The following is a 280,891-nucleotide window of genomic DNA, read 5'->3' on the forward strand; positions in this document are numbered from 1 at the left end:
TTATTTATTTATTTAGAAATATATAATTCCATATATGAAAATATATTAAAATAAATATTTACCTTGAATTGTGTTCATATATTGCTAATACATATTCCCATATAAATGTGACTATGAGCACTATATATATTGACATATATTCCCCAATATATGGAAAGCGGCAATTCCTTATGAATTATTCAGTATATTATAATATATTACCACAATGTATTATTCTATATAATTACCAATATACTGAAAATTCTTTAATATATTGACCATTCATATATAATAAAACATATTTTCTTTCCGTGAGGGACATCCAATAATTTGTGTATTTAACAGTCATCAGCATGTGTTAGGTTTATACATGCTTTTACACTCACTCCCATAAATACTCAATGACACTCACGCACACACTCTGAGAATGTCCCACTCTTCGCCTCACCTTAACAATGTATGATTTCTCTCTCTCTCTTTATCTCACAATTGACCCAGATTTCACTCTCTGGTGTTCCTGCACCCACACATAATCGCTTTTGTTTTGTGCTTTTGTATTATTTTCATACTCAAAGCCTTCAAGCTTTCTTCAGACAAAATAACTCAAGAGTGTGTGTGCTTTGAGAGAGCTCACGTTATATTCCAGACACAGTTATGCCACCTACTGCTTTTCTAATCAGCTGCCGGCACTGACCACGGGATCATGACTGATGCCCTCTCTGAAGTCCCATCTCCCTCCCGTCTCTGCTCCCTGCTGCTTCACAACCACCTGATTTCATATTCACTTTTTATCTAAAGTGTCGTTAATTGGATTAATTGTAGAATGAAACCCGTGTTATTAATAGAGGAGGAAAATACAGGGTTTGGGCGGGGATTAATATCTCACACTACAAAACACACACACACACACTAGCAGCACACAGACATGTATGGCCTGTCTCAGACGCGGTGCCTAGTAAAATAAAAATGTATGTGGCAGTGTTGATAAGAGCAAAGGATTCTTATCTGAGACCGAGATAAATGCTGAATCTTTTGTGCTGCCTTCAGAAATTGGTGATTTTTTTCAGTCTGTTATACTAAGAAGGTGATGCAGCTGAAAAATTAGATTAAAGAAAGAAAGGATGATGAGTCATGTGAATAGGAGGATGCATGGTGAATCATATGGATATATTTGTATGGAACAAACGAGGAGGTCTGTAACACTTGGATCATTCCCATACATGTAAAAATATAACTTGCATTCAGCATTTTTGCTCATGTGCATCTGGACATTATTTGGAGCCAATCACTCTAGAACCATAAAATACATTCTCGGAAAAAAAAAGTCACTGGAGTGGTACCTTTTCAAAAGGTACACATTTGTACCTTATTTACCACAAACGGGTACATTTAGGACCTAAATGCTACATATTGGCATATTGGTAGTACCTTTTTACAGGGCATGGTCCCAGTGAAAGCTTTCTTCTGAGAGTGTATCATAACTTATCTCCTCTTCTGGATTGTAAATATTTGGTATTATTGTGTGATGTCTCTAGTTGAAGGAATGTGCCCTGTGTCCTGTTATCTTCCATGTGGATAGGATCTGGAGAAGGTCAGCTGAGCATGAAGTCCCAAGCTGATATAGCGTCTGTTCAAATTTGTGTCTTCCATACTGATGAATGTGAAACTGATTGGAGATTTTATATTCATTTTTCTCTCTCTCTCTCTTCATTGTGAGCAGCTTGAATTCTCCATATTGGTCAAAAAATAAAAGCTATATCTAAAAAAGTGTCAGTGTTCATTTTCATACCACATGGCATTCCTACTGGATTGATCTACTTAGTGAAATAAAAGTAACCACATAAAAGTAGTACTAAAATGAATCCATAACTAGTGAAGAAACCAAGAAGCTGTGGTGTTAAAATAGCATAAAGATGAGTAAACAATGACAAATCTTCATTTTTGGGAGAACTAATCCTTTAATTTAGTGTTTTTTATTATTAAAGAACATGCAGTTCTTGAAACTTCTGTAATCACAAATTTAATCATGTTTAATTAATTTAATATAGCCTACCAATATGCTTCATTTATGTTAATGAAAAAAAAAAGTTTGAAATTGAGCAGCTTAGTCATAAATACAGGAGAAACATCTCTCAGTCACAAAGGCTGAGAACCACTGGTTTATTTTTATAGGATCGTTGTATACTGAATAAGATTTTTATATTTAAAAAATTGCGTTTACATTCTACGGCCAGAAACATACGGCAATGAGTTGCGCGCCGACGCATTTTGGAACGCAGCGTACTTGCGTGAAGTATATTCTTGTCTCAAACAGTGAATCACATGACACGGCAAAACCAACTGTGCAAATCAAAAACACACACAAAACGATTTAATTATAAAAAGCAACACACCATGAAATGCCAAGCCCTATCAAAACACACAAGGCATACACTTGTTGTCACAGACATGTTGTCACAGCGTTTCACAATATATCATCCCCGGCGGTGATTCTTAGCGTTCACGAGCCTGTGTTCTATTGGCTCTGATCTCTGTCCATCATCTCAGGCGCTGATTCATGTGGTTAAAACACTAGCCCCGCCTCTCCAGAGCTATGAGCTGATTGGCCAACCGGCGCGTTCGCGTCGCGCATGCAGCCAATGCGTGCGAGGCGGGTCTGGAGCTCTCGGAGGTTCCTCAGTCCGGAGTGGTAGCGCGAGCTCAGTACAACGAAGAGAACCCAGTGAGTCCACATCGCGCGACTCTAGCGAAGGGAGAGAAAGAAAGAAAGAAAGAAAGAGAGAGAGAGCGCGAGAGAGAGCCTGCACCTTAAAGTCAACCCTTATATCTGGAGAGGGTCGCCGCAGCCTGGAGGGGGAACGAGGGATTTGATCTGCACCGTTATTTTTTTCTTTTGTGTTTTCTTTATTTCTTTTCTGGGGGAAGGATTGTGAGCGTTTGCGTGCAAAGATGATGGTCGGGGAGATGGAGGTGAAGGAGAGACCGAGGCCGAGTCCCGACTATCTCATGCAGTTACTGAACGAGAAGAAGCTCATGACGAGTTTACCGAACCTGTGTGGCATCTTCACGCACCTGGAGAGACTCTTGGACGAAGGTACGTGTGTGTAAACCCGAACCGCGAGTGTGTATGTGGTGTTTCACAACTTCACAAACTATCTGTCTTCAGCGAAAGAGACTCTAAGCAACGGTTATGGTTTCTGTTTTAAAGTAGACTTGTGTTTTTGGGTCTAGTTCTAAACGTTTAAACCCTTTTGGACGGTATTTAACCGATTTTCAAAATTCCAAGTCTTTTTTCCCCCGTCAGGGTCGCTAGCGCTGTTAGCAGTCTGCTAAATCAACAACTTTTACCCGTCGACATATTTACTAACTTTCACTGCTTTACCGTCAATTATAAGACCTTTTAAGAGTTTACTTTTCTCCTAAATGTTTATTTTGTGTTCTAAATAACATTACTAGGCGTTTCAACGGTTCTTAACTTGTTTTTGGGTGTGAGTGAGGTTAGCCAAAGTTAGTAAGTTAGCTGCACGCAAGAAACTTCGCGTTTATTTTTCGATTGAAATCCCTTTATTATATGTTTATTTACTCGGGAATACAAAATATTAATATCTGTACTCAACACAAAGGGGTTAGTCAGAACAATTAGCTGTTTGTTTGCAGATTAAGATTTTTTCCCCTGAGGCATTCAGTTGAGTTTTGCATGAATGCGCCCTATGGAGAGAGAGCGAGACACTCACAAGTGCGCCTATACACGTCTGTGTCAATAGTACAACATTTTATTTCACATATCTTTAACGTATAAAGCTTAATTTTTACCATGCAACCTGTGAAGGAGAAAGAGTGTCCGTGGCTGTGATATGCAGCAGGTTTCTCTCAATGCAGCTTGTGTATCTGCACCGTCACTGATTTCTCTTCACACATGTTCTGCGTTTATTTACACGCGCTGTTTTGTCCGAAATGCATGTAGTTTATAGTCAGGCTCTGATCTCCTTCTGTTCCGATACGGAGAGGCTTGAATTCCTCCTCGTTCACAAATACACAGTATCCGTCTGTTTTAATTTCATGAAGTGCACGAAAGCTCGTGCTATTGACATGCAAACGCGCGACTCTGTCTTGTAACAAAGAGGGACGAGCAGCCGCAAAATCTGCCGCAATGTTATCCAATATCAGCTTTGTTTGCGCTCGTATTCTCTCAACGTGTTGCTAAATCACCCTGTGCGTCACCGGATAAACTAGTTTGGTTTGACTGATCACAGCTCCACATTCCGACACACAACCCCAGAAACCACACTTTAGATTGGGTTTTTTGGGTTTGGTTTTGACTTTGTCCAGACGCACAACTGAACTTCACGACTTGACTTGTTATTTTTTTATTATTATGTTCAATAAGGATTTTCATTTGTTTTTGTTTTGTTTTTTTTGTTTTTATTATAGGACGCCTTTTAAAGGGATAGTTGTTGCAAAACAATTTCTGCCATTTGTTCAAGAAAGAATATTTTTTTGAATAATGAAAATAAAACACATTTTTCAAATTATGCTCTTGTGTTTCACAAAAGCAAGTCTAGAATAGTTTTGGAATGGCATGAGGGTAAGAAAATGTTAGAATTTAAATTTGTGCTAGAAATGATTTTGATTGCTTCTATTGTCTTCATTTGTAAGTCGCTTTTAAGCATCTGCTAAATGACTTAATGTAAATTTAACTGTTTCTTTACTATCTGACAGTGTTAGTATGTAGACACTGATGAGCTACCAAACTATTGGAGTTTTTACATCTACAGTAGGACTTTTTCCTCTCTCTATGTACGTAAATGGCACGGATGTGTTTCTTTAAGAAGTCTTCTTCTTGGTCCTTTAGTGTCTCCATGAGAGAATTCTCATGAAGCTGTGTGCTCTGACACCAAACAGTGAGGTGTTAGTTCCTCCTGCAGTGATACAGCCTCATGTTTGTGTATCTGGATTCATTCTGCTCTGTTTACCTGAACTTTGCTCTTCTCTTGCTGTAATCTGTTCTCCTCAATCCACTCAAAAATGAGCTGAAACCGCAGAGGACAACTTCATCCTTCCTTTTTTTTTTTTCCCTCTGACACACATTTCTTTGAACACACACATGGATTGGACTAGGTGTAAAATCTCTGCTGCGCTCAGCTGAATTTGCATACTGATTTGGCAATGCAAATGAGCAGCTCAGGGTGATGTGGGCCAGTCGTGTATTTGTAACGGTAAATACTCAGACTTAATGTGTAGGGAGGGAAATTTGTACAGCTACACAGCGTCTGCTGCTGCTATCTCTCCTGACCTCTGCTTTACATCAGATTGATATGGGTTTTTAAATGCCTGATACTGATGTCTAGACAGCAGGGTGATATAAGGCCATTTTAAACATGTATATTTAATGATTTTAACATGTATATTATAATATTTATTAAAATTCAAAAACATGTTTGAGGATGGAAAATGTACAATATTAATCTGCAAATCTGGCGGAGAATGTTATTGATGTGAATAATCACAAAATGGAGAAATTGGCTGATTTGTTGGTCTCTCACTAGTTTTAGAAAGGACGTGCGCTCCATCTTTTGTGTATTGCACTGATCCAAGATCAAAGAGAGAATCCAGATCAGTTGAAAAAGGCATTAGCAGAGATTGAGCTGAGAAGGTTAGATAGATGATAGTATTTTAGGTATTTCATTAAGCATGACCGTTATTATTGTGGAGTGTTCAATGCGTAAATAAAGCGCAGACTTGAAATCGTTTCAATGCAGCTTCACACTTTTCTGCTGGATGAAAGAGAGACTGTGTTTGGAGGTGAAATGTGGGAACGCTCTCTCAGTTGTCGTCTTGTAAGAGTTCTCATGACAGCTGTGCACAAATGCTCATAACTCGAATGGATCGTGTGTGTTTGCAGCTGTTGTCATGGCAAAGGAAAACCAACACCCTTACGTCTCCCTCGTCACCCTTTCTGTTCCCCACACAAGACAACTGCTCTCCCTCCCTCTCCCTGTGCTGTTCGAGTGTGTGTGTGTCAGGCTGACGAGAGAAAGACAGGTTTGCTGCGTGCTTGTGATCTTCAGAGGTGACCCTGCGGGTGTTTTTAGAGCTGTCTTTGATAAGTCAGTGGCAGCTGAGTCCAGTGCCAGAGTTCAATGCAGGCGGTGTTCAGAAATGGACACAGCAATGGAAGGAACGAGTCAAGGTTAAAGATCTTGATTTCTCACGGTCATACAGGTTGTTAGGAAATTATTCTGTCTTGAAAATGGTTTGTTTTTTCAGCAGCCATTACTCCAAGGTTCAGTGTCACACGATCCTTCAGAAATCATTCAGATATGCTGATTTGGTGCTTAAGAAACATTTCTTAATGTTTTAAACAGTTGTGCTGCTTAATAGTTTTTGTGCTTTTTTTTCTGAATGAATATAAAGTTTAAAAGAACAGCATTTGTTTAAAATAAAAATCTTTTGTAACATTATAGATGTCTTTACTGGTACTTTAGTAAATTTAATGCATCCTTGAATAAATGAGTATTCATTTTTCAACAAAAAAATATCTTACTAACCTGATTGTTTTTTTTCATTAGTGTAGGTGAATTTATTATACAGTTTAAATATAAATCTTGATTTTGATTGGTCAGTGTATAAGCTGTACTAGTATCAATTCCCCACTTCATCGATGATCAAGACGGGATTTCTTCATTAAATTCAGTACATTTAGTATTTGAGGTCATTCCCGGTGCTAACAGGAAGTGATTCTTACAGGCTGGGACCCGTGGGACCCCTTACTGCATCTACTTTAATTAGCTAGCTAGATCCATTAGCTCAGGTTCTCGGCTCAAGCCTGGGTTCAGTGGAGTGAGTGTGCAGATAATTTTATTCTCTCTATCTTTGTTTCTCCTCTCTTTTTCTGTGTCCTGCTGGGCGGTGATAAATTGGATAGCAGGAAGAGGTTGACAGGGTTAGCGCAGGGAACAGAGGAGCCTCGCTCATTTTCTCTCCCCAACCCCCCAATGGTGGCGTGTGTTTTGTGGACTGGCCCCTGACTTGGCCCATTGTGTGGCCCCTGATAAAGTCATGTCTGTGTGCGTCAGGCTGTGCCCCTTTATCAGGGGGGTCTCTCACACGAGCGCTGGGGTTTCTTATCAGACTCTGCCCTGCCAGCACCGCTGTCTGCCTGACGCCTCACAGACACCAGCACACACTCTTCAACAACTTTTCCATCCGAGTACAGTGAAGAATTTATTTAGTTGGAACAGTTTTGGCTCTCGTTGAACCAGATTACAAGTTGTCTTTCGGCTAACGTAGCTGAGAGCGTGATAGACTGATGCAATGACTCAGACATGGTCACTAACTTCCTAACTACACTCACACTCATGTGCTTTCCGTAGGAGAACAGCAGGGCTTTCATGGGCCAGCTCGCACAGGAACAGGCTGATTCAGTGTTTTTGGAAGGGGAGGAGTCCTTTTCATAAGAAACCGAAAAGCAAAAAGTCATGCTTTATAGCATGTGTGTCTGTAGTTTTACTGTGGTTAAGAAAATCTGTCCAGGAGCGGTTGGTGTTTATCCTCTCTTTCTCTCTCTCTCTCTCGTTCCGGAGCGGGGGAAGGGCCTCACCCTTTCACATTCCACAACTGCCTGAAATATCTTCACACCCCTTCACACTCCTCTTTCATGCCATTTCTGCACTGTTTTTTTCCGTTTTACAACCAGCAGCTTGGAGACAATGTGTTTCCCTTTGCATTTTCCTTGAGTTCTCGCACTCTCTAATTGAGCAACAGAGGAATTGTTTGGCTAAATCAGACAGCAGTATTCCTCAGCGCTCATCTACACATTCATTAAGCAATTGAATCCGTCTAATGTTTGTTCTGTCTCTTTAAATGCTTTAATTAGGCGTAATTATGATCACGCTTATTTCTTACGGACTAGAAAATGGTCTTTGAATTGATCTACGTGGACCGTGGCCTCGGCCAAAAGTAGTTCTGTTTGATTTCCTCACCCTGCGATTTCAACTATTCACTCCAATTTGCTCTCAGCAGCAGATAGGCAACACTGCAGGCTTTATTTCACTGCAGAAATTGGAGTCTCCAAACCAATGTGTTGAATTTTTATTTTTTTTCTCCCTCCCTGTCTGTTTTGAGTGTTGCCTAATAGAGGGCCAATCAGAGTGAACCATGCACCAGACCTCATGGGAGAAAGCAGATGTCATTGTGATTATAAGTGGGTTATTTGTCTGTCTTTTCTACAGCAAATGTTGTCAGACTGATTCCATTCAAAATATCACAGTAGTTCCTGTTTTGTTATAATTCTTATTTGTTAATAAAATATTTCTCTCTCTTGCTCTTTCTCTCTCTCTCACACACACACACACACACACACACACACACACACACACACAGAGGAAGTATTCTTGGAGTTCACTCGGTCTACATTTTTATTTATTTATTTATGGTTATGTACACATTAGGGATGCACAATATATCTGTGCCATATCGTGAATGACCAATATTAGTGCATTTTTAAATTATCAGTATTAAATGTTTAATTGTGGATGCTCATTTCTGCTTACAAAACATTCCAGTTCTTCTAAATATTTTAATATCTAATTTGATAAAAATTTTTTCAGTTAATGAATGTGAAGTTCAGAAGAACAGCAAAAAGTCTTTTTACTGTTACTTTTCATAAATATACTATTCATTTCTTTGAAAAAAAAATAAAAAAATCTGGACTACACATTTGAATGGTAGTGTATGCATCATGTCGGCATCCATAAAAATCAAGTATATGTTTTACAAAGTGCATTGCGAATGTGTGTTGTCATACAGCATATTCATGTTTGTTTGGTCAGACAAACTGCTTGTCGTTTGGACACTGTAATTCCTCTGAACACACAGTAGCATTCCAGAACACGTTCTTCAGTTTCTGCATGTTCAAAAAACACGTCAACATTGTGAAACCAAGACCAATATTCTAGAACAACCATTGATTATTTCTAGAGCACTTAACAGCAGATAGGAACAGCTGTTTCATTCTGGGCAGATGACTGTGTGTGTGTGTGTGTGTAAGCTTTTGTAATTTTGTGTGTGTTCCAAAGGCTATACTGAAAGACTATTAACTGAAGCTTAGTCACCTGTTGTAATTTTAACATTCCACTACAGCCAACTGTGTGTAAGAGAGGGAGAGCAGGAGAGAGATTTGTTTCGCTCTGGATGTTATATCGGCCTCCATCAATCCCGCTGTCAAACACAACAGAGAAGCCATCGCCATCCCTTCGCTCTACACAAAGATTTGTCTTTGTCTGCTAGCTCCTTGTTATGCTGCTATTTGTGCTCAATTAGCTCTTAAATGTGTCAAAAACAAAAGCGCATCATGGGAGAGGAAGACCATGTCACGACTGTGCTTTGTGAGAAGGCTTAGTGCGCTAGTGGGGTCAACAGATTGATTGTGTGCACAGAGAGAGCGATGGCAGGGTCGAACAGAACCGGGTGGCAGAAAAGAGAGGGAAAGACACATAGAAAGACAAATAGTATGTGTTGTGAATGAGGTCAACCTGCATGGAGGGGTAGGGTGAGTGTCTGTGTGGTTTCACAGGGTGTCTGCACTTGGACAATGAAGCATTGTGTGTTCAACATTACCCTCTCACACACACATGACATCACTGCTCCGGCATACGGGATGTGACCTCGGTTACAGCTTCCTGTTTGAGACTTTTTGCACCACCGGTGTGACCAGCACAAAGCTGATTGTGTGAGGCTTTGCATTCTTTCACTCTTTAAACGTTCAGCAATCCTCACAACAGTAATCACACAGATAATTGAAAGTGACCATAAATGAATTTGGCTTTATGACTGAAGTAATTTAGATAAGACTGATATATACGCCTATGTGTAAGCGTTCTCTTTCAGTTAAAGGAAGCCATAAACACATTCTACACACGTATGCAGCTGCAGATGCATGCTGTGCCATCCTGTTGTATATAGATAACCTGTGTTTTTATTTTAACATGGTGGCCACAAACCACAGACCTTCAGATGACTGTGCTAATAAATAGATGTTATTCAGGTAGCTCAGCAATATTCTCTTTAAACTGTTGTTGTTGGGGGTTTTCAGACACAGGTCTGACGTTGTGATGGCATTGGTGGAAAATTTTATGTGAAGCTCATTGGAATGATTCAGTGGATTGTTGGGATGCATGATCTTTGATCTTGATTAACTTGATCATAAAGAGTTGCAGAGAATGTTTTGAACTAAAGTCAGTGTATTTCCACTGTTTCACAGGCAAATCCCTACCAGGTGTCTCTAGCATCCATTTCCTTTCTGTCTCCCTATCTTATCACTTTTCCTTTCTTTCTGTGCCAGAGGGCTGCAGATCCTCTCTTTAACTAAAGACTGTTGCTCACATTTAAAGTCTATAACAGGGTCTGTCTGTTTGCATTAGTCAAGAGTCTCACGCGCATGCTGCTTTTAGTATGTTACACTTTCTTTCCATTCTTTCCGCATCTTTCTGTTCCTGTCCTTAAGACCATCAGCTGAAAGCTTGCGGTGGACTGAACTCATCGTGACAGATGCTGAGTCACAACATTTTTGAATCTGTTTTTTTTTCCCTGTGCGTTTTTTCGTCGTGTGTATGAATGTGTGTGAAGAGCATCTTAATGGTGTCCATCTAATGCTGGAGTTTCAATCAGTTTACATTTCTTTCCCACTCTCTCACACACATGCACAGCATTTCTGTAAATATTTGTTTTTATCTTAGTTGCCGTAGGCACCCTCATTTTAATTACAGAACCTCCGGGTAGCGTTGCTCTCTGATTGGTCCTTGGATTTTGAAGCAGAGTTTCACTTTAGAATGCCATTGAACTGGTTTTGCACATCTGCTGATCTGCACTGCATGACTGGGAAAGTTCCTTGATAAATATCTACCTTATCGTTCTTGGTACAGGTTTTGTCTTGTGACATGGGCGGCACGGGATACCTAAATATTAGATTGAACCATCAAAGTGCCGGAGTGAGAAACATTCTATAATATACTCCTGTCTCGCTCTTTAATTTAAAGAAATTGGTTTAACCTGTCTTCAAGACTGGCAGACAGTCTCCTTCCTCTTGCACACAGTCATGCTCAGGCTTGTCTAGGAGCTTCTGTTGTTGTGCTGTTACCCAGAGTGCTTTGCTGTCATTACTACTCCTGTGAAGGATGGCACTTCGTGTTGTCTGCCGTCCTGTGTCCCCAGGCATCTCTTATGAGATCACTTGCGTAGTGAAACTAGCACCTTGAGATCTCACTCACTCTCTCTCTTCTCTCTTGTTCACTGGTGTAAATGGTCCTTGTCATTGGCTGCCCTCATTTCCTGCTAATTAAAAGCAGAGGAATGCAGCCCTGCCACTCCATCTCGCACTGCTAGAGGACAGGAAAAAAGAAGGGATGATGAAAAAGTAGAGTAGTTCGATGCAGACGCACAAGCTGGCGGTTTTTGCCATGGCTAGCTTTTAACCACCACCACATCAGAGCCCAAACCACAGAATCAGATCATTTCTGCTCTCCCTCACACCACTGGTGATTAGTGCTAATATTGGTGTTTTCAACACCTCAGTGAGTTATTTAAAGAAAACTTTGAATGAGTTCAGTTTTAAATGGAAAAGGGAACACAAAAGCTCATTTTGTTCTTGTTTGTTTTTGGTTTGTCATACTAAGCAAGTTTGTTACCATGTTTCAGGAGGATAAGGGAGGTGTCCTGTCCAGTAGGAAGGAGGTGTTTGGTTATCTACTCTTAGCACATTTACTGACTGGTTCCTTCCTTCCTGCTTGAGCATTCAGTTCTTCCTGTCATTGTTTAGCAAGTTTACTGCCTTTTCTGTGTGTGTGTGTGCATATGTTTGACGGGGGAGCAATGAACGCATTCCTGAGGAATTAATAGAAAATTTATGCCCAACTTAATCTTCATACTAGTCTTTAATGAAAGCCATGATATGTGTATATAACTTGTTACTGATCTGATGCAGTTCATGTCATACTGATCTCACAGGATCCTCTTTTCTGAACAGTCACATGCTCTCAGGAAGTCTTGAGCACTGTTAAATGATGGTCTGTTAAAACATCGATGGCTTTTCCTTTTTGCACCAGTTCAGCATCCTCAGTTTGCTTCCTGTTATTCCTCCAATCCACATCCTGCTGAAGCTCTTTTGTTAGAGTATGTGTGTGTGCTTGCACAGATGGAGTACAGTCAACAAGTCATATGGCAAATGAAGTGAATTATCTGTAAATTTGTAAATAGTATAATCAGTTTCTCTCATCTCTACTACAACCTGTTTAATTCCAGAAACATCTGTTCTGCCAGTGTGTGTAAGAGAGTGAGAGATAACAAAGTCCTTGAAACATCTTGGTCTGCCTGCTCGTCCGGGTTTACTTGCAGTTCTTGGAGTTTAGTTGTGATTTAGTAGGTTAGCTGTAGTTGTTGCCGATTTTAAGATCTGTATTATCTAACTGTGTAACTCTTTTTGTGCCTCTTATCCCATATTTTCTCATCTACGAGGAGAAAAAAGATTTTGCATTTGATTTGACCAATACATTTTTCCTGTTTAACTGATTGGTGTTGAAAGCAAGACTTTTATTTTGACCCTGGCGAAAAGCCACAGATTTTTCATTTTAAAATCTCAAATTTCAAGTAATTATTTTAGTAAAAGTAAAATCCATCCAGTAAAACTAATGCAATAGACAGACAGTGATGTCCGTTTGTTTATTTATTTGGTATCGTATCATGGTGTCTCTTCAGTCACATTTAGTTTAAACTACAAACTCACAACTCAAAAATATTTATTTTGCATCAGTGATTCAACAGCAGCTCCGTGGCTGAATAGTGATACTGAAAAAAACACTTGTGCATTCATGTGTATTTGGCTGGATCGGCCGGGCTGTGTCAGTTCTTTTGTTCCCCAGTGTCCCAAACTCACCTGCTTCTGAACAGACCAGCTGTGACCAGCCTCTTCTTGTGACCATAGACTTTGAAGCTGTTGGATTCCCTGTGCAGTGTATGGGTTGGGTGTAAGAGTAATCTACAGGCTGTGGTTAGACCCTGTGCCCTGCTGGGCAGCCATTAAACCACCGCAGTAACTGTGTTGTGCTCTCGTCCTGAATGATAACCCAAACCCACCCCTCCCCAACAGCTCTACTCTATAACCCTGCACCATATCATCAAGTGTGACAAGCCTCCCTGCTAAATTTAGCTCCTCATAATGGCTCTGCGGAAACCCGGACTGCAGCAGGACAATCTGGGAATGCGCAGCGAGATGAAGGAGAGATCGGAGCGTGTGTTAGGTCAGAGATCAGGTTCATTCCACTACTAATGTCCAGCTTTCTAATCTTTTAATCCTCAGTCTTTCTGATATCATATAACTCAGAAACACCTGTTGTTGTTGTTGTTGTTGGCAGGGACATGTATAAACTATGTGACCTGTTGGTTATCAGACATGTTGGTTCTCTCTAAAATTATCTTCGATCTCTAAAATGCCTTTCCCCTCTACCTCCTGCCCATCTGATGACGTGTTGAAATTTCTAATACAGCTGATGTGTTTCCTCATTGCTGCTGAGAACTGCAGACACACTTGGATCCATTTCTGTTTCCATTCAGTCCCTGGCTTAAAACGAAACGCTCCATTTTCCCATCAAAATGTCAATCTGGGACTTGTTTGTGAGTTGTTGCGTACTTTCAAATCTTTGTGTTTAATGGACTTTTAGTTAGTGATGTGGTGTGTGTGTGTGTAGGTGTGTGTAAACTTGACTAACCAGCCTCTCATGCATTCTAGAGTGTTCAGTGATTGTGTGCTCATTTGAGAGCCCCCACCTCTGCCTTCACTACCTCTTTTCCACTGAACTGATGCTGGTGCTCATCCAGGGAATCTTTCAGCATCGGCCAGCACTTCCACTGAATTGAGCTGAACAATTACAGTGTGACACTTTGCAGACATAACCCTGCAAATCGAGTACTGGGTGCAAGGGGCATTTGAGTGTTGGAATTCAGACTTAGATCTTGTTCAGTATTTAAAAAAAAAAAAAAAAAAAACACTAGCTGACTGATTATGATGATACATTGCATTAATTGTTCACTTAAACATCTAATATAAATACATAATGGAATAGCTCAATCAAAAATGAAAATGCTGTTGTAATTAATCACTTTCAAGATGTTCCAAATCTCTGACTAATTTTCTGTGGAACATAAGTATATACTGAGAAATGGCTCAGTATTATTTTTTTTTTGGAATGGAACAATGGAAGAAAAGCAACCAAAACATTCTTCAAAACATCAGTCAAAAAGGAAAAAAAAAAAAGAAAAATACAAAGTAATCAGTGTTGGGTGAACCTTTTTAGATGTTTTGCAATAATCATGTTTAAACTAAGTGGAAACTTGAACCAGAGTTGTTAAATTCCTTTTAGTAAATTCTTTTCTGTAGGTTGTAGGATTCAGTGGGAGTGTTGTAGTTCGGTCTCTGGTAACTGATTACATTTGAGTTGGTGCGTGGCGGCACCAACCGTGTAAGCTCTGAATGAGAGAGACAGAGATTTTTCTTCTTCTGTGTTTGACTTTTTCACCTCTCCCTTCCTCTTTCTCAGAAGCAGAGGTCTTTATTTTTTATTTTTTTTATTTTTTCTCCTGACAGGGTGCCGAGGCGCTGCCCAAAATAATGAATGTTTATTTATGAAATTCAGCTCTAATATTTACAGAAGACAGTCTCTGTGAAAATCTGGTTCTCTGAGCAGTTTTTACTTTGGGCCTCGTCAGTTAAAGTAGTGAAACTGCAATAAACAAACAAAAAAATCAATTCATTACCCTGAGACCAGTCAATGCCCACTGATAATATTTGAGAGTTTGTCTTACATTTACTACTTTTCTCACCCCTGTTAAAATTAGAATGTTATTGTACAGTTTTTCAAGTTACTTCCTGGTGGGATGGACACGCATGCATGCAGAACTCTATTTCTTATTCACAGTCTGAATTGTTTTGTATAGACTGTTCCATTGGGCGCACGCGCCTGGCCCTAAGTTGACTTCCGGTCTGTGTTTGTTTATCGGTCTGGCTAGTGCAGACTACAAACGCAGTTAAAGTGATGAGTAATGAAGTTGAGCTCAGGTTGTTGTGCTGTGGATTTTATTGCCCATACATTTATTTATGGAGACCTGCCACGATATCAAAACTGACCGATTTTCCAAAAGGCTTTGTTGAATAAACACATACTGCATGTTTAAAAATCAAAACGAGGCGCTGGTGTATTTCCGAAGGAAGACTGTCTTTAGAAAATTTTCGATGTCATTTTCATATTACCTTGCATGTTATATGCCTGATAAAGCAGCGTTTGTGAGTGGAGCTCTGCTTTGTGTACAGTGTTACTGGGGAAACCTCTCTTTCTCCCGCTTTAAAGCACCTCCTGCTGGCAGAGAATGAATTTACATTTTCAATAAGTCCGTCTGATTTACGCAGCAAACATTTTGTTTATCAAAAATAATTACTCAAGAGGGATTCAAGCTGTTGTTACTGATTAGATTTGGAAGTCTACCGGAAGTTATGTTAGGGCCACAAAAGCGCGCATGCGCAGTAACATTTGTTTGTGTTGTTGCCGTTGAAACAGTCTATAGCAGAGGTGGGCAAACTACGGCCCGTGGGCCACATCCGGCCCGCCGGGAGATTTCATCCGGCCCGTGAGATAGTTGGTCCAAAATAGTTCATTTGATGCAATGTCAGGGGGAAACGTGATTTCTGATTTTCCGCGCTGGTGGAAACAACACGAGACCGTGCAGTGGCTGTGAAGAGCTGCTCGACGGTGTTTAGAGTCCCGCAGCAGCAGAGAGCGCGCCGTCAGCGCAGCTGAAGAGTTCTGCGTTCAAATACATGCAATACGCTGAAGCTTGCTGCAAAGCCCCAGCAAAAGTAATTACCATGAATGTGTCAGGGGGAAATAGTAAGGAGATATTTGAATTATTTACTAATAAACTAGTGTTTTCTGTGTCAGTGTCGCAAAGATGAAGATCCTGACTCGCCATCTCCTTGTTAGACACGCCTTTAGAGAGAAGTGCATCTTCACTGATTATAATGAAAGAGTTTTTATCGATTTGATTTATTTCGTTAAGTGGCAATTTAAAGCTTTCTATAAATATATTTATCATGTCTGTGAGGCATGTATTCGCTGACTTTCGTTTCATTTTTGTGAAGCGCTCCTGTTCAAGACGAGACGGCGCATCGTTTTATTTATTTTATAAAAAGTTTTTTTAATATTGTGAGTGCACACAAATAAAAGTAGACCCTTTACAATTCCGAATGATGTATTACTCTCAAATTACGGTGCAAGTTGTTTTCATTGAAAAAAATGCAATTGATTGCACTGGCGCCTCCATGTCCTGCGCTTTAGCTTGCACTTTCCGCACAAACTACTGGATGCAGCGCACATTTATCTAGGTTTAACGTTTAAACATTGTTATATGCTTGAACTGTTTTAGTATATCTATAGATTGTATTTTAGGCAAGTCGTGATTTGAGAAGGCTAAATTGATCAAACATGGCTATCAGCCTGCTGGTCTGTCGCTGGCTGCTTGGTCGTTACTTTAAGAAAGAATAAACTTATCTAACGAACAAAAAAATGCTCCAAACGTTTTTCTAAATTAACTTAATAAAAAAAGAAACGAAATTTCGAAAATTCACCATTACATACAAAACTGAACTATTTTAATAGCTGAAAAAGTATAACGCGATCGCGATTTCGACCGAGGGGGATTCTACCGGAACATGATCTGTACGTAGAGGGACAACAACCCACTTTCCAGTAGGAGAAGAAATGCCAGTGTTGCCTCCTGCTCACGGGCAATGTAACTACCACGCCGCTAGTTTCAGTTTTGCTTTAAATATTTAGTCTGGGCATTTATAATAAATGTTTATAGTGAATGCCACTGTAATTTTTGTTTGTGTTTTACTTATTTTCATTCCGTTTTCTGTTATTAACACTGCTAAATTTACAGGATTTTTTTGGAGTGAAGGGAATATAAATACATGTTTCTAATGTTTGTAAACGTTTAGTTTATTTTACATTATTTATGAATGAAATGATAAAATGTGCCTTACACATCAATCGACTTGTACCCCAATGCAACTTATCTGTGTGTCATAAAGTGCTCATAAAAAAGGCAGAGATGGTACAAGAATAGAACTGCCATATACTGTATGTACATGTATACATACAGTACAGTAGTGAGTGTCAATTTAATTAAAAAAAAAAAAATCAAAGCTTCATTTGTCAAACATATAATGCGGCCCCTCACTTGGTGTGGAAAACTTGATGTGGCCCACGAGTCAAAGTTTGCCCACCCCTGGTCTATAGCATATTTCTGTAATGATGTTTTGACAGAATCAAGTGTTTACGGTTTAATTCTTTATTTATGACATGGAAAATTTGGACTGCTTCAAGGAAATTGAGAATCTCTTGCATGTTGTACCTGCATAAACAAGCTCCATCACCTGATTTTTGACAAGCTGTTGCATCTCTTTAAACTCGGCAGCATATTTCTCTGGAAGAGCCATATTAATGCTGCAGGAAAATATTCTCCCTGGCAAAACATGAAATGCAGTGCTGAGTTCACAGAATTCACGCATGAAGCAAACATTTCTGAAAGGATTTTTACTTGGTGGCCGTCAGCAGTGAAATATACTGAGTTCTGTTTTTGGAGGCAAAGGATTTTACATTTTCAAAAAAAGGTGTGGACATTTGATAAGAAATGTACACATTTTCCAAAGGCCCTATCTCCATTCTTTTCCCCCAAAAGAATCAACACTTTTCTCAGTTTGGAAGTTAAGTGCAGAATTGAATTGTCTGTTGAGATAAAGTCGTTTGCAGCTTGAATAAAGCGGAGAATGCATTAAACAGGAATCTTGTGGCTGCAGAGGCTAGCTGTGCTTTATGATAGCTGAAGTGCATTGCTTCAAAGTGGAAAAACTTGTACATCAGCAGACTTTCATCTCAAGCACCTTTCTCTTTTATTTTAATCTTAAAGAGCTTTGAGCACTCCCCATCCTTTTGTGTAACATCTACTAAAGTACCAGCGGAATCACCGTTTCTTTAAACTCTCGCTGTTCGCTCCGCTTCATCCTACCTCCCTTATCAATTAAGGTTTTTTTAAGAGAAATGGTAAATTCAGACCTTTGAAACCAAGGCATGTTCACTGTGCTGTGGTTTGTACACTTTTGTTCCGATATTTGAAAAGCAGATGTGCTTGACTGTAATAATACTGGTATATTTAAATATCACAGCCGTTATTCCCTTCTGACATAATGCAGGAATCCAAATGACAGATGAACATACGATTTTTTTTATTTTTATCAAGTCATTCAGGTCCAAAAAATTCTCCCCCCTAATTTCCCCCCTACTTTAATTTATGGGTGAATTATCCCTTTAACTGATAACAAGTTGTGACTTGCATCTTTTCACTCCTGCTTCATTACTAAAAATGTCTGTTTAATAGATCCTAAGTAACTAGTGCTCAAACAGATGGATGCCGATGTTTGCTGAAGTGCTAAAAGCAGCAGGTTTCACAGTAAGAGTTCTGTCTTTGCATCAGATCAGCCTATTCCTGTTTACCTTTTATTCTAATATGAGAGCCAGACCTCTCTATTCCTTGACTGCCGATGCCATGGATAACATTTATATATATTTATATAAACCTTTTTATATACTTGTAGCTCATCTTTACTGAGGTAGTAATGTTGCTTATATTAGCAAGCATAAGGACAGGATGGTTCTTTTGATGGATGGGTTGGCAGTGAAAGGACTGGAGAGAGAAAGAGAATAGTATGTTCAGACAGCCTCGGATTCAGGGTCTCGGGATGTTTAACCTTGTTTACCTGCTCACCGATTTTGTGGAGGATTGTTTTGGTTTTAAAGTGTGCACCGTCCGTCTTGCTTTCTAATATGGTGCAATGTTAGATCAGCAAAATTTCTCTTTCATTCTTAACAGTTCCTCCTCCTTTGCATTTTTATGACTATCACCCTGTTTCCCTCCATATACTACCGTTCAAAAGTTCAGAGTTGCTTTGGAGTTTTTGTTTTTTAAATTAAAAAAAAATTATCAACAGTGACAGTAAAGACTTATACATTGTTAAAAAAAACTGAGTTAAAACTTTTTTCGGTTTTTACATGGTTTTTAACTTATATTATGTAATATTATATAATGTATCTGTTTCCCCAAAATTAAGCAGAAATGTTTCTTGAGCTCCAAACCAGCATATTAGAATGATTTCAGCTAATATGCAGCTAAAAAAAAAAAAACAGGAATAAATTACATTAAAAAAAAAAAGTGTACAGATAAATTTTTTTTTTTTTTTTTTATAAATTGTCTATAAATCTTTTTCCCCACCCCTAATGTGTAGGGTAGCCCACAGGTTGTGTTTTCATAACTACACAGTGACCTGTAGTTTATTTATGGGTAGTGGAACAGGCAGCACATCATCAGCATACCTATCAAACTGAACCCAGAGCGGTCACAACTTGCACAACCATTTTTACCCCCCCTCTGTCACAAAAACCAACCCCAGACCAGCAGCCTGACCCCTGAGCGATTGTGGGGCTCAGTGTCTTGTGTAATGGACCAGGATTTGTTGTCACCACTTCTCCACATTCCTGCCTCACCCCTTTGTAGAGTTTAAACTGCGACCTTTGTGCTGGCAAACAAGGTACTTAACCATTAGGCTACCAGCGGCCTGGGCATTGAAATTAGGACTCACCTCGGAGTTTGTGCCTGCTAATGGCATGTGCTCGATATCGCTCGCTCGCTCTCTCTCTCGCTGTTACTTTATGGTAATGTGGCATTTCACTGTGGCTCTCTCGTTCAGCCAAAGGACAGAAACACTTTAGTTTCTATTTTTCATTGGCTCTTTTTTAAGTGCACACTAAAAGAGTGCTTTTAGGTGCGAGGGTTGAGAGTGTGTATGTGTGTGGAAAAAGACAGGCAAAAATAAAACAATCATGTATAATGCAGATTATCATTTACACTGAAGTTTATTTCTGATGTATATTCACATGGCGAGGGATGTATACTGTGTGAGCCTCGGAGAAGATTTAAATGAACGGCGTTCTTGTTCATGACCCATTTCTGGTTGAGTCGAGGATATTTAAATTTTTTAATTCCTGCTTTTACTTTAAACTACTCTCTTGCAGTCCAAGAATATTAAACATGCAGACATGCAGCCCTTTCACTCCAGAGAGCCAGAGAGAAATCCTTCCTGCTGTAGTGTGTTGAAAGGTGGAAGGAGAGACACTGGGTGAAAGCGATGGAAAAAGAGAAGGGTGAAGGAATATGAGTTTGTGCTCGGGTCAAGAAAGAAGATAGATTGAGTTCTGTAAATGTGGTTAATATACTTGCAGCTGTTGTGTCAGGCCATCTGGGACTCATTGCATGTATGAGAGAAAATATGTTGTGTTAAGGTTTCATCCTTACATGGCCCATGAGCTGCTGTTGTTTTGATCTGGGTGTTGCGTCACTCTTCAACCCCTCCCAGGATTTTGGGGCCCCATGAAACACACACACACACACACTCATGTTTGTTTTAGTGGTTTACGGGGACTCTCCATAGGCGTAATGGTTTTTATACTGTACAAACTGTATGTGCTATTGCCCTACACCAACCCTACACCTAAACCTACCCCTTACAGGAGACTGTCTGCATTTTTAGATTAAAAAAAAAAAAACACCATTTTAGTATGTTTTTTTTTAAGCCTTTTGTTTTATGGGGACATAAGCAGTGTCCTCATAAACCACCTTCAAATTGTAATACCTCTGTCATACCCATGTCATTATACAAATTTTGTCCCCGTAAACCACAAAAACCAGTACACACACACACACACACACAATCAGTATTGTAGGGCATTAGTTGCGCTTCATCAGAGAATGCTGCAAATCCATTGACTTCTATATGGATTGGTGTGTAGGGAAAAATCCAAAGGTTTGTAAGAGTGACATTCCATGTAACCCAAAAAAAAAATTACTCTTACGTATGCATCCAGCAGCCAATGAGAATTTCAGTGGGATTGGTCCAGTTGTCTTTTAGGGAATCCAATTTTGCTCTGTTCCCACTTGTTTTCAGGCTGACCTGGATCTTACACTTTCCTAGTTGTCAAACGCTCTGTCAGAGTTCTAGTGTGTAAGCACTAGTAATGCTGTGATCCCACTTTTATTTTTTTCTTGATACTCCTGTGAGACAGCTGACAACATGTCAGTGCTGAATTATGTCTAGCACAGAGTGCAACACATGCAGACTGTTTCTTTGCGTTTTCAGTCATTTTTCAATTTTAATGTACAAAAATTCAAGAAATTCTTTTTTTTTTTTTTTTTTTTTAATGCTGTTCTTTTGAGGTTTCTGTTTACTGTTTTAAAGTTTTCATGAATAAATTACATTTATAAAATATAATAAAATAGAAATTTTAAATAATTTACAGTGTTGCTGTATTTTAGATCAAATAAATGTATTCTTAGCTTCTTTTAAAAACATGATAATTTTTTACTGACCTCAGACTTTTGAACAGTAGTATTTGCACAGTGGAGAATGATTTTGAGAACAGCAGACTTGAATTCCAGCTCGTTTGTCAGTTAAGGCTATCATGTAACTCCAGAACATTTGGAACATAATGCACGATTAGTTGCACGGTTTTGGACAACCATGACTAAACTTAGTATTGGATTTTCATGCCTGGTGCTCATTCCATTTCAAAACGCCACCAACGTTCCATCACTTTTCCAGGTATCAGATCGGTGTGTCCCAAGGAATTACTCTTAATGTAGATAGTTCTTTTTGTCTAATGCACTCCTATGTTCCACAACAGGTGCGTGTTTGCTGCGCCATCTGGTTGTTTCAAACCCTAACTATTAGCTCATTTAGCTCACTAGGTTTTAAAGCACAGCCGCTATGTGTGAGGGAGGGAATGAGCGTGAGGGTAAACTGTGTGTGTGTGTGTAAGCGTGACAGGAATGGACATCCTGAGCTTAATCATGTTTTGGCAGCAGCAGTTTAACCTCATCTGGAGCTGCCAGCTATGAAAGAGTCTCTGTTTAAAAGATGTCACTGTGTTCATGTGAGTTCCTGTTACTGTGAAACTTAAAAATATTAGATTTTTCTCATGATGTTTGGCAACTGAATTTAGGGAGAAATGCACTGGAAATGCACTTTTCTCTCACTCAGCCTTTTCTGATCTGTTTGTCTTTTTTGTCTACCTGCAGAGATAACCAGAGTGAGGAAAGACATGTATAATGACACAGTGAACGGTCTGGTAGAGAAACACCCCCTGGAGTTACCAGAGCCAGTGGGACCTATCGTACATCTACAGGAGAAACTCTTCGTACCGGTCAAAGAGTATCCAGATGTAAGTCTCACACAAGCACTTTGAACATTTTTCTGTCTTGTGCTGCTGCTAGAATCAAGCACAGTGATTGACTGTTACTATAGTGACAGATGACTGACAGCTATAGTGTCTGATGAAATCTAGAGGTGAGAAGGTTTACTCCTGGTTCTCTAGCGGGGGAAACATGTCATTTGGGAGTAAATGAGGACTCTCTGTCATGAGCTAGTTCAGAAGTAGTAGTTTTTATCAGTCCCCTGCAGGGAACTAGGAATGGTGCCGGAATGCCACAGGCCATGTTCTAGTAGTAGAGTGGGATCTTTTTGGAGTGTGTTCTGCGTTAAAGAGAACTGTTTCCACCAGCGAACACATGATATAGCTTGACGTTTAGATGATCATGTTTGACTTTTCTCTCATATTCGCAGACAGAAACACACACACACTGGTGGCCCATATCACACAGGGAGCAATTTTGCTGCTTAATTCTTCTGCTAGGTGGACAAGGGAGAGGGGAAGAGAGAGAAAAAGGGGGTCAGCAGAGCATGAAATGCGTTTTCCCTCTGACGGCCCTGATAAAGGCCACCCCATCTGTCCCAGCGGACCACCACACACACACACACACACACACAAACCCCAGGTTACTCTCAGTTTGAAGCAGTTAATTATGATGGAGGCTGCTGCTCTGCTTATCTTTATTTTTTGCAGAATGTTTCTTTTTTAAATTGGCCTTTACTTTAAGCACTACCTGTAATGATTACTGCTTTACTTGAGAAAAATATTCACCTTTGTATGACCCGGAAAGCTGTACATTAAGTTAATTTTACTATGGATAAGGGGGTATTGTTAGGAATGATGCAAATTTGAGCGGGGGAGAACTTTAAAGTTTTGGTATTTTACTCTCACCAAGACCATTTTATCAAAAATACAGTAAAACAGAAAAATTGTGAAACATTATTATAGTTAGTTATTCTATTTTAATGTTGTCAAAATGTAGTTTATTCCTTTGATTCCTTTATAGATGTTTAAGAGTGTGTTCATGTGACTGTCTCAGAATAGCAGGAACAGCTACTGGAAAATATGGCTGACCGGTATAGAATGAACACCACAGCTCTGTCATGCCATGGAAAATATAGAGTGACTGTTTGTGTGTTTGAGCAAATGCAAGTAGGAGCACACACACACACACACCAGTGTACATAGAATCCCCAGCTGACCCCCTCAAATCTGTTTCTCTCTCACTGTGTTCCCTGCAAGTCTCGCCTCATTATTCTTCCCCCTGGTGGTTAGCATGAGTCACTGTTTCACAACACACACACACACACACACACACACACAGACGTTTCCACCCTTATGTTCTAAACATGCAGGGAAAGGAAGAATAATTGAGCAGGGAAACTCTAGCGTTCTCTTCAGTCACGGTCTCTCTGATTTGCTCTTTCGGGCAGGAGATTCAGCTCGGTCATCCAATCAGCATCTTGATTGAGAATAAAGTGTTCATGATTGGCGATTCAGAGGTGTTGATATTTAAATAATGATTTCTCAGTTGCCTTTCAGTCAGATGGAAGATATTTAATTGGTGTTTTATGACGTAAACTCGTTGTATATTAAACGCACTGCGGTTTGACACCTGATCTAGTTACAGTTCAGCTTTGCTTTACATTTTGAGCTCAATTCACAATTCAAGCATTTACACTGTAAAAGGTTATTTTAAAGTGAAGTCTAATGGTGGAGAGAGGTCTCGTTTGAAGTGCTGAGTGAGAAGGTAAAAGCAAGCAGGAAGAACTGCATGTAGGCTCATCCACCAAGGTCAGGCCCCTCGTTCCAGACTAAATGTCCGATTGCATGCTATTGCTTTGAGATTAAACGGAAAACAGTCACTGGTTTTAAAATAAACAGACCCAGTCCTGGGCTTTTCCATATGTGTGTGATTTTGTTTTCAGTATTTTCAAATTTTGTATTTTGTTTGTAACGTGCACAACCATATGCAGTGCAACATGATTTTTATGACTGTCCATATATTGAATAAATGCAAGGAAAAAATATGTATAACAGGAACACAATGTAGAAAATAGAAACATATATTCTATAAGTATTTTGAGCCTGAATCTAACACACACTCATGGGTAATTAGGTCTTCAGCACAGAACGTCCATTTCATAAAAATAGCTTGTCCTGCGAACGTAACCTGTTAGTTTACAAGCGTTTGTATCTGTGAGCACTTGTGCGGCCAATCAAAAGAATCTAACCTTAGATCAAACATCGGGGTCGACCCGCGACCTTCAAAACATCTTTGAATGCACTCAAGTAGCTGCCCTGTTTATGAACCTCTGTCTATATACAGTAACAGTCTTTCTCTCCAGAGCTTTTCAGATGGAATAGACTGACTGGGAAAAAAAAGATGGCTGACAGACCAGGTCTATCTGGAAGTGACAGTTTTCCTCCCCCTCTCTCTTGCTCTATCTTTGTCTTTCCTCTAGTGCTGCCAGTGAGTTTCAGCGAGACGTTTAGCTCCCTCTCTCCTTGGACAAAATCCTATTACATCACCTGTCGTCTACGTACTGCTTTCTGCTGTAATGTTGCGACGTGTGTGTTGCAGGCTGCACGCTGTTATGAAAATGTATGTCTGTGGTTTAGTGTCTGTGGCCACAGGGTTGTATAAATAATTCCAATTTATTTAGCTGGTTACATATTGTAATTTCGTTCACACGTTGCACAAACACCTGTATCAGTACACACAGACACATTTGCATCAGCACATATTGTTTGCACCGTTTCAGCTAAATTCTCTCTCTCACAACGGCATTATTCAGGCCATATGTGTGCAGTTGAAACATCTGATCTTTTCTGAGATTCAGGAAGTGGTCATCTTTGGATTCTGGCTCACTTAACACCAGCGACACAAATTTTCAGTTGCAATCAGCCCTCCGAAGCAACAAGCTATTAATAGAGTCATTGTTGAGCTGAGGACGGATGGGTATCCTGTCTAATGCTGGGATTGTTATTGAAGGTTTTTCATCGTGATTTTCTTCCCTGCCTGATGGAAGATGGGAGAGAAGGGTGGTGGGGCCCTTTGGGGGATGGAAAACGTGTTTTTTTTTTTTTTTTTTTTTTTTTGAGGCAATATTGAGCTTTGGTAGCTTGGATATCAGACTAAAGCCTCCAGTTTTAATTTGCAGGTTATTACTGGGGATTTTGAAGCCAAAGGACACCAATCGAGCCTCGCAAATGACACCGAGCCATTTCTGAAAAGCTCACTGATTGATCAGAGGAGGCCCGCACACAAGGACCCCCTCGTCACCGCTTTTCTGTAGATACGCGCCTCTTCATTTCCCTGACGTTCGTTCTTAATTGCTATTTGTACATGCAGATGTTTCAAATTTTCTGCGTGCTCTCAGAAGTGTAGCTTAAAAATTATAGCACCACTGCTCATTTGCAAAATTTTTAACGTCAGCTGTCCTGCAGAACGTTCTGGAATTGTTGGAAAAGCACCATGGTGTTGTCGCAATTTAGGCCTCGAAGGCTGTGTTTCAAACCTAATGGTAGAGATGTAATGGAACAAACTAAAACAAGCTACAGAAAGAATCATTAGTATTCAGCCTACCAACATGTTGGTTTCTCTAGTACCAAGATGGCAGCTTTGGCCATCATGGGTGTGTTCCGACATGCCTGTAATGCCCAAAAACATTTTTTATGTAGGCAGCTCACTAGGTTTTGAAACTAAGCCAGTGCGCGCGCGTGTGTGTGTGTGTGTGTCTGTCTGATGAATTTCAGAGACTGTAATTGGGGGCCTCCACAGACAGTCTTGGCAGGTGGACTAGAAGCCAACAACATCTTCAGGGATGCATATGAAATTGTGTGTGTGTGTCCAGTGCAGTGGGCTGACTCAGAGAGAGAGAGAGAGATTACATCCTCGCTGCCTCCTCTGCCCTGTTCAGCATGCTCGTGTTAATTCAGACACAAATTACATTTGGCTCTGAAAGAAAGAGGGCAGGACTGACAGTCAAAGCAAAGTGACGGAGGTTTCATCCACGGATTCTTCTCGAATCCATAAGTAAAGGCGCTTCCTATTAATAGTAACCATACCAATCACCTCTGTACAAATGTTGTTCCTTATCTGGATGTCATTTTATATATATATTAATTGCTTGTGTTTTTAGCATTCAATAAAAAAAATTAAGTACTTTTTCTACAATTACACTTTTGCTAACTTTTGTACTTGTTTGCTCTTGATATTGCGGTACTGTTAATATTGCTGACTCTCGAATGATAAATGGCTTATGCTTTTCCTCATTTGTAAGTCGCTTTGGATAAAAGCGTCTGTTAAATGATTAAATGGAAATGGAACTGTAGCTTTTAGTAACACTAGTCATCTGTTAAACCACCTGTTTACCGTACCACCACTGCGCTCATGTGGCTTTTGTTTGCTTATATTTTGTTATTGTGTGTCAGGACTAAATGCTGGGAGCTTACAAAGATTGATTTTGCTCCTGGTGTTTAGAGAGGATTAAACAAGAGAGAAAGAGAGGTAACTAGATGAAAAAAGATGATTTATATTAGGGATAACAGGCTGCCTCTAACACACACACACACACACACACACACACTCTCTCTTACTCTCTCTCTCTCTCATCCATCCATCTCTCATTCTCTTTAGAGAGAGTAATTACTTTGCTCTCAAAGGACTCGTGTCATAATGTTTCAGATTGGATTTTCTGCCCTCCAAATTATTACACACACACACAGAGAGAGAGAAGGAGAGTTAGGGATATAGAAGTCTAATTTGGATTGGCTATAAGGTTTGGACTGTTGGAATGCTGTTTTGCAACTTCAGTTTGGATGACTACATTTGGAATTGTCTTGTGTGATTTGCATGTGCATTTGTTTGTTGGCCTCATCAGAAATCTCTGAGAAAACCCTTGATCTGTCACACAAACAATCCCATGTGCTGGTATTGTGTGTTTTTTTTTTTTGTTTTTTTTAATAAGCTGCAAGTCAGTTGTTAGTTTTTTAAGCTTTAAAACTGCTAAAGGCTAGAATTTTCCAATGCTGACATCCAATCTGAGGCTATCAAACACATTTGATATTTTGAGCCGGTTTTAGAACACGCATTGTGTCGTGCATCTCCTAGCAATGAGGCACAGGTTTCTGCTCGAGTTTCTTGTTCAGAACATCTACAAGTGGTAGTGTGATCCTCAGTTGTTCAGTGTGTGACACCTAATTTTTCTCTATATCCATGTACATGTATAATGCTTACTGTTGATACTTCTGAGTATTGTAGTGTATTGCAACCTTAACCTATGAGTTTAACAATTTCTGAAAAAAACGACTGGCTCATAAGAGTCATTAGTTTTTTGTGGGCAGCCAGCAAGTACAGCTCAGTAAAAAGATATGTTGTCTATTTATTGTCTTTATATTATTATGTGGCACCCAAGCCTTTCTCTTATCACATTCAATTTAGACTGCAAGTTCACTACTTGGCTAAAATTTTATTTGACCTTGGCGCTGTATATTCAGTAGCAACACAGGTAAACCTTTCAGAGTGTTTTAAAAGACTCTTCCTTTAAATCAATAGAAGAATTGAGAGGGACATCCTTGAATTGTTAAGTCAGTCTATTGGCTTTGACCTTTTAATAAAAAAAAAAAAAAAAAAGACCAGTTCTAAACACAAACCAGATTCCATTCCCAACCTGACTCAGCTGCCCATGGAGATGAAACTGTTTCTCAGCTCTGCCACACCACACGCTTGCTTAACACAGGTTAATTAGTAATTAGCAAGGGCATCCGATAGGTTATCTCTGCTTCTCCCTCTCTCTAGCTCACTCTCCCACACTCAGTTTCTCTATCTCGGTTTCTCTCTAGATATGTGGCATATAGATTAATTGAATGATATGATGAAACTTTTGAGATTTTATTTTTTATGATGAAATAATACAGAAAACCAAGCAGACACTGCAGAGACAGCAGCAGAATGATCATAGATTGTAATGTTTTCCTCCTTCCCTCTGGAGGATTGAACTAAATGTGATGCAGAGTGCGATACAAAATGCAAATATGCGGGAGAGAGAGCAAGGTGGTGTACAGGGATGACTAAGGTAAGAAATGAAGTGCTGAATAGAGAGGATGTGTAAAGCTGCAGAGGAAGAGGGAGGTGAGGCAGAGGTGATGCTGTGTGCTGACACCTGTTTACAGAACCAACTGAAAAATAGAGGACAGAGCAGAATACAGAAGTGATGTGGTGAGAGAGAAGACTGTTTTCTGACGCTTTTTTTTTTTAATTTATTTTTTATTTTTTACAACTCTGGTGACAGATGTGCTTACACTGTGGCGAGCAGATTGTTATTTCAGTGTGTGTGTGTGTGTGTGTGTGTGTGTGAAGAGCGTGTCTTGTATCACTCCACTGGGAGGCCGCAGTTGGATGCATTACCTCCGATTTTCTTTTCCAACTCGCTGGATTAGCTGTTTTCAGCACTCTTCCTCCTCTCCACATGAGCCCTCTCCCTGTTTTCTTGGTGTTGTCCAGAACTGAATGGAACCTCAACTAGTACAGCGTTTAATGCAGTATTGTACTTTCCTCTCCTCTCTTTTTTCCATCTGCCCTCAACTGACAACAGAATGTAAACAAATAGGGCTGATTCTCAAGTTCTGCTAAATTAACTTACTCAGTTGCTTTGTTTGGTCCCTGTTGTTCATTTTTTTTATATTAATATTTTTGTAACATACCAAGTTAGAAGATCCCTGTGTAATTTACAGCATTCACTGAGAGACCGTTTCTTTCACAAGTTAGCTAAATGGGTGTTAGAACTGAAGTATACCCAAAATGACACAGAATTGAATTGAAATTTAAATCATCCAAGAGATCCAATAAAAAAGGGCCAGGTCTATGCCACAAAATAGTCGGAAATCTGACAGTGTTACCAAAGAGAAGTCTGTCACCAAATCTAGTCAAGACATTTTTGTTAAAAATTACAAAGTATTTGTTTAATGAAACAAGCATGGATCAATTGTTCACAATAGGATCAACAACATGCATTTTGAAAATAGTGTTTCTGTAGTGCCTCGGTTTGTGTGTGTGGAGAGTCAGCTTGAGGTATATGGAGTCAATGTTCAATATTTTTATAGTAGAAATGTTGGGCTTTTCTGAACTTTTAAGATCAATGTTTGAGTTGTCAGCATGGAACTATACAAGCTTATTTGGGGTGTTGTTTTTGACCTTTTGACCTTGTGAGTTGATTTGTTATCTGTCAACACCTACAGGTTGATTTGAATAAACGCTGACAGGTGCAGTCTGATTGGTGTGAATGCTGACTGCCTGCATTTTCATTGGTCATGGAGAAGCAAAGAGTGCCTGAATACACCCTGTCAAATGACCTTATTTAGAAACACACACCCCAGGCAGACACAGCCTATGGTTAAACCAAGCAAACTGATCACAATCGCACATTCTATTCTGTGATCTTCAGCACTTGAGCTTTTAAACTTTGACCTTCACACATCTTGAAATTACGGTTGGAGTTTCGACTGCCCTTCAATCCTTTTCCATCCCAGATGAGAAGTGACAGAATTTTTCGTAATCCCATTTTCCTCTCTTTCTGCTGGTCATCTTTTCTCAGAACAGATGTGTGTTCTTGGTGATGCCTTTACCAGTAAGTGTTAAACTTTCTGTAATAAAGGGTTGTGACCTTACGAGCGGGGTGGAGTGATTGTGATGGAGGAGAGCAAGGTAGAAGGAGAGAGAAGGGAGCGGGTGGGTAGGAGGTATAATGTTGCGTTAGCTTTGCTGCTCGTTTGTCTCTGTCAGGTCCCTCGGCTACGTCCCTGAACTGCTCAACTCTCCGCTTGCTCTCACATTTAGGCTGTTCTGTTATACATCCCTACAGCTTAACACTGACACCCTCGCACACACACTCCCGTGCACAGCATATAGATTTTTCAGTTATGTGGGCATGTTACCAAGGTTCACGGTGACGTAACGAAATAGCAGCTGAAGGACATTGATTCTCTCTTTACCCTCTGTTAGGACCCCTGTTCATCAAATCAAACAACTAATTTAAATTATTCTGAACTCTGAATGGTGTGTGTGTGTGTGTGTGTGTGTATTATATTTTTGGCTAAATTGTGTCTTTTAGAACCTTGGCAGAATTGTAGTAGTTTCCTCACTACAAAAAGTTTTGAAAACAGCAACAGTCTAACTAGAATGACACAACAAAAGTACATCGCTCCCATTATGCTCAACAAAGCTGTCTACACAAGAAGCATCTGAGTCTGTGATGTGACACGTGAACTCCCTGTGCATATTTTTCATGGGTTGCAGTGCTATTCTAGTCAATTTCTTTCCTGCATCTGTCTGAAAAAAAACAAAAAACATTTGTTTGAATTGAGAGATATGTGTGAATAGGATGCTGTGAGGACAATTTCATTTAACTTGTGTAAATGACTGCAGCGGTCAAGTTGTTTTTCTGTCTGTCTGGTGTGTCTGGATTTTATTAGATTTTCCTTGTTGGTGAAATGACTAAATGAGCTGATGTGTGTCTCTCACACACACAGACACACACACACACACACACACACACACACACACACACACACACAGAGCCCTGTTTTTAGTGGCAGACGTTTGTGTGGCGGCAGGGTGGAATTTTCCAGGCTTTTTGCGGTTGATCTCTGCCCCTCTCCGACTCTCTTGCAAACACGAGTGCCACCATATAGTCAAAACATTCTCTCATGTTGTCGTCTAAAAACGCTAGTATTTCTCTCTCCTTCTCCTGTATCATTCCCCTCATGCCTCCCTTTCTCCCTCTACAGGAAGTAAAATGGTGGCATCTCCTCCAGGCTGTAATTACTGTCTGGTTCCAGTATTCAAAGTGAGCAATTTCCCCCACCGCATCAGGCCGCTGCTCTCTGCCATGTCCAATCAACATCAACACACACATACGCACAGAGGAGAATCCGCTCTCATCTGCATGGAGGGCGAGATCGTGCAGGTGTGCTCCTGTGGAAGAGAGGGAGTGATGGAAGTTCTGATGCTAACTGATCATCCTGACACGTCGTGTTGTTGCATATGTATTTTCGCTGCTGTTTTAGCACCGTCTGATTTGTTTACAGTGTGCGTGACGGTGACGACAGGGACAGTCAGCGCACATGTTCACCTAAGGCATTGTCACTTCTGGCTGTCTTATGATGATGGTGACGCATGATGTGGCGTGCAGTGCTGCTGCTTCAGTACACCGTTTTACATGTGTCTCCTGCTCGGCGTCTCACGAGAGCATTTGGAATGTGTGTGTAGAACTCCAGCGGTTCTGATCCACCTACACAGTCAGAGCTGTCGGATTACGCTGCGTCATCTGTGTTGAAACAATAAGCCGTTAGAGAGAAACAGCATTGTTTTCCTGTTTATCCAGGCAGGTCCTTGGGTTTGACTAATCGTGAGTCAGTCTTTTGAGTTCCTTTCTGATGATCTTATTGCCCACTGTAAAGTCTTAAGAGTGACGACTGCCATTAATTTTGGCTATTGAATCCTGTACGGAGTGTTGGTTCTTGACGCAGTAGCATAAAGATTTTAACAAGAAACATGGCAAAAGTTAAAGCTGTTAGCTGTTAGATAACCTAGCTAATAGTAGCGACCGGAAAAGAATTGTCCAAAGATTTGTTTGTTTTTCTAAACCCGTTTAATCCCATGGTCTACTTTGAGAAGGAAAAATGTAGTTACAGTGAGGAAAATAAGTATTTGAACACCCTGCTATTTTGCAAGTTCTCCCACTTAGAAATCATGGAGGGGTCTGAAATTGTCATCGTAGGTGCATGTCCACTGTGAGAGACATAATCTAAAAAAAAAATCCAGAAATCACAATGTATGATTTTTAACTATTTATTTGTATGATACAGCTGCAAATAAGTATTTGAACACCTGAGAAAATCAATGTTAATATTTGGTACAGTAGCCTTTGTTTGCAATTACAGAGGTCAAAGCGTTTCCTGTAGTTTTCACCAGGTTTGCACACACTGCAGGAGGGATTTTGGCCCACTCCTCCACACAGATCTTCTCTAGATCAGTCAGGTTTCTGGCCTGTCGCTGAGAAACACGGAGTTTGAGCTCCCTCAAAGATTCTCTATTGGGTTTAGGTCTGGAGACTGGCTAGGCCACGCCAGAACCTTGATATGCTTCTTACAGAGCCACTCCTTGGTTATCCTGGCTGTGTGCTTGGTCATTGTCATGTTGGAAGACCCAGCCTCGACCCATCTTCAATGCTCTAACTGAGGGAAGGAGGTTGTTCCCCAAAATCTCGCAATACATGGCCCCGGTCATCCTCTCCTTAATACAGTGCAGTCGCCCTGTCCCATGTGCAGAAAAACACCCCAAAGCATGATGCTACCACCCCATGCTTCACAGTAGGGATGGTGTTCTTGGGATGGTACTCATCATTCTTCTTCCTCCAAACACGTTTAGTGGAATTATGACCAAAAGTTCTATTTTGGTCTCATCTGACCTCATGACTTTCTCCCATGACTCCTCTGGATCATCCAAATGGTCATTGGCAAACTTAAGTCGGGCCTGGACATGTGCTGGTTTAAGCAGGGGAACCTTCCGTGCCATGCATGATTTCAAACCATGACGTCTTAGTGTATTACCAACAGTAACCTTGGAAGCGGTGGTCCCAGCTCTTTTCAGGTCATTGACCAGCTCCTCCCGTGTAGTTCTGGGCTGATTTCTCACCTTTCTTAGGATCATTGAGACCCCACGGTGAGATCTTGCATGGAGCCCCAGTCCGAGGGAGATTGACAGTCATGTTTAGCTTCTTCCATTTTCTAATGATTGCTCCAACAGTGGACCTTTTTCACCAAGCTGCTTGGCAATTTCCCGTAGCCCTTTCCAGCCTTGTGGAGGTGTACAATTTTGTCTCTAGTGTCTTTGGACAGCTCTTTGGTCTTAGCCATGTTAGTAGTTGGATTCTTACTGATTGTATGGGGTGGACAGGTGTCTTTATGCAGCTAACGACCTCAAACAGGTGCATCTAATTTAGGATAATAAATGGAGTGGAGGTGGACATTTTAAAGGCAGACTAACAGGTCTTTGAGGGTCAGAATTCTAGCTGATAGACAGGTGTTCAAATACTTATTTGCAGCTGTATCATACAAATAAATAGTTAAAAAAATCATACATTGTGATTTCTGGATTTTTTTTTTTAGATTATGTCTCTCACAGTGGACATGCACCTACGATGACAATTTCAGACCCCTCCATGATTTCTAAGTGGGAGAACTTGCAAAATAGCAGGGTGTTCAAATACTTATTTTCCTCACTGTATATATGTTAGTTGGTAAAGTTGTCAATCAATATATTGTCAACAGGTATATATTCCTAATATAATGCAGATGCACTATTGTAAGTTTGGGATTGATTAGAATTTTATATATTTTATTGATTTTGAAAAATATTTTTTATACTGCAAGGATGCATTCAGTTGATCAAAATTGATAGTAAAAATATTTGTAATGTTAAAAAAATATACTTTTTTATTCAAAGAATCCGGATAAAATTATTAGAAGCATATTATAATTTGTAATTTCATAGTGTTACTGTTTTTACTGTATTTTTGATTAAATAAACGGTCTAGGTGAGCAGAAGTCTTTCACAAACATTACAAAAAAAACGTACTGACTTTTGAACGGTAGTGTATATCTACCACATTTTGTGTATACAGAGGGTCTGTTGTTAATTTATTCATAAACCGTTTTAACAATGTAAACAAAATCTGCAGTTTTTTAATAGGACTCATGTCATCAAAGTATTTCTAAATTTAAATTTTTTTTTAATCCAAATGCATCCAATACATAAAATTTAAATGTGTAAAAGTCATTTCAGTTCTAAACATACATTGCGTATTTATATTTATTAGGGATGGGACGATACACCTACCTCCCGATTCGATACTATCACAATACTTGGGTGCCTATACGTTATGTATTTAATATTTTATATAAATATAACAACTGTATTTGGTTACCATGATTTGAACAACTCGCGATAAATATGTAATGAAATGAATGAGGCATTTATATAGCGCTTTATTGTGTATTGCAATACACCCAAAGCGCTTTACAATCATATGGGGGGGTCTCTCCTCAACCACCACCAGTGTGCAGCATCCACTTGGATTATGTGACGGCAGCCACAGGACAACGGCGCCAGTGCGCTCACCACACACCCGCTACATGTGGAGAGGAGAGAGAGAGCCAATCAAGTGGATGGGGATTATTAGGAGGCCATGATTGATAAGGGCCAGTGGAGGGAATCTTGCCAGGACACCAGGGTTACACCCCTACTCTTTACGATGAGTGTCATGGGATTTTTTTTAATGACCACAGAGAGTCAGGACCTCGGTTTAACGTCTCATTCGAAAGACGGATTAATTATATAAATGTACCTCTGAAGGTTCTGACTGTCTACAGAAATGATTCGATGGCATTTTGTTTTCATCGTTGCTCAATGTAATACCTAAAGGAACTGTTCTTAATCGCAATACTGCTTTGTCCACAGAGTTTATGGGAAGCAGCTGTAATTCAGCTTTTCTATAAGCGACATCTAGTGTCAGAGTGGATTTACAGATTCATATATTTATATTCTGCCTGTGCGCAGTTTCTGTCTGGCTAAAAACAGACCGCATTTGCATGCCCTGCTGTAAATATTGAGGAAAAACAAGCTCATGTGGATTCTACACATTTAAACAATTCAGATAAGTTATCTAGAATTATTTATGGAGCAGATAAAATACATATAATCATTTAATAATCAATTATCATTTTGACTTAACCCTTTTCTTTATTTAAAGGCTGAGATGAGGTTCATCTTTATATGAAACTTTTTCAAAGCTTTATTTGTCAATTTGTTATTTAAAATCCGAACATCATTGGTAGTTTTAGTGATTATGCAAACAGTCATTTTATTTGTTTGTTGATTTTGAAATATAAAACTTGGTGAATTGATTTATTTGTCTGTACTTTTTGAACATTTCCTGCGCATTGTAATAATATCGTGATAATCCTGATTACCGTGATAAGGAATTTTCATATTTGATTTGTAAGAATTTCGGCTTCAAGTATTGTGATTCGATATTACAATTTATGACGTCATTTAATGTAGCAGCACTGTGCACGCAGAACGATCGTTGTATGACAAAGCACCGCGAGAGCTACAGTGAGCAGACGGCTCCCACTGATCTATATATAATGATGGCTCCGCATGCTTCGAATCGCTCTCGCGGTACTTTGATGTCATACAATTATCGTTTTTCTCCTACCCCTAATATTTATGTATATTTATTTGGCAGTCAGTACCTGAACTTTTTGTGAGTGATAGAATGTGGTTTTAACACTCATAAATAACCAAACTCTGTGCATGCAGAACTGGATTAAGCATCTGGAAGAGGAGCGACGACTGTATTAAGCTCCAGTGTGTATGTGGCCTCTATTCATACAGGACAGGATTAAGCACGTACAAGAAGACTGACTCTCTGTCTTTACCCTGAGTCAGAAGTGAACCTGATAGAGAGTGGGGAAAAAAGTGGATTTTATTTTATTATTTTTATTTGGAGCAGTGCTGTCGGAGAGGCGCTGTAAAGCTGGGAGGATTACGGAGGTAAATAAAGCGTGCTCTCAGACAAAGCCCCAGAGCACAGAATCAGGGACAAGGGCCACGATAAGACCCCCTCCCCTTCTTTAATTCCCCCCCCCGTTGTTTCATTTCTTATTTACATTACATACAGCCGGCTTTTCCCCTTTCCGTGCCTCGGAGCATGATAACAGAAAGAGAGAATTATGAAGGACATAAAAAATGAAGAGCAGGAAGGAGGAAAAGCAAGAAAGAGGCTTTACAGCGCTGCTTAGCATTCTGTTTGGCAAGCATGAGCTTGACAATGTTTTTGAGTTCTCGTTTTTCTATCTGACTTCTTGATTCGTTGTAGCCGTAGCTTATAAACGGCTGCCAGAGGAGGAAGTGATTAGCCGCCTGGTCAGCTGAGGTATTTACGTCAGTCGTTGATTTATTTTTTTGAATTTAAGTTGAAAAAGTGCCTTGACACTTGCTTGTCAGAAGCTACACTGGAGCTAATTGAATTATTAGTGTGGGAGAGAGAGGTTTTTGTGTCTGTTGCTTGAAATAAACAATTGCACACCATGCTCACAATATCAGGCAGAGAATTCTGAGGATTTTATAGTGCAGCTATTTGAATTATTGTCTTTTTGTTTTTGTTTTTTTTCCTTCCAAACGTCATTCCACTACATACAGATTCTCTCCAGTGAACTTTCTGTGGGAGAATTGTCACGTTCTTCTCTTTTCACAAATGATATACAGAATAACGGTTTCAGTCACAATTTACTTTCATTGTATGGAAGTTGCAATTAAACTAATTGACTCCTTTTATGTTTCTATTAAAGTCATAGCCTATAGTTTTGGAACATGGGAAGGTGATTTCAAGTGTTTATTTAAATTTAAGTGTGACCCACTTCTTAGTGACTTTATCAGTATTGTGTATACACAGCACCCTGTTTTCAATAAAAGATGCTCTGAGTTTCTGAAGGCTTTCTAATCTCCCCCTCTTTGTTTTGTTTTTCCAGTATAATTTTGTTGGGAGAATTCTTGGCCCTCGTGGACTCACAGCAAAGCAGCTGGAGGCAGAGACTGGCTGCAAGATCATGGTTAGAGGGAGGAGCTCCATGAGAGACCGAAAGAAGGTGAGACATGCGACAAAACGTTAGTTTTTGATAGAAGATATAGACGTACATTTACTGATATTAACAAAAATAACATCTGTAAAAAATAACTAACACCTAATTTATACAGGGTAAATTTAAATTGAGTATTGTGCCCTAATTTATACATGAGCCATGTTTCAAACTGGTTCTCACAGCAAGACCATCACTGGTCAAATTCGCTGCATGTTGTCCTGATCTGCACTGTCCATATGGGCATATGATTTGTCCATGCTGTGTGGTTAAGTTTGTGATTTGATTTTGATTTGTGTGTAAAAATGGTAGCACATAATAAAAAAAAAAAAAAAAGTGGGGCACCAGCACAACTTGTGACAAAATTGTTGCACCAGCAGGACATGTCGAACCAGCTTGGACAAATGTGACCACTTAGTCACAATTTGGAGCTTTCTCAACCCCTCTTCCTCCTTCACAGACAGTGTTCTGCTGACGTTTGCCATTTGGATCCAGTTTGTCCCTAATGAGCCAATTCACTCATTTGTTCTCTCCAATGACTTTCTTTTCCTATCTCCTGGTTAGCTCGCACGGCTCCGGCTGAGGCCCAGTTCTATTTCAGGACTGGCTGTGGTGGTGTGGGTGTCAAAGAGAACAAAAGCACATGGTAGACGTTAGGGCTGGGTAAAAAATATAGATATCTCGATATTAATCAATTCTCATTTTTACAGAACGATATCGATTCTTAAATTCCAAGAATCAATTAGTCTAGCCTGTTTTCAGTTAATGGACGGAACGTTAAAAGGCACTTCCCATCCAATATATCGTAGTAAGCATTGTGCTTTGGTACTTTTAAAATGAAACGGTCTCATATTTCAAATTCTGTGCATTGTATTGCAGTATTCAAACAATAAATGCCATTTTGGCGCTGTTTAATGTGGAATGACAGATCTCTGTAGCGCCTCAGTTCAACAGACGCAGCAACGCAAGGCACACGTGAACCGATCATCTCCTCCACATTAATACCAGTTTCAGCACAAAATAAACAAACTAAACATCCGAAGATAAGTTAAAAGAGAGAGTACAACTTTGCAATCCGTATCCTGTCTCATGTAATCACTCAATCAGTGTTTCATCCGCGTAAAGACATCAATATAACGGCTTGTAAGCAATGTCATGTAACGTTACATTTGCCTCAGAAAAACATATTTGGTGACCATAAACTCATTAGTCAGCTAGAAAAATAAACTGTTGAGAGGAGCATTTTGCTAAATATATGCACCATATAATTAATGATGGCTATCGTTTACATTTTATCAATACCGATACCGTTTACTTATCGATGCTATTTGGTGCAAAAAGATATGATGTGAAAAGTTGTTGAAAATTTCAAGTTATTTTATTACTGCTGAACTTTAGCAACTATATTAAAGTTCTTCAGTCAAGAGCAGTGAGTTATTTTTCTCTTTCTGTTTTATTTTATTAACATTAAAGGAATAGTTCACACTATTTCATAAATGAAAATTGTCATCATTTACTCACTCGTTGTTTAAAACCTGAATGAGTTGCTTTCTTCTGTTGAACATAAGTTATTTTGAAGAATGTGGGAAACCATAACCAAACCAGCATTTGCGACCATTTTTTGAGAATGTGCGAGTAAAAATTTGACGTGGTTGCACGTGTGCGAGTGCGTGGTCTGCGCAGCTCCAAAGCGTCTGCTTCATACAGCGTGCGCTGCCGAGCCGCGGCACATTGTAGCAGGAGTCAGATTTCACTGATCACATGAAGAGGCGCTTTCAGTGCGAGTTTCAGGTGTAGAGCCTGGTTTATACTCGCTGCATTAGCACGAGTGTGAAGGTGCGCGCAGTGGACGGAGCGCAATAGAGGATTTGGTTTTCAAGCTAAAGTAAAAGGCCGCTTAAACCAGAGAAGGTGAACATGTTGGTATTCTTGTAGAAAAAAAAAAACCATGCGAGTCCTGTCAGTGACAGCCAGTTTAGTTTTACTTTACAATTTGTTTTAGTTTTGAAAAGCTTGTTATCTTCGCTGTTTACCTCAAGTTACCTATGGAGGCTTTCTTTAATTTTTTTTAATATTATTATTTATTGGATTCCTCAGTGTTTGCTAAACATTCTGTCATTTATTTGTCGGTATATAATACAGCATGTGATGTTTCCTATGCCATGCCTCGTCTTATTCGTTTTTGTTAATATGTTATGCAATCTAGTTTGTTAGCCTACTGTTTTATTATTGTTGTGCTTTTTAATTAAGAATAACAATGAATCCATATTTTGTTTTATTCTTAAAAAGTGAAAGGTGTATAGATGTAAGCAAAACAGACAATTATCTTTTCTTGTAAAACGTGATGCCAAGATCACGAATTTGAAAATGAAAGCGCATGAAAAAAGGAACACCTGTTCACAAAATTTAAGTCACAAATAATACTGATGAAAAAGAACGGGCTGAATATTGAACACTTTCGTTACCATATAACTATAAACTATGATAAAAGTTCATCAGCATGCGTTAATCAAATGCTGTAGCAAAAAAAATTATTGTGACCAAATTATGTGCTCATGCGACCAGTGGAAAGAATGAGACTAGAGCCCTGAAACAGTTGCTGGTCCCTAGTGACTTCCATATTTTTTTTCCTACTATCAAAGTCAGTGGGGACCAGTAACTGTTTGGTTATCCACATTCTTCAAAATATCTTCTTTGGTATTCAGCACAAGAATAAAAATTAATACAGGTTTGGTACAACATGACCGTGAGTAAATGATGAACTATCCCTTTAATGACAATCTAAATTATTTTTTACTTTCACTTTAGACATAACTAACTGTGTTTATATGTAAACTTTGAGTGTTTTTGACAGTGTTAGCGCAATCAGACGATAACAAAGTAATCAGGTGCTGTTTGACCGGTCTTTTAATGTACGAATGCTTCAGTGTAAGCAGTCTGAATAAGCGCACGTCAGAGCAGCACGCGAATGAAATGTTTAACCGGCAAGGCTTTAGCACGCGCAAATAATGTACTTTTGTGATTGCGAATAAGTGCAGTGTCTCGTGAGTGTAACTATACCGCTGAATCAACAATTGAGAATGTCTCGCGAGTTGCAGTTGGAGCTGGAGCTGGGAGACATAGTAAATACAGCGCATTGCTTGAGGTAGATGTTGTTTTGTTAGTAAATGTTTCATTATATTAGTGTTGCCTCCTTTGTTCACTATTACACTACTGCATATATTGCATCTGACACTGCTGTCGCTTAGTTTTGTAACGTAAGCCCACACTTTCGAACGTTTCACTCTTGCCGCGATGACTGATTGCATGCAAACACACCGCGCACGTGCACGGATATCATACACACGTCGAGCAAACGCCGGCCACATCAATCAGTGAAGGAAATGACAAGCAGCAGCTTCTAATTCGTCATTAACATTGAAGTATACGGAGATAAAACAACGCAAGTATCGATAACAGTATCGTTTGTCCTGAAGCTTATCTGTAGTCCGATATTTTCTTTCCTTGAAAATTTGGCCTGTACTGTACCTGATATATATCCAAAATAATCGATATTGAATTGAATTGGTAATCGAATCGAATCGCAAGCTTGTGAATGAGAATCGAGTCATGAAGTTTGTCAAAACCCAGCCCTAGTAGACATACTAGAAAGTAGGACCCAGTTCGTTCTTTACAGCCTCAGAAGAGACCCACTGTGTGATCAGCAGAGGAAGAGCTAAACCCTGAATGATGGGAAATTATGGCTTCAGGTGGGAGTTATGTAGCACAGAGACATAACAGTTACTGCCCTGTCAGCTCTAGCAGAGACTTTCTCGAGGGTTGGGCGAAATGACATTTGTATGTATAACTGCTCAGCACTACATGCTGAAAAATCTGAAGAAATGGCTGATTCTGTAGTAAGCAACTGTACTGATTTAATTCTAAAGTGTTGAACAATCCACAGAGACCTTTTTGCCAGGAATCAGCATTATTTGGCCAGTGTAGTCTGTCTTTTTCTCTTCGTATCTCTGTCAGCGTCCCAGTGGAGCTGTTTTATCAGGAAATCCCCATCACTGTGCATTAGCATTACCACACACACACACACCTGGGCCCCAGCTGTGCTCCCCTCTGGAGAAAACATATGTGTGAACTCAAAGGCTTGATGCAGAAATTGATTAATCCTAGAAAGAAGTTCTCTCTCGTCTCTCTTCTTATATATTGCATTTCTGTAGTGTTTATGTCTTCTATTGCCCTGCTGAATGTAAAACACACACTCTTGTCTGAATGACTAATCTAAAGCTTGCTAGAATACTCCCCAACACAGAGAATGAGCTTAACAGAGTTTCTCAGAATAGTATCCTGACTGATTCTGTCGTACTCCCTTTCCACTGAAATGTTGCTTATTCTTGGCTGGGGTACCTGCGAATCTCGCGTTTCCAACGATTTTCAGTGGAGCCAAAAGCTGACATAACTGACTGTTACTACATTAGGGAGCACATTATGTTCCACTGATGTTACTGTCTGCCATCCAACATTGAGCTTGGTCTTTTCTTACTCCTAGTTCATGCTCGTAGTTTTAAGAAAAACATTTTAAAGTGGGTATGAAATGAAAGTGTAAGTCTTTTTTTTTTTTTAAATAAAGGCATGTTATTGATCTTATTGTGAATGATTCATCCATGCATACGTTTTATTTTTAATTTGGTTTGACCTCTTTAATTGTTAATCAAAATATATTTGTATGCTGGACTCTAGTGCTACAACGGATCACAAAACTCACAGATCGGATCATACTACGGATTTTGAGTCACAGATCGGATCATTTTTCGAATCAGCAAAAAAAAAAAAAAGTTTGCTTTTCATTTATTACTAAAAGCTTACTTTTAAGTACTTCTATACCCCAGCAGAAACTACTAGCTTAATTACTAAAGTCAGTAATACAACAAGAACAATTGCACAAATTCCAAGCATAGATGTACACCCAACATAAAATTATAGGCTATATAAAGACAGTAACAGTAGTATTCAGGTGCAGAAACGTAGTAATTAAGTTTAAAACAACACAATAATGCTTACTGCATAAGTTAAATACAGATTGATCTTTATTAAAGCTGTGGTGTTATTTGAGGCTGCTGTCTCTTTAAGACTAAATGCACGGACCTAAATACTGACACACATTAGTTTTTTTCTTAGTCAGCTGTACACGTTAACTTAAGATATGGACATAACCTACTGTGTTTACCAGAATATTTGCTAAAAGGGGTATTTTCACTTAACTTTGTGTGTATGTATCCATCTGTTGAGGCGTTGTCTGCAACGCGGTTTCTAAATTGCGCCGCTCTCTCTCTCTGCGCGCGTCGGGTGAGCGCAGAAAACGGTGCGCGAGCAGAACTGGTATTTAAAAGTTTCTGTTCCTGTTCCTCTGTATTATTGCCGTTCCAAAACCAGTTTGAGTAGAGAAAATACCGGTTAAGTTTTTAACTTTTCTTTGCCAATAATAAAAAGATGATGATGATGATAGTAGTAATAATAATAATAATAATAATAATTATTATTATTATTATGTACAGCGTTTTCTTTACTCAAAAAGAAAAAGAAAAAAAAACCACGAGTTTTGATTTGCAGCATGGATAAAAATGTAAAAAAAAAAAACACGCTAAAAAAAAAATTTTTGAGGAAAAAACTGCCTAAATTAGTAGTCTGTACATCACATTTTATTAATTCATTCGGAAATAATGTAGGCTAAAATACCAGTAAATAAAGCAAAATATTTACAAACATTACTAACACAATTATATGAGGCGTCATATAGGGTTTAAATCAAACTTCACTCACGGAAACATACATGAGACACTTGCATACACATATGAAACAGTCACACGTATACTGCTAAGTGCTCAAACAAATATATATGAAATGCAGATACTTGTGAGACGCACACAAACTCTCCGTGCACATACACGGAAGTCAACAGACATGCAACTGATTGTCTCCATGCAATTAATTAATTAAACCATCGGTATCGGCCATTTTCATGCTATTTCCGATATGCCAATGTCTTTAAAATAATCAAATCGGCCGATACATCGGTGCATCCCTAGCGTATAGTTAGACCCATCTAAAGAGACTGAATAATTGTAATCAGAGTCAGGTCTGGGTTGAGGGGGTTGTTTATTTAGCGTCCATTAGCCAAGCCGTTTTTGCGCTCTCAATAATTTAGTTTGCTGCTGCCTCTGGGGACTGAGAGAGCGATGGAGTTGTAGGAGAAATAGAGGGAAAAAAAGGAGTGACTTTCATTCAGAGAAGTGGAGTGGGAGTCTTTCTCATCACAGAGTGTTTGGTTATAGGTCATTCGTGGGGATGCGATGAGTTTTTTGTTAGTGGTGTTTAATGTTTACTCTGAAAGGTAAAAGCATGGATCACCTGAAGTCTCAGGAGAAAATGCTTCATTAGCCCTAAATCAGACAGACGTTTTATTTAACTGCTCCCCAAAGGTGGTTTAACCCCATTTACCCTCTCAAGAGCTGCGTATACACCAGTTCGCACAGCCTCAAGAGACTCTACGTCCTCACGCTTGTGGTGTGTGTGTGTGTGTACTGAAGCAGAGCTCAGGCCGATGTAATGGGAGAGGACAGGACAGACAAACTCGGGATAATAACCTGTCCCACTGTGTAGCCTCATCCTCTGATCAAACACTGTTCAAATTGAGGGCTCTCAGAAACCACAGCACAGATCAAATGTAACAGACGGCCACCCTCACCGGAGCATCACAGAACCTCTCCAGAGCCACACAGTAGGCTCTCTGAAGCTTTTTTTTCCCCCCTATGTCCCTCCTCTCTTTTTATTTTCAAGTCTTTGTTCTTGGTTAAATTGAGTTCCCTTTCTTTCTTTTTTCTTTACACCTGTATCACAGCGCACATTTGTAATAGGAAACAAGTTCCTTAAAGTCACTATGTAACAGAAGCGACAGATCTTTTCTTCCATATTGTGACATTCATCCAAAGGAAAAGAAAAAAAAAACATAAGGCAGGGACCTGGTCCTATCTCTTGGTTGTTGATTGGGTAGAGGAAGGAATTGAGGACCAAATGATAGGAGAAATCTGGCATACGTCACCAGAGAAAAGTCTCAATGGAAAATCGAGTTATGTTTATGTTTCCAGACTACTTTGTGGCAAATTTGAGACATTGACATTCATGCATTAAATTTAAATGAACAATTTTGTCAACACTAGTGCAACTACAATGACAACTAACATTTCCAGCAGCTGTATCAGTAAACATTCTGATGTTTTTTGTTTTTTTGCCAATGTTGGTAGTTTGAGGTTTTTCTTCCTTTTTTTTTTTTTTTGTCAATTTTCCACTCCTGTTGAACAGGTGCCTGTAAACTACTCCACACGGGACAGCTGTTCAAGACTGTAGCTTGAGTTCAGTCTGCTCTGGTTGATATGAACAGTATTTATAGGGTGGTGGGATTATTTCCAGCCAGGACGTCTGCCAGTGGAATCGAAGCAGTGCCTTTGCATGGTGAAAACTTTGCATGGTTTATTTTGCTCTGTTGCTTTTGGTGCGCATACAGTTAAGATTGACAGTTCGGTCCATATACACGTGCCAAAGTTCCACAAACCCACTCACATTTGCTGACGAGCTGCTTTTGGATTCATTCTTGTACTTTTATGGGTCCGTCATCACATGTGTCTCCCATCACATGTGTGTCGCCTCGCCGGTGGTTTCGTATGTCGGTAAACAGAATCTTTGCCCTCTTCAGAGGCTTTCAGGGTTGTTCTTTCTGCCCGCCCCTCACCGCCCCTCACCCACCCTCAGAGGACATAGCATGACCTTGCTCCTTGATGGGCAGGGGCGGGTGGGTGTGTGTTTACAGTCCATGCCTTTGCTCTGCTCTGAGCTGAAGGTCTCGCTCCATACATGGATGGCACAGCATGTGCTCACCTTGAAAATAATGCAGTAGCTTTTGCTTTTAAGAGTACTTTGTACAGTTACAGACCATGAGTGGTCAGGATCATCATTTAGGATATCTATTTTTAACGGGTAAAGCTAATTGGCGCATTTGACAATCTAAATCTGGGTGTCTGGGTACTACACACATGTGGTAAATCGGCTAGCATCAGTAACTACCTGCTTGACACTCCAGCATAGTAGGAGGCAGAATTACACCTTAGTGTCGTGAAAATATTGAAACGGCCCGTGTATTGTTCGCTTTTGTATGTGTGATCATTGCTATAGTAACAGTATCCATGGCAGTGCTGTGGAAAGCAGTGTCATAGGCACTCGACTGGGTCTCATTCTGTATATTAGTAAGCATGTCAGGTGGACCCTTCTCCTCCCCGCTGAGATCCACCACTCTGTGCTCGTTTGTGAAGCAGGCATGCTAATTGAGGTGTCTGACTGAGCAATGATCTGAAAGCATCATGGGAAACATGGGGGGAGGGACAGATGCCGACATTATACTTGTAATCAATGTGAACAAGAGGCGGTTAGGGCCGGTCAAGTGGTCTTTAAACTACTTTACCTTGGAATCCTGTCTTTGTATTACTAATGGTTTCAGGCATAAAGGGTGTGAGATTGGTAAGTGGATAGGCTTAATAAATGCTTTTAGCATTAATTGCTCAATCTAGAACTTGAAGGATGGTTAGTGGAGATATATTTTTGCTATGTTACTGTATAAAGAAATGGACACAAGCTGCTTTTTTTTTTTTTTTTTTTTTTAAACATTTCATCAGGTTTGTAGTGTTGCTTCTACTCTGAGCTAGATGAACTGTCAGGCTCTTGAGAAGTTTTGAAAGCTTGTGTGGTGGGTAATTGTTGGATTTGAAAGACCCACCCTCGAGAGTGTGAAGTAGGGGTGCAACGGATCGTAGATGACCAGTCCCCACGGTTCGGCACGCATGTGATTTGCGGATTAACTGTTAAATTTAAACATAGAATGAAAGTTTATCATTTGCATGTGATTTGTCTTGCTAAAGTCGAATCGGGACTCGCGCACTGTTTTCTGAGCTCAGCCACTGCCGCACACACTGAAGCGTGCACACGCAGAGAGAGTGAGAGAGAGAGGTGCGTGCAGATACCGCATTTCAGACAACGCCTCAACGGATAGATACATACACACAAAGTTATGTTTAAATACCCGTTTTGGCAAGTATTCTGGTAAACACAGTCGGTTATGAGTGAATTAAGTTAACATATACAGCTGAGAAAGAAGCTCTGTGTTTAAAACTTACATGTTTTGTCCAAGATAATCTTCACAAAATAATATAACTTCCAACAACTTTTTCAAACTTATTTTTAATGTTCAGTGAAAAGGATTTACACTGTATATGAATTTTAATCCACGTTACATGAACCGTTTCATATAAACTGGAATAAATACAAAACTAGAGCCAAATTGAAATGAGACAGTAGTAATAAATAGTATAGTGAATAAATGAAATAATCTTAACTAAAGGACTTTTGAAAGCACGTATTTCTGTACATTTCGAAATAAGGTGCATTAAGTCAATAAGTCCTTGAGTAATATGAATATTTTAATTAAAAACATCCCCACGTACTATTCAATAAAATTCTAGTGCATGTAATCTATTAAATAACCGCAGAATGAGCGAGTTTTTGGATATAGTAAGATTAAACTTATTTTAGTGAACAAAGTTCTACAGTTCAGCTCTCATTTTGTTAGGGAGGGTACACAATGTTATTTTATCCTTGCTTTTAGCAAATCCTCAATCTGTATACTTTCTAACAGCTTCTTGTGGCCGTAAACATTTAATTTGAACGTGGCTTTAAGCACTATGCAGCATTAAAGTTTCACTTTCACCACGTAAAGCCGGTAAATGTGGTGTTTACATGTTGTAATCATAATATGAGTTTACCTTATGGTACGAACCCAGAGTCTCCGCACCAGTAAGCAATAAAACGAGCATCTTCCCTCCAAAGACATGTCACATTTCAGGGCAAAGCAAAAAACCATTGTCGAACAACAATATAAAATGCAGGAAACTATTCATTGGTTATTCTACAATTAATTGAATTACAAATTATACTACAACTGGAAAATACTGTAAATTGATAAACTGTTAGGTGTGATGACGTTTAATGTCTCCGACAGCACCTGTAGTCCCATTCAGCAACTTGTTAGCAACCGTCTTTAAGAAACATAACGGTTTTAAAAAAAATCACGAGTGGGGCGTAACTGGTGTGTTTTATGTCATAGAAAAAAACTATCTTCAGCCTGTGTGAACCACGGACCTTATTTAAGGGATTTAACCAAAATGCCATTTTACAAAAAAAAAACATTGACTCTGGGGCGATGGAACCGGAAGTGCTAAAATGTTAACTCCATTCTGGGTTTTTGCCTACAAAGTGACATCATAGTTCCACCACTCTTAGGTCCGTGCATTTGTCTTAAAGAGACAGCAGCCTATAATACCTGCTTCTGTCTGCTAATCAAAGAACACCACAGCTTTACCAAAGATTAATTTGTATTTAACTTGCTTTTTTTTGTTGTTGTTTTACACTTAATTTTTACATTTCTGCACCTGAATACTACTGTTACTGTCTTTTTATTTATAATTTTATGTTGTAGGCTGTTCATGCTTGTAATTTGTGTAATTGTTCTTGTTTTATTACTGACTTTAGTAGTTAAGCTAGTAGTTTCTGCTGGGGTATAGAAGTACTTAAAATAGGCTAAGCTTTTAGTAATTAATGAAAAGCAAACTTTTTTTTGCTGATCCGAAAAATGATCCGATCCGTGCCTCAAAATCCGTAGTATGATCCGAACCGTGAGTTTTGTGATCCGTTGCACCGCTAGTGTGAAGCTTCTTCTTTATTCAGTTTAGCACCTCTGATTCTCTGTTCAGATGGATCTGCTGTAGCATAGGGGCACAGCAGGCTAGTTCCTAGAAAACCAATTTCTCCCTCGGGCTGTTTTCCTGGTTCCTGGCTTTTTAAAAATGCCGGGTAGCCGGTGTTTCGCGTGCATTTGGCCAATCAGCGTACACTTACATCACTGATGGTTCCTATAGAACTGTATAAGACCCTACTCTGAAGTAGGAGCTAATTTAGTTCCTAGTTCCTAGAACTAAAACCTTTCCTAGTTCCTGCGGCGCAAACACACCAAAAGGCTTTCTTTTGAGGCTGCTGTTAACCCAAGCCAATCAAACGGTCATGCACACCAACTGCAGGCCATTTTAAATGATCGCTGGGAGAATTGTGCTCAAAGAGCTTCACTGCTTTTCCTGTTCTGATGAAAATTAAGATATTTTTGGCCTCCACTTGGATCAGTGTGTTAGACTTCATTGAACTTATACTGAACAAATAAAGTATGCAGTTGCAGGCTGGTATGTAGAGGTTTTTATTTTAATGTTTTTTTTTTTTGTTTTTTTTTTTTGACAATCCATTGTTTAGTGAGTGCTAAACAGCTTATGACCACACCTAAAATTAGTGGCAAAACTACTAGTTACCAGAATTAGTTTTTACAGTAATATTCCTGCATGTGGCAATTTATGGACTATTTGCAAATGTGGTGGTAAATATTCTACTCCCAGCGCATGGTAATGTGCTCTGGGGTAATAGCTGCTGTTTGAAGAACAGCCGTCTTTAACTCACTGTGAGGCTGCATCAGAGTGCCGGCTGTCAACTATGGCAAGAAAATGTCTCACTTTCTCACACTGACTCAAAGTTTGATGTCCTGTAAAAAATCCTGTCACCACTACTAACATATTCTCTCTCTCTCTCTCTCTCTCTCTCTCTCTCTTTTGTTGTCTCCATTTCTCAGGAGGAGCAGAACAGAGGGAAGCCAAACTGGGAGCACCTAAATGAAGACCTGCACGTGCTGATCACAGTGGAGGACACACAGACACGTGCCGAGATCAAGATGAGAAGAGCTGTCGAAGAGGTCAAGAAGCTACTGGTGCCTGCAGTAAGTTGCAAACACATTTATACTTACCGAACGTATCTGTGCTAGTGGAAAGTGATTTGCTACAAATATTTTGACCTCTGAGATCTTCTCTGCAGACCTGCCCGAGGCTTGTGCTTTGTAAGGCAACAGTGTTGTATTTAGCAAAATGCTTTATGCTGCTTCCTGTTCTAGGTGTGTGACGCCTTTGTGCATATGGGCCGGATTTTAATCCCACTCCTGACCCCTGGCTTCAGTCTTCTGCTAAAATTTGATATTTTTATCTCAGGCTCCCAACAGAGAACAAATGGCGCTCTGCAACCTGCTTCCCACATATTTCCGCCCTATTCCACCTTTCTATTCTCCGCTCCTCTGTTGGTTGCCGCAGGGGGTGGGGGTGCTTAAGTCAGGGTCTCTGGCTCCAGGCTGTTTTGCCTGCAGTGAACAGAATGGCTGGACAGCTGCAAGAGCCTGTTCCCTATCAGGCGACATGGTGGAAAGGCTTCGACCCGCTGAAACCTGGCCAGAAGCAGCCGTTCCGCCCAGCCATGTGCCTCTCGCTTCATTTCAGAGCGGGACACGGAGTCCTTGGTGTTCTCTGACTGCTCTCAGGCGCTTGCTTTCTCCTGTTTCTTTGTGCAGGTTTTTTTTTCCAGCTCTCTCTCTCTAGGCCAGAAACCCCACATTTCGCCTCTTGTTTGGTTTTTTTTTTCCCTTCTTTTTGCTCATATCTCTTTTGTTCCGTTTGAGCGGGAAGGCCTTAAACCCTCCACACACATACACGAGTACACACACACGCTCGTCAAAGAAAACAAACATACACGACCGGCTGAGTGTGTGTGACTCATTCTGTACAGTGTGTGTGGGTGGAAGATGAGTAAATGGCTACATGCTCTCTCCAAATTTTCACTCTGACCTTATGCACCCCTGAGATCAAAATCATCCTCACCGTGTATATCCTCCTTTGCCATAAACACACACAATCCACACAGGCTCTCAGGAGGCCTGTGTTTGCTCTACTCATGTTTCATTCAGTTACACAACGCTCTTGGTCTTTTATACAAAACTGAAATCTTGCCCAGAACGGATTGTTTTTGTAGTGTAAATGTAACATACTGTACATATTTGTATCTAATCTTTTAATTTACTTGAAGGGATAGTCTACCCAAAAGTGAAAACTGTCATCATTACACCATCATGACTTTCTTTGTAAAATAATAAGATTTTAGCTGTGTCTTGACAAGTTTGAATCGATTTGCTTTAATATAAGAGGATGATTTTTAAGTGGCACACTGCCTGCTGCAAGTTTGTGGTATTGTGACCGTGACTTGCAATAGAAACATCCATGTGATGAAGGCATAGGGGTGGGTGAATGATGACAGGATTTTCATCTTAGCTGATGTATCCATTTAAGTTTTGCTTTACAGATAAAGCCCCTCTTAAACATGCTGATATTGTGTGTGGCAGATCGACTCTAATGCCCTTTGTCATGCCATGCTAAACTGGATTAAATGACAAACCGTCCATCTCAGCCCGTGCAGTCTTAATGAAGGATATCTTTGGCTCATTTAGAGGCATGAAATTGTCTTATTAAATACATCATAAAACAGACGAGGTCACAGTCTGTTTCCCCTCGGCTCTCTTCATTTTGTCATTGTGGAAAGGATTTGATTGGTTAGGGCTGAGAAAAGGGGGGCAGTAGCGTCTCAGAGCTCTCCGAGAGAGGCTCTCTGTTTTATAAACATCTGCGATTATTGATTTTTACCTACCTTGAGAGGCAGCTAGCACATTACCGCATGAATCTGTAATCCTGGCTCGGGCCCTGAAGAGTTGCCACAGCCGAACGGTTCCCGCTCGCAGAGACCAAATTGAAATTTTCAGCCTTGCTCAAGGAATCAGTTCCACACACAGCATTTGAATGATCATCAGACTCGAAGAGAGTGCATGAACGGCGGGTATGTGCGCGCACACACAGCCTCAGAGGCCAGGGTTAGAAGGGGGTGATTGAGAGATTCGGCTCAAAGGCCCTGTGAACTTTTCAACTCCCATCGAGAGACAGAGGAAGGAAGAGACATCGAGAGAGAGATTTGAGTTGAAGGTGGGCTGGTAATGAAGGTAGTAGCGAGTGAGAGGATTAAGGCAGGAACGTAATGGAAGAAAAAAGATAAGAATCGAGCCACACTTTTACATGCGGATCGCTTCCCACAGTTCTTCTGCTCCAGTCTCACTCGTCTTCTTACTTACCCATGGCAGCCTTTCTGCTGTCTTGCGGATTTTTAAAATGTATTAATATCTTTAGTGTTTTTATTTATTTTATGTTATTCATTTAAGTGCTTTTTTAATAATTAATTGTCGTTTATTGGTTATTGGTCATAATTTTAATATTGGTGCATCCCTCATTTTATGACTAGTATGTTTGTGAATAGCATTATTGTGTATTTAAATAATTATGACTGTTACATGTCAAGTCACCTTTATTTATATAGCGCTTTTGATTCAATGATTCAAATGGACAATAGTAAACACTCAATTTTCAGTTAAAGGCCATTCATCATTGAATTCAGTAATGTCATCCAGCTCAGTTCAGTTTAAATAGTATCTGTGCAATCATATCATCAAAAGCACATCAAAAGTTACATCAAAAGCAGCTTTTGATAGAATGAAGATTATTTATTTTTTTTTTTTCATACTTGCGCATCTAAGTGTAAAACTGTCCTGGCAAGAGCACAGGATTATTTTGGTGGAAAAGGCATACCAGATACTGGTCAAACAGTTTCTCTCTCACACCCTTGCCCTCTGTGTACCACTTCACTGGAGGGACACCCTGTCTTTGTTCATAAGTACTGACACGCACATGATGTATAAAACACTCAGAGAGCAATGTGTATCTACAAATCCATATCTTTTTGAGTTTGACTTGTAGCATAAAATTCAGATTTAGAGCTTTACACCATAGCCCACCGTCAAATTCAGTTTTATCCAGTTTGGTGCATTTACAGCTCAGCAAATGATCAGTAACTTTAGAAGTCAAGCGGTTCACTCAGTGGGAGCAGAAGGCACAGGAGGGCTGATGAATCTTTCTGAGATGACAGTTAAAATTGATTATGTTTCGAGAAGTGTGAAACAAATCACTCTCTGTAAGCTGTGACGCTAGTACCCTACTGCTAAACAGACATAGAGGAAGGTGGAGACAAATGCAGGTGTGGGTTATGGACACTGATAAAGCACTAATTGTAGTTTGTGAGGTAAAATCTTCTCTAAGTTATGTCTTTTAAAATAACATTTTGTGTGTTTTGTAGTATCTTGCTCCATGAGCATTGAGTTTAAGATTGTCAAGTTTAAATTAGCTCCATTCTGTTGTGCTCTGTCCAGCTATTTCTGAACACAAAATCACGTCCTATGTGAACGCCCCTAACAAACACGTCTGTTCTAGCTATTCAACGTTTCCTTAAGATCATTTACAGTCTATTTTAATATAGAACGCACATCCCTGTTATGGTCATGTATTAAATGTGTTTTAAGTCTGTGTGTTATGAGGTGCTAAAAATAATTACTTATTGTTAGAACATGTAGAACATCCACCAGTGACTGAAAATGGTATTGGTTAAAAACTTATCAGCGATCTTATCTCTAAAATTCTGTTTGCTAATTTCCGTTTTAATATGTGCTGAATGTATGAGTAGATCAAGCCATATGTGTACTTTTTATGCACTTTATTATTGCCAACATTATTAGGCAGTGTCACCCATTCCATGTATGACAATTTTAATAATTTGTCTCTGAATTTGCAGACTGAATTTGCTTACTTTCCCAGTTTATCAACAATAAGGCCCAGTTTTTGAAGACAGAAAGCTGCAGGATTATAGCAACTGCGCTTACGAGGCTGCTCTAATCTCCAGCAGATTCCATGACAAGCTCTGATGCTGCAAACAGATGCGTTGTAGTCTGGGTACACGTATACATATCAGATCCCTGTTAATTTAATTTACTGGTTTATACACCAGCCCATTTGGAGATGATCAGAGAGAATAAAACAGTGTGATTCCTTCCTACGAAGCAATTAGCCTCTCAAATGTGTTAAAAACCTGACAAATTGGTTTTCTCATTAGGGGTGCTAAACCCAGGAGAGCTGACGCCCGTGATGGGTGTTGTGGATTTAGATGTTTAGAAGATGCAGTGTGTCAAAATTGCCAAGAGAGATTCTGTGATACAAGGTGACAATCCTCATTTCCCCTCGAGGTGTGTGTTTGAGAGAGAGAATGCATCTAACATACAGCAGTAAGTCATTTCTAATGATTGACAGTAGCTCTGTTGGTATGTGAGGTCAGTGCTAATCCTGCAGTCACAACATTTTCAGAGGCCCAGTGAAAGGCCTTCTGGGAAAATGCTAAATATTCACCCTAAATACCCCCTCGCAGCAAATGGTACGTTATATCCACAAAACCGTACTTTAGCATGTCTGCTCCCAGTTGGCATCAGCGCACTGGGGAATGATGGGAAATAGAAGCTCACACCTATGACATCTCATTAAGAATCTAGGCCACTATGTGTCCATTCCCTTTACCTCGGCTAATTAAAGTGGCGTGTCAAAATATTTTTCTGGGTTATTTTAGTGTCAGCGCACTGGGTCGGCCATCAACAGGAGTGAGCAAAGGTTTAAAATCGTAACAGTGGACAAAGACCTTATTTAAATTCAGTACGGTACTGCTAATAGTTTCTTTTGTGGATGCCCCTGGCTATAAGGAACATGTAGCATTTCAGTCTCTCTGTTTGGTTTTTGTCAGGGAGGCACTTCCTGCTAGATTGTGGCATATCTGTAGTAACAGTTTTGCCTCCAGAGCTCAGTGGCTTTGGAGCTTTACGTGGGTGCGTATAGTAGCTGTAGCCCAGCAGTCTGGCCCTTTCCTTTATTCATTCCTTTCTTATTGCTTTCCTTTTTCCAGCATTTCGTTTAAACTCCGCTTGCGCTTGTAGGCAGAAATCGACTAGAGAACCAACTTGCTGCTCCCCGTGTCCTCCATGATGCTTCCAATATCTTAAAAGGCCACAAAAGAAGGGGGAGGGAGGTAGAAGAGAAATGGGAAGCTTCGCTCACACAACGCTTCCAGCATCTCTCCGTGAATGGGCTCGTCCTTGCCTGTAACAAAGTGACTGGGTTAGCAGTGTTTGCACTGTAGCCTGAAGCCCTGTTCCCTTCTCTTGTCTCTCTTCCTTTCTCACACACACACACCCCAACTCTCTCACACGGTCTCTCTTGGCACATCTTTTATCCCGTGTACTCCAATAACCATCACATTCAGTGCCTCTGCTGAGCACAATGAGTCCCCGATCTGGAGAGGTTTCAAGCCTCTCTGAGTTGTCATGGGTGCTTTGCATTTGTAATCTTTTCCCAATTCAGGAACGCAGTTAATTTCACACCATACACCTGGTTATAGACCTCTCACTCACTCTTAGGCTCAGAGGAAAGGCGCGAGAGAGACAGATGGTGTATAATATACGACAGGCGTCGAGGTCTGTGGGGCGCAACGTCCTCATCAGCCAAATTCTCGCCGTCAGCTTGCGGGCCGTGTGTCTTGTGGAATGCTGCCGGAAACTAGGACTGTTCTGGGCGGCCAACTCATCGTGATCAATAAACACCTTTTCTTCAACACACATAATCACTCTCACCTCCTATCAGGCCCATGTGACAAACCAGAACAAAATGCCATCTGGCTGCTTGCTGTTGTTTCGGCTTGTGTGGTGAGAGTGCCACAATCCAATTGCTAATCATTCTGTTTAAAATAAATTAATTATCATTTTCTTGCTCTTTTTTTATTGAGCACCTCTTAATTTAAAGGATAGTTCTTCTTTAAAAAGTACATTTTGACCCCATTTACATGTTGTACCAAACCTGTATGATTTTATGTATTGTGGAACACGAGTATATTTTGTAAAATGTTGAAAGTCAGTGAAGTCCAAAGTTTTGGTTTATTGTATGGGCAAAATGGTTATAAAATTCTTCAAAATACCATCCTTTGTGTCCCACAGATAAAATAAATGCACATTGTGTTTGGAAAGACATGTAAATGAACTCCCTTAAAGCATGCAGCTGCATTTATCCTTGAGTGGCTGGAATTGAACTGTATTGTAGTTGACTACTTCAATGCGGCTTGAGTTTCATTGGGCTGAGATCATTGGAGATCTTGGAAGACAAAAGACAGGAAAAAAATTGCAGTGAATGCAACCACCTGTGACGACAGCCTCCTGAAATGCGTACAAGTTGCCCTGCAGGTCAGTGCAACCCGTCCGAGAGTGCTCTTGTGTCCCTGTTTTCAGAGTAAGTGTCGCATCCGATCAGACTCAAGCCCCAGCTGCAGGGTCTAGAGCGTAGGATCATGGGTAATGGGAACATCCTCAGCCGTGAGCTTGTAAAAGCCCCGTGAACTGCCTCAGTGATGTGGCTCGTAGATAGCTGGAGAGCCATCAGCGCTCATTGCTGCTCCTTGCTTAAGTGTTGGAACAAACGGAACAAAGGGTCACGGGACTTGATACTGTAGATGTACTTAAAGCATAATGTTGTATTCCGCATATGTTTCACTGTAAATTGGTACCATATAATTTATTGGCCCATATCAGGTATTGGTCGGTATTAAATATATATTGGCCTGTAGCAGTCCAGAGCTTTTGTCCTTGAAGCATTGGCAAACTTTTTTTTTTTTTTCCATTTTTAACATCTGATGGTGTCAGTATGGTAGCTGGTCCTGGCAGTTTTAGTACTAGAGGCCCAAGAGGTGGAGACTGTTATCCTTCCATGTCCTGCTTTTATAGTAAGCTCTCCCTCACTATCTTCTTCCCTAAAGCAGCTGTCCTCCTTTACTTTCCGTGGTCGTCTTGATTGGAGCCATGGTTTGCACCCCAGGCTTACTGACCACCAGAACCGCAACAGGAAAATGCTTCTCTTGGGGTCTGTATGCTAATCCGGCCTTTGCTGGCAGTAGCTTCAAACGCTCCGTTGGACTGGCAGTTCGTCAGACTCACTGAACAGAATGGAAAGAGCAGACCCAGAATAGACTGGGATTTACTGTGTGCCTATTTTCACCTGAGCACCTGCCATTTTAAAGGCACAAATTCAAGCGGCGATGTGCGAAGTGAACCACTTTACACAGTGCAATGGGATTTGTCTTTTCATTTTCAGCTTTAAAGTGTCACTACAAATGAGACAGTAGTTTCATAGTAAAGGAGACCGCCATTTATTTACTGTCTAAAAATCACATTTCACATCACATTACTTTAGATGCTCTCGTCTGCTGTTAAGCTGTTTCGTGGTTGAAAAATAGGCCCGCTAATGTTAATCGCCTTTCTGAAGTGGAAATGATAAACTGATGCTGTAGGGAGCGTTTTATTTAACGGTTTTGTTTTTTGACTGTTCTATTAGAACGTCTTTTTATGATACTGATACATAATTTACAAAGACGGGCATAATTTTGTGCTTTTGGGTTAATGCCACTTATCTCGGCTAGCAAACATGTGGTCTTGTTAAGTTGTTCTCTCTGGGATTTCAATTGCCCACTCTTCACAGACTGCTATGGCCCTGTAAAGTGCTCCAACAGTGACCCTGAGGGCCTCCCAGTTATCGGCTAACTACACATTTCAGAGTATGCTGAGCTGCATAGAAGTGTGCAACTGCGGCATTTAACTGGGGTAGAAGTGGTGCTACAGTTTTCAGTGTTCTCCCAGGTCTAGTTAAGCGGGTAATGTATTTTCAAAAGAAATGATCAGTCTATTTGCAACAAACCAAACAAGCTGAACGAAACAACTCACAATTGTTTTTTAAGCTAGCGTGACCTCAACTTTTAGCCTGCACTTACGCCAGCCCAAATTAGCTGTACTCTAGCAGTGCTACTGCAGGGGAAGAACAGGTGGCCTTGACCCAGGGTAGGTGCCCTCCTGTTGGGTAGAACTCAGTTCAGGCATGCCACCTCCCTTCAGACCTGCTCGCTCTCACTCTCTGCGGGTCTCGGTTTAATCTGCTCACTTCTGATGAGGCACAAGAGCCTGAAGTTCAGTCAAATGGTTGTCCTTGAAAGTGTGACAAGGATTTTGTAGAGCAGTTTGCTTTATGCCCCCCAAAAAATCAACAATAAGCCCAAGGGAATACGTACAGTGTGAAGGCAGATATGCTGATAATTTAAAGGTTTTTTTTGTACTACTCTTTGTGAGTGGTAATGCGCAACATTTTCTACAGCAATTTTCTTTTCTGACTGTAGCTGTGCCGTACTGCCAACAGAAAGCTTTTGGAAAAATGATATTTACTCAACTGTGCAGAAACTAACGGATAATTCTTTATAATAAGAGATGGAGCTGCTTAATTTCAACTCCCCTCCAATCCTACACCCCTTATTGTAAATCTGGAATGCTTCTGCTAGATAAAACAGTGGAAAGTAAATCTATAATGTTTTTCAATGAATTCTATGTATGTGTGTGTGTGTGTGTGTGTGTGTGTATATATGTATATATATGTATATATATGTATATATAAATTTATACATTTTTAGCAAGTCTCCAAGTGAATATTCATGTTTGCATACTGTACACTAATGTTTTGATGCCTAAATTCACTATTGATTTATTTTTTCTTTTATTTAGGCAGAGTATTTGATATGTTTTAGACAGACTTTTATTACTCTTAGTGCTAGGTTGCATCAGGAAGGGCATCTGACATAAATCCTGTGCTAAATGGCAGCGTGGATAATTCCACTGTGGCAACCCCTAACGGGAGCAGCCGGAGGAGAGAGAAAGAGTATAGAATTTTATTATCAGTCATTTATCGGTTATCAGCGATAATGTGATAATCAGCTCGGTGTCAGAATTAAAATCTAATATTAATAATGCATCCCTAATCAACCCAAACCTTTCACTAAACCTTTTTTCTTCAACTTCTTTCAGTCACATAGAGTGAATGATGAGATTTCAGAAACAACACACAGTCTCTATGTGTAACATCTTTTACTCTTATTGAGTTGGGTGCTGAAATAATAATTCAAGATGGCCCGAATAAAGACACTGAATGGGTATTGGTTATAATCATAACTTGTTCTGGAAAGAGGCACAAAGTCAACTAGCGTCTTTGAAAAGTTAAAGAGTCCATCCCCAAGCTCTCCTTCCTGTTACAAGCTATCAGGATAAATAACATAAACCTCTTAGTTTGCAGCCCACCTCTAGAGGTTAGTCCAGCCCCTGACTCTTCTGAAAACAGTTGGCTGTAATCTCTTCTGGTTCCCATAAAAGACCCCCTGCGGACATCAGTCCAACTGCATTTCCTTTGAACAGGCCACTAATCCTTTTACTTTGGGGAGAATAGCTGCAGACTGAAACGCCAGTGTTTGTGCACTAGCCTAGTTACGGGGATGTTTTTGTGCCCCCCTTTGGCTCTCTGCACTCCCACCCCTGTTACATGGTGTCTGGGCTAATTATCCGCTCATTCAGAGTCAGATGGGGACAGGGACCACTAGGATCAGCCCTGGCATCTAGAGAATGCTCTCGAAACCAATCTCGCAGAGAGAGCCAGGAATGGATTCCTTTCATCTTCTCGCACTGTTTTCGAGGGCGGAAAAGGATTGTGTTAGGACATACATTTGCGGTTGTAGGCGATACCTAAATTTGTTTGCATGTAGAGCATTTTATAACTTCTATCTTAGGCCACAGTTAGCTGAGACCATAGGCAAGAAATGTGCAAGTAGCCGGTCCTGTCTGAGAATTTTCTCCCATTTAATTTAGATTAGTTTATCCTGGCCTTTTTATCCAGGAGCTTTTTTAATTGCAATTTGGCCCAATACGTCTCCATTTACTCTTTATTTGTAATCTCCCATTGGCAGTACACAGTGCGTCCTGAAGTCAGCGAAACTGAACACATCATCAAGTTTGTGTGTGGACTATTTCACATGCAATATGTTTTCCAATTTTGTTCAAGCAAAACATCTTTTCACGCAGCATGCATTGGTATATCAGGCTCTGTGCCTTCTGCTTGCTAATATATTGGCCCTGACCCACAGAGCAGTTTAGCTATCGTAGTAGAGACCTTGACTGCACTGGCCAACACTTTTCATTTCATGCATTTGCTTTGCAGCTGCTAACCTTGACTGTGAAGTAACCTCTGTAGGCCGTTGGGGAAGCTCTGTTTTCAAATTAGCCTCAATATGGTCCATCAATCCCCACTGCATGTTCAAGGGCCAGTCATAAGAGTGCTGCTTTTATTGGGATTTTCAGATTTATTTATTCAGGCCTTTTTTCTTCAGCTGATTCATTCCTCCCGACACCAAACACAAGGTTAAGGGGGTTGTAAAGCGGGCGAGGTTGGGTCACAGTCCAGATCTTACAGCCCAGGCGGCACAGGGAGCACGCGGATCAGCTTTGACTCTCAAATCTCGGAATCTGATGCAAATCCGGCAGTATTTAAACCTCCAGATCAGCCTTCCCAAATCCTTTCAAGATATTCTCGGCTCGATTGGGTGGCATTAAAGGATCATAGGAGCAGAACAAAACATCGTCTGGCAGCGAGAGAGAAAGAGGAAGAGGGGAGGGGAAATTAGAAAGCGAGAGAGAGGAGTGCGAGTCAACTGAAGGTTTTACAATGTGTTGCACCAGTGGAAATCATGGATCACATTAATGTTCCCTCTGTTTTTTTTTCACCCCTCCCTCCTTGTCTTCTGTTGTGCTTTATTTTGTTTGTTCGCTCACTCTGATCTCTGTCCTCACATCCTGCTCTGGCGAAATCCAGCGTAATCCTGTATGGATGCCTTTGTCCAGTGCATGTAAGCATCTGTGCGACATTTTAAATACAGCTATCAGGCTCAGACCTGGCCTACATATTTTACAGTTGTCATTTTGCAGACCTTTTTATCCGGAGCGATGTACATGACACATTGTACATCTTACCCAAGGGGAAAACTGCTCCGAGATCAAACCTGCAACATTTTGCATTTTCAGCCCAGAGACATAACTGCTAGATGTATTGAAATGAGGAGTACTGTGAGAATACTTGCTATAGATGTGTTTTATACCCTCATTTTAAACGCCATCCATTACTATATGTGAATCCATGTTCATGACCTTTTTATGGTGTGTGAAATTTTCAAATAAGGTATTATTGACTTAGTTAAAATACTGTAATGCATCTTTTATTAAATATTTCTTGTCGCTGATGATACATTGAGGATATTGATGGCTCTGCTTGCAGGCTACTTTTCAGTGAAGGTTACCACTGAAGTCCATTGAATTACTATCACAAACCAGGGACATATCTGTGCTTCACACCAAAAAATACACCACCTGTTCTGTCAACTAACTGAATGAAAGAAATGATAGGGAATTTTACTCTGAAAATTTCTCAAGCTTAGGTTTAGTTCCACTCAAGCCAGCTGTCGGAGCGTTTACAGGGCTTTACCTCTACTCAGCTGACAGGAGAAGGGTGGTGTAACTGCTTGTCATGTGCCGTAATCTGTCTTCGCTGGCTAGGTGACTGCTGAAGTTCATACTAAAGCTGTAGCAATGCAGTCAGGGTTCTGAATCATGTAGATTGTGGGTGGTTTGGTGGCGAGGGTGGAGTTGAAGGATGTCTGTGCAGTAAAGGGAACTTAGGAAGAGCTGGAAGTGACAAAGTTAACCGTATTAAGTCCTGAAAATGTATAATGTCAAATAGAACTTTCTCTTCTTTTCCTGTCTCAACATTCTTAAAATTTGAACTTGGATGTAAACTCTCATTAAAAAAAAAAAAATTGTGTATGTAATATTTCTCTCCAATGTCTTGAGGTAAAAGCATGTAAGTTTCTCTGCTGGAAATAAGCACGTGCTGGTGAACACCAGCCATCCCACAGATCTGCACTGAAAAGGAAATGGATTTGGAAATGGCTGTAAACGTTTTATTATGGAGAGGAAATTCTGTACTTGTGTGCGTGTAACAAAATTGATGTGCTCACAAGCTCTGCTGTCACAGTCTAGCGTCCCCTGTCCTCCCCCACGGCCAATGAGAGCCGCTTCACTCCGCTGCCCTTACAAATAGACCCCATTGATTGAATCTGATTCCTGTGGATAGAGCAGGATTATTGAGCGGCCTTCCCTGATGTCTCACACCCAGAGTGTGTGTGGAAACGTTCTCTGTGTCAGCTTTTGTTGCTTAAATCAGAGGGACGTCTCCCCTGAGCCTCCCCCCGTCTGATGACACACAGCTCTCTGGAAACGCTGCACTTCCTTTATTTCCTTCCTCCCTCTCTCGCCCAGGAATAATCTCTGCATTTTTTACAAACATCCTGAGAATGCCTCTAGCCCAGGAGGAAGAAGCAAAGAAAGAGGGTGTTATAAAAAAGAAAGAGGAAAAAAAAAAATGGCCTGACCTCAAACAGAAATGTCCAGTTTATACGGTGACTCTGAGGAGCAGCGTCATCGGCCCTCAAAGGAAGTCTGTGCTCCACTAACCCCAGTGTCATTGCAGGCCTGTGGGGAATTACTCTTAGTGACCAGAGGCACTGCAGCCTCATTAAATACCCTGCAGAATAAGCCAGAAACAAAGTCTTCGTTTGTGGGGCGAGAGAAAATCGACTCCATCTGCTTTCATGGCCGGCACTGAGATGTTGTTATTTGGATTTAGAGCTGTGCCAACCACACAAAGTCCTGCTCAGCAGAAATGAGAGTGTGATAGTTTATGGTGTTTTGGGGCTTTTTCGAGTCGTTTATCCTCTGCCTCACCCCTCTTACTGGAATCAATCGGCCCGACTGCCCCAAACCTTGATTTCCTTCCTTGCACTGACCCTCTATTCAAATCTGCTCTAATACAAGGAGTTGATGCTTTTGTTTTTGCTACGAGTTATTATGGATAATGGTTTTGTTTTTTCCATTATAATGGCTTATATAACGATGGATGTGGTGATTACGTTCTCTTTGGCTTTTCCTTTCCTACTTTTTCTGTTTCTAATCAAATGTAGTAACGACAAATAGTGTTAACTCCATCTAAAAAGTAACTTTTCTAAAGCTCTGATATGAATCAGTTCACTGTCATATTGTACTCTGTGCATATGACATTCTTTTAATCTCTTTTCTTTTGTGTGTATATACATGTGTATGTATATGTATGTGTGTATGTATATGTATGTGTGTATATATATATGTATGTGTATATGTGTGTGTGTGTGTGTGTGTGTGTGTGTGTGTTTGTTTTTATGTACATGAAATCAGTTTTGATTTCATGGTGACCTTTAGGTGTTTTTTGTGCTTTTTGGAGCTCAACAGCCCCTGTTTAGATTAAATGGAAAAGAGTAGCCAAGATATCTCCTATTATCTTACGTTTTATGTGTCAAGTCAGTCATACGATTCTAAAATGATGAGGGTAAATGAATGACACGAATTTCTACCTTCACAGACTATTTTGTGAATCACTCTCACCTTTTTTTGGAGCTTAACATATCAAAGTGGCCAGTGAAATGCTTGAGCAGGAAACCCTTGAGCAGATCTTTGCTCTTGTCAAGTGGTCAACTCCTTGTCACTTTAGACAGTATTAGAGCGGCTATGCCAAAACTGAGATCGGCTGGACAGAATAAGAGTGAATAGACATCATTTGAAAGGCAGAGGAATGATGTGCTGCTCAGTCATTGGAAACTTTGTTCAGTTTTCACTGTGTATCGGGGGCTGGTGAGAATCTGAGTTGGTCTCAGAAAATGAAGGACAGTGCTGAAGACTGTTTTTCACCTGTCAGGCTCGGAAGAAGTTAAATGGACAAATGAAGAGTGTTTTCCTCTCTCCACACTGCATTCGATTAGCCTGAGCCTGTTTTCTTTTGTTCTGTCTTCACATGAGTGGTGTTATTGTAACATGCTCATAGATCAAATCTTCATTGGCTCTCCACAAGCTCCCGGATGTAAAGGGTTCAAACAAAAGCTTCGCTTTCTAGAAGAGAATGTTTTTGCATCTGTATTGAATTACTGAAGTGCTCAGGAATGGGTGAGTCATTTATGCGGAGGCATCCGTAGCTTCAGTGCAGTTGTTTTTTAGTTTTTTTTTTTTTTTAGTTTTTCTGATTGAGGAAATTACTCAGGGTTTCTCTTAGCTTTGAGTCATGTGTATGTGTAGAGTTGTACTAATCTAGAACTGTGTTATTTCTGCAGTCAAAGTCCCTTAAGGGCAACTCTCACAATACCACTCAAATATGGTGTCTGTCAAAGTAGTTTGTCCTTTGATGTGTGCTCTCCTAAGGAAACTCTGAAACACCATGAAAAGTTAAAGGTGTCCCAGCCCTCCAGTGTGTCTGTTGCTTGATGTGTAAATCTGAATTGAGCTGGTTTCTACTCCCTCTATCTTTCTCCCCTCTCCTCCTCTCTGTAGTTGGAAATACAAGTCTCTTTGCGCTTTTTATTTTTATTTTTTTTTAGTTTTAGTTGCTCTGCGTTAAGAGATCTCATGTTTGGTTTACTCTTTCTTAGTAATTGAAAGTGTGCATCTTTCTCTGTGTGTCTCTGGGTCTAGAAGCACTAGACTTCTAGTTCCTGCTAAGAGTAAATATTTGTTCATATGTTCTACTCCAGCACTTTGTGTGTGTTTATTCATTTAAATAATTTTCATTATATTTATAGACATTTTGGATATGGCCCATTTTATAGAATTACATTTAATGAGATTTATCTTTTTTTCTTCTAGTTTTACTTGATTTTTTTTATGAATCTTATACTTTTTTTTTACTTTGCTATTCACCGCTATTTTATTATTGAAATCAGATCGTCCCCCTTTTCTACACGAATACTGATTGGTGATTTGGTTGTGAGCGTAATGAGGTTCCCCTTGGTCTTTTTCTCTTTGTAGGCAGAAGGAGAAGATAATCTAAAGAAGATGCAGCTTATGGAGCTGGCCATTCTGAACGGAACATACAGAGACACCAACATCAAAACACGTAAGGAGACACATTCACACTTCGACAGCTAGACACTCAGGAACTTTATATAGACACACACTCCAGAATAAATAGACTTGAACATCAGCACACCCACAAGGCAGTCATAAAGCTAACTATTAGGGAATAATGTGAGTTCAGCTGTGATTGTGTTGCACAGTGACTAAAGAGATTTGTTTAAATGCTTACACACACAAAATCACACCCATATTTGTTAGGGCACAGAGCTTACACATACAATATCAAATCACAACCAGCCATAATCCATCTCTTGTATCCATCCTTAATCCACATGTAAATGCACACATGTACACATACAGTGACATATGTTGTTTTCTGTGCTGACTTATTCTGACTATAAATGAACAATTAAATAAACACTGCGCACGAGAGTTCATCAGACACTAGATTCTCGTTTTAATTCAAGAAAGAACCCTGTTCGCGGCACACTCCTCATGAAAACATCTAATCATCTGCCCACAGTCTAGTATTTCTGTCTCTCTTTATTCCTCCCTCTCTCTCTTTCTCCTTCTCCCTCTTTCTCTCCCCCACTTCCTTTCAAAGCTGTTCCAATTGCAATCACAGCTTGTGTAATCTTGGTGTGCCATACAGGATCATTTTGCTGCATGATTGTGTGTTTTAGGTTGTCTTTAGGTCATAAACTTGTATTATTGCTCAAAGATATTTGCATACGATTCCACCCATGTCATACATATTCATTACTGCAATGCATTTCCACATTGACATAAAGGGTTTTGGGTTTTCATACTGCTCTGTAAAGTAATATTTGCATGCCTGTATATATGATTGTATGGATATATGAATGTGTGCATGCATATTTGGGTATATATGACAGGGGCAGAAATACATCTGTTTGACTTCAGTGCAGAATGTTCACAAGCATTTTAATTTTCAGCCTTGTTGTGGGTATTTCCTCTCCACATCGGCACTAAATGTCCCAATGGCATGTAGAGGTTTTGATTCATGTGGGAAAGCTAATGGCAAGTTAGTGGAATCAATTCTAGAAAGTGCACTTCAGAGTTACAACTGTAAGAAATAACATCAGCATTTTTTAGCACACAAACTGAAGTGCTGTTTCCTCTACATGCCGCAGGACATTGGGTTTAGATGTGCTGCTTTAAATCAGTGACTCTGTGTTGTGTATTAGTGCCTCTGTTTTGATGATCAGTTTGCCCTGGTATGATCAATCATCAGTTCCTCCTTGTGTTTTAGTTTTGATTTAATTTTTGTAATGATTTTGGTTGTGGGGTTTTAGTTTGCTTTAGAATGTAATTTTTTTTGTGATTCATTGATCATTGCATGGACTAATTTTCCTTTATTTTTCCCCCCACCCTCTTTTTCCCTCTTTTCGTGTACTTCTGTTTTCCTTTCCCTGCCTGTGCTTTTCACACATCTGTTTTTGTGCCTTCTGTCCATTTCTGTTTTTCCCCTTTCTGCTCTGAAAATTTTATACACATTCACACACCCAACCTCTCCTATCGCTCTATCTCTCCCATTACTTCTCTCTCTCTGTCTCTTGTTCTCTCTCTTTTGCTCTTTCTGTCTTTCACTCTTCTGTTTACGGCAGCCACCCTTGCGTTCTCTCTTGCAGCAGCGGCAGCAGCTGCTCAAGGCCAGCGTCTGATCGCGGCCCCTGCGGGTCAGGTCCTCCCCCCGTCCGCCCTCAGGCCCCCCACTCCGGCAGGGACCCCCATCATGAACATCATTCGGCCCACTCAGATGGCCACTGTGCTACCCAACGGCACCCCTACCCTGGTGCCCCCGACGCCCGACGCGGGCATTATCTACACCACGCCCTACGACTACCCTTATGCCTTGGCGCCCACGTCTCTGCTGGAATATCCCATCGAGCACAGCGGAGTCCTAGGTAAGCGGGCGTGGGGGCTTGGCACTTCACCCTTCGGTGCCCCGCAAGAGGGTTATCCCGGGGTGTTTTACGGGGGCATATTGGATGGGTCCTCATTCGGCCCAATTCAGGACTCGCTGAAAGGTAAATATGTAATGACTAGCTCATGCTAGCGGGCTGAGTAACCCAGGAGATTAAAGACTTAGCTACATAGACAAAACATTTGCCACCGAGACGGGCTGGGAAAGGGACCACTTATCGGTGTCTTAAATGAGGTATATTCATCTTTCTAAAATTTTTTTTTTTTTTTTTTTTTTTTTGCTGCGTAAGAAATCTTTTCTCGGGACACACACTCGCTCTCGCAGACAGTAGCGACATGCTTGCTTGCACACACCAATTTTTTTCTTTTCTTTTTTTCGTCTCTCTCTCTCTCTCTCTCTCTCTCTCTCTCTCTCTCTCTTGCCGGAAGCTTTGTCAGGCAGGCTACTGGTGGATCCCCTCGGATTTCTCCTGGCTTTTGAAATCATTTCTCTCTTCCCTGCTGTAGCAGGCCTTGGTACCAGTGCTGAGCGGCAGAGAGAGAGAAAGAGCCCAGAGTCCCATTGGGGATGTTCATTAAATTCTTCCACTATTCTCACTGTATCCAATTGTCTTATTTTACCCTTGTGAACTTGAGCGCTCGACCCTATTCAGAGAGAATTACCCATACTCCCCTGCCTAGTGAGTGGCTTCTGCAAACACTTGCAAATAAGATAGATAATAATCACGACTTCACAACCTCTTTTACAGACTCAACGCTTTGCATCAAAGCAATGTAAACATTAGGAATCAGTCATTTTAAATGGAGATGGTGATTAATAGCATGATAGGGTCATGTGTGCCAGAAGCCGAATATTGCGCTTAAATGGCTTTGGTTAGTGCTTGTCTTTGATTTGATGGAGGGATTTCTGAGTTCAGTTCATTGGATGCTGTATAGTTGGCACGTTTGGGTCTTCTGCTGTTCTGACAGTGCCGCGTTTCCACTTTCAAACTTAAACACTCGCTAGCTTAGCAGCCTTTTATTTACTTACAGTATCGATCCAACATCAAACCACCCCCAGTCCAGACCATGTTCTCTCTCACTCTCTCCCTTTCGCTCGCTGGGCTTCTGTGCAATCAGAAGTGATTTGTTGGACATCTGCTGTTGCAGTATAGCATGTGGGCGTATACACACACAGTTAGAGGGAACTATTAGCACTTCCAGAATTTCTCTTGAGGAGAGTAAAAACATTCATGCTTAGCAACTATTCTGTGATGTCATTGTGATTTGGTACAGTCGTCACACCTTGGCAGGCCCACATGGAGCTCTGCAGAGTCATGCAGAATTGGAATGCCGTTCATTCTCAAGGTGTAAAACAGCCCCAACTTCTCAGGTGTTTGTTAAATAATTTGGTTCTGCTACCAGAAATAAATTTCTGTTGCAGTTATCTGATATTGCACATATTTGTGCTTAAATCGATTACACGGATTTTCCCCTTCCCAAAAAATGTGCCGCACCTACAAAGTTTTATCAAGACTTGCTTTCAATATTTTCAATATTTAAAATCACTTTTTTTTTTTTTAAATGTCAGTTAATATTTTGTATTAGTTTTTGTACTGTATTTTGTATAGTTTGAAACCTTTGGTTGATTGGGAGACTGAAATATGGCTTCTTTCACCAATCTGTCTCAAGTTCTGTGTATACCAAGAGCGAAACAAAATATCACACTGGCGATTCACATACTGTAATGTTACATCAATTTTGTTTATACAAAATTCTTACTTTAAAGCAAAAAGAGCAATCAACATGTAGGGCAAAAGAAAAGAAAAATTCATGCATTTTCACTTTTTTACAATTTAAAGAGAAATTTCGCTCTTGGTGTTGAATGGACCTTCGCAATGGAACCAATTACTAGTCTGCTATCAAGAGTTATTTCAATCGATTTGTTCTGTGCGTTACCTTTGAGATTGGCCAAGGAGGTATTGTAAATTAATTAATTTTATCATCAACATGCTTAGAATTTGCAGTCTATTCTAGTTTTTTACTTATTTCACTTATGAATTCTTGTGAGCAGAGAACGTTTGTAATTTCGCCGATTTGCTGAAATTTAGCTAGCACAAGCCAGGTGCTGTCATACAGTAATCACAGGGTGTCAAAACTTGATTACCATTTGCTATTAAATGACATGTAGTAATTATTTTTTTCCCTAAAACACACCTTTGTTTTTTTTTTTTTTTCGAACACGATTCCTTGCCAGCCCGTCTCAAACTATTTTAGAAGTCAAAGCAATTACTATGTAATTTTAAGTTGTAAGTTATACATTTATAATATTCAGTTTTTTTTGTATGCATTTATTACTCTTTTTATGAATTTCTACTCAATGTGTTGATATTGTGAATGTATTATATGTAGAAACACATGCATACATTTGAATATAGATGAGATTTCATGTAAAGCCTGTTTCACATCTAACCAGTTCAAATTGAGATTCATTTTGAATGGATCTCTAACATAAAAGGTCAAAATCATATGTGTTCTGTATTTCTATGGTTTCTAGAGTTCTGCTGCAGCAATATGTGGTCTAGCTGTGGTCCACAGGCTTTACATGTATGTTTTGTTTCCTGGGCTGAACCATGTCTAACCTTATGGACCTGTTGTAATCTAGGTGCAATGGCTACTAAAGTGCGGAGACATGATTCACGGGTCCATCCTTACCAAAGGATAGTGACCACAGACAGAGGTTAGTTAGATAAGATACTTCTACCCTTTTCTGAAATTCTTTGTTTCTTTACCTCTGAACGGGGGATCATACATGTTTATACATTGCGTATCTTTACTGTGGAAATGTGTTTACATGAAATGCCTCTGGAAACACTCAGGTTTGCGGAAGTTTATGACTGTAACTGAATTAAATGCCATTTGTTTCATAGCTTTATATATCAGTACATTTCTTAATCTACGTTTAGATCCAAAAAAGATTGTGTTTTTTTTTTGTTGTTGTTGTTGTTTTGCTTTAGATTTGTTTAAATCAATTTTGAAATACAAAGGGACTGGAATAAGCTTCCATTGCCAGCCATTGGCTAAGCGCTTAAGTTATTACCTCAACATATATGTGTATACACGTATACATATATATTTTAAATCTCAGGTTAAGCTCATCAGATTTAGTTTGTTCAACTCTTTAAATGTAAAAATGTACTTTACACCCAGTTATATTTTCGTTTTACTGAAGGTACTATTTTTATAGCAGATGTATTTTTGAATCCTGTGTATACGTTCACTGAAAAATAAAGAAAAAATCCAAAGCGATATTTCGCGACCTTTATCTGTTTATTTGCGTAACGTAGCACTAGCTCTCTGATTCCCCCTCACAACTAATTACACTGTTCGTAACACGCATTTCGACTCAAGACACTAAAATGTTACTAGTTTTTGTTTGTATGTGTTTTTCTCGTTTGTCTATGTGATACCTCTCTGCTTTTGTTTGTGGGAACATGGGGCATTGTAGCGCTTTTAATTACATGTGATAACGTTCTGATTGAACTGATCATGACGTTAGAGTCATGATCATAACCAGGTTTAGCCTGTGTTTGTCTCTTGGCCATGGAATTAGGGGGTTAAACAAAGATTGCATTCATTTTGCTGTTAAAATGATGTCATTCCGGTCTCTTCTTGCTAACTAATATCTTTTCTACTTTTTTTTTTTTTCCTTTTTGTTGTTTTCGTTTTTGTTCCTAACCACCTAGCCGCCACCGGCAACTAACAAATGACCTCTGAACTCTGAACTCTTCACCCAATGATGAGCCGCCCAAGCCTGCCTGCTGATCAGATTAACTGGTAATTGCCTTTTGCTAGCCTGGTGGACGCAGAGAGAGAGGCACCTGTCCGAGCAGTGATCCTAACATAAACCAACATAAAACACAACAACCCTCCATACCAACACACGTTGTGTAGCGATAACAACGATGATACTCTATTTTGTTATCTTTTTTTTTTTTTTTTTTTAATATTATTTCTTTCTTTTTCTTTTAAAATCTCAAATGACTGGGTGGATGTTAACAGTGATGTTGCGTTGCCCGAAAATCTGCACTGAAGTTTAAAAGCAATAAACAAGCGTCTTCTGCTAATTCAGCCCTTAAATGCATTTATACTCTCAAAACTCCAATTTAAAAAATAATAATAATAATAATAATTGAGAAAAAAGAAAAAATACAACTTGGTGACCCTAGTTTTATCAGATATAACGCTAAACAGGGCATCCAGATCATTTATATACGCTACCCCACCCATTTAAACTGTCACCATGAATAATCAGCAAAAGAAAAAGAAGGAAAGAAATCTGCACTCACACCAACTTGTGTATTTCCTGTCCTTCTCTGATGTAATCCTGTGTTTTTCAGTTGATGAGTTTTACTGTGCTGACACATTCTGGGTGTGCCTGTCCAGCTGACTTAGAGCATGGCTATGACAATGACAGACTGCAAAAAGCTTGTTTTGATTTCTTTGTTCTGTTACTTCTCCCTATTTTGTTTCTTATGTTTCCATGTATCTTATTAGCGTTTGGCAATACTTGCAGGTTTATACGTGCTGCTCATTGCAGTATATGTGCCAGCTCAGTAGGGGGCAGTAGGCAGAGTCAGGCAGGGCAAGAGTTGTTTGGGGTGAAGTGTTTTTGGAGTCTTCAAATCTAGGATATTCAGGGTTGGATAGCTGGGATATGAACCGGAATCAGTTTACTGAACTATGCCATCCCAAATACTCTCAACCCCTCCCCACATACAGTGCCTGAACTTTCTACAAATCTTTCTTTGAATGAGCTGTGAGATAGATGACAAAAAAAAAAAAAAAAAATATTGTGTGCGCATTTAGCCAAAGGGTTTCCATTTAATGAATTTCATATATGAGTATGTATCTAACCGCCAAGGGTTCTGTCATTTTAGTCTAGAGTTTGAAAAGGTTTGATGTCATGCCTGTATCTGTTATAATAGCAAATCAAAAGATGGATGAAATGGTGATGAATTGTCCCACAAGACGCTAATTTACTTGAGGATGTACAAAAGCAATGAACACTAAGGAAGATGAATGAGGTAGATAGAACGGGGGAGCGTTTAACCTCTCTGCTGTATGTACACGTTTTATTTTGGTTTCTGTTGATTTATCCAAAAAAAATTTAAATGTTATTCTTTTTGAATTTCTCCCCCGTCCCACCTTCCAAAATTAATTCAATTGAGCTGAAACTAAATGCAGGTGTTCTTGCCTTCATGAATTGAAATTCACGAGTGGGAAGCGACTGAGAGTGATTTTCGAATAGTTTCAAATAGCCCATCCACAATGTGTCCTGCACATCCCCAGCTACTGAGCCCACTCTCATTTCTATACACCCTCTCGAGTAAACATAGGATGTGAAAGCCATGTCTGCCTGTTCGAATTGCTTTATACATACATGATATATATATATATACAAAATGTATACAAATGTAGATATGTCATTGCATATTAAAATACAGAAAGATCAAAATTAGATACTTTTACAGGGTGCTGGAGAAGAAATATATTTTTTTGGCAATTTTAGCTTTTTATACTTAACTTGCAGTTACAAAATATGAAACATAATACAAAAAAATAAATATAAAAACATTTGTAGAATAGTACAGCGAAAGGTTGCGTGACTTTGGATACTATTGGCCAGGGGAAAAAACAGACCAATATAGTCAAACCTGTTGGAGGAATTGCATGACGTGAGAGGAGAAGAGTACAGTTAGAGATATAAGTGCCTTACTGATGGTCGTTTCTTTTCCGAGTGTTACATTCTGTTCAATAATATCCAGCACCAACAAGGATAGCGCAGAGCGAGGGAGGGCTTGTGAAAAGGAAGCACCCCAAGAGTTAAACCACGAGGCTGTTGCAGTGTTGTGCCACTGAATCTATTCTATGCAAAGGAATAGCAGTCATTTGACCAGCTAACTATGTGCCATGATTCGTCTTCCCAAAATTAAGTTGAAGTCTTTTGTTGTTTTTTCCTTTAATCCCCATTTGAACAAAGTGTTTATTTCTCTGTTTTATTGCATTGTTATTCTTATATTATGAGGACAAAATCGGCAATGCTGTCTGTGTATTTGGTTACTGTGATTTTTGTCAAGACCAACTGCCAATCATGATGTGGAAGTCTGCCAGGTGTTTTAGAAGGGAGATTTCTCAATGAATTGGACTTTTCCTGAAACCTCCTCTTGTTTCAAGATTTGCAAACTGGAAGCTTTCAATCATATTTGCCAAAACATACTTCATTTTATGCCAAGGAAGTGTTTTTGCTTTTTGTTTTTGTTTTAAAAGACCGGAGGAAAGAAGGGAAGAGGGGGAAAGTATTCAGCCTTTTTGGTGTTTCACAAAGGATAGATGTAGCTTTACAGTGCACTGATCTGAAAAGAGCAAATAATGCTTGGAGAGGGAAAATATAGCATTTACTCAAAGTATTACCGAGAGGAAGGTCACTGGGATATTCATTAGTGCCAAACCCGAACAGTCACAGAAGAGCCACGGTATCAAATCACAGTTTTCAATCGTTGAAACAACCGGAGGTGTTCATCACATTCAGTAAGATTACATTCAACTTTGTGTCCTGTAACCCTGGCAGTCTCTAATGTAGTCTTGTTCTTCACTTGTGTTACACAAAAGGTCAATGTCTTTTTTTTTTTTCCTCACTTCTCAGTGTTAAATACATGTTTTTAAACACATTGAAATAATGAAATGCAATATTAGAGTGGAGCAAAGACGACTACAGAGAGATGGACAGTATTAAAGGAATCCCCTCTGCCATGTTACTACATGCTGTTAATGTTTTGGAGTTGGGTTTAGTCTATCAGGTGTATGGAGAAAACTCGTGTTCTCTTCTGCCTGCCTACTACATGTGTAATAATGTAAATTACAGCCATTGTTACAGGTTTCTAATGTATTTTTCTAACTTCATTTTCTATGTACAAGTCATTATTTTCTGATCTCCTTTTGTGATGAAACCCACTACACCTTTTTTTTTTTTTTTTCTCTCTCCATGTCCTCTCTCCTCCTCTGCCCTCCTTCTCAGCCCACTCTTTACTCAAATCTGTCTCTCATTGGGAGCGTTGCCTTTTCCTACAGTTATTTTGTTTTCTTGCTGATCCTTTAGCTTGTTTAACTCATTAGCGACTTATTAGTTCCTCTTGTCATAGGTATTTTTACATGCTTGCATTTAGTTTTTATGGTGTATGCTGTTATTTTTTTTCTTATTAACCTCCTTGGCATTTATTTTAATAAACATTCTTAGTAAGAATTTTACTAACTTTGCTGATATTATTTTGTGTTGTGTTCTTTTTTTAACCAGTTTAATAAATTACTACCTTGGTCTGGTTCACGGACTAACACGATTAAATCTGGTGTGTGAACACCCTCACAGTTTCTCACACACACACACACACACACACACACACATTCAAACAGATGCATTTGTCAGAGGTCCATACACATTTACAGTTCACTCTCTCTCTCTCTCTCTCTCTCTCTCTCACACACACACGCACGCACACACACTTCCACGCAGTCTAACAGGTAAATGTGCACGAGGCAGTCCGTCCTTCACTCCGCTCCTGCACTTTCATCTTTGTCGCTGTAGAAATCTTCCCAAGCGTGTGCTGCCATGCCTTGTCTGCCTCACTGTTCACGCAGTTTAATGGTGCTACTGGTGTTTCCTTTTTGTTTTCTTTGGAAAAACCGCTGCTTTCTTTAAAACTGGATGTAATTCTGAGTTAGATCTCTGTAGAGTCAAAGCACAACTTTTTCTGTTACAAAACTCAATAACTGGAAATATTTAGTCCAATTTGGGATCTTTTTGTCCTTGAATAGGCTCTAAACAGTACTCTTTCTTTTTGTCCTGTTGAGCCTCAGGAATCGATGCATTTACTGCCGCCATTGAAGGTATTTTGTTTTAGCCTGACTCAGTGCAAATGAATGTCCATCCTGCCCAAAATTGTCTAGTGCCTCTGATCTCAGCTCTGCACCATCAGACTTCATATGTAACGGGTCATGTGGAGTTTTTGAAGGTCGTTTGACCTGCAGAGGTGGCGGTGAGATGAGGTGTCTGCAAGGGCTGCTGGCTGTTTGCTTTCAGAGCATTTACGTGAACGAAAGTACTAACAAACTAGTCTGCCCTTGTAGGAACTGCTTGGGTGTTGTTGCCTTGGAGACTAAAGTCAGTGTCCTCACTGTATGAGATATTTAGGATAAGTGAAATTTGTTTTTCTTTTTATTTATTCAATATTTTCTGTGGGGAAATGTTTTGTAAACTACCCAAGCACAATGTATTAATGTTTTTTTTTGGTCCTAATCCTAAATTTTTGACTAATTTGAAATGCATTGCAACTGCACAAATAAAGTGTTTTTTTTTTTTTTTTTTAGACCACCTTTATCCCACTGAGTGAAGCTTCAGAATGGAAAACATGCATTATATGTTGACTGACTGAAGTTGTATTCATCTTCATTTTGAAGAGCGATGAACAAAGCCTTAATATTATATTAATAAAGGGAAGGTTTCACAAGCAAAAATGTCCTCAGGGAATGTTTCCTCACAGGTCACAATCACCAGCATTCAAGTCATTAAATAATTATTTTGATAATTCATTGATTTGTTTGTGGTTTATAAAAGCATTTGGTCCAGTAGTTTCTGTGTGGAGAGCTGTAGCGTTTCTCAAATAAAAAGCTTAAGAGCAAGAGTGTTTTCTTTTGCTTTTAAAGAGACCTTGTTGCTGAAATGTCCCACAAAACAGGTTTGTGCAAAGACTAAGTTGAGATATATAGATATATAGATAGATATAGATATATATATATATATATATATAATTTTTTTTTTTTTTTCTATACAAATATGAATTTATTTGAAATGCCTTCATATACTTTTTGTGTATGGAGTTGGAAAAAGTTGTGTGAAGAGAACCTGTTATTCATGGCAAAAATAAATGATTTAAAAGGAGCTTTGTAATGTGTGCAATAAAGGGCAGTGCTTTCTGTATGCTGCTGTTTGATTGCTGTAAGAAGAGATTGTTTTTAGACCATTTTTCACTGAGGACATCAGCTCAAACTCTCTGCGGTTTGCATCCGTGGCCTTGTGTTCAGGTAAGTTACATTCAATTAAAGAAATGGCAGCGAGTCTAAATGTCACAGTTTTGACTTAGATGAAGAATCAAGTCTGTGTTTACCGGTGTAAAATGAAGCAGATTCTGTTAAGTCTGACCTGTAGGCCAGAAACTGATGAATAGTGTGTTCATTGAGACCATTGAGACTCTGAAATGCAATCTAAAGATGATCTATTATATATATATATATATATATATGTAGATATGCGGATAAAATGTCAGACGTTTTCGCACAGTTTGGTTTTATCAACTTCATGTAATACATCTCCCTAGAGAATGTAATAGCTGTAACAGAATTACCACCGATCTGTCGTACTGTAACGGTGCATAAATGCTTAAAAAAGGGAGTCTATGGATCAAGTTTAGAGTGGATTTTAAACTATCTTTCTTACTCAAAGTATAGTACATCTCTCAATCCACCGCCTCATGCCTAGACTTGGTTCCGGCACCCCTAGTGTCTCTTGCTCTCACCAAGAATTTTTGGAGTTTTGTATGAAGGCGGAAGTCAGTTTTGGCCAGCAGAAGTCGAGAGATCAAAAGAGTGTTTGTAACTGGAGCAGCTGGCAGCTTTATCAAAGCGAGGAAGAGAAGAGGGGTGTCGCAAGTAACAAATGATCCCAGTTCCTGCAGAATAAATCAGGAGCATTCATCAGGACACAGCTGTGTGTGGTGTGTGTGTGTATTTCTCTGTATGAAGGAGAGAGAGATGCTCTGTTCTATGTGTTTTTGGCATCTTGTGGAGGTTGATGAATAGTGTCTTGTGCTTCAGGTCTCAATGACCAGCTGGTGTATAAGAACTTTCTACCGTTCCAAATCTTGTCTATTGAGAGAAAGAACATACTATTGCTTGTGCTGTTATTTGCATTCTCATTAATGCAAAGTCTGTCAGAATCACTCATTGTCAAAATATCAAAAATATACCACATTATTAGGCAGATTCCAAATTGGAATAAACTTGGAATTTCAAACTGGTCTGCCTGTGTGAATGTTGCATCAGTCCTTTGACAGTGTTGTTAATGTTAATATTAATTCAAATTAAAAAATGACAATAATAAGTAAAAATGAATTAATTTAAATCTACAATAACATACAAATATTAAATGACAAATTTAAAAAAAAAAAAAACTTTTAAAAAATTTGAAATGTTGCCTTCAACTTATTTTATTATTTTATTTTGAATATATATGAATATATATTAGCGCTAAATAGATTTTTTTGAGGGGGACTAATAACTGACAAAAGCACATTAAAATGAGAATTAAAAGCTATATAAAAGCTCATTCAAAATATGAATAAATAATATAATAGTGTATAAATAATGCTAAAATAACACTGTTCTGATATTTCTGGTTTTCAATATTTCTCTGTAGGTCATGGGCCAAATTTAAAGGCACAGTTCACCCAGAAATGAAAATTTTGTCATTGTTGTTTCTGTATGACAAACCTGTATAACTTTTGTTTTTTGTGGAACACAAGAAAATGTAAATTCATTGTTAATATTTTCTTTCTTTTTTGGTTAATAAATTTGCTCCATGCCCTGATTCTACTTCATGCTGATTTAATAACCAATACTGGGGTAAAATAACTGTGAATTTACACATGGACTTTATTCATTTGATTCATTAGAGGACTTTATATTATCCATAAGCCTGTGTACAGACAGAACTGGTAATATTAGTCAAACAATATACTGAAATATAATAATATTTCACTGATGGATTAGAGTCAGCAGATTTGGAGTGTGATCATAGTCATTTAATTTTTGAAGGAGTGAATGATTGACATGAGAACTGGAACGTTTTAAAGTACAAAGCCAAATTTTCTCACACAGGAAGAAGTGAATTACAAATGTCCAGAAATAGATGTTATTTTTCCGTGTCCGAATGGTGTTAATTTCCAGAGGATTAGAAGCCTGTAATATGATTCGCTACAATTAACACTGGGACGTTGACTTCCTCTCTGTAGAGCAGACGGACAGTGCATTAACATCTGCGCCTCTCTCTTTCTCCATCTCGCCTGCTCTCCATCATTTCACTTCATGATAAATGAGCATTTTGTCCCTGACTGTGTGCTTCCTGACTATTCCTCTAATTAATCTGTTTGGTGGGTGTAAACATTAAACTCTATGCTCCTCTATCTTAGATTAATCTCTCTTGTCAAAGATTCTTCTGCACAGAGAGCGCGGGAGAGAGAAACATGTTCCCAGAGGGCAGACAAGGTCTTATGTATGTTCAAATGGACCGTTCATACAGGACACGCTCTGCTGGAAAAAAAAAAAAAAATAGCATCCTAAAAATGTGACACTGCCAGATGCCAGGCAGCTATTTTCTATGTAAGCATACTTGATATTGGAAAGACCAATATCTTCAAAACAGCTGTTTTTAAAGTACATTTGAATAATCAATAAAGACTGCAACTGATAACTTAAAGTGTTGCTTCTCTTGATCAAATCATGCTGCTGGTCTATTTAATGTCAAACTAGGGCTTTTACCTACTTGTATTCAGAATAAATTTAGTCTCCTCCTTACATTTGTGCCACAAAAATATCACACATTTGTTTTGTAAGAATATATCTTCCTGTTAACTATTAACATAAGTGTGTTAACACAGTGAAGCATATAGGCTTGGACATAAGCGAATTCGACATAAGCAAAAAATAATTCACGATTCAGTGCAGAAGTCGCGAATGACTCTCTGTGTTAGATTTGACATGCAGAAAACACAGGTACATGCTGATTTAAATAGAGATAACATTTTACAAAACCAAAAAAAGTTTGCCCGATCTTACCATTACATTTTTGTAGCAGTCTGGTATTGCATGTTGACTCACTCTTAAAAATAAAGGTTCTTTATTGGCATCAATAGTTCCATTAAAAATCTTTAACATTATATACGTGACCCTGGACCACAAAACCAGTCATAAGGGTCAATTTTTTTTTTTTTTTTTTTTTTAAATTGAGATTTATACATCATCTGAAAGCTGAATAAATAAGCTTTCCATTGATGCATGGTCTGAATAGGACAATGATTTAGTATGGATTAGGATAGGACGATATTTGGCGGAGATTTGAAAATCTGAGGGTGCAAAAAAAATCTAAATATTGAGAAAATAGCCTTTCAATTTGTCCAAATGAAGTTCTTATAATGCATATTACTAATCAAAAATTAAGTTTTTATATATTTATGGTAGGAAATTTACAAAATATCTTCATGGAACATGATCTTACTTAATATCCTAATGATTTTTGGCATAAAAGAAAAATCAATCATTTTGACCCATACAATGTATTGTTGGCTATTGCTACAAATATACCCCAGCGACTTAAGACTGGTTTTGTGGTCCAGGGTCACATATATATATATATATATATGATTGCCTAATCCTTTTTTTTTTTTTTTTACCTTTTGGATATTTGTTGAATTATATTTTTAATAAGACGCCACAGAGTGTGAAAACAGTTAATACTGTAACACTATGAAACGCCCTTTTTTTTGGAACCTTTCTTTTTAAGAGTGTGTAATGTTTTGAAAAAGCCTTGACAATCACAAGCTCATAGTTTTAAACCAAGATGACACTGACCTATGAACTGGAGAGTTAAACAGATCCACTATCACCACTGTGCCCTTGAGCAAAGACATTCATCCGCTCAATTACTCCAGAGGGACCGTCCCTGCATTTAGTGTGCTGTCGACTCAGATAAAACACTACTAATAGAATTTATAAGGCAGACTGGTTCACACCTGTGAGGCTGTTGTTTAGCCTGTTGATATTGCTTTGCGTTTGTCCTTCATACCTTGTCTCTCTCCCTCGTTCTTTTTCACACTACTCCACCTCCCTCGCTCTCTTTCTGTTTTCTGGTCTAGAGAAGCCTCTCTTTTCATCAAGGTCCAGACCAGCTCTTCGAAAATTTAATTCGATGTGACAGGCACATCTATTTCTCAGCCAGAATCACTGTAGCGCTTCGGTCCAGATTACATGCTACTCTCCACAGGTGAGCCGTGACCTACACAAAGCAAACAGCACGAAAGCCATTCAGTTAATCATCAAATTTATGCCTCACATCCTCCTCATGAAGAAAGCACTGAGACAGTGATTGGGAAATAATTACACAGATAAAGGATTTTTCCCCACTTGATTTGATTTCAGGAGGAATTTGTGACATCACAATTTAATTTGATTGTAGAGGACATTGTGAAATCCTAATGACAATCTATACTCCAGAAGGAACCGGAGCATCAGTGATAAATACAAAGATAGTATGTTAAAAGTGCATTTTAGTTCATATTCATGGTGTCTCAAAATAGCACAGTTGAGTACACTTAGATGATCTTAAATTTACCTTAAGAAGCACTAAATGATCATTTTTAGTATATTAAGTACAAAATTAGTGCGCGAAAATAGAGCACTTTAAGTACATTATGGAAGTGCACTTGTTTTTCACCTGGGAGAATAGATTTTAGATTAGACGCCATATTGAATTTCACATGAAAAGATTGTTTACATTTTGGATGTATTATATGTTGAATTGTGCAAAGCGTGATGTCTTATGACCATAGTACTTTCCGTAGAATAGTGTGACAGTGGCTTTATAAGAGCTAACAAATTTATAACAGCTGACAACAAATGCAGTGCATGCTTATAATACACAGAAGATTATAATCCACTGGAATGGACAACAATAGAATTATTGTTATATCGATCGTCCTTATGAACAGGCCTTAATTATGGGGAGATCGATCACGTCATGTCAGAACTATTGTGAAATTCTGTCATGATATGAACATTCCATAACACTGTTCTAATGTCATCCATTTGTTTGGGTTCAGAACTTGTTTTTCGGTTACTCCATTTGGCTGCATTGTTACATAACAACAGTGCAGCATCTATGAATACTACTGCCTTTGTTTTGTTTTCTACTTGACCTTTTGAAACGCACAGAGAAATCCCCGTCTACCTCCAACAAACTGAGTCAGAATTTACAGGAGAGACAATCTATCCGAGAATTTGACCCAGTCCGGCCCAAGGCACAGTGTGTGTGTGTGTACAGAGAGGGAGAGTAAGAGTCCTATCATGCCTGTGTGCTGAAGGTAAGGGTTATTCCAGTCAAGCACTGAAGTCACTGAGGGGCTTGTACATGTCGGTTCTTGTCAGATGCGGCAGCTTTTTCTATCTCTCTTTCTTCCTCTACTCTTCCTGCCGGCCCGCTTTTCTTTTCTTGCTGTCTTTGTCTCTTTCCATCTTTCCTCTCCCTTTGAGTCCTGCTCCAGTAGACCTGCAGGTTTTAATGGCTCTGTGAAACAGTATAAAAGCAGCGGGTGCATTGAGTCATTTTAGCCCGAGGACTCTGACTCTGTTTGTCTTTCTGTTGCAGCTGTCACTCTGCAGCCCTCCACATTCACAGCTTCACTTAAACGCCAAAATACAGAGATAAAATGGTCGTGGTCATTTTATTGTGCGTGGAATAGCCTTCGCCTGCATCCTCGTATCAATCAGTTAAATGAGGTGCTCAGACAGGAGCACAGCATGGCAGTAATAATGGAGTTGATTCTAGAGTTGATGGTCAGAAGACAAGCTGAGAGCTCGCTGTGTTATGGTCAGCTACATCATTAAACACATGCATGCACTCAGCTCCTAACACATCTAATTTGACAAAATTGCAAGGATAATAATGACTGATGTTTGCTAGACACATCATATCCTTCCAGAATTTGGTACTGTAGGCACAGTCAGTACTGAACTGGTGAACTTTTCCCCTCATGAATGCACACAGACAGTCCTTAAGTTGTTTTGTATTAGCCTGAACTTTGCGTACTTATCATAGTGCATATGTTAAACTTAGTCAGAGAAGTGCAATTTAATTTTTGACAGCAATGAAAACGAGGCTGAGGGTTAGTACAGTGTGTTCAATGAATTGTAGCCACTGTTTAACAACTGTTCAGCTGACGAAACAACTTTTCAAAAGACAGAGACTCTAGTTTTGAATGTTGTGAGTTGTGAACATTATCTAGGAGCTTTGTACAGACTGTAAATCTCTCTCATTTCATCCTGGGAAAATTCAATATGGCGTCTGCCCTGATTAAAGTGTACATGTAAATAACTAGAAATGCAGTAAATTTTGTAAAACTAGGCTAGTACCGTGTGTTTATGATTATGATAATACATTTAAAAAAATTATAATAAGTACTACTTCGCTATAACAAGCAGCACAACTGACTGTTTTTTGAACGTTACAGCTAAAATAATTGGAAGCAGCTGTCACCGAAGCCTTGCACATTCAAGCTGAAAATGGAAGTGCCCATTCTTACTTTAAAAGTAAGGTAGATACACTTGGGTGAACTCCAGTATGGTAGTGTCGTCTTAAATGGAACACTTAAACGTGTTTTTTACCGCACTGTAGTATTTGACATTTTCCATTTGAAGGGAATGACATTTAAAAGAAACCTGATGTGTTGCCACTGGCTTTAGCCTGCTTTAGCATTTCAAGAAAAATGTTCAGAAACAAAATAATATTCTAACCATTTATAAGCATTTAAAAATAGTGTTTTCACTGTGGAACAACTAAAGGCGATGTTGTTCTTGTTTTCTAAAACAATCTAAAATAGATAAATAAATGAATAAATCGTGAAGTCGTGAAAATAATTGTGAAAATCGCCCGTGACCATAGCGATCGCTATTAAAATAAGTAAAATTAAAAGATGGTGACGTCCATAAAGCTGTAAAGTCTTTTCACAACTGATACCAGCGAGTTAGCATTCTTTGGTTTAGTCGAGTCCAATCAAGGCGCAAACTCGTGAACGCACAAAAACTGGAGTAGCTCCGGTGGAAGACAGCGACTGGATCTAAAACCTCCGGGTGACACACAGCTCATACCTCCGTCTCTGTGAATTAACGAAACCACACATGAAAACATGCAACATTCACGAGGCACGGACAACAGGTTGTACAGTACGGTTCTGTTCACATAGCACAGATACAGAAAATGCCTTTGTACATCGAAGGGAGTGAGTTCAGTTACAAAATTAAATTTAAAAACATGACTTTTTAAGAAATACTTTAACAGACCTCACACAGATGCTTTAGAGACTTAGGAATACAGAAAGACAGCCTCTCTTTCTCTCTTTACATCAACAAAGCATTCATTTCCCAACTCAAAAGCGATCCACCAGAGCATGGCAGCAGAGAGAGATGAACTGCTGTCCTCATTCATTCTACTCTGTTGCTGCAATGGCCCGTGTCATGTTTGACTGGATCAGTTTGGGCCAAAGCAGACTGCAGTGATTTGAATTGAGCTGTGTGTGTCAGCCAGAAAGACCAGGGAACGCTTCCCTGCATAACAGAGGACAGATTGTGCATTTGAGGAGAGAAAATAACCATATTTCATGTAGAAGTGATCATAAGAGACATTAAATTGTTACGAGACATCTATCAAATGTGTCCTTGGACACATTTAGTGGTACAATTAGCAGTTGGTTGTATCACCCTATTGTTTTCTAATCCTAGAGAGACATTTTAATGTAGACTAGTCTTTTCTCTGCCACTCGTAAACCGCAATGCTATTTCAAGTCAGTTTCTGGTTGTGTTTGGCCTATTCATGCAAATGACTCGCATTAGTGCATCTAATCTTTGTGTGTCAGTGGAATGAAAAGCTTCTCTCTGTCTGTCCCGAACTAGAGGACACTTTTGATGAACATTGGGAGTCTTACTAAAAACCCATTAGAAATTCTCCTGCTGGTTTAAATCCAATAATTTGTGCTCATCTTCTGCAGATCAGCAGTGGGTTTTCCTGCAGCCGCCTGCTGTTTCAGAGGCAGATTCATTATCTGTTGTTTGGACAGGGATTATGCTGATCAGGGCAGCTTAAGGCCCCAGATATAAAGACTCTTAATAAAATTCGTCAGTCAAGCTGAAATGCCATGTTATTTCATGCCACGCGAGCACACGTTTCCATAAAAACTCATCGCACGCTGTTGAAATGCAACTCGAAAGCACAAACTGCATTTTCCTCTCTCTTTACTTTTTTTTTGTAATTTGCTTCAGTCCTCCATCTTCACACAGAGTCTGACTGCTTAATGCTGCGACATATGTTGCGTTAGTGAAACATACACTGCATTTTGTAATGCTGAGCCCTCTATGTCAAAGCAGCCGACAGGAGTGATAAAAAGTGAAAGACATAATTGCTCAAAAATTGTTATGTGTGAAGAAGTGAGAACAATTTGTCATTATGGAAACAAAGATGCTGTTAATGTTACCTAAAGGGGTTGTTGTTGTAGTCACTCAGAGAATGAACTGCTCAAACCTTTGCTGTTTTTAATGTCTTTAAATGCAAATGTACTGATGACTCCAATCGTTTCGTGAAATCACTGCTGGACTAAACATTTTACTCCAAACAAATGTGTCAGCCACATCTCTAATGGGCATTTACACGACACCATTTTCAACTAAAAACTGAAAACGTGCATTTTGGCTGTCAATTTACACATTTTTAGATCCATTTTAGGGTCCTTAAAACACAAACGTTTGAAATGGGTTTCAAAGAGCAAGTTTTTGCAAATGATAATGTTATCACCTCCATGTACATTACAAAAACACAGATTTGTGAAAATGGTGATGTCATTCGCATGTGTATTATGTGATCAATCTATAGGAACGCATGTAGATGAAGCTTTTCAAAAACGCCAAGGAAAAATATTTTCATTTTTAGTACAATCAATATCACGTAAACGTCCCCTAAAAGCACTGATTAATCTCTGAATTATCTGGACAATAGTACTCTGTTAGCAGCTGTTAGTTTTTAGGAGTAATGGCTAATGAAAATTCAGCTTTTCCATCACAGGAATAGAATACATTTTAAAATCTATTTAAAAAAGGAAAGTTATTTCAAACTGTAATCATTTTCTTACTGTATTTTTTGATTGAATGAATGTAGTCTGGGTGAGCATAAGGTACGTCTTGCTGAAAAATATCTTGCTGACCCCAAAAATTCGAAAGGTTGTGTATTTTAAAAGAAAATCTTGAAATAGAACATATTTTTGTATGAATATAATTTAAACTAGTTTGTTATGGTAACGCTTCTAAGTATACAGTAGTTTATTTGTTAACATGAGGCAATAGATATCATGCATTTTTTAATTGTTGTTTATTAATCTTAGTTGTTGACACTCAAATATATCATTGCTCGTTGTTAGTTCATAATACATTTGCTAAGGATATTTTTTTTTGGCCAATACCGATACCGATTTTAACAAACAACTACTGGCCGATTCCGATATTGGTCAGTTGCATAAAGCAGGGCTTAAAAACGAATAAATAAATAAACAATCGACTGGTTCTCTCCAGGCAGAATCGGTATTTGAACATATCTGTTCCTGCTAGGGGTGTGCAATAAAGATAAAAAAGATATCTTGATATTTTCTGGGATTTTTTTTCGATAGCCATAATTAGACAATATTTTGAGTGTGTTATTGTGCTGATATCTTAATTAAGGACTACTGTGGACAGCTGACTCCTAAAGTTTTTGATATTTTTCATATTCTGTGTGGTGGTCAGTTCACAGCAGTGATAGAAATTAATTTTAATTTAACAAGTTTAAATAGATTTTTACCTTTTATGAGCATTTTTACCTTTATAAAGCCTTTTTTCTAAAAGTGTGCATCACCTTTTGAGTCAAATTCTTACATTTATTCAGTCAATTAGTATAATAAGACATTTGGGCTGTTACCAACAAATGAAATCAGTATCAACAAAATTCATCTTTGCAATGCAGAGGAAACACAGAAGCTGCATCTGAAATGGAATAGATACATTTACCCACTGTTTAATGCAGCTCTGAGGGACATGGAATGCTATAACCTGCCGTTACAAATGAATAAATAATGTTTTGATACATAAAACGTTGAATACTGATATTTGAAATTATTAAAAAAATAAAAAGAATACTTTAAATGTGAAATTAAAACCACCAGTAGGTAGCATCAAGTCACTGTTAATGTGTGAGTCATTGCGACTGAACCGAATTAATCATTCAAACGGTTGATTTATTCAGGAAAGAAACTCCGTCATGTTGCTCAGAGACGCAAACAGTGCTGTGGCTGTGTTTGGAGTTATTTTTGTTGGTGAAATAGAGCAAAAATAGGCAATATGGTGTCTAAAACGTAAGTCTCTTAATGTTAACTTCTTTGAACTGTTATAAAATCACATAATCATGATGATTTTTGGACCAAAAAAAAAAACCCGCGCTCGATCTTCGTGTGATATGTTTAACTGTATGAAATTATATAAATATATAGGCTACATTTTCTGCCCCCATATCTTGAATTTTCTGATCGTTCTTCATGCATTTCAATACTGAATCATGCAGTGAAAGAACGCACTCGCTTGTGCACTAGTCTAACCTACTCAACTTCTTTACGTAATGTATGCGTACACTCTGTGTGTTTTTATTTTTATTTTTGCAATGTACTACTCGGTAATGTCAAATCGCACATCGTATTATTATTACTGATATAGCCTATGTGAAGGGTGATGTTACGTATTAATCTGTTAATGAAACAAAATATATTTAGTGTGTAGGCCTGTTTTATTGTGGTTTTGCGTTCACAGATGCATACTAACAGATAATGGTGAATTGCCATTGCGACATACCTATGATGGATTTACAGCTGAGCGCAGTCATTTCACATATATTTTGAACAGATTTTATTTTGTTTTGGCAAGTATTAATTATCCTGCCCAGACAAAACCGTTGGATTTTGCAACAGACATCTCATTGTCTCCATGCAGTTAATTAGTAAACCATCGGTATCGGCCCTTTTCATGCTATTTCCGATATGCCGATGGCTCTAAATTATTCAGAAATCGGTGGCCGATACAGCGGTGCATCCCTAATTAAAATAGCTTTTATCTTACTGTTTAACATGAAACTTGTATTGCTACATTTTTTTTTTTTTTGGCTTAATAGTTTGTACAAATGAATATTAACTGAGATAAATACTGTAAATCGACTGCACATAATGTTAACATAAATAACCTTGTTGTAAAGTTATACCCTTTTAGAGCTTTTTTAAATCTGTGAAAATTTCACAGTTTGAGGCTTTGATGACCTTTAAATCGTAGAATTGTTCATTGCTAAAAGTGTAATTACATTTTGGAAACATTCAAGCTAAGCCTTCTCTTTTTTAAAGTGTAGCTGATATGTTTTTTTTTTTTTTTAATTGTATAACTTTTTTAAATGATTGTGTGCATATTTCAGTCATCTTGGACTCGTCGTCTGTATATGTATTCCTGACTGTAACCAAGAACAAACACAGACAGACAGTATTTCTCCTCTTATGGCCTTTCTTCCCTGGCTTAAAATAAAATGTTAAGATTTTATTTGTTTCTAAGGGTTACGTATTTGGCACTTCATTACATTACTTTCTCACTTTGTTCATGCTGTGGCCACACACTTTACAGCATGCCACTCCAAATTATATCATATTTTACTACTGATGTGTTTAAATTCCATCTCAAGACATGCCATCTCTTTTCTTCCCTGTCCTGAGACTATGCAAGTACGGTAGTGATATTTTTGTTGTTCACATTTTGTGACTTATCCATAATATGTTGTGCTTTGCATGCCATGCCAGCTCTACTGCTTTGATTCGTATGTGGAACTTAAAGTACAGCACTTTGGTCAACATTTCTTACTTATAATTGTGCCTTAGAAGTGATTTTACTAGAACTGCATTGCTCCTGTATGTGAATGCTGGGATTTCTGTAAGATTTGTCATGGTAGTAGACAATCACAGTATGCTTAAACACCCACATGCACATTAATTTAATAACTGCTTGACCCTATAGGCAGTGATAATAACCTCCTCTACATTATTTCTGAGATCAGAGCTTGACAATGAGGAATTTTGCATCATTCCTCTGTCATTGCTGTCAATATTCTGGGGAGGTCTGGCATGAATTGCTCTCTCAAGGTCATGCCGAAGCATCTGAATCGGTCTGAAGGCGTTCTGTTATTGAATCACTCCTGTGTTTTGTTCGTTGTCCTGTTGCATCAGCCAGCTTCAGTTGAGCTTCACTTGGCATTCACTGAGCATTCTGTGCTGTGCTCTTGCAGTCATGTTTGCAGCACACCCACTTCTAGTGACAGCAACAGTGCTGAACTTTATTTATAAACAATTTGTCTTACAGTAGACCAAAGAACATCAAGACTTTCAGAGATACTTTCATTAACCTGTACCTTTTTCTTTCATCTATGGTTCACATCAGGTAGTGCTTCTTGTGAATAGCAAAATCATATCATTGCTTGGGTTATTTAAGCAGAATTTATTTGTCTATTTTTGGGACTTAATAGAAAAACAGACTGATAAAAAGTGACAGTAAAGACAATTATAATGTTTCAGAAGATGTCTATTTAAAATACGTACTGTTATTTTAACATTCTCTTAATCAAAGAGTCCTGTTTCTTGAGCACTAAATCAGCATATTAGAATGATTTCTGAAGGATCATATGACACTGAAGACTAGATAATGGCTGCTGAAAATTCAGCTTTGCCATCATAGTGAAAAATTACATTTTAAAGTTATTTTAAATTGTTATAATATTTCACTGTATTTTTGATCAAATAAAATGTAGCCTTGGTGAACATTTGAGACTTTTAAAAACATTTTTTTAAATTATTTTTCTATCCACTACCAGCACATGATCCAGAGTTCTACCATTCATTCTGCTGACCGCGGTTGACACTGTGCTTGTTAACGTGATACTGGAATTCAACACTGGTTTCCTGCCAGTACAGCACCAAAGGGAAATCTCATTTTTCACAATATATCCTTTTTTTTTTTACTTCACAGAGTTGGGGCACCCAGATCCAAGACATGCTCAGCGATGACTGCAGTCTCAAACACACATACGCTCACACACTTAGAAACCAACATCATCAACATGTAGCATATTTCCATCTGTGAGTGCTGGGGTTTTTTTCCACTTTGGCTTTTTTCCGTTTTCTTGTGTCTTGAGAGAATCTGTTTGCCTGTGAGGGTAGCTTTCACCCAGAACAACAGAACTCCAGCTAATTGCTGCCAGTGCCCTCAGGCTCCAGGAAAGAGAGAGAATGAAGAAAAAGTGTTTTCAGTGAGAAATATCAATGGAACAGGTGAACAGAGCAAGAGTGAGAGGGAGAGAAGTAAAAAGAAAAGAAGGAGATTGTTTCTGCAAAAATATTAATGAAAAGTGGGAATAGGAAAGCAGAGTGGGTGGAACATGATCAATACAGTGTCATGACACCAGTCTGGAGGAAAGAGTCAGTGACGCTCACTCTGAGGGGGAGGAAATGAGTTTTGGGCTCCGCTGAAAGAAAAACAACCAACGCTCCAGTGTTGCGTGTACTAAAATATACCCGCTCTTCTCTAAATTATGTCTGATTCATCTTAATATTTAAGCAGAGTTATGGACTGGCAAAGTGAAGATTGAAATATGCTTAATTAAATATTGATAGACAAACAGTCTCTGATGCAGTCATTGTTTTACTTGTAGATGAGGAAAAGCTGAAATAGAACTTATGCTTATTCAAAGGAATAGTTGACGGGAAAATTACTCTGTCATTATTGCTGCTCCAAACACTGAAGTCTGTTTACAGTTTATAGGGACCAAGGGCTGTGAAGCTCCAGAAAGAACAAAATACATAAGTCCAAATGACTTATGAAATCTCAGGTAGAATATGTGCATTTCCACAAAACTGGAATGTAAATTTCTGTATATTCCTCGGCCCTTGTTTCTTTGTTTGTTAAAGAGATCATCCGAAAGTGAAAATTCTTTCATCATTTACTCACCCTCATGTTGTTTCAGATCTGTATGACATTGTTGTTCTTTTTCTGTGGAACGCAAAAGAAGATGGGATGTTGGTAACCTACAAAATTGGAGCCAATTGACTTCCATTGTATTTACCAAAAAAACACCTTATTTTTAGTGCTGTCAAACGATTAATCATTTTATCAAAATAAAAGTCTTTGTTTACATAATATGCGCATGTATGTAGATTTTATGTATACCTGTATATAAATACACGCACATGCATGTATATATTTAAGAAAAATATGTTAAGTTTATACAGTATATTAAATATATTTTTATATAATATAAATTATATGTATATAAATATATACATGTACATATTTTTTAAATATATACTGTATGTGTATGTATTTATATATACATAATAAATATACATGGTACACGCACATATTATGTAAACAAACTTTTATTTTGGATGCGATTAATCGTGATTAATCGTTTGACAGCACTACTTATTTTATGTTACACTGAAGAAAGTAAGTCATGCTGTTTTGGGAACGACATGAGGGTAAGTAAATTATGACAGAATTATAAGTTTTGAGTGAATTAAATTTTTTTAAATATAAATTTTCATTTGATTTGATTATGAGTGTAGCACTTTCAGCTCTGTTTAACACATTTCAATCCATTTCTCAAATTTCTCCCCCAAATCAGCATTGGAAAATGCGAGGAAATTTCAGCAAATTTTTACCTGGTCCTATGTTCCCAGTCTTTTGAAGTCATACACTTGGTAAATGAAATTTATTATAAATCATTTGGCTGCTTCATATAGAAAAAACAATGCCATTTTGATATAATGATGTTGATGTAGCATTTTTAAAGTCACAATGACATTTTGATAAAATTATGCGATCAAAGCAAATAAAAAAAATGAATTGCTCACAATCAGAACAAAAATATTCATTTAAAAAATAGACTTGAAATTTTATTTAGGCCTACATGTCAATTTTAAGGTAAAGGTAATCAGTAAATAACCATTTCCTTCATTTTTTTTGCCACAATTTTCCTCATTTTCATGTTTTGAACTGGCCACAAAAACATTGTGATTAATTAAATGTATTTATAAAGAGTTTTAGGAAGTCTGCCCTCTCTCATTCCCACATCTGAGCCTCAAAAATCCACGAGGTGTGACCGTGAGTGTGTTTATGTGCGTGTCAGACTCAGCAGGAGGCCATGACAGGTTCCTGACAGCACTGGGACACCGCTACCATTTTGAATACATTTTTATTTCAAGCTTTGTTGGTATGAAAGACGAAAACACACAAACAAAATCAAACATGGTGAAGGTCTGGCCCTGGCACCTTGGCGGGAAGGGAGCTGTTTGTGTGTGTGTGTGTGTGTGTGTGTCAGACTACTGCTTACAGAGTTTGACACAAGGACCGCTGCTGACGCCACTCTCTGTCAGCCGAGTAGGTGCTGAGGCGTGCAATGGTGTTTCTGTGAGTGTGCACGTCTATTTATGTATTTCTTCTCCCACTTCCTGTCTGTCAGGGATGTGTGTCTCCTATTACCTGTCTGTCAGACATTACTGTGGAGTGTGGAAATGCCCACCTGACTCACTGTTCTGAAGTGGTCATCTCAAGGTGTGTGTGAGTGTTTACTCCTCTCACCCGTTCTGAGTCAGTTATGCCAACCTTACCAGGCAGACAAAATTATCCAGCACCCCAGGACCTCCTCTTCTAGGTCTGGTGACAGTTTGCGGCTGCAGTTAAGAATGAATCATGGCCTTGTCCTGTTTAAAAATGATTTATGTCAGTGTAGGATAGTGACTCTCAGAGCTGTTGATTTCACATGCAAGAGGGAAAACTTTGTCCTCAATCAATAGTCAATTAATAATCTGCTCATCACATTTTCCAACTTGCCAACATCCATCATCAAAACCTCAGACGACGAGTAAAGTTGATGACATGATGAAATGTCTTTGGCAAACACCTCTTCATTGTGCAGGAGAGCAGAGGGAGAGAGAGGACAGGAGATGAATGGAAAACTCCACTCTTTCCCACAGACGGCTGACCTTGCCGACTGTTTAACTCGTTTCTGTTTTGTGTTTGCTTACTGGATGAGGCTTAATGCTTCTTGCATAGTTGTTTACTCCTTCCTAAGTATTTATAGTTCTTCCATTGATGTGAGGTATGAAGTTTAGCTGCTAGTTATAATTACATGAAAATATAATGAAATAATGTTTAAACATTAGCATGTTTAATTTTTATACATTTGATATCAATTTGAATTTATTGACAGCATCTGAAATGTAAAAAATTATTTTTATTTATATTTATTTTTAAATGTATATTTGGATTGCTACATTTTACATGTATTTTTTTGACAAAATGTAATGAAATAGTAAATATTTAATTGAAATGGATAGAATTTTCATTCATTTTAGCGTAGGCTTGTGTAAAGTGACTGAATCCTTCAGAACAGAATGAAACCATTATAATGTCAAATTAGGTAAAAAAAATGGGATGAATTTTTGTGTATTTGATTAATGAAATTAAATTGCGTGAATGAAATTACAATAAAATCAAGTTTCTAATGTTGTTTTAAACTTAAAATGCATTTTTGCTGCTGTCAATATATTAATAATGTATGTTTCAGTGTCTGCTGCAAAATTATAAAAATGTATGTGCTAGACCTATTTTATATACAAATACCTACAACTATTAATGAGATCAGTACATATCATTAAATTACCAGTGTTGAAATTGTGTGACCAGTGTACCAAATCTCTTTTGGTTTTTGAAGGTAACCTTGGGTTGATTTTTAAAAACAAACAGGGCCTATATTTTGCCTCAGTGAAGTGTATTTAAGTACAATAAAGTCATTTACCTGAGGTATCTTACTTGTGACAGAAACCTGCCTGGGTTCAAATTTTACAGTAGTGCACCTTAATTTTTTTCCTTTTGTAATCAACTAAAATTGCAGCTTTAATTTGTTTCATTTGACCTCAAAGCAGTGGTGAACTCAGCCTTTGCTGTGGCAGCTTCATGTAAACATAATCATGTTTCTGAACATGACTGTTCAACAAAAAGACAAGCAGAGATAATTCTATTAACTCAACTGCACATGACCCACTTGGTGTGTTTCAAACTGTAAGAAAATCAATTTCAGATCAATGATTAAACAAAGAACAATCACATCATGTCAGTTCAGTAATTTAACCTTTTTGTCTAAGTCTACATTTATAGTAACATCTTAATCTGTGTAACTACACCTGTAGAAGCGGACCTACTCGTGACCCAAGAGATTGGAGTGTGCATGTTTAAGTGTGTGTGAGTACTTCATCCCTATTCTTCTTCATAATTAGCTCCTTTAATGTCACTGAATGGAAACTGAAGTGAAGGAAACACACAGTATTTTGAAGCAGAGTGGACATGATGTGCTCGGACAAGTAGAGGACCACAGAGAAATACTCTATTCAGCAGCTATACAATACAGCTTTCATTCAGTGCACACGCTTTGACAGACATTCTCCACAGTCCAAGAGTCTCTGAGCTTTCTTGTGAGGTTACTGCATGAAAAGCCTCTCTAGCCTCTCTAAAAAGACACTCTATTTGTGAAAAATAAAGGAATTTTGGAGCAACGCACAGACCCTCAGGCAAGTCAATATGACTAGAGCAAACAGCAACACTTTTGTCTTGTTTGAAAAGGTTCTGTCAGTACAATGAAGGAAAAGTAGCTCCTAGCTCTTTAGCCTTGGCGTACTCTAATGGAGTCGCATCAAGGATTTTACTAACTGGCCGTCGGCAGATTATTTTATCATTACTGTTGCTGACTGTAATCAGACAGCAATCACAACACAAGAAACATCACGTTTTCACAGTGTATCTTCAAAATCAAATGCTTTTTTATGCTGTCAGCTTTCTTTTGAAGTAACTGTGAAATAATCAGAAATGTTTAATTGCTGAAAATTTGTGCAAATTAACATAGTAATCAGTGAAATCACAAGGTCTTGTGACCCATTGGACCTTTCGTGTTTTAACAAAATGTTGCGCATTATGAAAGAATCTCCCGTAAACAGGCAGAAATAAGGCCGCATATTCTTGTTCTTCCTCATTTCTGACGAATACGGCAACAGAAAAAAAACATCTTCAGCTCTGCAGAATGAAACTGCTTACATCTGCTGATGTCTTCAATCCTTTCCCTCAAAAACGTCCACACTGACACAAAACATGAAAAGAAACGCTGTCCCATTCACAGCTGTCAAACCCACATCGGATTGTAATCTCGTTTCTATTGTCTGTCTAGCTGATGTTTCTGTCTTGTCCCCGTTCTCACCCGATGCCGCTATTGTTGCAAGTTCATTTAACTTCAGAGCCGTTTTACAGTGTCTGAGGTCCACCTCTTTGAAACTCTCAATCGCCGAGGCCTACAACTAGAAATGCACTTTAAATAGCACACTAACCATCTTCAGTCAACCCTTTCCTAATCTGCGAATTTAGTGGGAGAGGTGGGGAAAAACAAATACCTCGTCACATGCTGAAGTGATCTGAACAAATGCAGTAAATGGCAGCAATCACGGCAGCCTCATCAGAGCAGACTTTTTTTATTTTCCTCTCGCAATGAAAGCGGCACTCTGTAATTACCAGGACAGCAGATGCACAGATAGGAACCTATGCTGTAATTTTACCCAATTTAGACAGCAGCCTGCCAGAGACCTGCAATTTCTTTCTCCTTTAGCTTTATGTTAATGCATCAGAGCAGCGCACGCTTAAAGAGCAAACTGTTCTGCTTTACACACACACACACACACACACACACACCAACACTCTTCACATGTGATCGATGAAATAGTACTTTTTTCTTCAGCTGAATTGCTGGCTTCTCTTTGGAACAACATCACTTCTAAAAGAATGTAAGAACTTTCAAGGGTCAGTAGGGTTTATGGCAGAATGTGAGCTGGCAGCAGGGACAATCAGAAGTGAACAGCATTAATGGTGGCATGTGTCTTCTGAAAAATCAGGCTCCGTTGGGCGATCAGTCAGGGGTGTGTGCATGTGCGAGAGCACTGAAAGCTACTCTCATGGCTGGATTAAGGACCGAGGGCCAATGCTCAGGAGCCTAAAAAGCCTTAGACTGCCAATGGAAGCTGTACACTGGGGCCTTCAGTTGCTATTTATATTGTCAGCCTACCAAAAATGTGTTTCCTAATTTAGCTTTTAGCCAACTGCTACTGTTGCTTAGAGTAGGATAAGGGGTTTGGTGCTAGAGGCAGAGTGGGCCCTGGGGCTTCATCACTTGATTATCTGCCTCTGGCTGCTTTGTGTACGTGACTGAGGGTCAGAAATGGTATGAGAACTGTCTGGCCTTGACCCCATGTGACCCCAGACACTCTTGGGAATTTGAAACAATGGGTTACATAGAGAGAAACTGTGTGGTGTTGGGTGTCAAACGTAAGTTTGTAGTAGTTTCGTTTAGATATTAAATAGTTTGCTGTTGATTTCTTATTTAATGTGGCAATGTTGAAAAATTTGGGATCAGTAAGATATATATTTTTTCTCCTTTTTTATGTTTTTGAAAGTCCCAGTAATGCTTTGTTAACATTAATTAAATACATTTGTTAACATGAACTAATAAAATAATACTAAACATATTTTTAAAGCATTAATTAATCTTAGTAAATGTTCATTTCAACATGTATTAATTCAGTACATTATTGAAATCAGAAGCTGAACTTAATATTATTTGACTTCAGCTAACATGAACTAACAATGAACAATTGTATTTTATCAACTAAAGATTAATAAATACTGTAACAAATGTATTGCTCGTTGTTAATGTTAGTTAACTAGTGGGACCTTATTGTAAAGTGTTACTGAAGTGTCTTATGTGCATCATGCATTTATTTGATCAATTATACAGTAAAAGCAGTGATACTGTGAAATATTATTACATTTTCAAGTAAATGGTTTATAATTTAATAGGATATAATGGAATTTATTCCTGTAGTGGCAAAGCTAAACTTTCAGCAGCCATTATTCCAAGTCTTCAGTGTCATGTGATCCTTCAGAAATCATTCAAAATATGCTGATTTGGTGCTCAAGAATCTTTTCTTTTTATTATCAGTGTTGAGAATGGTTTGTTCCCGCTTAGTATTTTTTGTGGGAAACCATAATACATTTTTCTAAGGATTGTTTGCTAAGTGTGAAAAAAATAAATATAATTCGTTTTTTTGTTATTATTTATTTTTGGCATTTTTGCCTTTTTACTAGGATAGGGCAATATATGCGGCAGGAAGTGAAGTGAGCCAGGGATTGGGAAAGGTCCATGAGCCAGGACTCGAACTTGGGACGCCCATTGCACAACGGCACTATATGCCGGCTCGCTCCCCACAAGGCTGTTGGTGCTGACAAAAAAAAAAAAAAATAGATTGACAATTTGTGGTACTTAAAATGTTGGATGGATTTTGAACAAACATGAGTTACTGTATGTCCAAAAGTCCTTGTTGAAAACCACTGCTTTAGAGGACTGCACACTCTGTTATCTGTGGCCACGAGAACATTCTCCCTCATCTGTGCACATTGCCCACCTCTTCTTATTCTCACCTACCTGAACACAGAAAGGGTGCCAGCGGGTGTGCAGACACGTAGCTAAGAAAACATTTCATATTTCACAGTTTTAACGTAATTCTAACACGGTGGCCTGCTCATTAGGAGATCATAATTAATCTCCATTCACTTTTAATAAATTGGACAGGCAGCTCGCATTGATCCCTGGAGCCTCTAAGTCTCGACTTGGGGAAATTTAACACCCCCAATGGAGAGCGAAAGAGGGAGAAAGAGAATGTTCATGATTTGTTAGACAAGGTTGTGGAGAGAACCTGATCTAACCCCATTTAAAGACGCTCTCATTAATCAGAGCATAAATCCAGCGTGCTCAGGCTGCAGACAGTGTTAGCGGTGTCACATTTTAAAGGACAACATTCCCCTCTGAGCAGAATTAGAGTTATTTCAGGTTCAAGCATGAATCGAAGGCTTAGAGATTACAGCTCATTAAAGCAACCAAACTGGGCCTGTGAAGCATGACGTACTGAAGGGGTTTTGCTTGCTTTTGGAGAACATTTGTGATGGTGGATAAATCAGAGCATGGCTTGAGAGACTCATTTGATACCACGTTAAGAAGGCAAATTTTGTGCGTCGCATCGCATGTAGCGTAAATCCATGCATCTGCTAACAGATGCCTGGATCTTTGTCATAAAGACAGCTACATTTATCCAGAGGAGAAGTTAAGTTGAACACAGGCACGCAGAGAGGAATGTTTTCTCGAAATTTGGCAAATCTCGAAAATGCTTCCCACTTCGTCCCAGGGTTTCTGATGTATTTGGTGGGATTATAGATGCAGGATGTACGTGTGTTTGTGAGCAAGTGTGTGTCTGCGTGAAGCTCTGTCTGCCTGCATGGTTGGCTGTATTGAAGATAAGCTGCTTTTCTTGATAGCGTTCTATCCTGCTTTAATTACCGAACTCCTGAGGCTGCGGACGGCTGGTCTGCAGTCTGTAAAAACAGGAGTGGCTCTGCACTCTAATCTCAGGACTAAAGACACACTGAACTGCACTGGCCCACTGTACTGAACAGCCCAAACACTGCTATGAAGCTGACTTGATTCCTCAACCAGCTGACTCCTCGCTATGCCCTGCCATACAAATGTCACATGCTTTATCACCATAGTTTCTTCAAACAAGCTTTCGTTTTGTTCTTCTATCTAAGTGCAAGATCTGTATGTTTGTGTGGTTTTATTTAATTAGTATTTATTATATTACTATTATTTATTATTGTTGTCAGGTCAGTTTTAATGACAAAAATTACCCTGAAAGAAATGCTTTTTTCTTTTTCTTTTTGTATTAACGAAATGAAAATGTGTAACATTTGGTAGTAAACTAAAGAGTTTGTGAATACATTGTAGAAAAAATGAAGAAATTGTTGAATAAATTTGTTATTTTTATTTCTTTGCATATGAAAAGTATTCTTGTAGCATCATAGCATTATAGTGAACCACTGATGTCACATGGACTATTTTAACAATGTCGTTACTACCTTTCTGTGCCTTGAACGTGTCAGTTGCATTGCTGTCTATGCAGGGTCAGAAAGCTCTCGGATTTCATCAAAAATATCTTAATTTGGGGGGCGCAAGATGGCGGACAGGGAGTAACAGCGGTTTTCATCAGCTCCCGCACCAGTCAGCTAATTACTTCGATAATTTGAACGCAACCTCACGGCTTTGGTTATGTGATTTTAGTATTATGTCTTTGGAATCTTTCTGGCCACAATCTTTCTCAAAAATGCCTCATACTGCAAAAAAAAAAACCGAGAAGAAGGACTCTTCCCCGACCGTGTCGGATGATTCACCGGAACATTGTGAGGGCGAAGCTAGCGGTGATTTTGAGTTAAGCCCGGCAATGGCGAAGGCGTTTCAGTACATGACGGAGACGATTTCGAAAACAATAGACGCCAAACTCGACCCTTTAGCTGAGGTTGTACATATTCACTCTCAACAACTGGAGAATTGCAAGACTCGGCTGGATGAGGCCGAATGAAGAATCGCCTCGGTGGAGGAGTTAGCTGAGAGTATGCAGGCCCGTGTTCTAACCATTTAAAGTCAAGTTGCATCACTTACTGATCACGTTGACGATTTAGAGAACAGAGGTTGGCGCAAAAATATTCACATTCTCGGCTTACCTGAAGGGGCGGAGGGCTTTAGTACAGTGTCATTTCTCCAAAAATGGATCCCGGAGTTTCTTCATTTGCAGACTAAAGGAGGCTACATGAAGACTGAAAGAGCTCACCGCACTCTAGCTCCAAGACCAGGTGTCAAGGAGAGACCCAGACCGATGGTGGTGCACATGCATAACTTCGGAGATAAACAGAGGATTCTTGATGCTAGTAGAAATTTGGCCATGGATGGAAATCTGCGCAGAATTTATTACTGAGAAGGATCAGCATGTACGACCTGCTGCAATTGACAATTCCCCTCCGGACTGAATAGCGGTGCTATTCAAATTATGCCTTGCAGATGCCTTGAATAGTGCCGAAGTCAGGGATTGAATGTGTTTCTTTCCCCTTCCTTCTGATTTGCGTTCTGTTCTTATTTTAAATACTTATTGCTGAGAGGTGCGGACGATGTGGGTACGCTTGTTTGCTCCTTGGGTGAGTTGTTTTTGAAAGTGTTCTGTTGGACTTTCTGAACAGAAGCGATGTCTTTTTGGGACTTGAATTCCTTCTATAGGCCCTTTCGCACCGCAGGAACCTTTTCATAGTACCCGAACTAATTGTGGAACTACCCACTTTTTGGCGTGTTCGCACCGTGGGAACTAGGAACTGTTTTAGTTCCCGGAACTCCGTTTGGAGGAACTATTTAGCTCCTACTTCAGAGTACGGTCTAAAACAGTTCCATAGGAACTATCGTGACGTAAGTGTAGGCTGATTGGCTAAACGCGTATGAAAACGCCCTCACCCGCCATGATTTAAAACACCGTGTAAACACGTACTGTGTAAACATCGCATCAACTTACATTTCGCAAGAATGGAGAACAGCGATAGATGGACGGATGCAGAAGTGCAGGAACTTTTGAACATTTTGAACTCCTTTCCGATCTTTCAATCACTTGACGTATAAGTTACGTCGACATTCCATGTCCATTATTGTGAACCCCGCAAGACACAACAAAAACACAGCTCCGATCACAGCGTCCTCCATCCTCCTGTTGTTAACGTTGTTGTTCTTTGTTTTCGTTGTTGAACGCCGCGCACAAATGACGTCGCTGTCGACCGGCTTACGTCACTTCTTAGTACCCACTGTCGGTGCGAATGCAACCCTTTAAATGGTACTGGAAAATAGTTTGCGCAAAATTGTCCCAGTACTTTAGTACTGTACTTTTAGTTCTGGAACTAAAGCGGTGCGAAAGGGGCTTATGAGAAGGAAAAATGGCTCCTTTTCTTTTTCAAGTTTTATTTTTATTATGGTTGTTATTATTTTCATCGGTAACACTTTACAATAAGGTGTCATTTATTAGCATTAGTTAATGTATTAACTAACATGAACAAACAATGAACAATGCATTTATTACACTATTTATTAATCTTTGTCAATGTTAGTTGATGAAAATACAGTTGTTCATTGTTAGTTCATGTTAGTTCACAGTGCATTAACTAATGATAACAAACACTACTTGTGATTTTAATAATGCATTAGTAAATTCTGAAATTAACATTAAGTAAGATTAATAAATGCTGTAGAAGTATTGTTCATTCTTAGTTCATGTTTACTAATGTTGTTAACTAATGTTAACTAATGAACCTTATTGTAAAGTGTTACCTTTTTATCTTATGACCTTGTTACATTTGGTTCCCGAGCTCTATGTTCTACTGCCCAGAAATGCGTGCATTTTTTATTTTTGTATATTTGTTTTTCTTTACTTTGTGTGAAATGTTAGTGCAGAGGACTGTATGGGTGAAAAGTTTTAGTTTAGCTTTATTCTCCTTTCTATGTACTCATTACATTAAAATTGATTTTATAGATGGTTGATAGCAATTTAAGAATTGCTACATGGAATGTAAGGGGTTTGCATGGTAAACTTAAAATCCGGAAGGTTTTTGATTGGCTAAGTAAGGAACGTGTTGATTTGGCCCTGTTGCAAGAGACCCATTTGAATGACAAGGAGACTCTAGTCTTAGACATAAGTGGATTGGTCATATCTATTTTTCTTCCTTCACAACGAGTAGTAGGGGGGTAGCTATCCTTGTGAATAGAAATGTACATTTTAAGATTTTAAATTGTGTTAAGGATAAGCGAGGTTGTTATGTTATTGTTAAAGGGCTATTGTATGGAGCAGAGATAACACTTTTAAATATATATTTTCCGCCAAACTTTTCTCCTGAGCTTCTCACGAAGGCTTTTTCAGATGTGTTAGATATTGCAACTGGTACAGTGATTATAGGGGGGGATTTTAATTGTTTGTTGAATCCTTTATTGGATAGACTCCCTTCTAAGAATTGCCCTCCTTCTAAGCAATCTAAAATGTTTTCTGCTTTATGTGAAGAGTTAAGTTACACTGATGTCTGGCATACTCTTAATCCATTGTGAACAGAATTTACATTTTACTCCCCTCCTCATAAATCTTATTCTAGGAACGATTATTTTTTTGTTCCTAGTGCAATTCTGAAATATGTCTCCAGTTGTACTATAAGTAACACTGTTGTTTCCGATCATGCTATGGTAACACTGGACATGTTAGTAGGAGGACCTCCAATGTCTACTAAGTGCTGGAGATTCAACACACTATTGCTTAAAGATAACAAGTTTTTTTAGCTTCTTATAATGCTGAATTCAAGATTTTTTGGTCAATTAATTCAGAGTTGATCGATGATGCAGTGAACTAGATGCTTGGAACTAGAACTCAAAACGGCTACTGAAGATCCCGTTAATCTGGAGAAACTGAGTGCAATACGGGCCTCCCTGGACTCATTGTTATCACAGCAAGCTAACACTAAAATATTATTTTCAAAGCAAAAATTGTATGAACACAGAAATAAGTATTTATCTTATTTGATGAAGAATAAATTTAGTCCACAATTCATTAGCTCTATTAGGGATTCTAAGGGGGAACAATCATTCGATTCTGGGGTTATAAATTCTACATTTAAGCAGTTTTATTCTGATTTATATCACTCCGAATATTCTCCTCATCAATATACTGCTATGAAAACTGTTTTTGATAGCTTAACGCTCCCTAGTATATACGATGAACAAAGAACGGCCTTGAATGCCCCCATTTCAAAGGAGGAAGCCTTAGTGGCTTTACGTAGGTTGCAATCCGGTAAATCTCCAGGTCTGGATGTCCTAGGTAGCGAAGTGTATAAAGAGTTTGAACACTTGTTGATAGATCCCTTGTTGGCTATGTATGACCATTTTTTTATTATGAATAAGTTGCCTCAGTCACTTAGAGAGGCCAATATCTCTCTTGTTTTAAAAAAAGGGAAAGACCCAGAGGATTGTGGGTCCTACAGACCAATTTCTTTGTTGAACCTAGATTTAAAGCTGCTCTCCAAAATCCTCGCATTACGATTGTATATAATACTTCCATCTTTAATTGATGAAGACCAAACAGGCTTTATTAAGGGTAGAAGTTCTAGTAACAACATTAGACGGCTTCTTATTGTCCTTGAGCTATCCCATAATTGCAATATTTACACCCTTATCTTATCTTTAGATGTGGAGAAGGCCTTCGACCGTGTGGAGTGGCCTTATTTATTTTACAGTCTAGAAAGGTTTGCATCTTAGGTTTCCAACTTTATTCGTTGGGTTCGCTTACTTTATTCTGCACCTACTGCAGTAGGGATGTGCGATATAGCGAACGAGATTGTCATGCACATCTCGTCAGTAAAGCCGGTTCCGTGATTAGTCGTAAATCTCCATCACCTGCTTTCAGGTGGAGCGGCATTTAATACACAGAGCCGTAGATCTCTGACAAGCTACGCAATATCGCGTTCATAATCGCAGATGAATCGCCATCCATTATGAACGCAATAATGCGTAGCTTGTCAGTGAACAACGGCTCTGTGTATTAAATGCCGCTCCATCTGAAAGCACGTGATGGAGATTTACTGCTAATTACGGAACCGGTTTTACTGACGAGATGCCATGATCATCGCGTTCGATATATCGCACAGCCCTATACTGCAGCCGTTGTCACTAACGGTCATAGGTTGGACAACTTTCCTCTGTTTCGGGGCACTAGACAGGGCTGTCCCCTTTCCCCGTTGCTTTTTGCTTTGGCGATAGAGCCGCTGGCTCAGGTAGAGGAGAGACGACCGTGTCTGGGGTGTCGGTAGGTGCTAAAGAGCATAAAATCTCCCTTTATGCTGATGATATTCTGCTTTTTTTTTTCAAATTTTTAATCTTCAGTGCCAAGTTTAGTAGATATTATTAATTCATTTGGGAATTTCTCAGGGTATAAAATTAATTTCTCCAAATCTGTTGCTTTGCATCTAAAACACCCAAACACACATGTAATTAATAGGGACTTTAAGCAGCCTCCACTGCTGGTTCTACTGTAACCATCTACTAGAGGAGAACAGCTGCTTCGCCGTAGTCGAAAAAAATCGTTAAAATTAGCTTAAGTTTAAAACATAATCAACACAGATTAAATGAAAGACTAATGGTAGAATCTTATAGTGATGGAATTAAATGGTATATACCATAAAACGCAACATTTAACTACATAAGCTGTCACATTGTAAGGACTACGGCAAAGCAGCTGTTCTCCTCTAGTACACGGTTACAGTAGAATGCCACGAAGTAGAATGCCGTTGCCGTTCCAGCAGTGGAGGCTGCTTAAAGTCCCTAACATATCTTATACTAGGGGGCCGTTGAATGTTTGAATCTGATTGGCTGACGAACGTTCTGAGGTGTGCAATTATTTTCAGTGAAAAGCACAGCGAACGTAGTTCCAGGCAGCTCTTGACCGCATTACATGACCATATCACTTCGCCAAATGATTTCTGTTATTTCAAAGGTCTTACAGCAGCAAAATAACAAAAAATGACACTGGCCAAACAAATAAATATAGTAAACAATATGATAAAAACGACAGATCATGTCCATGTTTTTGCCACAAAATTACGCTTTATTATGTACGGAAAGCACAGTCTATCTCTCCCGCTCTCTCTCCCTCACAGACCGCACATACATAACAGTTAACGTACAGTTTGCACACACTAGCATACATCGCGCTAATGTTGTTAGCGCTACTCTGACGATTTTATCAGTAAACAACTTTTCATAGTACCCGAACTAATTGTGGAACTACCCACTTTTTGGCGTGTTCGCACCGTGGGAACTAGGAACTGTTTTAGTTCCCGGAACTCCGTTTGGAGGAACTATTTAGCTCCTACTTCAGAGTACGGTCTAAAACAGTTCCATAGGAACTATCGTGACGTAAGTGTAGGCTGATTGGACGTTAGATTTGCCAAATGTTAGAAAATATCAATTGGCCTGTCAGCTCAGATTCATAGCTGAATGGCTTAAAGAGGACCCTAAATCTACTTGGCTTGATTTAGAGGCTTCTCAGTCACCTTGCCCTCTACAAAATCTATTATTTGTTAGAAGTTTTAAGGTAATTAGGGCATTATGTAATAACAGAATTGTATGTAATACATGGAAGGTCTGGTCTATTATACGTAAGATAGAGGGTAGGGCTGACTTGTCTTCTTCTCTAACCCCCGTTTACAGTAATCCAGAGTTTTTGCCTAGTCTCTTGGACTCCGGTTTCAAAACTTGGAACACTTATGGGATATGCAGACTTTGTGATTTGTTTAATGAAGGTTCTGTAAGCAGATCACATGCTTTTATAATGCTCTTTGCTCATACGAAGTGGTGAACACCCAGGATTTTAGAAGATTATGGGAGGCGGAGTTTCAGTTGACCATCACAGAGGAGGAATGGGAACTGGTCTGGAGTCAAGCAAATAAGATCTCTATTTGCAACAGGGCCAAAGCTATTCAGCTCAGGATTGTGTATAGATTGCATATTATGCCGCTTCTTAGAAGCAAGTTTGACTCAAACAATTCACCATTATGTGTTAAATATAAGGTGGAAGTGGGATATTACACCCATTTATCATGGAACTGTCCAGTAATTAGAGCTTATTGGTCAAAAGTTATTTGTATGAGCCGTATGTTTGGACTTGAGCTACAGTTGGACCCCTCGTCTTTGATTTTTAGGTCTCCCTGTTGGACACTCGCTGAAAAAATTCAACAGTAGTCTATTTGACATTCTAGCCTTTGCTGCCAGAAAAAATATTTTGTTAACTTGGATCAGAGACAAACCCCCATCCTTGAAAGGATGGCACAAGATTATTAGAGAAAAGACTCCCTTAGAATTTTTAACTTGTGTTACTCACAGGTCTACTGAAGCTTTTTCTCAAGTTTGGACTCCATACCTGGATTTTATCGATGTTTCTTTAAGTAATATTATGAGTTTTGGTATGTCCTAATGCACTTTATTTATTTATTTATTATTATTATAATATTTATTTATTTATTCATTTTTGTTACTAGCATTGTAAAAAGATGGGCATTGTTTGTTAGTTGGTTTCGTTATGCTAATGTTATAAGTGGTTGAAATGTTGATAATATATATAAATATATAATAAAATAATATATATATATATATATATATATATATATATATAAATATCTTAATTTGTGTTCGAAGATGAACGAAATTCTTATGGGTTTGGAACGACATGAGGTTGAGTAATTAATGACAAAATTTGCATTTTTGGGTGAACTATCCCTTTAAAGAAAAATGTCAGGTAAAAATGCTCTGGATGTCATTCCAGTCCACATAAGAACAAAGTCCAATCTTTTTTTTTTTTATTTATTTATTTATTTTTTACCATATTTTGAGCATATTTGATTAATAATCACACAATTAATGGAAATTTTTGAGTTAACCTAAGTAAACAAGGGGCAGAACTTAGCAAAGTGCCAGTTCACACAAATTATTGGACCGATGCGAGTTGTCTCTGTCAGAATTGGTAGCAAAAGTGTCAGATGCTCTCTTCATTTAGCTTGTTTGCCTTGCAGGTTTTGTCCCATGAAATGACTCGACAAATGCAGTTCTCTGTCCGGTGAAGACATATTTTCTGTTGAAATAGGAAGTTTGGGTGCCACTTGTACAACTTGCACAATTTATAAAAAAAACAAAAAAAAAACAACAACTAGTAGACTTTTGCTGTGTCACATCTATTCACTATTATTTGTAACTTGCTAATTGGTGGAGGGATATTCTCTTTCTAGAGTGCATTTGATTGGACAAAAATCAGGTGAATCGTCAATGTTTTTACTCAGTGTTGAGTGGTTTTGCTCCAGTTAAGAGAGAGATTGTTGATTTTAAATGTGTATATCTGTTAGAAGTGAATTTAGTGCATACTTTTTAAGCAAACTTTGATGTACTTATTTCAGATGGAATGTGGAATAAAAACTTTCTGCTAGCAAAGATCTTTTGGGGATATTTTAAGGAAGACGAAGAAGAAGAGCACTTAGATCTTTCTCTCTCTCTCTCTCTCTCTCTCTCTCTCTCTCTGTGTCTACATTACTGTTGCCTCATGGTTGTCATATGACATGAGGGGTTGCGGTTTCTACCCTTGGGAGAATTTCTCTCAATTCAGTTTTTCTCTCAGCTAGTTTTTTATTCATTGTACCTCTGACTCCTTTATACATTTACACTTTCTCTCTCTTGCACACACTAAAACACTTTGTCTCACTTACTTTTCTGTCAAGACATTTTCATTTCTGCAGCCTTCCCTTTGACTATCAGCCTCCTCCATTCAGCCTCCTCCATCTAGTGGCCTGTAATGCCCCAGGCTCACAGAAGACTTTCATCTTTCACCCAACTAAAATCCTTCTTTTCAGTCATGTTCGTGTTCGTATTTCAGCGTATTTCAGTGTTTCTGAAACACACACAGTGCTCATGCATAAACAAACTCTTCCTTTGTGCACATATGGCTGTTTTGATTTCAGTTACAGTCATAACCCAAAGGACCATAAGGTCACAAGGTCATGTGTGTTTTGTGCCCACAGTGATTTGCCCCAATTACCCACTGCCAAACAGGATGCCACCCTCATGACCTCTGTCCGCTTTAGAGCTGCCAGTGGATTGGTTGTTGCCAGGCAACCATTAATAAAGTGGACCTCAGGTTGTGTCTGTGAAAGGTGCAAAATTAACTTTTAAGTGTGTCTAGAAATATTGGGTTATACAGCAGCTCATTGTTTGCCGCTTATTTCTGGCATGTTCTCTGAAATTCATATTTTACATTTGACAGCCACTTTTATCCAATGTGACTTAGAGTGCATTCAACTAATACAAGTTTTAATTTAATATAATTTCGTTCGATTTTAATGTTTTTTTGAGAAAATCTAAGTTTAGCTTTCAAGCTATTTTATTGCTAAATATGTACAAATTAATTTATTTAAACCCATGCAGAGCTCAACTAAAGTCTGGATCAGTCATTCTCAACTGGTGGGTTGCAATCTAAAAATATTTTACACCATAGGGTAGTAGACAGCAGGAAAAAATTATGCCTAATGCTGCAAGAAAATGCAACTGCAATCATGCATGGTCAGAATATTTTAGAATTTGAGTATTATTTATATACTTTTATTGTAATTATTAATATTTTGACTTAGCTTTCATATTTTTCACAGTTTTTACTTTTACTTTAATTTGAATTTTATTTTTTTAATTATTTTTTTTATGTGCTTTTGTCATTTTTTAATTAGTTTGTGTTATATTTTATTTTTATGTCAGTTTAGTTTTAGTAATTTTAGTACTAAAACTTATTTTACTTATCAACTTTACTTAATTATTTGCCAAGGCAACATTTCTAAGCTTTATTTCAATTAATGAAAACAATTTGAATAGCTTTAGTTGTAGTTTACAGTAACAACACTAGTTAGAATCACAAAAACAGGTTAGCCAACTGAAAATGCATGCAAGTTAACTTCTCACCGGTCAAGTTAGACCGGGACCAACATGACACTTTGTGTGGCATGCCCTCATCTTTTAAAACTATTAACGAAACCATGCAAAGTATATAAAAACTTGATCCAGACTACATTAAATACAGGTTCACTAGCAACAAGGATAAACATGGTTTGTGGTGACTGGCTGCAGCGTTGACTGGCCCTGAAGCAAAACCAGTTGAGTAACAGTGCTCTATTTCATGAGATTCTTTTCTGATTTATTTTTAATCATACATGATTTTTTCATTGCACATTAATAATCAAGAAAAAATAAACAGAACAGGTTGTACGCATGAAGCCGTGCTGCGGAGAACTTAACTTATACTTCCTCATCTCTGTTTTCATCAGCAGTAGTTGACCGTCTGGACTCCAGACATTGTGTGGACCGGATGGAGTGTTAAAATTAGGAGCGCCCTGGTAAACCATAACCCGGGTAACAGGGTGAATGTTTAGCACAGCACTAGAGCTGCGGTTGCAGCAGACATGGTGTCATGATGCTCAGCTCTGTGGTCGATTTGTTTCAGCCATCAGCATTAGGAGCCTGTCAGGCAGCAGGAAATTACTAACATTTGTGAGGAAGGTTTCCATGTGACCCTCACAGTGACATTCCTGGATATTGATTGATCTGTGGGAGGAGAGAGAGATTCTGTAGGACATGTCATATCATATGACAGTTATAAAATCTGATGTTTTGTGTGTGTGTGTTGGCAGTCATTGCTATCTCATATGTGAGACATGTGTGCCATGTCTGCTGTTAATTCAAAGGAGATTTGTGCATGTTTTTCTTATCTCACTAGAGCTTAAGTTCCATAGTGAGTGAGTCTGGTGCATGTATGACCAGCTGCACCTGTGAAGGCAAACATGTAGCGAGAAGATTAATTACCTTCCAGCTGTAAACATCTGCACACAGCAGCAGTCCTTCCTCATCAAACGTGTGCAAGGTACAGCAGGGTTACATTACCTCCTTCAGGATATATACACAGTGGATGCCAAAAATATTAGAACACTAGTATTTTCACCAGCTAAAAAATGGTTTTAAGTCAGTTATTTCTATCTTTTGCTGTAGTGTGTCAGTAGGAAATATCAGTTTACATTTCCAAACATTCATTTTGCCATTATACAATCTGCTACACCTATTCAAACAGAGCGTTCTGATGAGGGGGGTTAAAAACAGGACAGAATAGCCTATTACTTCTAAATTCTAAGTTTTTTTATGCAAAAATCTTGATAACATTGTAAGTGGTCCTCAGAGAACAGGCAGTTCATGACTCCTTAAAAAATTATTTGAATTAGGTAACTTTTGCAGTACACAGCCATGTCAGCATTTTCGAGGTTCTGTGCTAGTTTATTTTTATTTAATTTTTTTTCTTCTATTCATTGTTTTGCCGAAAAAATCCAAAGGGGGTCCTTTAGCCCTGTTGTACACACATACATGTATAGCTCATTCTGCTTAGTCTGGAATGGTGCAGAGCTGCTTTATTAACAGCGATGGGGGAGAGACATGGGAACGAGAGGCTGTCCAAGACTGATTTTATTTTTATTAATCTATATTTCCTCTGTCAGAGCTGTAACTGCAGGTCTGAGCTGTTGTCAGAGCATAGAGCAGCTGACACTTCTGGTATTGTGTTCCTCTCAATGGGGCGAAATCAGTCAATAGCGCTCACCGAATATTACACAGTAAAACCCCTATAGACTACCATTTATTATGGATTCTCTCGCTGATTTTCCCTTCAACCTGCTCAATTGTCTCCATTGTATGTAGGTCTCTGTGATATTGATTGTGATGTCATGAGTAGAGTCACTTAACAACATTATTGTCCACAATAATAACAGCGAACTGAAGTCTTCATTTCACCATTTTGAAGTAAAATCATGACACAATGTGACATGCTACCACAAAACTATCCTATGGTTTCAGAAAACTTGAAATGTAGTTTGTTTTAAAGATGTTTTTCATCCATTTTGGAGCTTGACAGCCCCCGTCACTATAATTCTGTTGTATCAAAAAAAAAGAGCAGCATGAACATTATTCAAAACTTCTCCTTTTATGTTTCCCAGAAGATTGAAAGTCATATGGGCTAAATTGCTGAATGCTATGATTGACCAGTCAGAGTTAAGTATTACAGACAGCTGTGTAATGAAACAACTGAATAATGATAACACATGATAAAACATATTACTGATATTTTTGTTGTTTGAGAAGGGACTGTGATTTTAGTTTTTTGTCTGGATGTGAATGTTTTCTGGGAAGAAAGTGAGAAGCTTTTGAACTTTGCCTGTCAGCTGGTGCTGATTTAAAATTTTTTTTTTTTGCTGACAGTTTTTCCTAGAGGTTCCCCAGTCTAAATAATAAGGACACAAATTCCACAAGAGTGCTGAACAGACTCTACCTGAACAAAATGTGGAAACGCTACAATATACAGTTTATGATCCGTGAACAGTGGGCTGGATATGGTAGCCGTAGCAATGCTGATTCCTCCAGACAACTTGATACGTAAACATATAAAAATATATAGAAAGCTAGTTTTTTTGGTTACAATTTATTTTTCTGAAACATAAACAGATTTAACAGACTCTATGTTCATGCTATAACTTTTTTGTTGCAGTTGCATGTTTTAAAGTCATCTCTCTTAAGTTCTTATAAAATCAATGTGTATGTCTCCAAAGCACGTTTTGGCCAGAGCTCTGGAGGGCCGTTCTGTGTATCAGGCTCTCGAGAGCGCCATGAACGCTACATTCTGTCTGGAAACACATGATGGGAAAACAAGATGTCTGAAATGAGTCCCTTTTTATTCAGAACTGCCCACAATCCCCCCTGCCTTAACCACCAAAAGTTTTAGGTGGTTTATTGTGCCATAAATTGAAGGTCATCTAGGACCGAGGAGTCACACCCACAGAACGGGACAGTTTGAAAATCCCCAGGCTCTGTTACTGTTGCTATAGACCTCAAATCTCACATGGAGAAAATGTTTTTTCTTTGACCACATCAGAAGAAGCGAGTTAAAGGGATAGTTCACCCAAATTGTCTTAATTTACTCACCCTTATGTTTTCCAGTCCCATCTCACTCTCTTTCATACACAAAAAGAAAAGATTTTGAAGGACTGTACTTGTTGCTCTTTTCTATGCAATTACAATGAATAGCTAGCGACTGGAAACATAAAAGGAACAGAAAAGCAACAAACTTGTCATAAAATTGGTCCTTACGCTATATTCGAGTCTTCTGAAGTCAATACGGTGTTACTGTTCAAAAGTTGTCAGTACGATTTTTTCAAATATTATTGAAAGAAGACTGTTATGCTCACCAAGGCATTTATTTGTTGAAGAATGCAACAGTAACACTGAGATATTGTTACAATTTAAAATAATGGATTTCAATTTTAATAAATTTTAAAAAGCAATTTATTCCTGTTATGGCAAAGCTACATTTTTCAGCAGCCATTACTCCAGTCTTCAGTGTCACATGATTGTTGAGAAATAAATGGCATATTCGAGTTCATGAGATACAGTAAGTGATGTCTGATTCATAGACAGATCATTCTTTTGAGTCAGAGCTTTTCAAAGAATTGAGACATTTTGTAAAAGTGATGTGAATGATTCGTACATGAATCAGACTGGTTTGTTTTTTCCAAGTTTGATCTGGTTAACGGCTCCATGGAGTAGAATATTATGGGTGAATAACAACTTAGCTTTGTGAAGACAGAGCACAACAACTACATTTATGATACTAGTTTGATTCTTTTGTCTTTTAGCATCTCCTTTTGTGTTCTATGTAGGAAAACAAAGTGATATGACATGAAGGTGAATTCTTGAGTAAATCTATCCTATTAAATAAAACTAAAATAGCTTCAAAACCATCTTTTCCACATGCTGGTTGATACCAAACATGTTGTGCGTTAGTTAGACATAAATCCTCTTTGCACAGACTATCACAATGGTGCTGGTCATGGGCAGATGACCCTGCTGTGTGTTACTGAAAGAGAACAGAACACACACTACACACCATGTGTCTCTCTCGGCACGCCGCCTCTCATCTCGCTCCCTTCTGCCCATTCCCACATTCCTTTCATCTCTCCCTCTCTCCTCTCACACCTAGACGTCTCCTTTGCTCGGCATTCCTCCGCTCTCCACTCGGAGATTACTCTCCTCTCGCATATGCGAGCACAGAGAGGGGCTCTGCCTCTCTTCAGCTCTCCCGTCCTCTAATCTCCTTTCCCTCCCTCACATTCATCCTGCGCTTTCCACTTCCCTCCTCTCCCATCCTCCTGGTGCGAGCGAGTTGGGCTGGCTGCAATGTGTCAGTGTTACCCAGCATGCCTTTGGCAGTGCTGACAGCACTCGCTCCGGCCAACAAACAGGAACAGGAAGGATTCCTGAGACGCGGCCAGACCGTCCACTCGGAGGGAGCGCATCCGTCACATCCTGTTCACTTACCCCATGCTTCTTCCCTTCTGTCTGCTTGGCTCTTTCTCTCTCTAATGTGCTTTTCACATGAAAGAGCCACACATTTGTTTTTTTTTTTACTTCAATCTGATGATTTCTTGATCAAAAAGAAAGTAAATTGTTATCTTGCGATTGGGTGTGTGCACAGCGATTGTGTGCCCCTGAAAGTATGAGAGTGAGGGGAGAAATTGAAAATCCATGTCCATGTCCGAGAAAACAATAACTTTATCAAGAGCTTACATGGTGTCTGGACATGTCTGACAGGCGCGCACAGCGCCGCTCACTAAGAGCCAATATCACAGCCCCTGAGATTAGCAGTCTCAACCGCAGGGAGAATATGTGTTGCGATCGATAGAAATGTCATCTTCTGCAATCCTTTATTTCTTTCTTTGGTATGATTCAATTGGCCATTTCTACTCCTCTTCAGCTCTTCTTTATCTTACCGCTTTGTCTGTAAGTGTAGCGAAATTAGACAAAGAACAGCATGAGGAACATGGGAGAAGAATCTCTGAGTTTGATTTGTTCGTAATGAATTTCATGGTTTTGAAGGCTTGTGTACTGACATTTACACACACGCTTTCCAACTCCAAGCCAAACCTTCATTCCATTTTCCAAATACTGATCTACTGCTTAGTACTGTGCAGTACACACTGCCTACTTTTTTTTTTAAATAGTAGTGAAACAGAATGCATTATGCAGCATTTCAAACTGCAGTATGGTACATTGTTGGCACATGACCTCATTATACAGTATATATGTGTGCGAGTCATATCTACTTTAATTTATGAAATTGGCCTAGACTCTTGGTTGCCTCATTAAATAATAGATAAAAAGACATGATAAAAATCATGGCTGATATTACTTCTGGTTCATTGGTCACATGGAAATGGTCATGGTGAGTGCATGCATTGTGGGATATGTTATGTTCTTTGGATTAAGTGTTTTCGGTTTCTTACTGGGGACTCTAATTTTGAAAATTACCTGACTAAGCAAGGGAGCAGCCATTTTTGGTTCAGTTTGCTCAACTCTCTCAGACTGTAAGCTCCATGTGACTGCTGCTTCAGTTTTCTTTAATGTTCATGCCTTCGAAAGCATTGTCAGTAAGTAATTTTTGTAAAATGTGTAAATTGAGGATATTTTCTTTATTTTCTATGCTATATTGGTAATAATTAAGTGTTTTATACACCAATTGCTTAACTGGTAACTCTGCTCTGTTAGCCTGTATATTGTGTATATATTTTACATTCCGTTTACTAAAAGTACTTTATTTGTGTATTGTTTTTGATAGTTTCACTCTCCTTTGAAGCATATTGGAGTAAACATCAGGAGTTTTTCGAAAACTACACCCTGACTCCAGTCTTTATTTGAAGGGAGTTTGGCTTGCTGCTAAATTGTGTTCATACATATGGAAACACACAAGGAGAGCAGTATAGTGAAATGACATAAACTCAGCTGGCTGAATATCTTAGCAGAAGCATACAGCAGCAAGTAGCGAGCATCATGGCTGAAAAGTATCCAAAAGAGATCACACCAGAGAAGATACAAAATAAAGGTAACAAAACATCTGACGCATCCTCTAAAAGTTCCATAAGGACTTCAAGGTCTTCAAGATCTTCAGTTGGTGTTGCTGCAGCACGTGCTAGAGCTAAAGCAGAGGCTGCACGAGCACGTGTCACTTTTGCAGAGAGAGAAATTGCAATTAAGGTGGACACAGCCAGGCTACAAGCTAACTTGGAAGCCCTGCATCTGGAAAAAGAGGCTGCAGCTGCAAGTGCAGAAGCAGAAATATTAGAAGCAGCAGCAGAGTGTGAGGATGAGGAGCCATATGAAAGGAAAAGTCACTCTTCATCAGCCCAAAGCACAGAAAAACGTGTTTGCGATTATGTCAGGGACCAAGCTACATATCTCAATGAGCAGGCCAACTTAGCCACAGATCCGCCTCATGATTGCAAATCTGAACCAGATCAAGTAACGGATCAGAACCAGTTTACCCCTCAAACTGAACCAAATATAGTGCATGTGAATGATAGCCAGTATGTCGTACTTGATGCATGTTCTTCATCTTCATCTCTAAGAGTGCCAAAACTGCAAAAGGTAAAACTCCCAAGGAACACGAAAGAGGAGTCAATAGAAAAACCAGTCAGCAATAAATGGCAGCAAAAGTGCAGTGGTGCATTAAGATATTTGCCACAACACTCAGAAACTTCAGACATGATGGACCTAGTGAAATTTCTTGCACGTCGTGAGCTGGTGAGTAGTGGTTTAACACGTTTTGATGATCGCCCTGAAAGTTACAGAGCCTGGAGGTCCTCTTTTATCAACACTATCAAAGACTTGGGTCTTACAGCCAGTGAGGAGCTAGACTTGTTGTCAAAGTGGCTTGGTAAAGAATCTTCAGAATACGTGAGACGTCTCAGAGCAGTTCATATAGGAAACCCAGACACAGCCTTGAAAATGGTCTGGAACAGACTTGATGAATGTTACAGCTCACCTGAAGTAATCGAAAGTGCACTGTTTAAGAAGTTAGACAGTTTTCCCAGGATTTCAGGTAAAGACAACCTCAAACTAAGAGAGCTCGGAGATCTTTTAATGGAGCTGCTCTCAGCCAAAGAAGACGGCTATCTACCAGGATTAGCTTACTTGGACACCGCTCGAGGCATCAGACCCATTGTTGAAAAACTGCCATATTCCTTACAAGAGAAGTGGATTTCTCAAGGCTCAAAGTTTAAGGAAGAATTTGGTGTCACTTACCCTCCTTTCTCGTTCTTTACTCAGTTCATTTGCAATCATGCTAAAACACGTAACGATCCAAGCTTTGCCTTTTCCAGTAGTTACCGCCCACAGTATGAAGGACTCACTGTGAAACATACTAACTTCAAGACACCAGTGTCGGTACACAAGACTGACATCTCTCATAGTACATCTCAAGATAAAATGCCTTCTAGAGACGATCCAGCTAAATTCTGTCCAATCCACAACAAACCCCACCCTTTAAGGAAATGTCGAGGCTTCAGATTGAAAACAATCGACGACCGAAAAGCATATCTAAAAGAACAAGGGATCTGCTTCAGGTGTTGCTCATCATCATCACACTTCGCTCGTGATTGCAAAGTCATTCTAAAGTGTGATGAATGCAACAGCGACAGTCACAACTCAGCTCTGCATCCTGGTCCACCCTCATGGACACCAAAAACCCAAAGTCATTCATTACAGCATGGCGGGGAGGGTGCAGGAGAAATTCCGACAACACAAGAAGTGAGCTCCCTTTGCACTGAAGTTTGTCACGGCCTTTCCACAAAATCTTGCTCCAAAATCTGTCTTGTCAATGTGTTTCCTGAAGGTCATCCTGAGAATGCGGTAAAGATGTATGCTATGCTCGACGATCAGAGCAACAGATCTCTGGCCAGATCAAGATTTTTTGACATATTCAACATCAATAGCATAGCATCTCTTTACAGCCTAAAGACATGTGCAGGGTTGATTGAGTGTTCAGGAAGAAAAGCAAATGGCTATCGGATTGAAGCAGCAAACGGTGGAATTAGTCTTGCTCTTCCAACACTTATTGAATGTGATGAAATACCCAACAACCGCGATGAAATTCCGACACCCGAAGCCGCTCTCCATCAACCTCACCTCAAGCATATTGCATCTGAAATCCCAGCTCTGGATCCTGAAGCCCACATCCTCCTGCTGCTTGGACGAGACATGCTCAGAGTTCACAAAGTGAGGAAACAAATTAATGGCCCAAACAACACACCTTTTGGTCAAAAACTGGACCTAGGATGGGTTTTGGTTGGGGAAGTATGCTTAGGAGACGTGCACAAGCCCAGTGTTTCCAGTTTCAAGACAAACATCTTAGAAAATGGAAGACCCTCACTGTTTATTCCTTGTACAAGTCACGTACACATTAAAGAAAAGATCACCAGCAACTTAACAGCTCTGCATACAGCTCATGACTTTGAAACCCACTGGAACACGAACAAAGATAATCTTGGCCAGACTCTATTTATAAGATCAGAGAATGACAATAAGTCTGCACTCTCCAACGAGGATGAAGTCTTTCTAAAGATTATGGAGAAAGAAGCTTTCCAGGATAATTCCAACAGTTGGGTGGCACCTCTCCCCTTTAGGTCTTCACGACCAGTTCTTTCAAACAACAGAGAACAAGCTTTAAGCCGCCTCTCTTCCTTGCGGCGTACACTAGAGAGGAAGCCAGATATGAAAGAACAGTTTGCAACCTTCATGCAAAAACTATTCGACAGTGACCATGCAGAACTTGCAGCTCCACTACCAAAGGGAAAAGAATGCTGGTACTTACCACTATTCGGAGTCTATCATCCCAAAAAACCTGATCAGATCAGGGTAGTATTTGACTCAGCGCGCAGCATGAAGGTATCTCTCTCAATAATGTACTCCTCACGGACCAGACCTTAATAACAGCCTCATTGGTGTCTTGATGCGCTTCAGGAAAGAGTGTGTAGCAGTGATGGCAGACATACAACAAATGTTTCACTGTTTTGTTGTGAGAGAAGATCATAGAGACTACCTACGCTTCCTATGGTATCGTGATAATGACCTTAACAAGGACATTGTTGAATACAGGATGAAAGTCCACGTGTTTGGCAACAGCCCTTCCCCGGCAGTAGCAATTTACTGCCTAAGACGAGCAGCAGAGAAGGGTGCTCCGCAACACGGTCCAGACACCAGACACTTTGTGGAACGTGGATTCTATGTGGATGATGCATTAATTTCCTTGCCAACTGAAGAGGAAGCGATAGACCTACTGAAGAGGACACAAGCATCCCTCTCTGAATCAAACCTGCGGCTGCACAAAATTGTATCCAACAGTCTTCATGTACTCAAAGCATTCCCAACTGAAGATCATGCAAAAGAAATCAAAGACCTCAATCTCAGTGGAACAACTATGCCTACACAACGCAGCCTTGGTCTGAATTGGGAAACTGCGACTGACACATTTACGTTTAAAGTATCAGTCAACGACAAACCATTCACACGCCGTGGTGTCCTGTCCATAATCAACAGTCTCTTCGATCCTCTTGGTTTTGTGGCTCCTGTCACTATACAGGGGAGGTTTTTACTCCGAGAGCTAACCATTGAAGGAATAGACTGGGATGAACCACTGTCACAAGAGAAACGCGGTGAGTGGGAAACATGGAGACATTCGTTGAAAGACTTGCAAAACCTTCACATTCCTCGTCCTTACACACCCAACTCTCATTCAGAAGCAAGTCACAAAGAAATCTGTGTTTTCTCTGATGCATCGACAAAAGCCATCGGAGCTGTAGCCTATCTCAGGGCAGTAGGTGGAGATGGACAGATCAGCATTGGCTTCATCTTAGGAAAAGCAAAATTGACGCCAAAAACCAGCCTACCATACCCGATTAGAACTTTGTGCAGCAGTCTTAGCAGTGGAGGTAGCAGAACTCATTGTTCAAGAGATTGACTTCAAACCGGATGCTATTACCTTCTACTGTGATAGCAAAATTGTACTCGGCTACATCTATAACGAAACTAAACGTTTCTCGTCTATGTCCATAACAGAGTACAGAGAATCAGACAATTTTCAGAACCAAAGCAGTGGCGATACATACCCACAGAGCACAACCCTGCTGACATTGCTTCCAGGTCCATCCATGCATCTCAACTCGTGAAATCTAACTGGTTTACAGGTCCGGCATTCCTGCATAAGCCACATGAAGATGACGTCATTATGACAGACAACTTTGCGCTTGTGGACCCATATTCAGATACAGAAATCAGGCCAATTGTGACAGCTTGTATCACAGGAATGAAGGATAAACAACTCACCTCGGACAGATTTCAGAGATTCTCCTCTTGGAAATCATTACAAAGAGCCATTGCATCGCTCATCCATGTAGCTTGCTCTTTTAGATCCTCCAATGAATCCAACACATGCAGCGGTTGGCACCTTTGTTCACAAGCACACACTGTAAGTGAGCTGTTAAAAGCTAAGAATGTGATAATCCGCTCTGTGCAAAAGGAGTCGTTCAGCAAGGACATAGAAACACTCTCTAAGGGAGGAAACATAAGCAGCAAAGTTCCACTCTCAAAACTGAATCCTTTCTTAGATGAAGATGGCCTACTCCGAGTCGGAGGCAGATTAAAACTTGCAGATGTAAGCTACCCTGAAAAAAACCCAGTCATCTTACCTGGCAAGCATCACGTTTCTGCGTTACTCATAAGGCACTACCATGAACGTGTGGAGCACCAAGGCCGCATATTCACAGAGGGGGCCATTCGTGCTGCTGGATTATGGCTTATTGGAGGCAAGAGATGCATAAGCAGTATTCTTCATGCATGTGTAACCTGCCGTAAACTTCGTGGTAAACTAGAAATGCAGAAAATGTCAGACTTGCCACCAGAACGACTTAGTGTGTCACCACCCTTTACTTACACTGGCTTAGATGTCTTTGGCCCTTGGACTGTGGTAGCTCGCCGCACAAGAGGAGGTCAAGCTCTCAGTAAACGCTGGGCAGTGCTTTTTACCTGCATGAGCACCCGTGCGGTTCACATTGAAGTCATTATGTCTATGGACTCTTCAAGTTGTATCAATGCACTTCGCAGGTTTTTCGCGATCCGTGGCCCTGCAAAACAACTGCAATCTGACTGTGGAACCAACTTCATTGGTGCTTCCAACGAGCTTGAATTCCACAAAGTAGTTCAAGAAACAAAGGTGCAAAGATACATCAATAACGAAGGATGCACATGGGCTTTCAACCCACCACACTCCTCCCATATGGGAGGTGCATGGGAGAGAATGATTGGTCTGGCTCGTAGAATTCTTGACTCAATGCTGATGCGGGAAGGACACTCTAACCTCTCTGATGAAGTGCTTAGTACACTTATGGCGGAAGTGACAGCAATTATCAACAGTAGACCTCTAGTACCTGTTTCTATGGATGCAGAATCACCCCTGGTACTTACCCCAGCGATGCTCTTAACACAAAAAGCAGGTTCTCCACCTCCGACAGGAAACTTCTCCGAAAAGGACATCTACAAACGCCAATGGCGGCAAGTACAGAGCCTAGCCAACCAATTCTGGTGTCGCTGGAAACAGGAATATCTGCAAACCCTGCAAGTTCGTCACAAATGGCAGGAGCCATACCCAAACATCCAGGAAGGTGACATAGTACTACTAAAGGACAATCAAGTAGCCCGAAATGAATGGCCCATGGCACTTGTCACAAGTGTTTTCCCTGGTCAAGATGGAAAGGTTCGGAAGGTTGAACTTAAGGTGACTAAAGAAGGGTCCAGCAAAACTTTCCTGAGGCCTATATCTGAAGTCATTCTCCTGCTTGGAAAATAAGAAAACAGTTTAAACAGTTGGTTATAGATGACATCTTTATAGATGTCAGGCGGGGAGTGTTATGTTCTTTGGATTAAGTGTTTTCGGTTTCTTACTGGGGACTCTAATTTTGAAAATTACCTGACTAAGCAAGGGAGCAGCCATTTTTGGTTCAGTTTGCTCAACTCTCTCAGACTGTAAGCTCCATGTGACTGCTGCTTCAGTTTTCTTTAATGTTCATGCCTTCGAAAGCATTGTCAGTAAGTAATTTTTGTAAAATGTGTAAATTGAGGATATTTTCTTTATTTTCTATGCTATATTGGTAATAATTAAGTGTTTTATACACCAATTGCTTAACTGGTAACTCTGCTCTGTTAGCCTGTATATTGTGTATATATTTTACATTCCGTTTACTAAAAGTACTTTATTTGTGTATTGTTTTTGATAGTTTCACTCTCCTTTGAAGCATATTGGAGTAAACATCAGGAGTTTTTCGAAAACTACACCCTGACTCCAGTCTTTATTTGAAGGGAGTTTGGCTTGCTGCTAAATTGTGTTCATACATATGGAAACACACAAGGAGAGCAGTATAGGATACATTATGTTGGTCAAATGTAATAGATCATCTGGGTGTCCCATGCACACAGAAAAGTAGCATATAATGGAGAATGTGTATATACTACCGAAACAGAAAGAGTAATAATGTTTTTTCATAAGAGTGGGCGTGACCATTTTTTACTGGAATGTGTGCGGCTTCCAGATATAATTTGCTGCAAGCTTTTTTTTTGCTGTACCCAATCTGTTATGCTGCTTGATATTGCAAAATGACATTTGTTATATTATATTAATTTATTATCATAATCATAAACACACTGGTTTGTAGGGCAAATAATATTACTCTTTACAGCGTTATTCTATTTATTCACCCACTGTATATCTGCTAATTGATCAGATGTCCCACACATTCACCGAAAATATCTTATTGCCACATTGAAAATAAGGTGAATATACAGAAATTATTTGAATATTTTTCACTATACACTAAATACTGGGCAGTATACATTGTAATAATGGCATACATTTTTTTTTTTTTTTTTTTTTTTCAATTTTATTTAAAAGTTTCTTAACGTTTGGCACTCCAACCATTAAAAAAAGTCAAAAAGACATCTGTAAATCATCTGTAATCAAAGACCATATGTAATTTAGTCACACTGGGAATGCTAGATCAAGTTGAGCACATTGCATTGTGGGAGAGAGTATTAAACTGCTCTGCTGTATACTGCACGATCGTTCTGATTGAGTCTCTCTGTGTTTAACCCCCTTTCCACGTTTGCCCCCTCTGTCTCTTTCTCATTTGTTTTTCTCTCTCAGGTGGTAGTTATCTGTCCAAGTGCTGTAATATTTCACCTCCAGACTGTTTAATGCTGCTATTAGGTCTAAAACCATGTTTTCACACAGTGATGCCATTGTTCTAGAGAGGTTATGTCTGGACTTTTTAACCATAACCATTTTTCTCTGTTTCATTCTAACCTTCTTTCATACATACTAAACAAGATTCAGTCTTAGGCATTCATTTATATAGGGTTACCCTACTAAAAATAAATAAATAAAACACATTTTAAACTGGTCTAAGGTGGTTCTTAGGTGGTTCTTAGGTGCTTTAGCTTGTTGGCAAACTGGACAAATTACCAAAACACCTCTAAATCCAGCAAACCAGATGAGCAAACTCCAATAAACTGGTTTAATTTGTTCAAGCTGTTGTTTTTCTCCACTGAAAGCAGAGATATCGCTCTATTCTTTCCCAGGCTGGAGTTCTACAGTTATGCATTAGCTAAAATTCTCTAAGAATAATTAATCTCAAATTCAGATATTCAAATTCAATCAGGTTTTGTCCTGTCTGGCGTCAGAGATGTATTTATTTTGAACAGGATTATGTGGTCAGGCTGGCATGAAGTAATGAAGTTAGCACTGTGTGGCCTCTTAGCTTTGTGGGGAATCATGCCACCTGCTGTCTGTCCAATCTGGCCCCTCTTTTGCTGAGACAATGCATGAAGTATTGATGAAGAGATTCAATTATAGGAGAAGATAATCCCAAAGAAATCTAAACATACAGAGAACATCATAACAATGCGAAGCTAATGCAAAGTCGAGCAAAAAATAAAAAAGACTATTAATGCGAATGTGAACTTTTCAATTCTGCAAAAAAGAAAAAATACTGTGCATTTAATCCCATTCATTTTATGGGCAAATCTCCTCTTCATTGAGAGTGGCTTTTTCATGCAGCAAGCTGTTTTTGAGCTCACAGTTCACCAAAATAAATGCCGGTTGAGGTTAAATCATTGGGAAAATTGCTCTCATAGCGGGAAGCGCTTTGCAAAATGTCATTTCCAGTCTATTTCAGAGGCGTATGCGTCACCGCACGTGCTCTCTCTCTCTCTCTCTCTCTCTCTCTCTCTCTTACCCTTTTCAGACTCCCTCTTTCACCTTTTCTTCAAATGCTTTATGAGTTTTGTTTCATTAGTGTGTGTTTTACATGTGTGTTGGTTCGTGGTTATTAGCTTGCATGCACATGTGTTGGCTTCCTGTCCTCTGACCTCTGGTTAGTCGTGCATTGTGTAATGTGCATCTGTCTCCTGTTGGCACACTGCTGCTGCTGGGTTGCCAGTGCACACACACACACACACACACACAGAAGATGGGCATGAACATTAAGTCACTTGTTCCTTTTGATTTGCCGAATGGCTTGCTGGGATCCATGACACGGATTGGCTCTTATTGGCATCCCACTGAAGAACATTTCCGCCAAGGGTCACAATGCTCTTCCATAGAGACTGAGCACACAGATCTGTGTCTATAGCTCTGTTCCAAAACCTAGTGAGTGTCCTCACTGCATGCTGTCTACATAGACAGCTGCCTAATGTTCATGCAAGTGCATAAGGGACAGGGCCCGGTTGCATAAAGCACCTTAAGTTTTTCCCTTACGTATGACACTTTTAAGGCGTGATTTCCCCTTATCTAAGGGAATGACTTGAGGGTGTTGCATACAATCCCTTAAACCATTCCCTTAGTTAAGGGAAACCGTTAAGTATTTCACAACAGCGACCCAGGTTTTGCCGTTAAAAAAATCTACTGTTGCCATGGACATGTTATTTGTTAATGCAGATAGCGGTGTAAGTTTTCACAAAAACATAACATTTTCAGGGACTAATGTGAGTAAATCTATATTTAAATGCAAAGGGACAAGATAGTCATTTTATTCGTATCCAAAACGAGGTGATGTGAACATTATGAAGCGCTAAACACTCCTATGCAGTGTATGTTTCATTCATACTCGAAACCGGAGGGCGCTGTCGAGCTGAAAGTCCATTCCGGACACATAGAAGTATCTTATGATGGAATACAGCAGCGATCGCTGGCTGCAGCTTAAGCTAAAAGCAGAAATGTAAACACAATAAACACAAGATTGCGAAAATATATTTTGTATGTGTGTTTTTCAAGTCATCTCCCAGGTAATATGTAGGAAAATACAGGAATAAAATATTACAGAATATATGTGTTCTCACATGACGCACTCACGTTTGAGCTATTAGTTGTATGTAATTTGATTAATGTGAATAAATGCCTAAATCTGTTATAAAGCGGCCGATTGTGTCTTGTAGAAGACTTTGGGATTGAATCTGCTCGTTGTGTAACACTTAAGGTGACATTTTCCATACCATACCTTACGAAAATGACAGTTAAGGGGCTTTATGCAACACTTAATGGGCTTTAAGGGACACTTAAGAGAAATTCTAAGGGTTTATGACGTTTCACCTAAAGAAACTCTTAAGTGCCATTTAAGGTATATTTTATGCAACGCCCTTAATTGTAAGGGAAACTTAAGGGCGATCTTAAGGGAAAATTACACTTAAGGTGCTTTATGCAACCGGGCCCAGATGATATACATGTAATAGGCAGCATCATTGCTCTGTACGTAAAGTTCAAAAATAGCATGTTGCTACAGCATGATACTGTAATAAAGCACAAAAAATAGACACAAATATTGGTTTAAATGATTAGTACACTATTTAATGTAATTTGATGTTACTATTTTAATATTTGCATTATTCATATTAATTTTTGAACATTATTTCTTAACTGTTTGTTCATATTTTATCTTGTAGTATTATATTTTTAGTACTGGAATATATAAATATAGCCATATTTTTTTAAATGTTAGAAATGTTTTATTACACTGTTATATCATTTGATTTATTTTAAGATTTTCAGTTTTTCCAGTTTATATACATACAAGTACAAAGAAATTAATATTGTTTGTAATATATTGTTATTTTGTGTGCAACTTTGTGTGTGTGTGTGTGTGTGTGTGTGTATAAGCATATGTGTATATGGTACATATACTGTACATGGTAATGTATATGTGAATACTAATATGTGAATTTAACTCCATAATTTTGTATCCTTTAGGAATGGCTTCACCACGAAGGATGATGCCTTCAGTTTAGCTTCTGAATCATTTCCTCTGCATTCCGACAATTAAATTGAATGCTTATGAGCATCACATGGTTTCTCATTCCCCTCACGCTGCTCTGAGATCCACCAGCCAGTCAACCTCAACAGAGGGTTCCTACGCATTTATAGAGGCAAACAAACTCTCCTGAGGAGAAAACTAGAGATGGTGGCATTTATTTCCTTGAGACAATCTGCAAATAAAACCCACTCTTTCATTTCAAAATGGGTGTAAGACCAGTTAAAACCAGCCATGTGTTGATTTGAGTTTCTACAGCCTTCGGGCCTGGCTGGGCTTCATATTTTAGACTTGTTTCACTTGTCACGACTTAGAGAGGCATTTTGAAATGCATCGCCCTCCATTATAAATGATGAAGCCGAATCTGAATAATGAATTGCGGTGCCTTTGCCATCTGCAATGAGAGAGAGAGAGTGAGAAAGAGCAGCAAAAGGAAATCTGAAGTCTGTGGTTGTTGAAGTTGATGAAAGAGGAAAAAACTGTGTGTGAAAAGCACAAAAGAGCTCAATTTGAAGAGCAGATGGGGATACATTTTCCTCCTCACACTGTTTTTCATAAGCACAATGGAAACGATATAAACGAGAACCAAAGTAAATCAAGTGAAACTGAGCTGCATAACGTGAAAGACACCTGCACACCTTTCTGAACCTTTAGAATTTCCTCTGAGTTCCTCAGTGGGAGTAATAACTCTCAGGTGGTGACAGTATTGTGCTGTATTGCTTGAGTGTCTGGATTGTAAGCTTGTATCTACATATGTAGATACATTGTAAGCCTGTTCTACATATGATTACATTACAGGTGTGACCAAAAAAAAGAAAGAATGTGAGCTTCTCTTTTACATTGTTTTACAGTAGGAGCACGGTATAAGGTAGCTTGTTCTCTATGTGTATATGGGGTAAACTTAATGCACAGCACTAAATTTTAGACCTATTAACATATTAATTGACATATCGCTCAAGATGATGATGATGAAATTATAATAAAACTTTATTTGTTTTACTACTTATCATTCCTCAATATTAAGCCTAAGTTTTAATGTGACTATTGATGAGGATTGATGATCTTTGAATAATATCGGAAATATATTTAAAGTGTACCTAAAGTATACTTGCAATAGTTCCACTTTAGCACAATCAAATATCTTTCAGTGAATCTTTATTTGGGCTTTAGCACTAATTCCTCACAATTAAAGTGCATTAAGCACAAATTCCATGTTCCAATTCATCCATGGTAAATTTTTCTTGTTTGTTGTGATGACAAACTATCAGGTTTATGCTATCATGCTACTCACAGCCGAGCAGTGTTGGGCTAGTTACTCAAAGAATGTAATATATTACTCGTTACTAGTTACTCCTTTCAAAAGTAATATTGTTACTTTACTTATTACTTTCTGGCAACAGTAATTAGTTACACTACTAGTTACATTACTTTTTCTTCACGCCCCACAGAAGTTGCAACTGTGTATCTTCCAGATAAAATTCTTCTAGAATGTTACTAACAACATATTTCTGCCTCATTTGACCAAAATCCACATTGGATCGCAGTCAGAAGTTATTACAAACACTCAATAGTGACTGATAGTGACATTCAAGTAGAAGTGTTGTATTCATCTCATTAATTGTCATGTGTAGTCAAGTAATTTTTACGTTACCCATATGCGATTAAATTTTGTTATGTATTTTATCAAATCACATGAATTTGTAAGAAACTGTTTAATTTTCCAAAAATATTTTTAATTATATTAATATAATGTACCACATGCTGATCAGAGGGATGCAATGCCAGAGTAAAGTAAAGCCACAACTTACACAACAGATCTTTTTTTCCTGACAAAATCAATATAATGCAATATTTCTATCTGCTGAATGTAAGCTTTTCCATATTCCAAGCTTGCCTGCTGCACCGGGGACATAACATGCATGTGCGAGTCATGAAAATTATGAAAATAAATCTAGGAATTATTTGATTGTTAGATTTTAAATCAGTGGGTTTGAGGCATCAAAAGTAACTAAGTAACTAAGCTGTTTTATGGAAAGTAACTGTAATATTATTACTGAAATCTTTTTAGTAATTAGTTACACTACTAGTTACTGCAAAAAGTAATATTATTACAGTAACTAAATTACTAGTAACTAGTTACCGCCCAACACTGCAGCCGAGCTACTTTTCTTTTTGTATGTTTATGATGTGACACACAAATGGCATACTGTATGTATGCAACATGCCATGAAATTTGTCCCAAGAGCTCTATAACATTAATCATTATTATATGTCGAACAAAGTATATTTGGATGAAGATATTATGGATTAAAATGTTACTTTTTTTTTTTCTTTTTTTTTTACACTCAATCATTAATAATATTTTTTAATCAAAAAAGTTGCATTGTTTAGCTTTAAATGAGAGGAATTTGATGAATCTCATTGGACTCAAAGAGCTGATGCTGGACTGTGTTTCCCAGCATGCACCACAGCATGAATAAATCATGCAAATTACAACCTCATTGTTTACTCTATTATGTGCACTGTTGTTGCAGTATTTGTTGTTCCCTTTGAGTCATGTGTCATGTGGTGTACATCTCTTCCTTTAATAATGAGATTTTGATAGTCACCATCATTGCGTTTTGTGTGGAATATTAAAGATCACATATGCTGGTGCTAAAAATCATATTATTATATGCATGTGTCAGAGTCTTAAGGTAAAACCTTACCTTACTAGTTATTATTTTTTGTTTTTTATTTATACACACGTGGTCAGAATTGTTGGTACCCATGGTAATTATGATCAAAGAAGGCTGTGAAAATAAATCTGCATTATTAATTATTTTGATCTTTCATTTTAAAAAAAAAATCACAAAACTCTAACCTTTCATTGGGGAATAAGAATTTAAAATGGGGGGAAAATATCATTATGAACTAAATGTTTTTCTCTAATACACATTGGACATAATTAACGATACCCTTTTATTCAATACTTTTTGAAACCTCCATTTGCCAAAATAACAGCTCTGAGTTTTCTCCTATAATGCCTGATGAGGTTAGAGAACACCTGGCAAGAGATCAGAGACCATTCCTTCATCCAGAATCACTCCAGACCCTTTAGATTCCCAGCTCCATGTTGGTGCTTCTCCTCTTCAGTTCACCCACTCATTTTCTACAGGGTTCAGGTCAGAGGACTGGAATGGCCAGCAGAAGCTTGGTGCTCAGTGACCCATTTTTGCATTGTTTTTAAGGTTTGTTTTTGGATTATTGTCCGGTTGGAAGATCCAAACATGCCCCATTATAAGATTTCTAACAGAGTCAGTCACTTTTTGATTTTTTTATCTGTTGGTATTTGATAGAATCAAAGATGCCATGTGTCTAAACAAGATGTCCAGGACCTCCAGCAGAAATATAGGCCCACAACATAAAAAATACAGCAGTATATTTCATTACACTTCATTACCCATTAAACATGGGGCACTTTTTATCCCTGTGTTCACAAAACCCATCTTAAGTGTTTTCTGCTAAAAAGCTATTTTTTTTAGTCACATCTGACCATAGAAGCCAGTCCCATTTGAAGTTCCAGTCGTGTCTGATAACTGAATATGCTGGGGATTGTTTTTGCATGAGAGCATTTTCTTTTCTTGATTTTTTTTCTTTCTTGAAACCCTCCCAAACAACATGTGGTGTAGATGTGGTGTAGGTTTGATATATTTTTAAAGTTTTCTGACCCCGAGACTCAACTATTTTCTGCAATTCTCCAGGTGTGGCCCTTGGAGAGTCTTTAGCCACTCAAACTCTCCTTCTCACCCTGCATTAGGGCGATATAGACACACGTCCTCTTCCAGGCAGATTTGTAACATTTTATGTTGTTTGGAAATTCTTAATTATTGCCCTGATGGTGGAAATGGGAATTTTCACTGCTCTAGCTCTTTTCTTAAAGCCACTTCACTAATTTGTGAAGCTCAATTATCTTTTGCTGCACATCAGAAATATATTCTTTGGTTTTTCTCATTGTGATGGATGATTAAGGGAATTTGGCCTTTGTTTTCCCTCCTATTTATATTTCTGTGAAACAGGAAGCCATGGCTGGATAATTTTATGTTCATAATCACCCTGGTGTGCTCAAAACTGTAAATATGAATGGGAATATACTTCACAGATATTTTACTCATAAGAATTTTTAGGGGTACCTGTTTGAGAACAACATTTATTTCATAATGAGATTTCCCCCCATTTTCAATTGTTTTAGTTCAATGAAAGGTTAGATTTTACATAAGGATCAAAAGGATTAATAATGCAGATTTATTTTCACAGCCTTTTTTTGGTCGTATTTACCAAGGGTACCTACAATTCTGACCACATGTGTATATGTATTATGTATTGGTTACTGTATTTTATCTATCGATCGATCAATATCCAGCTCTCCTCATCAACTGATGCTTTCACTATTCCTTAATCCCTCTCTGTTCTAGCTTGTACTATTGTAAACAATGTTTGAAACTTTGTACTACTACAAGCACTTCTCATATTTGTTTCCTTTCTATGATGAATCGCTCGTGTTCCTGATTTGTAAGTCACTTTGGATAAAAACGTATATATAGATGCCCTTTATCCGTGAATATAATTGTATTTAAGATAAATGTTTTAAACCCATAACTATTATTTAGATGTTTGTATATCATGTGCTCATTCTAGTGTTTCTAATTCAATAAGACAGTCACAATCTGTGTTGACACATCAATTATGCAGCTGAATATTGATTGAGCCACAGTCAAACCACTGCAGGTCCCCATACATATCCATATTTGGTCACACAGTTGAGTCTCTAATCAGAAAAAAAAAGAAGAAAAAAGCCCAGTAATTCTGCACCGATTTTAATCATTTGAATTATCGACCACGTGTTTGTACTTTGACACTACAGGTTTGCATTCAATATACACAGCTAGTTGTAGTTTTGAATTTGTTTTTACAAAACATCAGCCAGAGGTGTAATTTCATCCATATGCGAGTTCCACCCTTGGTTTTCTGGATGTCTCCCTCTCCTTGTGTATCTGTTATTGGGTTTGTACTCTTATTTTAGCCAAGGAAATCAGATCCATGTGGTTGGCTCAGTGAAGCATTTTAAGACTGAATTATGGCACTGCAGAGCCACACGTCTTTTAAAATCCTGGTACTATTGTTTCTACTGTCTAACTGAGGAATCTCACATCCATTTAACAGACACTCAGACCTTTTAACTGGGTCTGCGGTGAACTTGGGATTCATTGTTCACACAAACACTTGATCAGTGTTGAGGAAGAAACTTTGTTACTGTATCTTCCAAAACTTCTTATTTTAAAGTAGTTCAACTAAAACCCAAATTTTAAATTTGATGACTGCTACAGGTCTCAAAATAGTTGGGACGGGGGCATGTTTACCATGGTGTAACATCTCCTCTTCTTTTCAAAACAGTTTGAAGACGTCTGGGCACAGAGTTTCTGGAGTTTTGGTGTTGGAATTTGGTCCCATAACACCAGTGTCCTCTCCTTCCCTACACAGACAGACATCTCTATGGCTTCTTCGGTCTCTGAGCTTCTCACTGCTGTGTGAGGAATTCATATATGAACTGAGAGATGGCAAAAATGAAATATGCTTTGAGCTTGTGTGTGTGTGTGTGTCTGTTTTCATGTGTGGGTGTGCAGGTTCCAAAATTAATACCTGCCAAACAGTAAATTTGCAAAAATTGGCTTTGGTTGCAAAATAAAGGCTATTTGGCTGGTATTTTTTATTAGAAACTGCAAAATAATGCATGGATTAAATCATAAGAGATTGTTTATATATTTATTTATTTATTTGTTTATTTAAAAGCAGAATGTATTTTTTTTTGTTGTTGCTAATATTCTAATCATTAAAATGAATCAATATTATATGTTTGATGTAGAGAATTAAGTTAAATTTAAATAAAAAACCCATGTCTTATATCTACACTTCTGATTTTACTAAGCACAGCAAGGCTGATTCAACCTCCCAGCTTTTCTCTTTTTTTATAAAAATGTGCTTTTTACCTGACTCTGTAATATAATTTTGACTTTATCTTTAACAGCAATTAAGATGTTTTTAACATTTCAAAACACATTCTTATGTTAGCAGACAGATTACATTTCACATGATGTGACCAACAATTCCTCAACAAATCTAAAATATCATAATCAAATATTATTAAAATATTCATCTGACGGAGGTGTCATAGACCTGACAGAGTTGACACATCTGACGGTGGTGATGAAACCCTGAATTTGTAGTCTTTTTAACTAAATAAATTGAATTAATCAATTACTGTATTAAAACAAACAGTGTTATTGTTTATAAAGCTTTTTATTTTCAAGATTCACATTTAAGTTTTTGATATATCATTGGAACTCTTGACAAATGATCCAAAAATGATATGATCAGAATGCAAACGAACTGTATTATGTATAGATGTGTTTTATCCAGTGTTTTGTGTTCCCTTATGTTCCCTCAACCCTAACTAGCTACTAGCTAACTAGCAAGAAGTGATGAATATCAATCCACAAAAGCAATATATGCTGTATATTTAGTAATTATACATTATTAAAGGGGTCATCGGATGCCCATTTTCCAGAAGTTGATATGATTCTTTAGGGTCTTAATGAAAAGTCTATAACATACTTTGGTTAAACTTTCTCAATGGTGGTGTAAAACAACACCCTTTTTACCTTGTCAAAATCAGCTCTGTTTTCAGCAAGCCATTCTAGTACATATTTCTTTAAATGCTAATGAGCTCTGCTCACCCTGTCCCTCTCTTCCGTGGGATGACGAGCAGACTGTAAACTTCAGCCGTGAAACTTGTTAACTAGCACATTATTAGGAAAGGTGATTTGCAAAGATTCATAAAAACCCTTATACTCACTTCTGCTGTAGATGAAGCTGGATCACGAATGATTTGCGCAAAAATAAACGCATTTAGGCAGATCAGGGATCAGCGCATTCCCTTCAAAAACGAAAGTAACGTTAATCCTCTGTGTCTTCAGCGGCTCAGATGACGATAGTAAATGACAACTGCTATGTGCATTATTACATCCAACGACAAAACACCTTAATCGCTTAATTGGAGACATTCTTGTCTTCCCCTGCACTGGAGTCGACACAATGGCGGACAGCTCACGGCTCACTCAGGGCGGGTCTAAGGTAAGAGGGCCGTGTCAATCAACTATTGTGGCAGTGGCCTGCGCAGAACTACGTCATTCTGACAGGAATCTCAGAACATCCTGATTTGAGAAGGGGTTTTAAAATAGGGATTTAAAAAAATATATAAAAAACACACTGGGTGGACTCCACACACTTCCAACACACATTTATGTTCGAACAACATGTAAAGTGAATTTTGCATCTGATGACCCCTTTAAAAAAATTAATAATAATAATAATTCCTTACATTTATATAGCGCTTTTCTAGGCACTCAAAGTGCTTTACATTGTGAGGGGGAGGGGGGGGGGGGGGTCTCCTCATCCACCACCAGTGTGCAGCATCCACCTGGATGATGCGATAGCAGCCATAGTGCCCCAGAACTATTTTATATTTAATGTAATTAAAAATGACTTGAAAACCACAAAAATATGATGAATTCACATTGAATGTCAACTCCATCATTGGCCCGTCACCACCGTCAGATAGAGAATATTACAGTGTTGACGTCTGACTGTCACGGGTGCGTGGTTGTAGTACAAATATATAAATGAAAGGCAGGAGAACGAAACAGCATCAACTCACTTTTCCCATTTAATAACTTAAGATCGGACAAACTACAAGGGGGAACTGAGGATTTATATACAGACAGGAACAAAAGAGCAAACAAGATAATGAAACTCAGGTGGGGACAATGAATGATAATTATCAAACGAGAAACGCAACCAGACCAAATAAGGAAAACGGGAACTTCAGACAGGTAAACACGTAACAGTACCTCCCCCTCCCGGAAGGCGCGTCCCGCGACGTAACAGTACCACCGGGGAGGGGGGGTGGGCGCCCTGGAAGCCGGTGCAGAACAGGGATACTGGGGAGGCATCCAGGGCGGAGCAGGAGACACTTAGAGACCATGGCGGGTCAGGGGGCTTGGAGGGCCATGGCGGGTCAGGAGGCTTGGAGGACCATGGCGGATCCGGGGACTCGGGAGGCCATGGCGGAGCAGGGAGCTTGAGTGACCATGGCGGATCTAGGAACTCGGGCGACCATGGTGGAGCAGAGAGCTTGAGTGACCGTGGCGGAGTATGGAGCTTGGGCGCCCAAGACGGAGCAGGAATCTCTGGGGTATAGAGATCCCCCTCTTGGGGGCGCTCAGGCAGCACGGACTCTTGGGGGCGCTCGGGCAGCGCGGAGCTGGACGGAACCAGCGGAGTGTTGACAAATTTTGCATTTCTTTCACAAAACAAATGGAGTTCATGTAGTAGCTATTTAGTTTACTCTGTTGATTCCAGATGCTAATAGAACCTGCTTAAGGGGAATAAAATGATCTAAACATTTCAAATTATTTCCTCAGAAACTGGAAGATGGTGTTGACATATCATGGTTGTGACACAGGAAATATTAACATTAGGATTTAAAATATTCTAAAACTATAAAACTTACCAGAGCCTGTTTGACACTGATATACTCTGCAGAGGTGGAATATAGCAAGGGGTCATTTAGAGTGACAGCTGCCCCTGATATACCCTGATTTTTGTTGTTGTTATTGTTTTGTTTTTTTGTATTTTCATGAATGTCTGATGGTTTTGACAAAAAGTGGGGACACAACTTTGAAACCTTATGAAAAACAACCTTGCTTTGATATGAGATATTATTAAGTGTTGCCTTTGATAAAACAAGCTCTTTTTCATAATAATAATAAAAACATTTTGATCCATCTTATTACTTCTGAACGATTGAACCCTTCTCTGTGGACACATGAGATGTAGTGAGAAGACAATAAGTGTTATAGATTTGATATAATAATGATAAAATTAAATTGAAGGGGATACTTGTGTTAAATACATTCTATTATTAATCCCTCATAACATTTACATATTTTCATTTTTAAACCTAATAGCAGTTACATTTACATTTACATTTAGCAGACACTTCTATCCAAAGCGACTTACAAATGAGGACAATGGAAGCAATCAAAATATACGTTTTTTTATAGAATAGATAGTTAAAGATTAGAATAGAGTGCTATAATTAGAGGGTCAAATAAAGATGGAAGAGATGTATTTTTAGCCGATTCTTGAAGATGGGCGAGGACTCGGATTGAGTTTGGCCAGGTCATTCCACCAGGAGGGATTTAATTTAAATGTCCATGGAAGTGATTTTGTGCCTCTTTGGGATGGCACAATAAAACGACATTCACTTGCAGAACACAAGCTTCAAGAGGGCACATAAGTCTGAAGTTACAATTACAATTACAAGTTACAATTGCTGGACATGTTTTGTCACATGTATCAAGAATCAGTGATACCATATTTTTGAACCTAATACAAAATTGCTTTTATATACACATGCATGCTCATGTAAATGCATGCTCTTGATAAATCAAATATAAACTTTTGCACAAACTCATAAATAAATAGACATAATAATATCTCCATATTTCCCTTCTTGTATGCTATATTGAAGGCCCCCTTCATGTCCTAAAGCACTAAAACAGTTTCATGTATTCATACACACCAACACACACACACACTCACACACCTCACTTGCTTCTCTCTGTGTTCCCCCTGACAACAGATCCAGCACCCCAGACCAGATGCTTCACAATTACCCACAATTCCCCTGGAATTGTTCCTGCCTCATTGAGTCTTCTGCTAAAGTCAGGCAGCTGCAACTCGTCAAAACACACACATACACACACACACTACAGGGCACAGCCTGATGTGACCGCCCCGCCCCACCCCATCTGTTATGGTCGGGATGACGTCACCTCGCTCCCATCAGGTTAGATGCACCTAAAAGCTTTATTTCATAATCTTCATTCACAACTGTATTTTATGGACTTTTTATGGGCTTAAAGGCTTAAATATTAGCCAACACTTGATCCATGATCCATCCATATATCTAAAGATGACAGGATAAACCTTAGTATCACACTTCAGTCAGTTGAAAAGAGAATGAATGGAGGAAAAAAAGACAGTATTGTTTTCTGTCAGTGTTATTTTAGGGATATAGATGTGGATGTCAGAGATCTGCCCTTCCGCCAGCATTACTCGTTTATTTACTGCTACAAAAGTGCCTTCATTCTGGTCCAGCTAAAAAGGGCAAGTGGCCAACAAAACGCACAAAACCTGACAATCGGTGTGACGAGAGAGAGAGAGAGTAGAATAAAGGGAATGTGACAGAGGCAGGAAAAGGACCGAAGTAACTTAATTACATACTCAATAATGAAGGAGAGAGGGATGAGTGTGGAGGAAAGAAGGAAAGGGGTGGACAAGATGTTCTTCTCAGAAAGGCCCTGGACTTCAGCAAAATGTTTTTGGTAATAGTTTTGTGCCTTGGAGCATTGTAAATTTTAATGAATGATAAAAAACCAATTATCAGTAGTCACATTTTAATACATGAACCAGCCAACTGACCTTTTCATAGGGAGCCGAGAAAATGGCCCTCCAGCAAAATTTTTGTTTTTTTTCCTTCTGTCTTTGCTTCTCATTTAAAATAAATGTATTTTTAGTTTTCCCTCTTTACCTTTTAAAGCAGACATATTTTACAGATTGTGTAGCACAACTGTGTATGAGTGATGTAAGTTAATTTAATGCAATACTTTATACAATAGCTTATATATTAGCTGTTTAGCCTATATATATATATATTATATATATATATTAGGCGTGTCAACGTTAACGCATGTGATTAATCAAAAAAAATTAACGCGCAAATTAATTGTTTGATAAGGTTTGACCCCAACTTGTTCCCCTCATCGCAGCGCAGAAGGTTATCTATCATTGTGTGATGAGGGTACAGCGAACCAGTGTAGCCAGGGTCTGTCGCCAAGTGGTTTATTTTGAAAATACAGTCGCGGGAAAAAATTACAGCGCCGTGGGTTGCGGTTTTTTGGGCTACTTTTATAATGTACTGCGGCCGCCCCAAAGTGTATATAGACAAATAAAAATTAAAATAGATCCTTTTACTAATGTGTATTATACTTGGAATGTATCCCTGGAAACTTAAGAACAGAGAGGCGGTTGTAACATCAAACAACGTGAGTTTCAGCAGAGCACACATGTTAAGGCTTTTACACAGCAGAAATAAACATGACAACAGCCACTATAGATTATATATGATAATAAACACACGATTACGATAGGATATTTGTATGTGACTTTCTTGAGTGGAATGTGTACATCTGAAATGCTAATTTGTAAAGCGATATAAAAGGCTATAAATAGCATATTTTAACAACAGTAAATGACCAAATTCCACATGTGATCGCAAAAGGAAGTTATTACAAACACTCGATGGTAGTTTGAAGAGAGTTCTGAGTAAAAGTGTACTATTAATCTCATAAGCATGAAGCATGATGCTAATGTTAGCTCTAATGCAGCTGCAGAACAGGTCCAATTCTTCTTCATAATGCATTTTGTCATAATACTTCACGTAAGGTCGCAAGAAATGTTTTGTTGTATTTATTTAGAAATACTTCTGATAATAGTTGAGTAAATGTATACTGGGATTGAAGCGATGTGGCTTGGTAAACGTTTTATTGCCAGTATAAAGGCTGATAATGGCTGAATAAAAACAAAAGAATAATGATAAAAGACTAGGATTATGTCTCATACCTGGCGGAAATGTAAAAGGTTCTGTTTCCTTAAACTAGTTTGTCATGTATTTCTTTATTTCAACACATTTACAGGTTATGATTAATCACAGTCTATGACTGTGATTAACACGATTACATTTTTTAATCGATTGACAGCATTAGCTGTTTAATTTTAAATTTCATAAATTAAATGTTGTGAAAATAATCAGACCTCATAAGTACATTTCAATAAATTTCTTATTTATTTTTCTTTATTTAGATTTCTTATTTATTTCTTATTATTAAGTCTAGAATTATGATTAATACTGTTGGTCTTTAAGATCTAGTCATCAGTTACTTTTATCTGTCCCCCGTTCACATTGTAAAACAAAAGGTGATCGAGCTTTCTCAGTAGTGGCCCCAAAGCTGTGGAACAGTCTACCTTTGAACATCAGAGCTTCTCCATGATTGGATGCTTTTAAATCTAGTTTAAAGACTTATTTTTACTCTTTAGCATTTGAGTGATGTTGTGTAGGTACTTTGAATAGTTTAATTGGAGTTTTATGAAATTACACTTTAATTGTTTTTGATACTTGTTTTATTTTCTGTTGTCTCCCCTTCCTTTTTCTTTTAAATTCTGTTATTTTTATTGTAAAGCACTTTGGATCAACTACAGTTGTGTTAAACTTGTGCTCTATAAATAAAATTTGCCTTGCCTTGCCTTGTTGATAAATATTTACAAAAAAAAATTATTTTAATTTATATATAAATGGAAATATAAATTTATGTTTATATATGTATTCAATAAAAAAAGCTTTTTTAAAATGATTTTTCATTAGAAAGCATTGTCTTGAGTTGTTGCAAACCAAGTACTATTTTCATTGACCTTGTTGTAGTAGATCATAGATTTAAGTTCATTGCACACTGAGTCTGAAATTTTCATGTGCGTTTTTCCGTTTCTTTGTATTCCTCATCCTTTCCTATCAAAATGCATGCTACAGATGCGAAAACGCAGAAAATCATTTGAAATTGATCCAAATTTTTTTATAACGGATGAAAGTTTCGGAGGCAGTGTGTAAACGTGAGGTCGTATTTATTTTTTAACGTGCGAAATTTTCGGACTCAAAAGTGACCTTTATTGTGTTAAATTTCAACCCTCTATGCTATACTGAACCGTTAACTGTTTATTTTCATATTGAACCATATAAGTTTTTCATTCATCCAGTAACTACATTGTGACTATATGGTTGAGCGCTATTGCTGTTTGCACTTTAAATCAGCATGTGGAAACTAGAATTTCCTCATCACTACTGAAAAAGACTTCATGAAATTGAGTCCCTTCTCTTGCCAACTCTCTCTTAACCCTTAGAAGGTTTCAATTACATACTTGTCCCTGAAGTTTTACTTAGTTTCATCTATTTAACATGAAGGCCACATCTTTGCACTTCCGTGAAGCTTTTTCCAGTCTCACAAAGGATTACTAAGATCTGAAACATGCTGGGATTGCTTCAGGTGTGAGGCTATTCTATTCTGTTTCAGAGAGACAAGCGAGACGTGAGACAGGTGAATTGATTCAGAAGAAACAGACAGGTTTGAAAAGAATCACTTTAAGTACGGATTCTGAAGGACAATCTTGTTCTTATCTGAGAACAAGTGAACAAAACAGAAAAGCTTCTTAAATCCTTTTGCTTTTGTTGAGAAATACCTTCCTATATTTATTGCATCAAGACATACAGACACACAGCGAAAGCGTCTTGTTTTCTATCCTTGCGGCAATGCGTAAATCCTGTTGCATGGCCTTCTAACCATCTAAAATGTGATGGTAGTGTGAGATTGGAACTCACTATAACTGCTACTATATATGTGCACAATTACCCACAGTCCTGTGAAGAGAGCACAGTCAAAACCCGCAAAACAAAAGACTTCAACATTCCCATAAAGACTCAATGAGAGTCTAGATCGTTTAGATAACTGTCTTATTAAAAACCAAGGAGATAAGCATGCTGGCTGCCAAATATGGCAACTTCCTGTCCATCTCCTAATGAGCTGTCATAAAGATGACTGATTGCACTGGGAACAATGAAATCTTTCATATTTGAGCTGAGAGGTCTTTTGTTCAACCCCAGTTGCATTTGGGAGACCTCCAGAACGACAGGCTTTTGTTAGCGTAAAAGAGGAAGGCCTGATTAGACACGCCAGGGATGTGAAATTTCTCTAATGAAAAGACTATTGTAGAATATTGTCTTGATACAACAGCAGGGCGGATATTGCAGTCGTTTTTCTCACAAAAGCTCAATGGCTAAAGTCAGGCCAGAACCTTTTATCAATGCACAAAATATTCCAGTTCAATAATGACAAGACCCATCCAAGCAGTGCTGTTAACATATTGGACTAGCACCCCAGAACAGCAACTGATATCTACTTCTGCACACAGACCTTTGATATTATTGTTCTGTTTTTGTATCTGTTGATAAGTCTTGGTCTGATTTTCTCACATGCATCATTCTAAAAATATGGTGACACTTCACTTGAATTTTCAGCCATGAAAAAAGATTTTAAATAATCCAAAAAATTAAGTTGTCAAGTACCTGAAAAAATCTTTGTTCCCTTCATCTGGTATTGTAAATGTGACATTTACAGATTTCTTTTTTTTTAATAATTTTATTTTCTGGGGTTAAATTTTTTTTAGTCCAAAGTGTGCAAAATTAATGAAATCAATAATTGTTTTCAATAATTTTATTTTATTTATTTCATTGGAGTTAACAGTGTTAACTTGTATTTTGAAAATACAAAATGCTGTGGAAAAGTACTTTGAAGGTTAAAGTTCAGAAAAATGATGCACAGAGAGAATTTTTTGCCTGCTGAAAAAGGTATTAATTTACTTTTGAATTAATTTTTTCCCATATTGTTCATTTAAAAGTCATGATACATTTGGTTAATGTTTATGTAAAAGATTTTCATTGAACAAAATTGGTTATTGGTTGATTTTTTTTAGTACGATTTGTGATTTGTTTTTGAGAATTTTTTGAAAATCAATTTATTTCAAGCATTTGTGATTGGTATTACAATACTTTTTTTAGCAGTAAAATAAATTAAAAAAAATGTGTAGTGTTTTATGTTTAGTAATAATGTGAAAATTAATATATGCCATCGACTTTCATTAGAAACATCAAACTTATTTTTTTAAATTAATTTATTTATATACTTTTGTAAGACATAATTGTAATACAGAATTGTTTTTTGTTTGTTTTTTTGAGAATGACCCACAAGTCATTTGTTAGACCCAGGTTCAGCTTTATCCTGGACTAAGTTACAATTATTTAAAGTGCTTTAAAATTCCAAGTCTAGTTTAACTATAAGTGTCCGGGAGTTTTTGGAATTATTGTCATACATAATTTACTGTCTGTAATACCGAACATCTGCTGTTGTTTCTTTTCAGCTCATTCAAAAACCAGCTGCCACGTTTGGAGTGTCGGTTTATGTCAGACACTCATACACACACACACACACACACACACACACACACAACTTGCTGTCATCTTTGATCCCTTCTAAACCTCGGCTGTGTCCAACGGTGTATGTGTAAGAAACTAAAAATGACTAATGACTCTTATACCGTCTGTTGCCTGCTGGATCGAGGCAGGAATTATTGACGCGGGAGGAAGTGAGGTGAGGCAGGGAAAGGCTTTATCCTTGAAGAAACGCATTCTCTGACATTGGCAGCGTCTTGCTGTTGGTGCAGCTTTAGGGCACTTTTACGTTAGCCATAAAATATGACTTTGTCTGAGCCCCATTTGTTTTGCAGTCGTTTCCCCCGTGAGGGAGGTGAGGCTAAACCACAGTGATATAGTGACTCCTGCACCCCAGATCTCTGCTTTATGGAGCCATTAAGAAGTTCCAACCTACCACAATTTCTTAAAGTGCTCAATAACTTTGTATGCTGACTGTGTCGCTCTGTTGAAGTTGTAGCTTTTAAAGTTTTGGCGACGACATTTTGCCAATACATAATGAAAATGAAGGCCGGTGTTTGTGTGCGCACACAAACACCCACAGAGAATAAGAGACTGGAGGAGATGGCACCTGTCACCTCACATTACACAGGAAAGGTAGACATTTGATTTAGATGGTTGACTGCATCCCATAACTCCATTTTTTCCTTGTGTGTGTTTTTTCGCTGTCCTCTGAAAAAGATGGATGGGAAAACAATTAGATGATCAACCAGGGAGCCATATTTGATAACCAAGAAATTGTGGTCATGTAATGTTGTCTTCACAATTAGTTAACTTTATTTCATAGAAAACATACTGAAGTCAGATTTGTGATCTAAAAGAGTGTTTTTTTTTTTTTTTTTGCGTAATAATTGAATTGGCTAAAAACAGTAATCACTAACTAGCTTATTGCACTAATCACCATAATGGTGACTGTTGAATAATACAACAACAATTATATTCAATCATGATGTCAAACATGATTGTAATTCACCACAGTTTTCTTATGGAATTTGCTATTTTGAAGCAGTTTTTTTTATTATTATTTGCTATATAAGGACTTTATTGGTTGTCTGAATCTTCAAGTACATAAATTCACATTATTGTGGTAGTCTGTAGCAGCTTGTTAGCAGCATTTTCAAAAACAAAACTGCTATTAAAATCCATGTTTGAGTTCTAACTATTTGTAAATTGTGTTGTCAAGCAATATTTGTAGACTTTAATGTTTATGTTAAATACAGACCTTATTATATTCATAAATTAAAAACCATCATTCTAAAAATGCACTGGAATTTAAGATTTAAAATCTTGTTGAGTGACACAAAAAATAGTACTTTTTTAGTGAGCACTAATCATAAAAATGTAAGTAAATATCATATATATTACACAACTGCACATATATGTGGCAAAAAACAATACCTTTCTCAGAAGAATCAGTTGTTTAATTTTCAGTCTGTTCCCAAAATGTTTGTGCCCCTGTGACCTGTCCATTGATTCAGTTCACCTTCAGTTTATGTCTGAAAAGAAAGCAATTTTGGCTTATAATAAAGACTTTGACAGAAAAGCAGAACAAAAAAGAATTTGAGTTTATGTGCTGTGGCTAAAAACATAACAACTGAAAATCTGAATCAGCTCAACTACAAGCTTATAAACTCATAATGTTAAAGGGTTACTCCACCCCAAAATAAAAATATGGCCATTAATCACTTACCCCCATGTCATTCCAAACCAGTAAAAGCTTTGTTCATCTTCGGAACACAATTTAAGATATTTTGGATGAAAGCCGGGAGGCTTTTGACTGTCCCATTGACTTCCAAGTAAATAACACTGTCAAGGCCCAGAAAAGTATGAAAAGACATTGCCAAAATTGTCCATCTTCCATCAGTGGTTTAATTTGAACTTTATGAAGTGACGAGAATACTTTTTGTACGCAAAGAAAATAAAAATAATGACTTTATTCAACAATTCATCTCATCTGCTTCACCATAGCGCCATTTTGGAGAGTATCCGCTAGACAAAAAGTACCGTATTGACCCGAATATAAGACGACCCTGATTATAAGACGACCCCCCCCTTTTTTCCAGATGTACCTCTTTGGAAAAAGGCTTTTTGACAACCAAATCTCAACTCAGGAAAAAAACATGTTTTCTTAAATTATTTTCATATTACATTTTTTCCTATTTAAATTTTAGTTTTGAAAGTATGGTAAATACTGGTAAAATGTACCAACAATCACATTTAAAAATATACACTTTTTGATATACCATAAAAATAACAGGTAGCCCATCTGAATTATATAACATTTAGGCTATCCATCTCATAGTAGCCTACAACAATTGTATTAACAGTAGAAGTGAAATCTTATTGTAGCCTTCAATTCTGGGTACTGTCTTACGTTTTAAAATCACTTACAGAGGAAGTTTGTCCCATCAGGCTAACATGACAGTCATGACTCATGCCACTCTAAGATTTCTATTTCTTTTGTTTTCACTCGCGATCTTTACAACACTCAGTACATTACATATTTCATGGCACACTCGTTTTATGTGTATTTTGGCGCCATCTATTGTTGTGGGTGTATTATTGACATGTCAAAGTCTAGACCCTGAATATAAGACGACCGCGTTTTTTCAGATGTATTTCCAAAAAAAAAAACATTGTCTTATATTCGGGTCAATACGGTATTCTCATCGCTTCATAAATTTCAGATTGAACCACTGATGGCAGATGGACTGTTTTGGCAAAGTCTTTCATACTTTCCCAGGCCTTGACAGTGTTATTTACTTGGCAGTCAATGGGACAGTTAAAAGCCTCCCGGTTTTCATCCAAAATATCTTAAATTGTGTTCTAAAGACAAACTAAGCATTTACTGATTTGGAATGACATGGGGATAAGTGATTAATGACAACATTTTCATTTTGGGGTGGAGTAACCCTTTAATGAATTAATACTAAACATTGTTCTAAATGATTCGAGATTTAATATAGGGCATAATTCAGTCTGGAAATGATGTCAGAGAGCTTATCGCTCTTATTTGTGTGGAAAGAGATTCATGACTTTGTCTTACATCATTGCATTATTCCTGATAATGTCATCATCCTGTTACAAGCAGCACAGAGTCCTTGGTTTCGACTAATGATTGATTTGATTGATTAGCAGTTGTTTACAGTAGTTGTTTGTACAGTGGAGGGCTGTCTGGGTGTTGCAGAGGGTTCTGGGAGAATAAGCTGGCACCTCAGCACAGCTGCTTTGTTCTGCTGGATTTGTGTGGCAACACCAGCAGTAGAAATCACTAGAACGATAAAAATGCTCCCATCCCACTGGCAGCAGCCCAGTCTAGGAAGGTATTGTCTTCCGTAATTGTTCCGGAAAAAGAGAGAGCCAAGACAATGAAGCTAACAAGCTGTCTGTGGAATCCTTAATTTAAGAGCCTAGTGATAAAAACAGATTTCAATTTCGGTTCCTTCCCTCCCTCTCTGCCTCCTCCATATTCTCTCGCTTTCTCTGCAGCACTGTAATATATGCAGTGAGAAGGTCATGGTGTTGTGATTCCAGTGTGAGATTACAGTGGGAAACTCACACACACAAACGCAAAACGTCATGCAAATATGATGGCCAGCAGCCCAATGATGACAACACAAAATCAACCGACAGCTTCATTATAAATGTTCTCTTTAATTTCGAGGGAAGAGGACATTTATGGTTTCTTATACTTTCTTGGTCAATGCAGCTGTATTTTATATAGCACATCACTACAGCTTTTATAAACCAGAAGACATTTAATTACATGCTTGATGATTTATATAAAGTATTCTGATGTAATTGTTTTTTTATGTTAGCAGGTCTCGCGCATGCATTCTTTTAGTATGAGTATGGTCTGATTCCCGAATGAATCTCATGAGGTGGATATTTTTAGATTAAATACAGAACAGCTAGTGTTGTCTGATTCCTAAAAGAATGTCTCTGAATCATTTCCTTTTACTTAATCAAAAACATACAGCACACCGGTTCTTTTTAGTGATTCAAAAACAGACAAAGTAACCAGTGCAGTCCGATTCCCGAATGAATGACTCCAATGAGCTGGTTTCTTTTAGTAAATCAAAACGAAGCAGCACCACTAGTGTAGGCTGATTCCCTAAAGAATGAGTTTTCTCAGTTTTTCTGAGTTTTATGTCAGTTCTTTTTGGTGAACCGAAATGGAACTGCACTGCTAGTCAATTCCTGAACAGTAAGTGGTTCAGTGAGTGGTTGTTCACATGACAGTGTGCAGTTAAAATTATTAATGATAATAATGATTTTTTTTTTTTTTTTTATGTTTTGTGTTGTTATACAAACAATATATATTCATGCATGCATTCATGCAAGGCCAGTTCTTGGATTGCATCCATGTCTAAAAACTCTGTAAATTCACCTTTTATAACAATAATTTTAATTGTATTCTCATCATTTATTAATAAAATTACATTTCTGTTTTCCATATATTTATTCCTTTGAGGTACTAAAATAATCATTAATTCAACCATTAAAGGGTTAGTTCACCCAAAAATGAAAATTCTGTCATTAATTTACTCACCCTCGTGTCATTCCAAACATAAGGCCTTCGTTGATCTTCGGAAAATCCGGTTTCTGATGTCACGTGTTTTATTTTATTTTTTCTCTCGATGTCCTTGACTATGATAGTACCCTTGCTGTCTATTTCATCAAAAATGTCTTAATTTATGTTCCAAGGATGAACGAAGGTCTTGCGGGTTTTGGAATGACATGAGGGTGAGTAATTCATGACAGAATTTTCATTTTTGGGTGAACTATCCCTTTAAGAATACCAGAATCATTCAAATATTTATAATTCAAGGAATTCCCATTCCTTGATATAATGCACAAGATACGCCATAACAGTATCTTATCAGTATTGTATGAGCGTGTCTTTATCTCAGCATCACTAAATCCTTTTTTTTTTGTTAGCCAAAAATCAACATCCAGACCCGAAAACTTCAGGTAGCATCTAAATCGAGATGTAAACACTGACCATAAGGAGAAATGTTACATTACTGTTATATGTATTGTAGGTCATTAGAGCTGACATTTAAAAAGTGTGATCATCTCGTCCTGGCCGGGTCCAGCTGGAATACACTAATGATTACAGCAGAGGCCTGCAAGGTTTGCAGATGGATCAGAAATGAATATGTATCTCCACATTTGCACACACAGCTTAAATCTCCCATTAGAGAAAGAACGTGAGAGCACGCACACATAAGCTCTGCTGGCCTTTTAAGTAGATAGAAATGTGAACTAGTGATAAGACTAAATCTAAGAGGGCCGAGGATTAACTAACGATGTGAGTCTTTGGCCGTTTCTCAATACCAAGTACGCAAAGTTCGGACTTGCGTCCTCGGTAGTTCGGACTTTGCGAGTTCGCTGACTGACGTTATCGTACTTGATAACTTCAGTCAGCTCGCCTAAGTTATCTACACTGTATTACAATACGACGAAACACGATATTAAACACCACTGCCTCTTTTTGTTTTCATGTAAACATATTAATAGCCGCAAAAATGTAGTTCATGGAACGCACATATTACAGTGAAACGAAATATATCAAATAGCGTTGCCTCTTTTCTGTTTCATTTAAAATATTAATAGCCACAAAAATGTAAACGCATACACACATTACAATAAAACGAAATGATATCAAACACCACTGCCTTTTCGTTTTCTTCAAAATGTAAAACACAACTCTCTTTTCGTTTTCATTTTAAAAATATAAAACATTAATACGTGGTCTAGGTAATATGTGCACATATACTCTCACTATGTATAATAAAATGAAATATGACAAGCACAAATCTGCCTTTTTTGTTAAATGTCAGTTTTAATGAACAATAGCCATCATAAAAGTATAAAGTATAAGAGACTTATGTAATAGGAAATAAAGACAAAAGCAAACAATTCAGTCAACAAAGTAAGCGCTGTATTACGATTAATAAATAAATAATTTATGAAACATAACTTTGTGCTCAGCCAAAACGATATGACCTGGAAGAAATAATAGATTCGTGAGACTAAAGATTGTCTGTTAGATTTACCCAAAACGAATTTCACCTCATGTTTAACCACTGCAGAGACATCAGAGCCAGCGGCAAATGTCAGAAGGACTAGCCGCGGTGAGGCTGCTCTCAGCGAATGCATGAGCACTGAGCGCCCAGTGATCGCGTGGAGCTCACGTCTCCGAAATCGGCGAAACAAATTTTCAAATAGGCGCTATCTTTATAAATAAACCGCAGATTTGAGTTTCAAACAACTACATTCGCGCCTAAAATACTCTTAGAAGGGCATTTCATGACACAATAACAGTAATATTTTGAAAATTTTGCGGTTTTCCCCTCCGCCATTAAAGGCATAGTTCACCCAAAAATGAAAATTGTGTCATCATTTACTCACCCTCAAGTAGTTCTAAACCTGTATGAATGTCTTTGTTCTGACGAACACAAATGAAGATATTTTGTAGAAAGTTTGTAACCAGGCTGTTTTGGGGCACCATTGACTTCCATAGTAGGAAAAAAAAAACAGCACTGCTCTGTTTCCCACATTCTTCAGAATATCTTCCTTTGTGTTCATCAGAACAAAGACATTCATACAGGTTTAGAACTACTTGAGGGTGAGTAAATGCCTTTACTCACTTTAACGCTCGCTGATTGGTGCGAAATGCATTCTGGGATACCTGGCTGCCTCAAGTTCGCACAAGTTCGGAGCAAGAAAACATCTGGGGATTTGAACTGTACTTGGCTAGATGTGAACTTTGAATTGGAACGGTACTTGGGCGACGACTGATGACGTTTCACAAGTCCACAAGTACAGACAAGAACGCATATTGAGAAACGGCCTTTGTTTCACCTGTGACCTCTGAGATCATTCTCATTCGGGATTCACACTGGCTGGTTCAAAGGTTGTGACCTTCCACAGATTATTCAAAGACATTGACTATGTCAAGGGTCATATGTTCACTGTGCTGTGGAGTGTTTTAATGAAACTGCTGGAAATTTTGGGGGTTATATTTGAAACTGTGGCATCAAATCTTTAAAAAAAAAATCCAAATTTTGGTTTAGGTCCTTAGAAGCCATTAGTTTAACTTTTAACTTCATATTCTATTTTATATGTTGGTAAAATCTATCAATTATGGATGGACAGAAAGTTTAATAAATTCAAATGTATATGTCTGCACTGTTCAATTAGATTAACGAGATTGGTGAGTTTTTCCCCATATAAATGTAGTGTTATATCATCAATTTAGTCCCATTTACAAGCATTACAATATATTCTGGTTTCTACTGGTCTTTTTATCTGGTTTAGAAGTTTAAATGTATCAGTGAATATCTGTGTCTGCAAACTCTTTATAGTATGGTAAATGTATTAACTGTCATATGATGCATTTCCTGTCTGGATGACAAGAATAGGTAACAGTTATTTTATTTTATTTTATTTTATCCCACAAAATTCCCAACATTTTTTGATTGCACTTACTGGTAATTACAATAATTGTCCCTCGGCTAAGAAGGAGCCTGTGTCATTTTCACTGTTCCTTTCGTGGGCTTAAGTGCGAAGCGTTAGTTTCGTCTTGAGCTATTTGCACTGCTATAGGCTATTGGCTGTGCTAATTATAAGGCCACCACAGCGACTGTAAAAATATTTAAACTGCTCGGTCACTGTTAGACCCCAGGAGAAGGTGATTAGTCAGCAGAAGAAACGGACGGCAGCGCGTAAGTGTTATAATACTTGTTTGTAGATCTGTTGTTCAAATTATTTACTTGCTGCTAGGAAGTAATACTTAGTTTCCTACCTATTTCTATTCTGCATTTTCGTTGAGGTGTATATTTTTTGATTGCACTTACTGGTAATTACAATAATTGCCCCTCGGCTAAGAAGGTGCCTGTTTCATTTTCACTGTTCCTTTCGTGGGCTTAAGTGCGAAGCGTTAGTTTTGTCTTGAGCTATTTGCACTGCTATAGGCTATTGGCTGTGCTAATTAAAAGGCTGCCACAGCTGTTTTCACTCTAGTCTCTTAGACTCTGTATTTATTTGATGTTCGAACGCTGACACGGAAGCGTCTGCGGAAGCGTTCAGCCCTCGTGTGAAGACCGGCAAGTGTAAAGACCGACGACTTTTTCCTGCGCAACTTAAACCGAGCAACGACACCGAGTGAGACATTTAAGTATAATTTTTATCTTCCCTCATACACTCTCCTTTCCTATCCTCTTTCTTTCCACCTCCAGTTTTCTCTCAACCACGCTCTAACATCACACGCAGACGCCAATTTAATCCTGCTAACCTGCGCCCTATCTCTACATCTTCTACTGCACCTCTTTCTTTCTCTGTGGGTCTCTAGAATTGTCATTCAGCTGTCAACACAGCAGACTTCATTTCTGCTTTTTCTTTACAGTCCACTCTCAGCATCCTGGGCTTGACTGAGACCCGGATTCATCCAGAAGACTCAGCAAACCCAGCTGCTCTCTCTAACAATTTCTCTTTCTCTCATACCCCACGTCAAGTTGTCCGGGGTGGGGGCACTGGTCTGCTCATTTCAAACAATTGGAAATACTCAACCCACTCTCCCCTATGCAATTACGACTCATTTGAATCTCATGCGATTACTGTAACAGTTCCTATAAAACTCCAGATTGTGGTAATTTACCGCCCCCCTGGTCAAATTCTAGGCACCTTCCTAGAGGAGCTTGACGGGCTGCTGTCCTCTTTCGTGGAGGATGGCACTCCACTCTTAGTCTTTGGCGATTTCAACATTCATCTAGACAAGCCTTATGCTACAGACTTCCATTCACTCCTAGCTTCATTTGATCTCAAACGCCTTACCAATACAAGCACGCACAAATCAGGCAACCAACTTAATTTAATTTACCAGCACGGGCTTCCCCTTCTAACCCCTGGTTATCCGATGTTCTTCGTGAGCATTGAACCAAACTCAGAGCGGCAGAGAGAAAATGGCGCAAATCAAATGATCCGTCGGACCTGAGTAGGTATCAGTCTTTGCTTTCATCTTTCTCTGCTGAAGTCCACACTGCCAAATCCTCATATTTCCACAACAAGATCAACAGCGCTCCAGACACGCGTAATCTCTTCAGAACATTTAATTCTCTCCTCTGTCCCCCTCCACCACCTCCCACCACTTCCATAACAGCTGATGGCTTTGCCACTTTTTTCACAGACAAAACTAGAACAATCAGTAGTCAGTTCTCACCTCCACACACACACACACAAACTCCAACCAACCACATCCACTTCTAAAACTCCCATCTTCTCCTTCATTAGAGGGGAGGGGGGGCATCCAAAGTACATTAACAGGTCACCGGGGTTCCTCAGGGATCGGTTCTTGGAACCCTCCTCTTCTCCACATACACTACATTACTGGGTCCCATCATGCATGGCTTCTCCTACCATTGCTATGCTGATGACACACAGCTCTATCTCTCTTTTCAACCAGATGATCCAACGGTAGCTGCACGGATCTCAGGATGCCTGGCGGACATCTCGGCATAGATGAAAGAACATCACCTACAGCTCAACCTGGCAAAGACTGAGCTTCTTGTCTTCCCTGCCACTACGACTCTACAGCATGATTTCACCATCCAGCTAGGTTCTTCCACAATTACCCCATCAACTTCGGTCAGAAATCTTGGTGTAATCTTTGATGACCAGCTGACCTTCAAAGAGCACATTGCAAAGACTGCTCGATCTTGCAGGTTTGCACTACACAACATCAGAAAGATCAGGCTCTTTCTAACAGAGCATGCTGCACAACTTCTTGTCCAGGCCCTTGTCATTTCTAAGCTGGACTACTGCAATGCTCTTCTGGCTGGACTTCCATCAAACACAATCAAACCTCTACAAATGATTCAGAATGCAGCGGCACGACTGGTCTTCAACGCCCATATTACACCTCTTTTTATCTCCTTGCACTGGCTACCAGTTGCAGCTCGCATCAAGTTCAAGACATTGATGCTTGCATATAGAACAACCACAGGCTCAGCACCCGCCTTCTTCCACTCACTATTACGAATCTACATACCCTCCAGAAGTCTGAGATCTGCTAGCGAGTGACGCCTCGTGGTACCATCACAGAGAGGCTCAAAATCACTCTCGAGAACATTCTTGTTCACCATTCCTGGCTGGTGGAATGATCTTCCCACCCCTATCCGGAATGCTGGATCCTTGTCAATCTTCAAGCAACAACTGAAAACTCATTTCTTTCGACACTACTTGACTTCATCCTAAACTTAAAAAATTTTTTTTTTATTTATTCCTTCCCTTGCCAGCTTGTACTTATTTGAACAATGCCTGAGACTTGGTGTTACGAGCACTTCCTCTGTCTGTTTGCCTCTTCAAGATGAGTCGCTTCATGTGTTCCCAATTGTAAGTCGCTTTGGATAAAAGCGTCTGCAAAATGACTAAATGTAAATGTAAAATGTAAGTTTCTTCTCCCACAGCTACCCATAATTATCATGACGAAAACAGATGTACTTTTTCCCTTAGCCGTGCCGTGACATCACTTACACTGCACACTTAACACTATTTTTATAACAAAAGCTGCTTTGCTTGTCATATATTTGCTACTACTGTTTTCCTGTCAGTATCCGTCATTAACTGGAAGGGCTTTTTATAAACAAGGGTTAAAATGACAAGGAACCACATAATAGGACGGCTTGTACAAAAGGCTATCGAAACCAACTGTACTTAATTAATACATTTGTTAATTCCACTTTCTACAGGCTGGAAATGTTCAGTTGCTCAAGAGGCCATTCACACACACAGTCTACCCTGAGCCCTCGCGTGCAATTAGCTATACTTCCGATCCTAATTACTGCCATTCATTCCTTATCAATAAGAGTCACTGCTAAGCAACTACTCACAACACAAACACCCACATGGAGAAACACTTCCACATACTCACAGACTGCAGGTGCAGGAGAGATTCAAATTAACACACTGTCACAGCTTTTCAAAGCCCACAACAGACAGCAAATGATCTTATTTAAACCAAACACGCCAGGAACAGTGAGAAAATCTCCTGCTCATTAAGATTCATTTAAATATATCTGCTCTCTTGCCTGGATTGTTTTGATCAGAGCATGTAAATAAGAAGGAAATTAAATTGGCGGCCCTTTCAAATCATATATGAGCTGTAAGTTAAATCTTGTATTTTTATCACTTGCGAGCATTTTATTTACATCTGTTGCATCTTGCATGATTCCTTCCCTTTCTCTCCTCCACTTCAAGCCCAGAAACGCCACCGTCTCCCATGGCAACGGGCTAATGAGGGTCTGTCACAGCAGCCATGTCACCGCCCGCTTCCTGTCACTACTATCGCCATGGCGATCGGTTCGCCCCCATCCTCCGCAGCCACCAATCAGGCGAAGTGCAGCCCTGATCGATTGGGCCGTGCCTCGGGCTGACGTTTTTCACTGCTCTCCGAGACAAATGAGAGAGACAGACAGAGCAGTACAATAAAACAACAGCACTTTTAGTGGTCAATCCAGAATATCTGCGTCACATGATTTATGCGAGGCTAGATTAGTTCAATCAAGATAAAGTGGATTATTTGTCAGCGTGAGCCCCGACCAGACGTGTGTTAAGTCATAATTGCTGTAACGATTAATGTATTTTCACCTTTTATTTAGGTCACTGTTTTCCGTCTAGTTCTGCGGCATGTTTGGCTGTAATTGATATATTATGTGGCAGCTGACCCAGTATCACACTCTCATTTTGACCATTATTATTAAATGCTTCTTGCTTTTGTGAACTTGATTGCAAAGGTGAAGGCAGGAAGTTTGAACTCACGTAATTAGACACACACTGGTCTTTTAATGGCTGCACCTCATTCTCCCACATGATTCTGAATGAAGGTCTGTGAGGTTAGAGTCTGAATGAAATCGAATGAGGGTCTGTAAGGTAAAATGCTTTAGAAGTGTCTGTGAGGGATCCTTTGTTTCAAATGTACTGCGCAACCTACCAATACAGCATTTTTAGGCAACATATTTGTGCTCCTGATGTGGTGGTGTCACAGGTTACAGGTGTCATTTATTTTAACGAAATTTGGGTTGTCAAAAGTACCGACTTCGTTACCAGTCAGTAGGCCTACTGAATTAATTTAAAAAATGTGATGATACCAAAAAATGTTAAATGCAAGTAATAAAATGCAACTAAAATAATCATAACACTAAGACCAGTTGAGAACCACTAATCTAATGTAGTTCATCAATGTAAGTGGTATAAAAATATTTTTTTACATTAGAATATGTAATTGCACCACATTGTCACATGAGCTTCATTTTTCATGTACTAATTACATTAATGTACACAATTACAAAAGGGTTCTTTTTTGGCATCAATGGTTCTATGAAGAACCTTGAACATCCCTGGATCCTTTCAAATGCAGAAAAGGTTCTTTATAGTCGAAAAAAGGTTCTTTAGATTAAAATGGTTCTTTAAGGAACTGTTCACTGAAAGGTTCTTTTGGGAACCAAAAATGGTTCTTCTATCAATAAACAGTCACTTGGTTTTGAGACATGAGATGTTAGATTGTTTGAGGTATCAGTTTGTATTTTAGTTTGTCACAACATCTCATGGAACAATCAAACTAGAAGAAAACATCTGCCAATGTGGCAAGTAAATAAAAAAATAAGATTTCTCAAAAAAGAAATCGCTTTGTGCAGTGTTGATAGCACATCATGCTCAAGATGCTAAGTATCATCCTTATTTATGATATTGTCACATGGATTGTAGCATTTGATACAGATCTCAGATTATCCTACATAGAAATCCATATTTTACACTTTTGGAAAGATCTAACAGCTATTGATGCGCTACGGTTTGTCCTGTTCTTCATAATACTTGCATTCGCTGTGGTTGTGAATTTTTCTCAGTCAATACATTGTTACTGAAGGTTTACTGGTCTAGTTTATCTCAGAACACCCTTGTTTTTTCCTCTCTTCAGGGCTCCAGACTAAAAAATCGAGTAAGGAGCCATTGGCTCCTATAAGAAAAAACTTAGGCGCCAAATTATTTTTTTAGGTGCCACAGAATAAACGCGTTTTATTTATTTGTTTTTTTAACATTTTGACATTTCAGTCATACAGTCATGTGTTTGTCTACTCTTTTCTTGACTTTATCAGCATTTTAATCCATCTTGTAGATGACCTGGGACCTAAGGTTCACTTAAAGTGGGAACTAAACGTCTTTTCCAACTTGAAATATACAGTCACAAAGAATTGTTTATTACACAGAATCTGTACCAATATCATGGACCATGAGAACTTTTAAGTAATTGCAGTTTAATAAATTTAAGTTGGTCCAACTTAAAATAAAAAGTGAAAAACACATTTTCAAACTGTTATTTGTCAGTGTAACTCAGAATTGTCAAGTTCACTTAATGTATTTCTTTAATTCTGCATTAAGTTGGTGCTTTAGGAGCAAATATAGCGGCTTCTCCGAGATAGGTATAAAGGGAGGTTGGAGCCAGCTCCAAATGGGCGGGACTTGTTAATATTCCCTACACCAAACTCATATTTATTCGATGACATCATTGCCTTTTGAAGTTTAATCCAGCTGTATCGCGGTTCTTGTCTTTCCATCCCCAACTGTAAGACATCTTGAAATTATAATTAAGACTTTTCTTATGCCATTTAACATATTTAAAACTTTTTATGGCCATAAATTTTATACAAGTAAATTGAGAGGTTTTTAAGGACCCACAGTATTTAAGTTAGCACTCTGGGCAGGGCAGTGATACATTTTGGTAGCCCAACTGGAAAACGCAAGAGCCCCGCGATTTTGCGAGCCCTGGGTTTCCTCAATTTTTTAAAGAAAAGTCAACAGATCGCTTTTTACAGTGTTAGTTTGGGATCCTCCTCAATGCATCATATAGAAATGTTGTCAAATCTCTCGTACATCCAGTCGGTTTTTGCATTTTTTTATCATGTAGACAACAGGTTAAGTAAAAATATTAATATGCAAGAGCGAATAAATATAGCAAAATACTCCTCTTTATAATTATTTTCTAGCTGACTGATCTGAGCTTATGGATGGCCAGTGGTTAGGTATTGTTACGTGGCATTGTTTACAAGCTTTACAAGACTTGAACTGAGGCGCTAAAGCGATTGCGCCTGCCGCATTAAAGAGCGCCAAAACCATATTTATTTTATGAATTTTGTTATGAATTTGGCAGAATGTTAAAGCTGATTCTTTAAAAAGTAACAAAGCACAAAGCTTATTGTGATTACTGGACGGCAAGTGCGCTGCAAACAGGCTAATATGAAGTTCACGCATTTACAGAACACAGAATATAGACTAAAGATCTTGATAACAAGAAGCCATATTAGTAATGATTATAAACGAGAATTGTTGACGATATTGCCAATATCCACACAGCTGACAGCTTTACCTGTTGAAGTTTGTTCAAGTTGTGCATGAAATAGACACTGCTTTTCTGCACTTTCACTTTGCACGTCTTCGTCATTTTGATCTCTCGCGCTGCACAACTGAGCTGCGTTTAGCAGGCATTTCGGCAGAGATGAGGACTGTTTGAAACTCTTTTTTCCATTAAAACTTTGATGCGCATCGTCTCAGTTTAATACGTGGACATAAAAGATGTGATCGCTAAACAATCAGGGAAAAAAATCAAGTCATAACATAGTCAACAACAATTGGCGACCTCAGCAAAAACTTCACTCGCAAATTAATATTTTTGGTCGCAAATGCGACCGTTTTAGTCGCAGTTTGGAGCCCTGTCTCACTGTAATGGAGTGTCTTATAATGTGACTACAGTGTGTTGAACAATGACACTGTAACACGTGGGTGAAGAGAAAGTGGAAAGGCCTTCTGTTGTGTATTGCAGTGTTAAGGTGCATTCTGTTGCACTGAGTGGAGGGTTTTCTGCTAGATTGTGGGCTTCTGTCAAAGAGCTGCTGTTTGAGAACGATGGTTTTTGACAGGAGAGGAACTCATGGGACTTTCAGCATGAGGAGCTTCTCTCTCAGTGTGTCTTGTGTATGTGTAGGTATGTTTGCATGCTCATGCCTGGTTCAAAAGTGACTTTGAAGCAGAAAAGTAAGTTCCATTATTACCGTAATTAAACTTCCCAGTAATTAGAGTGTTACAGTATATCTTATAAATTATACAATTATGTATTTATTAGTTAGAGGTTGCAAGTTTGTGTGTGCACTGGTATATATGGTTTATGAGGACACAAATGTGTATAATAACATGGGTCCTACAATGTAAATATTGTTTATGAGGACACTTCCTGTGTTCCCGTAAGACAAAAGGCTTAAAAAACATACAAAACGGTGTTTTATGAAATTCAAAAATTGTCAGTAGTTTTCTGTAAGGGGTAGGTTTAGGTGTAGGGCAATAGCACATACAGTTTGTACGGTATAAAAACCTTTACGCCAATGGAGAGTCCCCTTAAACCACAAATGCCAGACTGTGTGTGTATGTATATACACAACACAGTATGTATGTGTATATAGGCTTATATAATATCACTGTCCCACAAGATAAAAATGAATATAATTAAAATTGTCGTTATTTAAAATGCAGTAAACCATTAAACATATCTTTGTCCTACATGGACCTGTTGCAGGGACGGACTGGGAGTAAAAAACGACCCTGGATTTTCTCCCAAATAGGCCCACCACAACAACAAACAGCCGCTACTATGTCACAATATTACAGAAATTAATGTATTGCATTTATGGCGAATAACTTCACAAAACCCATGGTGACCCTGCTGAAAAAAACAATAGAAACCATCACAGAAATTCTAATGGTTTCCACTACAAATGCCATTACAAACATTAAACAAACCATCAACCTTTAATCATTAAAACCATCAAATAATGGTTTCCAGTAGTGTGTTTTGGGACATGTTCCATTAGGATTTAGTGGTTTTAACAGTAATAATATTTAACAACAATGACAGGCAACCAATTACCAGTAGAGACCAATAGGGTCCATTACAATTTCCATTAAAACCAATACAATTTCCATTATAACCAGTAAAACCATTACAAATTCTATTGATGGTTTCTATATATATTCATATGTATTCTATATTTTTCAGCAAGGGATTGAAATAAATGTATTATTATATGAACTTAAATACTCAAAACCTACATAAAAAGAGCAGAAAGCAAAAATGTATATGACATAATAATAAACATAAAATCTAGAATCCTGAAACTACATTCTTCAATTTGAGTATTCATATATACAGTGAGGAAAATAAGTATTTGAACACCCTGCTATTTTGCAAGTTCTCCCACTTAGAAATCATGGAGGGTCTGAAATTGTCATCGTAGGTGCATGTCCACTGTGAGAGACATAATCTAAAACAAAAAATCCAGAAATCACAATGTATGATTTTTTAACTATTTATTTGTATGATACAGCTGCAAATAAGTATTTGAACACCTGTCTATCAGCTAGAATTCTGACCCTCAAAGACCTGTTAGTCTGCCTTTAAAATGTCCACCTCCACTCCATTTATTATCCTAAATTAGATGCACCTGTTTGAGGTCGTTAGCTGCATAAAGACACCTGTCCACCCCATACAATCAGTAAGAATCCAACTACTAACATGGCCAAGACCAAAGAGCTGTCCAAAGACACTAGAGACAAAATTGTACACCTCCACAAGGCTGGAAAGGGCTACGGGAAATTGCCAAGCAGCTTGGTGAAAAAGGTCCACTGTTGGAGCAATCATTAGAAAATGGAAGAAGCTAAACATGACTGTCAATCTCCCTCGGACTGGGGCTCCATGCAAGATCTCACCTCGTGGGGTCTCAATGATCCTAAGAAAGGTGAGAAATCAGCCCAGAACTACACGGGAGGAGCTGGTCAATGACCTGAAAAGAGCTGGGACCACCGTTTCCAAGGTTACTGTTGGTAATACACTAAGACGTCATGGTTTGAAATCATGCATGGCACGGAAGGTTCCCCTGCTTAAACCAGCACATGTCCAGGCCCGACTTAAGTTTGCCAATGACCATTTGGATGATCCAGAGGAGTCATGGGAGAAAGTCATGTGGTCTGATGAGACCAAAATATAACTTTTTGGTCATAATTCCACTAAACGTGTTTGGAGGAAGAAGAATGATGAGTACCATCCCAAGAACACCATCCCTACTGTGAAGCATGGGGTGGTAGCATCATGCTTTGGGGGTTTTTCTGCACATGGGACAGGGCGACTGCACTGTATTAAGGAGAGGATGACCGGGGCCATGTATTGCGAGATTTTGGGGAACAACCTCCTTCCCTCAGTTAGAGCATTGAAGATGGGTCGAGGCTGGGTCTTCCAACACGACAATGACCAAGCACACAGCCAGGATAACCAAGGAGTGGCTCTGTAAGAAGCATATCAAGGTTCTGGCGTGGCCTAGCCAGTCTCCAGACCTAAACCCAATAGAGAATCTTTGAGGGAGCTCAAACTTCTCAGCGACAGGCCAGAAACCTGACTGATCTAGAGAAGATCTGTGTGGAGGTGGGCCAAAATCCCTCCTGCAGTGTGTGCAAACCTGGTGAAAAACTACAGGAAACGTTTGACCTCTGTAATTGCAAACAAAGGCTACTGTACCAAATATTAACATTGATTTTCTCAGGTGTTCAAATACTTATTTGCAGCTGTATCATACAAATAAATAGTTAAAAATCATACATTGTGATTTCTGGATTTTTTTTTTTTAGATTATGTCTCTCACAGTGGACATGCACCTACGATGACAATTTCAGACCCCTCCATGATTTCTAAGTGGGAGAACTTGCAAAATAGCAGGGTGTTCAAATACTTATTTTCCTCACTGTATATGTGTGTGTGTGTGTGTGTGTGTGTGTTAATCAGAGCAATCACCTTATAGGCTACTTACTCTATTTTCTAACTCAATATCTCTCAAGCGTAACCCGTTGTAGAATCGCTGCTGTCTCTTTATGAATGAGTGGAATATTCATGCCAGACAATGCGGAGTGACAAATAGCAGTGGACACTCGCACTAGGGGTTGTCCTGGGATTTTACTTTAGTGCTATGGGCTACATGCTGTGTATAGTGAGAGAGGCGGGCAAAAATAACCTGACGTAACCGTTCGCTTTTTTTCCGTTTTGCTTCTCCCAACCGGCCTTTATCTTCACGTGTTTTGCTTGCCAGCACGAGCCCGCTCTCCTTCTCGTCAGTTTCGGTTTATTATAAGCAAAAATAGATTGCATTAGCACCCCCTTTTGTCGGCCCTCAACGTCAATTAATTTGACACTTTTTCTTTGATGATGAACCAGCCAGGCCGACGGCCATCAAACGGACGGCCGTTCTGGACTTCTCCAGAACGTCCAGATGGCCAGTCCGCCCCTGACCTGTTGTTATAAAAGCTGCAGTGTTTTCCAATTTTTTTACATTTTTGAGCCAGTTCTCTAAATTGTCTTATAGAACTTGATACATTTTGACTCTGAAAACCATGTCCTCTGGTGTGACACCATATCCTGATTTTAAATCAGCCAATTCCAGAGAGAACTTAATTAGCTGAAGGACCCCATTCATGGTTGTGTTACTGAAGCCCCCTGTAAGCCCATGACGTGCACATGGAAAATTTTTCTCTCAGAATTGCTCAAATATTTACATTTTTTGAAACCACTACAAAAGTGTGACGTTTTGTTGTCCTCTGGTGTGACACCCCTAAATTATATTTTTTAATTAAAAACTGCATGTTAAACTGCATAATCATGTAAAATTATGCAAATGTGTCTTGCTTACCACTGATGACGGGTTAGCTTGGAATAGCAAGGTCATTAATTGAAAGAAACGTCCTATGGTGTGACAGAAAATGTCCTCCGGTGTGACGCCTGTACTGTCACACCACAGGACAAAGATGCCACACCACAGGACAAGGTCTCTTTAAAAAGCATTTTAAATAAGTAAATAAGATTTGTTTAACTCCTTTTTATTCTTTTTTGATCATTTTTAGTGTTCTTAAATGGGGGGGGTTCTTAATTTTTGCTATGTTACACCATAGGCCAAATTTATGGTACAGTTCGATAAAAATGTTTTTTTTTAAACGCAGTGAAAGAATTGACGAAGTTAGTGACTTTTTATATTTTCTCAAAGATCAGACTTCACACTACATAAATATATGCATTTCTTTTTCAAAAAAGGTCTTTTACAAAAAAAAACATTTTTACTGCCTAATTGTCAACTACCCACATACAACCCGAATTCCGGAAATGTTGGGACGTTTTTTAAATTTGAATAAAATGAAAACTAAAAGAATTTCAAATCACAGGAGGCAATATTTTATTTACAATAGAACATAGATAACATAACAAATGTTTAAACCGAGGAATATTACAATTTTATTCACAAAATGAACTCATTTCAAATTTGATGCCTGTAGGTCTCAAAACAGCTGGGACGAGGGCATGTGTTTACCATGGTGTAGCATCTCCTCTTCTTTTCAAAACAGTTTAAAGACGTCTGGGCATCGAGGTTATGAGTTTCTGGAGTTTTGGTGTTGGAATTTGGTCCCATTCTTGCCTGATATAGGTTTCTAGCTGCTGAAGAGTTTGTGGTCGTCTTTGACGTTTTTTTCATTTAATGATACGCCAAATATTCTCTATAGGTGTAAAATCTGGACTGCAGGCAGGCCAATTCAGCACCCGGACTCTTTTACTACGAAGCCATGCTATTGTAATTGCTGCAGTATGTGGTTTTGCATTGTCCTGCTGAAATACACAAGGCCTTCCCTAAAATAGACGTCATCTGGAGGGGAGCATATGTTGCTTTAAAACCTTTACATACCTTTCAGCATTCATAGTGCCTTCCAAAACATGCAAGCTGCCCATACTGTATGCATTTATGCACCCCCATATCATCAGAGATGCTGGCTTTTGAACTGAACTCTGATAACATGCTGGAAGGTTTCCCTCCTCTTTAGACCGGAGGACATGGCGTCTGTGATTTTAAACAAGAATGTCAAATTTGGTCTCGTCTGACCATAGAACACTTTTCCACTTTGAAACAGTCCATTTTAAATGAGCCTTGGCCCACAGGACACAACGGCGCTTCTGGACCATGTTCACACATGGCTTCCTTTTTGCATGATAGAGCTTTAGTTGGCATCTGCAGATGGAACTATCTGGAACTTCCTGGGCGCATTTAGTAATGTCAATGACAGAATCATACTGATGAGTGATGCAGTGTCGTCTGAGGGCCCGAAGACCACAGGCATCCAACAGAGGTCTTCGGCCTTGTCCCTTATGCACAGAGATTTCTCCAGTTTCTCTGAATCCTTTGATGATGTTATGCACTGTAGATGATGAGATTTGCAAAGCCTTTGCAATTTGATGTTGAGGAAAGTTGTTTTTCAAGTATTCCACAATCTTTTTATGCACTCTTTGATTGGAGAGCCTCTGCCCATCTTTACTTCTGAGAGACTCTGCCTCTCTAAGACATCCCTTTTATAGCTAATCATGTTACAGACCTGATGTCAGTTAACTTAAGTAGTTGCTAGATGTTCTCCCAGCTGAATCTTTTCAAAATATAATGGATAAAACTGTAAAATTTCTCAGTTTAAACATTTGTTATGTTCTCTATGTTTGATTGTGAATAAAATATTAACTTGTGTGATTTGAAAGTCTTTTATTTTTCATTTCAATCCAATTTAAAAAACGTCCCAACATTTCCAGAATTCGGGTTGTATACCTATATGTATATGTATATGTATATGTATATGTATATGTATATGTATATGTATATGTATACACACACACACACACACACACACCTTCTATTACATTAAATATTTACATTGAATACTTTTTACATCTATTTCTGTATTTGTTATTGTATGTATTTGAAAGGTGGGACTTCCTTTTCTAGTTCTCTGTATACTGATAATAAACACAAAAACAATAAAATAAAAAAACATTTATTAGAATATATATAAAAAGACAAAGACCCTGTACATTTACTCACAGATATATCTAAAAATTTCTAAACAAATGATGGAAACTCTGTTTATGTATAGCAGACTTAATTTAAATTCATATGAAAAAATACTGAGAAATGCTCTGGTGGGAAGAAAAGAGTAGCAAAAACAATAGGCTGTCAGTCAAACAGAGAAAGATGCCCTCTCTCTTTTTTTCTCGTTCTTACATTCCTTCATAGACAGGTGGTATCACCTAAGACCCCCCAACTCTGCCACTCGACACAAAGTCATCCATCACCACAGCAACAGCACCTGTCATTGCCTGGGAAGCGAGGGACTGCTAGGGCAGATGGGAAGAGAGGCAGCTCAACTGGTCTTCCAGCATCAGGTGGTCTGGGAATGATAAAGAGAGAGACTGAAAGAGAAAGAGGGCATCTTCCTTTGACACCAAGAAGTTTAAACTGGAAAAAAATAACTTTCTTTTTGACACACAGACAGTAATGACAGGTGTGTCTGTGACCGGAGCTCCCAGCTGGAAACTCCTCAAAAAGAATATTCGAATCTGACCCTTTTTGTGCAAAACCTCTGGCCCACAACATGGACAACCTGGAGATAAAGGGTCAGAGTTAGATATATATGCTTCCTGGGAAAGTTTTGACCATGTGTCACTGGTGTTGGCTGTAAATGCATGGAAATGCTTCATCACAGGTCAGTTCCATCTTTCCTGCAAGGCAGCAGTACTGTATCAAAGCAAGTGACCTGAAGGAAAAAAATTCAAGTTTCCTTTGACATACTGGAGACATTTAAAGAGAGAACACTCATCAAGCTGTATTCAGTCATAAAGAATGCGTCCCACATCTTAACCACACACCAATGAAACAAAAGAGCGTATTCAGTACATGTCTGATTGCACTAAAATGACATAAAGAGAGACATGACATCCTTTGTTCAATCCTGTCAGCCATCAAATTGTCCAATCTATTGCTTAGCTAAATATAGAATAGAGGAGGGCAGTTATAACACTTTTACTGCAGTGGATATTTCTAAGGGAAGGTTTATTTTACTGAGTCTCTGTGTTGAAAGAAGTTGTATTGACTCAAAGCCTTGGCTACAAAAAAAGCTATTGAACATTTCCACAATCGTCACCCAAATGACAGTCCACTCTCCTACTTAAAAAAAAATAGGAACAGACCTTCTGATCAATGACAGGAGGGTCATTCCTGGGATTCGGTAACATTTCAACTTGGATTATACATGTTTTTCAACTTCTAAATACCCCACATCATTAGGCACATATCAAACCTCCAAAAAATATTCAGCATATTTTAATATATCATATTCAAAATATCATATTTTCCCACCTCGGGCATTAAAGACGTATTATCAATTTGAGTTTTTTCCCAGCTTTTTTTTTTCTCAACTCCGTAACGGACAAAATGGGATTGGTTTAAAAAGGATTTTACACAAAAAATGTTATAAAACAAACATCTACCTACTGCTCATGTGTCCCTGACAACAATTTAATGATAACATTTATCATTTTCACGTTTTTATAGGACTGAAGCTAAAAATACACAAATTGTGTGTCTACAGTCTCTTTATTTTTGTAAAAAATATTTTTAATTTAAAATTTTAACTAAAAACACAATTTTATTGTTTTAGCCCTTAACATGTCAGATGGTAATCAGCAAGAAATAATTTTGTTTTTGTTTTTAAAAAGAACGAAAAAAAAACAAAAACAACTTTTGTTCTTAATTGTCTTCCCTATATTTTTCTAAAAATATTAATGTGACAAGGTGTAATGGGGTTGAAGACTGTAACACATTTGAAGGGATACATTGCGTTAAATTTCAATTTTTGGTTTTGTTTCTCTCTCGTATTGTCCCCTTGTTTCTGGGTGAACATATCTGCATGGCCAACACGGTCTTTCTGCTGCAAATGTGGGCACAATTTCTGATGTATGATGCTTGTCCACGTTTAAGTGGACATATTATGTAAAAAATTATATTTAAAACAAAAATATGAGTTGTCATGATTTTGGAGTATATATATTTACTGAAACCATAACTATTTTATATTCATTAAAATTATTAATAAATGAAGCAAATAACTCAACCCTGTCACAAGTTTACAACCCTGTAACAATGAGAAATACATATATTTGTGATGGGGTTGTGGCCACTGCTGCTCATGTAGCATAGGAGAGTAGACCATATATGGCAGCAATAAACTAAACACATTGTATATACTTATGATTGAAAATAAAATGTTGTAAAAGTAATAATTTTCCATCTTAATTTTATATGACGGTGTTGAGTTGTTAAGCTTGACAGTACCCTCCCTGACCATAGCATGCCTCAAAAATATGAATAAAAAGTATGATACCACTAACCATTTTCTGCACCATTATTAAAGAGACCTGAATGAAGTCACATATGAGTGGAGACTAAATTATTATGGGCGAAGAATGGTTAGTGTGATGGGGTTGAGTTCAGACTGAGAGACATAACTTTACAGTCTGTTTTTTTATCAAATATTTTGCATTTTTTTAGAAAATATTTTTTACAAGAAAGGAACACAAGTAAATGCTTACATTGTTGCCAAAAATCACAGACACTATGCACATTTTGTTATTAATTTTCTAAGTACAAACTCAGGGACATTAAAAAATGCTTGGTTCAAGATAGATATAAGACATTATTTTATGCTAAAAATATAAAAATTATTTTTATTAATTATAATGGGCATCCCAAAGTTTTGTGAAAAGCTTCTAACAATTCATTTTGGTGAACCACCACTTTAGAAACTCTAGGGGACTGAAATATTACTGAATCCCAGGAATGACCCAGAAATTAACCTTCTTATTGATATTTTGACTCCTTAAAGTTTTTTTTTTTTTTTTTTTTAAACCTTTGTAATGCCATTTTTCTAACTTTATTAAATGTATGTCATCTTTTGTGCCAAAAAAAAATAGATTTATAAACGTTTATCAAAACATTTTAACTAAACAATAAATTAAATGAAAATAATAAGATATAACAGAAGAATAAGTTTCCAGTCAAATGAAATCAGCATCAACAATTCATCTGTGCATGGCACAGAAGAGCACAAATGTACCCTAAGCAATATTTACAGAATTTAAGAAATTTTTGACAAGACTCAGAGGTGGCCTTAATGCATCTCATAATAACAATGTTACGAGATGAATGTTTTAAATATATAAATTTCAATGAATTAAATGACTCAATTTATACTTTAAAAATGAAACAGAAACTGCCAGTAGGTGGCATCAAGTCACTGTCTTTGTCACTGAATCATTCATTCAATCGATTCGTTCAAACGGCCGATTCATTTAGGAACGAAGCAAGTGACTCTCTTTATGAATGGGTCATTGAATCATTGACTCACTAGATTTGTTCAAAAGCAAAGATTTATTTATAAACTAAACAGCGCCGTGGCAAAGACTTGCGCAGAGGCTCAGCTTTGTTTTTTAACTATATTTTTGTTGACGAAATAGAGCAAAATAGACAACAGTGTTCCTAAAATGTAAGTCACTTAATATTAACTTTTGTATAAAATCAAAAACTGTTGTATAAATTCAATTTCACATTTGCAAACTCTCATTAAAAAGCTGTTACCCTCCTCCGTTCGTCGCTATCTCACAAACTTCTATTTTAATGAATGAAGCTCTCTACACTGCAAACTTAATATATTATTTACATCTCTAAAATATAGAAATCACTTTAATTTCCAAATAGTTGGAAATGAAACCGACAGCTTCAAGTGTGGAACGGTACCGGTGTAGCAGTCGATTATGTTCCCCTCGGAATGTCTGTTCCCCTTTACGCAATCATACTACATGTCTTGCGTAGTTGCCGAGTTACCATACGTACTATCAGAACGAACGTACTCATGAAGCACAGCTGGATGTACGGGAAGCAAAGTAGTTCAAAAAGTATCGTCTGTTCTCCGAAACTTGGAAATGGATTTAAGAAGCAAGGTTTTTGAACAACTGTAAGGTTGTTAAATGTAAGGGTTTTTTTTTGTTTGTTTGTTTTTGTTTTGTAAGTAACGACCAAGCGGCGTGACGAACTTTTTGAGAAGGCTAAAAAGATCAATTTAGCCTTCTCAAATCATCACGACTTGCTTAAAATACAATCTATAGATATAAACAGTTCAATCATATCACAATGTTTAAATGTTTGAACTATATAAATGTGCGCTAGGTGCATATAATTGTTTGTGTGAAGAGTGGAAGCTGAAGCGCGCTCTGCAGGACATGGAATCGCCAGAGCGGTCACTTGCATTTTGTTTTTGATAGTGGAAACAACTTAAATATGCCGTAATTTTTGCTTATAAAGGTAAGAGTAATACATCATTCGGAACTGTAAAGGGTCTACTGTTATTTGTGTGCATTCACAATGTCAACAAAACGTTGTGCTTTTATTAAAATAAATAGGAAAACAGAGGATGCGCTTGCCGTCTCGTCTTGAATAGGAGCGCTTCACAATGATGAACCGAAACTCAACGAATTGAGTCACAAATATGATAAATATATCTATAGAAAGCTTTAAGTTACTACTTTAAAACGAAATAATTCAAATCGAAAACAAAAACTCTTTCATTATGTAATCCGTAAAGATGCATTTCTCTCTAAAGGCTCGTCCAATGAGGAGATGGAGAGTCATTTTTCATCACCGTCTAAAATATAAAAATAAGAAAAACCCTAAAACAGGCCCGATTATATTTTTTCTGATATAAATGTTGCTCTGCTCTGAATTCCTTAGAATTTCCTTAAAATTTAAACTATTTTCTGCAACGCAATTTTGTCTGATGTGATAATTATTTATTAGCCTATTTTTAATCCATGCAGCAAAACAGCTTTAAAAATTACTTTATTGCATTCCAGATGATTTTAAAGAACTTTTCACTTTTACAGGTAGCTTGAATGTAAAACATTGTCATGAATTCGTTGTATTCCCATTTGTAAAATAGGCTACAAATGAACTGTTGTAGTCTAACCCGATCTCATGAAAGTGCGTGTAGCACGATTTTCTTTTTCTATTTGACGCAATGTTTATAAGCAGAAATTGACTTTGGCATGCAAAAGACTGATACATTCATTATTAATGGCATGGCTGGTTCAGTCGACAGAAATACGGGACAAACGGGCCTATAATTTACTGCTGAAATGTTTGCGGGGCAAATCTCAGGACAGTCTGTGCGCTCATGGTACGCACAATTGTCATGTGTAGCTTGAAGTAATTTTTCCGTTACCCATATGCGATTAAATTTTGTTATGCATTTTATCAAATCACATGAGTTTGAAAGAAACTGTTACATTTTCCGAAAATATTTTGAATTATATTAATATAATGTACCATATGCTGATCAGAGGAAGTAATGCCGGAGTAAAGTAAAGCCACTTACACAACAGATATTTTTTCCTGACAAAATCAATATAATGCAATATTTCTATCTGCTGAATGTAAACTTTTCCATATTCCAAGCTTGCCTGCTGCACTGGGGACATCACATGCATGTGCGCGTCGTGAAAATTAGGAAAATAAATCTTTATTTATTATTTATTATAGAATTATCTGATTGTTAGATTTGAAATCAGGGGGGTTGAGGCATCAAAAGTAACTATGTAACTAAGCTGTTTTATGGAAAGTAACTGTGATATTATTACTGAAATCTTATTAATAATTAGTTACACTACTAGTTACTGCAAAAAGTAATATTAGTACAGTAACTAAATTACTAGTAACTAGTTACTGCCCAACACTGTGTATTATATATAGATATGATGCATCAAGTTTAGATGTCTGCACTGACAGTTTAGGCTAAATTGTATATGCAAAATTCAACTGCATAAACTCAGACATTAGACAAAAACAAAGGAACAATTGTAAGAATAATAATAACCACAGAACATTAACGGGATCGTGAGAATAATTTTATTACGCTGCATTGTAGCAAGACATTTGAAAGTTGCGCCAACACTTTTGTCCCCTTTCGCTTTCCGTACATCCAGTTGTGTTTTTGTTGCAGTGTTGCCAAATCCAGTTTTTTCCCCGCGGAATTGGGCTACTTTGGGCAAATGTTTGATGAACAATTTTGTCGGGTTTGTTATGCAGACCTGGCAACCCGCTAAGCAGACACGCTTCTTCAAGGGGGAACAGGAATTCCGGAAGGGAACGGAATCGACTGCTACACCGGTCGGATAAGAAGAGAAGGCAAGATCGCGGGAGCATCGCGTGCAGAAAAGACATCGGAGTAAAGGAGGAAACGATCGCGGCAGCATCGCGTGGGCAGAGAACGCGTCAGAGAAGAGACTTGTTGTTTCACAGCTGTCACAGCCGAGGAAAGTATCGCGACCCGACCAGTAGAGGGCGACATTCATTCGTGTAGACTACAGCATCCTACAGTATCCTTTCTACAGGCTCCAGAGTACAGTGTTTATTCCATCGTTGTTTCAAGCAGAAGAGTTCTGCTCTGCAGTTAACTGCAGGTTTGACTGTGCTACATCTACATCTCTATGGACATAAAAACAAACAAACAAACAAAAAAAAAATACCAAAGGGAAAAGTAAAGTGTTATAATATATTGCTTTAATTGATTCATGCTTTAGTAGTGACATTGTTGTGAATGGTGCTAAGAGTACTTGTGTTCTGAGAGTAATAGTTAAGTAACAATGTACTAAAGTGTTTGGTAAACATTTACAATGTCAGTTCATAGAGAAAAATTACAATGTGGTGAATCAAGTGAGCAAATTGAGACCATTCAAGAAGAGTTGACTAGGTTAAACGAACAATTAAAATGTCAAACTAGTGATGTTGAAAGGGAAAGATTAGAGTCACTAATAGGTGATGTTCACTCTAATGTACAGTCACTTCAAACAGCAACGACAGAACCTACTGCTACCACTTCTAGAAGAGATGAACCCAGGAGATCCTTACGAGAGAGAAAGTTAACTCCAAAAATGCAGGAGCTTAAGCAGCAAGAAGTTTCTCAAAAGGAGAGTAAATTTGTCAAGTTGTATGAAAGCTGGAAAGAAGAAGCTAAAGCCACACGTACCAAACTTAAGGGCGAGTGCACTGACCAAGACTTAAGTGACCTGATGGATAGTGTAGAGGGAATGGAAAGTCAAGTGAAAAATGTCTATGAACTTAAAAGATCTCAATCAGTTCCTTCTACTGAGATTAGAAGAAAAAATGGATTCCTGTACAGCAGTGACTGCAGATTTGATGGGACTGATGAAAGTGCGATTGAGTGAAGTGGGGCTAGAGGAATTTGATGTTAATGCAGAAGATGAGAAAATTCGTATGGTGCTTGACAAAGAGTATGCTCAGTCAATATTTTTGTCTACAAGACTTCATTCCACTCGAACATTCCCACATTCCTACTCCTGAAACCGCTAGAAGGTGGAATCATCTGAATGAAATTGCTCAGGAAATCCCAATGCTGCTGGATTGTAAAGTCGGACTCCTGATAGGTTATGATTGCTCAAGAGCTTTGGCACCACGCCAAGTCATCACAGGAGGTGATGACGAACCGTATGCCGTCAGGACAGACTTGGGTTGGAGCATAGTTGGCTCTTCACCTCGGATTGCAAAGTCAACTGAAGTCACAGGCCTGTGCCATCGTGTATCTGTTAAGGAACTCCCAATACTGACACCTACCTCTGTCATCAGAGCCCTTGAATCAGACTTTAGAGATTCAAGTCCACGGGAAAGGAGCATATCACAAGATGATATACAGTTCACTCAACTTCTGAATGAGAAAATTCACCAGAACTCAGAGGGACACCTCGAGATGCCCCTCCCCTTTAAGACACGCCCACAGTTACCTTAAAATAAGCAGCTGGCTCTGGTGCGGTTGAAGCGTCTGAAAAGAAAATTTGAGAAAGACCCAAACTTCAAGGATGATTATGTCAAATTTATGGAAGATGTCTTCAAGGATGGTGATGCAGAGAGTGCCGAACACCAACCCCAGGCAGGAAACGTCTGGTATATTCCTCACCAGGGGGTATATCACCCTAGAAAGCCAGAGAAGATTAGAGTTGTGTTCGATTGCTCTGCCAAATATGATGGCACCGCATTGAATGATCACTTGTTAACTGGACCTGATCTCACTAACGGGGGTACTATGCAGGTTTCGCAAATATCCAATCACAGTTACTTGTGACGTAGAAAGGATGTTCCACAGGTTCCATGTAAGTCAGGAAGACAGAGATTACTTACGGTTCCTGTGGTGGGAAAATGGCGATACAAACTCGGAGCCAAAGGAGTATCGCATGAAAGTCCACCTTTTCGGAGCAGCATCCTCTCCTGGCTGCACGAATTATGGAATGAAGTATCTTGCATGTCAAATGAAAAAGAGTATCCAGCAGCAGCCAGTTTCATCAAAAGTAATTTCTACGTTGATGATGGGCTCATTAGTGTGGAAAATGTGGACACAGCTATCAAACTAGTACAAGAAGCCCGAAATGTGTGTGCAAAAGGGAAACTGAGTCTACACAAGTTCATCTCAAATGACAGAAAGGTCATGGAGTCTATCCCTGTCAGTGAGCGAGCCAGTGGTGGTGATGAACTCCCAGTCCAGACGGTGTTGGGAGTTAAATGGAGTGTAAATAGTGACACCTTCTCGTTTAAAGTAGCCCTGGAAGAGAAACCAGCAACACGGCGAGGAATCCTCTCAACAGTCGCATCTGTGTTCGATCCATTAGGCTTCCTGGCTCCCTTCCTTCTATTAGGAAAGAAAGTACTACAGGAGATGTGCCAAAGGGGCATTGAATGGGATGACCCACTACCCAAAGAATTAATGCCACAATGGACTAGCTGGCTAACTGAATTGAAGAACTTGCAAAATCTCCAGATTGCAAGATGTTTTGCTCCTGAACATCTAGGGACTGTTCAAAGGATCGAACTCCATCACTTTTCAGATACGAGTAGCCATGGTCAGTGCTCATATATTCGAGTGTTGAGTGAAGACAAAGTGCATTGTTCCTTTGTCATTGGCAAGGCAAGGGTTGTGCCTACCAAAATCGTGACTATACCCAGGCTTGAGTTAACAGCTGCGGTGATCTCTTCAGCGGTCAGTAGCATGTTAAAGGAGGAGCTGGAGCTCAAAATTGACCAAGAATATTTTTGGACTGATTCAAAAGTAGTCTTAGGCTACATTAACAATGAAGCCTGTAGGTTTCATGTTTTCGTAGTGAATCGAGTCCAAAGAATCAGAGAAGTGACTGACCCTGCCCAGTGGCATTATATAGACACCAAACAAAATCCTGCAGATCACGCATCCAGGGGCCTCAAGGTGTCTGAGTCGATAAGTTCAAATTGGCTCACTGGACCCAAGTTTCTCTGGGAAAGAGAAATTGTCACATCAAAACGACTCCAGAGCTTCTGATTGGTGATCCTGAAATCAGGACAACGCAAGTGCTACAAACAGAGGTAGCAAGTGATAATTTTTTGGAGAGGTCTAATCGGTTTTCAAAATGGCACACTGCATTGAAAGTTGTTGCTCGAATCCAGCAATTAGCAAGAGACAAGGCAGTTAAACCCATAAATGTCAAAGACTTGAGAAATGCCAGCATCAAGCTTGTAAAATTGGTACAAAGGAATGCCTTCAAAGATGAGATACAAATACTGAGACATGGCAAATTGCCACACAGTCATCCATTGTTCCAACTTGACCCAGTACTGCAAAATGGTGTTCTCAGGGTGGGAGGGCGATTGAAGAAAGCTTCTTTACCTCTTGACTCGAAGCACCCAGCAGTCCTTCCAAGAGATGGTGTGATTATCCACCTCATCGTTGATTACTGCCATGAAAAGACTCAGCACCAAGGCAGAGGACAGACCCTTAATGAATTGAGAGTAAATGGTTACTGGGTTGTCGGTGGCAGCAAAGTTGTGGCGAACCACATTAAGCAATGTGTTACATGCAGGAAAGCTCGCAGGCCAACAGAGACACAGATGATGGCGGATCTACCTGCTAACGCGTTGACCTCTCTCCACCATTTTCATACTGTGATGGATTGTTTTGGGCCATTTCTCTGGAAGCAAGGGCGGAAAGAGCATAAGAGATATGGTCTCATATTCACCTGTTTCTGCTCAAGAGCAATCCACATAGAGATGCTGGAAGATCTCACCACTGATGCCTTCATAAATGCCTTGCGAAGTTTTAAAGCTATCCGTGGAGCTGTAAGAGAAATCAGATCAGATCAAGGGACAAATTTTGTTGGGGCGAAAAACGAGCTGACAAAGGCTTTGGAAGAATTGGACAAGGAGAGATTAACTGCTTACCTATCCCAGAAACAATGTGACTTCATTTTGAACGTACCTGATGCCAGTCACATGGGTGGGGTTTGGGAAAGGCAGATCAGAACAGTTAGAAGTGTTCTAAGCTGGGTCCTTTCTCAGAGCGCAGGAAGACTGGATGATGCTTCCTTAAGAACTTTCTTCTGTGAAGCCATGTCAATCATAAATAGCCGCCCACTCACCACAGATACCATCAATGATCCCAAGGGGCTAGAGCCGCTTACCCCAAACCATTTACTCACCATGAAATCCTCTGTCCCTCTGCCTCCACCTGGGAAATTTGCGCCAGAGGACCTATATGCAAGAAAAAGGTGGTGCAGAGTACAATAGCTGACACAGCAATTTTGGAGTAGATGGAGGAAGGAATATCTGGCAAACATCACCCTCAGACAACGGTGACACTCTCCAAAACGAAACGTTAAGGTTGGAGATATTGTCATTGTCAAGGAGGAAGCGCTTCCTCGCAATGAATGGAGACTTGGACGAGTGCTTGATGCTTGTGCAGATGAAGACGGACTGGTGCGAAAAGCCAAAATTCAAATAGGAAATGGGAAGTTAGGGAAAAAGGGTCAACGACTGACTAATCCATCAATTCTTGAACGTCCTATTCATAAATTAGTGGTACTCGTAGAGAACAATTAAATCTGATGTGTTGTCTAATCTTGAGACTTTTAAGTGTCACAAGTTCATCTAGTAGTTTTGAACCAAGAGTCAAATATATGGTTCTATCATTTAGTTTAAGAAATTACTCAATTTATTCAAACATTTACATAAAGTTCATCATAAATTATAGTAATTTGGTGGGAGTGTAACTGTCAAAGACATGTTTTCACAGAGTTGTGCATCGTTTCTGTTATAAATTCATATTAATTTGAGTTCATTTATTGTTTAAAAATACTTGACTAAAATGTATGAATGTGACATTCACAGTGTAATAAGTAGAAAATGAGCTCCCTTGAAATGTTTAAAGTTAGGGGTTCTTTAAGAAAGAGTGACTGTTGAAGCGTAACAGGTCACATGTTGAGCGTGGGACCATTGCATTATGGGTCAATCTAACATGGATGCAGAGAAACCTTAGTTGTATACAGCCTGAAAAGGAGTTCCTTTATCTGCATGGTCTAAGAGGGCGCACACGGTAATTCATCTTTAAATAGGTTGCATTTTGTGCATAATGTTGTTTTATATCAGTTTACGTAAACGATGTTAAGTGTAAATAGTGATGTCATTGGATTCAGATTTGTCGCACATGTTCACTTGCATATCAGCTGACACTTGAATGAGAGACTGAGAAAAGGACTGTGAGAAATGCATATTTTGAACATTATATGCTTTATTTCCTTTAGTTTTCACGGTGTCTGCTAAAAAGAGAGCAAATAAACAGCAAAAGACATCTGTATGAAGCGTGGCTATCATTTCATTAGACCAGTGCAGCTACACCCTCTGTGACTTACCCTCTTTGTGGAGGGCGTCAATGTTCGTCTTCTGGATCATTGCCAAGTCAGCAGTCTTCTCCATTATTGTGGTTTCAAAGAACAAGAGATACCCGGAATTTATACTGTAGGGATGGTCATTTATTGAAACTCAAATGTAAATATTCTAATATTTTGAGATACTGATTTTTGACTTTCATGAGCTGTAAGCTCTAATCATCAAAATAAAAAAAAATAAAAAAACTTTTTACTTTACATGCAATGAATCTAAAATATATGAAAGTTTCACTTTTTGAAATAACTTACAAGAAAAAATGAACTTTTTCACAACATTCTAATTTAAAAATATAAAATGCTTAGGAATTACAACCATTTTTATACACAGTACCCCCATTTTCATGGGCTCAAATGTAATTGGACAAATAAATATAATCATAAATAAAATGTTCATTTTTTATATTTTGTTGAGAATCCTTTGCAGGCAGTGACTGCCTTAAGTCTGGAACTCATGGACATCACCAAAGATTGTGTTTCCTCCTTTGTGTTACAAATTCTAAAACTTTTTGTACCTTTTCTTTTTTCAGTGTTTGTATGTTTGTTTTAAGAACTTGAACTTTCAGCACCAACATGCTTCACATGAGTTAGTAAAATAATGTTTTATTTGAAGCCTTTTTAAGTGTAGATCAAACCACACCATTAAAGCACAGCTCTTTTGATTCTATGTTTCATCTCGGGTTTACACATCAACAAAGCACTAATTAGCAGATGACAATCACATCAATCCTGTTGTCACCCGTTTAAATGACACTGGCAAACATTAGGGACTAGATTATTTGGTTTAAACAAACACCACTTCTGTTATTATAATGGCTTATGAATATAATAATTACATGCTTTCAAAAGCTACTCCAAATGTCACTTTGCAAACAGGACTATCTCCTGGGACACTTCTTGAAGACTATGGGTAAATTCCAGGCCCTCTGATAACCAGTAATGGATGTCTACTGTAAGTCTATTATAAAAGAAATGTGTGCCATGTTGTAAATGTCTATAAATTTAAGTATTTCAAATTTATAGAAAAATATATAGGTATTCTATACTTCAAAAAACAGCATAAAAGCTTTAAATATTAGTCAAGTAAAAAGAAATATTGAGAAAAATCAAGATTCAAGGCAATTTCAAGGTTTGTGATCCTGGGGCAACCCAGCTATTTCTTGTGACATGCTGTTCTGTGTTGCATTGTCCCGCTGCTGTTAGGAAAAGCCAGTTTTGACAGAAAGAGAGACATAATGGAGATGGGGTGAAAGGAAAATACGGATGTGGCTTAATTGGGGTAATTTAGGTGAGTGTGTGAGAGAGGATGTGTGTTGTTTGCTTCTCTTCTTTTTGGATGGGCTCTTTTGATCGAACAGGCTGCTATTGATGCAGAAAGCGACCGAGTAACACTTGACTCCAGCCCCCTTTGAAGAAGGAGATGGAGAGAGCAAAAAATAAATACAAGAATAATGGTCAAAAGAAAAGGGTGGAACCTATTGCCCTCAGTCAGCATAGAAGTGCATGCTGGGAAAATAAAGAGTGAAATTTTCCCATTCACTCATTGTTTTCTGATTTTCACTTTTGAGAAAGGTTGTTTTAAACAGCACATGAAAGTAGCAAATAATTTTTCATCACTTTTGTTATAAGGTTGTGTGAGGTGCAGCAGAAAACCTTTTCAAAGTGTTTTGCAATACAGGCTTTTATAAAGCAGCATAAAGTAATGTTTTCAATTTAGTTTTCTTTTTCATGTAGATTAATTATCAGTTGTAGCCTATGTAAATGTGACAGGCCTCCTCATGTACAGTAAGTTCTAGTTAATGACTATCAGGTTTGTAATAATTGTCAATGGCACACTCCTGATTGACATTTTATACTTTGTGGCCATCATTATACAACATATTCGATGTACGTCACTGCTGCATTTACGCACTGCTTGTGCACGCACTGAGAAACAGGTCTAACACTTTGAGAAGTTGAGAAGAAACTAGATTATAGACTGATGCAGCAGTGGAGTGTGCCAGAAACCAATGAGGGAACCCCATTAAGACTTAATACCCAAGTTGGTAACCAAACCTAACTGAGCAGAAATGCTTGTGTGGGATCAGTGAAGAACGAATTATAGGAATGTACCATAATATGTAAATTAGAAGAATGTTTTGTTATGTAGCATTTCCTGCACCCCTGTCATGTATACTGCCAGAGCTTTATCATATTTTACCAGAGATGTCAATGTTAGTGCAATCTGCATTGATAGGGATGTAATCAAATAGCTATGTATTGTGGAATAATAGTATGTAGCATGCACTGAGTAGCGCTCGGTTCACAATTACTAAGTTACTGTGTGAAGTTTCTTGGACCAGAAATCAGAAGACCAAGGTCGATTCGCTAGAGCAAAAGGCAGCAAGAGGACATCAAAATAACAATGAAACAAAATAAATACTAGGACTCCTGGGATGCAGTTACTCAAAGAAAAGGTAAGTGTGTTGTTCTGAGAGTTTTGTTTCTTTGAATAAATTGTAATCCTTTTAAAATTAAAATAATAATAGAAACAGACAAAACCCAATTAAGTAACAATAACCAACAATAGTTCAAAACAAAAATACAAATATTAGAGTTAAAAACCAGTTCAATGTATTAAAACCGATTTGCAAATTTCAACATCAATCTTTGAAATTCAACCTCAGTTTTTTTTTTTTTTTTTTATTTCAATATCAGCCTCTCAATATCAAGTTCAGAAAAGTCTTCAAATCAGAGTCTCGATTCCAATTGTTAATGAACAGTAATGTTCATTAATGGAAGAACAGTTCAGTCCATGAGAAAAAAAAAAACTTTTTGATAAGGTGAATTTGAGGAAAAAATGTGTGTAATTCTATCAGAAAAAAAACTTTTTACTTGGTTTCCAGGTACGAACAGTGGGATGGCTCGCCAGTCCAAACTAGGAATAGGAATCCACGGCCCGGACAAAATTCAGGATCACAGCAGCAGTTTCTTCAAACACTCAAGGAAGAGAAGAAAAAAACCCCCAAACGAACAAAAAAACCCGGCCTTGCAAAGACAAAGCCAAAAATAATCATCAAATAACTCGTTCAAATAAACTGTTTCAAATGACTAAAGCATCTGCTTCAATTAGTTGCATATACGTAACACATACATGCTAGTCACCCATGTGCTCAATTAACACACTAGAGTCTAAGCACAGTGTTAGCAAAGCTAGCACCACCTGGCGCACACTTCACAAGGGAAAATATCACATCTTCACAAATAAAACACCCTTCGACAACTTGAACATTATTATATACACTCGCAGATCGTATTGAAGCACAAATTAAAGCATTTAACACATTTTTACATTACTCCCTCATATTCCTTGTTAACTTTACAATCTCCAATAACAGTATTCACATTCAGTTTAATTGAATACATTTCTTATAATGAAATTTGTACTCACCAAGGAGAAATGTATCAGAAAAAAAAAGGAAAAGAATTTAGTATTCCTCCAAAAAATACTGATTAACTTTTCGTGTCTCTTCTATTCTCTTGCTCGCACGCACTCTTCTGGAACTTTTCCAGTAGAGGCGGAGCTAACATTTCACCTTACCAATCAGAAATCAGTTTAGGAACTTTATTTATTTTAATTATTTATAGCAATATAAATAAACTTAACTTTGTGGGGTGGGGATTCTCAATCTAATAATATTACAGCAGTAAGAATAAGATAATACTCCCTATAAATATTAGTGACCTAGATTAATGATCTGGGTTACACTCTCCTCTCTTGAATGCATGCAGGTCCCTCTGCATACTTGAATTCAGATGGTTTTAACCGGAGAGTAATTTCTTGAGGGACTCAGTTCTTCCAAAGAGGTAGTAATTGCAGTACTTAGACTAGAGAACAGGGACTGAATAACTAAACTGAGAGGATTACCCAGTTGCGGGTAATTAAGTCTGTTTGGGGGTTCACAGCGTCTTCTCGAACGTCTGAGATCTTCAGTTTCAGTTGCTTCACTCTGGTTCTCTTGAGACTCTCTGGAAATGCCACTTTCTCTTTGGATGGAATGGTTACTTCCTTCATCCTTCCTGCTTGAATTTTCAGATGATTCACTATCAGCATCTGATTTCTCTTGATCTGTCATGTGAACCACTTCCTTTTCAGATTTATCAACTGAGCTTCCATCAAGAACTTCAACTTCAGGCAGATCTGATAGGCTGCTCTCTACCGGTTGCTCTAAAGTAGGATGATTGGCCTCCTGTGGATTTGAGGTTTCCACTTCAGGTAAGTTTCCTTTATCAACAAGTTCTGTCGAGATAGGATGTCCTTCATCCTTTTCCATCACAGGTTCAGCACCAGGTAAGTGAACTGCACTTCTACTTTTGGAAGAAGGAATAGGTTCTGAGTTAGACAGAATTCTGGTTTCAATCTCAAAGAACTTTCCTGCGTCATAATAATCCACTGGATCATGGTCTGACTCTGAAGGCTCACTCATGCTTCCAGACTCTTCAGGTTCCTCAGCACATCTGGCTCTAGTCCTGGGTTTCCGAATCACTTTTCTTTCAACAGACTCATCAGGTGCACTTGTCGACAGGAATCCACAAGGCAGCAGCAGATCCCTGTGCAGAGTTCTCAGAGGTCCATCCTTTCTTTCGGGTTTAACCGTGTAAACCGGTAAGTCACCTGCTTTCTTGATTACTATGTAAATGTCATGCTCCCACTTTTTTGCTAACTTAAGTTTTCCCTTCAGTCTGACATTTTTCACAAGTACACGATCACCAACTTCAAGAGTGGAAATAACAACATGTTTGTCATACCTCTTCTTGTTTCAATCGCTACCTTTGCAGCATTTTTCGTTGCAACCTTGTAGCTTTCTTCCAGTCGGCTCTTGAGACCTTGGACGTAATTGGAGTGGGATTCACACTGTCCATCCACAGGTAAACCAAATGCAAGGTCAATCGGTAGTTGTGGTGGTCTCCCAAACATTAGTTCGTATGGAGAGAATCCTGTCACATCACTCTTAGTGCAAATGTAGGCATGCACTAGAGACATGCCTCTCAGATGGTAAGGGGTGGTTCTAGTCTTGGATATTCCAGCCACTTTGCACAGTTCTTTAATTGTCTATCTGCCCTAAATAGAATTGAAAATTACTAATATCACATAGAATTTAGGATGGATAGTATGCACATTGGGACGAGGGCTCTGTGATCTGGTAATCATCATCCTGTTGAAATACTTGAGGTAAGGCACCCACATCAATAGTTAGGGACTCCACTAAGGTCACTGAGGGGTGTAAAAGATCAGGATCATCACAGGACTGACCCATTTGATGACGCTCACAGATAGCTTTCACAGCTTCTTCTGAAACAACCATTGACAGTTCTTCTGTCAGGTGCTGGTGAGTGAACTGTCAGTTATCACCGTGAATTCTGCCCCATACAAGTAATCTTTGAACTTGGTCGTCACGGCCCATTTCAACGCCAAAAATTCCAACTTGTGGGCAGGGTACTTTGATTCACTCCTGGTAAGTCCTCTACTTGCGAAGGCGATGACTCTCATCTGTCCATCTTGCTCTTGGTATAATGCTGCACCAAGACTGGTGGTGCTGGCATCTGTGTGCAACACATAAGGGAGTTTGGGGTTGGCAAATCCCAATACTGGAGCAGAGGTAAATTTCGCTATGACAGTATCAAATGCCCATTGACAATCTTGAGTCCATCATTATCCAAACTGTTCCTTTGGATTGAAGTAATGCTTTTTCTAAACGGTCTTTTTCTTGCGACTTTTCTACATTGATCATTGTTCTCACTAAAAAAATATTTTAATCATCACATGAGATTAATTATTGTGCACCTATAGCACTCCTTGCTGTCATTAAAAGAGGAAAAGTGATCAAGCGCATCCATTACAAACACAGTATGTCTAAATTCATATGATTTGGTTTAACTTTTGCGTAATGAATTTATGTAATTTCAGTGGTTATCTTCATTAATGAGAGTGGAATATTTAATGTAAATGTGTATTTTGACATGAAAACAGAGATTAAAATCGTTGTTTTTACTTCATTAATTTCTCACTCCATGAAAAAGAGTTTGCACGCATGGGTCAGAGTTTGCATGGATTTGCGCAAATTTTCCAGTCAAGTTTGTTTTTATAAATCCCAACTTTTGTTAGGAAGTGGCGTACACCTCTTTTGGGGCTGTTTTTGTGCGTACGCAACGGTTATAAATGAGGCCCCTGAGCTCCTTAAGATTCTTCAGCCTTGACCAGGTTTTAAGAGTTTCAACCTTTGCTGGGTCAGTTTCAACTCCGTGCTGGGATACAATGTGGCCCAAGTATTTGACAGATGTTTGGCAGAACTTACACTTCTCAGGTGAGAGTTTCAGTCCGAATTCCCTTAACCTCTTGAGCACTTGAATCAGCCGAGCTTCATGTTCTTCCAAAGTTCTCGAGAAGACTATTAAATCATCAGTGAACACGAGCACTTCCTTCCGATTTAGATCTCCCATACAGTGTTCCATCAATCGCTGAAATGTGCTAGGCACGTTTGAGATTCCTTGCGGCATCCTGTTAAATTCCCAGAAGCCTAATGGGCATACGAAGGCAGTCTTCTGCTTATCAGACTCTTCCATTTAAATTTGATAGTAGGCCGACTTATGGTCAAGGACTGAAAACCATCTTGATCCGTTTAAGACTGAAAAGGCTTCTTCCAACTTAGGAAAGGCGTATGCGTCCTTGATTGTCTGGGAGTTTAACTTCCTGAAATCAATGCACAATCTCACAGAATTGTTTTTTTTTCACACCACAACTATAGGAGACGAGAAGGGAGATGTGGACTCTCTAATAATACCAGCTTCAAGGAGCTCTTGAAGATGCTTCCTGACAGTGTCCACATCCTGCGGGTGAATTGGTCGAGCTCTATGCTTGAATGGCGTTTCATCACTGAGCTTTATCCTGTGTTTTACTTGGTCACTGTTACCATAGTTCAGATCATGTAATGCAAATATATCAGGCATGGAGTTCAGCAGTGATGTTACCCTCTTTTTCCACTCTCGTGTTAGAGGAGTGGAAGCAATGGAATGGAAGCAATAACCAGGACTGGGTCTTTTGTGCAATTGCCCGGTGGGTCTTGGATTCTTATTCATCTCAGTTTCTGTCAACTGGAGTCGGTATTTTGCAGGGAAAGTGCTCAAAGCTGGAGACCTCTCTTGACATTCCCCTTGAAATCTCGGAACGAGATGAGCTTGAAGCTCAGCTATCTGCAGTTTCAACTCAGAAAATTCATCTACATTGGGGCTGCTCTTTTCTTTGTGAACAGGCTCGGTCTTCATCATGGTAATCTGTGTTTGAAGTTTTGCAACTTCCCTCTTCAGGCTTTCAACTTCAGACTTTTCAACTTTGCTTTTAGACTTGACTGATTTCTGCTTTGCACTTAACTGACATGGCTCTTCTTCATTGGACTCATCAGGTACATCACTGTACTACACAAACTGTTAGTTAGTTGCTGTCCATAACTTGAGTGGAACAGGAGCATGTCTGTTTAGTCCCAGGTGCTTCCTCGTCCTTTCTTCTTTAAGCTCAGCATTACATGAAGACGGTGAAGGTAGGTGGATGGTTTTTCTCCTTGATTTTGCAGGGCACCACTGAACTTTGCAAACAATTAATCTCCATCCTCCACCGAGCCATAAACAGACTCCAACAGCTTCAAACACTCTGAGGGCAAAGCATATGGACCAATGTGCTTGACGACATCCGATGCTGGAGGTAGCAGACTGTCGAGGATCTTCCCAGTCTTGTGCAAATCAGAGAGGGACTGATCGTTCAATAGGAAGTCCACAGTCACATGCCAGGTGTCAAAATCTGGTTCATGGCTGGGGCGAGGAATTCTTCCTGAGTAGGCTTTGAGACGAAAGGAAGCATGTGAAAAAGACATGGAATCACTGCTTCTTAGCACATGCTCTATCACTACTTGCTGAATTCCCGGTGGATTCAAAGCACTGGTAGGTTCAAGGACATGGTCTCGGCAACACTGGCATCAGGGCTCCTAGGTTGGTAAGGTGACTTTGCCGGTGCGCTCTCCTTGGCAGGGTTTTCAGGTTCTCTCGTATGCATACCGCTGTCATACACAGGCTGTTCCATTTCTGGCTCAGGTCTCGAAGATTCATTTTCTGAAAACGTCAATGCAGAAATCTTTTGCAGCTCACTCTGAAGCACTTCTTGCAGAGTTTTTCCGCTGTCTCGGGCGATGGCCTGCAGGTTCTCCAAGTAACTTTCAGTGACATTGCTACTTGTTGCAGGAGTGTACACACTTCCCAAGCTGCGCACATGGAAAACAACGTTATCATCTAACGTGCTTCTGATGCCCTGCATGGGCAGTGATGACTTCAAATTTTGCATAGCAGAGTCATAAGAGAATTCCACAGTGGCACTACTGTGGTGCTCAGAGTTGGGATCATCAATAACTAAGTTGTGTTTGATGGATCCATATTTCATTAGGCAGGTTTCTAATTCTTGATCTGGATCAGAGAGCGTTAAGCCACTCACAATGACTGCATTCTGGACATTAACGTTTTCACGTTTAACTATTTCCATTTCTGCTTATTTAACTGAGTTCCCTGTGTATTAACTGCTTATATATAGGGCAAATATTTAACTTATTAACTCTTAAGCTTGTTAGCTTCTATAGTTATAAAAATTTATTTATGCCTATTTTGCTGCAATTTTGCTCCTGGCTGGCTCGCCAAGTTTTATGTAGCATGCACTGAGTAGCGCTTGGTTCCCAATTACTAAGTTACTGTGTGAAGTTTCTTGGACCAGAAATCAGAAGACCAAGGTCGACTCGCTAGAGCAAAAGGCAGCAAGAGGACATCAAAATAACAATGAAACAAAATAAATACTAGGACTACAGGGATGCAGTTACTCAAAGAAAAGGTAAGAGTATTGTTCTGAGAGTTTTGTTTCATTGAATAAATTGTAATCCTTTTAAAATGAAAATAATAATAGAAACAGACAAAACCCAATTAAGTAACAATAACCAACAATAGTTCAAAACAAAAATACAAATATTAGAGTTCAAAACCAGTTCAATGTATCAAAACCGATTTTGCAAATTTCAACATCAATCTTTGAAATTCAACCTCAGTTTTGTTTTTGTTTTTTTTTGTTTTTTTTTTTCAATTTCAATATCAGTCTCTCAATATCAAGTTCAGAAAAGAAAAAAGTCTTCAAATCAGAGTCTCAATTCCAATTGTTAATGAACAGTAATGTTCATTAATAGAAGAACAGTTCAGTCCATGAGAAAAAATTTTTTTTGTCTCGAGGGAAATCCAGGTGAATTTGAGGAAAAAATGAGTGTAATTCTATCCTACACGATCAGAAAAAATACTTTTACTTGGTTTCCAGGTATGAACAGTGTGATGGCTCGCCAGTCCAAACCAGGAATAGGAATCCACGGCCCAGAAAAAATTCAGGATCACAGCAGCAGTTTCTTCAAACACTCAAGGAAGAGAAGAAAAAAAAAAACAAACAAAAAACCTGGCCTTGCAAAAACAAAGCCAAAAACAATCATCAGTAACTCCTTCAAATAAACCATTTCAAATGACTAAAGCGTCTGCTTCAATTATTTGCATATACGTAACACATACATGCTAGTCACCCATGTGCTCAATTAACACACTAGAGTCTAAGCACAGTGTTAAGCACAAGGGAAAATATCACATCTTCACAAATAAAACACCCTTCAACAACTTTTAATTATATACACTCACAGATCGTATTGAAGCACAAATTAAAGCATTTAACACATTTTTACATTACTCCCTCATATTCCTTGTTAACTTTACAATCTCCAATAACAGTATTCACATTCAGTTTAATTGAATACATTTCTTATAATGAAATTTGTACTCACCAAGGAGAAATGTATCAGAAAAAAAAAAGGAAAGGAATTAAGTATTCCTCCAAAGAATACTGATTAGGCTCTATTTCATCAGCTTCTCGTCGCGTCTCTTTCAGTGCTGTTTCTTGTCGCGTCTTTCTCACAGCGTGAATTTATAAGAAATGATATCTTTAGTTATCTCTTAATTGGCTAACAATCCAACACTGAATCATTAAACTGTTTGCTCTCGCTCTTGTGTCGTTCACAACTTTTCGTGTCTCTTCTATTCTCTTGCTCGCACGCACTCTTCTGGAACTTTCCAGTAGAGGCGGAGCTAACATTTCACCTTACCAATCAGAAATCAGTTTAGGAACTTTTTATTTCTTTTAATTATTTATAGCAATATAAATAAACTTAACTTTGTGGGGTGGGGATTCTCAGTCTAATAATTTTACAGCAGTAAGAATAAAGTAATACTCCCTATAAATATTAGTGACCTAGATTAACGGTCTGGGTTACAAGTAGTAAGCACCTCTTTATTGAGTTGTTCTCAATACAGTCTAGAGCTACAAACAGTGTAGTCTGATTTTTGTACTTGGAGTGTGTTCACATTTGGCAGGTTTGGTTCGTTTTAATTAAACTCTTGTGCAATTGTTATTAGTGCAGTTCATTTAAATGTAAGTGTGAATGCTGCCATCCAAACATTTCTGCGCACCAAACAAGCGAACCTGGACTGGGGTCTCGGTCTGCTTCCAAACAAACTCTGAAATATGAATGCAACATGAACCCAAGACAACGTGAACCAAAATCTTCTCTTCTCATCCTAGGAGATATGTTGCTCATTACAGTTCAGTACAGGTATTATACCGCCATCTCCTTGCAATAGATCTTCATTTGTGTGTGCAGCGGAGGAATTCCTCATGTTATTTTAACTCCTTTACACTTTTTTTAAGCTATTTTGAATGTTCGGTAAGTTTCATCATAAAATATAAAAGCTGTCCAATCAGGTTGTGACCATATCTTTATGCCATTTGTTTTGTATCTTTAGGTTCGGTGTTGACAACTCTTGGAAGATTATAGCATGTTAATGGATATGACAATGTTAATGTATTAATGTATTAGGTCTTAGCGGAATAGATCTGCTACGCTGCTGCTGAATTGCTGCTGCTGTTGGTTATTAGTGTTGTTGTAGATTATTGATTTTTTAAAGCAAGTACAGGAACTTGCTATTCCCAATACATATGCTGATACAGTGCTGTGAGCTAACTTGCTACTCCCAATACATATGCTGATACAGTGCTGTGAGTATTTAAGACATACTGCTGCTGCAAAAATTGCATATAAAATAACCCGTAGCAGATCTATACAGGTGGAGCTGGGGAAAGTGGAGGGTTTCAGAGGAACTCTGAAAGCGGTCTGCAAAATGCTCTAGTGAATTATAACCAGCTATTTAAATGTAGGGCAGCAAGATTATTGGCTTCGTATACAACATGAGCCAATCAGCTTTTGTCAAGTAGCTTAACACTGTGAATATCATTAGTTTGCATTTACGACACATCAGCCTGTGCCATCTAGAGTTTCATGACAGAACTTGGCATTGTGAATGCTAAGCCAACCAGGACAAAATGTATTATTTTCTTTTTTTGTTCCAGACCAAAAGAACCAAGAGAACTGAACTACAAGTGTGAACACATCATGAATTACTCTTATGAATTAGTTCCTTTCAATGAATCATCAACATACAGTGTGACCAGTGTTAACAAATTCACCGTACTTTTTAATGAATCATAAACACAGCGAGACTCCTATTCTGATTCACAAATATATGACTGTTACCATTAGTGATTCAAAGCCTGTAACGAGACTAGTGTAATCTGCACCATGAACAAATGACTTGGTTTTTTTAATTAATTCTATTAAAGAAAAATCAGTCTGATGAATCATTTACTAAAATAAATCCCCCAGAGTGGTTATGAATCAACATCTGACTCACCGAACTTTATCACTTTCAGTGTCCTTGTATAGCAAGAATATATACAGCAGGGCTTCTCAACACTGGCCCTCAGGGTCCACTTTCCTGCACAGTTTAGCTCCAACTTTGATCAAACTCATCTGCCTGTAACTTTCTAGTGATCCCCAAGATCTTTATTAGCTTGTTCAGATGTGTTTGATTAGGGTTGAGATAAACTCTGCAGGAAAGTGGACTTCGAGGGCCAGAGCTGAGAACCCCAGATAGATAGGGGTGCAAAATATGTATTTAAAACCCGAATTCCGGAAATGTTGGGAAATTTTTAAATTTGAATAAAATGATAACTAAAAGAATTTCAAATCACATGAGCCAATATTTTATTCACAATAGAACATAGATAACGTAACAAATGTTTAAACTGAGAAATTTTACAATTTTATGCACAAAATGAGCTAATTTTCAAATTTGATGCCTGCTACAGGTCTCAAAATAGTTGGGAAGGGGGCATATTTACCATGGTGTAGCATCTCTTCTTTTCAAAACAGTTTGAAGACGTCTGGGCAGCGAGGTTATGAGTTTCTGGAGTTTTAGTGTTGGAATTTGGTCCCATTCTTTCCTGATATAGGTTTCCAGCTGCTGAAGAGTTTGTTGTCGTCTTTGACGTATTCTTCGTATAATGATGTGCCAAATGAAACCATGCTGTTGTCATAGCTGTAGTTTGTGGTTTGCATTGTCCTGCTGAAATACACAAGGCCTTCCCTGAAATAGATGTCATCTGGAGGGGAGCATATGTTGCTCTAAAACCTTTATAAACCTTTCAGCATTCATAGTGCCTTCCAAAACATGCCCATACCGTGTGCCCTTATGCACCCCCATACCATCAGAGATGCTGGCTTTTGAACTGAACGCTGATAACAAGCTGGAAGGTCTCCCTCCTCTTTAGCCCGGTGGACATGGCGTCCATGATTTCCAAAAAGAATGTCAAATTTGGACTCATCTGACCATAGAACACTTTTCCACTTTGAAACAGTCCATTTTAAATGAGCCTTGGCCCACAGGACAGAACGGCACTTCTGGACCATGCTCACATATGGCTTCCTTTTTGCATGATAGAGCTTTAGTTGGCATCTGCAGATGGCACGGCTGATTGTGTTTACCGACAGTGGTTTCTGGAAGTATTCCTGGGCCCATTTAGTAATGTCAATGACAGAATCATGCTGATGAGTGATGCAGTGTCGTCTGAGGGCTCGAAGACCACGGACATCCAACAAAGGTCTTCGGCCTTGTCCCTTACGCACAGAGATTTCTCCAGTTTCTTTGAATCTTTTGATGATGTTATGCACTGTACATGATGACATTTGCAAAGCCTTTGCAATTTGACGTTGAGGAACGTTGTTTTTTAAAGTATTCCACAATGTTTTTATGCACTCTTTCACAGATTGGAGAGCCTCTGCCCATCTTTACTTCTGAGAGACTCTGCCTCTCTAAGACATCCCTTTTATAGCTAATCATGTTACAGACCTGATGTCAATTAACTTAATTAGTTGCTAGATGTTCTCCCAGCTGAATCTTTTCAAAATTTCTTGCTTTTTCAGCCCTTTGTTGCCCCGTGCCAACTTTTTTGAGACCTGTAGCAGGCATTAAATTTGAAATGAGCTCATTTAGTTGATAAAAGTGTAAAATTGATCTGTTTAAACATGTTATGTTCTCTATGTTCTACTGTGAATAAAAAATTGGCTCATGTGATTTGAAAGTCTTTTAGTTTTCATTTTATTCGAATTTAAAAAACGTCCCAACATTTCCAGAATTCGGGTTATATAACATAGCAAGAAAACTGAACTGATGTATGCAACAGAATCTGTTTTTTTCCCAAGACTTGTTAGTACATGATAACAAGCTGGTATTAACAGTCTCATGATGGCAAGTGCTCTCATGGCACACTGCTTAATTCAAATAGTTTATCTCTCAAGATTTGAATGGTAATGTAGCAAATTACGGACGTAATTTTGCTGAAATATCAAATTTCAGCAGTTCTGTGTAGAGCTTGAATACTCAGCAATTTTTGCTATATTTTAATGGAACAATTTGAGTCATTAGTTGAATAATGGATGTTTTATTTTTTATTTTCCATCCAATGTGGGGGCAGCTACCACCTCTCTGTCTATCTATTTCTCATTCTTGATTCTCTGTATTTTTCACCCTTTTCTTGTCTTGTTTTCTTGTTTTTCTCTTTGTTCTGTAAAAGATGTGCTATAAAGGGAATTAATCTGCAAAATGACTGTCTCATAAAAGTGTCCTGCAGCACGCTTTGCCTGCAGCTGAAGCCATTTTGACAGCCTGAGTCAATTCTGAATGAAATGGTTCATGGAATCACTGCAAGACAGACAACATCACAGGGGTAATAGAATAGCATTGTTTTTGTTTCAAGGTTAATATCATGCATAATTAAAATTCCAATTATCTGGCTGGAGGGTTATTCTGAGCTATCTCATGAATATCAAACCATACAGACAGCATACAGTGTTTGTGCACTTATAAGAAAGAGCCCACGGTCGTTTGGTCTCCATTTAAAAGGTCAAGGTGTTCTGAACTTATCTATAGCTCTGAGAAAAAGGCAGAGGACAGGTGTGAAAATAACTGGAGGTCTATAGAGAGAAAGTAGAGATGGAATGTGTCATGTTGTGTGTTGGCTCTTAGACAGATAACTGTAGTGAACTGACCTTTGCATTCAGTCTTTTAAGTTTATGAATTGATCAAACATGTGAGGGCTAAATTCAGACGGTGGTAATTTAGTCTGCCTTTTAGGTTGTCTCTGTCTGTCTCAGCCTCCCAGTTCTGTCTGGAAACTTTTTGTGTGTGTGTGTGTGTGTGTGTGTGTGAAGCATGTGGTTAGAACTGGGTTTCAATGCAGATTTCTTGTTTCACAAGCTCTCGATTTGATTCGATTCTGAATTTGCATTTGATTTGTAAGCAAAATGCCTATTTTCTTTACATATGAAAGTCTCTCTTGTCGGATGCATCAAATTTTACAGGTCAGTGTTTCAGACTGATTCAAATCAGTAACTCACCTGTTTGAACTGTTCATTAAACCAGCTCATAAAGGTCATTCATTTCAGGGCTTCACTTTGATCACTGTACTCTTTTTAAAAGAGAGAACGAGAGAGAGAGAGAGAGTATAAATATAGAGTTAAATAATTTTCAAAATAAAATTATTATATGTACTGCATTAAGGATATATAATTCATTTCAAATAAATACATATTAAATAATTAGCAGGATAAGCTGTCTCTAAAATGCTGAACTGCTTTACGATTCAACAGGAACAGTGTTGCTTAAATACAGGGCATGAAACATTGATACAGGGAGAATTCTTGGTACATTACATTACGCAGCAACTGATAAACGGCATAAAGATTCACAGTGGAGACTTAATAATCGATATCAGAATCCTTTAAATGAAGAGAACCAGAAAGTCTATTTTTACCCAGGCCTACGCATGGTGAGAGCATTCACCGTGGTAATCTCTTTATGGTGAAATGGTTTACAGGTGTGCAAGAGAGAGACAGAAGTAGAGGCAGGGAGTAATTGGGAGCCACTTAAACACAGTAGAAGCTGATGATGAAAGCAAATCTAGACTGACATGCCTATGCCTGGTTCAGAGTACCAAATACTCTGAGCACACAATAGAATCCTGATTGAGACAGAGAGAGGAAGCGAGAAGCAGATGAAAAGATGGAACGAACCAGAAAAAGAGCATGTGACAGAAAGAGAGCAGTGTGTTTAGGAGAGAGGGGGCCAGTGAAGTGGCAGAGTGAAGCTGTAATTAAGTGAGCAGTTCCTGCAGCAGGAAAATGCTAATTCCTCTCTCACTTTTGCTGCTGATTAGTCATCTAAAGCAGATCCTGAAGAGAAGACTAAAGTCTCTCAGCATTTGGCTATATCATATCTTTAATATGAAAGTGTGGGAGGAAAGTGGAATGTATGTGTACACGTGTTTGTAAAAATAACATTGCTCATTATGAAAAAGTAATTATGTTCATGTATCTGGTCTTTTTAAGGAAAGTAATTGTAATAAGTGTATTGCTTTGTATTTACACTGGAATCACAAACTTCAAAAAACTTGATCTTTAACTTCAAAAACTATGTACGTTATTATGCATGACACTCTCTAGAACAGCTGTTCTCAATCAGACTGATTTAAAGTATCTCAATAAATAAATGATTAAAAATATGAATTAAAATGATAATTAAAAACCTGACATCAGATTTCCTCAATAACTAGTGCTTTTATTGAAGAACATACAGTATTACATTTTTATTCATTTTATAATTGTTTTATTTTTATATTTAATAAAACAGTTTGAAAACAAGCAGCTTCTTCAGAATGATATCAGAAAAACTGGAATATCTTGGCTTATATCTTGGGGGTCTCCCACATTCTTCAGCAACCCTTACAACGTGTGCACATCTTAAACTCAGTGTGAATTCCCATTTGCAATTTATTTTACTTCCTTAATGTGACAAATTTTTGAGTTAAACAGAATGAAGACCAAGTTATTAGATTTTGATTGCAAAGGCAATTGTTTTTATTTGAAATAACGTGCATCAATGAGTCGATCAAATAGAACCAGGGAAATGCATTAAGAAAGTAAATAGGGTCTATTTTGATTTCATGTTGATTTTTAATATACTCTTTATTTTCCCAACTTGAGGAAGAGAAAGGTTGTCAATTGTATTTGTCTGTAAAGAAATGAATTACTAAAAACTACTTAACTGCTGAATATATTGAAATAGAGGGGGTGATTTAATAACTGTTAGTTTGGCAGTGATTTTCAATTAAGAACACATTTTTACCTAATACTGAATACAGTATTTGAGTACTCCAGTATCATACGCTTTTATGTGTATTTGAACACACTATTTTATATAATTCTGTGGTTTCTCTCAGTGGCATTTATTTTGTAGAAGACGGTGCTTACCTGATATTTTATATACCTCTTTGGTGAATCTCTCTGTTGGCCTGGCAACATATTTACATGGTAGCGGGGGTCTACCCTCCTCTCTGGTACCATCTGGCTCAGAACAGAGATAGAGTTAGCGTAACCCTGTTGACCCATGTAAACACACACGCATGAGAACACACATACACGTGTACACAAGTGTGTACACTGATCCACCCACACCCACCAGCAGGTAGGGACAGTGCTGGGCCATCTGCTTTTCCCTCCATCCAGCAAATCTCCAAAGATCCCTTCCTCTTTATCTCACTTCCTCCCTCTCATTCCATTTTAATTCTATTTTTATACTAGTTACACCAACAAATTCCCAGAGCTGCTCATGTGAAATCTAAATTAGATGTATTTTTAGTATCTACAAATCCATGTTTCCCTCAGGATAATGTATGTTGTCATACGACTGAGAATTTGATCATTTTTGCAAGCTGATTTTGTTGTCAACACTTAATGAAAAAGCTCATGGGAGCAGTGTGTTTTACAGATAAAGCGTCTCCAGTTGTTGAGTAGGAGATTTCATTTCTGTAGTGTTTTTGATTCTTTGTTTGTTTCTTTTTTTATATAATGAGTGGTGGTACTACAGTGCTAAAATGCAATTTCTATTAATGTTTTGTGGTCACAACCAGAGATAGAAAGCATAAACAAGATTATTTCCCACAAACTGCATCCAGACACATTTCCATGGCTTATCTGTTCGACTGCAATCACAAAACAAAATGCAAACAACAGCATCCTGGTATGCATCCACTGACAATTACAGTTTTTACAATAAGGTGGATTAGAACCCTCAAATACAGGGCAAAAGTGTTTCCTCCAGGCCAACAAAAGTTATTATTGACATTTTAGTTCATGCATTCATCCACTGACCTGCAAAATCAGGTATGACAGTATTGATGAAGTTATCAAATAAAATGTCAAATGTTTCATTGAGGTCTTGGATTGATCAACAAGAATTTTAAATGGCTGTATAATGAGAAGTTAGTTTTATGTTGAATAAAATAACCACTCAATGTCTTGTTGAAATTGTTTAAATGATTTTGCACATTTTTTATTTATAATCTTAATATTATTGTTTATATTTCAGATTTTTTCTTTCTTATTTGTTTATAATTTCCTGAACAATTTGACAGAAAAGTGATAGAAGAGAGTTGAAATGCCTTCAGCACATGAGCACAACAGCATCATGAGAAAATACTTTACTGAAAGGACTTGATCTCTGGATCGATGCATCCCCTTGTGAAAAAGAAGTGTGCTTAACTGAAATAAATGTGCACTTGTAGTGTCTATTTAAAAAAATATAGATCATATATTAAATGAAAGGCCACTTAAGTGAACTTAGCGTACACTTTCAATGTTTCTGACCTTTAAATGCACTTTTAAAAAGTGCGCTTTGCTACAATGTCAAATTAAAAGGTCTCCTATCTAGTATATTTTTAATCATTGTTGTAATAATCTTGTCATGTATTTTGACTGTAGTGTGTAAAAAAAAATGAATTACATTTAATATCAATTTAAACTATCATACATTTTCATTTAATTGTACATTATATGAAATTAATTCATAAAGTGTACTTCTTTTTCACAAGGGTCACTTAGACTATTTATGAAATATTTATGAGCATAACCCAAATAATATTTAAGACACCACAATGAGCACATCTGTAACCCCCAACATATGCGTACCACACTCCACCATCCCAGCACACATTTTCAAACTAGTTCTGGCTCCATTGTCCCAAATGCTTTTATAAACAAAGTGACGCCCATGTTCTGCCTCCATCCAACAATGTAGTGCTCCTTTTCTTTCGCTATCTCAGTATCTCTCCATCCATTCAGTTCTTCTGTCTGTGGCTTGAGCCCTGCAGCTGAGGCCTGCACTTCAGTGGATTCTCGTAATTGAGTTTTAAGTAATTATAGAAGAGCTAATGCATCTTAAACGCCTTTAAATTAGGAATAACGATTATTTACACTCACTTAACATAGGCTCGCGGCAAGAGCAGTTCAAATGCCTATATATGTTAGGGGTTCTACTTGCTAAGGTATCAGCAGGCATATGTATTTGTTTGAGCCCATCCATTTTGATTATTATTTTTTTTTTATCAAGTGGGTTAGTTGGTGTAAAGTTTCCCCATCCACAGAGAATAAGTTGAGAAAAAGATGGTAACCTTTCTGTTGGCCTTTGTAAAGCACAAGGGATCAGATGGAAGACCCTCTGAGGAACATCGAGGAACACTTAAGAAAACTGCAAAAACTGTAAAAGGGAACAGCCTAGAGAAACGCAAGAGGATATTTGACGTCGTTCCAAGTAAAACCGCCATTTGGAATCACTCAGAAATGTACAAATCTTGGACAAAGACAGCAAGCACCTTTAATCTACAACTTTATACCTCTGGAAATAGAAAACAGAACCCTTGAGTCTCTAGATCCCCTGACCTCCACCCTAGAAGCTTCCATCTTAAGCCTTGCACATCCCAGAGGAATCTTTCTTTCCTTACACCTTTTCCTTTTTTTTCTTTTCTTTTCTTTTTTCTTTTCTTTTCTAAATTTTCAATTTGTTCAGTGTTTTTTTGCATGCATAATTCTCCCTGAACAAATACTTCCAAACAAATCCTCCCAAAATCATTCTTTTTACACTGACTTTCTACTGTAAAATACTGTCTTTTACTCCAAAGGATCTGTTTTCTCAGAGGCCTGATGTCCTGTGGTGCACTGCGCTCAGCCGAATGTAGTTTTAAAAGCATTTTATAGTGTTAGAGGCAGAAACTGGTTCAGATGGAATATATTTTCCATGAATTCATCTGGAGAGTCAGCATGTTCTCTATCAGGCATTGGCAGCCTCTGCATGCTTACTGTCAGCCAGCATCATCAATACATCTTTGTCCTCAGGTTCTTCTGTTTAGCTTATTTTTGTGGTGTTGAACTGGTTTATGACTTTTTATTCTTTAATATTGCCGCCTTTGTTTTCTTAAACAGTGCGCACATGCTCCCGTGTCAGTGTGTGTGTGTATCTTTTCCCTTGTTAAGGTGATTCAGTGTGTTGCTAAGGGATCTCTGAGCCCTCAGCTCTCTCTACAAAGCTTTTCAATTAGCCCTTAATTGCCTAATTACCTCTGGGCATCAATGAGCAATGGAGAGAAAGAGAAAAAAGTGGATGAGGGAAGATGAGCGATCTAAAATAAAATTCAGTGTTTTAGTGGAGAGGTCAAGGAAGGTTTGGCATGGTCCAGTTAGCCCCTGCTGGTAGACAATGTAATTGTACCATCTGAATGCAACACAATTTCTCTATTAAAATGCAGCAGTGCATTATAATCATTCCACTGCCCAGATACAGAAAGCATCTTTCTCCATTAACTGAAATTAAAATATAGCTGTGCATTCCGATCCTTCCTTCCTTCCTTTATTCCCTCAATATAAATAACACACATTATAATATCCTGATGCAAATGACATTTTTCTTAATTAACTGACATTAAAAAGTTTGGTAACACTCTATTTTACTGTGTCCTTGTTACAAATGTTACATGTACTTGCTATTACAATAACAATAAATTATGCATAATTACATGCAAGCAACCCTAAGCCAAACCCTAAGGTCACACTTTATATTAGGTGGCCTTAACTACTATGTACTTACATCAAAAAATAAGTACAATGTACTTATTGTGTTCATATCGTATTGCAAAACACATTTGCTGCTATTGAGGTGGGATACGGGTAAGGTTAGGGACAGGTTTGGTGGTCTGGGTAGGTTTAAGGGTGGGCTAAGGTGTAAGGGATGGGTCAACAGTGTAATTATAAATGTAACTACAGAAATTAATTACAGATGTAATTACATATAGGCATTTTTAAAAATATAAGTACAATGTAAACACATGTATGTACACAATAAGTGCATTGTACCAAATGATTAATTTAAATGTAAGTACATAGTAGTTAAGGCCACCTAATATAACCGTATAGTAAGTACATATAGGTAATTAATATTACACAGTAATTAAATGTATAATTACTGTAACAAGGACACCTTGTAACCAAAAAATTTCTGTGCGATGCAATTATTTATTCTTATTATTAATAATAATGGTTACACTTTATTTTAAGGTGTCCTTGTTACAGTGTAATTATACATTTAAGTACTGAGTAATATTAATAAACTACATGTGCTTACTATATGGTTAGTGTTAGGATTTGTTTTTGGCTTAGCGTTACTTGCATGTAATTATGCATAATTTATTGGTATTATAATAGTAAGTACATGTAACATGTAACAAGGACACCTTAAAATAAAGTGTAACCATAATCATCATCATCATCGTCATTTGATTATTTATTTTTCATGCATTCATTCTTTTCTTTTTTACAAGTCATAAGAATAACACGTATTACAATGTCCTGATGTAAAAAGCATTTTTCTTAACTGCCTTTAAAAGATAGCTGTGCATTCTGATCATTTATTATTATTATTATTTATTGATTTTATTCTTTTATTCATTTTTTCTTTTCCCTTTTACAAGTAATATGAAAATATATTATTGTATATATTATATTATTTCATAGTTCATCCTTTGTTTGTTTGTTTCTTTCTTTCTTTCTCTTTTTATGCTATAATATTATTTTCTATATATAAGACATAATATTATAGCAACTATACCATCCAGGTGAAAAAAGCCTATTTTTCTTTAAATGAAATTCAAAAGTAAAGTAAATTCAAAAGCTTTTATTTTATTATTATTTTTTTTTTTCAAGCAATATAAGAGCCACTGTGCCAGCCAAGCAGCAACATTTATTGGGATGAATGGTAATGCTAATGGATTTCTCCAGATATTGTAGACCACATTAGTTTTAGTTCCTTGAAAATACTCAAGAGTTCATAAGTTCTTGTGGTGGCAGCATAACAGGAAAATGCCACATGATACATGTGGAGCTTCAGACTGAATCTATTTTCCACTTTTCCCTATCTCTCCCTTTCTTTCCTTCTGATCTCTCTAGAAATGTAACTCTCTCTCTCTCTCTCTGGTGATCCCCCTCCCCCAAATCTCTCTCTTTCTCTCTCTCTATCTCTCTCTGGAGGGCTCTGAGGGAAGCAGTGAAGCGCCACAGCGAGCTCCTGTCTGTCACAATCACACATGTTTCCCATTAATGTGACAAACACAGTTGACATCCAATTTCCCCCATGCGCGCCAGCTTCCCACAAAATGGATGATGAGACTGCAAAACCCCCCGTTCATGATAAACAGCGGCGTTCCTCTGCCTCAGGGGAGGAATCCACACAAGCAGCGCCATCAAACACATGAATGGCATCTCATCTCATACTAAGTGAACGACCAGGGCAGGTGCGAGGGGGGAAAAATGAACAGAGATGCGCAGTGGCAGTTGTTATTTGCGTAGAGCGGATGTGTCTAGCGGCGGAGGCAGAAGCCGACACAGACACTGCGGCGTGCGGAGCTCTGACAGGCCGTTTAACTGTGCCATCATGACCTCTTGTTATGCCTGTAACAAACAATAGTCCTCAAACTCACTGAACGAATGTCGACTGTGTCAGAAGAACTACCGGTGAAACTCTTGGCATTCTGGGATGCCATTGTCGATCTGTACAGCCTCTCCTGTGTCATTTTGACGTCATGACCACACAGCCTCAGCGAAACCAAGAGGCCTGACAAAAAAAACAAAACAAAAAAAAACAGGAGGCCTGCCAGACAAACGCGTGTCATTCGCTGTGTGCTGCTCCCACCTAGTGGTGGATTTATGGCAGCAGTTGTCACTTAGTAGAAATGCAGCACACAGTGGCTATGATTATTCATTAGAATGGCAGCCGTTAAAAGACAACAACAGGCCTTACGAGCGAACTGCTGAGCTGTGCACAAAGTGAATGCGTGGAATACGATTACTTTGTTATCTCTCCCAGTGGGAAATCAAACATTTACTTTGAACAACAAAACTTGGGGTTTTCATTACTCTCTGTCTCTCTTCTTCGGCGCACTCCAACACAACCGCCCCAATCGTGCAGATTTTCCTATTAGCATCAGATCAATAGTCTTCTTTAGATTCCTCTTTGCTACATACCCGCTCTAAGTGAAACCGTAGTAAATCTAAGTGAAATTAAATTTACTAATTGGTTTCCGAGGGACAAAGGAAACAAAACTAAATTGATTGCTGTAATAAGTCTCTTAGTAAAAGCACTTTCAGTTCAACTGTTTGGAGGGATTTTACAAAGCAAATTAATTTGTCTTGCTTTCTTTCTGCGCCTTGCCTGTCTCGTTGCATATTCTCACTGTTCTCTGTTCATTGTTCTCTCCACCTGCAGGAGGATGAGTTTCTGCAGTGCTCATTGAGTTTGACTTCAGTCTTGTGTTCCACCTCACCTTGATGAACACTAGGACCTGGAGGCAGGCGAGAATAATTAAGAGGAGGGGCACTAGATTATTATTTCAGCATGTGAGTGCTTTAATGCTTTAGTACTAGTGTGCTGGCGATTTATAACATTATGTAAATTGATTTAGGCTAATATATTTTTTGATGTTTTATTATTTAATTTTTTTATTATTTAATTTATTTTACTGGCTTGTTCAATGTAATTAAAAGGTTTCATTAAAAATATATTGAATATAATATTTATTCAGTATTCATTATATTTATACATAGGCCTATTTCAGTCTCAGCATTCTTTTTTTATTATCAGATCTGTCCTTAATTATGTTCAAAATATAAATATTTTGTGAAAAATACCCATTAGGGGCAGAGTGTGTGTAGCCTGACTACGTCAGACTTCGTACTTCTGCTCAATTTCATTTCGCTTCTGTCTACGAAGCAAAGCGAAGTAGCAGAGTTTGGTATTACCAGGCTAGTGTGTGTGTGTGTGTGTGTGTGTGTGCTCTTTTTTCTTTTTTTTTAAAGAAATGAATACTTTAATTCTGCAAGTACACAATAATTTGATTAAAAGTGACAGTAAAGACATTTGTAATCTTATAGAATAATTATATTTCAAATAAATGCTGTTCCTTTGAACTTTGTAATCATATTTTCAGTAAGATTTTTAAAATGTTTTTGAAAGTGTAGGCTATATATTTTACACTAATCCATAAAAACACCAGTCTGGTAAGTAAACTGTAAATAGTCAACTGTAAGTAAATTTTGTTTCAGTGTGAGTGAATTTTGTTAACATTTTCTTGAAGTACACACAGTCCCTGTATTTAATGTTTTCATTAGAAATAATATTTGTATTTACTAGTCCAGTTTCTTATGCTCTCTACAAGCAGACATGAATGTAGACTGGATCAGACGTAGCAACAGATCTTTTCTTCCTTATTTTGACATACATCCAAGTGTAACAACTTACCAGAAAATGTACGTACAAAAACGCTCTTTGATATGCTGGTAAATATATATGAGAAGAAATTGAGGGGGGGACGACGACGACGACGGATGAGGACAGCCTATGAGTTGGGTGAGGGCTCCCTCTGGTGTTGGGGAGAGACTTGTAAAACCATGTTACAACATTTCGTTTTTATTTTTATTATTAAGACTTCTTTTGCATGATAAATATTTATTGGTTGTAAATAATTTTATATCACTTGCTGTTATCTCATGTTTCTAAAAACTTTGTATTAAACAAAGCTTATATATATAATTCTTATATTGCACATAATTAGGGAGCTGTTGTTAAGACATGTTTAATTAAGTTAATAAACATTGAAATTTTTTTTTTTTTTTTTGTATTTGTTTTATTTTCTGCTTAACTAACCCCTCACAGCACGCACGTACGCACACACACACACACACACACACACACACAAAACCATGTATTCCTCGAAATAATCAATACAGTCTAGATTTATACATTGTGCAAAAGAAAAGAAAATTTGCTCACTGGGGGCATCAAGACAATGTTCATAGACTAATTTATTGTGACATTTTCATTAACTATTGATTTGAGGAAAAATTCCTAATCAGGGAACAGTTTAAGCATTTAATGAGAATGTCCCTCAGAAGGAAGGAAGCTGATTTATTTTACATTTTAGAGAAATTTGTTTTACAGCTTCAATTTAAAATGTTGAAGAAAAATACTTTTTGCCGGCTGATAAACATTTCTTACAAATAATTTCTTTCAGAATATTTATGCATTTGGCAAACAATTACAAACAAAATACACCCCTCCCCCCATTTTAGTTTACAAGACCAATACTAAAAAATAAATCTGATTATTTTTGCTGTATCTCTCCAGGAAAGGGAGATAGAGGTGTTAGGGTAGCATAGGGAATAAATATTCATAAAGCACTGTTGACAGACTCCACCTATACAGAAATTACATAACTATAGAATTTCTTCATCAATAAAAGTAGCCCCAACTCAGACAGATGGCCATAGTACAACTGAAATAACAAACTAAAACATTTAGGACAGCACTTGAAGATAATTTTAAGCCCTCCACCTGTTTTGCCTGTAAGCCTTTATTAAGTGTTATTGTAAATACATTTTCTGTTTTTTTTTTTTTTTAGGTGTGGTTAAAAGTGTTTTCTAAAGATCAACCACAGGCCATAGATACTATCTATTCAGTGGTGACCAAAATTATTAGAACAGTTAGCATATTTAAGAGGTTTCGGTTGTTTTTGTTGGACATTACAATACCCATAAAACAAACTGTTAGAACTACCTGAGACAGAGGGAATCTGTTGGAACATTGAAAATGATGGACTGGCCCCCTGAAATTCTGGACCTCAACCCCATCGAGCAAATTTGGGGTGAGTTGGAAAATAAACTGGGCAGATCTATTGTACATTCAAAGGAAAGCCTTTGGCTTGAGTTGCTTCAGCATTAGTGTTGAAGTTCTCAGGAAATATATTGACACTATGCCAGAGAGATGTGCTGCTGTGATTGCTGAAAAAGTGGACATACCAAATATTAAAGTTAAAAGTGGATAAAAACAGTACGACTTCATCTGATATTTGTTGTGTTCAGAGAACCATCTGCATGTTTCATGAACGTTAGGAAATTAAATCATGTTTTGGAGGCAAGAAAGGTCAATATTTTCAGATCTGTCAGGTGTTCTAATAATTTTGGCCAACACACTGAAAAACAAAATGATTCACTGAATTTACTAAAAGAATTTTAAGGCAAGTGGTTGCAATCAATTTATTTTAGCTACATTTAAATAATACATTTAGTTTATTTAAATGTAGCTAAAATAAATGGTTTGCAACCTACCTTAAAAAAATTTAGTAGCATTTTTTTTTTGTATATACAGTGACATATAATTTCTGAATATCTCTTCTTTTGTGTTTCACAGAGGAAAGACCAAACAGGTCTGGAACGACATTAGTAATTAGACATTAGTCATTTTGGGGTGAACCATCTCTTTAAAGTTGTATTTAACCTAGTAATTATGGGAATTATGTAATTTTGTATAGTAAATAACATAACATAACAATTTTGCCCTCGAACATAATTGAGTAAAGTTAAAGTATACTGACTGTTTTTCTTGTACATATCGGGCAACATCACCGATCACTATTTTAAGTCACCACTGGGGGCCGCAGATGCACGCAATGTTGATTTGAACCTAAAACCCAGCATGCATGACTGCAGAAATCTAAAGCTGCTTATTATTGCATACCTGAAAAACAGAATATATATTATCTATCAAGACAAAACATATAAAGTCGAATACACAGAAAAGCAAAAACATACAGTTCAGTGTTTTTATTTTTATTATTAGTTTGCCTTTTCAGTGCTGATTAGTTTACATGACATGCAAAGCCTTATTTCATGAGCAAACATCAGTGATCATTTGAAAAATATACATTGTTTTTATATTGAAATAATTAATTGAAAAGAATAGCATCTGCATTTGATAGAATGTGAGACAATGAGTTTTTCCATTACACCTATCCTTCACACACTCTTCTTTTCAACGAAACACTGAAAGATATGACTCGGTCACCATTCACTTTCAATAAATGGACAAAAACCCAAGTCCCTAACTTTCTGCATGTTCCACAGAAGAAAGTCACACAGGTTTGGAACAGCATGAGGTCACCCACACTCACGTAAATGAGAACTTTCAGAACTTTACAAATAGCATCGTACATAACACCATCTTGCAAAACTTCCTGCTTAATGCAGAAGTTAATTACTGAGAAAGATTCAGCAGAAGTAGCTGTCACACAAGCATTATACTATTGTAAAATGTGTCAATGCCACAAGGAAATAAACAACATTGAATAATTGTCTAAAGGACCACCATAAAACACACAGCTCATGTACAAACCTTTTTAAACACTACAAAATGGCAAGACATTACTGGGAATTGAAATACATATTTGTAAACACATAAGTCTGGCTTTGCAAAGCACTACATATAAACCATACATATAAAACAGATTTCAACTTACAGTATATTAGAAAAAAATGATCACATACTGTTAAATAAATACTTCCACAGCACTTGTGCAGAAAATTTATTTTCAGTTCTAGATCAAGAAAAGGGCAGTTTATTGGTCATTTCAAAGTTTAAGTGCACACTTCCAGGGAAAGTGTGCGGTTCAAGTTCCCCATTCTGGAGAACAAACCATTGCAAAAGAATACATAGGCTTTCTGTGTGGCCCAAGAAATGGCCCACAGGAATGCTCCACATAAAACAAGCAAAGTAGTACAATAAATATTTGTTGTCATAGTAACATGGCAACCTTTTGACGAAGTGCAATTTATATTCCAGATAATCCAAACTCCTCAGCAGCACCACAGTCTCTCCCTTTTTAAGATGGACAGTGAAGCTCTAGTATTACAGGAAATAGGTAGCTTCTTTCATCTGCATTATGTCAAAAAAAGAAAAAGAAAGAGCTGTCTTCTATTCTTATCACCTGTTGGTTTGGTCAGATCAAGCACAGCATCCTCTTCACTCTTTTGTCGTCCTTATTCTAGAGAAGACTGTCTACTGATATGACATCATGCTTTCATTATTCTTAACAAGAATGAACAGCACATCTAACCGAGAATAGCAATCCTTTTACAAATAATATGTTTGCTTGACCTATATAGATATTCCACCTACACAAGTGCATTTAAAGGCATAGTTCACCCAAAAATAAAAATGTTGTCATCAAAGGGGGAAAAAAAAAATCATGCACGTTCCTTTACATTTAAAGGGATAGTTCACCTAAAAATGGAAGTTCTGTCATTTGCCCAGCCTCACGGTTACTTCTGTGGAACACAAAAGAAGAGATTTTGAGTGGTTTGTTTAAGGCATTTTTTAAATATATATATATATATATATATATATATATAAAACAAAAACATCATACAGGTTTGGAACAATATGAGTAAATGATGACAGAATTTTTATTTTTAGATGAACTATGCCTTTAAGAATCCAAACAGAGCCTAATTTGGATTAACTGAAATTAAATTGCACTAAAATTTAAAACTGTCTATATAAGATCATAATTGGTTAAAATAAGTAGACACCAAATATTTCTCAGCTGCTTTCTTCTCTTCATATTTCACTTTGATGTCTGCTCTTCAGTGACATAGCCGTGCTTAATGTGTTGCGTGAGCAGTTTTTGTTATGCTTGACCTTTGTGAAATGGTTCTGGATGTACTTTCGGAACTTTGTGGTGGCGAAGCAATACACCAGCGGGTCTAGTAGGCAGTTGAGCCCCATAAGCATAAGGGTGATCTGGTGAGCATCGTTTAAGCGTTGGTGAGTTTTTATGTTCCAATCTTTCCTCAAGTGCAGCACAGACAACACCCAGGGACCCTGAACCACGTGGTGGGGCAGGAAACAGATTACAAAGACGCCTATGACAGCACACAGCATCCTCAAAGCTCTGCGCTTGGTACCACCGGGACGCTTTCCTGTGCTGGCTCGAGGCTGACTGATGGGTTGCGTCAGAAGAGCTCGAGCAATCAAAATGTTGCACACAATCACCATCAAGAAAACAAGAAAGAACAAGCCAATAATGATGAAGTGGGTGACAGCCACTGTGTTTACATTAGAGACATCCTCGTTTTGATAACCCTCAAAACAGCGAGAAATGTTATTGTCCTCCTGGATTCCCCGCTGAACGAGATATTTAACTGCAGCCGCAAGAGTGACGATCCAGATGAATGCTGATATGATTGCTCCACGTTTCCAGCAGTCAGAAGAAGCGGCCACCAGCGGACTGGTAACGGCCCAGTAACGGTTAATGCTGATGACAGTAAGGAAGAGAATAGAGCAGTATGTGTTGATGAAGAAAAACGTGCCTGTGACACGACAGAGGGCATCTGAGTACTTCCAGTCACCATGATTCATGTAGTAGCCAATCCAGAACGGTAAAGCGGACACAAACAGCAAGTCTGCAACAGTCAAGTTGGTCATGTAGATTCGAATCTCATTCATGGCTTTAGACTCCCGCATATGGTGCAGCACATAAAGAGCGTAGCAGTTGGCAATTAACCCCAAGGCAAAGACCAGGCCATAGAATATAGGAAAGACAGTGTAACGAAACTCTGAGTCAATGAATGTGTTGTTTTTTCCAACGGTCACAAAGACAGTGGTAGGAGTCGTCATCTTGTGCACCTGAGAACAAAGCAGACCAAAAAGGCAATTTACAATTAAATTTGGTTCCTTCCAATATACTTTGAAGTAGTCATCTAAAAATGATATTGCCTGAGCTGGAGATGGAGCATAGTATTCCCCTCTGTTTATAATGGTTAGAATTTATTAAACACTCTAGACTTCAGTAACGTGTCTAAAAGTAAAAGTAACATGTCTAATTTCTGCACCACATTGAAATAATGAAACTGAAATTGTTTGAAACTGTTTCAAACAGGTTTCCCAAACACCTGAACCCCCAACTGCCACTGGCAGGCCAAACAGTCCTGCCCCAAGCTGAGACACTGGTTTGAACAATGTTTGATATTGTCACAAAACATGATGTTTACCCATTCATCCTTTTGAGCTGTTCACACAGAACACATTTTTGCACTGAATTGATAGGCCTGCTTTGGGCTTTAGAGTGGTCTCTGCATTTAAAATAGGATAAGTGAATGTCACTTTTATTAACTAGAAATGTGAGAGAGCAGCATTGAGAGTGGTAACACTTATTTCTCATGATTACATGTTCTGGAAAGCATTCAGGTTTCTTTCTCATCGTTGCATATTTATCTGCAATCTCTAACTGAAAGCAGTTTTTTTTTTTTAAACCACAGACACCATATTACATCAAAATATGTTTTTCTTATCAGGACTTACAATGTCAGATACTATCACGCCTACTTTTCGTTCAGCGTTTTTCTAAATAGAAAAGTTATTATTATTCTTCAGTATATAATGTAGACGCTATTGATAAGAGACCTTAATGTCTTGACCTCAAAACAGCTTGTGAACATTTCTGCTGTTATCACCCAGGAACTTCACTGACTTTGTGGCATGCAAAGGGGGCATCCTGCACTACATAGCATATTGTCGCGCAATATGTGTAAGCTGTAGCAATGGAACCTGCCAGTAAACTACGGCTTTTCAGAAATAGTAAAAGTGTTTAAAAAGGAATGCAAATAAAAATGCATATTATGCAGTGACAACATTATATAGTAAACATTTACCTGAATATATGCTTATTTTCCATTCTGGTTATTTGATATACAACCCCTGAGACAACTAGCTCCAGTCTCTCTTATAACTGATTACAATATCAATAAAAACAATGCGTAATTGTGAGCAGAACCACTATATAGCATTGCTTATTCATTACACTAATAATAAATTGTCCAGTTGTACTTCTAAGTTAAATATTACACTGTATGGGACTTTTTTTTTTCTTTCTTTCTTTTGCATATGAATCATACAGTGGGCTTTTCCAGCATTACATGTGTCAATATTCCATCATCACCAAACCAATTACGCAAGCAGAACAAACGACATTAAAATATCGTAACAGTTAGTCGATACTGAAACACCAACAAACTGTAGAATTTCACATATAACATATAACATTAATGCTGCTGCTCTTGATTGGTATCTGATTACAAGTTTTGTCTTAACAGAACATTACAAAAAGTCTATACTGCGAGCAACGCCAAAACTATCACCTATTCTAGTCTATTACACAAGAATAAAAGCACACTTTTACGTCTGCTTTCCTTTGTCGCGTCACTCGCTCGTAGCATAGACAGTGTGAATAGCGTTTAAATGAGCACAAAACTACATTTATCTCTTATCCTACCTTGTAATTCTCGGTGAATGTGATGCTCGAGCTCTGCGCTTTGAGCGTTCACGCCTTCAGCTCTCAGCTTTTCGTATATCACACTTAGTCACACCTACCGCTGTCACTTCCTATTTTTCCCAGCTGCTTTCCAGAGAACTTTGTGATAAGTCTTCGTTTTCAATAGTAATAAAATTGAAATTTATGTAGCTATCCACCACCTCTTCGTGAGATTAGTCGAAACAACGCACAGGCATGGGAAACTGAAGAAAAGTTTGTACCAATAGTTGACGAATCTCTGTTTTGGTCAGTTTAGAGACCTTTTTATTTTTAGGCGTAACTCATTAAGAAGAACTCTGCCAGAAACAATCAAAGCCTTAGGCTGTTCAGCCAAAACTGGAAAACTAAGACCAAAGTAGGCTACATACAGTGTGAGCTGGACAGTAGAGTCCTCTAAGATGATTGTTTGGCTCACTGTCCTTATAGACTACTATTTATAGTCATCTAATGTTTGTTTATCAGAATTCAAGAGAAGTAGCCTGTCACTATTAGGAATTGAAAGGGCTTCCAAAAAATGCGACCTGGGACCTCATGAGACCATGTCCCATGTTTCCATAAATTGCTCTTTCCCCATGCAGGAAACAAAGAATATTTATGGTTATATATGGTACATTGACAGCCACACTTTAAAAAGTACCTTTGTACTGTCTTAACTGTGAATAGACTTCAATACACTGTAGAATCAATTTCCACAAAGCTATACGATATTGTGGTTGTCTGACCTGATTTGTTTATTGCTGATTTGTCCCTGTATGTCAGTTTGTCACCTGTATGTCAGTTTATCTCCAGTAGTGTGATGTATTTGAAGTGATTAAAAATAACCAAGACAATCTTCTAGAAGTGCCGGAAATGTTTTTCCATGTCCTGTCATCAGAAAGGACTATAAACCACATTTTAACACTGCTGAATATACAGGCACGAGACCCACCCTTATTATTTTGAAATCAAGCCACGGCCCTGGAAACATCTAAATGATTAGAGACTCCCTGAATCACTCTATTGTTCAGTGGTTTCCTAATGGAGGAAGCAGCATATCAACGTTAACCATATCAAGAAATGACTGCAGATGCTGAACTGGCTAAGGGTTTCTCATGTGCATTTCACTCTTGGATCAAGACACTACACTCTTAGAAGAAAAGGTTCTATCAGGCGCTACATATTTGGAACCCCTAAAAGGTTCCATATATAACCCTTTTTAAGGGTTCAATCAAAAGAACCCTTTAGGGTTCTTTGTAGCTGGGAAAAAAGGTTCTATATAGATATATATGGTATTTAATTTCATTTGTGTGCTATCTGCTGACTGTTGACTTATGCAAACTCCCACTTTTAATTCTGTCATGAATATAAACAACTATTTTCAGAGTAGCCTTATCTCTAAACATTATCTTAATCAGAACATGACATTTCCAAAACTGTGAGACAATAGTTAGTCTGTATGTATTTACAAGACCCTAAAAGGGCCCAAAGCTGAAATCAGTCACTGAGCTCACTTTTTTTCTAGCAAAAACAATGCATGTTGGATCAAGGTTTTCAATAAAAACCTATCAGATAAATGAACAGGAAAAAGGTTTTGATTGTATTTAATATAATGAGATGACTAAAATGTGCATATTAATTCTCTATAACAATAACTTGTAGTGGATCTTGTAACATGCAAATGATGTCTGCAGCAGAGATGCACCTAAAAATCTCTAAATGAATATGTGCAATCTGCTGATAAGAATCAAAAAATATTTTTACTCATGTTCACAGTTATTTGGGGAAGTCTAGTACGCCACAGTCAAGTCTCGACGTGTCATGCAGATTATCAAGTTGAAACATGAAGTAACATCTTCGCCACATGAAATTTTTTTAAAAACTGGACTGCTGAGTGTTATCTGTTAGAGTTTACAGTTTCAAATGGAGTTAGCTGATGGCAAAAAATGTCCACGACTCGCATTAAAGTGTTAGGAAGGAGGAGGAAGACTCAAATTAGTACACATAAAGAGGACGAATATTGTTTGATAATTAGACCACTAATGGGTCCTTAATGGCTGACACAGGGGCCAGTGAAATGATCATTTGTATAATGCATCATTAGTGGTTTGATCACACAAGATACTCACAGACCTACTTTGTCTCTAACAGTGATGTCAGTACTAAAAAGTATGCTTGAAAGACTACTATTTCACCATCTAATGGGCACACCCAGAAAAAGAAAAGAAAAAAAAAAATTTAAACATTAAATAATTTTTATCATTATACACTGTACTGTATAATGTATGCTTCCTGTAATGTTTACAGTTTTTTTCAATTGCTAACAAGCATTGTTCAATATTGAAGCCACATTTTCAAAATGGTTGATCTCACCTCCAAAACTCACTCAGACCAACAAAACCAACATATGTGTCTCAAAATAAGCTTGTTTCACCATAACACTGGCAACATTAAGAAAACATACATTTCACTCATAACACACTGATCTTAAAACACTAACAACAACTAACAATAAACAATGAAATTTTATCTATGAAGTCAGAATGATTTGTCACATAAGTATTTCATTATAGGATAAGAATCATCTTTTGGAGGATGACGTGACCCTTCGGCAGCTTACATTTGGATATACAAACGACCAACGATTCTGTAAAAAGAGCTAAAAGCAGAAGTTGAAAAGCTAGCCATTGCGGCAAAACAGACACGTGACCGGGTCGATTCCATTCAAGCAGCTGCACGTGAGGATAGGAGGACAGTCATAAACTTAAGAAATCGGCTGGAGCAACTCACCGAACAAATGACAGACATTGAAGATAGGAGCAGGAGAAATAATGTGCGACTGGTGGGGTTGCCTGAGGGGGCGGAGGGCTCCGATGCAGCTGGCTTCCTCAGAGCTAATCTTTCCAAGTGGATCCCTTCCCTGAAAGGCCGTGACATCGAGATTGACCGGACCCATCGTGTGTATGACGGAAGGAAAAACTCAGATCAGCCACATACTCTCATCTTCCGTGTACTAAGATGGCATGACAGATCGGCGATCCTGAAAGGTGCCCGGCAGGCATATCCGGTGAAATATACGCAGGACAATGTCACGCTACAATTTTTTCCTGACTTTAGTCCAGCCACAACTACCAAGAGAAAGAGCTTTAATCCAGTCTTGAAGAAGATGATGCAGTAATTAAACTACGGTACAAAGGTGAGCAGATGATGTTCAACTCTCCTCAAAAGGCAGAGGATTTTGTTACTTCACTGTCACTGAAGACATTCTGCAGCGATACAAAGCAGCGGGAAGGCAACAGCTACCGTCTCCATCCTCTCAGCTCAACGAGAGAAAATTAATGAGGAGGTCTGTGTTGATCCTAACTGCCCTGAAGAGGACAATAACAGGGTGGCCATTGACACTTGTTAATTTCTTTTTAGAATCTTGCCCCTGTGCTGTATGCTCATCCGCTGACTGGTAAATAATAATGATATTTTTTTTTATTTTTTTTTATTTATTATTATTATTATTTTTCGGGCTAATGGAGAGCAGGTTCAATCATTACGCTTTTGGCTCAGTGGGCCTTTTGGGAACATGTCTTGCGTTGAAGTGGACTGGTCACGCATCAACATTTGTTTCTGTTGTTTATGCAGACCTACACTCTCGGTAATGTGCGGTCTGCTTTGGTTTTTGTACATAGTTTGTCGTTCCTTTTTCTTGTTTTTTTTCTATGCTCTTCAACAGACATCAATACTTTTATTTATTTTGCTTTTCATTTAAAAGGATTATGTATCTAGGTAGATTGGTATCTAGGATACATACTAATGTTTACATGTCACTGGCAGTATGGCATTGCTTTTGTTTCTCTTCACTTAGACCGAATCTTGGCATTGCGAGCACACAATGCATGTTCTGAATATTTTATCATTGAATGTGAATGGCATAAATTCTCCTATTAAGCATACCCGGATGCACCGTAAATCAATTTCCTGTGCCCTGATACAAGAGTCTCGTTTAAAACAATACAATGTGGCACGTTTTCAAAACAAGTATCACAAACTGGCAGCCTTCTCTTGTGCTCCTAATAAAACTAAGGGAGTGCTTATCTTAGTCGATAGGAAGTTTACATTTAACTATTGAACATACCGGGAATGATGATGAAGGTAGATTTGTTTTTATATACTGTAAAATACATAATGACAGGTTAGCACTGGTCTCCATTTACTGCCCGAACGAGGCAGACAGTGCATTTTTCACAAATATTTCCAATATATTACTTGAGCGGATTGATTGTCCTTTAGTGATGGGTGCTGATTTTAATGCTGTCTAAGTTATTGAATAAATTTATCACTGAACTTAATGTAATCAATCTTTGGAGAATCCAGAACACTACATCTAAGGACTTCACTTTTTTTTCTAAAAGACGTAAGACTTTCTCTAGGATAGATTACATATTTCTCAGGCCATGTCTAATTTCATCTAACTCTTTCATCTCTATATTACCAATTTTATTGTCTGATCACTCTGCAGTACTATGTAATGTTCACCTTTCCAACATTAAGACCAAGGCCCCTAGATGGCGTCTTAACACATCATTACTAAATAATCAGACATTCATTAATTCGCTAAAAGATCATATAAAGGAGTTTCTCGAAATGAATATATCTTGTGACGTAGACCCTCAAATATTGTGGGAAACGCGAAGTGTACAATACGAGGATTCTGTATATCTTTTTCTTCTCCCTTGCTAAAGCAAAAACCCGCCAATTTACACAATTAGAAAATAAGATCCAATTATTACAAAACGTACAAAAAATTTTTTCTGATCAACAAGCTACACGATTGTTCAAGTCAAGTCAAGTCAAGTTGAGCTTTATTGTCATTCCGCTACATGCGGGGGCATACAGTGGAACGAAATGTTGTGCCTCACAGGACCACGGTGCTACATAAATACAGGCATACAGCAATGAAGTAAAACAATATAAACCTATACACAACTATCCTACTGATAGATTTTGACTATAAATATACTATATATAATTTTTTTTTTACCTATACATAAACTAAAAAATACAAACTATACGAGTGCTTCAGATAAATACTGTACATGTGCGAAGAGAAACATTGTGAGTCAGCAGCTGGCTGGGGAACAGTGCAGGATGATTTGTAGTGCATGAGCATGTAAACGTACATATATTACCGAGTCTTTTTGTGGGATTTGTATACACACAGCAGTGTGTGTGAAAAGTGACTAGTGCGCATAGAGGAGGAGAGTGTGCTACTACAGGTGGTTTGTACAGGCCCACTCACCTGTGTGTAGCACACTTCGATTGCACAAAAAAAAGTTCCATAAGTTTCAGATGGTCCATGTTTCAGGAGGTGGGGGGTTTGTATGGGGGTTCAGAGAGGGGGGTGATTTGAGTTCAGGGCTCTCACAGCCTGGGGGAAAAAGCTGTTGAGCAGTCTGGCAGAGCGGGCTCTGATGCTCCGGTACCGTCTTCCTGATGGTAGAAGCTGGAAGAGACAGTGGGAGGGGTGTGTGGAGTCCTTCACGATACTGTTGGCTTTGCTGGAGCATCGTGTAAGGAAAATGTCCAGGATGGAGGGGAGAGGGGCACCGATGATCTTTGCAACTGTGTTCACTGTCCGCTGGAGGGTCTTGCGGTCTGCTGCGGTACAGTTCCCGTACCAGACAGTGATGCAGCTGGTCAGCACACTCTCAATGGTGCCCCTGTAGAAAGTGGTGAGGATGGGTGGAGGGAGACTTGCTCTTTTCAGCCGGCAGAGGAAGTGTAGGCACTGTTGTGCCTTCTTGGAGAGTGACATGGTGTTGGTGGTCCAGGTGAGATCCTCTGTGATGTGCACCCCCAGGAATTTAGTGCTGCTGACTCTCTCCACAGGCGAGCTGTCGATGGTCAGTGGGGGGTGATCACCGGAGTTTCTTCTGAAGTCCATCACAACCTCCTTTGTCTTACTCACATTGAGGGACAGGTTGTTAGTGCCACACCATTTCGCCAGCTGTGCCACTTCCTCTCTTCCGCTTATATTTCTCAACAGAACATTTGAAAAACACAATTCTGCACAAAACAGTATAAGTTATCAGAACTTAAATAAATATACTCTATATACATAATAAACACTCTGTTTATTTGGCACTCGACAATCAACAGATTTCCCATCCCCCAACACTGTCACTCACGACCAGAAGTCAAGACTAAACCAATTCACCTCCACATAATCATTTTATATTACCTATTTTTATTAGCCATTTCACACAATTCAGAAAAAACAAAAACGTGCAAATTATAGGCCTGTTTTTTAATATTATGAATGAAATGTGTGTTATTTGGAAGAAAGTCAATGTGTGACTGATTTAGCCCACTTGTCCAACTAATGGAGCGGAGAAGCCCTCCTCCTATTGTCCGCTCCATTTGGGAGAGGTGAACTGTCCCTTTCCACTTCTCACACAGCTTCTGTGCACGGTACCTTCTCAGCAAGCAGGGGCGCCAATTTGCCAATTCCCCACACAGTTATATGATAGATGGTTTATTTATTTTTTTCAAGTGCTTGTGCCGCCCCCCACGTGTCATGAAAAAATTCCGCCCCGGACGACTGCCCGGTTCACCCATGCCTAAAACCGCCACTGCTCTTCCGAGTCCTTGTGCTGTTTTTTCACTTGACACAGAAAAAGCCTTTGACAGGCTAGAGTGGAAATATATGTGGGCAGTTCTGCAAAGTTTTGGTTTCGGTGAACATTACATTTCTATGATTAAGACACATTACCACTCACCTGAGGCATCAGTCTTAACTAGTAATATTATATTTGATCACTTTATTAGTTTATCGGGGTACAAGATATATTTAGTTCATGCCTGTTCAGTTAGTTTAGGTCTGGTCTACTCGTTATTCCCCGGTGTTCCTGTCTGTGTCAACCTTGCCTTGTCTTGCCCTGCCTTGTTTGGATTCATTAAAGACTGTTATTTGAGTTATCCTCGTCTCCTCGTTCCTCCCTGCTGTGTGCACCGCGACAGGAAGTAAAGTAGTTCATAAAGTCATTACTGCTGTGCTCTTGGGAAATTCCAACACCTATTGATGCTTTTTTTCGTTAATTTAGTCACTGTATTGAATAAATACCGGGGGTTATGTTTGTTTTCTTCTAGAAGAGATGAAAACTAATCAGATCTAGCCGTTTTTAATGCTTTTCTGTAGGATAGGGTACTTTCCCGCCAAGCTATACGAAATACCTCTAGTTTAGTTTTCCTCCAGCTGCGCTCCATTTTCCGGGCTGCTCTCTTTAGGGTGCGAATGTGCTCATTATACCACGGTGTTGGAGTCTTATCCTTAATCTTCCTTAAGTGTAAAGGAGCAACCGTATCTAAAGTGCTAGAGAAGAGAGAGTCCATAGTTTCTGTTACATCATCAAGTTGTTCTGAGCTATTGGATATACTGAGGAACTGAGATAAGTCAGGAAGATTATTTATAAAGCAGTCTTTTGTGGTAGAAGTGATGGTTCTACCATATTTGTAACAAGGAGCTGGCTTTACAGCTTTAGCTATATGGAATATACAGGAGACTAGATAATGATCTGAGATATCATCGCTCTGCTGCAAAATTTCAACGCCACTGACATCAATTCCATGTGACAGTATTAAATCTAGAGTATGATTTCGACAATGAGTAGGTCCTGACACGTGTTGTTTAACACCAATAGAGTTTAGAATGTCTATAAATGCTGATCCCAACAAATATTTTTCATTATCAACATGGATATTAAAATCACCAACAATTAGGACTTTATCTGCAGCCAGCACTAACTCAGATAGAAAATCAGAAAATTCTTTAATAAAGTCTGTATGGTGCCCTGGTGGCCTGTATACAGTAGCCAGTACAAACATCACAGGGGATTTATCATTAACACTTGTTTCTTTGGATAACGTTATATGAAGCACCATTACTTCGAATGAATTATACTTGAAACCCGACCTCTGAGAAATACTGAAAATATTGCTATAAATTGTAGCAACCCCTTTACCTTTTGGACACGGTTCATGTTTGTAACAGTAATCTTGGGGTGTAGACTTGTTTACAGTAATGTAATCATATGGTTTTAGCCAGGTTTCTGTCAAACAAAGCACATCTAGTTTATGGTCAGTGAACATATCATTTACAAAAAGCATTTAAAAAATGTATAGTGTTTTGCCAGTTTTTTGCCACAGACAAAATTGTTTGTGGATTTTGAAAAATTGCATGCATTTTGTCTGAAAGCAATGAAAAATTATTCACAATTTGGTCCGCATAGACATCTGTATCGCTGAATGTGTGAACAGTTTTGAAAATGTGGCTTCAGTATCGAACAATGCTTGTTAGCAATTGAAAAAAACTGTATTATGAAATTGAATAATAATTATTCCAAACACAACTAAATGCAATTTCAGCTGAAAGGTACACCAGATGTCCTATTTTTAGTATTTTCTTCTTCTTCTTCTTCTTCTTCTTCTTCCTTCTTTTTCTTCTTCCATCCTTTTTTCTTTCTTTCTTTCTTTTTGGTTATCTTTTGATTAATGGATGGCTTTGGAATGATTTTGGTGGGTTTTTGTTTTTGGTATGTAAAGAAATAGGGGGGAAATGCTGCTTTTCTCGTTCATTCTTTGTGCTGTAATACAGTCAGTAAAATGAAAATCTGTTATTTGTATCCTATGATGAGATACTTATGTGACAAATCATTCAAACTTCAAAGATAAAAGTTCATCATTTATGTAATGCTCCCTGTTGTTAGTATTTTTTAGATTAGTGTGCTATAAATGAAATGTATAGAGAATTGTGTTGTGTTTTACAAAAAGTGTTTTATGAAATTGAAAACTGAGTAAAAGGCTGAGAATTAGTGTATTTTGTGAAATTTTGTGACAAGTATTTTGTGTGTAAGCGGTTGAAAAAAAACTGTAACATACCAAAAAACAAAACCCATCAACAATTACAAAATGTTCTTCTGAAAAAAAAAAAATTAAAAGTAAAAAAAAAAAAAAACAGAAATACATTTTTTTTTAAATCCTAATTTATAATTATAATTATTATTATTATTTTAAATATATAATAATAATTAAAAAATAAAATAAAAACATCAACAGCATGTCTAGTATAATGAAGTATTGGAGTCCCAGCTGCTCCAGGAGTCTTTCTGTGTGGGGTTTGTATGTTCTCTCCATGCTGACGTTGGTTTCCTCTGGGTTTCTCCCACAATCGACATGGTGAACTGGAGACTGTAAGTGAGTGTGAATATGAATGTGTGTGTTTGTCATCCCTGTGATGGACTGGCCATCTGTCCAGGGGTTTTCCTGCCAGTGACCCAGGAAAGGCTCCAGCATCCCTATGACCACAGGAAAAGTGTTAGGGAAAATGTATGGATGGATGTACTGTAAGGGCTCTCTCTGTAAGGACTCTCTCTGCCGCTCTTTTTTGTCCCCCCACCAATAGACTTCCTTGATACATGTTTCCAAAGAAAATCATTCTGAAGCCATCCATCCTATTTGTTTATCAAAAGATCACTGAGAAAAAAAAAGATGACTCAAAATAGGACATTTGGCTTGGCTTTCAGCTGAAATTGCAGTTAGTTGTGTTTGGTATGATTATTATTCAATTTCAAAGAAAATATTATGCTAAGATTTTATATTTCAATAGAATTCCTGCAGAAATGGCAGTTTTCCATCGTTCTGATTTGAATGTGTTTTTATCAATTTTGAAAGCATTGTGTTAGCATTTGAAAAATGTGCTGAAAATATATAGTGTTTTGCAGGTTGTGGTGTAATTTGTAAGAATAACAAAAGTGTTCGTGGATTTTGATAAATGTGGTCATTAAATGAATTTTGTCTGAAAGCAATGAAAAATGACTCGCAGTTTGTTTAGCATAGACTTCTGTTCTGTTGGCTTCAGTATTGAACAATGCTTGTTAATAATTGAAAAAAAAACTGTAATATTATAGTAATCTACTTGCATTTTACATTGCAATATACTTTGTAAAGATACATATACAATATATATATATATATATATATATATATATATATATATTCCCAACTGTAACTGTGAACCCTGTCCAAACTCAGGCAATTAATATCCCACATACAGTATGTGTAAATTTGTACTGTTGAAATTGATATAGTCTACGCCATTTCAGAAAAAGGGCAGGCCTGTGAATTTTCAATCATTTTCTTGAAAGCCATAGCCATAGTTTACATCAGGAAATACTTATAGAGTACACCGTTGTAGGCCTGTTGACAATATGGCACTATGACTTATTCTGATCTGATGGCATTTTTCATTGCCAGGGCGGATCTACCGGGGTGGCACGGGGTGGCAAGTGCCACCCTAAGAAAAAGCTGTGCCACCCCACCTGCCACCCCAGAATTATCACAGAATAAAATATAAATGTAAGCAGTGTTTCATGTGCTACTTTTCAGCCGCGGCGATGACCGCGCGCGATGGTTGCACGCGCACGCAGCGCGCCCAGTGTAGTCGGCTTCATTAACAAATGACTCTTAAGAACCGGTTCTTTTTGAGTCAAAAATACAAAGCGCAGCCCATTTGTTCGTAAATCAGATACTGCTTCTCGGTTTATTCAGAAGTCCTCTGAGAAATCTAATCCCGTCCGGATGTGTTCTGAGATTCATCCCGTAATTGTTTGGTGATCCGATTCTCTGACCGCTCGCTCCACTTTCATCATGGATATAGAGGCCTTTCTGCCATATCGGACGAAACAATAACATGAGCCGATCACGAAAACTAATAGCAGAGTTAGGTAAGAATCTTGTATTGCAGTTTTCTCTATTGTTAATTTAATATAACTGATTTTAGTTGGCCCATTTTCCCAAACCATTAATTCAGTTCTCAAAACAAAGACACATTTCTCAAAACGTTTAACAATGAGATTAGGCAGCAAAACTGATGACACCAATCAGATTCTCTGCATCCTAACAACGGAGAGAGCTGACCGAATAATATACATGGGTTTTATACTTTCACATTCAATATAATTACAGTACAGTAAAAGTACATGATGGAAATTTCACTATTCTATATGTACAGTAAACTCAAGCACATGTTGTACATCTTCAAACGTGTGACTGTCAAATTTTATCTGTAACCATCTTTTATGTGTACTGCATGTTTGCAGAACTGAGAAATGACTGCCTAGAGATATAGTCTTGTGTCAGGAGACCAGGAAACTGCTATAGTACTGTACACTGTAATGAAATTTGACCAAATGTGCAGAGGATGCTGAATTTACTTTATTTTATTTTATTTTGTACTGTACTGTATTGTGGTGCATACCAAGTTCATATACAATTCTTTGGTATTTTAACTTTTCTAGTGTTTTTCATCTACTGCAAGATTACTTTCCAGTAGTAAAATGAAAATTATCCGTTCCCAAAAGTTAATTGCTGAATTATTATTATTATCTATAATTTAATTTATGTTGTATACTGTAATAGACATGATTGAGCTGCAAAAATAATTGAATCCTAATAAGAGCTTTTTGTTAAGTGTTATTGATCTCATGAGTGTTCACTGGGCAGGAAAGTCATCTGTGTATTTGAATTGTAAGCATTTAAGAATACCTGTAATAACTAGATTGAAAAGTTTGAAAGACAATTTTATGCTGGCTTGTCTTAAAGTCTTGTTTAAGAAAAATAAATAGTTTGGTCAGTTAGATGTTCTAGATGTTTGCTAAAGTGTTGCTAGTTGGTTGCTAGGATATTCTGGATGGTTGCTAGGCTTTTGCTATGCAGTTGCTGGGGTGTTGCTAGACTATTGATAGTGTTCTGGGTGATTACAGACATTCCCACCTCTGGTAATAACAGAATGTCTTCTTTAATTATACAAGCTCAGAAACATTTATAACCTGTTGAAGTTTTTCATATTGTGTATTGACTTGGTGCCATGATGGATATTGAAATGTTGTTATTTATTTTTCATTTTAAACAGTATAGATGATTACTTAATGGTAATGCAATATTTGTGAACATAACTGTGCACGTCAGACAATAAATCCCCAAAATCTTTGCATGCTTTGGTGTTGCCACCCCTCATAGACCCCATGCCACCCATTTGCCACCCTAAATATTATTTTCTAGATCTGCCCCTGTCATTGACATGAACGCTTAGATGAACGAAAGATTTTGATCAAGTTACAGGCTTTTGCAGGTAAGCCAGTGTGTGGTGCTGTTTGTACAAATTGTTTTGAGAAATGTACATTCTGGTTTGCAGATGATAAGGATGACTTGAAAAATGTACCAAGGGTGCATTTCCAGGAAGTGATGTCGTTATCGACTTCAACAGATCTTGCAGCCACAGTTAGCTAATGATGCTTTTGGGAAACGCACCGTGTGACTGAGAAAAAAATCTATAATGCATTTAACAGAGGTGATTTGTATTATGAAAGTGAAAGTGATGTGACATGTGGCCAAGTATGGTTACCCATACTCGGAATTAGTGCTCTGCGTTTAACCCACACTTCTAAGAAAAAAATGGTTCTAAACAGTACCAGAAAAGGGTTCTTCAGCTTGTAACAATAGCAGAACCCTTTTTGGTGCTAAATAGAACCTTTTTTATAGGGTTCCATAAAGAACCATGCTTTGAAAATGCTATATAGGACCAACAACAATAGCATGTCAATTAGTTACCTTTATTTATTTATTTATTTATTTTTAATGACATGCAAAATTGTAACAAAAATAACAGTGCTCTAACAACAGTTATTAGCAGAATACATTAATAAATGACAATTGACATTGAACATAATTAAATACTTAAAGTAAAACAAAATAGAAACAGAAAATAGTGTGATAAAGACCAAGTTCCAGTGAAATACTGTATTTTCATAATCCTTTATGATGCCTGAAAGTCCATCATTATGCATATTTTGGTGTGATTGAGTGGCAGTTTCTCTCTGCAGATGACGAGGTTGTATGTGACAGCATCTGAAATGCACAACTGAGTTTACAGTTACATTGAGTTTCCTTCCATTTGTTTAAAACAATTGTTTATGAAGGTCAAAAGCAGTATGTTAAAAGAAAAAAGTGATATAAAGTCATGGGATAGCTGTGACTGGGTATGTTTATGCATAAACCCAAGTAATAATAATAGAAATAATAATCATCATATCACATAAATTAAAACAATAATCACATAAATTCTATCTTTGTTACTTACTTGGTGGTGAAGGAAGATAAGTATCTTTAACTGAACAGGGCTGGTCACACTTACATATTCCATTAAACTAAAAAGAGACATAAAGACATTGGTAGGAAACCAGTTACAATTTGAAAGTTAAATTATAGACATTTTAAGAAAGAAATGATTTACCTGTTGAATGTGCTGACAGTCTGTGTAGCTGAATGGCTGAGCTCCAGAAAAGCAGTATTGAGCCTTATATATATATATATATATATATATATATATATATATATATATATATATATATAAGTGTAGCCTAGGGTTTTACATTAAAACAACAACAAGAACAATGTTGTGTGGATTGAGTACTTTTTATTGACATGTAATATTGTAGCAAAAATGTCAGTGCTCTTAACAACAGTTATTAGCTGAATACATTAAAAAATGACAATTGACAATGAACATACAAAATAAATACACAAAGAAGTAAAACAAAATAAAAACAAAAAATAGATGTGATGAAGACCAAGTTCCAGTGAAATATCTTCATATGCCTTTAAGTCCATCATTATGGTGTGACTTAGCGACAGTTTATCTGCAGATGATGAGGTTGTGGGATGTGATGCATCTGAAATACACAACTGAGTTTAGAATTATAGTGTGTCCATTTGTTTATGTAAAAACAGTTATGTTCGCAAAGGCCAAAAGTAGCAAAAAACGGACAGTATGTGAGCCCTTCACAATCTTAAAAAAAAAAAGTGATATAAAGTCATGGGATAGCTTTATAAAACCAAGTAATAATTAAAAAAAATTCTAACAGTATGGATTATAAATTCATTATCTCTGTTACCTACTTAGTGGAGAAGAGGAGAGAAGTATCCTCAGCTTAAAAGAGCTGCTCACACTCACATGTGACCAAAAAACTAAAAAGAGAAAAGAACATGTTTGTGAGCATGTTCATGAACTGTGTCTCCGCGTCTTGTGTTTTCCCCTTCTGTCGTGTCCTTATTTGGAGTTTCTGTCCGTGTCGTAGTTTCGTGTTCATTAGTTAATTCGTCTCCAGTCCTGTGTTGTTAATGATCTTGTTTTCCCCAGTGTACTTAAGTCCTGTGTTCGGTGTTACATGTCAATTTATGTCTATCGTGTATATCATGTTTGTGTCATTAAAAGCTCTTGTACGCCGCGTCTCCTTGACAGACAGACAGACAGACAGACAGACAGACAGACAGACAGACAGACACACACACACACACACACAGAGACACAGAGACAGAGACACAGAGACACAGAGACAGTTTGTTTGGAAACCAGTTAAAATTTTAAACTTAAATTTGTATTTAAATTTAAGAATGAAATTTACCTGTTGAGAGTGTGTTGTCAGTCTGTGTAGTTGTATCACTGAACTCCAGAAAATCAGTAATGAGGTGCTTTGACAGTTACAGATTTGAAAAACAAAAGGGCAGGAATAAAGAACCCTAAACTCTAACACAAAGAACCATTTCAGCATAAAAGGGTTCTTCAGGATGCTATGGTTCTAAATATAACCATTACTACATGTAAAGAACCATCTTTTTTTTTTAGAGTGCATCATAAGTACACACACGCGCACACGGAGCAGTGGGAAGCCATTTATGCTGTGGCACCCAGGGAGCAGTTGGGGGTTCGGTGCCTTGCTCAAGGGTAGCTCAGTCGTGGTGTTGTAGGTGGAGAGGGCCCTGTACATTCACTCCCCCCACCCCCAGATCCTCAATGATTATGCCAAACTAATAAATTCTTATATAAAAACGTTTTATGCATAAAAGCACAATATATTTCCGCTGTTATGAGTGAAAAGATCAATCCTACATCAAACTAACTTGATATCAATCAAGGGTGTCAATGTCATGCACTTCTTATTTTTGAAGAGGTACGAGTGAAGGAGGTTGGGGGAGGTGGGGTGTCATGCTTGTCATGTAGCACACGGCAGTAGGCTGTTTTATTTCATTTTTCCTTTTTTATTCGAAATGTTCCCAAACGTCTTAATTGTATCATGAAATATCTCGATTCTCAAATATGTGTAAGTAAATGCATTTTGCACCATTATCGATCATGTCAGTTGATTTATAACGGGCTATGGGCTAGACTAATGTTAATGTAGCTAATCTATTACATAAAGCAGATTAAGTACTAGATATGATATGATATGATATATAGGCTATATATACACACAAATACATATATACACATTTTTTTCACATTTGTTTGTTTGTTTTAATGCTTGTAGTTGATTCCATCTGTTTTTCTGAAAATTTTCAAAACTATTTTAAATTAAAAAAGTAATAAAAACATCCTGAAGTGATGACTGCGACTATGATGAATTCTTGTAAAGTGCAACTAGATAGCTACTATATGCCTTAATCACAACAAGTCCTCCAACTCATACAACCGTAAAGGTCGTTTGTCACTATCCTCAAATACGACCCATACGAGCGTTCCCTAGATTAGCGCCCCTACCGGCAACAGGAGATGCTACAGATACTTTCGCCTAAATGCATTGTGGGTTTCTTTAAAATGCTTGCTATTTGCGTTTTAAACTCTCCCGGCTATTCGAAGTGTTTTATTGCTAAAAAGATATGGATTTTAGATAACTTCAAGACACGTACAGGTAGAGTATCCACCCATCTCGTAAAGTAACGTTAGTCGATCGTCCCGTATTTATGAATGAAATTATGTCGTGTTTCAAATCGATACTGTACACTGTTTGTCCCATTATTTCAACATGTTTGACGTTCAGATCATTCAAGTGGACCCTGCCAGCATAAAGTTAGTTTTCATTGTGATATTTGTTTGAAATTAGCCTGTGGTTGGAAAGTGATCATGTAAAAGTCCACACATATATCATGTTTTTACGTAGTTTTAATGTGGTATTTGTAGTTAAAACACGGTATCCACAACACTTACCTTGTTTCACCACAGTAACTGTGTTTTTACTGTACTATTTGTAGTTAAAGCACAAAAACACAACATTTACCATGTTTTTACCACAGTAACGTAGTTTTAATGTGGTATTTGTAGTTAATCACATAACTTGCCATGCCTTTAATACTTTTATGTAAAAAAAATTTAATTCAATATTTTTTTGTCTTGCAGTTTCTTCAGATCACATACATCTCCATCTCCTACAACAACCTTTAGTGCCCAACAGCTGTTTATCAACAGCTCTCTCTCTCTCTCTCTCTCTCTCTCTCTCAGCTTTTCCTTGCCTATTTTTCTGAACTGTTATTCATAATTAATTTACACATTTTTGCTCTCTTTCTTCCTTTCACTTTTTCATCATGACATATTTTCAAAGCTCAGAATCGAATTTTGATCGGTTATGTCAAAAAGCTGCTAATATTAACAGGTAACTTGTACTGGAAGCTCCCAGTGCTGAACTTGAAGAAGCTGCCAGGGAGGCTAAAGTCCTTCAAAGGTTCAACATTTTCTGTTTTCTTTGTTTCAGCTAAAAAGGAAGACCAAAGGAAGGCCTGTCGAACTCTTGTCTTGTCTTGTTTGTGGAGAGGGATGAATTTGGCCATCTTGTGTGTTTATGGAGAAGACCAAAAGCTGCAAAGGCAAACATTTCCAATGGTACGTCTGTGTTGGTCTTAACCCTTTGACTGAACTTTACGGCAGTTACATTTTGCACAGCATTTGATGTTTCTTAAACTTTGGTTTACATATCCCACGGCCCCATCAGGAAGAGCCCTCAACGAAGTCTTACGCTGAAGTAGTAATGATCCATAGAATTTCAGCAAATTCATATGATATACTGTCCTACAAAGTTCTAGGACTTTTACTCCTGCTGTCATTGGCCTTTGCCTCAACTCTCATGCAGATTGTGCCCATTGTAAGTAGTCAGAGTGTTTGTATCATAAAGGTTATATTTAGTCAATTGTATTCTTTATTAATCTTTACAAATTGGCGCAGTCTCTTCCCGTTCCAGCAGTACATGATATCTGTCCACATCTCACAGTCTGCCTTTTTATTGAACACATCTGTCTAAGCAAGAGTCTGGAAATGCTAGTTTAACTTGTCACGTGACAAATCAGATCTTCAATTAATTTGGCGAAATCAGATCACTTAAAGCTGTTCACACCAAGAACAATGACTATAATGAGAACCATTTAGCATCCACACCAACAGACAATAATATTATATTTATTATAAGCACGCTCTATAGTTGTGTTGTTGTCTGCCATTTGTTGTTGTCAATATTTTAATTGTTCATCATGTGATAAATTCTCTTTCTTTCTGTGTTGCAGGATTTCTCACATACTACACCATCAGCTCTCCACAATATCATCCCTTTCAAAAGCTTCCACATCTCTGTCTCTCTCTCTGCTCTCACATCTGCTCTCAGTCCTTTACTACCAACTTCCAGTCTTAGCATGTCTACGTGTATTAATTTTTCCTCTACAGTCAACACTCCCATCTCTACTGTGAGCACTTCTGTCGCTATCACTATGACTTTTATAATTATAAAATTATAATTGTTATCAACCATTTTAATTTGTCTTGCATATAGTCACAATAGAAGAAACAATGATTACAGGAGATACATTTTTAGCCTATTTGTTCATTAAAGGGAAAAAAAATAATGTCTTTTCAATTGGAGGCTCAAAACTTCCAGTTTGTAAAATATTATTTGGCATCTTATAACGTTTTTCTGTAAACAAACTCTCTTTTTCTTTTTGAATGTTAGACAGTTTTTTTTTTAAGGGGGTCTTCTATTGCATGCTTTTTAGTTACATGTTTGTTTCCATGTACCCATTAATTACTTTATCAATCAGTCATTGATTTAAGTTGTTTTATTTCACTATAATTGATTACGTTTTTGCAGATACATTTTCATAATCAACGACTTTTTAATTTTTTTTCTGTTTTTTTTTTCATAGTGACACAAACTAGAGAGAGAATGCTGTTCTATGTTTGTCTTGGAAACGTTTGACATATCAATAAACACTGAGAAATGACTACAAAGTGTGTGATTCATATTTTTATTATTATTATTATTATTCCTATTGTTCAACTGGCACATCTAAGATTGGCAAGATTGCAGGGTCCATTTCCAGGAAATGCAGAAGTGATTAATTGTATACCTTTAATACACTATAAATACACTGTAAATGTTACAGAAGCAAAATTGATGTTGTTTGAATAATTATGAGAGTTGTAGTTTTTTTTGTAAGCAAATGAAAGTATATGCAAACCTTTGAGTTTAAATATTGTATATTAATTAATGTTAGTATAAACAATGTATACAATGGAAACCATTACACCCTTGTTTAAAAATTAATAAAAAATCACTGTAATCAACAAATCTATTGCTGAATTAGGTTAACCACACGATGCAATCTGTTGTTGCAGTTTTATATTGAGTAGAGACAAATAAATCTTTATCTTGACCGATAGGTCCATTCACCACAAGAACCCGGAAGATGACCATATATGGACAAGTAAGTGTGACGCCTCTGCTCAACTGGGTTGCCATTGGCTTTGAACTTCTCTTGGCGCTCGCAAAACTCACTGTGATTCGACTATCTTTTAACCCAAATTAAAAAACGCTTAATGTTGCAAAGTACGTTTTGCTGTTATTAATGCGTCAGTAATACCTTCAGTTAACAATTAAGTGTTGCTATTTTGTGAGAAATCACCTCTTTACCGAGATCGTAACCCTAACCCTAAGCATAACTTCATTGAACTACAAATAGGTTTTTTTTGCGTTCAATGGATAGAATGGCAGAGGCTTATGGGTAATGTAGTTTAAAATGTTTAATAATGAATTGGGGGAAAATTCTATCTTTTTTTAACAAATGTATATCTAAACATGTTCATTGTGCAAACATCTATGACATATTTAAGAGACAGGCTGAAATTTGGTATTTTACTAAGAGCACTTTTTTAAACACCTTTATACCATCTTTCCGTATATGTTTGAAAACTGTGTCCAACATTATTTAGTAAACATAGCACAAGTAGTTGTCTTGCCAATTTTCTGTTTGATACTATAATTATATATATAGTATAATTATACTATAACTAGTTTGATAAATAATTTATAGCCATTTGAAATGTTACATTTTTCTGCTCTTCCAGGGGTCTCTGCTGGGACCCTGGGGATTGAAGGGCTGCAAAACATACACAGATCTATTTTCATCATGGACAACAAACTGTGCTGAGTTGCATTTATGTCTGAAAATTTATTTTAGATTGTCTTTTCAACAACTTGCCATTATGTAAGTTGTGGCAAGTTGGAATAAGAATGGACCCCAAAAATCGCCATTTGGAACGGGCTCCATTTATTTAATTAGATCAAGAACAGGAATACAGTGCTGACAGTAAACAAAGACACCAAATTAAACAACCAATACATATTGTGACACTTCATTGTACTATTACAGTATTACGTCAATGTGTCATTCAGTAAGATAAGGTACAGACAGTGTGTAGTTTATGTGCAAAGTCATACAATTCGTGCATTGCCAAGAATCATAGCATAAAAGACCTTGAATTTGTAAAACTCTTGTCAAAAAAATTGCATCTTTATCCTACTCAAGTGTTGGATATCAGTAATGTACATGCTCATCTTCATTATAATATTTATGTTGGTCTTCCCCTGGTAAATCTTCCTCAGGTATGCATGAAGTGCTTGTAGCAATTTAGTCCATACAGTCTCTTCTAATGCATCTTTCAGCCTTCCCCTAATGTAACAGAGTCATTAATATGACCTAATGATAATGTCTTAATTAAAATAATATATGTATTGTTTACAAAATGAAATGGTGTATGTACCAAACACCATCCTTAATACAGAATATTCACCATACTTTATTATCCAACACCATGTGCAATACTTTACTGGAGGATAATACAGCATAAAAACAGCTAAAGTAGCATATAAAGACAAATCATATTCAAGAGAAATAAAAAATAGTTATTTAAAACCATATTATATAAATCAGATAATCAGATGAAGCCACCCAAATGCATGCATGGTGAAATGTCTTGAGCATCATAGAATCACATTCAGTTTCCTTCTCATCAGATCTCTCCTGGTTTTCTTCCTCTTGTTTGCTTATCCATGTCCCTATCATAAACTTCTTCTTCAATGTCATGAACAATTTGCAGTTGTTATCCATCACATTACAGTACAACTGACGAACAAAAGAAATGTGACCAATTCAAATCAAATCACTTTATTGTCACAATACCATGAACACGTACAGGTTTTGAAAGTCTTCTGTGCAAACTGCAGCATGACATTATGGATGACACATATTGAATATATATTCAACATATGTAGCTAAAGCTATATATGTATATATGTATGTATGTATGTATGTATGTATGTATGTGTATATATCATCAAATGCTGTACTACATTTAACTGTATTTCTTGAATACATACATACCAATGGAAATGTGCAAAATTTCAGTTCTCAGTCTTCTCGGTTTGGGCACAAGAAGGCCATGTTCATTCCCAACAGGACTGGTTTGACTGGCTTGCTGTGATTGATTTTCTTTGTGTTTTTGGTCTACCATTCTGGCTGTAAAACAAGAAAATATCTATTGACCCCATGTTTAATTAATGCTGTTGGTTAAACATATAAATTAAGACAGATATATTTAAGTTCATTCACCAAAAGATTCAGGTCAGAGGATTTGATGAATAAATATTGATTACAATTTTCTACAAACCTTACCTGGCGAGGGCTCATCATGACAAGAACTCGCTGACCCTCACTAGCAGCTGTTCAATTGACAAAACTGAAAAAGGCCATCATGCGAACTCTCTGTTTTTACCTTACAACAGAGCAAAAAGAATGTGTGAGTGAGTGAGGGAGTAAAGGACTAAGATGAAGAGAAATAGGCAAAGAAAGGCAGAATTGTGCGTTTAAGTTTAACGAAATGAGGAAAAAGTTTTTTTTAGAAAAAGCTGTATCAAGCTATATTAATATGAATTATTTTAAACATGAGTCTATACCGCAGCTATTTAACATTTAATGACAGAGTAACAATATAATTGGAATTAATTATCCAGCTGATGAACAATAAAGACAGCCAATCAGAATCCACCTGACTTTAAATAGCTTGAGCATTTAAAGTGGCAGACAACAACTTAACTGCAGCGTGTATAATAATAAACTGAACGTTATCATTTGTTGTTGTGGATGCTAAAATACAGTAGTCCTCATTATAGTATATATAGTGATCTGATTTGGCCAAATTAATTGAAGATCTGATTTGTCACGTGACAATTTAAAGTAGCATTTCCAGACTCTTGCTTAGACAGATGTGTTCAATAAAAATCAACACGGACAGCGTAAGACTTTGTTGAGGGCTCTTCCTGATGGGGCCGTGGGATATGTAAACCAAAGTTTAAGAAACATCAAATGCTGTGCAAAATGTAACTGCCGTAAAGTTCAGTCAAAGGGTTAAGACCAACACAGACGTACCATTGGAAATGTTTGCCTTTGCAGCTTTTGGTCTTCTCCATAAACACACAAGATGGCCAAATTCATCCCTCTCCACAAACAAGACAAGACAAGAGTTCGACAGGCCTTCCTTTGGTCTTCCTTTTTAGCTGAAACAAAGAAAACAGAAAATGTTGAACCTTTGAAGGACTTTAGCCTCCCTGGCAGCTTCTTCAAGTTCAGCACTGGGAGCTTCCAGTACAAGTTACCTGTTAATATTAGCAGCTTTTTGACATAACCGATCAAAATTCGATCTGTTGATAAACAGCTGTTGGACACTAAAGGTTGTTGTAGGAGATGGAGATGTATGTGATCTGAAGAAACTGCGAGACAAAAAAATATTGAATTACATTTTTTTTTACATAAAAGTATTAAAGGCATGGCAAGTTATGTGATTAACTACAAACACCACATTAAAACTACGTTACTGTGGTAAAAACATGGTAAATGTTGTGTTTTTGTGCTTTAACTACAAATAGTACAAAGTAAAAACACAGTTACTGTGGTAAAACAAGGTAAGTGTTGTGGATACCGCGTTTTAACTACAAATACCACATTAAAACTACATTACTGTGGTAAAAACATGGTAAATGTTGTGTTACTGTGCTTTAACTACAAATAGTAACATTACACAGTAAAAACACAGTTTTCAAAGTATGTTAAGTGTTGTGTACTGTGCTTTAACTACAAAGAGTATAAACAATAAACACAGTAATTATAGTAAAATCGTGGTTAGTGTTGTGCTTTTCAAATAGTGTGCAGTAAAAACATTGTTAAATTTACATAGCAGACTATTTTATCCAAAGCTACTGTGGAAAAAACCATGGTAAGTATTGTGTTTACTGTGTTTTAACTACAAATACCACAGTAAAACGACAGTTACTATGGTAAAAAGTGTTGTGGCCACTGGGCATTTAACAGCACTGTGATTACATTAGTTCAGAGGCATTCACAACTGATTTGTAAAGAAAACGTCAAACTGCACTTGCTTACACATTAATTGCAGACAATCAGAACGGTACCTTAAAAAACAAACCATAAAATAAAATAATGAACATACCTGGACAACGACGTACGGTGAATTGTTGGGTCACTCCTCCTTTTTTAATTAGTAACGATGGTAACGACAGTCAAAGGTCATTTGATGACTACACACCAGACAAACGAGACTGTCGTAATTTCTAAGGCTGCTAGAGGGCGCTTGATTTCAAAACGTAATAATAGGTCGTAATACGCTGCTTGCACAAATGACCTGGGGTCGTTTTTCGGAGGAGGACAGTCTCCTTAATCAGGTTGATTTGAGAAGATTTTAACAGGATGTCTTAACTTACAGCGACCTTGAGCTTGGGAAAGGCACTTTATAAATTAAACTTTATTATTATTATTATTATTATAATTATTATTATTATTATTATTATTAATAACTCAAAATGTGCCTTTAGCCAGTTGATGGGCCTGTTAAAAGGTTAAGAAAACTAGAAACATGAAATCAGGCATTGCCCACCTTACTTTGCCGATCTCATAGTGGCCATATGGGGGCACCAATTAATAAAGAATATTGTCTCATGCCTTTAATTCTGTACTGATTTCAAATGTTTCTCTTGTTTCCCATTAGGACTCTAAAAAAAAAAAGTTAGTATAATTAGGCTATTATATATTTCAATTAGTGTGATTATTATATTTTTAAGCCTCAAAAATGTTAAAACCCAATAAGCTAAATCTGTATATAATTCCCAATTATAGGAACCTATCTGGGGTGAGCCCGCTACATAAGTTACAATATTCTTTTTCAAAAAATTATTTCATACCACAAGTGGAGTGCAAGTAAAACAAGCAAGAAAGAACACAAAACGACTATGGCACGCTATGGCAAATATTAGCATAAAAAGTTCAGCTATGGCTATACAACAACAGAAAATCAGACAGAGCAGCTACTCCCCCTTCAGGCACAACAATCCCTTTTATATATTCTCTCACAGTGCTCATCAGTCACGGGACAGAGATCAGTCTAGCGATCCAGTCTGTGGAAGACGAAGAGCCATACAAAAGACTAGCACAGCAACATATATTCACAAAATTATGCAGCTTTCCTTTGTTAAAAGACAAAGCTCATAAATGAAAAAGAGGGATGGAAAAATACTTGAGTTTACGGTTAAAGTGAGTTGCCTCATGCAATGCTACTTTAGTTTTAATAGATATTAACTTTAACAACAAACACACAGCCCTAGCCCTGATGGAGCCACAGGCTAAATCCTGGATTAAGGTTAACGATAGTCTTTAACCAAACTGCTGTTATGATGGGTAGCACTGCCTGCAACAGAGATGAGAAACATACTGATGGAGCAGAACAAACCACAGGGCACAATAAAAACACAAGCCACGCTCTTATCTACGAGCCATCTTTATGAAACATTCTCACTGTGGTTTTTATGGTCTCTGAGATTAATTTTTTTTAAATGTTCAGGACTTTACACTTGGGTGGCGCAGAATCAGGATAACGAAAGGGGGTCTTGGATGTAGTTTCATAGCATTTCAGCAAATGTGGGATTCGTGTCTTTTTGACTAAATGTATGCCTGCATGCAAGCAAAGTTCTCTAGATGGCATTGTTTCCTATGAAGTTCATAATCATAACTCACATCTGTCTGTTTGTTCTGTTTTAACACTGCTGATATACAGTCCAACGGCAGGTTATAGTGTTACAAGCTAATTACTGTCTTTATTTGTGTATCTCTGAATCATTCTCTGAACAGATTCATTCAAAAACACTGATTCTTTCTGGAATTAAATCAGTCCTGCGTGTGGCTCGGAGGCGCATACACTTTATTCTGCTGTGGCTTCATATGGAACCATTTTTGATCACAGAAATAACTGGCAATAGTGTGTCTAAAATGACAAGTCACATTTATTTATGCAGCTCTTTATACAGTAAAGATTATTTCAAAGCAGCATCATATTAATAACAAGAAAATAAAAAGTGTTATAAAATTTGACAATTATGAAACAAATTCATTTTCAGCTGTAAATCAATTCTACAGAATAAATGTGTCATTATTCAGCTCAATTTAGTTGTTTTAATTTAGTTCATTAACTAAAGTTCACCAATTATGAAACAATCTCAATTCAGCTATAAGCAGCTTTAGAGAAGGCTCAAACTCAGTGTTGATTCAATAAGTTAATGTAGGTTACTCAGTATTAGCCACATTCTTTATCACACTCACGATCGTGTTGTTGGTAATAAAAATTGGAATCTCACATAACTCCGGAGCTATGTCACTTTTATTGAGTGAATACTTTTAAAATGCACTATGTCTGGGCAACACACCATTATTTTCATTGCATTTTTTAAAACTTCAATCATTCGGTCCTGCAGATGGAATCTGGGGAAGAGATGGGGCAAATGCACCCAGGTGCTCTTTGGGGAATGTTGGCCTGCAGCCCAAAGGCTTCATGCGATATTGTGGAGATAGACAGAGCCACATTCCAAAATAATCTGAAAAACCTTTTACGGCATACATCCCCTCACAATTAGTTGACATAACAACACGGTTTGCTTACATCTCAGGACTACACTGTTGACAATAGTGAGAAAGACATAATGAGCCATCTTATGTCTGGTCTCACTCTAGATTCTAATTGGCTGAGAGTATTAATACTATGGATTATATTATGGATGATTCACAACTCTGCACTTCAGATAAAACAGCTTGTATAAGTATCTGTAAAACAAACAAACAGACAAACAAACAAACAAAAAACATATGATAATAAAGCATGATTACATTTCACTCAATATAAATCTCTTCTCCTAACATCTGCAAACCCGCATTTGAATGTGGGAGAGAGTGAAAAATATACCAGTGCAAGAGAAAGAGATAAAGAGACAGAACAGCAAGAATACTCAAAACTTCTCAGTGGTGTTGTGACAGACTGATACCGGGGCATGTCCCAGCATGCCTTGCTTTTGTATCATGCATTTCACATGGCTGAGGCTGTTCTTTTAAATGATTTAACATCAGAATGATTTAACAGATTTTTGGGATACAAATGAATGCAATGAAAAAACTGAATGAATAGATATTTTGTTTGTGATCTCCATATGTCTTTCATTTTATTTATACAAAGTAATCGCACCTGGCAAGCAAAGCATAAAACTTATTAACTGTTCCGTGCAAGGCAATAACCTAAATATGTGGGGTGGACATATGACAAAGTGTCTAGTATGTTATGTAAGAGCATATTTTCCCATATTTAGCTCACCGTTCCCCAAAGTGTGAGCTTGTGATGTTCTCCCCACCTACAGCTTTTCCTGCTGTGACATGCAGTGGCCTTATACAAAAATAATTAAAGAATGAAGGACTTTGTTTCAATTTAACTGATGACAGCTTGTGTAGGAGTGAAAGATCTGAAAGCCACTTGTGCTTTATCCCCTGGCATTCAAACTCTTTACAGGTGTTCAGATGTGCAGATAATAAAAAAGAAATACCTTGCTATATTATCTTGATATATGCGTATTTTGTTAGTAATTTATTTCAAAATTTGTCCAAACCTTTCTGTAGTAGTCATCACTGAGTATTGTTGTATCCTATATGGCATCCCTGCTAACCTGTTTGATACAACCCGAATTCTGGAAATGTTGGGACATTTTTTTTAATTTGAATAAAATTAAAACTAAAAGAATTTCAAATCACATGAGCCAATATTTTATTCACAATAGAACATAGATAACATAACAAATGTTTAAACTGAGAAAGTTTTACAATTTTATGCACAAAATGATCTAATTTCAAATTTGATGCCTGCTACAGGTCTCAAAATAGTTGGGACGGGGGCATGTTTACCATGGTGTCGCATCTCTTCTTCTTTTCAAAACAGTCTGAAGATGTCTGGACATCAAGGTTATGAGTTTCTGGAGTTTTGATGTTGGAATTTGGTCCCATTCTTTCCTGATATAGGTTTCCAGCTGCTGAAGAGTTCATGGTCGTCTTTGACATATTTTTAATTTAATGATGCGCCAAATGTTCTCTATAGGTGAAAAATCTAGACTGCAGGCAGGCCAATTCAGCACCCGGACTCTTTTACTACGAAGCCATGCTGTTGTAATAGCTGCAGTATGTGGTTTTGCATTGTCCTGCTGAAATACAGAACTTCCCTGAAATAGATGTCATCTGGAGGGGAGCATATGTTGCTCTAAAACTTTTATATACCTCTCAGCATTCATAGTGCCTTCCAAAACTTGCAGGCTGCCCATACCGTATGCACTTATGCACCCCCATACCATCAGAGATGCTGGCTTTTTAACTGAACGCTAATAACACGCTGGAAGTTCTCCCTCCTCTTTAGCCCGGAGGACACAGCGTCTGTGATTTCCAACAAGAATGTCAAATTTGGTCTCGTCTGACCATAGAACACTTTTCCACTTTGAAACAGTTCATTTTAAACAAGCCTTGGCCCACAGGACACAACGACACTTCTGGACCATGTTCACATATGGCTTCCTTTTTGCATGATAGAGCTTTAGTTGGCAACTGCAGATGGCATGGCTGATTGTGTTTACCGACAGTGGTTTCTGGAAGTATTCCTGGGCCCATTTGATGTAGTGTTGTCTGAGGGCCAGAAGACCACGGGCATCCAACAAAGGTCTTCGGCTTTGTCCCTTACGCACAGAGATTTCTCCAGTTTCTCTGAATCTTTTGATGATGTTATGCACTGTAGATGATGAGATTTGCAAAGCCTTTGCAATTTGACATTGCGGAACTTTGTTTTTAAAGTGTTCCACAATCTTTTTACGCACTCTTTCACAGATTGGAGAGCCTCTGATTTGAAAGTCTTTTAGTTTTCATTTTATTCAAATTTAAAAAACATCCCAACATTTCTGTAATTTCGGGTTGTACATGAATATAGATATATAAATTATTTATTAAATGTTATATGGCAATTAAAGAGGCTAATAAAATACAGCATAATTCTCCTAAAACAGGCAGATCAAAGTCATATGGTGAAGATTATCCTTGACCACGGCAGGTGAGTTGGTTACACTTCAACCACTCTGAGGCCACTAGGTTGTTTTTAGAATTTTATTTCTGCCATGTGCTTATTCAGGATCACTGCCACTGGAGAAAGAGTAATTTTAACTGCTATGAACAGAGTGTATATGAAGCTTGGACTGTGATAAAGTGAGCCTGGTTCATTGATGTCTACTGACTTGATACATAAACATTTGACATGATTGGAGTCACTCTTATCTTATTTCAATAGGTTGAATGAAACAAAACATGTTCATTATTCTAGTTATCAGTCCATATACAGTACATGGACTTGTAAACACCAGCTTAGAAGAGTCTATGTCTGATTGTGGATTACAGTCTAGGGGTGTTTGCCTTACCATGGTGGGCAACGTTTACTTTTCTTACACTTTTCATGTTGTAATAATACTAAATGTATGCCTGGTTCACTGAGTTCACTGAGTGCTTAAATAGTAAATTGCAGAACTAGGATGAAACTTGGCCACCACACTAACATACTGTTGCTCTCAGAATTAAATGTTTTCCGTTCCTTTTGGACCGAAAACAGGACTGTCTGAATTTGGAGTGGATATAAACATTTGCACTGAATTCACCATAGAAAATAACACTGTTACACATCTAGCAAAAAAAGTGGAGTGAGAGAGTTGTTTTTCTAATGAGAAACCACAATGCATTGCTTTGAAATTACTCTAATGAAGAGTAAAAAGAATGCAACCTAAAACAGTGTGGGTCCTAAAAATATAAGGGTGTTTGTGATTTTGGTGGTAGCTTGTGGGCTGAGGTTGTAAACCAGCAATCAGATGCTGGTTCATATCCTGCTTTGGAAACCCAAGGAAATCAACTTTCTATTGGACTTCTGCCTTTTCAGCAGTGCTTGAACTATTTCTGACCACTATTTTTATAAAAGTGTTTAAGTGAAACACCTAATATCACTCCATTCTATATATGTAAATGGCAATAAGTTTCATTTAACCCTCTACTGCACTGTTGCCTATGGGTTGTTGTTGTTGCAAACACAATATAGGCCTACAACACAGAAACATTTGATAATGGAGATATGACATTAAATAAACTAGTAAAGTTAAAGGTAACAATTATTGTTGTTGTTGATGTTGTCGTCACTATGCCTGGGTGTTAAAAATGTTAATATATTTTTGGCATGGTGCACTAATTAATATAATTATAATTTAATTAAAAACAATTTCAATTTGTTTGTGAGAAATCATTTCATATTATAAACTATTTGTATGCTACAAGAAATTGTGCTATAGATATTAGATATTGAGATTAGATTAATAATATTATTATATTATATTTTAGATGAGATATTACTAGATATTGCTTACCTTGTGCAGTGATGTCACACATTTATTCAATACAGAAAATATTGCCGTTGTCATTTTGTTTTTATTTACATTTTGTTTTTAATTTTTACATTTATTTTTGTGTTTATTTACATTTTTAAAAACGTTTTAACACCTTTATTAATTGTAGCGCTAAAAAAAGTCCAGCTCTACTTGTGAACTGGGATTCCGTACTTCCCCTTATTCCCCAAGCTTCCTCTAGAGCTCTTTCCCTCTCATCAGGGAAGGCGGGACTGTATTAGCCGGGCAGGGCGTTCTTTCTGCGGTCACAGGCGGCGTAGTCGTTCTAGGGGTGGGTCTTTCTTGGCAAAGGAAAACCCACCTTTTTCATTGTTTGGATCTCGAAGGAATGTGATGGTTTGATCTTGCGGCGCAAGGGAGGGGGGTGAGAGAAGGAACTAGCGAGGACCCTGCTGAGAGCTGCTTTATTCATCCTCAAAAAGTCAAACTCGACTGAGTACTTTGCCCTTCCAGAGAGCTACCTCCGAAAAATTGTGACCGTTCTTCTCCCGGTGTTTAAGGTAAGAGAAAAACGAAGCGGGGCTATTAAGCTAGTTTAATGGAAGGGGAGCTCAATGGTGGAATCTTGCCCCCTAGACACAACTCCAAACTGCGGCAACTTTGTCACCCTCCTCCCCCTCCTGTTCTCTGCAGCGGAGGAGCTCTATAAGCCGGACTGCGGCGATTTTAGTCGAGCTATTTTGTGACTGATGTCGGAATGATAGCGTCGTAGAGATGCGAGAGTAAACTTATCCGGGACTTTCCAAACGGCGGATGTTTAGTAGCCGAGCGGTAACTAAAACATCAACGTGTATGTTCTGATTTTTAGGGGGCTTTACCAGAGACTCCCTCTGCATTCTGATTGAGGCGTTCAGCAGCATCGCACTATGTAGCGAAATAAAGTTTACATTTACAGCATTTAAGCTCAATTTGCACTTTATATGTTGCGCGCGAGCACTGAAATGTCAAACCGAATTAAATTCCTCGCCACGTACACCAGACGTTCCCAAGATTATTGTGAGTTTTCAAACAGGAAAAGTCGCTTTCTCTGAGAACAATACCGCAGACTTTGAGGGAATTTGGGTCGGTTACAAGCCATGGTCTAAATAGTGTCATTATTACTGAAAGCAGTTTTCTATGTGCTTAACCTTGAAAACGTTTTTTTTCGCACGTTTCTGCCGAATAAGCAAGCAAGACTTATTCCGGTGTGGGACTATGTTAAGGGCTTCGGTTATGAAGCTCATGTTCGCCTGTCAGATATCCCGTGTTAAATTTGGATTTCTGTATCGTAACGTGTAGCTTTTTTGACGCAGTGTGCGTCCCGACCTGCACTACTGTCGGACGCGGACGCGAATAGAAAATCTTTCAAGCCGTGGCTATAAATGTTGACAGCCGTTATTAGAGATGCGAGGTGCGTTCACACACGGTGACAGGCACAATTAAGCGCGATTGATGTCTTTAAACATACGCCTAACCTTACATGGCTCATATTTAGGCTTATATTAGAAATGGAAAGTCCTGTTTTTGCCTTGGCCTAAAAATCAGGTGTTTATTTTTGACTTGCGTGCTGTAAGAGAACGGTGGGATGTCGAGTAGAGGTCAAGAAGACTGATGCTTTCCTTGTGTGTTTTGGCAGTCTGTGCATATTAGTATATGTTCATGTCCCTGCCGAGAATACATACACACACGCAAATTAGTTTCATCTCAGTGATTCGAATCTTTTTAATCCTTTCACCAAAAGGTTTGTTCAGTGACTCTTTCTGCAGGTTACTTCGTTCCGCCAGTAGGTGGCGATAATTGAGTCCACGCTTGTCTGCTACATAGTATGCAAAAAGTATTTAGGATAAATTGGCTGAATAATACACCGTATTTATGAAACGGTCACCAAAAATGCATTACTAAGTAAACATGGCAATTACTTCATCAGATTTAAAAAGTAAAAAAAAAAGACAATGTCCCAATTACTTTTTTGTTCATATACGAAAAATTTCCTAGTTAATTTGGTTGTTCATGAATATTCAATTTTGTTTTAAATTATAAACTGAGATTAAATTACTTGTTCAGTGTTCAAAACAGCAGGTGTGTTTAAATTTTCGTACTTATGCACTATTCAGTTCTGTTTTGTCGTATAAATAATGCAGGCGTGTTCACACTGAAAATTCCAACAAGAAAAAATACTCTTCAAAGTGTCCAATAATGAACTTGTTAATTCAAAAATACAAAACTGGAATGTCGATCACTTCACATGCTTAACTAGAGAGTAGAGTACATAATGTAGCCTATGTAATGTCATTTGGTGCACAACTATTGACTCATTAAATAAAGGAGGCGTGTTTATTCAATAGATCCAACCAATGGTGTTGCTTCTTTACAGGCCGTACTCAGATGCTATTGGTGTTAACTATAGTTAATCTATATTGGTATCCAATAGGAAAGCAGTTTTATGCCTCAAAAACTGAATATTTCATTGAATGGGGAAAAAAAAAAAAAAAGTTGTCAAATAAAGTGGTAATGATTTGTTTAATTAAAAGATTCATTCATGACAAATCTATAAAATATATACACATCAGTGTTCATTTGTCAGGTAAGCGGCAGTGGTGATGGTTGGGGGTTGGGGAGCTGACAGAAAAATGAAATAAGCACAGAAAGGACAGCAACCCCCATACAAGCTCCATTACATTAGGCAGGTGGGGCCCATAAAGCAAGAGAGAGGGAAGACGAGTACACAAGTACAGAGAAGACCTGTCATGACCTGTCCCAGACTCAAATGCATTGACGGATTTCCAGTAAGGCTCTAGAACACTTGTCTGTGTTTGTTATAGTATGAACAGTGAAGTAGCTCGCTCAACTACCATTACAGTTTACTTCTAGTATCTTGCTTTAGCCCTGTCTTTGTGTTGATACAGGAATTTTATGGAGTCAGTATTAAATGTTTGCACTTTTTTGTGAGTTGCTTTGATAAAGGTGCTTATGTGAGTCAATGCATTAATTAGATTTTACTGACACTGCATTCTTGCTCAATGAGAGTATTAATTTCCTTCCTTCCTTCAAAAAAAAAACAAACAAACAAAAAAACAATGACCTCAAAGCAAATTAGTCAGATATCAACATTGAAAGGATGTTTGAGATGCCCTCATCCTCAAAACCCCTCAACAAATCTACATAGCGTCAAAGAAAATACAACCCTGTCTCTGACTACATTAAGCATTAAATATAGGTGCTGTGTTTGGTTGTCAGTTGTAAAATCTGGATCCTGAAGCAAAACCAGCTGACAGCCACTCTACTAGAATATGTTCAGCTGGAGATCTGGACCACATTCTAGAGCCGGATGTATTTGCTTTCTGCCAAAAGCCAGTAGACACTCTTGTGTTGTTCTTTGTCCGTTTCTATTGTAGCTTATCTCTTTCTCAGTCTCTCATGTGTTTCATGACCTGCTATGCCTTTTCACATGTCTCTCACCTTAGACGGGCAAAGGTTGATTTCTGATGAGCTGTTATTGTTGGTTATACAACAGTGCATGTGAACTTTGTCAGCTGAAACAGGATGGGTGGGTGTTTATGAGAGAGTGAAGGCAGGGGCAGTTCTCGCTCAAGAGAAAGTTAGGAGACAGTTTGCACAACGATCAAGCGATGAATGCTGGTGCGCTGTAATTCCTGCCCTCCCTCTCCACTTTTCTTTATGAGCAGGCCCTGCTTCTGGTTTTGCCAGTCTACTGATTGCTTTTCCACTTGGAGGAAGCATGCAGTGAAACACTTGTGATGGTTATCTGTGTCCAATAAGAGTAATTACCAGATTTAGCACCAGACCCGAGGATTATGGAGAGGCTAAATGACTAGTTTGAGGTTTAAATTGAATATTGCGGTTCAGTCCTTGTGTTCCCTCTCTTAATCTTCTCTCTTTCTTTCTCACTCAAATGAACCGACAGATTCTGACACCGCATTGTCAGTAGGTCTTCATTCTGTTACAAAATCATAGTTTTACTGGAACATTATGGGACAGTTTGGTACTTTACATGGCGTCATTGTTCTCCTTTCTCTGTGAGAATAAGGCTGTGATTTGGCACTTCTCCTTAAATGCAAAAGGAAGTGAAATTTGTGTATTTTACCACATCGATATACTCTTCACATGTCAAACGGTATAGGGTCGTTGTAAACGTCATTGGCGGATTAGCTTTTGGCATCCAGCAACCGTATTCATAGCACTGCCCTTGAAATTAAAATAATCTTGAAAATGGCGGTGGATACAGCATACATAATCTTGAAAGAAATGAGACAACTTTTTTAGTAATTCTTGGTGTTCCTGTGACATATAATGAGGTGTTCATGGGGAAGGGTGACAAGATCTGGTGCACAGCTGAGTCACTCTTCAGTTTTGTGATGTCAGGGAGTGGGAGAGCTTGCTGACAGACATTTAGCTTGAGGAAGAGGTGTTAAAGTGTGAACACAAGAAGATTACAGCAGCTCCTCCCACTCACAAACATACACTGAACCAGTCCAGTTGTCCCAGTCTGCCCTGAGGACTGATCTTCACACAGTACCATGGGACTCGAAGCAAGGGTGTTTCTTCTGTGACTATATTTACACCTGGTTTTAAAGGGATTATGAATATTCCGTTATCATTTATTCTTCCAGACCTGTATAATGCAAAGAAAGGTATTTTGATGAACCATTTTCATCCATACAAAACAAAGCTAGACTCCATTGACTTTCTGTGTAGACATTTTAATAAATATGTTCTTAAAAGTTCCAGAATCTAATTTGGTAGGCCTTCTGATCACAAGTGTGCTAAATTCAGGTGTAAAAAATGCACCTTTTTTTTGTCATTACCGTTAGTTACTACAGCCTACAGTTTGCTAGCTAGCTATGCCTTCGTCACGTAACTGCATAATACCTGGTTGCGATCATTTACAAAACAGCTCGGTCTCCTTATTAAATAAGCTGCTAGAGGAAGACGGTTGAGAGAGACCTCAGCTTTTCCGCGAGTGGGCGTGGTTTCAGCGCCGCCAGCAGACACGCCCCCAGCATTTGAGAGCAGAGAATACTGAATAAGATTTTGATACCTTATTTTATTTACTTGGCGTTTTTTTTTTTAGCATTCAAATTTGGCTGGGTGGTTAATAACACATTTTTCTGTGGTGTGACAAACTCAGAACACACATTGAATATTGACTTTACACGGACTTTAATACATCTTAACGCAAGCAGGGCCTGTAGAATTTGTTTGATACATCTAACCAATACATTTATTTAAATTGTTGATGACATTTGGGTTGTGGTTTTCACATGAACAAATCTGCAAGTAGTCTGAACTTTTCCTTGAAAACTTGCACACATGCACATTGAATTTGTTTAGCACTAATTGGTTGTTCCACAAGGTGGCAACACTGGCCCGAGCCAATGTTTCACAGTAGATAATTGCGTTGACAAGCGCTTGTGTGAGTGGGTTATGAGATAACCACACCTTTAGTTTAAAAGAGTACAATGACATTTTTATCTGTCATAACTTCTGAAGAAAAATAGAGAAGACACTGAACTAAGATACACCTTTCTAGACTACATGTGTCAACCACTTGTGTTTGTGCACACGCATACTCTAGCACGTATACAAAAATGAAGTATACTTTAGGTTCAAGGGAGAAAGAGTTACTTTTTGTGGAAGTGGAAAGAGAAAGAGTGTCTTATGGTCTGCAATACAGGTTCCTACAGGTCTAATTGATGTCTAGTTGGATTTTTGTGGCATATTGTCACCCAGACAAACATTCGCCATCATTCTGTCTGGTGTAAGACAGACAACAGTCTTTAAATGTATATGTATAGATTTCAGTTCAGTTTTAAATGGGTGTGCATTGACATGCTGCAATTTTTAGTATATTCTATTTGCTGTGATTAAATTGGATTACTTGTATTGGCCATTGGTGACCCTTGTTATAGGCATTGGCTATTAAAAAACCCACGTCAGTTGACCACTTTCAGCATGCAAGAACTCAAAGCAGTTAAGTAATAAAGAGGCACACAGCCAGAACTGATATCTCAAGTACTGCACTGCGTCTGGGATTGCTGATTTGTGCTTGGATATGCTCAGACCTGCTCCTTCTGTGATGTTTTGCATCATAGAAAATACTTGTGAGAAGAACTCATCAGATTCTCCAGTTCTAACCACTCAAAGTCGTCTGTAAAGGATGCCAAATGTCTTTTCTCCTTAAAAGCGCCCCACCCTTTCGCTTTCTCACCTGTGCACAAACACGCCCGTGTTTACATTTGAGCATGTGTACAGAATACAGAAGATTTAGTGTGCGTTAAAGAGCAGGTGTGTATTTATATGGTATTTTTACACCTGGATCCGTGTCGGTGACCAGATTGCAAGTGGTCAGCCGAGAAAGATCGCTGTTCACACCTGGTTATTGGCGTGCATCTCAAATGCTTGTCAGTTAGTAAATGATTCCTCATTGATCTTTGACCCTGTTTTTTTCTTCCTCCTCATGTGTGACAGTATCCACGCTGCTGTTGAGGAGTGTGGGTGTGAGAGTGGGAGTGTGTTTGAAATATCTCTAAGGCCTCCTGAAATAGCTCAGCGGAACCAGAGTGATGTACTCACAGCAGCCCACATGCTCTGTGATGGTGTAATGTTCTCTCTGTATCCGAGACGGCCCGCCGGACACAGCTGCAGCACTCTGCAGAACCAAATGGTTATATTTAAGTTCATTAGCTTCTGTGCGTGTTTGTATTGGGTGGAGATGGGGAATTCCATCAGGGATCTGGCTGATGGCTCACAAGCACTGTCCTGATTTCCTTCTCCTGTGTTGTAAAGTCTAGTGTTCTACAGAGGGCTAATAGGCCTCTTACAGAGTTTTTCCACCTTTAGTCTATGAATCACTAGGACTGGACATGATACTGGGTATTCACAATGTACTTGCCTTGATTTGTTTACAGTTAATTGGTGATTAGAATGCAGTTTTTATGGACATTAAGAAAGAAACCTAATGGATGTTAATTAAGAAAAAAACGCTAGACTGGTTTTGTGATTCTTGTCTTGGGACATTTATTAACAACAGTGATGTTGAATTCACTTTTATGAATCTGTTCCAACTGCCTATTTCGATTATGAACTCGAACAATTCAGTAATCCGTTTGTGTTGTCACTCAAAAATATTCATGTCTCTATTTGACGTCTCATTTTTCTAGTATTAAAAAATAGTTGTTTGTCACCATATATTGTTATATTGGTCCATATAAATGAAAATGATTAAATATAATTTTCCCTAAATTTTTCAATTTAGTGAAAACCCATTTCTGGGTTAACATTAATTAACTTAATTATTTTTATTTATTTAATCATTTTCAATCTAATTGCCTGTAGCTGTGTGGTCAAGATGATGGCTCTTCTGATTGAAGATAAAATAACATTTTTAAACAATTTCACAGAAAATGCAAGAATATGACCGGCTGAAAAAAGATTGAAGAAATATTCAGATATTTTTTTTCTTTTTCTGTATTATATTTATGCTCAATACTTTTGTAACAAAATCAGCCAGCCTTACAAACTTCCTGGTTTCAGGACTCATTCACATTTCACCTCTTCATTTACTGTGAGGCTGTTGCTTTTTTAAATCTGCTCTGGGCTGCCTATTTTTACCCTCCACATGGAAACACAAGCAGAGATTCTCAGGTCCAGCGCTGACCTGATTTCCAGTCTAGCAGAGAGGTTCAGGCATGGGCAGGGAAAGAGGCTGTGCCCTTCCTCCCTCTGCACTGTTTCTCACTGATGCATGAACTCTAGTTTTAGCCGACGTTTTAGCTGACGTTTTAGCCACGTTGCTGTCTACACACAGTACTATAAGTTCAGAGTGAGTGTTATTGAATAAACATTGAATGGACCCATTTGTCAAACATCTGACAGATGAAAGATTTTTTGGAGAGTGAGCCATTGCTTTCGTAATACTTGTGTTTACTGCAATCCGCGAGTAATGCAGCAAGGAGAATTTGGGAGAATCAGATTTTCCTTTATCCTGAACATCTGCCATCACCCATCATGTATTTTTGCTCTATATAGAGGGTAGCAATGTTAAAATGTTTGAGTGTACTTGAGCCCTGTCCCGAATGTCTTTGACATAATGCTGGTTAGTAGGTTAATATTGGTTCTTGGCCATTGTGACATCCACAAGTTCACAACAAGTTCACCATTTGGGACATTGTTTGAGCTGATGTATGTAAGATGGAGTAATGTAATTAAACTAGGGTCATTTGACATTAATGAGGCTTTCTTTTGTTAGTTTCAGATCAGATATAAAAATAGGATAACTTATTCATTTTTTTAGCAAAAAAATTCCACCTTTCTCTTTTTTTGGTGACCAAAATTTCAGTACACCCCTACTTTTTCAGTGGCCTACTCTTTTTTTTCTACATTTATATTTTATGGCAATTATTAAAAGAAATGCTTGATATCTAGTAACCCAAAACTCTTTTTTTCCTCTATAGAACTGTAACCGTAACGGTATAAGGCTGATTTTAAAGTTATTCTACTTTGCTTTTGCACTACATGTCAAACGGACCTAATTGCTTTCCATCCTACATCCTAACAACAAGCTTATTTTTGTAATCAACTACTTGCAAACGCTTAATCTGTTTAAAAATCAAGGGGCCTAGAACGTTGCCTAGAGGGACACCACATATCAAGCTAATGGAAACATGCTAGCATTTGATTGGCATTTGTACTGCTTAGCATTTGGGTAGAAGACGGAGAACTCTATCGGCTGCATCCACTTACTGGTGATGATTCAGCATCATACTGTAAAACCATATATGTAGAATGATTCCTTCTGAGGAACAACATAACACATCCTTTGTCTCATTCTTGACTTTCGCACACACAGATGCACCAGAGCTAAATGCAAGGCGTCTCTAGTGTGGTTTATCCGGGGACAGCGGAACTGCACTATCTTTTATTAGAGGCAGGATAGCTGTGACCTGTGAACTGTGCAAACACGTTGAGAAAGTTAAACTGAGGCTGACGCACATTTGGTCTGCTCTGGTTCGTGGCCTTTTCTCCCTTATCTCTGATCGAAAACATGTTTCTACTGTGACACTCGATTGTAAACATTTTCCCGAGCTCTATAATGGCTTGCATATGGTTGGTGTTTGAAAGGGCATTTCTAACCTAAAGACTGAAAAGTCTGCCCTGCATGTCCATTCCTGTCCTTCATGCATGATAAAACTTACTCTGCTTTTACTTTTACACCTGTAAGGCAATATAAAAAAAAAATGCAGTTACAGTTATTAGTTGTAGACCTTTTTCTGTCAAAAATATACTATGAAGGAGGATAAACTTCACAAAAAGCAATGTTATAGCTCAGAACCAACTTTTTGTTTTTAGTGTAGAGTAGACAAAGCCAAACATATTCAGGAAATTTTCCAAGAATGTTCTACAAAAGCTCTTTTATGGCATAACAAAATAGAAATGACCTCTAGGAATGGTGCACATTGTGTGCAGATGTTCAGACTATTGTTTTCCCTTTTCTGAAGAACATTTATTTGAGAAATGGACGAAATGTGAACATTAGGAATAATGTGACTAGATGGAACAAGGCTTCCTTCTTTCACAGTCAAAATAGATTATTTTCTCCATCTGGATTGGTTTATTTATGATTAATTGAACACTAAGTTTCACTTACATCCCTCAAAAGTTTGTTCTTAAAAAACAGCTTAAAGAAGATTGTTAGGCAAAAAAGGGGACAAGATGGCACAATTTTAAAAAGTTCAACAGTGTCGCTCCTGGGCAGGAATCGTTTAAAATGGTTAAAGGTTAAAATAAAAGGTTAAAGGTTAAAATATCTTTTCAAAATGATGTTTTATTTATTATTTTATATTATTGTTTAAATCATCCTGTGGGCTGTAAGTTTGACACCCCTGCTCTAGACTGTCTCATATACAGTGCCCTCCAAAAGTATTGGAACAGTAAAGACAAAATTGCTCTGTTGGCTGTGGAGTCAAGACATTTACAAATATTATTAAAAGATGAATATGAGACAAAACTACAGAATGTCACATTTTATTATTGGGTGATTCAACACACAGATGTTTTACCAGCTAAGAAGTTCAGCACTTTTAGAGATTCATCCCTCTATCTGATGTGAGCATAAGTATTGGAACAGTTGCCTCACAGGTCTTTCTAAGTGATCAGCTGTGTCCTGTTGCATTAATTCTTCAGATATTAAAAGCAGGGAATGTGTCGTATCAGTTATATCCATTACTTCTGCATTCTGCATGATGACACACACAAACCAGGATGAAGATGAGGGAGCTGACTTTGAGAGAAAAGCAAGCAATTTGGATGCTAAAAGAAAAGAGGAAGTAAATTAGAGCTATAGCAAAAACAAAGGGCATGGAGAAATCAAGAGTTTGGAAACCACCAGCAACCAACAACGACCTGATTGGCTGAGAAAACAACAGTAGTTGATGACAGAAAAATCATAAAAGCTGTGAAAATGAACCCTAAAAGACGTGTCTAAAATCATCAACAACTTCCAGAAAGCTGGGATGATGCTCTGACAATCTACTGTCCTCAGGAGACTTAGAATAACAGAGGCTACACGGCAAGATACAAACCTCTGACCAGCTCCAAAAATAGAAAGGCAAGATTAGAGTTTGCAAAAAAGCACAAAGGTGAGCCAGAAGAGTTTTGGAACTGTGTTTATGGACCGATGAGACAAAGATGAACCTTTATCTAAGTGATGGGAAAGCAAAAATGTGGAGAAAAAAAGGGAACTGCAAATGATCCCAAGTATACAGCCTCATCTGTAAAGCATGGTGGAGGTGGTGTCATGGAATGGGCATGCATGGCTGCCTCTGGAACAGGCCCTCTCAACTTTACTGATGACTTAATGTATGATGACAGTAGCAGGATGAATTTGGAAGGGTACAAAACCATCTTGCCTACCAATATTCAAGAAAATGCCACCAGATTCATTGGGAAGTGCTTCACATTGCATCAGGACAATGACCCAAAACACCCTGCCAGTTCAGTCAAGGAATTTATAAGGGCAAAGAAATGGAAAGTCTTAGAGTGCCCAAGTCAGTCTCCAGATTTAAATCCGATTGAACATAAATTTCACCAGCTGAAGAGGAGAGTAAAGGCAGAAACTCCCCAAAACAAGCAACAATTGGAATTGGCTGCATTAAAGGCTGGGAAAAGCATTTCAAAGGATGAGACCAAGAATCTGATGATGTCTGTGGGTCACAGACTCACTGCTGTGATTGTGCACAAGGGATCTGCAACAGAATAATAGCTTTTAATCTTTTATATCTGCCTTATGTTCAACTGTCCCAATGCTTATGCTCACATCAATGAGTGGGATGAACTCTAAAAGTGCTGTTCTTTTTATTTGGTAAATCATGTATGTGTTGAAACGGCTAATAATAAAATGTGACATTCTGTAGTTTTGTCTCATATTCATCTTTTTGTCATATTTGCAAATGTCTTGACTCCACAGCCAACAGAGCAATTTTGTCTTCACTGTTCCAATACTTATGGAGGGCACTGTATGTATGTCTGAGGCCTCTGAGGGTTTTTATCAGGTCGATCCAAATCTGTAAGGGCTGTTCTCTCTCTCTCTTCTAGTCATCAAAGCCAGGAGATGTTAGCTCAAACTGGGCAGTGCAATGATTTCTCTTCCCTTCGCTCGTTCTCTGTGTTCTTGAGGTATTTTTGGAACTTAATGAAAAGAGAAATCTGAACTGCTTGGCCTTAAAAGGGATGTCTGGGTCAGCTGAGTGGAAAGTTGTGTTATTAATGTGTTTGACGTCTCTCTCACACTGTGTTTTGTTAAAGGGGCTGGAGAACACAGGAATGCTCTGGGTTGGATGGTTAAGTTGGGCTGGACTCAATCTTTGGGGAGGGAGAGGGGAAAAGGGGCATAGTTAGCATTTTTTAGAAGCCTTTCCAGCTCCCTTCAAGGTCCACTTTTTGCCCACTGGGACATGCTATGGAAGAGGCTTGTGAAACACTCAGAATCCTGTTCTGTACTGAGGACTTGAAAGTAATTTAAAAGAGCATTTACTAGAGAAAAACAGCATGAGTTTTGCCCATTAAATGAATCTCTCTGTCTCAGCAGAAACTTTGGGTTTTAACAGCTCGTCATGTGGATACTGATCTCTTGTGTCTTTCCCATGTATGATCCCCTTATTATACTGGAAATTGTACTCAGTTCATAAAGAAGTATTTTAACTGGGTTACTCCGTTACAGGCCATTTACATGCTTATTAAAGAATGGATGAAGAAAAGATTGTTGTTGAGATTGCGGCATATTGGTGGTTTTCCATGATTATTATCTATAATTGTGATGAATTATAGTATGGGAGTTGCAGAAATGAGTCTGTTTGTTTGAGGTCGATTTTGTGTGCTGCCTTTGTGTGTAGCAGAGAGAAAAAGTGCAATTGTTAAACTTGTTAGAGGTTCATTTGTAAGGGTTGATTTCATTTCAGAGTGTTCATGATAAAGAAAAGGTAAAAATATATATTTTTAATAAAAGTAAAATAAAAAGGTAAAAACGTGTACCAATTACAGTGATAAAAATGATTCTGTGGTCAAGTAAATACTATAGAAAACAAATGTAATTACTACATGAAAAAGTTAGTTCAGGCAATGATTAAAAAAACAAAAAACAAAGTGAATTCTATATTAGTACTCAATCCAAGCTTGTAGAAATTAAACCGTAAATATCAACGTTATAAAATAAACTAAAACCTGTTTTTAGGTTTAGTAACTTGTCACATATGGAGTTCATTTTCTACTCAAAATGACACGTTCATACTCAAAAACTCTTGTTACTGTCATTGCACCAAGTATTGAAGTCTCTGCCTTCAGGTGAGGGCTGCATTATTAATTATGTAGATATGGTGTCTACATGATATCTATTGTATTATTTACACATGCACTTTAAAAGCATGGTTTAATTCAGTGGTATATTGAGTAAAATGAAAGTATTGCTAAGTAAGCTTTCACCAAGTAAAAATTATTCAAACGTTTACTTACCAAGCTAAAGTTACTTATTTTCTTTAAATTTACTTAATTTAGGTAAGTACATGAAACATAGTTATGTAATATTTACCTAATTTCTTTATGAATGTTAAGTTCAATAGTAAGTAGATTTTACTTGACAATAACAGGTAAATTGTACTGGGCAGTAGCAGTAAAATTTGCTTAAAGGGGTCATCGGACGCTAAATTCACTTTTTCGTGTTGTTTGAACATAAATGTGTGTTGGCACATCTAACCTATAACGATAAAAATCCACCCAGTGGTTTTTATTTAATCCCTACAAATAATATCCCCTTTTTAAAATCAGGCCGTTCTCAGCTTCTTGTCTGTGTGACGTCACACGGACGAAAGCCGCTCCCATGATTGTTGATTGACAGTGCCGTCTTACCTTAGACCCGTCCTGAGTGAGCTGTGAACAGTCCGACCACCATTGTTTCACCGCCGGAGCAGATGTAGACAAGAATGGCTCCATAGCGATTGAGGTGTTTTGTTGTTGAATGTAATAATGAACATAGCAGTTGTTACGACATCTGAGCTGCTGAAGACGCAGTGGATTACTTTTGTTTGTGAAGGGAATGCGCCCCGATCTACCTAAATGCGTTCATGTTCTCGCGAATCATTCATGATCCAGCTTCACTTAGCAGAGTGGGTATAAGGGGTTTTTAATGAATTTTTGCGATCGCTGTTCCAAATAGCATGCTAGTTAGCAAGTTTCGCGGCTAAAGTAAACAGTCTCTCAGAGCACGGTTCGTCACCCCACAGAAGAGAGGGGCGGAGTGAGCAGAGCTCATTAGCATTTAAAGCAACATTCAAAAAATGGGTTGATTTCTGCAGAGCTGATTTTGACAAGGTAAAAAGGGTGTTTTTACTCTACCATTGAGAAATTTTCAAATAAATCTGATTTGGCAGTCAATATATTTCAAATATTAGTAAGCAGTGAAGCAGTTTTCTATTTCATTCAGAAGTTAGAAGCATCATAACAGAGGTGTTTTCAAGACATTGTATCATTTATTTAAAAGAAAATCATTTAAAACACCTACAATTTGTATGTATAAATTGTTTTTAATGATTGTTTTAAAATAAATTAATACATCTTGACAAAATGACCATGTCATTGACTCACTAAAATAGTGTTGGTATAGTGAATGTTCTTTAGTGAAGTAGTTTAGATGCTGTATTCTGCTGTTTAGTTAATATTTGGCCGTATCCATGCTTCACTGCAACAAGACTGCTCTTAGCTGCTTCCACTGAATAAAATGATCAAAAAAAAGCAATCACTGATGTCATGGTCACCCTGACAACACACAAGATCAGACCAAGCTCTCAAAGCCTTTGGCGATGCCTGGTGACCTGCATTTCCATAGGAATGGCTGCTGCACATATTCTGACCATCCCACTTGCTGTCGATTGGTGACAAGCTGATTGGATTTAGAGCTGTCAGTCTGTCTGAGTATCTATGGGACTAAAGGCCTGAATATAGAGACTGTACTTCTTTCTGCCTTTTTGATCTTTATTTACAGTTTTAGGCAGATGAGACTGTTTCTTTGTAAAATAATTTTATTATTTATTATTTTGTTATTCAAAAAAATTAATATTTTTGTGGAAACCGTGGTAACTTTTTGAGGATTTTTTGATTATGTAGTTCAAAAGAATAGATTTGTTTTGTAACAATATAAAAGTTCTTACTGCCACTTTTGATTCTTTTATAATGTGTCCTTACTGAAGTATTAATTCAAAAATTTCATTGTCTTGTATCTGGTCTGCAAAGGCTTCTCTCTCTACAACAAAGACACATGTGAGACACAACTAGATGAAGTGATAGAAATCAAATGGGTAGAAAGAGGTTAAGAGTGTCTGGATGTATGTGACAGAGGGAGAAATGGGGGCGGCGCAGGCACCTGTATCAACATCCTGAAGCTGACTTTCATAAATCCTGTGCTGTGGTTGGTGGGATTCATTGAGGGGGAGGGGGGTATCAGTGCAGACACACTGAAACAGGAAGCAGCGTGTTAGCATGGAGAAACACATGGGGAAATTCAATTCCAGACGCTCTCCTCGCCTCTGAACAAGAAACATGCTTTAGTAGCTATGTCTCTAACAACAAAGAGACAGAATGAGAAAGAAAGAGTGAATATAAATGTAAAGAGGAAAAATAAAGCAATGGTTAAATAATAAGAGAAATCCTGTTTTACTCAGCGGTTGGATTCCAGCTCTGCTGTCAGTCCTTGTTATGTCATCATCCGTTATCAACTCTCAGTCCAAGACTGAGACAATAACTCCATGTCTGTTTCTCACGTCCAACTTTCCATCTGTCAACGGTTGCTCTTTGATTAAAAACCTCATTAGAGACACAATGTTCAGACGATTTGTTGACGATTCGCCTGATTGAGTGTCAGCAGCGCTTTTGTGAAGTATTTCAGCATTTGTTAGCATGTAGCAACATGTTAACGTTGATTTAAGAGCTTATTAACTTCATGATTAATTGTAAGCAGAGCTGGAGGCACTTGTGCTTGTGTTCGCCATTAAAATAAGAGCTTGTTGTCACTCTTGTACTCCAATTTCACCAACACAGAAGAAAAAAGTGGTCCTGGTAGATTGGCTTCGTTAAAATAAATTGGCTTTGTTCTGGTCCCTTATACATGCTCAAACCAAAAATGATGGGTTTGAGCATGTATAATCATGAATACTTCCTTCATGATATCATGAAGGATTATCATGAATACTTCCTTCATGATAATCCTGAAGTCCTGAAACCTTCTCAAATCTTTTAAGATGAGTCTCTTCCATTGAAGCTTTCCTTTTGTCTATAGCCTGTGCTTATACAGTGAGGTCCACAATAACCTGGTCTTCTATAAATCTGGAAATAAATAAAATTGTTTTCTGTTGGATAACATGATCAGGTTTTACATATATTTGGAGTTCTTGATAGCAAAAGATAGGTATACCAAATTTTTTTAATTTAAGCATTTCACTTATTGTTAATGTTGTTGTTGTTGTTGTTTTTTTATTATTTAAAAAATGCAAAATAGATAAATTGGTCTCATATGTGCAGACCCCAATGTATATTATTACCATCTTCATATTTCTTATGTAGATAATAGAAAAGCTCTGATTTGGTTCACTTTGAGGTTCTTGAAGGTGACTGATGCTTTGTGTGCTTGAAAGGCCCAATATTTTTTTTCTTCTTCCTCTGTTTCTCTCTCTCCAAGCATGCGATCTCATGGCCCTTCTGTGCTGGATTGTTTTTCTCTTTGATCAGTGAAAATATACATGTTCTCAGGGAGAGGAATGTACAGGCTAACATGTTGCAGGTCTTCTGCCTCTTCTTTTTGTCTCTGTTTTTCTTATAAAGTATAAAGCAGCATGGACTTAGCAGACCTTCTACTCGCTCCCCCTCTTTTCATTCTGATAAATGTGGTGGTTTAGGCCCTTGTGACAAGGCGTTTGGTTTGTGAATAGTTTGAGGGGCTTTTGGCACCGCTGATGCTCCTAAAAGAAGGATGTTGTTGATTTTGGCTTGTGTTAAGTGAGGTTTGCTGTGTCTGCACACACACCGATTCATAAACACATGTGACGGTCTGACCATCTGGATGACGATGCATCTCATTTTCAACATTCCTCTTCCACTGTTGCGCACTCATTTTTTATCAGGGTCCTTCTCTCCCCCACAACACACTCATCATTTCCTCTTCAGCCCTTTCTATGACTATCTTCTCAGTCCATTCAAAGTAGTTCATTAATTTCCTTTATGCCTGACGTCACTGTGGCTAAATCAAAGTCTGTCTTGTCTAGCCGATTAAAAGTGTTCTACGTCTTCTTCCCTGTCATTAGTTGCTTCTTGATATTTATAACCAAAAAAATACCTGTGTTCAGTTGGTTGAATTCCATTCCGCATTATGTCATTTAGAACTTTGGAAACCCTTGGTTAAGCTGTCGGAATATCGGCTTGTAATGCCTTTGCAAAAAGGCATATAATTATCTTATGCGATACATATCTTTTAAGTGTTTTAATACATTACACATGTCTTAATTAGAGAGAAACCTGTTATTGAGAAAAGGAAACATGGAAGCTTGACATCTAAATGTATTGAAATGGAATTTTAACAATTTTCTGTTGCTTATTAAATGGATAGTTCAACCAAAAATGAGAATTATGTCATTATTTACTTACAGCCTGTTCCAAACACGTATGCCTTACTTTCTTCTGTGAAACACAAATGGAGAATTTTTATTTTTTTTTGTATTTCCCTTCTAGTGCTGTTGCATCATTGAGCTAAACTTGAAAACTTGGATCAGTCCAATTTTTGAATCATTCAGACTGGTTTTGAATGATTTATGAATGTGTGTCAGCTGATTTATTAGAGATCTGACTCAAAATAACAATTCATTCACTAATCGGGCATCTCAGGAATGCTAATAAACTTGCCAAGGAGAGTTTTAGCAAATGGCAATATTTTCAGTGAATAGCAACTCAAATTTAAGTCTGATCCTTAAATTGTTGTATGACTTGAAATATAGCGCACATTTTGTATGGACCACTTTTATGGTACTTTTATAGTGCTTTTCTGATACTTTGGAGTTTGACAGCTCTAGTCCTAATGAATAGAGTAAATAATGAAAAGAGTGTGTGATTCTTAAGAATTTTAGTTGTATTTTGTATAGACGCAACACTCGCTCTGTCTCATCATGTCAAACTCTGGTCATATGACAAATAGAGCAGTCATCAGTCTCCCATAAATGGTGCAATCAGTCAGTTAACGATTATTATTCCAGTTTCTACCCGCGGCCCCAAAGCTGTCAGTCTGTCAGCCGTGCTGTCTGGAACTATGTCAACATGACTCTGACCTGACTCATTCCCACCCATAATAGGATATGGACATGGCCTCCTGCTGCGGCATCGGTGCCTTATGCAGAAGTCTCTGTCTTTGTCCTACAAAGCATACACACGTTGACTAACAGAATAAGGAATTCTTTAGGAGAGAGAGGCGGTCCAATCCTGATGGGTATCAGAATTCCCAGACTGTTTCTAAATGTCCAGTAACTTCACAAGGTGATGAAGCGGTTTTCTGCGCAGGAATTCCCTTCATCTGTAGGCAGTAGTGTGTGGGTAGTGTTACCATGTCAATATAGTTGTCAAACATTTGTTGTGGAAGCCATTCTGCTTTTTATTTTATTTTATTTTTTACTGTATTCCACATATTCTGTCACTGAATAGAGGCTCTCAGTGTTGGGGGTCACGTGAGTTACGTAATCATTTTCAAGTATCTAACATACTTGTATTTTATTTTGCCATGAAAATAGCCTAAGATGCTGACATGGCATTAAATCATCGGTAATTTCCATCACGTGTGTGATTTCACGTGGAGATGCATTTACCACACAGAGCCGTTGTTCACTAACAAGCTGCGCAAATCCACGTTCATTATCAACGTGGTTTTGCGCAGCTTGTCAGTGAACAACATACGCGACTGCGCGTGGTGCTGCTGATAGAACATGCATGCACTGCGCCTTGTTTACATGCAGAGGAATGCACGCTCATGGTACTCTCCAGAATGGAGGCACAGGGTAACTCTCGGGAGAAGAATTGTTGAACAAAGTCGTTATTTTTGTTGTTTTTTTTGCGCACAAAAAGTATTCTCGTAATATTATGGTTGATCCACTGATGTCACATGGACTATTTTGTCGATGGTCTCGGTACCTTTCTGGGCCTTGAACATGGTAGGACTCTTGCTGTCTATGGAGGGATAGAAAGCTCTCGGATTTCATAAAAAATATCTTAATTTGTGTTCCGAGAATGAACGAAGGTCTTACAGGTTTGGAGCGACATGAGGAAGAGTAATTAATGACAGAATTTTAATTTTGGGTGAACTATCCCTTTAAAAAACTAATGAGCAAGGCCAGCCCAGGTGACAAAGGTAATATAATGCATTACTTTCCATAAAAAAGTAACTAAGTAGTACAATTAGTTACTTTTTTTTTTTTTAAAGAGTAACGCAATATTGTAATGCATTACTTTTAAAAGTAACTTTCCCTAACACTGCCCCTAATGTGTGTGTATGTTTTCAGTGTTTATGTGTGTGTCCACCCAATTATTGAGGGCAGTTTGGAGAGGTCTGCACAAACATACCACACATACAAGCCATTCTTTTTTTCTGTTCGTTTGCTTTCCGTCTGTTTTCTACCCCAAAGTCAAGACAGAAAACGGTGCCAAAGGTCAAGCATATTAAACGCCCACCCACTTTGATATATTCATCCCACTCTCTCTGTTTTTCATTCTTGCTCTGGAGAATGCAGTGTAAATGATGTCGTTTTATCATTTTGGTCTTCTGGTATTGTGTTTGTAGGTCATGCCAACCAGATGGATTTAGAGGGAAAAGGCTCTTGATTCAGGCCTTATAAGGACATGATGCAGTCAAATCTCACATTTACCATTTGCTCTTGGCATCTCTCTTTCTCTGGTTTTATCCACTCTCCCTCTACAGCCAGGCACTTCACATGGATTATATAAGCCTGCCTGACACTTGTGCAAAAACTATTCCTGGATTTATTTGGAGAAAAAAAAAATTAAAACATGTGCCAAGTTCTTAGCAGTGTACTCCTGGAATTCATGTTGGTTTCTTATGCTTTTGAAAAAAAACATTTGGTAACACTTTACTTAAAGCCTTCGTGTATAATGCATTATAAATGGTTATTAAAGGGTATAATGCATTAAACTTATTCATAATGTGTGTTGTAATACGTTATATCTTGTTGTAAATAATTATATTAATTATAAAAATAAATGCATAGTGTAAAAAGAATTAGAGAAGTTATGAAGTATTTATGAAGCATTATAATTTATTAACTGGTTATAATTATTCATGAGATTGTACAATGCATTATAAGGTGCTTTACAGGGCATAATTAATGTATTAAAACTACTTTTATAATGCATTATACATAGGCTTAGAGAAGTGTAGTTAGTAAAGTAAGTAAACTTAGTAAAGTGTCACCACATATACTACACCACATAATACAAGATTTTTTGTGACCTTTATTTATTTATATATATATATATATATATATCTATCTCACAAGATCACAAAAAAATCTTTTTACAAGTATTAATTCATAAATATCATTAGTTTTGGGGTGTCACGTGATGCTTTGTGATTTTAAAAAGGGCAAATTATTTTTTTATAATTACAATAATTATAATTACAAATTATAAGGGACTATTATTTTAAGAGTCTTTCTGACAATATTGGCCAAATGTCTAATAATATAAAAAATTATACTAAACTGCTTAAGAATTTCTTCTGATAAGGCTTTTTACATTATGACGTCAGGACAGTTGTATTACCCTGACATTTTTGACCAAACATGACGGTCATGTCATTGACCCAAGCTTTTGTTTAGTTTTTCTTCACCTTCATCAGTCTTCAGTAATTGTTCATCCAGTTGTGAATGCGGCCTGTCATTTGAAATCACACTCAGGTTAATTCCTCGGGAGGTGGGTGTGAGTGTTTTGCATGCTGCACAGAATGTGTGTGTGTGTTTAATAACGCATTAGAGAACACGTTCTTCAGGTCGGACTCAGGCGTTTTATTCAACATTCCTGCCTGTCAGAAAATACGAACATGAATACAAACATTCAGCTGCCAGCCTAATGTGCCAGTAGACAATAAAAAATGGATTCCAAAGATGTTACAAGGTTTTTCTTTTCTTCTCTTTAATCACCTATCCACTCACACTTCCCTCCCCCCTCAATTCTCTTGCACTCTTTCTTTCTCTCTCCTTCGTTCTCTCTCACGCATACACTCTCTTTCGTGCCATCTTTTGAACCTCGTACCTCTTTAGGCGTCCTGAATTCCACGTGTTTAATTTGGGCATTCCTTCCCTTCGCTCACAGACAAAACAACAACAACAAAGAGAGAAAATTCTCTGGACCGTGATCTCCCCCTTCTAATCATTCACAGGAAATGGGCTCCTGTACAGCATGAGAGAAAGAGGGCAAAACAAGCTTTGGATATATTGTGTGGTGCTTCTGAGTTCATGGAGACGATGATTGTTTGTGCTCCGGTAGGTTTTGTGAGTAATAAGTTTGCTTTAAAGTTTCTATAAGTGTGTATTTTAATTTAGTTTGTGTAGTTTTTGAAACTGGTTTCAGAATGTGATTCTAGTAGCTGTTCCTGATAGGTTGGTTTTTGTTCCAATCAGCTCATTTGTTGTTGGCACACTAAGCTGGGTTTGCTCATATCTGCATGCCCGTAATCTGCTTTTAGGCTTCCAGTTCTTATCCAGATGGACACATTAGTGAACAGATAGTTATGAAAGTTTTTGTCTGAATAATGTTTCTTGTTCAATGATGGTTTTTGCAACGCTCCCTGGAATACTCTATTCTGAATGGTCTGTTGTTGCGTACTGTGGCCATCCATTGTTGTAAAGTGACGAGCAGAAATACCAATGATAGTCGACTGATTAGAAATCATTCAGTCACTCAATCACTCACTAAATTCAGTCTTTATGAACATGATTTTGTTACTCGATGTTGATGGTGTGGTTTTCTTTAGGTTTACCTAATTTCTCGTTTAATTACAGGTCTTCGCTATTAATAATTAATGATCTGTGCATTCCTGCTTGTTTGTGTGTTTGTGAGTGAGAGAGAGATATGAAATTAATACTTATATTCAGCAAGGACTGAATTAATCAGAAGTCACAGTAACTTAATTTATAATGTTACAAAAAATTCAAATAAATGCTGATCTTTTGAACTGTAGATTTGTCAAAAAATCCTGGAAAAAATGTATTAGTGTATTTGAAAAAAACATTAAAAACCTTTTACAGACTCCAAATGTTTGAATGCTTTTGTTACATATTTTCAAACATCTGGAAGACAAAGCTGTCCTTAACAAATTGCTAAGTAAGCCCACACCTATGGACATATTTATTTTTGTTTGCATAGTGACAATATTAATGATATAGTTTTAATCGTCTCAACCTAATTAAAGTCATAAATATTGAGTCAGTTGATGTTTGTGCCATAGCAGGTTGTGATGGCTGATGATAGTAAGGTGTTTCACTGATTTGTTTTGGTGCGTCCAAAAGGAAGAGTAAAATTTGAAATGTGTAACAATGAAAATGAGTGAGACACAGCAAAGCTTGAACTCAATACTTCAGAGCTGTAGAGGGAAGGAACAGTGGCGCCGGGTTTAAAGGAAGTCACTCACAAAGGCTTCAGATGGACTCTGGGACTGTATATACACTAACAAACCATTTCCTCCTCACAAACTCACACACATTGTGAACGCTTTAACTACTTTTACACTAGCTATGAACCTGTGGTTATCTGGATTTCAAAGTAAAAGAATAAAACACATGCTCACACACTTTCCAGGAATGCATCCTTTCAGAGTGTGTCAGTGAGGATGATTCAGTTATTAGTACCGTAGAGCTGTAAACACACACAACAAACAAGATAATGAAGATCACATCACCATCATCAACAGTCTTTTTCTCTGTGAACAGTAACCTTTGACCTTTGACTCAGGAATTCTCATGTCTCAGGATTGTTTTGTTTTGCATTGTTGGCATAACATTTTCTTGTACCTTGTTCAAAACACTCTGGGATGAAACTATGATGCCATGTTTTGTGGCACCTTTGTTGCTAGGTTATGTTCTGAGAGTCTGTACTTTGTCCAGGTGTTTCTCCATATTGTTTGAGGCAGTGATAACTGGCATTAATCCTTTGGCGTTAATAAATGTTAGTGGACCTCATGGACTAAAACTCAAAAACAATTTCCAGTGAAATCTATATCTTTAAGGTAATGGCTGTGGGTTTTATTTAGGTAAATCTTCTGTATTATATCCTGCTGTGCTGTAATCCACAAGCAGCAAAAGCAGGTCACCTAAACAGAGCAGACACTTGATTTCTGTGTCATCCAGAGTGGGATCAGGAAATGTGGTCACGAGTTAACATTGACTATCCCATTGACTTCAGAAGTTTGGGATTTTTTTTTATGTTTACCAAGGCTGAATTTATTTGAGCAAAATACAGTAATATTGTGAAGCATTATTTTAGGGATGGGTACTGAGAACCGGTATTTTTTTGGACCGGTACGTAATTGGGTCAATACCGGACTACCGATAATTAGATGCTGCTGCTTGTCATTTTTCTTCACTGAATGATGTGGCCGAGGTTTGCTCGACGTGTGTGTATGATATCCGTGCGCATGCGCGGTGTGTGTTTGCGCGAAGTCGGTGGCTGTAAGAGTGAAATGTTCGAAAGTGTGGGCTTACGTTACAAAACTAAGCGACAGCAGTGTCAGATGCAATATATGCAGTAGTGTAATAGTGAACAAAGGAGGCAACACTAGTAATATAATGAAACATTTACTAACAAAACAACATCTTCCTCAAGCAATGCTCTGTCTCCCGGCTCCGACTCCAGCTGCAACTGCAACTCGCGAGACACATTGACATCAAATGTTAATTCAGCGGTAGAGTTACACTCACGAGATACTGCACTTATGCGCAATCACAAAAGTACATTATTTGCGTGTGCTAAAGCCTTGCCGGTTAAAAGTTTCATTCGCGCGCTGTTCTGACGTGCGCTTATTCAGAGTGCATACACACTTGAAGCGTGCATTCACTAAAAGGCAGGTGAAAATACACCCAAAAATGAAAATACTGTCATTTAATTACTCACTGTCATGTTGTACCAAACCTGTATTAATTTCTTGCTTGTGTGCTGAACACAAAAGAAGATATTTTGAAGAATGTGGTTAACCAAACAGTTGCTGGTCCTCACTGACTTTGATAGTAGGAAAAAACAAAAACAAATATGGAAGTCACTGGGGACCAGCAACTTTTTGGTTTCCCACATTCTTCAAAATAACTTATGTTCAACAGAAGAAAGAAATGCATTCAGGTTTAAAACAACTTGAGAGTGAGTAAATGATGACACAATTTTCATTTTTGGGTGAACTATTCATTTAATGTTAATAAAATAAAACACAAAGAGAAAAATAACTCACTGCTGACTGAAGAACTTTAATACAGTTGCTAAAATTCAGCAGTATTAAAATAACTTTCCACATATCTTTTTGCACCAAATAGTATCGATAACGGTATTGATAAGCAGTATCGGTATCAGTATCGATAAAATGTAAACGATACCCATCCCTAATTATTATAGTATGGTTTTTTTTTTTTTTTTTTGTGACTTGAGTGATAAGATCATCCTGGAAAGTTCTTTCCCAGTCCCGCTTTATCACAGCCCCACCTTAAACGTCACTGTTACACTTGTTTGCTAAGCACAATGAAATGCACACATTTCTATTTAATTGAATGATTTGATCGTCACTGTACCACTTCATGTTTTTCATTAATTCGCTGTTTTGTGAAAACAGGTGGTGTCTGTAAATACTTGTGAAAAGTATTTCAGCTAGTGTCATATTACAGTTGTTCAGTTTTCAGGTGTGTGATTTATGACAGTGATTCTCGACAGGTTTTGCTTCAGGACCAAGATTTATATTTCATATTTATTGTACAAGAGTGTACAAGAATATCCTTTCAGTCAAACTTGACACATTGACTCACTCACTCACTCACACTATACATATATGTATATACAGTATATGTATGTGTGTGTGTGTGTGTGTGTGTGTGTGTGTGTATGTATGTGTGTATAATTGACATTTGATTATTAACAACAAAAGGACTATGGAAAGCATTTTTAAAAGTTCCCTTTTAAAAGTTTAAAAGCCTCTTAATTTAAACTATACATGCATATGTGGTTAGTTGCTTTTATTTATTAGCGCCTTTCTTCACTGTCCATAGTCCTATCAGAACAGGTTCATTTATAGGTTGTGACCTACCAGTTGAAAACCACTAGTTAATGATATAACAGACATTGTTTCATTTAGTTCCTTTCCTTTCCTGTTCACACTGCCAAAACTAATAATGAGAAACAATTAATCTCTCTCTGATGTCATAATATTTTTTTTAAACGGGCAGACCTTCTCTAACAGCTGTTATATGGCACAGAAACGTGTTATACAGACTCACACCGTTTTGTAGCCCTTTGGATGATTGTAAACTGCAATTATGCACGGTTTTCAGTAATGCGTCTGCTGTGTTCAATCTGCTGATCCTGAGGACAAATGCTTTAGAGTTTAGCTTAGCATCTTGAAATACACTGACACAGCATGCAGCGCTTCAGAAACGGCAGTGAAATTTTGTATCCCTGCTTTATAGGGACCTAAACTGGTATTCTCAGAAATGCACACATAATCAAAAGACAATTGCAAACATACACAGAATGAGTGAGTCCTAGACCTCACTCGAAATCTCCACAGAAACTCAAATAACAGAATAAATTCTGCTCAAGTACCTGAGTTTATTACAAACATATGTGGCTGATCTCTCTCTCTTGCTCTCTCCAGCCTTTCCTGTTTAAGTGTCTATGTTGGGCTGAAAACCGTTTGTTTGTGTCTGCTGGGGTCAGTGACCGGTGTGATGATTTGTCTCTTTACTAAATCAAACTTGACGCATAAATGTTTGCTTACTGTAAGTCAGGAGCTATAAACCTCAAAATACGGAGGTAAATAACTAACATTTACAACTGTTTGTTGTTTAACGTATTTGTCCCTGTTGTCCAGGAGATGGAGGAGAGTGTGTCTGTGTGTTCTGATACAAGAAAGATACAGGAAAGACAATGAAAGATTAGAGCAGCTCTGTGCATATTTAACCTACTGCTCCTGTTCACTGCAGTAATGCCACATATAGATTTTTGCACCAATTTGAAATAATACTTTTGTGCACACACACACACACACACACACACACAAGATGTGGTCGCAGATGAGATGTGGCTAAGCTGCTTTTACCATTCTGCCAATAATTAAAAATCTTTACCCTTCATTCTCTCCCTCTGCCTTTCATTTCTCATGTAGAATATATAGCATTTCCTCATTACAACTGTAGCTAGTAAGAAAAACCTTTTGAAATTTTAAATGTATGATTTGAAATGTCTAATTTTTCCAAAAGTGTGATTTATGGAAAAAAAAAAAAAAAAATGTTGTGTTCTACTAGACCCCAAATATATTTATATAGATTTTGACATTAAAGTTACAATAAAAATATATGCCTTCATATAATAAAAAAACAAACAAAAAAAAACAAAGTAGTCAAAAGAAAGAAAGCACATCATAATTTTTCAAAGCATTTTTTAGCAAGTAGTAGCTTGTTAGATATATGGAACGATAAAATACAAATACGTTGTTTCAAATTATTCTGAATATTCTGACAGTCTGGTTGTTAGATGTCAGTAAAAATAAATTAACATATTAAAGAGAGAGTCCTCCCAAAAATAAAAATTTATTTCATTTACTCACCCTCATGTCATTCCAAGTTCTTCTGTAAAACATAAAAGAAGATATTTTGAAGTATGTTGGTAACCAAACAGTTTTGGTTCTCAGTGACTTCCACTGTATGGACAAAAACACATTGGAAGTCAGTGGGAACTGAAACTGTTTGGTTACCAATATTCTTTACAGTATATTCATTTATGTTCAGCAGAGGAAAGAAATGCATTCAGGTTTAGAACCACATGAGGACGAGTAAATGAAAGAAATGTTTGGGTGTACTGTCCCTTTAAGTTAATGTGATAAACTCCACCTGTGGTTACTCCGACATTTAGTTTGTTAAATGTAACCGGAAAAACATGTCTTAAAGTTCTGAGAAAAGCTCTAGCATCACTAGATGCTGCTTGGTTTGATATGTTTTTATCTAAAGCAATAACAGTCAGATATTTTCAAGTGTCTCTTAATAGATACTTTTGATACAGTCCAGATACTTTTTGAACTCACTGTATATTTATATTCAATAAAATTGGGTAATCTTTTTCTTATTTAGACTGCAGATGAACTTCACCTCTTGGTATTTTGGCATTAAAGCTGTTGCATAAACCAAATTGTCTACGTTTTTATGATGAAGGGTTTGTTTGCTTGTATAGTGATTTGTGTCTTCCTTTGGTCTGATGGGGCTTAAATGAGCCCTTTGAGCCATTTTTTTTTTTTATATCTTTAACTCTTTTGAAAGACCAAACAAATCTGAATTCAACATGTCTTTATTTTAAACACTAGACCGTTCTTTTCTCACCAGAGTCTTTTTGTAGCCCTGCTGTCTGCTCGGCCGTTCAGACGTACAGCCCCACTAAAACATTAGACTTCCTGTCCTTACTTTTCCATTTCTCCAAATGCGGTGAAGAGAGGGAGAAGAAAATGACATGACTGCACAGGAAACAACAAACTGAACATTATAGGCTGGTTTTCGCTTTCATGGAAAAATGTAAAAAATTGCTGCTTCAAGATTCAGGTTGCCACTATATTGCGGTTTGTCAGTTTCTGCCAGAACTGCACGAGTTCAGAGGAGGCCAAACACACACTCATCATCATATCTTTCTCTCTCCCTCGCGCTCTCTGTCTCTCTTTTCAATTCAGTGTGCTGTCTTGGCATTACTTTTAACCGTACAATATTGACTAAGCATTCGATCAATACAGGATCAGCACTGGTAGGAAGGTTCATGCACAACGGTGTGCAGCGGCAAAGCAAACAGAAGTCATTCTTTTTACTGCAAATTAGTCAAGAGCAACCATGACAGTTAGCGATCTGATAAGAAAAGACATGATGCTATGACTTCCAATAAAAATGAAGTTACAGACCACATGTTGGCAAATGGAGGAGAAATTGATGTGAATATAAATCATTTCACTATTCTGTGTGGTTTCTGTCCACACAGAAACAATCTTCTGCAAATTATTCCCATACACTTAAATGTTTTAGGTGCAAATGAATTGATTGCTTTTCAAATTAGTATAATAATGTTATTTTTATGGTAAAAATATATTCTATTTTTACATAAATTTTCTATATATTTTTTTTTTTTCTTGTATCTTAACATTTGTGTGGCTTTAAACCTCACCTTGTAGGGATCTCAAAAAATGTCCATCTGGAAGCCATGTTTGTAAAACGTGCACTCCCTGTCTCTTGTTGGTTGTGATTGGCATGATTTCTGGGTTTGAGGGATTATTAAAGGATGTTTATAAAGAATAAAGAGCTTCAGGCTGGCCAACCAAACTGATGTCAAGTGCAGGGGAAAGTCTTTTCCCCCCTTTTCTTCGGGGGAACAGAATGTTCAGGAGGCCGACGAAACGCTTAGCGTGGCTTGGACTAATGATATGGTGCATGATTGCATGTGTGCTGCTCTTGAGGAGGAAAGAGAAAGTGTGTGTATGAGAGACTAGAAGCTAAGAAGCAAGAGAATAAAGTATTTCTTTTGCATTCAGGTACATTACTATGCCTTTAGTTTCTGTGATGTTTTTCTTTATGAGTGTGTTTTTCATTTCTTTCTCACCACTATAGTTGCCTCAAGAGAAATTTGAGGATTTTTAGTTGTCATGCGAAATGTACTCTATCTTGAGCTCTAAAGATATTACTTGAGACATTAAATTTTATGCTCCTTGTTTGCTCCTCAATCTCTGGTGCAAGGCAAGCCTCGGAGTTCAAGGCAGAGCAAAATTTGAGCCCAGTTATTGATCCATCATAAAGTTCTTTCAATATGACTTTTCTTCCTAATTGCCTGATTAGGTGAAATCATGTTTGCATTTGCAGCGGTTTCAAGGGGAACGAGTATCTTGTTATCATCCTTTAGATTTCCATATGTTCAAGGGCCTTTCATATTTTCTTGACACATTTTTAAATTTCATATTTTTTTCTTGTCTCCACACTCATTATTTTTTTTTAAACATTTTTTTTCTTACCATTCATAGTTCACACTATTAGTCACAGATTTTGCTTTTTTCTGTTAGATCCTCAGCATCTAGAGTTTCAGTGATAACCACCTCTCACTCACGTCACCACTACTGATTTTAGTGTCCTTCATTACATTGTTAAAAATGATATCAAAAGCCAAAGGTTGTCATAAACTTAACTCATACTGTGCATGTCTAAAATAGTTAGTCAAACCATCATTGTGTGTTCTGTGTCCCTGTGTATGGCTCCATTTATGTGACACATGCGTATACGTAAACGTCTTTGAGTGACTCAGAAATGCAGGTTACAGTTGCATGTTGACAAATTTGTTTTTAGGTCATGTGGGAAAAATACATCTAATTCGGTTAAAATAATCCTTAAGAGATCTCATGATCATACTTAAATATCAAAATGCAGAAATTGAAAAATTAGTTGCAGACTCGATTTAAGGATGTAACACTTAACAGGCCCTTGAGCCGGTAGTTTGACACCCATGTTGTAGATTCATACTGTGCAAGTTTCTTTGCATGTGTTGTTGAATCGTCATCCATGGTAGATGGGCATTATAGACGTGCATATGTTAGTTTGCTCTTGTGTGCATGTGAATCATTGTGTGTGTGTAATCCTGACCTTAGAAGCCCCTTCACTGAGAGATCTTGCCAGAATGATTATGAATGTCATGTGTCATGGAAATCTGCCTTAAATGTGCTGGATCTCCTTCCTGCTTGGCTGGTACATTTACTGGATGACTCGTTTCCTTTCTAAACCCAGAAGTACTGCTGCCTGTGCCTCGCACACCATAAAATTATGGGATTATGAAAGTATTATGACAGAATTCCTGCAATCCACACACAGCAGCTTATTCATTTGGGCCGGTCTCCATCTTGGTGGGCCTGCCAGTCGAACGGTCATATTGAAATTCACTTTAGATTAAGTTGTATAAAATGCTCTATTACCTCTGGACCTGCTGTTACTGTGAGTGTTTTTGCTGCATTTAGTGGAATATTTAATAAGGCTTGGGGTTTTACCAAACAACTGGTGACTAAACAGACAACTACTATTAAGACTTGTTGCATTAGACTTAATAAGAGTCATTTTGAATATACATGAGATTTTGATTGGTGAATTAAAAATAAAAGCAGTAAATTCATAAGAGGTAGTGGCTCACAACATAAAATTTATAATTAAAAATAGCTACACAAGTTTTATTTTTAATTTGAGTAGTACTGTCCTGTAGGCTACTTATAGTGTGCGTTGCTGTGGCCAGAACTGTCCTTGGCATGTAAGATGGTCTAAATCTTGCTCAGCATCCTGAGGGTATGATTAGGGGTGGCTGTCACTATGAATGTTGCCATAGAGACAGCCACATAGACAGAGGACGATATCAGTGAGTTGTGCTGCTGTCAGCAAAAGTGCAGCAAGAAATCGATGCTGCAGTTATCATAGGTTGTGGTGAGGGCCAATGAAGCAGTGCATGTCCCTTCTCCTTTGTCATCCGCTTCCCCCTTCCAAGGTCTTCCTTAGCTTAATGGCCAAATCTTTCCATTGGCTTAATATCGGCTTAATGTGTGCTTTGATTTTTAAAAATCACAAAAAATTGGTTAGGGTGAAGGTTGAAACTGAAGGTTTGAAAATGTGAAATCATCCACAGATGTAGCATGTATTCAGGTTTTTGTCACTAACTAAACACTCATTGATGTGTGAAATCTGGAAACAATTTTTACAGACATTTCTCATATTTTTACCATAAATATGCTTATATTTGTTTTACAACAGGCACTTAAGCTTTGTGTTTTTTTTTTTGTTTGTTTTTTTGTCTTGCAGGTAGTCAAAAATCACTTGGATAACCAGTGATAGTGGAGACAAGGCTGAAATAAAAACGTTTTCAAAACATCCTCCTGAAAGTAGGAGGAAAACGTGGACCTGTCCTTTATAATTTCTTCTTAAGAGTCCCGGAACCACTTAGAAAACACCACCATACAAATGTGTACCCCTCCATCAAACAATCATAAAGACCTCACAGTGGATTAGTATCAGAAAGAAAAAATGACAGACACAACAAGTCGCCATCTGAGACACAAATTGCAGAATCTAGGACGACGTCTGGATGAGCTTGAGGAGGCCAGAGGCAAACTACAGAAAGCTGAAGATGAACTTCTTGACATTCAGGACAAAATCATTCAGGCTGAGGGGAGCAATTCCTCACTGCTCGCTGATGTGGAGGCAATGCGGAAGAGATTGCTCAAAATTGAAGGCAAAGATGAAGAGGTCAGGAAAGCGGAGGATCTTTGTCGTGAGGTTAGAGAGAAATTAGATCAGGAAGAGAAACTTACCAAGGATCTTAAAGCAGAGATTGAGCGTCTTCAGCGTAGAATGACTGAACTTGAGAAGCTTGAAGAGGCTTTTGGTAAAAGCAAGTCAGACTGTTCCCAGTTGTGCCTTAGTCTTAATGAAGAGAAAAACCTGACCAAAAAGCTTGCAGCAGAGCTTGATGCTTTGAAGGCCCGTGTCAAGGAAGTGGATACCTCTGAAGCTCGACTAGACAGGGCAGAAAAATCCTTTACTGCAGAGATGGAGAAACTAAAGAGTCTCACTCAGACTTTTGTGACCGAACGCAAAAGACTTCTGGAAAAGCAGAGAGAGGATGAGAAAATCATTCTCAAGCTGACTGAGAAGCTTGAACGTCAGAAAAACAAACTAGGCCCAGCAGACCACAGCCGATTTGATTCTAGAGATCTTCGAATCGAAGATGAGTTCTCAGCAGGCCTTACATGCAAACTGGCCAGGAAGAAGAGTCTTGACTACTTGAAGCATTCAGGTGACCTAGATTTGAGAAATGAGTCGGAGAATGAGAAAAATATCTTAGAAGAGCAAGAAGATAATAAGGTTAAAGACCTCAGCCAAGAAGTGGAAAGACTGAAGAATCGTTTGAAGCAGATGGAGTTAGTGGAGGAGGACTTGAAGAACATGGAATCCAAGAATGCTGAATTGATAGAAAAGTACCAGCAGGAGAGAAACCGTAGTCAAGCTCTCCATGACCAGGTTGAGCAGATGAAAATGCAGCTCAATGGTTGCAGCAGTAGTAATGGAAACTCTGCAATTGCCAGCACTACAAAGGTCCTGGAGAATGGCAAGGCAGAAAATGAAGAGATCAATGTAAGAGGCTTCAGACAGGAGAAACCTAAATTGCTAAATAGGAGTCCTGCTGCTTCTGAACCAGTCACCTCAAAGTACAAAAGCAGAGAGGCGTCTCCTCAGCAGAGGCGAGAAACTAAGCAGAGGAACAAAGACCTGTGTCACTCCACCGAAAACTCCCCAAAGACTGTACGAAGGACTCTTAGTCCAGCACATAATGTCAGGAAAGGTATGAGGACTGGTGCTTCCAGTACTACTTCTGATAATGGGTCAAAAGATAATGGGACAAAAGATGGAAAGAAAGATGAAAAAATTGGAAGTGCCTCATCAAGTACTCTCACTGAAAGCAAGAAAGTTTCAGTCCTTAGTCGCTATCCTCCAGCTGCTAATGACCAAAAGTCTTGGAAGCCATCGGTCAAGCAAAACGACAGTGATAGCAATAAGAGTCGAACAGAGAAGTTGTCCAGGTACCCTGGAAATGATAGTGAATCAAACAACTCTGATGGGTCACTCCTAATTTCAGCCAGTGCTGCTGTCATTGCTTTATCAGAGAAAGGACTAACCGAACCTGAGAGTCTAGATCAGGATGCTTCTGCAATGTTGAGTATGTCCAAAGCAAATGGTTCCTATACTGCTTACAGATCCCATGTATCTCCATCTGTTCTGAGTGACCATGGTTCTGATGGTCACTCCTCAGCCTCTGAAACAGAATCCACTGGCTCCAGACGCTCGGCAGGTGAGCAAAACGACCCCCTGATGTCAAGTGGAAGAAAATATAGATACTCACGGCTGCAAGAATCTTACTCTGATGGTTCCTCAAAGGTCCCCTTCAGCGAGGAGCAACACAGGCCTCTTACGGTGGAAGGGGATACCCAGGAAACTACGCATTCTACCTCAGGTATTGAGGTCCGCAGGGTATGCAGCCCTCGTGAAGCCCTCCGGTCAAAAGCTATCATCAAGCAAGCCATTGTTGAGATTGATAAAAAGGAAGTGATGTCTGGGGGAGTCACAGAGCCTTTGACCACCAGTAGGAAACCCAAGATCTCCACTAAGCCAGTATTGACTAGCAAGATGACCAGCAGTATCACCTTCTATCCCAATGACCCCAGCTCCTCTCGAACAAGCAGTCGGAGCAGTAGTTTATCAAGCGAGCCCCCTTCCAAGGAAAGGCACACTTCCACAAGTAATATTGTCATCAGCCCCAGTATTGAGCACAGAGGTAGCATCTCTATACCTTACGAAATATCCATCCCTAAGAGTGAAATCACTCTGCGTCAAAGTGAGGCTGATGCGAACTTCTCTGAAACTCACAGTTACCGTGAGACTGCTCCTGTGGAGGCAGCCCTCGTATCTCAAAGCAGCTTCAGCCTCCAGACTTCAGAAGCTTCAGACTTGAACAATGACATTGAGTCTGCCTTTGAGAGCAGCAGTAGCAGCACCACCATGACCAGCTGGAGAGGCCACCACAACCACAACTCATATGATGACACTTTGCCAGAAATGAGAAACGTCACTGTCAGGAGCACTTGGAGGAGCCGTGGGACAGCTTCTGTGGATGAATTTGCTCGAGCACTAAGGCAAGATGGCTCAGAGGATGAGGGCGAGTCTGCAACCACCTGGAGAGCGTATAGAGCTACTACAGTGATGGACACTCCATCGAACTCCAGCACTGTTGCTAATTGTGGAGGTAAACCAAGCCCAGTCGAAGTATACATGCGTAGGATCAACAATGCAGCACCATCGGTCCCTGATCTGGGACGACGGAACAAGAAGACTCCTTCACCAGAGAGAGCTATTGCACACGAGCCTGTCAGTGCTCAGCAACTTCAGCCAAGAGGCCGTAAACACCCCATGGTGAGTACTGACTTTTTACCTTTTGACCATATTCAATAATAATGTAGATTCCATTCACAGACTGGACAAGCATAGCCATAGATAATTTTATAAATTAATTTAACCTTTAAATACATTTTATACATTTATTCGACCTTTTAAAAGTTCAGGCGTTTAGCATAGTTTCACGTTTATTTTTAATTATCATCATGATATACACTAGTTTGTTAGTATGAATGCATTATATTTCTTGCAAATTTAAATTTGTACTGCTCAGTCCACTGATGGATGTTTTTCAGCATGGTCAGTTTAGATCAATGAAGATAAAGTTAAACAGGTGCATAAAATTAAGGGTGCTCAGATCAGGATTTTTGTTTTTACAATGGGGCAATTGTTGCACAATAGCTTACACTAGGGTTCCTCAATTAGTTTTCGCAGAGGGTTGAATTCTTCCAACAACACCAAGCCGAGGGCCACATGTGTCAAGAAAATTCAAACACAGCATCAGAAAGCAACAATAACTTACATCGTGTCTACACCGCATGCGAGCGGCGCGACGCAACAAAATACAATAGAACTTATTATAATCAGTGATGCTGTCTACACTAGATATGGCGAAACGCGACAAATCCCTGACAGAAAACTGCTGGCTCGTTCTATTTATGACATACTGACACAAAGTTCAAATGATATGCAATGCATTTTCGCGTCCAGTGTTGATACTATGTGACAGCAAAAACATGGCAAGTGTGAAGTAAAGAAAAGTGGGCATGCAAAATAGATGATTCAGATGTGAATGGACTGAACAGTTTTGAGTGAGTGAGTGACTGATACCATCTTTGTTACGGATGTTGGTTCGCAGTGAGTTCACAGTTTTAACGTAAGCTTGCTTTAATTTATTTTCAAGATCTGAGGTAAAATATCTATTGTTGCTTTCACTAGGGCTATAAACCTCACGCAAAATAATATTCAAACTCACATTAGACACTTTTAACATTGAATAAAGCACATAATCATTACCTGAGATTATCACTGTAATATTTTGTATGTTGTTCCTGCCGCGACGTCGCAGAAAAAAAAAAAAAAAACATTTCTAAAATAGAATTCTGTGTGGCTTATTGCCATGTGTCGCTGTCGCGGCTGGTTAGGACAAAAATTACATGGAAAAGATACTTTTTATTGCGTCGCGTCACGTCTGGCTGGGACACGGTGTTACAATTTGATCCCCCCCAAAAAAATCTAAGTGTAAAAATGTTAATGCTGACAGATCTAATAATTGAATCTGCAGTTAGGGAAAGTGGAGAGAAGAGATCCAGTCTCGAGATGAGCAGGAACAGTTGATTTGCATGGCAGACATGGAGATCCAGATTTTTTGTTCATTTGATTTTAATATTCAACAGGCAAAGTTCTTCTGTATCTATATGCTAAAAGGTTCATAATTATTTGAATAAAACATACTACTGGGGGAAAAAATCTGAATATTTATCTTGTGACCATCTTGTGACTATTTTAACAAAAGCAACAATAATATAATAATTGTAATAATAAGAATAATATATATGTATGTGTGTGTGTAGGTCAGTGGCCCTTGGCTTGGTATTGTTGGTAGAATTCGGCCCCCGGTGAAAACTAATTGAGGAACCCTGGTTTAAACACTGGCCAGACTTAAAAAGACATGAAAATTATAAACTTTATTGAAGATGCGACACTGCTTTGATTGTGCAAGTGATAATTCCTGTCAACTGTGCAGCGTGAAATTCACTTATACTGCAGACGTAATGTGGTGATTTGAAGCCTTTTGCGCATTTTGAGAGGGAAAGAGAGCGACGGCGCATTGATTCATTCACGCTGTTTGATATTACGTCTCACAGAAAGTTTTCAAGTTACTTTGTAAGTTATTTAATAAAGAAATGTGAAATGTACCTCACCTTCAGCATTATAATTATTTTACCTGCGGACAGAGATTGAGACGGTGCTGCTGCATGTCATGCCAAACCGCTCTTCTTTTTTTTTTTTTTTTTTTTTTTTTTTTTTTCCTTTTTTTTTATTGTTTGATTTGGAAGTTTTTCTTGTAATCCTCTGCATCTGGAAGAAGGTGAAGAGAACAGATATTTTGTAAGCATGAAGTATTTTTAGATCACTCTCTGTCTGCTGAAAGAGAAAAATAGGCCCTTGAGGTAACTTTTCTTTTCTGTTTTTCTTGATATGGAATCCTAACCAGGAAACTGTGTTTTCCAGTTGTAGCCAGTCTATGTCTTCAGTCATTCGAATACATTACAAGTACATGCAAGACTAAGCTGAAGTGTGAATTAATAAACTAGGCTCTTATTGTTTTACTTAGTAGTTTAAACCTGCTTTCTTCCCCCTTTTTCCTTGACTTCGCTATTTGCAGATTATGGAAGTTTATGATCAGGTTGAAGTCAAGTTAATATTTTTGCTTCCTTTTAAAGTGGTATAATACTCCACGTGAATGGCGAAAATTATGTGGACACCTCCTAATTATTGGGTTCAGCCAGTTTTATGTAGGTCCCTACACGTTTTTTATATTTAGGCCTATATGATTAAAGCGGTTTTCATTTTAGTAATATTTCGTTGTAGATACTGATACATGTAAAGAGTGTTGAAAGCTAATGAAGGACAGGTCAGAGGCCATGCCTTTTGTTTTGAGCAAAACTGTTAGTCAGGTCAACGGGCAGTTTTTGTCTCAGCAGCTAAACCAATTTGAGTCTGGCGTCACCCCAGCAGTCAAAACAAAACAGGGAAAGCAGGTCCTTTTCACTAGCTTTCGGCCTTTTTCACTTACTGAGAATACAAGTAAGAGAATAGAGCTGCGTCCTATCAGCGCACCAATTACCATCATCCTCTCATTAAACATCTCAAACAGCCCAGCCCACAAATTTACCCACAAAGACCTAATTAAATCACTGAGATTGCCTTCAAACATGGCCCCTTCCTGGCACATGACTTCAAAAACAAAAACTGCCCCTTTTTCTTCGATCTCTCTTTCTCACGTTCTATTTCATGCCATGTTTGTTTTTGTTTTTTTTTTGTTTTTTTTTGTCTATTGCTCTGATGAATAGTTAATGTCTGTTATCTGAGAAAGCCGAAAGATTAATGCACAAGTGAATTCTAGCACTTGCATAACCAGAGGTCAGATCATTTGTCTTATTCTCTTCTCTATATCACTCAGTGAAGGTTAGTTTTCTTTGTACTACAGATGGTTCTTCATGCTGTCATTGCAGCTGTAAGTTAATATACTGCTATTGTGATCACACAATCATTCATTCACTCTTATTTCTCTCTGTCAGGGATTCTCTGTCATTAATCTTTTATCTCTTTCAGCTTTAAAGCGTCTTTCCATCTGTAGAAGTAAATGTGATTTGTACCATAAACCTTTAAAATTGAAAGGAGGAAAAAACGGATAAAAAATATGTATACTTGGCCCTTTCTTAAACTGTGTGCATTTTTTGCCTTGTGGTAAAAATTAAACTCGATCACAACACTCTCTCGGGAGTGCTTTATTTTTCTTCTACATCCAACAGTGTTTATTTATACATCATTCTGTGAGTTCAGTAATTTTCATTTCCACTACAGTGTAATTTTTGCCGTGATGGCAAATTTTTAATAGTGAATGACTTTTTTTTGTGTAAAGAGTGACACTTTGTATTTTACACAAGTATCACTCTTCATTTAGATAAATAGTAGTTTTTAAATATGTAAAATATGTTTTATAATGGATTTGCATAGTTTAAGATTGAAGGTCTGGGTCAAGTCTAAAACAATAAAATCTACACATTAAATTGAAAAGTAGCATAAATAGTAGCATTTTTTTAGGCAAAAAATGAAATGTTTAGTTTGAATACAAGTCAACTCCTAGGACATAAAAATGTTGATAGTCAAAGAAGCAATTACATATTCTCAGTCTAGCAACTAATTGAAAGCAAACTTTATCCATTCCCACTCAATCTGGAGTCCATTAGGAAGGATTTATCTAATCAGCCATGGTCAGGCATGCATTCAACTTTATCTCCAACTCATGTGATTTTCCTTTTATTTTTTTACTCTGAATGTATACTAATCATCTCAATAAATACCTCAATCCGGGTTATCACTATGATTGTGACACACAACATGATCAATGTTTAAATGAAGAAACCCTATAAACTGAGAATTTGTTCCTTTTTTTTAGCTGTTTGTAGATAATTACGAGTCACATTGTAAAACTCCTCAGACTTCAGCTAGTAAAACAGATGAATTGTGGTCACAGATGTGAAAGCAGTATTGAATTGTTGATTTCATTATTTCTATTTATTTCTCTGGACCTGTATCACATCGCATGGTTCCTTTTTTATCTCAGTGTATCTACAGTGGAATAGTTTGACCATGGATGTCTTTATTTAAACCTTCAGACGGATTTCCAGACTGTGTCTTATATAAGATCAATACCACAGTGATTAGAGGGAGATTCAATCTGTCCATCAATGATGTGGTGTCGTTGTGCTGAGGGGGGCAGAGGTATTATCTCCTCTATTATTAATGAAGGCACGTGTCCAGGACTGTCCTCACAGATCAAGGTCATCAGTTTCATTTCTCTGATACAAAGCCTATGTGAGTCAAATATATGTGCTAAAGTCATTAATACTCCTGCTACGTGGAGAGCAGTATAAAGTAAAATAATCCTGGTTGGCCAGATGTCGTGTTATGTTTAGTGCTGGAATCCCTGCGTATAAAAATACACAAATCTGGAGTGATTTATGGAGGAATTTTGATCACAGGTTTATGTTGTTTTTTTTTGTTGTTTTTTATATGGGACAGTTGTGCTTAGGCAGGCAACCATTAGCTACTTATTAATATAACACTTTGCTTACATAATATAATAACACTTTGGTTACTGGAATCTGTGTAGTGTGATTTAAAAATATATATATTTTAACAGCTTGGACAGAATCACCTTGTACATTTTTGTGCTTGAATCCATAATTCCTTCACTTTGGGTTTAATGTTTCTTAATAAAGACACTTCTAACTAAGTGATGAAAGAAGTAGCACTAAAAAGAATTCGTTATTCATTTGTAATAATGTGTAGGGTTCATAAAAATATCACATACACAAATGTGTACAGTATGTATATCAGAAGGTAATACTGTAGTACTTTGATGTACAGTATGCCATGGTTTTGAATGATAATGTTAGGTATTAAAAGAGTACCATGTTGTTATTATTACCTTTTGTTTCTTTTTTCATTGTTTTAAAATGACCTAGCCAATGCATTTTTCTATAAACTACAGTATCCTCACATTTTTGTAAATATTTTTTTATATCTTTTCATGTGACAACACTGAAGAAATGACACTTTGCTACACTGTTATACAAGCTGTACACTCACCACTTTACAGTGTAAATTTGCTGTCCCCTCAAAATAACACACAGCCATTAATGTCTAAACCGCTGGCCACAAAAGTGAGTACACCCCAACGTGAAAATATCCAAATTGGGCCCAAAGTGTCAATATTTTGTGTAGCCACCATTATTTTCCAGCACTGCCTTAACCCTCTTGGGCATTGAGTTCACTAGAGCTTCACAGGTTGCCACAGGTTGTGATGACGACATCACGGAGCTGGTGGATGTTAGAGACCTTGTGCTCCTCCACCTTCCGTTTCAGGATGCCCCACAGATGCTCAATAGGGTTTAGGTCTGGAGACATGCTTGGCCAGTCCATCACCTTTACCCTCAGCTTCTTTAGCAAGGCAGTGGTCGTCTCGGAGGTGTGTTTGGGGTGGTTATCATGTTGGAATACTGCCCTGCGGCCCAGTCTCCGAAGGGAGGGGATCATGCTCTGCTTCAATATGTCACAGTACGTGTTGGCATTCATGGTTCCCTCAATGAACTGTAGCTCCCCAGTGCCGGCAGCACTCATGCAGCCCCAGACCATGACACTCCCACCACCATGCCTGACTTTAGGCAAGACACACTTGTCTTTGTACTCCTCACCTGGTTGCCGCCACACACGCTTGACACCATCTGAAGCAAATAAGTTTATCTTGGTCTCATCAGACCACAGGACATAGTTCCAGTAATCCATGTCCTTAGTCTGCTTGTCTTCAGCAAACTGTTTGCGGGCTTTCTTGTGTGTCATCTTTAGAAGAGCCTTCCTCCTGGGACGACAGCCATGCAGACCAATTTTATGCAGTGTGCGGCGTATGGTCTGAACACTGACAGGCTGATCCCCCACCCCTTCAACCTCTGCAGCAATGCTAGCAGCACTCATACATCTATTTCCCAAACACAACCTCTGGATATGACGCGGAGCACGTGCACTCAACTTCTTTGGTCGACCATTGCGAGGCCTGTTCTGAGTGGAATCTGTCCTGTTAAACCGCTGTATGGTCTTGGCCACCATGCTGCAGCTCAGTTTCAGGGTCTTGGCAATCTTCTTATAGCCTACGCCATCTTTATGTAGAGCAACAATTCTTTTTTTCAGATCCTCAGAGAGTTCTTTGCCATGAGGTTCCATGTTGAACTTCCAGTGACCAGTATGAGAGAGTGAGAGCAATTAACACCAAATTTAACACACTTGCTCCCCATTCACACCTGAGACCTTGTAACACTAACGAGTCACATGACACCGGGGAGAGAAAATGGCTAATTGGGCCCAATTTGGACATTTTCACTTAGGGGTGTACTCACTTTTGTGGCCAGTGGTTTAGACATTAATGGCTGTGTGTTGTTATTTTGGGGGGCAGCAAATTTACACTGTTACACAAGCTGTACAGTCACTACTTCACACTGTAGCAAAGTGTAATTTCTTCAGTGTTGTCACATGAAAAGATATAATAAAATATTTACAAAAATGTGAGGGGTGTACTCACTTCTGACTCACAGCTGAATTTTAGATTTTTTTAAAGAAATACTTTTGAAAGGATACTTAACTCACATAATTGCATACATACTTGAATCACATAAATCACACTGAATATAAAATAATGGAATTTATTTTAATAGCTTTTTTTAAAGATAGAATTTCGAAATCTTTTTGTAACAGGCCACATGTTCTGCTCTTGTTATGGAGTACATAAACGCTTGGTCTGTGTTAGCCAATTATTAATTAATTAAAGAAAAAGAAAGAAAAATCTAGACATTTGCTGTTTCAGGACTATCACAAGAAGCAAGTTACAGTTACAAGCTGTACCTTCACATTATTCACATAATGTTTTCCTGTACCATGGATTTACATGGAACCCATTCCGTCATGACATCTTTCAGTAAGATTGTGCTTGGGTCGTTTCCACCCGTTACCCCTTCCTGAGTGACACAGGAAGTTGCAAGGTTGTGCCTGCCCATTTGGCAGCCGATGCATCGTAACTGGTTTCCTGTACACCCACTTCTCATATCCCAGCAGGCCTCAAGCCCTATTATGGACAATTAGCATCTGTCTGCTGTGTACGAAATTCCACAGCAGTGTGTGGCATATCCTGCTGCCTCATTTGGGAACTTTTTATAACTGATGTCATAAACCATTTGGTTGGCTGTGTAAAGTCTCCACCTTCATGGTAAAGAAAAGAGACAATAGTCGTTCTATATTAGGACTTGTTCTGCGGTCTGAGCAATGTCTCTCCTCTGACGTGTCTAATAAATGTTTGGTCTGATACTTATACCTTTGTTGGAATTGACAATAAAGATTTTAATTAAACATCTTGGACTGTTTAAATGTAATGTTTAAAATAGTTCTCTTTAGGTCCTTGCTCAGTTGTTCACACTGTTTCTTTCTTTTTTTTGGAGATTTATACATCATCTGAAAGCTGATAAGCTTCCCATTGATGTATGGTTTGTTAGGATTGGACAATATTTGGCCGAGATACAGCTATTTGAATATCTGGGATCTGAGGGTGCAAAAAAAAATTGCCTTTAAAGTTGTCCAAATAAAGTCCTTAGCAAGGCATGTCACTAATCAAAAATTGTTTTGATATATTTACAGTAGAATACTTACAAAATATCTTCATGGAACTTGATCTTTACATAATATCCTAATGATTTTTGGCATAAAAGAAAAATCGATCATTTTGATCCATACAATGTATTGTTGGCTATTGCTACAAATATACCTGTGCTACTTATGACTGGTTTTGTGGTCCAGGGTCACATATATACATGTTCCTACAATTGTGGAAAACCTGTAAATATCAGTCTGGAAAATTTGTGGAAACTGATAATATATCAAAAAGTTACAGAAAGTCTTAATGTCTATAAATGTATTTATTATATCCATTAGAAAATGCTCTTTGTCAGTCAATTTTTTTCTTTTTTTTTAATGAATCTTATACAATAATCACAATTGAGTGGAAAAGTAATATTTTATAATATATTACTGAAATAAAAATTGCATTTCATGGCATTTCTTTATTTGCTTTAAATGCCAGTTACATATATTGCCATTCAAATAAAGGGATTTTATGTCCACAATATACACTAATCAGTCATATTGCATATAATAAGATGAAAATTTCACAGTCAGGCAGTTATGTGATTGTGACAGGCCTATAACCAGAATTTGGTGGCTAAATAAATCAATTGAAATCATTAGTATGCTTTATCACATTTGTTGTATGTTTGTTCTCTTCCCAGTCTGCAGACGATCGAGAAACTACTCCATCCTCATGGCGAAGGCAGCCCCCAGGTGACGTGGACCTGTACGATAGGTCTGGGAGTCGTGGAGCGTGGTCTAGCAGAAACCGCACAGCTGATGGAAGCCGGTCGTGGTCAAATCGCCATCTGGACAACTGACCCAGATTACCCACATTTCCAAATAGAGGTGTTTTTCTTATAAACTTATTCAGTTAAACTTATCTAAATCTAGATACCATAGAGGATTCTGGGTTATACTTAATTAAAGTAAGCTAGAAGCTAATTACTCGCATGTTAATGAGTCTTGACCTAAAGTATCCTCGTGTGTTTTTATTGCCTCAGTTCCTACATCTCAAAGTGGCTCTTGTGCGCAAGGAATGAAGCTCATCTCATCTCTTCAGTTACACCATATCTTTAAATACCATCAGATGAACAGATTTCCAGGCAGTGACCCCTGGGAACCTCCTCATCGTGCTCTTACATCAACAACACCTGTATTGATTCACCATCTTCCAGCTGTCGTTGGGGAACAGAAGTCACATGTTCCTACAGCGATGAATCCTCTTCTGCTCCTCGTAGTGTATTAAAGTCTTCAGATGTGACAAGGGAGAGGCGCAGACATGTGACTGTCTTGGTGTTTGGAGGATGTGAAAGGGGCTTTGGATCAGCGTTTTGAGAACCCCACACAGTCCTCTCTGGTGCCACAGGTCCAAACTTGAGTTTCATGTGATTTCACAAGGAGCAAGTTACAGCTTGTGGCTTTTTAAGTAGTTTGACTATCTCACTTTTTTTCTGGATGGTGTTTAATTCAGGAATTCATTGGGATTATTGCACACAGCTAAAATTCATTGATGATCCAGGCGTTCACACATAGAGCCAGTAGTCAAGTCTTCAGTATGCATTAATGTACATATGCCCAGTTTTTCATGCCTGGTGCCCAGGTTTATTTGATCTCATTTGTAATTTGCTCCTTGTATCTGATCATGTCTATTGAACTGTATTCTTTTACTAGTTTGTTTAATTCCTTCATCTTCATCTCTTTAATTGGATTTGATGGTCTCACAACCAGCATAGCGAATGCACAGGACCACCAACACTAAAAAGCTGGGAAACGCATCTGCATGTTGACTCTTCCCCGTCTCAGTAGCTCTGAAGGGATGTTGGCTTTGGATTCCAAACCAGCTATAGAAGAATCCAATCATCTAGAGCTCATCTGGATGTGACCTCGTCCATCTGGGTAGCTAACCGGGATTAACCCAAATGCTGGACATTTATGGACGATTTTCAGAGCAGACTCCTCACAGCCGCTCTGTGACTCTACTCGCAAACTTTGCACAGAAAGACATTGATCCGAACTCTCAGTGTGTCACAGGAAACCAGCGTTAGGGATTCTGCTGGTCCGAGTCAGTCTAAAAAAAAACCCTAGATGGGTCGTGTTTTCAGTTATTTCAGCTGTAAAGCTTGTTGAGCCTTGAAGGTGGCTAGCATGAGACCACATCCAGATCCAGAATGCTTAAGTTAGGAATGCCTGTGCCTGGATAAACGACCTCACCATCGGAATGCCCATCACTTTGTCCTCATGCGGAAATATTATTGAATAGAGCTGCTGCAGTTGAAATGTCTTGTACTGTTTCTATTAGGTTTTAAACTCTAGTGCCGCCAATGATTTATTTTCTCATTCAGGCTCAGATTCCTCTTGTCCTTGAATACTCTAAAGTATCTGTGTGTATTAATATCTCTCTTATACAATACCGTGTCTCGATTGAACCCGACAATGACGATGAAGGGTCCATTATCCCTCGGCCCGCCAGATGATCTCAGTCTCCAATGTCACTGGAATGTGGGATGATTTATTTTTCTGTTTGTTTTAATCTAATGCTGTACATGTGAAGTTCTGGGAGTTGATGTTCAGGTGGGCAGTTTGCTTTCTTCGCAGCATCTCACGTAGTTATTACAGCTTTAAAAAGATCCACGCCTCACCATCATCGTCAGTTTTGCTGCTTTCTGGTTTCACGTGCTTCTGTGTCCTGTATTCATCCCTCTGCTTGGGCTGGATGGAGTCTTTGAAACATGAGTGGAAATTTATTTTTGTCTATCGATTGATCTGTTTTATTTAAGTCATTCTAATGAATTTGTAATTGCACTTAAATCATTAAAACAGTTTTATAAAGTACAAAAACAGACTAGATCCTTCTGAACATCAGTCATTTCTGATGTATAAATAATGTTTTTACAGCTTTGGTTTGGATTATACCTCAGAAATGGAGACACTACACATAATTGATGTGGCTTAGCAGCAAAAAATGTAATGTGTAACGAATAATAGGATGATTTTACCCCCAACATAAAACGAAGACTTCATTTTCTACACCATACAGCATTTGTAGTAAATATTTTTTCATTAATTTCTGTAAGTTTTTCAATAACTCATTAGACATCAGATGGTGGTGTGGCTTTGCACTTCACGAATTTTGGTTTCTGCTTTGTTCTGCACAGTAAAACAAAGCATGTGTCTTTCCAAATGCATTCCCCAGACTTCACCTCTACTTCCTGTTCAGGGGTCTTGGGCTGAAGCGAACATGCTGGTTCCTGTATCTCATGCCCTTGCTTTCCCAGAATACCTTAGTGCTCTGGGCTGCTGTAATCCAAGCTGCCGGTCCCTAAAGCCATTTTATTAGCTGGCTAAAGCAGTGGCAGCAGGCCTGATATACGACCCCCAGGTTGGTTGCAGGTCGGAGGTCAGTGCTGCATTCGATGGGCGTATAACTTGTGAGGGAGGAAGTGAGACCAGCTTGCAGCAAGCAGCAAAAAACAAAGAGGAAGCAGAAAGGGTGAACGGCCAACTCCTTGGGATGGTGTCCATGTGTGGTACCAAGAAGAACCAGGAGGGTCAGCCTGGATTCTGTAGAGTTTTAGCCATTTCTCAACTTCCACAAATAGTTTGAGGCATTATGAACTGTAAATCCCTCTATAATAAAATTGTGCCCGCTCAAAGCTTGCAAACATGATCCTAAAACTGCAGCATGACCCAAATGGATGTGATGATATAGTGCGAGTCTGTACTGGAAATACCAGCAGACTCTTTCCTCCCAACCCCCCGGCCAGGCAAAGGTCTCTCGGCTGCTCTGTGGCTTCAACACGCAACCGCAGCTGTCGGAAACCGTAGTTTTTATGTGCTCACAAGACAGTCCAAAGTTTCTGAAAGAGGTCTTTTTAAAGAGGCCGACTGAAACCGCAATTCTCAAGGAATTCTTCCTCATTTCTCAACCCCATTTACTAATGTGTCAGTGTGCCGTTCGCCCTCAGAAGTCGTCTAACACATGTCTCTGATTTTCATTCCTCCACTTCTGTCTTTAGCTCTCTGTGGAAATAATGGCTGTGAGCTTCGATTACACTTCTCAGAACAGATCAAAGGTTATATAGTTTCACATACTGTTCGTTTAAAATATTTCTCCCTACATCAAGGTTTTCCCATCTACGTCACTTTTGTGTACATTTATGAGGTCGATCTTAACCTAGTTATGACACCAGTCAGTAAGCATAACCATGTTTAGCTTTTGACAGTTGGTGAAGACTCGGAATGGTTTTTAATCATTTTTAGTGACAATTTTCTAAGCCTTGTTGAGGAGAGTGGTTGTAATTTTTTTTCTAAATGTCATTTATAAGCAATAAAGTAATATTGAATGTACAGAAGAGAAATTTTGAAGGCTGTGTTATATCCGCATTGTGAGCCGACATTGGTCCTGAAAGGTCAAAAATAGGTCACAGTGTCATGAAATATCACTCCAGAATCTGCACTTAACCAGCACTTAACGTAAATGACTCTCTTAACCTTTTCATCTTCTAATATGCCTGTTTTCCCCCTAATTCACTTCCCCCTAATTAATTGAATGTACAGCCATCAAAGATGTGTATATATGTACGTGTGTTTGTGCACTGGCCAAAATGAAAGAATAAGTTCACCTGCAGCAACTGTGAGACAGATATTGTATTTTTGGGGTTGACAAAAGGACTGTCCACATTATTTGTATAGACTGCAAAGTGTTTTATTTTAATTTGTCATTATTCTTTTTTCTGTATGGCCAAGTGCTGTTTCAGTTGACACGTAATGTGCCAAAAATCATTCCAAGATATTTTTGTAGTTTACAAGGAAACAAACTGCTTCTTAAGCGTTATTGAAATTAAAAGGGTAAATATTTCTGTTGTCAAGCTTTTCCTTCCTTATCAGCTTTTTTTTTCTTTCTCAAATTACAATCGGATAGGTTTTATTTAAAAGTATCTTGTAATTTTGTAAAGTGGGCCATGTTTAAGATATGTTAATCCCCCTCTCCTCCGTCTTCCCATTTTTTGTTTATTGTGTAGATGTGTACCTTATTGGGCTCCTGGAGAGTGTTTTTTTTTTTTTGATTATTAATTTCAATATGTTTTATTCATAATTTGTATGAACTATTCAAATTAGCAGACTCAGTTAAAAGTGTTAATTCACCAGCTTTTCAAACGTTGCTTTTTTTCCCTTTCATTCTAAGGGAAGTGTTTATGTAAAGTAAGATGGATATGTTGAGCCAGAGGCTCAGTATGGTTCAGTTCTGTACTGTTCTCATCTTTTATTAACCGCTCAGACTGTGGCTTTCCCTTCTGTTCATTCAGGGTTCATTCATCTCCTGTGCCGTATTAAAAGCGCTGCCAAAGACAAAGATTTCAGGCCTTACACATACGCAAACATGCTGTAACACACACAGTAACTGAATTAAAGTTCACTGATATTTGCTTACACTGTCTCTCAAAGACACTGCACATATAAATACAGGCCTGCATCGTTAAAGAAGGGAGACAGAATGGTTATCAAGCAGATGTTGGTATAGCGTGAACCTGCGGTGAGGACACAGGTGAACATGCTCATTGTATTCAGCCTCTCAGTATCAGCAATAACACTCTGTGTTTCAGTCTTACACCTTTGTACTGTAATATTTGTGCATGTTTCAGCTTAACATGTTTCAGCATTGTGCATGGAGCTAGACATCTCTTTAGGCTGAACTGCAGACTATATGTATTCCAGCTAATATAATAAAAGCAACTTGTTTGTAACAGGTTTGAGTTTGTGCTTTTGTCATGATGGCCTCAATGTACATCCAAGAAGCTCTGCCGTCATTTAATACATATGTTGGTGATAACGGCGCAATAAAAACACAATAAACCAAAGGAATTTGATAGATATTCAGTATATTTGACTGTCACACCCCTTTGGTTTCAGTTGGTCGGAACATATTCTTTGTGTGGTGCCAGATAGATCAATCTAAATACAACTCCTCAGTTAAGAATAAGCAACACTCTATTCCAGTCATGACAGTAAAAATTAGGTGTATGCCTAAAAATGAGGGGTTTACCAATGTATTTTTGTCTTTTTGAAGCTTGAGAGCCTGATTCACATTTTATAAGGGGAAAAAAATCCTGGATGTTTTTCAAGCTTTCACTAGGAATTTGAAGGCTCGTTTACTCCAAGAACGAGAAGTATAATGAGAATAGTTAAGTCCACACCACAGCTATACTGATAATGACACACAGCAGCATTATTACTGGAATCACTTTCAGAACATTTTATTTTCCAGCTGATAAACGATTAAAACATTGACAGCCAATCAGAATCCAGACAACGTTAAAGAGAGTGAGCATTTTTTAGAAGTTGGCGACAAAATTGCACCCGTACACTTATACTTACCAGAATGTTATCGTCTGTTGGTGTGAACGCTAATATAGTTATTGTTTTTGGTGTGAACAGTTCGGAACACCATGACTTGTGAACTGTTCCTTTTTAAGGCATCAGTACATAGTAAAGTAAACGTATTATCGTTTACTTTACTATGAAATGTAAATGTAGAAAATGTAATGGATTTAATGGTTATAATGGGAATTGTATTGGTTTTAATGGAAACTATAATGGTGTCTACTGGTCTGTGATGGATCCTATTGGAAACATGCCCAAAACACACTACAAAAAGGAATTTTGTAATGGTTCATAATAGTATTTTAATGGAAACCGTTGGAATTTCTGTGATGGTTTCTATTAGGCTTCTATTGTTTTGTTTTGTTTTTCAGAAGGGATGGCTTGGTACTGATAAGTAACATTGACTATTTTAGTTTTATCAATAAAACTAAAAAAAATAAGAAAATAACTAAAATATAATAAAATACCTAACTACATAATACTACTATTGTTAGAAATTGCAACAAAATTAAAATAGAAATATAAACTTTTGAATTGCGGGTTTCGTCTGGTCAGAGGAGAACTGGCCCCCCGACTGAGCCTGGTTTCTCCCAAGGTTTTTTTTTCTCTATTCTGTTACAGAGGGAGTCTTGGTTCCTTGCCGCTGTCGCCTCTGGCTTGCTCAGTTGGAGACACTTAATTTCTAGCGATTATCGCCGATTTGATTGCACAGATACTATTTAAACTAAACTGAGCTAGACAATGACATTCTGAATTCAATAATGAAATGCCTTTAACTGAAAATTGAGTGTTTAATCTTATCATTATACATTACTGACACTCTATCCTCCAATTTGACACTGTTAAGTGCTTTGACACAATCTGTATTGTTAAAAGCGCTATATAAATAAAGGTGACTTGACTTGACTATTTCAGTGAGTCAATAAAGTAACAGACTATTTAGAGGGAAAGATACCATAAATCTGGCAGGATGCTGCAAAGAACTCTAAAACCAGACTTAGAGAGTTCACTCAGCATCAGAATTCACTATTGTTTGTCCAAGTCCTTGAAACGGCTCCTAAAGCTTTAATCCTGTACTGAGACTGAGACAGTTTTTTGAAAGACATTCAGAATGGATAAGTTAGAAAAGTCTAGACAGTGAAGTCAGTCTTGTTCCTGCCTTTTCTTCCAGTGTAGAATATTCATCAGCATTACCGAAGAAGAGTTTAAAAGCATTTTAATGGAGAGTTAACATGAAACTGACTAGGTGATTTAAAAAATGAAACATTAGACGGCCTATCTGAGTGTGAAGGTGTTGTATGAGTGTCTGTGCCCATGCGTGAGTATTTTAGTCCATGAGAAGTATGTTTCTGTGGGTTTCTGTGTTGAAGGGCACATTGTGAAGTTGTTGTAGTGTGGGGGTGATTAAGAGTAGCATCTGCCTGTGAACAGGATGAGTCAGGTTCGAGTTCTGACATGCTCGTGTACCCATTACTGCAATGCCTGTGCATCAGAAATCACAAAAACAAAAAAGACATCCGACGAGTCTAACGCAATGAAATATCGATCAGAGATCCCAGAGGGCATCCAGGTGTCTTTGAGAATATTGCAGTACGTCAAAGATGTTAAAATAAGAGTTGAATTGTCGATCAATTTTAATATTATGCAACCAGATTATGGAGTCTGTCCTGAGGTGGTGCAGCTCACGCGTCATTTCCTGCTACCAGCTAACATTGCTGCTCTAGAAAAGTCAATAAATCTAGAGGGACTGGTCTTGAAGTTGCCTGCAGTTAACAGTTCAACATAAAAGCATCCACAGAATACCGTAATATCTAATAGACATGATTTGAGGGTGATTCGGCTCTGCGGTCAATGAGCCGAATGTACTCACATTATCAAAACCACTGGACGACTGCAGTATTATGAATTAAAGTATGGTTGTGGCATCGTGGTGCAGGCTGCTCAAGGCTCTAATCATGAACCAAACTGCTGGGGCCAATATCAGCTCAGGTCCCTCAGACTCCCACAATGCAGTGCAGCTGCCAGGGCCCACACCACACAAACTGGGGCTGAGGCCAGAGGCCTGAAGGGGTTATAGCAAAAACAGAGAGAGCCAAAAGAGAGGCCAAAAAAGCCCTTTGG

General features: G+C 38.1%; 5 protein-coding genes and 2 long non-coding RNA genes across 15 annotated transcripts; 3 read left to right on the plus strand and 4 right to left on the minus strand.

Moving 5' to 3' along the window:
* The first annotated feature begins 2,642 nt into the window (after positions 1–2,642).
* Positions 2,643–128,466, plus strand: qkia (QKI, KH domain containing, RNA binding a). Of its 8 annotated transcripts, none has more exons than XM_058749164.1 (8): positions 2,643–3,073; positions 22,210–22,352; positions 36,939–37,055; positions 48,808–48,951; positions 63,751–63,838; positions 65,451–65,849; positions 68,390–68,464; positions 74,149–74,336. In XM_058749164.1, the coding sequence occupies exons 1-8, from the start codon at positions 2,929–2,931 to the stop codon at positions 74,169–74,171; spliced, it is 1,134 nt and encodes a 377-aa protein (XP_058605147.1). In that variant the 5' UTR covers positions 2,643–2,928; the 3' UTR covers positions 74,172–74,336. The 8 variants fall into 8 exon arrangements, with proteins under 8 accessions (XP_058605147.1, XP_058605151.1, XP_058605146.1 ...); XM_058749168.1 differs by having other exon boundaries at positions 65,451–65,726; XM_058749163.1 differs by lacking the exon at positions 74,149–74,336 and adding an exon at positions 127,978–128,466 and having other exon boundaries at positions 2,644–3,073; positions 65,427–65,849.
* On the minus strand, positions 69,701–81,999 carry LOC131523109 (uncharacterized). The gene is made up of 2 exons (XR_009266705.1): positions 81,946–81,999; positions 69,701–81,761 (listed from the first exon to the last, which is right to left on the minus strand). It is a non-coding gene; the product is annotated as an uncharacterized LOC131523109 (long non-coding RNA).
* Positions 116,240–122,209, plus strand: LOC131523105 (uncharacterized). The gene is made up of 2 exons (XM_058749160.1): positions 116,240–118,276; positions 118,465–122,209. Exon 1 carries the CDS (start codon positions 116,421–116,423, stop codon positions 118,035–118,037), a length of 1,617 nt encoding a protein of 538 aa, XP_058605143.1. The 5' UTR covers positions 116,240–116,420; the 3' UTR covers positions 118,038–118,276; positions 118,465–122,209.
* Positions 128,467–138,402: 9,936 nt separating the features above from the next.
* Positions 138,403–175,334, minus strand: LOC131523297 (uncharacterized). Its single transcript, XM_058749584.1, has 3 exons — positions 173,430–175,334; positions 139,196–139,293; positions 138,403–138,469 (listed from the first exon to the last, which is right to left on the minus strand). Exon 1 carries the CDS (start codon positions 175,019–175,021, stop codon positions 174,347–174,349), a length of 675 nt encoding a protein of 224 aa, XP_058605567.1. The 5' UTR covers positions 175,022–175,334; the 3' UTR covers positions 138,403–138,469; positions 139,196–139,293; positions 173,430–174,346.
* A 21,731-nt stretch (positions 175,335–197,065) lies between these two features.
* On the minus strand, positions 197,066–201,716 carry ptafr (platelet-activating factor receptor). Of its 2 annotated transcripts, XM_058749372.1 has the most exons (3): positions 201,586–201,716; positions 198,954–199,940; positions 197,066–198,580 (listed from the first exon to the last, which is right to left on the minus strand). In XM_058749372.1, the coding sequence occupies exons 2-3, from the start codon at positions 199,929–199,931 to the stop codon at positions 198,575–198,577; spliced, it is 984 nt and encodes a 327-aa protein (XP_058605355.1). In that variant the 5' UTR covers positions 199,932–199,940; positions 201,586–201,716; the 3' UTR covers positions 197,066–198,574. The 2 variants fall into 2 exon arrangements, with proteins under 2 accessions (XP_058605355.1, XP_058605354.1); XM_058749371.1 differs by having other exon boundaries at positions 197,066–199,940.
* Positions 201,717–222,035: 20,319 nt separating this feature from the next.
* Positions 222,036–224,413, minus strand: LOC131523522 (uncharacterized). The gene is made up of 4 exons (XR_009266801.1): positions 224,306–224,413; positions 223,228–223,355; positions 222,475–222,574; positions 222,036–222,318 (listed from the first exon to the last, which is right to left on the minus strand). It is a non-coding gene; the product is annotated as an uncharacterized LOC131523522 (long non-coding RNA).
* A 6,438-nt stretch (positions 224,414–230,851) lies between these two features.
* luzp1 (leucine zipper protein 1) lies at positions 230,852–274,437 on the plus strand. The gene is made up of 4 exons (XM_058749034.1): positions 230,852–231,154; positions 261,284–264,448; positions 273,049–273,235; positions 273,391–274,437. Exons 2-3 carry the CDS (start codon positions 261,506–261,508, stop codon positions 273,205–273,207), a joined length of 3,102 nt encoding a protein of 1,033 aa, XP_058605017.1. The 5' UTR covers positions 230,852–231,154; positions 261,284–261,505; the 3' UTR covers positions 273,208–273,235; positions 273,391–274,437.
* Positions 274,438–280,891: the final 6,454 nt, after the last annotated feature.

The sequence above is a fragment of the Onychostoma macrolepis genome, chromosome 17, assembly GCF_012432095.1.
Source record: "Onychostoma macrolepis isolate SWU-2019 chromosome 17, ASM1243209v1, whole genome shotgun sequence".
Taxonomy (NCBI): domain Eukaryota; kingdom Metazoa; phylum Chordata; class Actinopteri; order Cypriniformes; family Cyprinidae; genus Onychostoma; species Onychostoma macrolepis.

Coding starts and splice junctions, on each gene's coding strand:
- ptafr (XM_058749371.1), bottom strand. CDS start 199,931: ATGACGACTCCTACCACTGTCTTTGTGACCGTTGGAAAAAACAACACA.
- LOC131523297 (XM_058749584.1), bottom strand. CDS start 175,021: ATGAGTGAGCCTTCAGAGTCAGACCATGATCCAGTGGATTATTATGAC.
- LOC131523105 (XM_058749160.1), top strand. CDS start 116,421: ATGACAGACAACTTTGCGCTTGTGGACCCATATTCAGATACAGAAATC.
- qkia (XM_058749161.1), top strand. CDS start 2,929: ATGATGGTCGGGGAGATGGAGGTGAAGGAGAGACCGAGGCCGAGTCCC. Junction 63,839..65,426: donor AGACACCAACATCAAAACAC/GTAAGGAGACAC, acceptor TGTTTACGGCAG/CCACCCTTGCGTTCTCTCTT. Junction 68,465..74,148: donor GATAGTGACCACAGACAGAG/GTTAGTTAGATA, acceptor TTTTTTTTTTAG/ACCACCTTTATCCCACTGAG.
- luzp1 (XM_058749034.1), top strand. CDS start 261,506: ATGACAGACACAACAAGTCGCCATCTGAGACACAAATTGCAGAATCTA. Junction 264,449..273,048: donor GAGGCCGTAAACACCCCATG/GTGAGTACTGAC, acceptor TTCTCTTCCCAG/TCTGCAGACGATCGAGAAAC.